The 288,358-nt window shown below is 45.6% G+C and overlaps 4 protein-coding genes and 1 long non-coding RNA gene across 8 annotated transcripts; 4 read left to right on the forward strand and 1 right to left on the reverse strand.

Annotated features, from left to right (window-relative positions):
* The first annotated feature begins 757 nt into the window (after window positions 1-757).
* PRCP (prolylcarboxypeptidase) lies at window positions 758-12,592 on the forward strand. Its single transcript, XM_062639270.1, has 8 exons — window positions 758-926; window positions 2,036-2,137; window positions 2,465-2,646; window positions 3,329-3,486; window positions 4,829-5,001; window positions 5,584-5,748; window positions 5,914-6,101; window positions 10,598-12,592. The coding sequence occupies exons 1-8, from the start codon at window positions 765-767 to the stop codon at window positions 10,800-10,802; spliced, it is 1,335 nt and encodes a 444-aa protein (XP_062495254.1). The 5' UTR covers window positions 758-764; the 3' UTR covers window positions 10,803-12,592.
* A 15,835-nt stretch (window positions 12,593-28,427) lies between these two features.
* On the forward strand, window positions 28,428-36,360 carry LOC134174366 (uncharacterized). Its single transcript, XR_009968616.1, has 2 exons — window positions 28,428-29,602; window positions 36,012-36,360. It is a non-coding gene; the product is annotated as an uncharacterized LOC134174366 (long non-coding RNA).
* Window positions 34,568-36,360, forward strand: FAM181B (family with sequence similarity 181 member B). The gene has a single exon (XM_062639271.1). The coding sequence runs from the start codon at window positions 34,645-34,647 to the stop codon at window positions 35,716-35,718; it is 1,074 nt and encodes a 357-aa protein (XP_062495255.1). The 5' UTR covers window positions 34,568-34,644; the 3' UTR covers window positions 35,719-36,360.
* Window positions 36,361-45,930: 9,570 nt separating this feature from the next.
* Window positions 45,931-159,783, reverse strand: ME3 (malic enzyme 3). Its single transcript, XM_062639164.1, has 14 exons — window positions 159,413-159,783; window positions 97,106-97,239; window positions 95,452-95,601; window positions 80,736-80,811; window positions 74,994-75,155; window positions 71,679-71,782; window positions 61,979-62,088; window positions 50,549-50,646; window positions 49,980-50,093; window positions 49,226-49,331; window positions 48,520-48,662; window positions 47,521-47,694; window positions 47,027-47,125; window positions 45,931-46,216 (listed from the first exon to the last, which is right to left on the reverse strand). The coding sequence occupies exons 1-14, from the start codon at window positions 159,599-159,601 to the stop codon at window positions 46,055-46,057; spliced, it is 1,821 nt and encodes a 606-aa protein (XP_062495148.1). The 5' UTR covers window positions 159,602-159,783; the 3' UTR covers window positions 45,931-46,054.
* Window positions 159,784-201,761: 41,978 nt separating this feature from the next.
* On the forward strand, window positions 201,762-210,278 carry PRSS23 (serine protease 23). Of its 4 annotated transcripts, XR_009968618.1 has the most exons (3): window positions 201,784-202,235; window positions 204,772-206,707; window positions 206,738-207,112. XR_009968618.1 is itself a non-coding variant. In XM_062639273.1 (2 exons), exon 2 carries the CDS (start codon window positions 207,132-207,134, stop codon window positions 208,248-208,250), a length of 1,119 nt encoding a protein of 372 aa, XP_062495257.1. In that variant the 5' UTR covers window positions 202,049-202,235; window positions 207,119-207,131; the 3' UTR covers window positions 208,251-210,278. The 4 variants fall into 4 exon arrangements, 2 of the variants coding, with proteins under 2 accessions (XP_062495257.1, XP_062495258.1); XR_009968617.1 differs by having other exon boundaries at window positions 201,762-202,235; window positions 204,772-207,112; XM_062639273.1 differs by lacking the exons at window positions 204,772-206,707; window positions 206,738-207,112 and adding an exon at window positions 207,119-210,278 and having other exon boundaries at window positions 202,049-202,235.
* Window positions 210,279-288,358: the final 78,080 nt, after the last annotated feature.

Below are 288,358 nucleotides of genomic sequence, written 5' to 3' on the forward strand. Positions count from 1 at the left end.
ACCTTAACTGAAACTGAATTTCTGATGAGGGAATAAAGCTGACGCTGTGGGGTTTGGTTAGGTGCTATGTGTGGGCTTGCAGTGTTTGTAAGGCAGTGGAAAGAATTGGGGAGGGTATGTGGATTAGTGAAAATGCAAAGAGAGAAGGAGAAGCCTTCCACAAAAGTATCTGAAGTAGCACACAACTACAGAGACTTAGTGTGTTTTATAATAATAATAAAACCAAAATCCTAACTTCCTACCAGGAAGTCCACTTCCTAACAGGAATCTGTTTAAATTTGAACCTTATGCCAGAAGAAGGAGAGAAGGAGGTGTTGGGGTTTTTGTTTGGTTTGATTTGCTTTGGGTATTTTTATAAATAAGGCTAGTAAGGGATTTTCCTAAGACTCAAAACATTGCAAGACAATGACTCTTTACTTGTTGATAGAGTTGTGTTACATCAGATACTTTGTGACCCTTCAGCAGATATATCTGATTGCCAAAGTATATTTAAGATAGCTCATGTTAAGTATAATGCTATGAAAAAGGCATGGATTTAGTCTTTACTGGCTGAAAATAGAATTTCTCCTTCACCACAGGCACCTGTAATTTTGACTGCTTTTCTTTGTAAAGCAGGAGAATTTTAATGTATTAGAAATATAAATGAATTCAATGCCTTAATGATTTTTATCTTTGTAGAACTTTTTGTCTTTCTTTATTTTCTATCTGCAAAGTGGCTGTCAGCACCTCCCGTGGACTCCGGGAGCAATCTCAGCTTTCTGACCATGTTTTTTGTGTTATTACAGGTTGATCACTTTGGGTTTGATGAAGATCTTACATTCCAGCAGCGGTATCTAATAGCAGATCAGTACTGGAGGAGAGACAATGGACCAATACTGTTTTATACAGGCAATGAAGGAGACATCACCTGGTTCTGCAACAATACCGTATGTAGAAAATAGGTTCTTGAATTAACAGTCTTTCTTTCCAGTGGTAGCATACTGAAAAAAATAAGGAAGAACACGGTGACAGTGTCAGAATATCCTTTAAAGAGGTGGTTGTAATGGTTATGGTTGTTATAGGTGGAAGAAGCTGAACAAAAGTACAGAAAGTTTTAGGGGGTTCGGGGTCCTGTTCAAAGCCTATAGAAATCAAAGGGATGTACTTATATTAACTTACTGTACTTGTGTTAACTTAAGTGCAGAAAATTTACAGAGAAACATAAGATGCTTCAAGCTAAGAATGCAAAAAAATTGAACAAAATTCCACCTATCCTAGTATTTCAGAGTCCCCAAATAAAATGGGATATTTTGTTAGGGCTTTGTTCTCTATGAGAAAAATGTGAAATGAAATGAAGGGGGCTGGAAATCAAAGAGAAATGATTCTTGTTCTCTGACAAGACCTGAGAAGCTTTTACTTCCCTGACTGATACCCACACACTCCATTCTGTATTTGTATTTCTCACTGCTTCAAGCCAAAGTTCCAGTAATGCAACAGGAGGTGGCATGTGCTGAGCTGAAAGCAACCAGGGACTGCTTACATGTTGTTCTGTCAGCAGGCAGTCTCTGTCTGACTCTTTCCATAACTGGTGTAACAAGCTGTTGTCAACAAGTAATAACAAGTTGCAGTTAGGAGTTGAAAATAAGTGTGTTGCAATGCTCTAGGTTATTGTTTACTGCCAAACAGATTGTGTGTTCTGTAATGTAGCCCTAACTCAAATGCATGCTCTTCTCCTGGAGTGTTTATTTCCTATGGGTTAGGCTCATGCCATAGGAGTTCTGGCCTGTGTGTACTCACAAAACAATGCTGTTTAATATTTTGCAGCATTAAAATACACGTATTTTCTTTGTATGTGTCTCTGTCTCTGGGTGGAAATCAGTTTTGTGTGGTTTACTTCAGTGATACTTTAAAGCCAAATTGAACTGTCTTTCTGATTGTGTTTTGATAGTGGTACCTTTCTAATCAAAGAATAAGAGTTGGAATACACTAGACTGAAAGTAGAGACTTTGAAAAGAATTGCTTTAGCTTATTTCAATGCTTGTTTTCCTCCAACCAGGGTTTTATGTGGGATGTGGCTGAGGAACTTAATGCCATGTTGGTATTTGCTGAACATAGATATTATGGCGAATCTTTGCCATTTGGGAATGAGTCTTTCAGTGTAAGTGTTGTCTTTTGTCTTCCTTAAATGTTTTTTATGCAAACATAACGCTGCCTATTGTAATTCTTACCTGTGCAATGACTGTTTACCCCAGTAAGATTCAAATGTGCTAGAAGAACACAACTATTTTTGTGACTATTGATGCTAGGATAAAAAGAAAAATCATTCTGAGATCTCCTGGCACTTTAAGGCACTTAATACCTGCAAAAAAAAAATTCCATTTGTTATCAGGAACAGACTTGGAATTCTATACCTGCTGTGGGGGATACGAAAGCTGCTGCTGGGAATCACTCCTGTGCTGTATATAACCTGCTTTCTTTGTCTCAGGACTCCAAGCATCTGAATTACCTGACATCAGAACAAGCTCTGGCAGACTTTGCAGTACTCATTGAGTACTTAAAGACGACCATTGCAGGAGCCCGGTACAGCCCTGTCATAGCTATAGGAGGATCTTATGGAGGAATGCTTGCAGCCTGGTTTAGGATGAAGTACCCCCATGTGGTAGTTGGGTGAGTGTTCTCATCCTGCTCAAACACAGCAGGCTTTTGTTACTTCCCTGCTATAAATACTACAGCACTGGGTGAAGTACCATTGATTTTTCACTACCTGGGAGGAAAAATTAAGTTACTTTGAGTTTGGGAAGAGGCACTGTTTGACTAATAAAGACAACTGTAGGTTAGGGGTACCGAATGGTGTATATTTTCAGAGCTATCTGTTAAAACAATTATTAACACCTACTATGCACATCAAACTTCCTGATGACTTGAGGCAAGTCTTTAATCTCTTCAATGCCTTAATTCCCCTCTGGAAAACAGGAATAGCAATTCCCCTGCATTTGTCTGCTGGAGAGTAGATTTTTGTGGGCAGGGGCTCTCTTCAGTTGAGTTTGCACAACGCATTTTGAGAAAGACCTAGTTGCTAGATGAGAACGAAAAATACTGAAGCAAGTCTGAATTCCTGCATTATATATTTACTGGTACCTTTGTACTAGTGTTGAAGACTCCCAGTCTTCAACAGCCTTTGCATGCAGGCCTATGGAAGAGTTTCGCAGCATTATAGTTAGTTTGCCTAGGACTCAGTGTTCCAAGCTGAATTGCAGATGCTACTTTGATCCTGGCTGTGGGAGGGTATTGACCAGGGGGTGGAAGCTCAATTTGCAGAGGCTCAGAATCTCTTTATGTCCCTTTGCAGAGCTCTGGCAGCCTCTGCCCCCATCTGGCAGTTTGGTGATTTGGTTCCATGTGGCACTTACTTCAGCATAGTGACCAATGATTTCAGAAAGAGTGGGACAGGCTGCGCAGAAAGTATCCGGAATTCCTGGAATGCCATTAACAACCTTTCCTTAACAGGTAAGACCTCATCAGTACTGTTTCCAGAGGGTTTTAATGTTGAAAATTGTGTTGTAAAAGTACAGAATGGTGTGGGTTGGAAGGGATCTTAAAATTACCCAGTTCCAACCCCTGCCATGGGCAGGGACATCTTCTACTACAGCATGTTGCTCCAAGCCCCTTCCAGCCTGGCACTGAACACTTAGCAGGCTTGTGTTATGGCTTTCACCTGTGTATGTATTGGGTTTTTCTGAAACTATACTCTTTAGTACTGGAAAATGCCAAATGAATTTATTTTCTCTTTAATGTCTGCTTTGTTGGATCACAGCTTCATTCAGGCCTGGTGCGATTCAGGATCCAGGTCCAGAGATCCCTAAGGTCTGACAGGAGCTGACTCCAGATCAGAACCTCAAGGCTTGTATGCCTGTTCAGCAAAGCAGGCCAGGTAGTTGTTACTACTATTAAAAAAAACAGTAGTTTAAATGCCAGCTGAGGCAACTGGGTGTAGAAAATCGCTGAAATCCTTATGGATGTTCCATCCCTAGCAGCGTTCGAGGCCTAGTTTGACAGAGCCTCGGACGACATGGTTTAGTGTGAGGCGTCCCTGCCCATGGCAGGGGGTTGGAACTGGATGATCTTAAGGTCCTTTCCAACCAAAACCATTTGTGATTCAGTTCTCAGGACTCAGTTGGACTTGATCTCTTAAGGGTCTCTTCCAACCTAAAATGATTCTATGATTCTACAGCTACTTTAGAGGAGGTTGTAGCTAGGTGGGCATTGATGTCCTCTTTCAAGTACCAAGGAATAGGATGAGAGGCAATGGCCTCAAGTTGCACCAGGGGAGGTTTAGATTGGATATTAGGAAATACTTCTTTTCCAAAAGAGTTGTCAAGCATTGGAACAGGCTGCTCAGGGAAGTGATGGAATCACCCTCCCTGGAGGTATTTAAGACATGTAGATGCGGTGCTTGGGGGCATACATTAGTGGTGGAATTGGTAGTGCTGGGTTAACTGGTGGTCTTAAGGTTCTTTTCCAACCCAAATGATTCTATAATTCTGTATTGCATTCACATCTAGTTTGGAACTAGATGATCTTTAGGGTCCCTTCAACCCAAACCATTCTGTGAAGTCTGTCCTTGTTTTTTTATGTAGTTATCTTAGCTGTGACGTGCCCATACACTGAAGTATAGAGATTTTTTCTCTTCACTTAGAGATGCTGACTAAAATCTGATCTGCTGTGCTTGAACGTATGTTGAATAATTTCTCCAGATTAGTTGTAAGTGAAACTTGCTTTTAGCAGCAACACAACTGACCTGTGTGTTAATGACACAATAAACTAATTGTTGTTTTATCTCTTACTAAAGATGCAGGTTTACAGTGGCTTTCAAACACATTCCTGTTGTGTAGCCCATTAAAAAGTCCCCAGGATGCTGTTCTACTGAAAAACTGGCTGAGTGAAACATGGGTAAACTTGGCTATGGTGAACTACCCCTACAAAGCTGACTTCTTGCAGCCTCTGCCAGCTTGGCCTATACAGGTAATTGAGAATCAGTGTCTTGTAGAATCAACCATTTGGTCTAACTAATTCCCTCCAAACCATAAAACCTGCTTGGAAAGGAAAAATGTGGAAGCTGTGCTTGTCTGTAGGCAATAAGGGAGGGATCCACTTCCTAGCTTCCACAATGAAAATGATGGAAAAGATTACACAGGGGGAGGGAAGGATAGTAAGTTCGCTTCTTGGCCAATGCAAGCTGTGCATCTTCCAACCCCAATCTATGCATGGAGCTTCTTTGTTATATATTTCCATGTGTTATCTTTTATTATAGAAGAGCTAAACGTATGGAAAAAGGGATCGAAAAGCTTGCTGAATGAAATACTAAGTTTGCACTGCTTATAAATGTTTTTAATCAGGGAATGGAAAGTTTCAGGTTCCTCCTAGTAATATCCACTATGCAAATGGATACTGCTTTTTGTGATAATGCTCAGGGTATATCATTGCATAGAAGGATGCTGTCTGGAAGTGGACTGACTGTATCTTGACAAGTAACTGATAACCTATCAGGTATCATGTATTTATCATTCTTTCTTATAGATTTAGACTCCTCCTTCTCTGTTTCAGGAAGTCTGCAAGTTCTTGAAGGATCCCAGTCTCCCTGACAAGTTGTTGCTGCAGAATGTTTTCCAGGCAGTAAATTTGTACTACAATTACTCAGGAGGAGTCTCATGCTTAGATATGTCTGAGACTGCAACAAAGAATCTAGGCCAGATGGGTTGGTACTATCAGGTATGCACTCTATCCTTTCTAAATTGCAACCCAGTGAGGTTTTTGAGCTGGAGTTAATGAGAATTGACAAGTCATTCAGCTGTCAAATGCTGTTTGAGCTTTTTTTTTATTGAAGCACTGACAGTCTCTTGGGAATACATCTTGTTGCCCTACTCGTTCTTTCAGGCTTGCACTGAGATGGTGATGCCCATGTGCACAGATGGTGTCAATGACATGTTTGAGCCTCAGAAATGGGACTTTGAGGTACTTTCAGAAGAGTGTTACAGGCTGTGGAGAGTGAGGCCTCGCCCCTCTTGGATTCTGTCTATGTATGGAGGGAAAAACATCAGTTCACACAGCAACATCGTCTTCAGGTGAGCCTTGTTTCAGCTTCAGGTGGAGTCTTCCATCAGTTAGTGTTGTCAGTGCAGAGAGCCTGCACTAAGTAGCAAAAGGATCTGTATCCAGCTGAATAAAATATGGGCATGCTTTGTGTTGCTCTTGAGACTAATATGGTCAATCTCTGGTGGCCAAAGAAGCCAACAGTTCTGTCACTGTGACTCTAACTGGGTTGGGATGCTGCCCCCTGTTGTTCTTCTCATATGGAATCCTTATCTTGTGGCCAAAGTCCAGGTTTCCCATGCTGGTAAATCCCTCTAGCTTTTCTGAAGCCAAAGCACTGTCTCTTTGACACAAAAGGAAAGTCTAAACAAGCTCTGGCTATAACACAGCATCACAGTCACTGAAATTGTTGCTCTGGGTGATAGCCTTGCAGAGAGGCTGACGTGACATTCCTTTTTCCCTTTGATACAGAAAAGAGGGAAGTAACTTGGGGAACTTTCCTGTTACTGCCAATTGCCCTTTTAGTGGTAATTTGGCAAGTTTCATACAAAGAAATGTTCCCATTCTAGACAGGCATATTGCTAATGCAAAAGTTTGTCTGAAACACATTTGTATTGGGACAAAAAGTGAAAGAAGTGTTTCAGTCGAGTGCATGCTGCTTGCTTTCCACTCAGCTTTCACTTCAGCCTTCCTTATTTTTAAGGTTAAACTGTGCTTTCTTTAAATGGAGGCTCATGTAGCTGTACTTCTGCTGTGAGGTGATACAGAGCTAAGCTAAGTACTGGCTGTTGGTCAGGTTGTTGGATGGTAAGGAGGCATTTAATAAACCTATTGAAGCCTGTGCTTCAGGATTCTGACTTGCTGTGCTGATTCCCCACTGTGGGCAGCTCCTGGAGATAGATATATATATGTGTGTGTATATATATATATTCCTTTGTACTGTGGCTAAAACTGTGCCAGGCCTTTTAAAAAACAAAACCTGCATTTATTTAAACTAGAATCAGTCTGTTGGACCTGATAAATAGCTGGGTATTTTAAAAGCAGAAAGTCCTTACTTGAACTGGGGATTATGCTCTGGATTCAGCTGTTAGCTTTGGTCTGTTTGGCTCCAAAGGCCTGTTGCTTTCTTCTTGTTTGCCTCTTGCTGTTTCTTTCCCAGCAGGATATCTGCTTTAGAGTGAGAAATTCCACCCTTTTTTGGAGAACTTTTTAATAATGAAATAAAAATTGTTGGTTTATCTTATTTCCTGCAGGGTGTTCTTATTTCCAAGGCCTCACAGCTCTCTGTACAGTAGGAATCTGCTTTGTAAGCGATGGACAAGCAAACAAATCTAAATAAGTGTTTAAGAATTTATGCCAGTTGAAGGAGCTTGAAATGAGAAAAGCTTGAAAGCAATCAAATGAATGGAGCAGTGCTGTACACACAAAGCTGGGCTGTTTCTCTTCAAACAAATACATTGTCAACACTGTACATTTATATAAGAGCCTTTTATTCTTGAACACTAGAGTGCTTTCCAGAAAATATCCCTATGTTTACCAGGGAAAGCAGCTCCCTGTGGGGTGAAAGCTTCAAGTGTCAGGCAACTTGCACAGCATTGTAGTGCAGGGAGGGGAAAAACACTCCTTCTGGAGTGAACCAGTGTAGGATGGATTTATCCAGGATGCTTAAACTGGTGTTGTCGCTTCTCCCTGTGTGAGCAGTGCATCACTCTGCAGATTCACACTGGTGGATGGTATGTTATCAATGCAGGAATCTCCCTTCTTGGAGGTATGTGGTGTGTGAGTGGTTACTTAGCTGTAAGCAGATACTACTTCCCTGTCCTGGGCAGCACAACTTTATTATAAACACTAGTTTGAAGAAATTGGGGTTTTCAGAACCCGTTTTGCCCTTTCTCTTCCAGCAATTTCCACTCTTATTGGAACACGCTGTGTTCTTGGTGTGGAAGTGCTGCACGGTGGAAATGGCATTTTAACACTGTTCATTCAGGTGGTGGCAGAGAGCAGTTGGTAGTCTTGTCACCAACATATTATGGTAGTCAGAGTCAGCCCAGGTTATATCAGACAGCACAGAATTTGGTGTGCACAGTGTAAAAACGAATGGTTTTCAGTCTGGATGGATCACGGCTAGGCTGTGTGTTTCAAAGTTAGGGTACCCACCTAGTTCTGCACTGGCAGGAGAGAGGCAGCAAGTGAAGGTTCTGAGAGGTACTGGAGCGATGTGCAGAAGAGGGGATTGTTAGCATAAGAGAGGGAATGGAGGAAAAGAAGGCAGAGCAGTGCCTGGCTGAAGAGAAAAGGTGAGAGGAAACATGTTAATAAAAGGAAACTTGGCAGTTGTGAGAGTGGGCATGTTAAAGAAGGATGCACAGACCGTGCTGCTGTGATTGCACCGAACAAGGAGAGGTTTTATACACCGGGCTGGAGGGCTGAGAAGGCTCTGAGGAGATGATGGGAAAGGGAACATTTTGCCTGTGGGGTAGGCAGGACCCTATTTATGATGTCAAGGCAATATTATGAATAGAACACAGGACTAGTGTGCTGATATTTTGCATTAGTTTCTGAAGCCCAGATTGCCACTGCTGGAAAGGAATGGCTGACTTCTTTATTATTTGTTTATATTGGGGAAACTCCTGTCCTGTAAGATGGACAACTGACTACTTATGTGTTACGCTTAGTTTAACACAAATAATCTATTCCAGCTGGTACTGAATCATCTTACTCTTTGTAACTGTTACGGCTTAAGGTTATTTTGTGGTGAGTCCTCCTCTCAGCAAGTACCACTTCCCAACCTGCGTCGGTGCCTCTGGTGCTGTCACTTGGCAGGAGCTGCAGAGGATGCAGACACAAGCTCCCAGAAAACCCAGAGCCAGGGTTGTTTTCTTGTGCCATGCTTTCTTTCCACATGATCGGGACCAAAAGATCCAAGTTCATGTACATCTTGGGTCTCTCAGCAACTCATCCCACTGTTGCCAAGGTGCTCTGCTGATTCAGGCGACCTTTTAAATCCAATGCTTTTTGCTTTGGGCAGCTCTGGATGCTTTTTGTTCTGCAGATACAAAATGTCTCTCTTCTAAGTCATATTGAGAATCACTGAAAACAAAGAACTACAGAGATACTTGGAGGGGGTTTAATGAAGAAACAAAGTATGAGTTCAGCCCTCATCAGCCTTTTAGTTATTTCTACAAAACTCTTCTTTTACTCATTACTTCTTTCTATCGTTTTCTGCTGCTGCCATTGTGGTATTTTTCTTGCTGCTTATCTCTTAAAGCCCAAGGATGTTTTAGGATCCTCCTAGAAATTTACACTGCCATACTATAGCCCATTTCTAATGTTTCCTTTAGTGAACAGGTCCAGTGTAATTAAGTAAGGAACAGACCTAGATCTGCATAGTTCTGTAAGTACATGGATATTGATTCCTTTGTGCAGAAACATGGACCACTTGTGGGAAGAACATTGTGGTAAAGGAAAATAAAATACAGTAAGTCCAAAGCTACAAATGAGATGCAAACCTCTCACCCTAGGTCAGCCATTGGCTTGCTCTGTGAACCAGGCATGTTTTGGAGCCAGATTTACAGTGCACAAAATCCCTTCAGTTATTTGGTGTGAGGGAGGAGGGGGGAGTAAATTGCATTAACTTGTCCTGTCACACAGAGTCAGTTTAGATGGCTTCTTGAGGGATAAAAGCTTTATTTTAATATGGAGGCTGTTAGAAATAAGGGGACTAGTGGTGTTCAAGGCCAGGTTGGACAGAGCCTTGGGTGGCATGGTTTAGTGTGAGGCGTCCCTGCCCATGGCAGGGGGGTTGGAACTGGATGATCTTTAGGTCCTTTCCCACCCAAACTATTCTATGATTCTGTGACTAACAGAAGGTCCAAGGGTTTCTCTGCAAAACCAGGTGGGCACCCAGCTGAGACAGCAGAAGTTGGAACTTCCTGAAAATCCAGCTCTGAAGGCTTGGTTGTTAGTTTATGGCAGACTGAAGAAGGGAAGCAAAGTGATTTGGTTTGGGAATTTGCACATGTGTTGGTACAGGGGACCTGAACCTTTTATGACAAAGGCTGGTGGCAGCCAGAGACTGTGGCACTATTATATCTGAGCAAGCAGATAATGACAGGCGCATAGCCCTGCTTAAACTGCAATAGCTCACACCTCTGTGAGGAAGGATCCTCTCAGCAGAGGGGTGGGCACAAGACACTGAGACAAGGCTGAGGTCTGTTTCTGTTAGCACATATGCAAAACATTCTTTACTGTGAGGGTTATCTTCCCTGTGAGGGTGCTGAGGCACTGGCACAGGGTGCCCAGAGAAGCTGTGGCTGCCCCATCCCTGGCAGTGTTCAAGGCCAGGTTTGACACAGGGCTTGGAGCAAACTGCTCTAGTGGAAGGTGTCCCTGCCCGTGGCAGGGGGTTGGAGCTGGGTGAGCTTTTTAAAGTCCCTTCCAACCCAAACTGTTCTGTGATCCTATGAAAACTCGTTGTGAGTTAACTACTGTGCAGATGTACCGTAATGAGATGTTCTTTCCTTAACAGCAACGGTGGCCTGGACCCATGGTCTGCAGGTGGGGTGACCCAGAACATCAGCGATTCCCTCGTAGCAATTGTGATCCCCGATGGAGCCCATCACCTGGACCTGCGCAGCCGCAACCCTTTGGACCCTAAATCAGTGCAGCAAGCTCGAGCCTTGGAAATCTGCTACATGAAGCAGTGGATTAAAGAGGCCAGGCACAGCCACTGAAGCGGTGCTGCAGCAACTGTGGCCACTGTACCTCTGCTAGCTTTGCTGGGAGTGGGGTCAGGCCCTATCACATGGTCATTTGAACATTTCACTCCTGCTTCCTTGCCTGTGTTGCAGTGCTAACCATTGCTTGTGCCCATGAGAAGCAGGCAGCAGATGGATGGAGAGCATTCTCAGATAACAAATTTCAGTCAAAGTGCGTGGGTTGAGCTGCCTGCTCTGGCTTGCTTTCCTCTTCTGCTCTTCTCAAATGCTGTGCTTTACCATGAAGTAAAGAGCTCTTGTTCTAGGGTTGATGCCTTCCTCACTGTGCTAGGTGGTTGTCCTGGCTGCTGGTAAATACAGCTGATTTAAATGGCAGTGCTGTTGATGATGAAACTCCTGCTGCCTTCAGTGGCATTGGATTTCAGACATCTTCAGCTGCTGTAAACCATCAGAAGCAGGGTGATAATGGGGAGCAGAAATCACATCTTGATGTGATGCTTGGTAGGGAAGGCATTGGGAAACTGGCCATGCTGTTTGTAAAGAAACCAAGCAGTCCTTCCCCTTGGGAATCAACACTGGAAAAGAAGTAAATATTTCCTTTTTCCTTAGTTTTCTGGCAGCTTATTGATGCCTCAGGTGGCTTTTCTGTGCTGTACCAAATGGTCAGGGCTGGGCCCAGACTCCCTCTGCTGATAACTGGCTGAGCATGCACAATCTGCAGCAGCGTTTTGTTTCTGCCTTTGCTTGTTTGTCCCAATTCCAGAATATCTGCCACTGTGATGATGGTTGCCAAAGAAAACTGGGTATATCTTGTGTGTGTATGTGTGTGTATCCCCCACAAGCACTTAGTTCTTTCAAGCCAGGAAGCTTTCGAAGCTACTCTCTTGAGCAAATGTGACACTTGTGCTGGCTACGTCTTATGAAGTGACAAATAATAGGGGCTGTGCCTTGTGTGGGTTCTTCCCTCCCCCCCACTTTGTGCATTGTTCACATTCTGCATGGTCTGTTTGCTGATGGCTCCTCAATAAAAGCCTTTCTAAACAAAAATTGTTTGCAGGACAAACTATTGAAAGCTCAGAGTGCAGCTTTCCCCTTGGAGCAGCGCGGAGCCTGATGCTGAGCTCACCCAGCCAGGTGCACTGGTCCTTCTGTACGGCTTCCAAACTGCCCTGATTCATGGGACAGCATATTTGACATTAATAAATGGCTGGGGCAGTCCCCTTGTCTTCCAGCTTTGGCTTCATTCACACTGAAGCCCTTCTACAGAAAGGAGTCTTTGCAGCTTAAAGGGCAGCTCTATTTCAGAAAGGCTGAGGCAAAGCTTCTTGTCCCCATGCTCTTAAAATTCCAGTTCTATGGTAAAGTTCTCCCAGCTTTGATATGCCTGATAGTTGAGTGTTTCCTTAAGAAGCCATGTGGCCTTTCCTGTTTCCAGCCTTTTCCCATTCTCTGGGAACAAAGCGAACCCAACACTGAAATTTTACCTTTTAAAACCCTCCTTGTGCATCTTCTTTCCACCCGAGTTCCTGGCATTCCCTTGTCTTGTGTTCTGCAATCAGCATCTCTCATCCTCTTGAGCAAGGTAATTACTATGAAGAAAAAGAGCAGGAAAGAGCTACAGGGAGATAAGGAAGGGTTATGCAGAAGTTGCCTGCTGACTGGAAGCTGTTGGTAATCCCTTTTCCCATGGTTCCAATTCCTGGTTCTCTGCTGTAAATGTGCCCCAGTCTCTCACATTTGTACTTTATAACAACATGGTGGCTTGAATTTTTTCTTTAAACCAATAAAAAATACCATTTTCTTAATCAAGTGAGTTACAGTCAAGTTTTTAGAAGTACTGTTGTATCATCCGAGGTGGTAACTGCTGTGTGGTGATGTCCTGGTTCACTGCAGGGCAAGGAATGGAACTTGCAACACTACATGTGAGTTTAGGGGTCACAAATGGCTTAACTGAGCAAGCAAGAGCCTGGTTCTGCTGCTCCCACTGATTGCTGGGGGTGTTACTGCAAGTTCTGGAATAAATATTTCCATATTGTATGGGGAAAGACGGGGGGATAATCATGCCCTGGGCTGCAAATGGTCCAAGCTACTGTATATTGTGGATCAGCTTGTCTCCTCCACTCTCCCCTGCTGCCTAACTTACTGCCTGAGGCAACAGCAGCTTCTCTGTCGTTTGGAAAACTCTTGTTTCAGTCAGAGTAAGTCACTTAAACGTTCCTCTCTCCTCTCCTTTTTTCACTCCTTCCATAAGGAGGAAAACGTTGCCTTTAATAAAACCTCAAGTCATGCAATTTGAAGCTGTGAGAAATAACGTTTAAAGCCCAAAGTTTTCAGTGGGTTTCATTTGGCGTTTTCTGTTTGTTTATTGTTAAAAATCCTACTGTTCCATTCAGTTTATGTCTGTGAGACTGATTCAAGTGTGTTTTGGATCAGGTTCTTACTGCTTGGACCAGCTTAGAAATCAGGTGACTGGCTTTCTGTTATGTTTAACTGCTCTTCCCTTTTCTTTCCTTCTTTCCCCTCAAGTTGAGTAGTTGAAACTTTAGGTCTTAAGCATTCAGAATTAACTTAAACCCTTAAACCCTGTATGCACATCTCTGTGCTACTGTGGGACTTTCTGCTGTGTTTGGGTACCTCACCTAAATGCTAGCTCTCCTGCTTGTTTCATGAGGTGGGAACTGGCTGATTTCTCCTTCCAGGTGTGTGGTAATGGGCCATACTTCATCTCAGGTTTAGGCATCATGGAATAGTTAGGGTTGGAAAGGACCTTAAGATCACCTAGTATGTCCTTGCCATGTGTCATGATTGGAATGAAAATGACATTTCCTACTCCTTGGGGAAAATGCAGAAGGAAAAAGAATGGTTCCTCAAAGCATGAATCTTACTGGTGCAGCTGTAGTTTGTATCAATAAAGATGCTTTCAGATAATGAAATGTGAGTTCCTGGCACTGGATTCCATTTTGCAAGGACATGGATTTTTAGCCCTTGGTAGATTTGGAGTTCTGCAAATAACATTGTCTGCTTTGTGCTTGATTCTGAGGGAATGGGAGGAAAAAGAGTTGAGGAAATCCTCAGGTTACACAGGGTGCAGTACAGGGTGAGCCTGCACTCGCTTGGCAGCTCTCACTTCAGGCGTTTAGCTGTGGGGTGAGGAGCAAGTTTATCACAGACTGGTTTGGGTTGAAGGGACCTTAAAGCTCATCCAGCTCCAACCCCTGCCACAGGCAGGGACACCTTCCACTAGAGCAGGTTGCTCCAAGCCCCTGTGTCCAACCTGGCCTTGATCACTGCCAGGGATGGGGCAGCCACAGCTTCTCTGGGCACCCTGTGCCAGCGCCTCAACACCCTCATAATGAAGAGCATCTTCCTTATATCTACACTAAATCCCCCTCCTTGTCCCCAGTGCTGTATCCATGTGTTCCCTCTGTGGGCAGCGCAGTCTCCCAGGGGGGTGTTTCTGCTCTCAGGGGCTTTCCCCTCCGCTGGTGCTTTGCAAACCCTTTTGGTTCAATCCCCACTTTGGAAAGTAGGGGCAGCGAAACACTGGGAATAGCAAATCCCTTCCGTTTGTCTTGTTGTTTTCTAATGTATGCGACCTCTCTGGGTGGTTTAAGCGGTTTAGGTACTTTCTATAAAGGGGATCTTTTAATGACAAAACTAATGTGATTATCTTACCAAGTGTGAGAGGCGCATTCAAGGTTTAAAGAAAATCTGTTAGAATAGCTGAATGTATCTGCTTAATCCTTTCTCTAATGTGGGTGGACAATGCTCTGGGAAGCAATTGGGCTTTCTTAGAGTAAATGCCTGGTCTCCAGAGGTAGGAACTTGTTTGCAGCTCTTTATACCCTTATGCTTCACCTTCCAGGGAATACAAAGGCACAGGAGAGAGGCAGAGAGCTGTGAGAGGCCAAGTTTTTCCTCAAATAGCTGGGGGTGTAACCAATACAGGGCCAATTCCGGCAGGCACCCGAGCACCCTCTGCTCCTTTTGACTGCCCCCTGAATAGAGGCTTCTCCTTTTGCCCTCCTGCAAAACCATGGTCCCCACCATGTGAAATACAGCACAGCTTTCTCCTTTCTGAGCACCAGGGAAGCTGCTCGCACTTACTGGGGTGACAGCACCCCGTGCTGGGTGAGCAGCCCTTCCCACGTGGACCCCACGGCTTTGGGGGATTATTCCAGAGGTTTCCAGATCAATCCTTTGGAAAGGTTTGGAGCTGCTGACAAGTTATTGCAGGGGTGAACACAGCTGTGCTCAGATGGGGACAGCACTGAGGGGTGATGCTGTGGGATGCAGCTATAGCTGGACCGCAGCTGGTGTTGTCCGGCTCCTCCACTGTTCTGTCCATAGGTCTGTGCTTGTGAATCTTTCATTTCCCCGTGTCCATCTGGATACACAGGTCTTAGAAACACCATTGTCCACAATGGTTAGCATGATAAGTTAAATCTTTTACCCACCTTGGTGAAGTAGTTAACAAAGCAAATAGTGGCTCTAGGACTCCTTAGCTTGGATTTGGCCTTACAGCAGGAGCAAACAGGTTACATTTCATAGTTTGTTATCCAAACATCCTCAAAGCATCACATAAGGAGGAAAAGGATGTTTTACTGCTGCCTTTTCCAGCTGGAGTGCAACACACTGTCTGCTGTCACCCCGCAGTAGACTGACACAGGGAAAAGGTACCTCAGCATCAGAGGAGACAAGCGCTGAGCTACAGCCGTACACACTGGTCTGGATACCCATGGAGCTGTTGTGAGAAGAAAGGTCTCAGTGCACAAGCTACAAGCCTGTCCCAGACAGTACCAAACTGAATCCTCTGAAGGAGGGGAAGGGATTTGTACAGATGAGGCCACGGCACCTCCAGGCTGCTGTATAGTCAGTAACCATAACATGGGTCAGGTTGAAGGGACCTCGGGAGGTCTCTGGACCAACCTCCTGCTCACAGCTATGGGGCCAGAGCAGGATGCTCAGTGATGTGTGCTCACTTGGGTCCCCAAAACCTCCAAGGATGGAGCCTGCAGGGCCTCTCTGGGCATCATCTGCACATCATCTCTGGGCTCAACTGGCCTAATAGTGGAAGAGTTTTGCATCTAGTGTGAACCTCTTGTTTCAATTTACATGTGCTTTTATTCTCCCACCATGCGCCATCATAAAGAACCCTGCCCTGTCTTCTTGATGAGCCCTGTAGGCAATGCGGGCTGCTGTTCTTTTTCCAGGCTGAACAAGCCCAGCTTCCCCATCCTCTTCCTTAGGTCAAGTGCTCCTTCCTAACCATCCCAGTGAACTGGCACTGAGCCTGCGCCAATTGATCAATAAGAACTCCTGTATAAGGCTGAGAGAGCTGGGCTGGTTCAACCTGGAGAAGGCTCTTAAAGGGACACCTTAGAGCAGCTCCAGTGCCTAAAGGGGCTACAAGAAACCCGGAGAGGGGCTTTGGACAAGGGCCTGTAGGGACAGGCCAAGGGGAATGGCTTTAACCTGACAGAGGGGAGACTGAGATGAGCTCTTAGGCAGAAGCTCTTCCCTGTGAGGGTGCTGAGGCGCTGGCACAGGGTGCCCAGAGAAGCTGTGGCTGCCCCATCCCTGGCAGTGTTCAAGGCCAGGTTGGACACAGGGGCTTGGAGCAAGCTGCTCTAGTGGAAGGTGTCCCTGCCCGTGGCAGGGGGTTGGAAGTGGATGAGCTTTAAGGTCCATACCAACACAAACCATTCTATGAATTACCTTTTTCTCCCCCCTTGCAGCCCACTGATGTTTCCAACCTTGCAAACTGGGCTCTTTGGCTGCCCCTTACATTTCACCGTGAGGCAGGAGAGAAAGTGAAGGATGTTATTTCCTTGCAAACACCAATCCCTCATTCTCAGTCCCCACAAACGAGGCCATGAACAAAGGCCAGGCCCTCCCAGCTCATGGTGGAGGAGCGCGGAGGCTCCCACCTTTCCTCCCAGCAGATGAAATCAGTGCTTGCTGCTCCAAGTAGACTAATAAATGTTGGGGCAGCGGGAGGTGAGTGCAATCAAGTGCGAGAGGCTGAGTTATAGCAGTAACCTGCTGAATTCCTGGGTCACAAAGTAATTTACAGAACAGCCCTCATGTCATTCAATGATGATTCAGACAGGCCGGACCCCGGAGGGCACAGCCTCCTGCTGGCTCTATTATTAATACCATCAACAAGCAGCAGGATGTTGGTGCGAAGAGAAAAGAACCACAACACCAGCGTGTGAACCTAAGGAGCACATGGAAAATGGCATTAATGGGTTATTGTACGGCTCTCTAATGAGTAAAAAACCATCCACTGGTCTATCTGGTGCTATGATTCAGTGAAATATGAATGTCTCCTCTTTGGCAGGGAGTTGCTCAGGGCGCTTTGCAGCAGAAGGGGAGGAGGATCGGTGTGTCAGCGCTGCTCATTTCTATCTGCCAGCCCCTGCGATAGTCCCCATGGAGACGGGCAGGGGGGGGAAGGTGGTTTCCAAGAGCTCCAGAATAATTTAAATTAATATCCAGGGAACAATGTAAACCTTCCCTTTGACGTGGCGTGGGAATAGGCAGGCCCAGTGCTGGGGCTGGGTCAGCTGAAAGGGAAGGTAATGCTGCAGCCCGGGCTCTGATCAGTGCAGTGAGCCAGGGGCTCGACCTCTGCTGCTGCATCCCTCCCTTCTCCTCCCGCCCCTAGTCCTCCAGAACACATAGAAATGGCAGCAAGTGCTTCTTCTTGTGAATGGAGGCTTCCTGGGTGTGTATTAAACCTGAGCATGGACGAAGAGGGCAACATCTGCAACGTGCATGGCCCATGGGTGCCAATAGCGATGGTGTTTTAGGTAAATTTAATGAGTAAATGTTAAAAGTTAGACTTGTTCATTAATGACGTTTCAATGTCAATAGTGATGGGGTAGTGTTGCTGCAGCTTAAGTTTTAAACCATTTTACATCCCTGCTTTGGGTTCTGTGAGCCTTCCTCACCCAACTGAAGCTCTACGTGGCCTAGAGCCATTTAGAACTGCAGAGGGGCAATGAGGAATTGCATGGGCAAAGCCTGAGGTGAATAAAGGCTGAAGTAAACTGTTTCTCAGCTGGGAAATGACAGTGGAGGGTGATTTACAACCTTGCTTTGGTCTGGTGCGCGCTGCTGACAAATGGGCAAGCAAAACATCCCTGGGTTTGAGCCCTCCTCGTGCAGAGGAGCACATGGTTTATTTAAACATGGGGGAAACGGTCCTCAAGGGCATGTAAAGGACCAGAGAAGGCTTCCTGGCCATAATCTCAGGGATAAATAGCAGCTGTTTGTGTATAGCAGAAGAGATTTTGCCTCAGAGCTGTTCCCATAATAGAGCTGGGCTGTTGCCTCAAGCACTACCTGAGGTGGTAGATCCATGTCTTCATTTGGTCCACCACATGTATGAGAGAGGTCACCACCAGTGACCAGGAAGTGGCTGCTCTGAATGAAGCCCTCTTGGAGCATCACTCTGGCCTCAGGCTGAGCTTCTTACAGGACTAGTAGCATTGGCATGTGGTATGAGATGAACTCAGCAGTTCTCTTTGGTCCTTAGAAGTGCAAAATGAGTACAACTCCACACAGTTATGCAGCAAAAAGAAGCTGGCCATGTGGAGCTGCCCGGTGCAAGGCAATACCCTGGTCTGGTGCTTTGGTGGACCAGTTCATCCTCCACTGGGAGTGCCTGCAATGAGCGGAGTGACCATGGGCCTATCTGCAGAGCTGTCTGGTCCCTGATCCTACCAGAAAACAAAGCACAAGGCATGGCTTCCCTTCCCCATCTTTGTCCAATTCATTGATTTTCCATAGTCTAGGTAGAATTCATATGGCTGTTCATCTAAACCAGAATGAAGCAGAGGTCCAGCAGCTGATGGATGTCCATCTGCTCAGGAGTGGTGCCTCTGAACTTACAAAGACACCAGACTGGAAAGCCCTAGAAGTCCAGCAGGAAGGAATTTAATGTATTTGGGCATGCAGGGATAGGCATCCTGTAACTGGATGGCTGCCCCATCCCTGGCAGTGTTCAAGGCCAGCTTGGACACAGGGGCTTGGAGCAACCTGCTCTAGTGGAAGGTGTCCCTGCCTGTGGCGGGGTTTGGAACTGGATGAGCTTTGAGGTCCCTTCCAACCCAAAATGTTCTATGATTCTATGACAGGAGGCATGGAGGGCTCTGGCGTTAGTTTTAGCCTCAAGACTGTTCCTCTTGTTCACAGCCTAGCAATAAATTGCTTGTGACATCCACCTCCCATCTAACCCCCTCTTTGGCTTCTCCCCCATGCACCACAGCCAGAAGTGACTGTAATCTTGTGCCTGTTGCTTTTCTTGGTGAGACCCGGAAAACAGGGGTGGGAGATGTGTTATTCTGACGTGATCACTGCTGCAGCCTAAGCACAGGGTCGCCAAAATGGGTCTCTTTTCCCCTTTGTGCTTATGCGCGGATGTTGCTGCTGATATTCCCTCAATTCCCCTCAAAAATAAAGGGTGTTTTATCCGTATTCCCCAAGCACCCAATACAAATGCAAATCAGCTCCAGGCAGTAAGTGTTGGGTTGTTGTTTGTTCCCCTGGCTGCCCAGCATCACTTGGCAGGGCTTTTCTCACTGGTTTCTTCCCTTCCCTTTAGCCCGTGTGCCCAAAGCGAAGTCCTTGGGAGGGTGAGAGACCTGCTCCATTCCCACACCTCAGCCCTCCTCTTCCTCACCTTCCTGTTGCCCAACTTGTTTAAAGCCCATTTATTTACCAACCCCTTCAGCAAAAAGGGCTGAAAGTAAACCAGGACTCACTCAAATTCCCTAAAATAATGGCTGGGTGAGCAGTGCTGCTGCCACATGAGAACATTTGGACACTTCATGCTCCTGCTTGGCTGCTTCGTATCTTGGACAAAATTGACTAGGACATCACAGCGGGATCAAGAAAAGGGAGGGCTCTGAACTTCCCCATCACTTTAAATAGGTCAGTGCTTTGTAGGTAATAAAATACCTAAATGGGGGGTTCCTTAACCCCAGATTTCAGACTGGTGCAGACTCTGTGCCCTCAGGGCCTCTTGAGTTTCTAAACAGGAGTTATTTTAAACCATATTTAAAGCTGCAGCTGTATAGGTGTGCAGGATGCGTCAAATACAAGCAGGGTTGCTGCAAGAAGTTAAAAACAAGACATCAACACCAAAATGCAGCTCCAGCATCCAGCAAAAGGCAGGTCCTGTGAGCTAAGCGTCACTGCCAGCGGCAGCTGCTCACTTGGTCAGGATCCATCTCTGCCTCCTGTGGGTTTCAGATCAACCATGCTTTTAAATATACACTTCAAGTGCATGATCAGCTCCTGCTTAGTGGTGTTCTTGAAATGAGCTTGGTATTTATGATGTCCTTAAACGCAAGTGATGGGGTGGTGAAGCCCATGTTCAAGGGATGCTGCTTCCTTCCTTGTTTGGGGCCACTAAGGGCTCAAGGTCCAGTGTATGGGCTGAGCCCATGGGCCTGCGTGTTGTTGTGCCGGGCCCACATCATGGCCAGGGCTGTGTGCTGGGACTCGGTGGGAAACTTGTGGGGCCCAATCCATCACCTGCATCCCTTCATTGCTACCTCCCATCTGCCCGGCGCTGATACTGAGCAGCTTGTTCTGTCCTGAATGCCGCAGCTGAGCCGCTGCCTAAGAAAGACCTCAGAGTGAAGAAATCCATTTGTGTGCGTTTCCTTTTTTCCCCCCTTCCTTTCCCTTTTCATCTTCTTTCCTGCTGCTATTCATTCAGCATGAAACAACCTTCCAAATCAATCCGGAAGAGATCATTTGCAACTGTTGCTGTTTTCCCATTGCTAATTGCTGGGCTGCAGCCCCATTCGAAATTGCCCTGCATAATACACACTCCGATGTTCCTAAGCTAAGTGCTTCCCAGGTATTTTCCCCTAATGGGTCTTTATTTTCCTGCTAAAAGAGCCCTAAACCCAAGCCCTGGCTTGCTGGTCAGCTCTTAATGGGACAATAGCGTCTCCATAGTACGTCTTGTTTCCGAGGCAGAGCCGTGTTTTGGCAGGAGCCGAGTTTCACAGGGCTGGCAGTGGGGTTTGGTACTTGGGGACCCAGAACTGAAGCAGTTAATTGCCTTAGCGGGAAGGAGGAAATTCCTTGTAAAAATCCAGAATCTGGCTGAACAATGTGGCCTTTTATTTCTCCATCTTGGAACCAAGCCTGGCTGCCCTTGTAAACAAAGAGAGGGAAGAATCACTGAACCAACCCAACGCATAAAAACTGACCATGTCTGTCTTTGAAGTTCCCTTTATGTTGTTTGGAAAACTTGGGATTATAGAAGGTTTTTTTTTTTTCCTTTTTTTTCTTTCCTTTTAAAGAAAAAAAGAGGGATGGGAGCTAAGGAAACTTTTCCTTAAACAGAGCAGGAGTCATTAATTAAGTATCCCATTCATCCCCCAGGCACTGGCTCATCAATCAGATTTCTTATTAGCATTCTGATGACCCTCCTGACCCCCTGTCTCTGTACTGTCTGCATGATGACACGGAAAACCAGACCACACACGGAATGGGGGAGGATTATCCAATGCTTTTCCTTACTCCCAGTGGGAGGGAGACGAGTGGGGAAGGGGAATGATGACTGATGTTGTTGTTTTGGGTTGAGCCGTGTCAATAAATGGCTCTTGGATAAACAGCCCTGAGGGCCTGTAAGGGTGATATTGGTGGTGTCCAAGTGGGTGCATGCACAGGGATGCTCCGGGGCTGGAACCTTGTTGTCATCACAGGGTCTTTCTGCTCCTGTTGTGGGCATGGCAGGCTCAAATCCAGAGCTAAGAACAAGATTTTAGCACAGTGAGCACCATGCTCTTACCCTTGGGTAACCCTGCTCAGGAAAATATTGAGTCCTGAAAATGTGCTGGCAGCTTCAGGCCCCTTAAGGAGGCTGTGCCCTCAGTGTTACATGTAAAGATCCCACGTTACTAGTCCTTCTCCTTCCAGGTTATTCCAGTTCTCAGTAATAAGAGAAGATTGCGTCTTCACACAACTGCTTTTGGGCAAGTTTTTTGCATTGGAATAAAAGAGAACAGTGACAGCAACAAGTAATAAGCTGTGCACATCTGAAAGTCGAACTGCAGCAGCCCCTTGCTTAGCATGGGGTTTCCACATGCACACACGTGTACATGCACACACATGCACAAAGCACGCAGCCAAGGATGCCCCTGACCAAAGGCAGTTGCTGGCAGAGGGAGGCAGCAGTGGGAGGTCTCAAACTGCTCTCTGTTGTTTGCAGTGGTGTTATGAGGAGCCACATCAGGGAGGAGGAAAGGGCACGTGGGTGATGTGTATGTGTGACCGCAGTGGAGATGGATGCAGGGGTATGGCACAGCTCTTGGGCAGTAATGTGTGTGATGGATGAGAAAACTGGAAATTGTGGATAAAATGGGGAGTTTCTCAAGTATTAGGGGGCTTTTTTTATATATATATATAAAATTTTATTTCTTCTTTTTTATTTGCTTTAGTTGGAAGGGGTTGTACCTGACCAAATGTGACATATTTTCCTTCCAGTGTTCAAAACCCATGTAGATGAGGCCCTCAGTGACATGGTTTAGTGATGGTCTTGGCAGTGCTGTGGTAAAGGTTGGACTTGATGATCTTAAAGGTCTTTTCCAACCTGGTTGATTCTGTGATTCTAAGTCTCACTGTCCTGTGATGGATATTCACCATCACAGCACATCTCTGAATTCAGGCAATATTCCCTGAGTCACACTAGAAACTGGTGGGGATCAGGCATCTTCAGAGGTGCGAGCCTCAAGGTTTAGCCCAACAAGAAACATCCATCTAGTCAAAGAATTCCATCTGACCTCCAGCTAAAACCCCAATGGATGAATGCCCTTGTCCTTGGTGCTCATCCTCTAGGCAGAGGGATGCTGTCACCACTGAAGGAAACATCAGGAATGCCCTGGAGATGCAAAGACACCCATTGGTTTTTGCTGATGGAGGAGGACATGGGGAGGATGGCAGTGAGAGGGGCAAGAGTTTGGTCTTTCATGTTAAATACCGAAGCAGCCCATGACCCAGATAGTGTCTTTTGGTCCTGTATAAGCCTAAACACATAACACCCAGGCAGCTCCTGTGGCCAACTTTGACTAGTGTCATAGGGGCATCAACAGCTCTCCCCTGACCAGTAACTATGGACTGGGATCAGCAGGATTAACCAGGGTGAGGATTAGGGCAAGAGAGAAATCAGACTATTAGTCAAAGTGGCTAGAAACCTGGTCCCTGGTCTGGCAGCAGAGACGTGCCTTCCATGTGCTCAGAAAGGGATCTGTGTGCTCCAGGCACTTTAGAAAGGGTCATATTTTTGCTTGGTGATGGGAAGAGTTTATGTGCTTAAAGGGGCAGCCCTTAATGTCATGCTGATGGTGCCTGGCCCAGGGCATCCTTACAGAATCACCTCTGGTGTCCGTTTCCTTCTCCCTATAATCCAGAGCAGCCCAAAGGAAGCATTACCCTTCAACAGCCCATTGCAATGGGTTATTGCTGGACCTTTCTACATAGTCCTTCATGTCATGGTCCATCACGTGGACATCAGGCTGTAATACTCATCTCCACGTGTCCATCACAGCAGGTTACTGGTGTGTATTCTGTAGCTGGCAAATGCAGAGAGGAATTAAACCTCTTGCATACTGAAATGGTAAGGGTGTGCTTAAGATATTGGCAGTTCAGACTAGTTTTCATGGTCCTGGTTAATCATAGTGCTGGACCCTGACGTATCTGCTCTGGCCTGCCTGTCAGATGTCTTTGTGTGTTGTGCGATGCTATTCAACGTCCTGAATGCAGATCAGCTGCGATGTCAGATACTTCTCTGATGATGTCATTTTTTCCAACAGAGTGGCTGGGAAGCAGCAAGTAAAGAAAACCAGGGAAGACCTAAAGAATGCAGGAAGAGCTGTGAGGAAGGAGGCTCAGCCCCTTCCACCTCTCTCCAGCACAGCAGATGAGGAGGTGAGTTTGACTGGGTATTAGTGTGGCTGGTGCTGGACCATCTGACACAGCCATCAAATGTTGTTTGCAAAGCCTCAATAGATTGAATTCCATGCACATGGTAAAAAATGGAAGAGGATCTGTGGTGCCAGCAGCTCCTCTTATCGCTCCATAGCCTGCTCGTGTTCCCTGGCAGATAATCACCATGACTGACGCTTATCTGACACAGCCAATTTTGCTACCAGAATCTGCTTTCCGACCTTAACTGTCTATTGAGAGACATGACAGCTCTCTCTGCAATGGCACAGATGCTAACAAAGCTCTCCTAGGAAATAGGTGAGTTTCGTGGATGCTTGATGAAGTTGAAGCAAGATGCAATGAGTGCTCCAGAGAGCTGAATGGAGGGGCTGAGCCTGTGGCTGCCTGCCACACTCTTCAGAGGATCCCAGACTGATTTGCATTGGAAGGGACATTAAAGCTTATCCAGTTTCAACCCCCTGCCATGGGCAGGACACCTTCCACTAGAGCAGCTTGCTCCAAGCCCCTGTGTCCAACCTGGCCTTGAACACTGCCAGGGATGGGGCAGCCACAGCTTCTCTGGGCACCCTGTGCCAGTGCCTCAGCACCCTCACAGGGAAGAACTTCTTCCTTATGTGTTCCTAATAATGGTCCTTACTGGAGTCATTCCTGAGGTGCATTATGTCTGTGGGGATGGCTGTGCAGGGTTCAGGCTCAATAGCCAGGCTTCTCTTCCCATGGGGCAAGCACTGAGACCCTTGCATGGATCCCCCAGGGTAGGATGGGCAGTGACAAACCCCACATCCCCCTGTGAGCATCCAAAGGAAGACGTGAGCATTAACACACCGAAAGGGCAAAGCTTGAATGCCTTGGCCAGCATCCAACCCCTTGAGAAGGGCACTGCCAAAACCCACCTCGTGCCACCCCATCCTCCCCCAACATGCGTGGCGGTTCGGACATGCCAAGGGAGGGAGCAGCCACCGGGATATGACGGCGTGCCAAAGGATCGCAAGGGGCTGGGAAAGGGGGGAAAAAATCCTGGCATAGAATTTAAAATGTGCTCTAACCTTTTCTGCAAAGTGAAAGCAAGAAAAATGCTCATAAAACTGCTCTTTGTGCGCAGAGAGAAGTGCGTTTTTATACTGTTGCTAAGTTCCTTATTGTTTTCTGGCTGTTTTTTGTGTTTCTGTGGCAGCCTTTTCTGTGGGCCTCTTTCAGTGACTTAGCTATATTGGCCTGCAGATAATTAGATCAGTGCTATCATTTTCACTGTCCTTTTTCCTCCGGGGCTATTTGCATGATAATGGCAGTTTGTTCGAGGCTCTGCCTCCGTCTCCTTCTCCCTTTTAACAAGGCACCGTTTCTAAACATGAAATAATTCAGGACACAATTCTGCGAGTGGCTCTGCTGAGAAAAGGCTGAAAACATCTGGGTAAGGAAACATTTCTGATGGCCAAAAATCCAACGTTTTGTTACCTATAGCTTAAAACCAAAACTCTATTGTTTTTACAGTGTTTTTTGGCCATATTTGTATGTGCTGTATGCAAAGCTCCTGACCACAGTGTATTCCCGCTCTGGGTATGGATGTATGTATAATGATTTATTATGTGTTTATCTAGATGCCTTGTAGACAAGGAGGATACATGAAGTGGTGGGATCACTGTGACTGGAAGTGTTCACAATCTGCGTAGGTGAGGCCCTCAGTGCCATGGGTTAGTGGTGACCTTGGCAGTGCTGGGGTGAAGGTTGGCCTTGAGCATCTCAAAGGCCTTTTCCAACCTGGTTGATTCTATGGCTTAAACTCTTAGTGAATCCTATGAACTTTTAAAGGGAAACTGAGCCTCATAAACTGGTTCTGAACCTCTCTTGCTGTGAACAACATCTTCCATTCAGCAAGATATGCCCAAATCTAAGCATGATGGGAAACCCATTGAAATCCAGTGGTTGGCCTGGGTGGCTGACACGTGTGTTATGATGATTCAAGCTCTGGGGTTTTCCATGTAGGAACGTATCATAGCCAAGGATAGGCAAAAGAAGCGCTTTGTGCAGGAGCAGGGCCTCCTGCCATCCCCAAGTCCTGCAGAGCAGTGGCCATCTCAGCCTGCAGAGCCAAAAAAGGCTACTTTTTGCTATAACAAAGGGGTCTTGGGACCTATTCCTGCTCCTGATGGGATTAAATTCCTTGCAGGGGAGAAAAGAAATGGTAAAATACGTAAAGTTAGGAAAATCAGTGCTGCTGTGAGGAGATCATGGAATTTATTTGAGATTTGGCTTTCCCCACAGCAGCTCAACAAGGGGCATCTGCTGTCCTAAACTGGTGGGTTTTGACATGGATGTGTCAGATCTTCATGTCACCATGGCAAAAACATATCCCCAGTGCAGCTCCAGGTCTTGGAGGCCTCCACAGAGCAGCCCAGGACTGCAATGGATGGGAATAGAAAATCATATTTGCCTGCTTAGTTAAGCTTATTAAAAACTGCTTGAACCTTCTTAATGGCCAATATCCAACAGGCAAGTCTGGTCAACGTTTTGATAACATTTTTAATTAAAAAAAAGCAATTTAAAGTTCCACAATTGTACTTTTTTATGGAAAAATAAATTCTTCTAAAGAAAGGGGCCTATAGGGATGCTGGGGAGGGACTCTTCATTAGGGTCTGTAGTGATAGAACAAGGGGTAACGGGTTAAAACTTAAACAGGGGAAGTTTAGATTGGGTATAAGGAAGAAGTTCTTTACTGTAAGGGTGGGGAGGCACTGGAATGGGTTGCCCAAGGAAGTTGTGAATGCTCCATCCCTGGCAGTGCTCAAGGCCAGGTTGGACAGAGCCTTGGGTGGCATGGTTTAGTGTGAAGTGTCCCTGCCCATGGCAGGGGGTTGCAACTGAATGATCTTAAGGTCCTTTCCAACCCTAACTATTCTGTGATTCTATGATTCTATGGTGGAAGCATCATTTAAGAGCTACCTGGAGTGGGAAAGAGGACTGAGCCCACACCATGGGAGAGCTGGAAGGATGAGCAGAGCTCATAGCTACATGGAGTTAGGATGCCACATGTCATATGAAGATCTTGGCATGGGGTTTCCTGGCTCAGAGAACTGGCTGTTCCTAAATGGAGGACAAAGAGAGAGGGACTGACTCCCCTGAGCCGTGGGAGTCCCTGATCCTGAAAATTAGGTCCCTTAATTGTGGTTATTCATCACTGGGTGAAAGTCAGTGGAAATGGGAACTTTGCGGGGAGCCGGACCAGGTCCTTGCTTCCGAGCATAAATAATGAGTGAGAAGGCTTCCTTGTGACACTGGTACCAAGCTGTGCATGACCACACACCAAACAGCACCCAGCCCTCTTTGATCCCCCCTGTGTTGTGGATGGTGCATGGCTGGAGCTCAATGCCTGATCAGTAGGGTTTGAAGAGCTCCTGTCCTCTCAAAGCCATGCAGCAACTCTGGGTCAGGAGCCATGAGCTCAAATAAACTGCTTCTTGCCGAGCAAACAGAGATGAGTGAGCAGCAAACAAGGCATTAGTTGCTGTTTGTTTGCATTTCACACTCTATTTCCACCCAGCAAAGCTCTTCCAAGCAGTGCCCTGCACAAGGCGAAAATAAAGGAATGAGTTTGACCTCAAAACCTTCTGCATTTACCTGCAGGAATGTCTCAGAGAGAAGATAAAACCCTGTAAATGCCAAGGAACACACAAGGATTGAAGAACAACTGTAATATGAAGTATTTCCGAATGATATGGAAAGTGATTTCCTTTCTTGGCCCTCTCAAGTCTTTGTAAATGTTTCCTCAATGCACATTTCCAGCAGTAGCCAAGTGCTGGACTATGAGCAGGACTTAAAGAAGTTAAATTGCAATTTTAACCCCCAAAACCCTTTCCTGAAGAAAATACAGCTAACACTGCTCCTGACTGCTCCGTGCTTCCATAGTATGATAACTCAACCCACTGAAGGCAGCTTCAGTGAAGAGCGGAAACCCTGCTTCCATCACAGATCTGCACACAAGCCACAATAGTGTGAAGAACATAAATGTTTCTCCAACTAGGAAGCTTCCATAATGAAAACCAGCTACAATCTGCAACAGAGAAAGCAACACAAAGTTCTTTAAGCTGGTGCTGAGGTTTGTTTCCAGGTGAGCTGCCTCAGGAATTAGATCTGGACATGGTCCCTTCCCCATTGCATGCTGCTGATCTTCTTGTCCTCAGGCTTCCAGTCTGGCTGCCCACAGGTAGATTTCCTTCACAATATATCCTACCTGAAGTGCATAACACAGATGTGGGATGCTCTTTATGACTGTTCAGAGGAAGGAAAATGAGATGAAAGAGCTGATTCACCGCTCAGCAACCTGGTTTACACTGGAGTAACCTCACTGAAATAAGGAATTCCACTCATCTAAACCAGGAGTGCAGTAGGCTCAGCTGAGGACTTTCCTATTTGTCCAGATGCCTAAATACATTCCAGCCCCCATGTGTGGTCCATGTGCCACTTGGGTCCTGCTTTCCTTTCATAGGTGAAGCAACCATTGCCTTATGAGCAACATGATTCCAGAACAGGATGCTGAAGGACTGGGCCATGTAAATGCCCAAGATCACAGAAAATGCTGGCAAATGGGAAATACATCTCTCCCTGATGAATTTAAGAACTCAGTTTGGATACAGGGAAGGGGCTGCATGAGAGCTTAAAGTGACACACTGTTTCTTTTCCAATTTGAAACCCTATGTGCTGTTTTTCCTTGCTTGTTTAAAATAAGCATAGAGAAAAATCTCAGGTTAAACGTTTAAAGTCCCCCTCAGACACCTGTGTTTAGCTCAGTGACACTCAGCTGAAACCCAGAAATCTCCAGTGCTATCTCAGAGCTCTGCCCCACCTGGGAAAGGACCAGGAGAGCCTTTGCAGGGTTTCCCAATGGAGCGATGATCCAGACAGCACAGCTTTGTGCTTTATCCTTGTGCTGCTCTTTCCAATGTGACTGCTTGAAAACACACATCACCCACTCACCACTGCCAGCAGAACCACCAAAACCTGCTGTGCCCTTCCTTATGGAAGGAATGCATCCCAGAACGTGAAACACACACTGAGACTGAAAGAGGGAAAGGGAAACAGACCACAGAACCTGCAAGAGGAAAGAGGATCCCAAGAATGCAGTCCTGTGTTCGCTAATAGTTTCCACCAAACAGCATCTCTAAGAAGCCAAGACCATAAAGGAACTGTGTATATGCACATGTATGAATGTGCATAATTAAAGGGGTCTACAGTGATTTAAGGCAGGTGAGGACTGAAGCTACACAAGCCATGCAATCTTGCATCTACACACATATACTAAATTTAGGTTAAGTGGCTTAAATTTGGCTTAAGCAGAATACGCCTTTCATCCCTCCTGATTTCATCGACTAGTTCATTGTCAGATGCTCTGTCTCTATTAGTGGGGAAGCAAAGCAGTGTGTTTTAAGATTTCTCCCACTGTTGCGAGTCCAAACTTCCTCCAGATTTTAGCTTGTTTGCAAGAGATTGAGTAAAATGAAGATTTTTTCCTTTTAGGTCAACATTTTCTTCTGGCAGACTGAGCCTGAAGTGCACTTTATTTCCCTTTAATTTAACAGCTCCAGCAGCTTTTCCAGTTAAATCGACTGTTCATTATTGAGCCCATTTATGAAGGGCTGTGCAGTGCAGTTTAATGAATCCCTGGCACAAAGCTCCCTTTCAGCGTAGGGAAAGAATAGCAGCCTATTTAGGTCCTGTAGGGCTGTATGTCAAAGGCTGCCTATAATACTTGTCAGGGAAGGGCAGAAATTCCCACTGATATAAGAATGTGCAAGAAATCAACTTGCACAACCAACTTGCCGATTAAGACGCGATCAGGAAATGAGTCTGTAGGTTGTGAGCAGTGACACCTGTTTGGGCAGCCAGATTTTCCCATCGCTCCATAACCATATGGGCCGTACAGCAGGGCAGGGGAAGGAAAAGTCCTGCTGTCCCTGTGGTAGAGGTTTTCCACCCTCCTGATGCTGTGGTGGAAGGAAAACGGGTATTGGGATTGTGAGGGCTGGGTTCAGTGCTGGGTTTGCTACTATCATAGAGCCATGGAGTGCTTTGGGTTGGAAGGGACCTTCAAAGCTCATCTAGCCCCAATCCCTTGTGATAAACAGGGACACCTTCCACTAGGGCAGGTTGCTCCAAGCCCCGTCCAACCTGGCCTTGAACACTGCCAGGGATGGGGCAGCCACAGCTTCTCTGGGCATCCTGTGCCAGTGCCTCAGCACCCTCACAGGGAAGAGCATCTTCCTTATGTCAGCCTGAATCTGCCCTCTTAGTGAGGAGGCACAGCACAAGATGTTTCCTTCAGGATCCTAGTGGGATCCTGTCCCTGCGTTGCAGAGGGTTTACCCCAGTGTTGGACACTAAGATGGGAGGCTTAGCAAGAATCAGGAGGGCAGATTTCCCTTCTGCAACTGGCTCCAGTGAGGAGCTGCTGCACAAAATTGCTGGCACCATAACACGGTCCTGAGCCACGCAAAGCTTTCTTGTTTGCATAATCTGCTCTCTGCTTTCTGGCCCTCTTGGTCTGTAGGGATAACAAATTGTTCCACTTGTGAAGGGCTTGATCGTGTGGCTGCGAGCTCAGTTTGTGTCCTGTGCGAAGCACCAGTGAGCACGGCGTGTCCCTGCTCCCTTTGATTCACAGGGCTCCCTCTAAAGACACCGAGCTTGGTGCCAAGGGCATTGTCCTGGGAAGCCCTGGTTTAATCCCTGGAGCTGGTTGAGATGCTGCTGCCGATAGCGAGCAAGAAAACAAACAAAACCAGATGAATTTCCTACACCAAAGTGGACAAGAAAATAGCCCTGGATCCCCTTGGTGAGCACTGAACATGGTCCTGCAGGGTGGAGGGGTTGGGATGGGGAAAGCACTTCTGCAGCCACTTCACTCCCCTTGTTCTGATAGGGGGAGAGTGGAGGGACCAGAACATCTGTCTTGAACATCTGTCCCAAACATCTGCCTGGGTTGGGGTTATTTTGTGGGTTTAATCCCATCACTTACTGGACATTAGACCTTACCAGCAAGCTGAGGAGGGCACTGATGGGTATGAGAGGCACCCTGTGCATCTGGAGCATCTTCATCCTGAAAGAGCATAGGGAGAAGATTTGGCTCATCCACCCCCTGGGAAAGAGATGTTTTGCAGGGATCACCAAACCACTATTTCCTTGGAAAAATGAAGTGTCTTTGCAAGTTGTTGACATCATGTGGCTTAGCAAATTCCCCTCCGGGCATCGCCCAACTCGGGGTAATCAGCTCTGCTTGAGAGCACACGGAGAATAGGCACGTTTAATGCAATTATGAAGGCTTTCTGCATCTCCAGATCTGGTGGAGAATATGTAAATGTGGCTGCTGAGCCCAGCTGAATGCGAACTCCCCTCTGCATGCCCGGCAATTGTTTTAATACTCTGCAAGTTTTAGGAGGCAATAAAGTCTCTCACTAAAGCGTAGCTGAGCTCTCAAAGCTCTTTAATTGAATTCAGCAGAGAAGCCAGGGGCTTTCAGCTTTTGATTTCTCTAAGCCACCGGATATTTAGCCAGTCTATGTATAACACCACCCAGATTCACACCCCCCCTTTAGACTGGCTATGAAATATTGCTGCTGTACCATTGCGGCAGATACCAATGTCAGGACAGCTTAGTTGCTGTATTAGAGTTATTTCGTGTTAAGAAATGGTCCCACACTGGCTGCACAGTGATCCCCATTTTCTAGTGGCCTCAAAGTGGATGCAAAACCACCCAGTGGAGCACACAGGGATGTATATGTTGGAGCAAGCTGCAGAGCTTGATGGGGCTCAACAGGACCTGAGGGTAAAAACTTGGGTAGCTGATCTGTGTCAGTTGATCCAAGCCTGCAGCACGGGCTGGGGAGCAGCTCTGGGCAAAGGGACCTGGGCATCCTGATGGACCTAAACTCAATAGGAGTGAACAGTGTGCTGCTGCAGCAAAGAAAGCCAACAGGATGCTGGGGAACATCAACAGGGGCGTCATCAGCACAGATAAGGATGTCATTGTCCCACTCTGCTCAGTGCTTGTCAGGCCACACCTGGGAAACTGTGTTCAGTTTTGGTACCTGTTATATGAAAACAGATGTTGATGGGCTGGAAGGGTCCAGAGAAGGGCCACAAAGATGATCCAAGCACTGGGCAGTGCATGAGGAAAGGCTGAAGGAGCTGGGACTGTTCAGCCTGGAGAAAAGAAGGCTCAGGGGTGACCTTATCCCCATGTTCCAGTAGTTAAAGGGTGGCTACAGAGAAGATGGAGACTCCCTTTTTTGCAAGGAGTCACATGGAAGAGATGAGGGGTGATGGGCACAAGTTACTCCTGGGGGGATTCTGGCTGGACACAAGAGGAAAAACTTTCCTAATGAGACCCATCAGCCATTGGAACAGTATCCCAGGGATTCCCCAGTGTTGGACACTTTAAGGCTCAGCTGGACAGGGTGCTGGGACATCCAGTCTGGGTCATGCTTTGCCAAGCAAGGTTGAAAAGATGATCCTTGCTGTCCCTTCCACCCTGGCATTCGATGATTCTATGACTTACACTCTAGCTAGTTAGTGCAAATCCACTTCCACTCATTCTCACATGGAGAGGTGTCTGGATTTCCCATAGCCCTTGCTCTACCAGGGTTTCCTGTTTCAATGACACAGTTGCACGCTGAGCATCTCCTCAGATAAGGGATTCTGGGAGGCTCCAGCTGAGCAGGTTTTGCATGAGACCCAGCCCAGATGTGCTGATACCAGAGCCAGGGCTGTACTGGGACCGTGAGGCTCTGCCTGCCCCGGGGCCCTGCTGAGACCTGCCCAGAGGGACCAAGAAAACCAGCACTTTGTTTTGTAGAGGATTTGAAGCCTGTGTGTGTTTCATCCCATGGAACACATGCTTCCTCTTCTCTCCTCTTTGAAACACCTGCTTTGCATTCAACGCGTGTTTGAAACCACAGTGACGTGGGTTTGGCAGATTTCTCCATTTGACCACCAAACACAGCCTTAGGAGCCTGTTCCTTTTTCTTCTGCAGAGATTTGCTTTCTGTTTTTTCCTGCTAACACAAACCTGCTGCATTTCTAATGAATCAGTGCAGGCCAAGAAAACTTTCTTTACTTCAGTCAAAATCAGATACGCATCTGTATTGATATCTGGATATATCAAATCATAGAATCATAGAATCATCCCAGACTGGTTTGGGTTGGAAGGGACCTTAAAGCTCATCCAGTTCCACCCCCCTGCCATGGGCAGGGACCCCTTCCACTAGAGCAGGTTGCTCCAAGCCCCTGTGTCCAACCTGGCCTTGAACACTGCCAGGGATGGGGCAGCCACAGCTTCTCTGGGCACCCTGTGCCAGCGCCTCAGCACCCTCACAGGGAAGAGCTTCTCCCTAATGTCTCATCTCAATCTCCCCTCTTTCAGCTTAAAACCATCACTGAAATCACTGGAAATGAACTGGAGCTCAAAGGGTCGAGGTTGCACTGCATCAATGTAAGAGTTTTCTAAAGGCAAATCAAACCAAACACCCTTTTCCCCCATAAAAGACACACCAGTTCCTTCAGGAGCTGTTACTGGTACTTTCAGTAGCCATTAATTTTTCTGCCTTCCATATGGAAGATTTATATCGCTGCTTCACTGAACCCCCACAAGTAGAACTCATCAGTTTTAACTGAATGCAATCCAGGGATAGCAGCACTGGATTTTCTCAGGGCTTGTCCTGACCAGGAGCACACAACAATGTGCAATGGGCATACCACTGAGTTTGGGTTTTTCCCAACCAGCCTTTAGCAAATTAATGTGAACCTGTGCATCTTGGGGGGTGCCAGAACAAGCACCTCTCCATGCCCATACCCATGCACCTAGAGCAGCGCAGGGGATCCAGCACCCCAGCCTGAGGCAGAAGATAATGCCAGCAATGGGGACAGTGCTGGGATGGGTGCACGATGGTGATGGAGTCTGCCCTGAGCAGGGCTGGGCTGCAGCTTCATGCAGCTGATTGGGGGTGCCTGTGTACAGGGGGTGCGTGTATGCATCCCAGGGTGTGTTTGCCTGTCCTGGTGTGTGTGTATCTGTCCCAGGGTGTGTGTGTGTACCTGTCCTGGGGTCTGTGTATCTGTCCCAGGGGCTCTGTACCTCTCCTGGGGTGTCTGTACCTGTCCTGAAGAGATGTACATACTGGTCCTGGAGGCTCTGTACCTGTCCTGGGGTGTCTGTACCTGTCTCAAAGGGATGTACATACTGGTCCTGGGGGCTCTGTACCTGTCCTGGGGTGTCTGTACCTGTCCTGAAGGGATGTACATACCGGTCCTGGGGGCTCTGTACCTGTCCTGGGGTGTCTGTACCTGTACCTGTCCTGAAGGGATGTACATACGGGTCCTGGGGTGTCTGTACCTGCCCCAAAGGGATGTACATACCGGTCCCGGGGGCTCTGTACCTGTCCTGGGGTGTCTGTACCTGCCCCAAAGGGATGTACATACCGGTCCTGGGGGCTCTGTACCTGCCCCAAAGGGATGTACATACCGGTCCTGGGGGCTCTACCTGTCCTGGGGTGTCTGTACCTGCCCCAAAGGGATGTACATACCGGTCCTGGGGGCTCTGTACCTGTCCTGGGGGCTCTGTACCTGCCCCAAAGGGATGTACTTACCCGTCCCGGGGGCTCTGTACCCACCCCATGGGCTCTGTACCCATCCCGGGCGCTCTGCTCCCCCCTCCCCTCCGCCTCCCCGGCCGGGGGCTGTGCGCAGCGGTGCGGGCCCGTCCCCTGCGCTGCCGGGCGGGAGGCGGGGAGGGCCGTGCCCGGCCCCGCTCCGAGGGCTCCTCCTCCGCCGCCTTTTCCCCGCCGCCGCCGCCCGCTCGGCGCAGCCCAACGGAGCTCGGGGCGCCGGCGCCCCGGCCATGGCCGTGCCCGCCGCGCTGCTCAGCCCCCATCACCTCCTCTCCTTCTGCTTCCCCGCCGCCGGCGGCCTGCTGGGCTATGCCGACCTGGAGAAGGGCTACGAGGGCGGCGGCGACGCCGCCGGGGACTTTAAAGAAGCCACCAGGGACCTGCTGAGCTTCATCGACTCTGCCTCCAGCAACATCAAGCTGGCGCTGGACAAGCCGGTGAAGTCCAAGCGGAAGGTGAACCACCGCAAGTACCTGCAGAAGCAGATCAAGCGCTGCACCGGCATCATCGCCGCCGCCCCGCCGCCGCCTCCCGCTCCTCCAGCGCCCTCCGCCTCCTCCCCGCCCGCTTCATGCCCCGCTAAGCCCCCGCCGCGCCGGGAGGGCTCGCAGGGAGCCAGCAGCCTCCAGAGCAAGAGCCTGGCCGCGCTCTTCGGGTCGCTGCAGCACGGCCCCGGGCCGGCGGGCGGCGGGGAGGCGGCGGGAGGCGGCGGCGGGGCTGCGGGGGGCGGCGGCGGGGCTGCGGGGGGCGGCCCGCGGAAGGTGCCGCTGCGGGACCGCAACCTGCCCCCTTCCTTCTTCACGGAGCCGGCGCTGCCCGCCGCCGCCCGAGGGCCAGCACCGGGCGCTAAGGAGCCGGAGAAGGGCGGCGGGGATGCGGTTGAGTTCTTCGAGCTGCTCGGCCCCGAGTACAGCGCGCTGCTGCCCGAGCACGCCGCCCCGCAGGACGCCTTCCCCGGCGGCGCGGCCGCCCGCCTGCCCGCCGAGCTGGGCCTGGAGCACGGCCTCTACGACGCGGCGCTGCCGCTGCCCAGCGCCCATCACCCGCTGCTGGGCGGGCTGCTCTACCCCGAGCCCTGGAGCCCGCCCGGGCCGTGCAGCCCCGGCAAGAAGGCGCCGTCTGAAGCGCTGCGCCCGCTGTACCCCGGCGGTGGGGAGCCGGCCCCCGGCGGCGGCAGCGAGGAGCCCGGCGGGCACCTTCCGGCGGGGTTCGCTTCCTTCTTCCCCGAGTGCCCGCTGCCCCCGCCGCAGGTGCCCTATGAGTACAGCGCCGGCTTCCACCGCGCCGCCTTCCCCGGGCTGTAGGGCCGCGATGGGGGACGGGGTGGGACGCGGGTCCCGACCCGGAACGACGGCTCCCGCAGGATTCATGCTGCGAGCCGCCTCCCCCTGCGGCTTGGGGCCGCTGCGAGTAAAATGTGAGGTGATGGGTTCCTTTCACAGCGGCCGGTGACCGCCTTCCGTCGGGGTTTGTCCGGCTGCAGGCAGACGCGGCTCGGTGTCTGCGGCGTTGCAACGGGGGCAAGCGGTGAGTCCTTGTCCGTGATTTCCGTCTCCCAGCTCGGCCACCTCTTGCGGTGGCTTTAGCGTTTTCCCAGGCTCCCCAGTGCGGGTGGAGGACACAAAGGCGAGGAAGAGAGATGTTCCAGTGAAGCAATGCTGCTACCAAAACTTAAAGAGTCCTGAGGTCGAACAGTGTCTTGCAGGATCTTGCAAACAGCAACTGACAGCGGTGCTGAAGCGATGGTGTACGCTGGGGACAGAACCGCACCGTGCTGCGGGGAAGTGATTCCTACAGACCACTGGATTCCTTCCAGGAACGTGTCAGAGCTCGGAAGGCGCCGCGGCTCGGTCTCACCGTGTACAGGAGATTATTTGATAATCATTTAAGTTATGTAAAAGAGTCTATGATAGGTCCTATAAAAATAAAGCTACACAATAGATCTGGGGTCTGTGATCGTTACTGCCGCTGACACGCAGCGTTCGAGGGGCTCTGTAATGTTTTTTTTGGCAGGAGTTTAGACGGGCGGTGGGTTTTGTCTCCCCTGAATTGCTCGGAATGCCGCGGTTCATCCGCGGTGCCCTGTGCTTGTTTGTACCGGCTGTTTCTTGAACGTGGTGGAAAGAAAGGAACGCGGCTCAGCTCCAAAGCCAAGGGATGAAAACTGTTACAGTTATGGAAACAGATCAAAATACCAGAGGTTTCCCATTGAGCCGCAGTCCCATGGCCTGGCTCCCTGCCAGTCCCAAATGGATTGTTTGTTTTTGAAACGGGATCCACGCAGGGATCGGGCTGAGGCTTTACCCCCGGCGGTGACAAATCCTTGTGCCTCCTATCTCTTAAAACACGTTGTGAAAGGTAAAACGGTTTTCTTCACTCATCAACCCAGATTTAATCTCTCAGAGACTTGGGGTCAGGATGATGGGGTGTGTGGAAAGGGGAAGTGAGATTATTGGCAATAAACCATGAAATGATTTGTGTCAGGAATTGGCTTAATTTTACTTCTAAACAGCAAGAGCTGTGATTTCTGCTGTTTCTTTCCTCCCCTAAAGCTGCCGAAAGTCTCCACAAGCTGCTTGGGAAGGACCCACCGTGGATGAACGTCCGCAGCATCCCAGTGTCCAACAGTTAACGCTGTTAAGGAAGCACACTTCTCTAAGCTTCAGGAGCGCCTGTATGAGGATCAGTGGGTGGCAGGTCCAGCCAGGGTAGCCTAAAATGAGGTTAATCCTGCCCTGCTGCTGGTTTTGGTGCTGGGACAATGTCCCGTTGTCCATCATGTTGGCAAACCTACCCGTGAAGAGTGCATGTGCTCACTGTCACGAGCAGCGCTCTGGTGGGTCCAAGCAGAACTTGTGTGTAACTGCATTGAGAATCAATAGACAAGACCAAACTGGGGGTTATTTCGTGTGCAGAGGTGGTGCTTTTGAGTTTAGGATCTGCTTCAAGCATGTGAATGTATAGCACATGCTGGTGGGTGCTTGGAGTACTTCAGCTCGATGGTGCTGCACTAGTGTAATCAATCCTTCTTTCACTTAGGATTTCACTGAGCAAGTTATTTCCTTCACAAGCTCAATATGCCAGTGTCTGTTAATGAAGGATCTAATCCTGAAGACTTTCCAGCCTATCCTGTCAGCTGTCCCACTGGGACATGGGGATCTTGCTCAAAAGAAAGTCTAAAATACCTGGAAATACTCAAGGCCAGGTTGGAAGGGGCTTGGAGCAAGCTGTTGTAGTGGAAGGTGTCCCTGCCCGTGGCAGGGGTTGGAACTGGATGAGCTTTAAGCTCTCTTCCAACCCAAACCACTCCGTGATTCTATGACAAAACAGATTCTCTCCTGGCCCACAGGCCTTACCTTTTTATTCCAAGTAGTTGTGAAGTGCCACAAATCTGACCTGCTGGTGGTTTTCACCCATTTGGTGCTCTGCTTCCTTGTACTGTGGTGCTTTTCCTTACCTGGGATCTTCCTTACCTGTGGTGCTCAGGAATTGAGCATCATCACCCTGCTGGGGTTAGATCTTGCCTCAAACCAGTGTGAGAAGCAGCTCTGAGGGTATCAGCAGAGCTGGGCTGGTGTAGAACTCCTGCGGCAGCCAGCTCCAGATGCTGCCAGGTCGGGAGGGTTCTCCTTGGGCTTGCAAGAAGCTTGGGGCAGGCTCCAGGAGCTGCTCTGTTGGCTGAGCAGCAGCTGCAGATGTTGCTTCAGCTCTGCAATAGCTCCTGAAGAAGGGATTTTCAGTTTATAGGAGTTTACACTGAGGAAAATGAAGGAACATCATCAGTGTTCTTGGGAGTACGGCTGTGTTTGTGCCACAGGATGCACGTGAGGAGCGCCTGTGTTGGGATGCTGGGTAAGGCTGGGAAGGAGCTACCACCACCTGGGCTGATCCGTGCTGCTTTACCCACCACACAGCCCATACAAAGGACTTGTGTGAGCTCCCGGGGCGTGCTTGGAGCTGCTCCCTGTGCTGCAGGGGGGCCAGGGCATCCCTACCAGACCAGGGGATGCCACCGAGCCAGCTGCATCTGTTATCTGCTTTGTGCATGTGTGGGCTCTTTTTGTTGTGGTTGTTTCCCCCAGGCACTGCAAATGTCACAGGAGACTGGCACCCTTGGGGAACTGTTCTCAACACCGAGGAGCATCATCTGTAAGAATAAAACCTTTTGTAATCGAGATATTTTGGTTCATCTGCTGTGTGCTTTTACAAGGGCTCTGTCCTGAGGAACCGAGGCTTGATCCATTTTAGCTTTTCTGTCTTAAAAGAAATGTGTCCCTTTGAATAGAAGTGGGTTGTGTTTGGTTGGACTATCAAGGTCAGGCTATCAAACGACTTTGTTTTCAAAGCATGCACTGAGTTTCCTCAGATACACTGAATTCTGCTTTGTTGCTGTTTTTACACATATTGTCTGATTTAACAGATTTTGGTGGAAAAACATACAATCTTAGTAGTTTTTCATATAAAGATGTGATAAAGGAGAATGACAAGAACCCTTCATTCCCTTTTTAAGTGATGGAATCTCACCTTTCCTCAGTGCTGATTTACTGATGAACAACAAAGGGTTCGCCACAAACAGTGGTTCTTGTCTCAGTATTCTGTTACTTAAATGGTCTGGGTCTTGTCCAAAGCTGCTTCAAGAAAGCAGAGAGATTCCTTTATTTTAATGGATGGGCTTTTGAAACACGCTCACCAACTACTGACTGTTGGGGCTGTTCAGCCTGGAGAAGAGAAGGCTGCGTGGAGACCTCATAGCAGCCTTCCAGTATCTGAAGGGGGCCTATAGGGATGCTGGGGAGGGACTCTTCATTAGGGACTGTAGTGATAGGACAAGGGGTAACGGGTTCAAACTTAAACAGGGGAAGTTCAGATTGGATAAAAGGAAGAAGTTCTTTCCTGTGAGGGTGGTGAGGCACTGCAATGGGTTGCCCAAGGAAGCTGTGAATGCTCCATCCCTGGCAGTGTTCAAGGCCAGGCTGGACAGAGCCTTGGGTGACATGGTTTAGTGTGAGGTGTCCCTGCCCATGGCAGGGGGGTTGGAACTGGATGATCTTAAGGTCCTTTCCAACCCTAACTATTCTATGATTCTATGACTGACCTGAGCTTGGGATTGCTCTCACATAGCCTGACCATTGACGATGGGTCATCTTTGATGAGCTTACGTAGTTGTCCAAACACTGTCAGTAAAAAAGATGCAGAAGTTTCTTGTAACCTCCTTTTGTTTGGTCCTTTTGAATAAACTGCTTCTGGCACCGGTGCAAAACCTGAAGGTCATCCTGCAGTTCCTGGCAGCCGGAGGGAAAAGGTGGTGGAGCGGTTCTGTAGCGATGTGCAGGCAGTTAGGTTGGAAATGTGAGAGTGCACAAATCTGACTGCATGAAATGAGAGCTGGGAATGCTTTCAGGCTAGCTTTATGTCAACAGAAGAGACTGCAGATGCTTTCTATTCAATGAACTCATCTTTTTTAAGATTGGTAAACGCTTGTTTAAAATCCAATGGGTTTTGTTGCATGTCTACATAAAAGAGTAAAGATAGAGTGTGCAGTTAATAGAGAATAATATTAAAGAGCAATGATAAAGTGCATTACATGGGGCCTACAAGAATACTGGAGAGGGACTTTTTACAAGGTCAACTGAGGACAGGACAAGGGGAATGGCTTTAACCTGCCAGAGGGGAGACTGAGATGAGCTCTTAGGCAGAAGCTCTTCCCTGTGAGGGTGCTGAGGCGCTGGCACAGGGTGCCCAGAGAAGCTGTGGCTGCCCCATCCCTGGCAGTGTTCAAGGCCAGGTTGGATGGGGCTTGGAGCAAGCTGCTCTAGTGTGAGCTTTAAGGTCCCTTCCAACACAACCCAGTCTGGGATTCTGTAATTACAGTTCCCCCCCTCTCCCCACATCTGTGTGGGTACAGCTTGGCAGAGGATTGCTGAAAGGTGCTATGAAAGGTGAGAGGAGAGCTTGTTTTCTGTGTTACAGTATTTTCCAATACCTCACTTTAACCTTGATCATCCCTGGTGACTCCCCTTCCTCACTGGTAGGGAACTACATCACTAGACCAGCCTTTTGTGCTTTCTGGACCTCTCCTTATCAAATGTAAATATACTGACAAAGCATCATTTTCCAAGGTTATTTTGGTTGTAGTCCACAGACCCACAGTTAGAACCACAGAATCACAGAATAGTTAGGATTGGAAAGGACCTTAAGATCATCCAGTTCCAATCCCCCTGCCATGCGCAGGGACACCTCACACTAAACCATGTCACTCAAGGCTCTGTCCAACCTGGCCTTGAACACTGCCAGGGATGGAGCATTCACAACTTCCTTGGGCAACCCATTCCAGTGCCTCAGCACCCTAACAGGAAAGAATTTCCTCCTTATATCCAATCTAAACTTCCCCTGTTTAAGTTTGAACCCGTTACCCCTTGTCCTGTCACTACAGTCCCTAATGAACAGTCCCTCCCCAGCATCCCTATAAGCCCTGTTCAGATACTGGAAGGCTGCTATGAGGTCTCCATGCAGCCTTCTCTTCTCCAGGCTCAACAGCCCCAACTTCCTCAGCCTGTCTTCATACAGGAGGTGCTCCAGTCCCCTGATCATCCTCATGGCCCTTCTCTGGACTTGTTCCAACAGTTCCATGTCCTTTTTATGTTGAGGACACCAGAACTGCACACAATGCTCCAGGTGAGGTCTCACAAGAGCAGAGTAGAGGGGCAGGATCACCTCCTTCGACCTGCTGGTCACGCTCCTTTTGATGCAGCCCAGGATACGGTTGGCTTTCTGGGCTGCAAGCGCAAACTGAAGCCGGCTCAGGTTCATTTTCTCATTGACCAGTTGCCCAGGGATCACAGACTCAACATCACTGCATTGCTGTCCATAGAAAACATCTTTAACTGCTTGAATTGGCAGGCATAGGAGATTGGATGAATATGCAACATTTCTTGAATGATCCCTCATCTCTCCTCTGAGATGGGGGAATCGTGTTTCATTTAGATCTTTGCTACCCTTCCACAAGCATCTAAAGCTTACCACTTTACCCTGTGCTTCTTCCAGGTATTCCCTGACAATGTTGGCCTGGTCCATAATGATGGGAGAAGGACAGGATTCGAGCTCTGTGGTAACAGGTTCCGGTGCTCCCATTAGTGCCTGTTCTATGTGTTAGGATGTCTCCTGGTGGCATTTCAGACTGCCGCAGCCTTAGTAGCTAATTGCTATTCAGCCTGCAGCCTCTGCTGAATGAATTCTGGCTGGTGCTGCTGTGCCACACGAGGAGGGGACTGTCCCCATTTGCTACCCTGCCTCTTTACCGTAAGTGATACCCCTCAGCTGTGTGCGCTGAAGTGAACTGTACCTGTGCTGCTGTTACTCCAGGCTGGGATCAACGCCCAAGTCCATCTTCAAGGATGGTTTGGAGTCATACTGATTGATTAGCTCAGGAATATGGCTGGGGTTCGACTCAGCCATAGCTCAGCTGAGCAAATCTGCTTGCAGACTGGATGTGAATTAAACCCGAGATACTGGGTGACAAGGATACTACTTTAGTAGCTGTATCTGGGGAATACGGACTGCTTTCTGTTTGAGTGGAAGCTGGGCATAATTGCTACTGATTCTTTCTTGTGTTCAGCTTTACAAAAGACTCAGGCCCACTGCTTAAACCTGTGCTGTGCCTCCTCAGTGCTGAAAGCTCAGTGAATGGTTTGTAATGGGATGTTGCCACGGCACCCCTCAGATATAGGGAATCCTGCCTGAGACAGGGGGTGGTGGCACAGGAGAGGCAGTGGCCCAGATTTGGTCTCTTACCATTTCCTCAATTGCAGATGGAGACACAAGCTCTTCTACGCCAGGTAAAGGTAAAGAACAAGTTTAAAGCAACTGAGGTTGTATTGAGATGAGCTCTTAGGCAGAAGCTCTTCCCTGTGAGGGTGCTGAGGCGCTGGCACAGGGTGCCCAGAGAAGCTGTGGCTGCCCCATCCCTGGCAGTGTTCAAGGCCAGGTTGGACACAGGGGCTTGGAGCAACCTGCTCTAGTGGAAGGTGTCCCTGCCCATGGCAGGGGCTTGGAACTGGATGAGCTTTAAGGTCCCTTCCAACCCAAACCAGTCTGGGATTCTGTGATCCTTTACCGTTCTGCAGGCAGTCATCCAAACATCATGGCTTGAGCCTATGCTGAGTGTACTTTGGTCTCTACTATGGGTTTAGGCTGAAAAAGTACTGCAAGGTGGCCTCGAGAGCTATCCTGGACCCTCTGTGAGTACGACATACATAACACTTCCTTCTTGTCCCATGTCTGTTTGATGAATTGAGCTCCCAACCTAGCTGCAGTGCTTCTTTGGATATAGAAGATGAGGACCCAAAGGTGCTCTTTCCTTCCAACAGTTAGAAATGAGGTTCCTAGTGAATTTGTGAGATCTCTGGAAATCACAACCATTTTCCAAAACAATCTGCAGGAGTTATAGATGAAACTACCATTCATTGTTCTGCCTGCTGACCATATGAATACAGGCTGGGTGATAGATCTCTTGTTTGAGTAATACCAGCCAGTGATCAAATCTTATCCCAGTTCCAGGAGTCTGCTCCCTGTTGGTGGTTTGTCATCTTGACTCATTAGGTCTGGAGTAAACAGCCCTGTTGTCTTCATTATAGAGAAAGCAAAGGTCAGATAGGTAAAACTGGGTGTCAATTCTAACCAAAGGGGAGATTCCATCCTTCTGTCCCCATTTGTCATCAGTGGGTAATGAATAAAGAACCATTTTTTGCATAGTAACGCTGGGCAGTAGAGCAGGGCTTTAAAGAACAGCTGTAATTGCTTCCCTGCACTCCAATAATTGAATATAAATCAATTACCACCATTGTAGGTGTTTGAACAGCCAAGCTTGCTCTGTGAAGAGACGCCCCTTTCTCTCTCGTTTAATAGCCAGACCTTTAGCGGCTTTGTTTAGCCACATATCTGGGACAGATGAGTCAAACTCGGTCATTAATTAGGGATTTTATCAAGATGCTCCTTTCAGGACTGAAAGGTCAGCACGCCCTCGAGGTGCTGGCAACACACAGGTCCCCATTTGCACATCAAGTCATGGCTTGTGAGGAAGAAGCCTCAGAAAAGGAGTCCCAGGGTAGAGGTTTAATTCAGGGTGGCTGTTGTAAGCACATGCCTGGTGTGCTGAGCACAGCCATGATGGGCAGACAGGGGTTTTAATCCTGATGTCTGTGATTGGTATTATTATGGATTAGGGGACCCTTGAGGCTGCTGACAGAAACACCAGGCACAAGGGCTGAAGGGAGGCATGAGTGATAGGACAAGGGGCGATGGGTTTAAACTGAGACAGGGGAAGTTCAGGTTAGATCCAAGGCAGAAGTTCTTTCCTGTTAGGGTGGTGAGGCACTGGAATGGGTTGCCCAGGGAGGTTGTGAATGCTCCATCCCTGGCAGTGTTCAAGGCCAGGCTGGACAGAGCCTTGGGTGACATGGTTTAGTGTGAGGTGTCCCTGCCCATGGCAGGGGGGTTGGAACTGGATGATCTTAAGGTCCTTTCCAACCCAAACCATTCTGTGATTCTATGAGAAGCATGGCCGTGACTTCAATATCATTTAGTTTTACTGCATTGCTCAGAGACCCTTTGGTTGTCAAAGCCACATGCTGGCTCCTGGATGCTGTTTTACTATGGGACAAATGCCACCTGACTAATGCAGACCATCTGGCATTATAAATAAGATGCATTTTTGTCAAGTAATACATGAGTGAGTAGGCAAAGAGAAGTTTTCTTGGCAGAAGTAATTCAGGGATCAGTCAGCTGCTAGGCTTAGCATCATGTTAGGGTGCCACAGCGATGCTGTCTGGGCTTGAAATAGTTATTAATATTGCCATATTATTACATGCATTGATATATTTTTCTTGCATTTATGCTATTTTTATCATTGTTTTCAAATAAATTGATTTTTTTTTTTAAAGGAAGAGAAAAAAGAAGAGTTTGGGAATAGAGGAATTGTGCAGCTGAGAGAAAAAGTGGGGGCAAAAAAGAGGAATCCAAACTGATCTGCTAGAACTAGCCTTGCTTGGAGTTAGAAAACAAACCACAGACATCAGCTAAAAGTCCTCCAGTATTTAACTTGTGGTTTTCCTCCACTGATTTAATCTCTTTCACTAGTTAATGTGCCTCATAGAGCAGCCACACAGCACTTTCTGGTTTCAATAAGGGCTTCCTCTGCAGGAGATTTTTCTCCTACAAGACTGGACAAGGCAAAAGCACTCATTGCTACTGCTTAAATCCCTTTTAAAACACGACTGGCAGGACCTTCCCAGCTCGGCAAGGCTACGGCTAGAAGTGCTCTACAGCCCTCAAGTGGTTCACTTGGGTCCTACACGTTGGGAACAGGAGGCTCCAGCTTTGGCGAAGAAGCTTCCATGGTGGGTATAGCTTCCCTTCCCAGAAAAGGCACACAGGGAACTTGCTGCACTCTCGCCAGCCTTCCCCTTCCAGCCTTCCCCGTCCTTCCCAGCTCCATTGAGGACTGTCTTCCAGCAGCTTTAGGATATTCACCTGCATCTTCACCTATGGAGCAAGTCAAAGCACACTGCACACATGTTACAAGCACACGGACACTGGGGAGACTGTGACTCATCTCCAACAGGATGAGGTGCATTTCCTCGTGTTAAAACCCACTTAAAGATGCTAAATGAGGACTCTGGTACCCAGCCTTGGGTTTGCTGTGTGTGAGCAGTGTGAACCGGGAAGGGAAGAGCTGCCTGCAAGCCCCTCTGTTCTTTCCCAGTTATGACCATGATCACACTGGGGTGGTATTTGGTGGGCCATGGGGGGGCCCCCTGGGAAATTGTGACACAGAGAAGCTCCACTGTGGCTGGTGGCAGTGCTTCCTTAGCAGTGCCCAGCAGGAGATGCAGTGATGAAGCCATGTAGTGATGCAGGAATGGATGGATTTGGAGGTGCCCTGGTCTCCTGCTTGGCTTCCCTAGGCTCCTGTTCCCTTGGAGAGCAGCCTGCACTGCAAAGGGGAGGGAATCTGTTGTCCCCATGCGAATGGAGGTTTGGGGTTTGTTTCCAAGGGCCTGGAGCACAGGACAGCACCAGGCTGCATGGCCCATGCACATCCATGGCATGGATGAGACTCGCCAGACACTGGGGACTTTCAAAGCAGGAAAGGGTAGCACTGCCCAAGTGTGCAGCACTCCCAGGGCAATGCACACACTTCCCATCACATCCAGAGAGCCAAAGGGAAAGCGTGTGTGAGGGATGATCATGCATACAGCTCCCACCATGGCAGCAGGGCTCTGAGCTTCCCATGGGCTCTCCCACTAAGAATGGGACTCTTTGCTTCTGTGGTGGCCCAGGTAGCTTCTCCGGAGGCATCTGAGCTGGGAGCCAGGCACTATGTTAAGCAAGCAGGAACATGCAGTGCTGATTGACTGTGATGGGCTGCAGCCATGGTCCATCTCTCTCCTTGGAGCACTGACTTGGACTCCGATTCATTCCCTGCTGATATGCTCCCAAAGAGAAAAAGCAGCAGCAAGTAAAAAAACCCTATTGGATTAATTTACTTTTATCATTCTGCAAGCCTGGAGGTGCATTTGTGTCAACAATGACATGAACCATGAGAACTGATGGCAAAAACAAGAGAAGAGTTATCACAAAAGCTTAGATGTCTTGTGTCTGCATGGCTGTGGGGGGCCACCTGTAGTCATCCCCCACAAAGGAATCGTATTCAGGGCTGTACATCAACTGTTTCACAAAGGCTTCCTTGTCTGCTGGCTCCGGGTACCAAGAAGCAAGACCATGCTTGTAGGCCCAGTCCACAATCTGCAGAGAGAGAAGCAAAACAAGTTCATAGAACAGTGCTGGCATGTCACGGAGTGGAAGCCAACTGCAGTTTGGCCCTGCCTGCATTTCCCCTCTTTCTACCCCTCAAAATTGTGTCTTTTTGTTGCCTTTTCCTTTGTGCAATTCCCTGGGTCAGCTCCACATCATCCCTTGGGTGAGGAAATGCAAGCTGCCTGCTTCAAAACACACACCTCTGCCCTGGCAGAGTGGCTGGAGTGGGCAATTAAAGGACAGCATCCCTTTAATCACCTCCACTCATGCCTTTAAGCTCCTCACCTACACTGTGCATCCACCAGTAACTCCCAGCAGGCCAATATGATTCTCATTCAGGTGTTCCCTGAATGGGAATTGCAAATTTGATGTATACAGGGCACCAATCCTGTAATTAGAACAACAAGCCTGATGTGGAATAGAACTTAGGTAGTTGGGCCCCATTAAATACAGTAAAAGAGGTTCCAAAGGAGCAATTTGGAACATAAAGTCTTTTGGCAACTTGAGTCATGTTTGACTTTAACCCTAAATCTGATTTGTGATGCTGAGCACTCATATCTCCATGCAATAAAGCAGAGCTCTGTGAGCTGTGAGGCACCAGAGTCACAAGGCATTTTTCACATTTGGGCTTTAGGGATGGGAGAAATCAAAGCAGCAATTCTGGCTGGAAGGATCCTGAGCTCCATTGCTTTAGGCTGTAGAGTAAGTTGAACTAAAACCCCACAAAGCAAAAATGATGCCAGGGCAATTCCTGCCCTCCTTATCGTGGGAAGTGGAAATAAAAGTGGAAATACTCACTTTCACAGCGATTTTGAGAGACACCTCTCTGATGGTGTCCAAGGGGGGATAGAGTCTTCCTTCTGTTAGATTCTGCTCTGTCACCTCGGCAGCAATAGACTGCAAGGAAGAGAAAGGCAGCTTACAGAGATGGTCTCAAGCACGTACCACATTCACTAGTCTTACATGATATGAGGGTGAAACCTCAGCAGTGGCAGACGTGGGACTAGTTCTGTGTGGGAACTGCTGCACTATTCAAAATACACACGTATTAGCTTCATCAGACCTAAAATCAGGGCCAGGATAGTGGAAATGCTTGCTAGGGCAGCACTTATGGAGAATGAGGAGAACCTCCTGGCTCCTGCACCTCTGTATGTGCTATGGAAGCATGAGGGTTTTGACAAGCTGCTTCCACTCAACACACTGCCCCAGTCCAGGCTCTTGAGAACACCTGAAGGAGGTGCCTGTGCCTCTTCTCATCTCTTAAAAACCATGAGTTAATGCCAGTTGGAAACCTCTGCTGTGATGAGGAAGATCTCATCAGAGATGTGCCGGATGCCGCAGGCAGTGACTCCCAGTGCCACTCCTGGGAAGACATAGGCGTTGTTTCCTTGGCCAGGGAAGAAGGTCTGTCCACTGGGCAGGGTCACCTTGGAGAATGGACTCCCACTTGCAAATATCCCCCGTCCCTGATCAAAGAGAGAAGAAGAGGAGTCCAAATTCAGAAGGGAAGTGTTACATGTCTGCTGCTCACTGTGGTCTGTGCTCAGGGGACTCTGGTGACCCAGTGGACAAGGCTCCAGCCAGGCAGTGAGAGCCATCTCCACCAGAGCCATCTCCAGTTGACCCTGCTAGAGGGCCTGGTCCCCAGGGCCACAGCCAGGGCCATGGTCAGGGCTACTGAGCACTGAGTGTGCGTTCACACTGCCCAACTACAAGAGCTTTGAACTGGCTGAGGAGGAGTTGCTCTTCTTCATCTATGAAGTGAGACTCATATGGGATGAAGATCTGGGGGCTGTGTGATTGCTCAAGCCAGCAGCAAGTGGTAGGGAAGGCAAAGGGGACAGTAAGACAAGGCATCCTCCCCCACATCAACTCAATCCACATGACAGTAATTCTTCAGTGACAATGGTTCCAAGTTGGGGGATGAAACCCAACTTTCAATGCAGTTGCATAGGTTGGCAAAACACGGGACAGTAACCTAGGAGGACGGGACATCCAGCCACGGGTGAAGGAGGCAAGCACTTTCTTTAGAGGATCACAGAGTAATGCAGCCTGGTAGGGACTCAAACTCCTGCTCACAGCAAGGTCAGCTGTGAAATCAGACCAGGTTGCTCAGGGCTTTATGCAGCCTCATCTTAGAAACAAGAGTCCACACGAGCAATCCACCTCCTGACTGCCCCCACAGTGTGAAAGCTGTTCTTTAAGACTCTTACTTCACCTTATGCCCCCATCACTGTCTGCCCACCAGGCACCACTGTCCTGGCCACCTGCAGCACGCTGAGCTCCAGTACCTCGGTGAGGCGGTAGCACTGCTCCGCTGTGCACTCCGCTTTGCTGGTGGGGTTGCTCAGGGCAAACACAATGGGCCTCTCATTGAAGGCTGCCATGTCCTTCAGCAGCTTCTCAGTGAAGGCTCCTGCAACGGCTGCAGCACCTAGAACAACGAGAGCAGAGTGAGATGGTGCTTTCTGACTGGCTGGTACTGGGCTGATCCCTCTTGAATGCCTCTGTTGGTAAATGAACTGGGGCGGGGGGGAACAGGATCATTCCCTGGAGATGAAGGTGTGAATGTTTCTGTCTCAGATTAAAAGCCTGTCTCAAAGCCCCCTGCTCCTCTGGGCTGTGTTGCCATCAGTGTTTAAGCCAGTCTGGCTGCAGCACTTTGCCCCCAAAGACCTGCCTGAGCTGCCTTGTTGTCATCACTGTCGTGCCCAGTCTGCCAAGGCCATGTGTGCTGCTGAAAGACCCAGGTCCTACCACCCCCAGCACCTCCCTCTACATCCCTCCACACCCTGAGAGGGCTTCTACAGCTCCAAAAGGGAGGAACCTTGTGCCCCATGGCTGAAGGGAAAGGATGTGGAGAACTCAACTGGTAAAATGGGGACAAAAATGCTCATTTTATCTTGGCTGGGAGAACAAAAGGAAGCCTTGAAAGAAAGACAGAAACTCTCCTAAGAACTGAATTGGTGTGGAAAGGTCACGCTAAGGGAACTCCACCTATAATTGCTGTAGGCTTCACTTTCTGCACAACCTCTTCCAGTGTGTTCACACTGGGGTGGTCCTGAGCAAATATTTCTTTCTCATGGTTCAGGTGGCTCCTGCCCTGTGAGGAGAAAGGAGGAGTCAAACTTTGGTCCGTTGGCAAAAGGTGGAGACATAACGCAGTAACTCACTAGTTCATTTCATCTCTTGGCTCTCTACCTGAACCAGATCCCACAGAGCAGGACCAGTGAGGCACTGAGCTGCTGGTGCAATGTCACACGGGGCTGGTCTCTGCTCCTCTCACCCTCCAGACTATACTGAGGTTGTGTTGGAAGGATCTGGCTGCGAGGGCAGAGGAGGTGTATATATAGCACCAGTCTCCTCACATCTGATGAAGGACAAGGGAAGAGGCCCCTGAGGCACCATGGAGTGTAGGGCAGGTGAGATCACCAAAGCAGGGCACAGTGTTGCTATTGTAATAACCCATACGACATGCAAGACTTGCAACACTGCTTGAGACCATGGCCAGCAGTGTATCCTACCACTGCAGAGGTACAGCCCAAAGCACTGCCTATAGAGCAGCCAGTGCTGCTGGTACACTACTGTCACCATGGGACCTGGTCCTCTTGAAAGCAGTGACAGCTCTGCTGGCACCAATACATCTGCAGCCCTTACTCCTGGTCTGATCCAAGGTATCTGCCTGCTCTGGCCTCTCTTAGCTTGCAGGAGGTGGCAGGGGAGTGAAGCTCAGCTCTGGGGACACATTTACCTTGACAATCAGTCCCTTGGAGTCCACCATCCAGATTTTTCTGATGGCATCCTCTCGTGAAATTCCTTCCTTTTCCATGGCCATGAGCAGGAGATAAGCTATGCCCATTGCAGCCTGGAACACAGTACATAGACACTTCACTAGTATATCATCATCTCTCTTTGAGCAAGGAGTCATACAGACTACCTGACTTCTGCCATGGGGGCAATATGACTGGCTCCAAAAAGTGAGGTTATGTTCTTCCAGCTCTTTGAGCTTACAGTCCTTTTGACTCTATTGCTCAAGAGGCTTTGATTTACCCTAAATACCAACCCTGAGGACTCAAACCAGCCTCCTCAGTGTCCATGCAGCATGCTGCCTCATGAGGGACTTCCCTCAAGGTACTTGCCCCACTAAAAGGCAACTTCTATGCAGCAGCAGCATGGTCCCCATGTGGGGCCCACTCCTGCCCAGTGACAACCTGCTTCTGTGCTTTGTTTCCACGAAGCCTTGCAGGAAGCTTCGTGGTTGACTCTTCTCTCTCTGGATTTATATCATATCTAAGAACAAACTTAAGAACATTCTCCTACCTCTCCAGCTCCCTGGAAAACGAACTTATGGTCAGAGAGCTTGTTCTTTGTGATCCTTAAGGCTGCAAAGATGCCAGCGACAGCAACAGATGCAGTGCCTGGAAAGAGAGAAACCCCGTGAGACGGACTTCCTTGCAAATGGATTGTCTGCCCTACTGGTATGCTGTTAGAAACCTTGTGGTAGCATCCATTCTCTTAGATCTTGGCACTAAAAGATCAGGGTGCTGTCCCTACTCTGAAATATTAAACCTCAGAAGACCCCTGCAAGGCAGGAGGACACAAACAACCCTCCATGTAGATTCAAAGGGATGATGAATTCTAGAATGCCATAAGAAGTTAATACCTAACTCCTAAGGGATTAAGATACACGTGATGCCTAAGGATCATAGAATGGGTTGGCTTTGAAGGGACCTTAAAGCTCATCCAGTTCCAACCCCTGCCACGGGCACGGACACCTTCCACTAGAGCAGCTTGCTCCAAGCCCCTGTGTCCAACCTGGCCTTGAACACTGCCAGGGATGGGGCAGCCACAGCTTCTCTGGGCACCCTGTGCCAGCGCCTCAGCACCCTCACAGGGAAGAGCTTCTGCCTAAGAGCTCATCTCAGTCTCCCCTCTGGCAGGTTAAAGCCATTCCCCTTGTCCTGTCCCTACAGGCCCTTGTAAAAAGTCCCATAAGACATCTGCAGCAGGTGGTGGTGTGAACTTGGGCACCCTTGTCACAAAACCCTCTGTGATCACGGAATCACCATCCCCTTCTCATTCACCTTCACAGCCCTGCACCGCCTTCTCTTTTTTCACTTCCCTGACTCAGAGCCATCATGCCTCACTGCCAAGCATTAAGGAGTCACTGCGATCATGAGTTGTTCCCAGATATTAGTGAGAAAGAATCCAGTACATGGAGAGCAGATTCCTGATGTTACAGCCACTGTGATACTGCAGCTTTCCATTCATTAAGGGAGGCAGATGTCTGTGGGCTGAATAAACCCACCCTCACCCCGCATCAATCACATACAATATTCATCTGATCTCTTATCCCAAGTGAAGGAACATGGTGGGAAGAACCAAGTAAGGCACAGACTAAGTGGGATTCAGGCACTGATGGTATCTTACATCACCTGGGCAAGCTGGATACAAGGCTTAAAGGAGAGCTAGGAATGATGGAGGCAGTTTTATCACAGAATATCACAAGCTGGAAGGGACCCATAAATACCATCAAGGCCACTAGTTTTATTCCTCAGCATTTTAAAGGGTATCAATTTGGATGTGCCTGAGCCCTGATGCTGGTCTGTCCATTCTCACCTTCACAAGGCAGTCCACAAATAACAAGTCTTGTGGGTGGCCATGGACGGGAGGGACAATGAACCCTTTTAGGCCAATAAATTTGATTTCACCAGATTTCCAGCATTTCCTAGCTTCCTGCCCATTTAATCAGCCAGTGCATCTGGGTTTCAACCAGCCAATGCTTCAGTGAGACCCTCTGCAGTGTCCTTAGGGCTTGGGCTGCTGCCAGACATCAGTGAAGGGGGCCTCCAAGGGACTCTTCATTAGGGACTGCAGAGGTAGAACAAGGGCTGATGGGTTCAAACTGAAATAGAGGAAGTTCAGGTTAGATATAAGGAAGAAGTTCTTTACTGTGAGGGTGGTGAGGCACTGGAATGGGTTGCCCAGGGAAATTGTGAATGCTTCATCCCTGGTGGTGTTCAAGGCCAGGTTGGACAGAGCCTTGGGTGACATGGTTTAGTGTGAGGTGTCCCTGCCCATGGCAGGGGGTTGGAACTGGATGATCTTAAGGTCCTTTCCAAGCCAAACCTTTCTGTGACCCTGTGATCCCATCAGCAAACAGCAAGCAGCTCATGAGCAAAGCATGACCATGAGCAGTGAAACCAGCAGATGGTGCTGCCCCATCTGTCAAGGACTGAGGAAGGACATCCAGCGTTACTCGCTCCTTTTCTGCAGTGCAAGAGCCAGAGCTAAAGCAGAAACCGGCTGATAAATCACAGCATCAGGGAATGATTTACTCTCTCATTATTTCCGTGCAAGAAAAAAACCTAGCGGGAACACAGTTATACTGGCAGAGAGGTAACTTCTACTGACACCGCTTACTTTGCTTAGGGAACCAATATCAGCTACTCTGACAGAGAAAAACTTTACTGCATCATAGAATCACAGAATCCCAGGTTGGAAGGGACATCAAGGATCATCGGGTCCAACCCTTCTAGGCAAAGCATGACCCAGACTAGATGTCCCAGCACCCTGTCCAGCTGTATCTTAACAGTGTCCAATGCTGGGGAATCTACCACTTCCCTGGGAGATTATTCCAATGGCTGATTGTTCTCACTGGGAAACGTTTTCCTCTTGTGTCCAGTCAGAATCTCCCCTGGGAGTAACTTGTCCTCACCATCCCTCATCTCTTCCATGTGACTCCTTGTAAAAAGGGAGTCTCCATCTTCTCTGTAGCCACCCTTTAACTACTGGAACATGGTGATAAGGTCTCCCCTGAGCCTTCTTCTCTCCAGGCTGAACAGTCCCAGCTCTCTCAGCCTTTCCTCACATGGCTTCCCAGTCCTTGGATCATCTCTGTGGCCCTTACAGGCCAGACCAGAAGTGTTTATCATTTCCATTAATTCACCAATACGTTGTGTTTATAACTCAGATGAGTTTATTTCTCTAAAAATGAATAGTGCCACTAAAGAGTGATTCTGGTGTCCATGCACATTGGTACAGAACGGCAGCAGCACCGCGTTTTATTCATGAGGACATCACAAACATCCATGTCAAACACAAAATAGACTAGGCTAATGTTGGAGGCTTTGTAAGCTTCTTGCCTGCAGCAAATCACTTGGGATGCTTGCTTCAGCACTGAGGATGAATCATGGAATCCCAGACTGGTTTGGGTTGGAAAGGGCCTTAAAGCTCATCCAGTTCCAACCCTCTGCCACGGGCAGGGACACCTTCCGCTAGAGCAGGTTGCTCCAAGCCACTGTGTCCAACCTGGCCTTAGAGTGAACTGAAATTGAAGCTAATGAACCCCCTTCATTATCCCACAGAACAGTTTGTGTCATGTTATTTCCAGACCCACATGACCTGAGTTAAGTCAGTTTAAAAGGGAGTTGATGTGGAGGGAACCAGCCACGGAGTGCTGCTCTGCTTCACCATTAACATGCCAACTCGGACAAATGAAGGATGTATGTGAGGGATTTCCTCTTGCTTCTCCTGCACTAAATCTCTGCCTTTTTAAGCTGTATTTAGAGTAGTGCACTTAGCTGGCAAAGCACCATGCTGTCAGACTGGGAAAATTACAGAGGAAGATCATGAATATCCAAGGAATTTAAAGAAACACCAGATAATTGCCTTGGGGTTAGATTTTGCTTTTTGTGGGTGTCACATACCTAGCCCAAGCTCATTCTCTGTATTTCAGTCTATAATCAGCAGGACTGAAGGCTTGCTGCCATGCCAGATGCTGAGGATGGGATTCCCCTAAAAAACCATGTATGATCCTGCTCGTGCTAAAGCAGATGCCTGAAGTGGATCACATGAAATGCACCCTAAAGCTGTCACTGCCACCATTTCTTTAAGAGAGACAGGATAATTGGCATACATGTAGACAGTTCAACTGCAGGCATCTAAACTGAGGAGGAAGGGATCCCACCCTAGCAGTATGAACTGCAAAGAAGCGGGGTCTCTGTTGTCAGCAGTGCTAAGCTTGTGACATGCAGCAGAATATGAACACCTCCACATACACTTGTGTGCTCCCATGCTGTCTCCCAGGCTTACTTTGCATAGAAATCCCCAAATGCCCATGTGGGTGGTAATGGGGATTGGATCAGAGGAAAAAATTCCCAAGTGGAATAATTACAGTGTGACAGTGCAAGTGTAGGGTCACAGCATTAGCAGTAATAGATGTCTGGAAAGTATTTAAAAGAGAGAAATGTAACTGGAGAAGTATCTTGTTTCTCTTGGTCCTGACCCAGGCAAGATTGCTTTATACCCTATGAGTATCAAGGAGTCTGACAGGACAAATGCAAACCCATTTCAAGGGGAAATGCTCATGGGACATTAAACAGAGGGACTCGAGGTCTCCTTAAAGATGTTATTAGGAGGAACTGCAGAAGGGGGCTGTATGGAAAGGAAGGATGCACAGATTCATCTGCAGAGCAGCATGCATGTGTAGAGTGGGGACCAGTGGGACTGGGTGTGCCATTACTCATCCCCTGCACTTGCACTGCAGCTCTGACTAAGAGCAGGACTCTGACCCACTCTGCCATTCCTGAGCCTCCTCCTCTCTCTCCAATGTGTTTCTAATCCCTCCACATCTCCCAAACTGCATCTCACCCCCATTACTCAAGCATCAAAGTTACTGTACCTTGGCCTCAGCTCAGTATCTGTCTTTGATAATTACAAATACTGAGGCTGGAACAGCAGAGCATCTCCTTGGAGGAGAGTTCACAGCTGGTTTGTGTCAGGAACTGCCTAATCATTGTTCTTCAACCAAAAAATGAGCCTGGGGTGGGGAACCCTTCACCATGACTTGTGGCAAGAAAAAACCCACTACCCTTCAACACGTTGGTCTATCTGTTTTCCAAAGAGACTGAATGCTGCTATTGCAGATAACTACTTCCCTAAGTAATTAGCAAGAGCCAGCTTGGCTGGTCTGCATCCAAGATGAGATATGAAGGGGTGCAGAGAGAAGAAAGGAAAGCACTCGCAAGATCTCATCTCTCCAAGACTCAACATAGCATCACAGAATGGCAAGCAGACCTCAGGAGCCTCTCTGGAGAGTCCAGAGCAACAGGACCAGCAAAGAAGAGGTATTTAAACCCAAGGTGCACTCAGGAAAATGGCCATGAATTAATCTCTGACAGTCAGGCACAGTCAATACTGTAAAACATTAAGGAAAACCCCTCTGAGGTTGATGTTCCACTTGCACCAGTGTCAGAACTATCCCCAGTAGATGTCAGTGGAGCTACACTGGAGCAAAACAGGGGGAAAGGATCTGCTCTGTAGCTCCAAGAGGCTGCATGGATGGAAAAGGCTGCAGCCCAAAGAAACCCATGCTCAGGGACCTCATCCTTCATCAGAGTGGGGAGAGCGGACAGAGGGGCAAGCAGCTTCATAAAAGGAGTTACTGGCTTGAGTGCAACAGCAGTGCTGCCCAGCGCTGATGTAAAGGGTGTACCATGTGTGACAGCACCTCATGGCTAAGCAGGGGACATGGGGGAAGCAGGCAGTCCCCCTATACTGAGGGTCGGCACTGTTACCTGGCTGAGCAGAGCAGAGCATCACCACCATGCTGTATCCTTCTGACAGCAGCAGTGATGGGAATGTGCAGCCCGCACCATCGCCTGTTCCTTCGCACAGCACCCGTGTGGGTGGCTCCCCTTCCCCACACTGATTGAAGAGGTGGCCAAATTCAGACTGATCTTGTATCTTTCACCCTCGTCCTGTCTGCTTACACTTTGCTTTATCAAAATCATGCCAAGACGAGGGCCGGGGGAACAGCAAACACCAGTTTAACAGCTCCAGCGAAGGGCAGCCAGGAAAATACATCTAAAGTTATGGATGCAGAGGAAGCATAGGGCTTTTCCAAATTCTGGTTCACATTAACTCCCCGCAGCAGTTCCGCCTGTTACTGGAAAGCAGAGTGGAACTTGTCCAGATCCATTCCAAATACATAATCAAAAGTCAAACACAACAGAGCTGAAACAAAAAGCTGCTGAAGTGTTTGCAGCTCAAGGTCTTCACCTCCATGACTGTGGGATAGTGTTAGCCCTTCCCCAAAGGGCCTCTGTAAAACATGAAGGAAATAAACCTAGAAATGCTGTGGAGCACGTCAAGGAGAGCAGCAGTAAAAGGCAAAGTGCTCAGGGATGGAACTCACTTTCTACACTAACAGCTTTAGGGACACTGGTAACCCAGAAGAGGTGGTGAAGAGCTGACTGACAGTGGAGATGCAGAGCTCATCTTAAAACAGATGCCTAATGTAGGTCATCCTAGGTGTCTGGTTTTAATCCTTCCACTGTAAAGCTATACAGTGCAGTGCCTGAAACAAACATCACGGCAGTGGCCAGCAGCCTGGACTTAGAGATCACAGACAGCTTAACACAGAGGAGATGTATGCTATTCTTTACTGCAAAGGAGGAGTTTGCAAGGGCATCAGAGAGGAAAGGGAAGCAAATGTTACAATCCCTAAAATGACATAAGATACAGTCCAGCTTCTTAGAGCCTTGCACCACTAAGCCCAAGAAACTGAGGCCCCTGTACACCCAGGAGTCTATATTCTTCTGACCTGCTTAGCAGTCAACGTGTGATTTAGACAAAGGTCTAGGCGCTGGCCCTTATATCATAGAATAGTTTGGGTTGACAGGGACCTTCAAAGGTCACGTACTCCAAGGCCCTGCAATGAGCAGGGAGACCTTCCACTAGATCAGGTTGCCCAGAACCACATCCAGCCTGGCCTTGAATGTCTCTGGGGATAATGCGTCTGTATCTAATACAGCAGCATCAAGGGAAAATGCAGAGCACAGTAGGCTGGAGAGGGCTCGGTAATGGTGAAACTGAGAACATCTCCACATCTACCTTCATGCCGGGTAAATCCCCCCAGGGAAAGCATGCTGCTCAGGAGCTGCCTGGCAGGACACAGCCTGCTTTGTCCTGTAGCACCGTATGGTCCAGCGCTCCCTTCCTATTGTGCTCCCCTCCTCCTTAGTTTCCTGTGACAATTACTGACGCGTTTTCCACGCCAGCTGAAACAACAAAGTTAAGATGCTGCACCATTTTAATCTGCTGCAATTAGTTAATGCCGAGCCAGCAAGTCGCTTTGCCTGCTTCTCACACCACACGGAAACGTGCCTGAAAAACAGGCCATGTTTGCACGTGATTGATTTCTAACTGGCCCAGATCAGCGGCACTGGAGTCAGCCTGTTCCCAGTCTCAGCTGAGGTCTGGGAGCAGTGTTCGGTGCTTGCTGAAGTGTCCTGGGAAGGTTATGGATGGGTTATCTGCTGGGATAATGAGGAAAGGTAGTTGGTGGGTCAAGAGATATTTTGAGGCTCATCAGCAGTCACACATCCAACAACAAAGAGGAGTCATTGCTCTGACACTGGGAAGTCTTGGAGAGGTCTGCGAAGTGATGACCCCAAGCACTGCCTGTAGTGTAGTTGTGGGAGGACTACGGGATACAAAAGGCTCAGTGTTTTAATGTGGCTAGTGATTTGGCATTTCCCATCCTGAAGCGCCTTCAAGAAGTCTCATTTGCAGTGTGGGTGTTCAGGATTTTAGAAATCCTGTCTGTTTATAGCATCTGAGGCTGGATATGGATATATCTGTAACACTCCAATTGGTGGTTCTTTGAGACGCTATCAATGTTATACTTATATGGAGTCTATATTTATGGGGTCTAAATCTATACTTATATGGGGTCTAGTATTAAAAGACTGCTAAAGATGCCCAGAGCCAGGAGATAGTTGGCTTTATGCTTCTGTGCACTGTTCTCTCTGTCCTGCCCATGTCTGTGAAGGGATTTTTGACCTGATCAGGTCACATTTAAATAGCACATTAGAGATTTCTTCATTTTTCTCTGACTACGCTTGCAGAACAACTTCTGCTGTTCAGTATGGAGTAAGAAATCTGTGCCTTAAGAATTCTTGTTTGCGTTGTGACTATGGAGGGTAACACACTGATCAACCAGCAGAATGAACGTTGAATAAATAAGGTTGGAATTGATGCCTGGACATCATCTAGTCCAGTATCTGCTCAACGTGAGGCTAGCTTCAAATTGTGCTGAGACTGCTTAGGGCCTTCCTGAAGGATGAAAAGTCCCAAAGCACACTTGAGCTGTGCAAGTTTACAGGGTTTCTATAGACTCCTACTTACTTAGCCGGGATTATTCAACACACAAAGTCCATGAGACCTGATGAGATGCACTTGAGGATGCTAAGGTATGTGGGCAATGGTGTTACAAAGTCATCATTTGGAAGGTTTTGGTAACTGGGGAGATTCCTCATTCTTTAAAAGAGGCAAATTTCATACCCATCTTCAAGAAGGGACACAAGGATCCAGGGAACTTTAGCTCAGTTGGTCTAACCCCCTGATCTGGGGATTACAAAGCAAATCTAGAAGCTACATTTGGGAACATGATGGTGATTGAGAACAGTCTGGATCTCCCAAGGCAAATCACACCTGATTGTGAATATCCATCCTTACAGATATTGGAAATCACTTGGCTGAACAAGGCTCTGAGGAACCTGATCTAATGTCCAAGTTGGATCTAAGTTTGAAATTACCTTTAAAGCTGGGTGATGTACAGAGGTCCCTTCCAAACAAACTCCTTCAATGATTTTATGTATTTTCTTGTATGAAGCAGGAAGCCAGAGATGCCTCTCTCAGGGATGCACAAGACTGGACACCTTTGTAAGACTTTTCTGTTCTCTACTTCCTATTACAGTGATATCTCCAGTGATAACTGCACAGTTAAGTGGAGCAAAGTTACAGTAGGAAGAGAAAACAGGATCTAAAGCATTCTCATGTCCCTCTGATTTCCTATGTGCTTCACCGCCTGCCCTGGCACTTTACTGGGAAAAAGGAAGAAGTGACAATTAGTTTTCTCCCACAGAGCTGAAACTGAAGCTGTTGCCCCTTGCATGAACCCAGATGGAGCTGGGAAAGGACTGATGTCATCCCCCCATGGAGGAAGGAGAAGCAGCCCTTAATGGGAAGCTCCCACATGTGGGCACTGCGAGCCAGCTTCTGCTAGCTCCCAGGCTAATGGCTTTCAGAACCAGAGCAATCACCTCATCCCTGTTTGTGGTACCTGGCAGGTGTCCTGCTCAGCATCAGCAGCCTGGCTGGAGCTGGAAGGGGTCTGAGTCACTTGAACTCTACGGGGTTAGGGTGGGTTTGGCAATACAGTAATTTGTGTGGCCCAAAAAGTTGGCATATGTAAACTGCTTTCTGTTCATATAGACCCTGGGGCAGCAAGAGGGAGGCCTAAAGGAGATTAAGTGGAGCAATTCATACTTGCTTCCCACGTTTCATCTGTGTGTGTGTAGGCTCACTGCATTCAGAGCCCCACTAACCAACAAGTTTAACTGCTATAGCTCAGGCTTGATCTAACCTGCACTGTTTGTGCCTAAGATGTGCTTTTAAATCAATATACTTAAAAAAATGCCAGCTCAGAAGCCGAGATAATTCAGGCTTCAGGAGGTCTTTTCCTGCCTGAATTGAGTAGAATGTATCAGGCCTGCTTAAACAAGGCTTTGCATGATTCTCATTAATCATTTAGAACATGATCTGCATTGAACTCTCCCACTTTTTTAGGCAGGCAAGTTGTGAAATTCCCATGTTGGGAAAGAGAGCCTGAGGTGAAACCAAAGAACAGGAGGGTGTGAGAAAATGGCACTTCCTACCTTTCTTGTATCATCTGGGGATCAGACTACTCATCCCAGCTTCAACTCCATTATCTCTGACATGACTCCAAGACAGAGTTAACTGAGGAGATTCAAATAGTTCAGCTTCCCAAAGGTCCTCAAAACACATTCCTGATTACAACCCTAGCTTAGAATCCCTTTTCTTTCTGACAGCTACATAATCCCCACCTGAAACAGTGGCTTGCTTCCCTTGACTCATCACTTGTCTGTGCAAAAGATCAGCAGGATTTCTTTCCTTATCTACTACCATGAAACCAGTGCCAGCCAGATGCCTTATTTGAGAATATAAGGGAGTTTCACTAGCAAGAGGTAAAATCCTACTGTTTCAACAGGTGGGACTGCAGAGCATTTCCAAGGGACTTGACATCTCCCATGCGCTATGACACACATCTAATGGGAGGAGGCAAGGTCAGCTTTATGGTGATGCTGGTTTACAGCATCCTCCTGGATGTGGTTCATTTCCAGGAACTGTTTGAGGCATTCAGCTATGACCTATAGCCAAAAAGAAACTGTAAAAAATAAGTCTCTTGCTTCCCAACCAGAGTCTTCAGTTTTGCTTTAATATCCTCTTTTTCTTGAAGAAACCATTCCAATTCGCTAAGAAACCCTTTCGGTTCACTCCAATTCCCCCAAGAAAACCTACATCCAGGCCCACAGATCTGCTATATTGCCTGGCTTCCTTTCCTTTTGATTGCTCAGTCCCCTTACACCTGCAGAGACAGCAATTAATCCAACATAAACTTTACATCACCAGCTTCTTACTACAGGCTTCATCTGTCCGTCTCCAGAACAGTCTGAGCTCTTGGTTCTTCCATTCAAGACTTCTATTCAAAAATGTACCTCCTCTGTTCTCTTCTATACTCCTCTGCCCACTGAAAGCTTTTGTGGGTGGCAAAAACCCCCAGTAAGTCTTGTTGTACAGGAGTATCTATCTCACCTTCTCTGAAATGCCTTAAGCTCCGCTGCTTCTAAAGCCTCTTTGTGGAAGTATCTTTGAGCAGGACCATGCATCCCATCACACCAACCACATTCCCACACTCCAGGGTCTTACTCTTGTGTCATGATAGACATGAATAAGCTGTTACATGCACTGCCAAATATTGCTAGATGGGCAGCAGATGCAGAAATAGTGCTGCAAAGTCTGCTCAGAATAGAACCAGCATTGTGTGAAACAACACTGGCATTTCTTTCAGTCTCTTTCAAGTACAAGGGAGGACGAGCCCAACTGACTGCAAATAATGAAATCAACAAACCTTGGAAATTCTGCATGCTGCAAACAGGACTAAGGAAAGATGAAGGGACTCAGAGGAGAACTGGTTATTTAGAATCACTTGGGAAGATCCCTGTTGGATGGGCAAAGAACCCTTCCAGTGGTTTAAAACTAAGTCAGCACCAGAGCAGGATGCCACCAATATGCATCCATCCCTCTGTGCCTGCTGAGCCTCCCAGGGCCTGGGAGACAGGCTGGCTATAGCCCCAGTTTGGCTGCTATCACTTCTCTTTGCCACTAGAAGGGTTATGTTAACCACTCTAGGGGAGAACAAACCTGTTCTCAGATTACTGTGGAGTTAGCATCTATGACGAGGAAAAAAGCTGGTTTAACTTTTCAACTTCGCATGTAAAAAGGAGGATAACAATAGAGGGACATTGCCAGGGTCAGCTAATGGCCACCTGGCTCATGGAAACTGAAAGCCTTGCCTAACTGTTAAACCCTCACCATTGTTTTAGCTAAATTACAGAAAATTAATGGAACTCTCTAAATTACCTTAATAATCTAAGGCACACAACCCATTTTCTCCCTTGAACAACCCTTCTGCAACAAACATTCCTATGAACAATGCAAGGTCGCCTTTCAACTTGGAGTGCTGTGTTTTTGCTTGTGTTTTGAAATGCTTTATGTGTAAACTCTACCTTTTATCACACATCTGACTATTGGACAGTAAACAGTCTTGTGATCTTAATCACAAGGTAAAGGTTAAATGTGCATTCTCCTAACAGTACTTACCCTGGATATCATCGTTGAACACACAGTATCTGTTGCGGTATTTATTGAGGAGACGAAAAGCGTTAGCATTGGCAAAGTCTTCAAACTGGATCAGACAGTTCATGCCATACCTGCAAGTTAAAGGGGAATTAAAAATGGATACAAGTTTTTCCACAACACAGGATGATATGTACATCTTTTACCAGGATATTGTAGTTAGTGGCTCTAGTGCAGAGAGAAAAGTATCACAAGAGAAATGCATCACAGTAACAGCAAACAGGATCACACCCTTCCCAAGGTTCATAAACTCAGAAATGGGGAATCACCAAGAATAAATTGTATTCACAATTCAAGGGGCTTCTTGATATGTATAGCTATATATATGTATATATTTATATGCATCTTTGGACTATCTGAAGGGGCTTCCAAGGATGCTGGAAAGGGACTCTTCATCAGGGACTGCAGTGATAGAACAAGGGTGATGGTTTCAAACTAAAACGGGAAGTTCAGGTTAGATATAAAGAAGAAGTTCTTTACTGTGAGGGCGGTGAGAAACTGGCACAGGTTGCCCAAAGAAGTGGTAAATGCTCCATCCCTTACAGTGTTCAAGGCCAGGTTGGACAAAGCCTTGGGTGACATGGTTTAGTGTGAGGTGCCCCTGCCCATGGCAGGGGGTTGGAACTGGATGATCCTAAGGTCCTTTCCAACCCAAACCATTCTGTGATTCTATGATCAGTTAAAGGGACACCCCCAAGTGCCCAATTCAACTGTAGATGACTGAGAGATGAGAAAAAACCCTGCTTGTAGGATCCCATGGACTGAGTGCTTCACGGTGTGATTTCACAGCCACATTTGTGTGCTTTGGAAAGTCTCTACCGAGCTGCTTTGCAGGGAACCAGGCACACAATGCCAGCCAGTGACCCATGGAGCCAAGAGGCAGGAAACAATTGCAGACTTTCCATAATGGTGCAGTAATTTCAGGGCAAGTGTACAGCTTCTAAAACCTGCGTAATATTCAGACTGCTCCATAGCTATATACTGTCAGCACTCTGTATGACTCTAGCCTGTGTTAAGGCTTTGCAAATAAAATCTAAAAGGGCCATAGGTACTCTTTTCTCTCACATGAATGTCAGAGGGCAGCGGAGAAGCACAGGGAATGAGTAATGCAACCTCTGGGATGCAGGCAGGTGAAAGGGCTCTAAATAGCTGCTCTGTTTTACAGACCTGAGCCTCTCTGGGACTGCAAGCAGTGCAGAGGCAGCATCACCTTATGTACCTGCCATTCCGTCTTCCCTCCTTTGCCATTGGAATCTGAAGGAGTGGACACCCCTGCTTTAAACTAGAAATTGATCCTGGATAAAACTTGCTACATTTGAGAACCCTGGCTCCTGTTATGAAAAGCTCTTTTCACAGTCAGCATCCCCTGGAAAGGATTGAACTGCTTATTATATGATTTTCCATCTCAGTTATGTCTGTCAACAAGGAGACAACGATAAGGACGTGCATTGTGCTCCGCTATTTGTCCATCATGAGAAACTCTCACTGGTCTCAAACAAGGAAAATGGTTGGCTTTTATGCTTGCTTCACATTGTCTGTGCTTGCTTTTAGAAAAGGACCACAATGGGACAGGCTGTTTAGTAGGGCCTGTAGTGATAGGACAAGCAGTAATGGTTTCAAACAGGGGAGATTCAGACCAGATATAAGGAAGAATTGTTTTACAATGAGGATGCTGTGGCTGCCCCATCCCTGGCAGTGTTCAAGGCCAGGTTGGACACAGGGGCCTGGAGCAACCTGCTCTAGTGGAATGTGTCCCTCCCCGTGGCAGCGGGTGGCACTGGATGAGCTTTAGTGTCCCTTCCAACACAATCCAGTCTGTGATTCTGTGAACGATCTTAGAGCCGTTTATGACTCTTAGATTCAAAAAGCTCAGATTCAACTCAATGCCTTTCTCCATTTAAGTTTCCTAATAAGCTTAATATTTGCAAAATAATACTAATAAACAATAAATAAAAATATCTACCAAAAAATCAACTGAAAAATTAGCTGTTTGGAATCCTTGTTGAATAAGGGCCACAGAAGCTGTGGAAACTTTTCTGTGGGGTCTTCAATGAAGTTTCACATCCCCAGAGGAAAGCGTCACTGCTCCAGAGGGGAGCAGGTGGGTACTCCTTGAGGACCAGGAGCATCATCCCAACATTCCTACCTTGAACTGTGAGTCTGATATACTGGTTCTTTCATTTAAAGCATCTGGTCCTAGGGTCTTGCCATGACCAATGCGTGATCTTTATTAAGTTCTCACATTCTGCAAAGACTCACATAGGTTCAAAAATGTGGTTTAAAAAGCTCAGTGAGCATATTGCAGAGAGAAAGACAATGATCATCACAAAAACAGCTCAGTGAAAGAGGTTTGCATCCAGCACTGTCTTGTCATACCGAGGGGCAGGAAGAGAAATGACACGGCTTTGGGACACCACACTTTTGCTCTGCTTAATAGAAAACGATCAAAGACAAAACCAGATCAAGTAACTGCACTGGCTCATGCTGCAGACCACAAAGAGAGGAAAGAATCTGTGCTCCAAAGAGAGCAAAAATACTGTTCAGGTTAATACTCTTGCAAATTCGAGTCTGTAGTCAGGGAAACCCACCCACCCGAGGGCTCTTCGGAGAGCTGGTCACACATATGTTAATGCTGGCTGAGGTCACTGGTTTTATTAAGCAAGTCAGCAATGTTACTTGCTCAGTGATACATATAAATAATAATAGTAGTGTTAGAGAAATAGTTTCTATAGCAACTGAAGTTGCTTAAAGATTTGCTGTTTGCTGTGAGACGCCAGCAGATGTTCTGGATGGTTTGTCATCTCCCTGTTAGCCATGTGTTCCTTACACGTGCAAATGATGGATAAGAGGATCGTCCATTAGGAAACAGGTACTTTTTGTACTGTTTATTGGCACTAATTCCTTGGATATCCACAGTCTTCATTCTGATTTCCAAGACCTTACAGACAGAAGGAGGCTTGTTCAGCATTCCAGAAGATAACCGCCAGAACCTGCAGTGGGGAGGCTTAAAGTGCATAGGCAGCCTGTCCCTCAAAGATTTGGTTTAACCTGTAGTCAGCAGCTCCCGTTCCTCTTGGGCACACTGAAGTGTGCATTTCTTGGGATCTCTGCAGTCCTATGTCTCCTTGTGCAACTGGAGTTTTCCCCTTAGCACGAGTAATTCTTACACTTGCAGGCTGTGGAAAAGGATGCTTGGACTTCATTTCTGTACCTCTCTGGCAAGTGGTTTTGAAAGAATTCAGACACACTGGACAGAAATAGGAAGAGACTGTAACAGCAAAGTCTTTTATGGTTACTAAATATTATCCAGGTTAATGTCCTAACACCCACCCTCAACCACTACAACACATTCACACTTCTCAGCAGAAATGAGACCTTTTGGAGTTACAAGCCAAACTCTGCCTGTCTGTTGCATAGCACATTAATGTCAGGTGCAGAGTTTGATATCCTCTGATGAAGGTTGTGTGTGGGATAAATTAGAGTCTCTAATTTCTCTCTAAAACCAGTTTCTCACCACTGTCCTCACATCATCACAGCTAGAACAGCATTAATACTGAAGCCTGCAGCTGGTGACATTACAAGAATCATTATTTAATAGCATCACCATGTCTCTTGGTTCACTGTTGGCTGCCAGACCACCATCTGGGGACCCTGTTCTCCACCATCTCTGGAATTAATTTAGCCACTTTATAGAACTAGAAACAAAAAGATGTACTTTTCCAGTTCCTTCTCATCAAAACAAACCACTAGTATTTCATAGAATCCCAGACTGGCTTGGGTTGGAAGGGACCTTAAAGCTCATCCAGTTCCAACCCCCTGCCACGGGCAGGGACACCTTCCACTAGAGCAGGTTGCTCCAAGCCCTGTCCAACCTGGCCTTGAACACTGCCAGGGATGGGGAAGATTCATGCTAAAGATTCTATCGCTGTCTCATTAGTTTGCACATTTTGGGGTTTGTGCCATAAATAATTATGACCCAAATTCTGGCTTTCTTTGCCATACTTTGCAAAAACCTCCCTGTACAAATAGCCTCACTGGGAAACGCTTTAGAGAACAGTCCATGCACTCATTTTAGTCTGGTCTCCAGACCTTGCCTAGCAAACTTTGCACAAGCAGTATCTTTAATGAAGTAACATACTACGGATAAATATAATAGTCTAAGACTCACCTAATGAAGGATGACTCCAGGAGCTAAACACACACGACATTACAAGCCTGCTGTGAAAATTACCACCTGAAAACCTTTATTAAGAAATGATTCAATTTCCTGGAAAACAAACAAGCAAAGGGTTCGTGCTTTATTTATCACTGTACTGCTGTTCCAGTACTGCTACTGTCAAGCTAGAGCTACATGGAATCTCTAGGCTGTGCTAACAGGAAAGATGCTGTTAATAAAGCCTGTATCCCCTGTAGAGGATGATACACATCTCTCTTGGATGAGTGCTAAGTATGGAACAAAAGAGTGTGAATCCCAGAAGAGGGAGGCGGATGTTTTCTTGATGACAGTGGTTTTAGCTTTATTCAAGAGACTTCTCAACTGCCTGAGCAATCTCATTATGCAACTCTGCTCTTTCATCCTCATTTGTATGCACCTCTTCGAGCTCATCCACCCTCATTATAAGCGGCAAGGTCAGAGAGGCAAAAATTCGTGAGACAGCAGTTACCATTAGAGAGCATCTGACCAAAACTGCACAAGTCAGAACTTCAAGGGTGGCCTGAGGACCTGGGCAGCGTCTTTGCTGACCAGTATCAAAAGGGGATTTTGTTTCCCCATGAGCAGGGAGTATAAAGCAAACTGTATTGGCAAGAAGGGCCAGTTCCGTTATGGAAAGAATCACACGAAGGACTGCTTTAAGTCATTCACGATGTAAGGATTCTGCTTTGATGCACTGCAAGTCCTACTCACAGTCTTAGAGAAAACCAGGCAGAAAAGAACCAAATTGTCCTTGCCCTTGTCTTTGAGATCTTCCAGTCTTGGTGCTTCATACACCAGCAACCCAAGTTCTGATTTCCAAGAAAACACACGTTTTCCACAAAAGAGCCCATCATCAGAGAGAAAATCATGCTTGGCAAGAGATCAGCATTTAGGTTTCATAAAACAAAGTCCACTCTAGCACATTAAACACCACCAGCACCTGCGTCACTGCTAGCACAGTGTCCTGAGGCCATTCCTATTGTTTAATTGTTAGCATGGTCCTTGGCAGGCTTCTGGTCAGACCAGCAGTGCTCTGCCCCAGAGTTCCTGGCCACAGTGTAGAGGTCAGTTTGGTCAGGCATCTCCTCAAAACCCAGCCGAGAGCAACCCTGTGGAGAAGGGCTTGCGGGTATCTGTGGATGAAAAACTGACTGGGATGTGACAATGTCCACTTGCAGCCCAGAAACCAGCCGTGAGCAGCAGGTGTCGGGAGGGGATTCTCCCCCTCTGCTCTTGTGAGTTCCCCCCCTGCAGTCATGTGTCCAGCTCTCATGAGACCCCAACACAAGAGGGACAGAAAACTTTTGGAGTGAGTTGAGAGGAAGGCATGGAGATGCTGTGAGGGCTGAAGCAGCTCTGCCCTGGAGCCAGGCTGAGAGAACTGGGCTGGTTCAGCCTGGAGAAGAGAAGGCTCCTTAAGGGGAGACCTTAGAGCAGCTCCAGTGCCTAAAGGGGCTACAGGAAACCTGGAGAGGGGCTTTGGACAAGGGCCTGTAGGGACAGGACAAGAGGAATGGCTTTAACCTGACAGAGGGGAGGCTGAGATGAGCTCTTAGGCAGAAGCTCTTCCCTGTGAGGGTGCTGAGGCACTGGCACAGGGTGCCCAGAGAAGCTGTGGCTGCCCCATCCCTGGCAGTGTCCAAGGCCCCGTTGGACACAGGGGCTTGGAGCAACCTGCTCTAGTGGAAGGGGTCCCTGCCCATGGCAGGGGTTAGAATTGGATGAGCTTCAAGGTCCCTTCCAACCCAAACCTTTCCGTGGTTCTATGATGGTCTCTAGTTTCAACACCAGTTTAGAAGGAGGAAAAATGTTACCAGTGGTTTCCTTTGAAAGAGAGTGTGAAGACTAACACATATTGTTACTGTAGATGATGGGCTGAAGCTCTTCAGAGTGCAGTGAGCATTCCCAGCACATGCCCCATGGCATTTTGATTTCAACCTTCATTTGCTCATATAGGCAAGCCCCAGAACCTCTGCGGGTCACTGTGATTAGGATCCTTGAACACTTTAGGTGAATATTTCTTGCAGCTTACTAAAATGTACCAGTTCAAGAGTAATACTGATTTGCCCTTTGCCATGTAACTGAGGACAGGGAAAACTGCAGCGGTGTATTGTATCATACAGAGTATATTACTCACTGGATAAAACAGCAGTTTGTCAATCTGTTTCATTCGGTCACAGGCTAGGCTTAACGGGCCAAATTCTGCACATAGCTGCCTCCCAAGAGGAGCAAAGTGCACACCTTGGAGCTCTCATTAAAGAGGTCAGGCATTTCATGTGTTTCAGGTGAAAGAGTAGTGAATGGCAGTTTAGGCAGCAGGAAAGCACAGAAACTCACCCAGCTGCTCCAGAAAAGGCTTTTTTTCCTAAAACTGCCCAGAAGTCACACTTCCTTTCAAAATACTCTAAGTGCTAACTCTGAAGCCTCTGACACGCTCCTCATTTCATTACTAGATGGCTATTATGAGACCAGGAGGCCTTTCTGCTGACTGCAGGGGTCTCCAGCTATAGAAATCTGACATCTGTTTGACATTATTATTCCATTGGAAGAGTAAATCTTCAGTCCCTTGGCTTTCTTGTGGGCTCTGACACATTCCACTTCAGTGACAAGTGTCCCTTGAGCCAGCAGTGACTTGACAGGGTGGGAGGTACTCCTGCAGAGGAACTGACAAATGCTTTCCACAAGGACCTGAAGTACCCTCAGGAAGTAGGCAGAACTCCTGCATGAACACTGAGCTGAAAAGGAAGCCTCCGAATTCCAACAGATTTGTGTTCCTCCCCATATTACTGAATTTACGTGTGACACTATAGATTCTTGTAAGAAATCACAGCAGATCGAAGACCACAGCAGTTCATACCCACAGGTTTCCTCATATGTGGAAGCAGGCTACAAGAGCTGCATGGTCTTGACCTTCTGAACAATTTCTGCTTCCTTTCCTAACGGAAGCTAGAGCTACTGAGTTGCCTTCAGTCATTCCAGTGGAAATTCGAGACCAAATGAAGCTGTTTCATGTAAGGTTGCCAAACCCAAGCCGAGAGTAGAATTATTCACTAGTCCAGAGCTCACAGAGGATCACACTCCATCAACTCTTTAAAGTATGCTGGTGGTCAGGGTGATAATGTATAGCAATGTCTCCTTTCACTTAAGGATCTCCAAATACTTTACAGATGGGAACGGAGATGTGTAAAGCGGAATTTCCCAGCTCCACTTTGCAGAGAACATTTTGGGGGCTTACTGTATTCAAGGAATTCATCCTGGCTATAAGAGAAATAGAAAAGCTGGGAGAGGGGCCTCAGGAACTTGATTCCCAGCACTTGGATGAAAGCATCAGGCATGACATCACCTCACAAGATAAGAGTTCATTGTTTCATGGCTGAGCGTCTTCTCCCTTCGATGTGGAGATTAGCTCATGTAAACTAAACACAGGAAAACAACAGCCAAAATCCTTCCTCCACAGCACAGAAAAGGCAAATTGTGTTGCTCTCACTGACATCACAGGAGCAGTGGGTGCAGTTTAACACCACAAGCATCTCAGAGCCACATTCATGACAGCTGAGACCATCATTTGGGTTCCCATTCTATTGTTCCCATTCTATCATCAACACCACCACTGCAATACCTCTGTGGTCTCCCAGCCAGAAGGAAGTGGGATATTTTTCTTGAAGGATTAATTAGGGACTACAACCAAAGCAAACAAAACCCCCACAAATCAACCCTGACAGCTCTTAAATCTTTTCTCCTTGTCAAGCCTCTTGTGATTTCCTATGTGTGTTTTACCAGTTCTCTAGCCTCCAAGAATTTCCTCCTCCTAGATAAACCACAAGTATCTAATGTAATACTACACTGTAATCAACTGGCATTTCAGCCAAGCTTTCTTATCAAATAGAAAGGACAAACCAGGGCACAAACACAACATTCTCTTCACTGCAGTCACCCTTTATTTTAATTTGGTGTTTTATTTATTGCAAAATAGCATTTTTAATCCAACAGAATTATTGTGTTCATACTCACAGATACAGGGACTACAGCGCTGACTGACAACAAGTATCTTTACACAGTAAGTAGGCAACTGCAACTGGGTGGGTTGATGTACTGGCTGTCTATCATATGGGACATGTCTACATCATGCTGCTGAATAGTAATGGAGAGACTCCTGCCTTAACAGCAGCATTGCATGTGCACAGAGTGCAGCAGAACACTGCGCAGAGCAGCCACCAACATCAACAGAGGCTGAAATTCCTCCATGACACTCTCTTCCCCCTCAGACCTTGGTTTGTCAGCTGTGATGGAATGGTCCTTAGCATTTCAGCCCCTAATTCCTACATCTCTCCACCCACAGCCAGCTGGGCAGTCAGACTCTGTGTAAAGATATGCTTCTCAGAGGATGGGTAGGTGTTGTCATTAGACACTGGTAATGATGCCTCCTACCAGGGGAGACAGGATGAACTGTGAGCTGATGACATGTTCCACCCACTCCCATTTATGCAGGAACACACACACACACACATACGGCCAGCTGGAGGCACAGAAAGAGAGAAGATCAAATATAGCTCCTTCAGCTGTGAGGGAAAGATCCTACAACACACAGACAGGCAGCAGCCTATTAATCAGGCACAGACTGCAGCACTGCCACTTATCAATAGCATCTGCTGCTTTAGAAAAAGCAGAAAAAGCTGTTTAGGAGCTTGGGGCTTTCCAAATAGTTGTCTTCTTTTTTCCCTTAACAGTTGTTCTCACTTTCCTTCTTACGGTACAGTCATGGAGATTTGAATATATTGTGATTTCTTGCAGAAAGAGGAACTCAATGCAGTGCACACACAGCACTGAGGTTGTGGTTCTGCTCTTCCCATCTCAAACTCCTTGGTGTATCAGAGACTTTCTATCCTAGCTAGTAAGTAAAAATGGAAATATGCACTTGGTCTGTCCCACCATTAAAAAGACAGTGCTTATGATCCCTGCCTTCTTGCTCCACAGACTTTAATGCCAGCAGGCAAGCTCCTATTTTTAACAAAGCCATAGAGAGGCAGCCTGCAGACTCACACAGACACCACCGTGTGCAGTAACATGCCACTTCCATTTAGATGACTTCCTTCGCAATGGTGAAAGCTAGAAATTTCCTTTACAAAGTGTAAACAAACCAAAGTTTAGATTCTGCCTATGCTGAATGAGGCTCATAAACGCATGATGGAGGCCAGACACAGCCCACAGGGCATATGTGTGACACCTCTGGCCTATAGGGACAGGAAATGGTTATAAATAGTCTGTCTCATTTCAGTTCTCTGAAGACAAATATTTTTGACACAGAGTGCTCGAGCACAAAGAGTCATTTGTAGACCACCCAGGAGACTTGCATTGAAATGACCTTTCTTTGCTTGAATGATCAGTTATACTAACGTTTGTTTCATGAGATGCAACGTTTGTTCTTAAATGGAAGCAGCCCAGAGGAGCCATGTATATAATCCCACTTACTTGTTGGTCACTGCCTGCATAAACTCATCAATCAGTTCGTCGTACTGTTTCCCACGAACCCTCTTGTGTTTCAGTCCAATATAGAGTGGATCACTCAGGAGAGCCTAGGACACAAAGCAATTCCGTTGACATCTTCTCTTCCACGGGTGGACTGAGATTTATGTCCCAGCCTACTCAAAAAGTTTCTCTGTTGTGGTCATATGAGTTTTACTTACTATGCAGTGAAGGCCACCTCATACAGCTCTTCCATAAGAAGCTATGGACAATCTTTGTGTAAATAAAGTCAGAGGGATGTAATGCTTCTTGACTGCCATAGGAAATGGAGCTCTGTCTGCATCCCCATCTGCTCTACCAAAGGCTCCCTGCCAAGGTGCCTCACTCAGAGTGAATAAAACCCACCTTGTGTGAGGAGTGTTTACTGCTCATTTAGTTCTCCGTTTTGCACTGAGGTTACCAGGAAAGCTGTTGACCATAAACAGTGCTTTGAGCAATGAAGACCACCTGAAGTAACTTGAAATGACACGTGTCATTTAGCTATTAGGTGACAGCCCAGAACCAGTGATCGGATGCCAAAATGTTCCCAAGCTCTGCACCTACCTAGCACTCACCTCAGTTATCTGCAGGTGTCAAGGCAAGGTATTTTGATACAACAGATTAGTTCAGTTTTTGGCTCCAGCTAGGAATACAAACCCAAGTTGTTTATCCAAACAATCCAGCAGACGTTCTGTCAGGACCACTAATCCATCTAAACAGGACTGGGTCAGCATGGAAATAGGACATATTTTGGGCAAATTTCAAGGACAGGTGGGCCAACACATCTCTTAGCCACAGAAGTGCAACTACCAGTTTCAGGAACTGAATGAATCATCCACAGGAGAAGGGGATGAGCCATCTCAAACCTATTGTCCTGCAGCCATATGGCCCACAATATTGGCAGGTGTGCTAAAATCAGATCTGTTTTACAGTCACAGCTGTTTTCCCTTAGAAGGAAAGTTGAAAGAGTTTTCCCCTAAGTTTGACATATTAACTCTTCAGGGCCATTGAATATGCTGTAGCATCTCTCCTACGGAGACAGGCTGAGAGAACTGGGCTGGTTCAGCCTGGACAAGAGAAGGCTCCTTAAGGGGAGACCTTAGAGCAGCTCCAGTGCCTAAAGGGGCTACAGGAAACCTGGAGAGGGGCTTTGGACAAGGGCCTGTAGGGACAGGACAAGGGAAATGGCTTTAACCTGACAGAGGGGAGACTGAGATGAGCTCTTAGGCAGAAGCTCTTCCCTGTGAGGGTGCTGAGGCGCTGGCACAGGGTGCCCAGAGAAGCTGTGGCTGCCCCATCCCTGGCAGTGTTCAAGACCAGGTTGGACACAGGGGCTTGGAGCAAGCTGCTCTAGTGGAAGGTGTCCCTGCCCGTGGCAGGGGTTGGAACAGGATGAGCTTTAAGGTCCTTCCAACCCAAACCAGTCTGGGATTCTATGAAACACTAAGCAGACCCATTTGCATCACCTCACTGATTGTTCCTGTAGTGTCACGTACTCTGGGACCAGTTAATGGAGAATAAACTTCTCCCATAGGCAAGTTGAGAAATGCCAAGCTCTAGAAAAAAGACCAATTTGCTGAAATAATGTACAAAGTATTATGGACTATCAGAAAAACAAGCCAGAACTGATGCTAGAAATATGACTACTATATTTAATCCATTCTAGCTGAGGTTCCTGTGTTAGTAACACAGAGACAGATTGGATGCATATAAGAGGTGTCTTATTTCTGCACTGAGTTTACTCTTGGGCAGGACAGTCCTAGGACATGCTCAGGGTTTGGTTAAGCTGGGTTTATGCACATGAGAAAGCCATTAAATAAAGATATTATTTATATTGTGAGGGAATACGTTGTTCATATTGCTGGAAAACAGCAAGTTCTGTACCTTAATCCCAGATGTGGAAATTGCCTCCACAAGGAAGTTCCTGAACACATAAGTTACACTTGATGTTGGGCAGAACAAAAGTGCCCAAGACTGATTCTGGGAGTCACCATCTGACCCTTGGAGATGCCTAAAAGTCATTGGTGCCATTTTAGTGTCCCCTGGATACTGAGATAGAAACAGATGGTCAGAAGCTTCTCATGGGAAGCACTTTCACCCAGGTCCCTGTGGAATGAAACTCCAGCTGGGAGGCTCAGAGCATCCAGCACTTGGTGGTGTCCAGACCAGCATGGAGGAGAAGGAAGAGATGAAGGAATCAAAGTCAAGTACAATGCCGCACTGACTGGAAACTCTAAGAAGTGAAAGACTGAGCCTTAATTCCTGCTTTAGCCTCAGAGGGTCCAAATGCAGAGTTCCCACTTTTTAGGAAAGACCATGGATCAGGCTGAGATGAGCACACCCTATATTCCAGAAGTCCATGACAGGACAACATGCTAAAGGGATAAAATAATCCTGGGAGCAGATATCAAAGAGGTAATTGGGATTCTCACCCCAGATGCCATCCATGACCACTGATTTTGCTTTCTTTCATTTTTTTTCAAGTGTCCAGTGTGAGACACTTGGGGCTGCAGTGAAAGAGGTGCAGAAGATTGCATCTGAAAACATCGACACTCATTTCCTCTTCATACACAAACTCTTATACCCCAGATTTGTTATTTCTCTCTAGAAACACATGTCTGGTTTACTTGAGGTCAAGTGAGGCACAAGGACACTGTACAGCAATGGACAAACCCAGCCCATCACGACTGACTTTAGGATATTAATTTGAGTTTGAGAAAGACATCCCTCACAGATGTCCATTCTGGCACAGCTGAGATGTGCTTCGGCCTTTCTGAGCCAGAGTCATAAGGCAAGAATCCGCAAACAGATGGAGTCCTCTTGTCTGGTTATCATGTGCAGTGAAGTGTGCAGTCTGACAGAACACTGAAATTAATCATCCCCAAACCACCCACTGGGGATTCTCCACTTTCTGGAACACAGTCACCAGTATCTGCCTGCTTTTTCACAGTTACCATAGGAAGAATAAATCTGGGACTTCCTGTACAACATCTTTCAACTCACCTTGCCATGTTGCCACTCCAACTGGCAATACTCTGAGTCTTCTCACCAGGGGACCACGAAGCTGTTTAGTGTTTATTTCAGTTCCCCATAAGAGAAAAAGTTTCTTTAGCATCAAACAGGAATGAAGCCTGCCCACTTCCCTGCAGTGCTGGTCTAGCCATCATCTCATCCTGGATGGCTCTGCCTGTGCCTCCACATTTAGGGACTGGCCTCAGTGAAGCATAAATCTCAATTCTTTCTCCCCCCTCTCCCTGTCAGATTAATGAAGAATGGTCTTACCTCGTTGTCTGTGCCAACATCCAGCAGGACAGGGAGACACTGTTGTGGGTGAACTCCACCGCAAGCTGTGTACAAAGCAAGCTTCCCAACTGGGATACCCATGCCGTAACTTCCTAGATCTCCTAAACCGAGAATCCTCTCTCCATCTGTCACCACAATAGCCTAGGAGGATGAGGATCAAAAGAGACTGTTGTATGGCATTGCCAAGGCTCCAGAAACAAACCCAGCTCCACTGTCTTCACACTGATGCCATTTTGCAGTGGCATTGTGCAATGGGTATTTGCTCTTTCTATGTGACACCACGTTAACTAGCTGTTAGTGATAGAGGGCTGCTCATTTTTGGGGGGAGGGATGATATGGTTGATGGGGAGCTGCTTGCACTATGGGAGAGCAGCAGTTCTGCTTACCAGCACTTCAATCACTTGTAGCATGGCTTTTTGAGCATCCTCAGCTGTATAACAAGAAACACCACAAAAGAGATCTGCCTTTCATTTTTCCTCTTTTTCTTCTGGAAAAAAAAGAGCTCAGTACAAAAGTGTTTGTGCTTATGAACTGCATCTGTTACTGTGGAAGTAACAAGCTACTGTTTTCACACTATTGTAGAGTAGCTGTGGAGTAGCCAAGATGAGACAATCAAAACAAAACTCACTATAAGCGGGTCCCTCTGCCTCTGATTCCCCTGACTGCAAAGTGAGGTAGTCAGAAGCCATCAGCATGGACTGCAGAGAGGCTCCCACATGATGTATTTAATATTAGACATTTTTTCCCACCCAGCTGGGAGTTAAACAATTGCCACTTGTGCCTTTTGCATTTCAACAACATCGTAATGTGCCACTTCACCAAAATCTCTGATCCATCATTTTAGATCTTATTATTGTACCATTTCTTTGTGACAAGAAGGGGAAAAAAAAGCCTGCTTAACGTTGTCCAGATTAGAAGCCTAAAGTTGGGCGATTCAACCCATACTGCACATCACTTGAGATCTTCGGAGGCAAGTGACCCACCAGATCTGACTAAACTTCCCCAGTTTTAGGTTAACTGCTCCGTTTGCTGGCTTTGTCCCCAGGGTCAGGCACTCTTTAAGGAAATTCTGAACTCCAGTAAGAACAGGAATTTACTGGAGCCCAGTCCCACTGTGGGAGACGAGCTGTAAATACAATAATAAACCTCAGCTCTCAGCACTTGGGAGAACAGAGCGCTCACATCAAATGGTTTATCAGCCTGCAGGGGACTCATGCACAGCCTAGCTTGGATTTCAAAGGAGAAGACTGCAGAGAAGCTCTTTATTCGCTGATCTGGCAAAGTTAAGGCTAAACTTAGGACATACATGTGTGTGCTTTCGTGAGAAATAAGAGAACGGGAGATTAGAAGCTACAGATGTACTTCCTTGGTGGCATAAAGATGCATTGGTTCATTGCTGTGATGGAGAAGCATTTTGTTGTTTATGAGTGGGATAAACCTCTTTCCTATTTCAGGAAGAATCATACTCATCTGTTTCAGTGTCTTTTCTTATTCAAACTATATACACATCCCAAAACTATGTTCTCCCTCAACCTAAACCACTGTTTCAGAAATAAGCCTGAGGAGAAACTAGAGACCCAGAGGACACACGCATCTATTCTGCATTTTACATCTATTTTGCTCTCTAGCAAAAATAACCCCCTCTGTTATAGTTTGAGGCATGATACATTTCAGGGTTGCACAGCTCATAATAATAGTGACAACCAGTATGCAACAGAGGTTATTTTGACATGATCCTCCTATATGCAGAATATGAAGTGGCTGTTGCCACTTTCTTGTCACTAAGAAGTGATCCTTCAGTGAAGGATCTATTCAAACCAAAAGGCCTATACACTGTCCTTAGACTAGAGGTTGGACAATCCCCGACATTCAGTCATGGCAGTAATACATTTATCCACCTCCATTTTGGAACTGTTTCCTGTTTTTCCTTCCTTCCTTCCTTTGCTTTTCCTTCTGAGTCAGTGTGAAATGCTAGCGATGGGAAAGCCTCTTTTTGGGTGGGCTCCATCTGTTTGTGTGTGCTCAATTCTTTACCACACCCAGAGGATGCAATTGGGACTGGAAGGCAGAGACGGGAATAGGGAAAGCGGCAAGCACAAGAACTGCTCCAGGTTTATCCTGAAAAGTGATGCAAACTATATGAAAAGGACTTGAAATCCTAATTACGCAGATAATATATATATATAAGTTATAATGAATCAAAATATTTCTCTTGAGCACAGATCCCCTTGCATCCAAACAAATAAGTGATCACATGTGAGCCTAAAAACTGCTTGATAGCACTTAGATATCCATCAGAGAGGGAAATTTTCTTCATCCTTAGATGTGCTGCACTCTATAGGTACCAAAGCTCCTCAAAATAACACTGAACAGAAGATACAGCATGGGAGACATTCATTACTGTCTCTATCAGATAGAGGAATGGTTTCAATCGTTCATGCGACCAGAACTCAACAAACAGGACTTTAATCTCTAGCTGAGCAGCACAGACCCTTCAAACTGAAGGGCTGGTTTAACAATCAGAACCTGTTCTCTGCTTCCAGCTGTGACACAATTTTCCTGATGACTCCAGGCAAGTCTTTGGCTAAAGGTAAAGGTTGGGTGTGCAGTTTAAGCTGATCATTTAACTGATGGGGAGAGACAGAAGCCTCCAGAGTCCATCTCCTCCCTCCAGCAGCTGTTTTGGGAAGGGATGAAAGGGATATTTCTCTTTGAAGATGCTCATCTCTCTCACGAGTCCAGATTACTGAGTCTTCTCCTGTGAAGAAAAGCTGGAAGAATTGGGGTTGTTCAGCCTGGAGAAGATACTGAGGAGACCTTATTGTGGCCTTTTAGCACTTAAATGAGGCCTATAAGAAAGATGTGGAGGGACTTTTTAGCAAGGCCTGTTACAACAGGATGAGAGGTGATGGTTTTAAACTAAAAGAGGGGAAATTCAGGCTGGATATGAGGAAGAAATCTTTTACAATGAGGGTGGTAAAACACTGGCATGGGTTGCCCAGAGAGGTGCCCAGATGCACCATTCCCAGAGGCGCCCAGATGCACCATTCCTGGAAGCATTCAAGACCAGGCTGGGTGTGGTTCTGGGCAACCTGATCTAGTTGGCATGAGGGCAGCGTTCACAAGATGAACTCATACTCTGCCTTGAGTGCACCAAGAGAAAACGCTACATGGAAGGATGAGCTTGAACAGCCCTGTACATTGTTATCCTGATGGGGATTGAAGATGCTGAGTGAATTTCTAGGTGAGCATCCTATGGAAAGAGAAAGGGAGGGAAGCAGTGAGGAAGGAAAGGAAGGAAAGGAGGGAAAGAACGGCAGAAGGCCAGCGCAGTACCTAGCATGACAACACACTTGTGTTGGAATAGAATATATAGTTTCTAGATTATCCTACTTTGAGATGCTCATAGCTGCCATGATGAAACCCTGCCACAATGCCATCCTGTAGGATTCTCTTGCTTTAGCACCATGCAGAAAAAGAGTACCAGATTAGGGAACCAGAGAGAAAATTGGGATGGGGAGGCACGGATGAGTCAGTCATCACTGATGATGCCTGTCAGCATTCTATCCAATGTTTCTTCATGGCACAATTCATAAGCCACCCTGGAGGAGACATGAAAACCCCACGCTCCCATATGAGTATGTTCAGAAATGGCTTCCTGCTTGTTCTGCTTCTGGCACTGTCTTGGGTTCAGCAGTAGCAGTCATTTTTCTCCTTCTTGGTAGCTGGTGCAGTGCAGTGTTTTGACTTTTGGCTTGGGAGCAGAGCTGACAACACTGATGTTTTGGTTTGGCCAAGGACTTTCTGAGCCTCATGCTCTGCTAGGGAGGAGGGGAAGCCAGGAGGAAGCAGAGACAGGACACCTGACCCGAACTGACCAAAGAGGTATTCCATACCACAGCACGTCATGCCCAGGATGTAACTGGGAGTGAGCTGGAAGGGCTGGGAGACTGCGGGGTTGGAGGAAGTATCGGTCAGTGTTTGGTCGGGCTGGGTGGGGGGGGGCGAGTTATCAGTTGGCTGGTGGTGAGATGTTGTATTCTCTTCCCTTGTTATTTCCTTTATCATTATTGTTATTGGTGGTAGCAGCAGTGATTTGTGCTATACCTTAGTTACTAAACTGTTCTTATCTCAACCCATGGGAGTTGCATTCTTTTCGATTCTCCTCTCTGTGCCTCCGGGAGTAGGGGGAAGGCAAGAAGGGGGGGAAGTGAGTGAACGAGCTGTCTGACTAGGTTTAAACCACGACAGGCACTATGGTTCCTTCAGAGTGGCCCAGTTTCATCAGGGGGGTAGAGGTGTGGCACACTGGATCTTGGCTGAGGCTTTGCTAAGCTAAGCAGAACACCCTTCCAGCCATTCCAGGCAGAGGATCCAAGCCTATGACCCAGATTTCCCATTTCCACAGTTGCCATGAAGCTCTAATGAGCCACAAAGCAGAATGTGAGCAACAACTCCAGGTATTTCTTCACTGTCTTCAATGGGATTTATTGGTGTTTATGTTCAACCTTCTCAAAAAGCTGGGTCCCTCCAGGGACTGATGTGCAGTGCAGGTGCCTCCCTAGTTATCTCAACATCTCAAGTGTTCCAGTTCAGGCAGGGAGAAGCCTGTGTACAAAGACACAAGGAACCCTGCAGTTCAAACTAGCGATGCTGATGAAATTAGCTGCCTTTGTAGTCTGGCAAATCTGGAGCATAGATAGTCTGGATCTCTTCCATGGACCACTGCCCTTCCTATGGTCTGGTTTGGGTGCCAGAGTGGGCTGTTTCAACAACAGTCTCTCATCTTTCTGTGCCAGTTTCCCCATCTGCAAAAACATATCTATTAGCCTTAATGAGTTCTGCTCACAATTCCCTGTCAGAAAGAAATGGAAATACTGAGATCTTTGGATAGAGCAAGGACAAAATTTCTAGTTTGCATCTGTTCTCCACAGTTCCAAAGACAAGGTTATAGGAATATGATTACTTTTTCTGGAAATATGTCAAATTCCTCTTTTTTTGTCCCTGAGAAATGGAAAATGCTTGCAAGTGTTTCTCAGCTGCCAACCCTTTGTTCTTGGAAGAAACAGCTGATAAGGGACCAAACCTGTCAATAGCCAGGGAAATTCCCAGCCACATGTACTTTCAGACTGATGGAAGGAGGTGACTGGCAAGACCTGTCTTAAGTATTGACATCTCATGGTATTTCATGCCAGGGACTTGCCCAGCCCCGAGCTCTAGTGAAAAACACAAGATCACTTGTTGGGTGGGGTGTTCAGCTGCTGGATATCAAGAATTATTTGCAGAGTTGCCAGTGTTCTGGATGCTGCATGACTCACTGGATTGGGAAGGAGTCCTACAAGCAAGTCAGTTACAGAGATACCTTAAAGATGTATCTTTGCTACATGCGTTCTTCAACAGACATATCTTGTTTCTCCACTAGGACCCCTATTCTGCACAAGTTCATTATCACGTACAGTCTTTAATGGCCAAAGTCCTGTTAATTCTGATAAAGTTGATCTTGACCATATACACACATAACAGAGTCTCTGAGGTCCAACCTGGAATGGAAACTGAACCTGAACTGAGTCCAGCTTGGAAACTCTCTGAGGAAGGAAGTAACTCTTCACTTGTCCTTTTAAATAGGCAATTCTGTAAACAATGCCAAGCAGTTTCAATCAAGATCCCATTTTGTACCCAACTCCCTGTAATTTCCCAGTCCCCAGAAGATGTGCCGCATACCTTAATGTTTTCTTCAGGCCAAGAGTCTAGCATTGTTGCGATGTGGCCTTTGTCATGGATGGTGATAAACAACCCCCTAAGAAAAGAAGAAAAGAAAAATGAACCTTGTAAAAAAGTTAATAACCCCAAGATCAAATAAAACAGGTAAAACCTGAAAATGGAGGGAAATGAGCTGCTGAGCACAAAACCAGCAATTCACTGACATGAAAATGAGGCCTCAATGGATTGCTAATGACAATTCTCATTTCAAAACCCAAAGGCTCAAGGTCCTTAATAACATCTTCATTCAACAGCCACCGGTGTGGCACATTTCAGCCTTGTGAAACATCTTGATGCTGCAAGGGCTGGAGCATCTCTACCATGGAGACAGGCTGAGAGAGATGGCCTTGTTCAGCCTGGAGAAGAGAAGGCTGGAACTGTTCAAGGCCACGATGGATGGGGCTTGGAGCAACCTGCTCTAGTGGAAGGTGTCCCTGCCCATGGCAGGGGGTTGGAAGTGGATAAGCTTTAAGGTCCCTTCCAACCCAAACCAGTTTGCTTTGGGAAGCAAACTCTGCCTTAGTGCAGAAGGAATTTCTAGTTAAAATAACTGCTAAATGCAGGGGAGGCTGATGGTTTTACAGAAGCCTTGTTACATGTTCTTTCCTGAGGAGTTTATTGTTGGCCATTCAAACAGTGAAAGCATGATCCTTCTCACCCAGTTACCAATGTCATTGATGTGGATGGCTACTACGGAGCTAGACATTTTGAGTCTCCTCTCTCGCCAACAGAGCTCTGACTGGATCAATATTTGCCATAGCATTTGCTTTGACCCAGGCCAAACCTGCCCTTGCAACACTGTTTTGCTCTTGCATATCTAACCTCAGTTTTCAACACTTGCATTCACCACAGGAAAACCACCAAAACTTATGCAAAATGAAAGAGAAAATTAAATGCTCGGATGAAACCTCAGTGCGAAGCATTTACACAAACAATAGCATACCTGATTGCACAACACAAAGATCTTCAAGGTTTAAACAAAAATGCCTTCTTTTGCATAAAATGAGGAACTGGAAGCCAGCATTCTTGAAACATGTTTTAGACTCATGGCTTGTTTTAATCTTCTTTGCTTCTATTACAAAAACCAATACCCATTGCAGGGATTCTTCCAATACCCGGGACAATGTTATTCATATTGATTCATCTCTTGCCTTTTATGCAGCACTAACCCCAAAGGAACAACCTCCTCCACATTTGTCCCAGGGGAAATCACTTGTATTGCTCACAGCTCTCTCTTATCAGCACAAATCAAGGGCTCTAACTCAGGGGCTCCTCTTTGCAAGAGGAGGCACCCATTTTCCTTGCCTTCTTATCTGCTCACCAAAGCAGGAGCTGTGCTGGTTATTCATATCAGCTAGAACAACAGAGAAATGCATTTTTGTTGCTTGCATCTCTCTACTATTGCTCAGCCCTAGGAAGTTCAGATCTGGTCATGGCTGGGGGTTCTAGTGTGAAATATTAGGTAGAAAACACTTGAAAACAATCTCCATTGTAAGTCCATACGAGTGATGAATAATCAAACATAATTGGGTTACGCTCTCTGGCAAGGGCTTCTCTCACACGACTCTTCTAGGGGGCAGATATCTTCCCACAGTCAACTGTGGGATCCCAACTGAAAAAGCCCTTTACTTTGAAAAGAAGAGAAATGAAAGTGCTGACTTCAACAGTGATCAAATCACAATCACACAGGAAGATCAGAAATGCAAAGAAAAGAAAGTAATGGTCCATTTATTCAGCATAATTCTTTAAAACCATGCCCAGTAATCAACAAACTAATCATATACACATGACCTATCTCAAAGGCAGTATTCACAGATGTCAATCTGCATAAAAAAAGGGTACTGGGCTGCTGCCATCTGCATTTAGAAAGGAGTTACTAACTAGGAATTAGAAGCATAAATTCATACCATCATTGCAGATACTTCATGTTATGAAGTTTCCATATATAATAAAGGCACCTATTAAAGCGTGTGTCATGCTCTCCCATCTTTTCAGTGCTGAAGCTATTTAACCTTTGAAAGACATCCAGCGCTCACAGCAGAAGCTGAAACCCATCAGTGGGCTTGACGAAGCGCAAGACCTTCACTCTTCTTTCAGGCTATGCTACTGAGTCCTAGCTACATATATCCACTGCCAGTCATCACATTCATAGAGCAATTCAGGTGAACAATTGCTGTTTACTGCAGGCCAAATCAGATGGATTAATTTAGACTAACAGACACACTAAGTTCTGGTGTGCTCAACATAAAAAGGACATGGAACTGTTGGAACAAGTCCAGAGGAGGCCACGAGGATGATCAGGGGACTGGAGCACCTCCCCTATGAAGACAGGCTGAGGAAGTTGGGGCTGTTCAGCCTGGAGAAGAGAAGGCTGTGTGGAGACCTCATAGCAGCCTTCCAGTATCTGAAGGGGGCCTATAAGGATGCTGGGGAGGGACTCTTCATTAGGGACTGTAGTGATAGGACAAGGGGGAACTGGACAGGGGAAGTTTAGATTGGATATAAGGAGGAAATTCTTTCCTGTTAGGGTGGTGAGGCACTGGAATGGGTTGCCCAGGGAAGTTGTGAATGCTCCATCCCTGGCAGTGTTCAAGGCCAGGTTGGACAGAGACTTGGGTGACATGGTTTAGTGTGAGGGGTCCCTGCGCATGGCGGGGGGGTGGAACTGGATGATCTTAAGGTCCTTTCCAACCCTCACAATTCTATGATTCTCATGGTACCACCAGCTTTGGAAGGGAAGCCTTCAGGAGCAGAAACAGTGATCCATCTGGGGAAAGCCCCACAAACTGAACTCAGCAAAGGTCTGCTGATGACTGAACAGGGAAGAAAACGCAGCCAGGTTTCTCTCAAGGGAACCCAGATTATAGGAGAGGTAATAAGAGGAAAAGCTTATTTGTGGCTTTGAGAACAGCCAGGTAGAACTCTGAATACTGAGAGGGACAGGCTGGTCTATGTGGACCAGTAGTAAATGAGAAACATCCAAGTTGTAATAAAATGAATCAACTTGGTGTTTTTTTCCTGAGGAAAAGATGCAGCCTAAGCATTCTGAAGAATGAATGCAATCTATGCAACAGATTCTGCCTTTATCATCATGCCTCCTCTGTTGGGATTACAGTTGATAAATTGCTTCAGAGAAGCAAAAAAGACAAGGAGGCAGTTCTCCTTTAATCCCATTGGGACTCAATAAAAATGATTCAATTAAAGTAAACCACTAAGAAGATAAGTCATTTTGATCAAGTCATGTAACATGGGCACTGTGTGGGGCAAGCACACAACCTTGTTTTCCACAACAGAAAACTCACCTGTGCCCAGGGGCCTGCCATTCTACATGGGTTTAGTCACTGTATAGCTTTATCTACTCTCAGAGAGGCAGCTACACACCCAGTTATCTGGAAACCAAACGCACGTGCATGGGGCAAAACCACAAGCAATAGAGCTGAGTGAAAATTAACTGCCCCAGCAATGTCAAGCCAGAACACACACGCTGTACCACTACTTCTGGCTAAACAGTAACCTTCAGAGAGCTGTTATCCCTCAGAGCAGGGAGTGCTCCAGCCTGCATTCATTAGGGTTTCAGGGCTGCAGCTTCCTATTATTCAGTCCATTAACATCACAGGTTTCCCTACAGCTGCCTTTAGTTAAGGTAAAAGCCAGCCTTGATTTTATTGTGCCACTGGGCATGCTATAAGGTTGCAGGGAACTTTCAGGAAGGTTACAGCTTCTTAATCTGTCACTGAGGCAGTATTTCTGTCTGCACCTTACTGACACCCCGTGATGAATGATGCTCCTCAAGGACTGGTATCAGGACTGCTGCTGTTTAACATCTTTGTCAGCAACATGGACAGGAGGACTGATGCACCCTCAGCAAGTTTGCTGATGGCAAGAAGCTGTGGTTCAGTTGATATGCTGGAGGGAAGGAATGGGATCCAGAGGGACCTTGATATGCTTCAGAGGTGGCCAATGTCAGCCTCATGAGGTTCAACAAAGCCAAGTGCAAGGTCCTGCACCTGGGTTGTGCAATCTCAAGCACAAACACAGGCTGAGCAGACACTGGATTCAGAGCAGCCTTGAGGAGAAGGACTTGGGGGTATTGGTTGATAAGAAGCCCAACATGAGCCATCAGTGTGCACTTGAGCCCAGAAACCAACTGTGTCCTGGGCTGCACCAAAAGGAGCGTGACCAGCAGGTTGAGGGTAGAGATTCTCATGACTGTATTATTCTTCCCCCTCTGCTCTTATCTTTTCCTTTCTGCTTTTGTCCCAGCTGAGTTCATAGAAGTACTCCAGGAAAGCTACATAGCGTATTATGTGAGACATGGGAATAATCCTGTTGTGGTGCTGCTCAGTACTGGATAGATCTCGGCCATCCTGATGGCACCTGAAAGACCCACAATGAAGACAGTAACAGAACTACAAGGCTCATTTTAGGAAGAGATCAGGGACAAGGGAGACAGGGCACATGTGATGCCTGGAGGAAGCTGTGCCAGATACTGGTGATGGCTTTTAGAATAACATTCACTATAGACACTGGGGAAGGAATGAATTTTGACATGTCTCAGGTATTAGGAAACAAAAATATTCTTTAATGCTTTCATTCAATGAGCTGATACTCCTTCCAAAAGGCAAAGTAGTGTTCCCCTTTCTGATCTCCCTGATTAGCAGTGCTGCCTTGTGAGCTGCTTCCTGTTAGAAACCAGTGTACGATGGAGCCAGCAGTGCTGTCTCTAAAGCACTGATGTTTATTTACAGCGAATGTACAAATGCATCTCCCAAAACACAGAGGGGAGTGAAAAATACCCTGCAAGTTCTTTCCTCACAGCTCCAAATCTCTCCTTGATTCCCTTCTATCCCTAAGGTCTCCCCCTAATAGCTTTTCCTTGGGAACGACCAGTGCTTCTGTGGCTGTGTTTACAGCCCTCCTGGTGTGTTCTTGCTCCACTTTTCTAGCCTACTGCTGCCTCTGACATGCAATCAAACAGAAATCCAATGCAGTTAAATGCAATCAATCGCTTTGCTTTATCAAGCTCCTTGCAAAACTTCTTTGGCCAGTGCTGTGCTCCTCTTACAGCCTTGGCCTGTTGTTTTGGACTCCAGTTACCTGTTTACATCTATACAATGAATGGCCTCTTTACATTTACCATATAGGACTAACAGTCAGCAGTTATATCCACCAGCTTTACAACACTGGTCAAAAGCCACCAAAGAGCAGAACAGATGATGGTGCTGGATCACCACTCTTTGCTTCACGTGAATTTCCCTTACTAGCTGAGATAGGACCATATTGTACATCTAAATGCCTATGGAGACAAAGAGACACTATTAGAAGGATCTCAAAAACTAATCTGACCCCAGCTGAAAACCACAGAAAAACTCCAGTCAACTATTGCAGCTTTATCCTTCTCCTCCTCCTTCACTCCTCCCAAAGGACTACTCTCTGAAGACAAATATACTTGCTCCATAAGGGAGGAATGTATTTGCACAGCATTATCCAATATTTACAGACACTGCAATGGTCAGACTTGCTCAGGGTTTGGTATTGAGCATGAAGAACACAAGAAACTGAACTGCAAGTTGCATGTTGCTGAACTGCACAATGATCAGTCCATCAATCTCGTTTAATGGATCTCAGAAAAGAAACATCAGTGGTATCTTCTTTAATATGCTGCCAGTCTTTGCCCTATATAATTACTTGTTCCTGAAAAGAGACTGATGAAGGGATGCAGATTTAAATAGCAGCTAAGGACCCTGTTTCTCCAGATATTTACACACTGCTTGTCATTCAACACAAGAAAGGGTGCTTGCAAGAAGTCCGGCTCCTCGTGTGCGTGCTGCTGTACCCATATGTGATGAGTTACAAGACTAAATCATGAATACACCCAAAAAACTGAGGCTTTGGTTTCGTTTTCTTTCCAGTCCTAGTGGAAAGAAACTTCTAGTCTGGGTGCTAGGAGGGAAACTTGCTCCACAATCGAGGAGAGGATAAAGACTACTGGGGGAGTTAGCATTAGGGCAATGAATATGCAATATTGACATCGGATAGGCAGGCATCATGGTTCAGTGTTTTCATCTGGATAGGAAAGGCTCATTCTCAGAACAAAAGCATTCAGGACTAAGGCTAAAGGTCTCCACTCACAACCAGAAGGTGATGAAATCCTGCCCACATTAAAGTCCTTGAGTGTTTTGACTGAATAGGGCCTGGATTTCCCTCAGAAGGGGTAGAAAGTCCATGGGAAGCCAGTGCTTAAAAAAAGCAACAAACAAAAGAGATAAGACAGATCTTTGCCAACATCCAAACCTGACTTTGAACAGCCAAAATGCTGTGAGGCAGCGGTGAGAAACCTTCACTGAGATACAAGGAAAGGGCTCTGACAGGCACAGCACAAACTGACCTGCTGCTGCAATCACAGCCGTTGCCTTACTTAAAGGCTTGATGCTCTGGAAATCTTTGAGCAAGACTGTCTCAGAGCAATGTTGAAGTTCACCTTCATGCTCAGGAAAGAAGAAGACAAGCTGTCTGGTCACTGCAGGAGGATGCTGCTGCACGCTGCTCTGAGCTCTGGAGTTCAGTTGAATCGTGCTCCAACCCCAGATGACTGGTAGGTGTTTCTTGGCTGTCCAAGGCTGCAGGGGGTACATGCATGAAGCAGTGAGGAGCTGATGGGTTGGCTTTCACTGCACGCTAACCACAGCAAACTGTCACTGCCGTGCCAGAAGAACAGGCTGGAGGAGACACTCTGGATTAAAGGCCAGTCTGTGCTGGAGATGCAGTAAAATGTGGTTTGAATAAAGCCCTACATTTGGCCTTATTTATTTACATTTTCAGGACTCACACACAAAGTTGACAGTCGAGCAACACGAGCCTCTGGAGACATCCCCACCAGCTGCACCCCTATTGTGGAGGGTTTGGGTTCAGGGCTCTGCCAGAACAGGACAAGAGGCTTCAGGATAACAAAATAAACTTTGCAATTACTTGGCCCTTTTAGAGAGCTCCAGATTATAAATGCCTGTGGGCTACAGGCTTTGGAGACAAAGTATGTGCTAACATGCGCTGATGTGTCTGAAGGCAGTTCAAGTAATCATTACATTGGATAAAATCTCTGGGGTGATTCTTCAGCTGTTCCTGAAGATTTGTTTACAATAAAACCCAAGAACTTTGTGTTGCTTTGGATAATTTTCATGGTACATTGGTGGATGCCCTGAGGTACTGATGAAAAAACAATCGCAACGAAGCACAGTCAACTATTAATTAATAAATAAAGCTATACAGACATTTATGAGGCAATACCCTACAATTTAAGTAGGGTTTAATTTCATATGATCTGCAAGGTGAATGTTTGCATTAATATTATAAATGTCCTTCAAGTTGTCATCACCCATTTTAGGCAGGAAAACTACAATTCACTGTGGGAGCCAGAAGATGCAGGCTCCCAGGTACTGTAATGAAAGATTTGTCATCCGAACTAACCCACCAAACCCATGCAGGGAAATCTCCATGATCCTAAGGGATGGGTTCAAACTTAAACAGGGGAAGTTCAGGTAAGACAAGGAAGAAGTTCTTTACTGTGAGGGTGGTGAGGCACTGGAATGGGTTGCCCAAGGAATTTGTGAATGCTCCATCCCTGGTAGTGCTCAAGGCCATGCTGGACAGAGCCTTGGGTGACATGGTTTAGTGTGAGGTGTCCCTGCCCATGGCAGGGGGTTGGAACTGGATGATCTTAAGGTCCTTTCCAACCCAAACCATTCTGTGATTCTATGATTCTATGGCAAGCAGCTAAGCTGTAGGAAACTGCCAAATATCAGTAATGGAGAGATGTGAGTGAGCACAGACAAGGGATTACTCCCAAATGCAGAGAGCAGTGCATACAGGCTTCAGTGCAAGCTCAGCCCTCCCAGTTCTTAGGCATAGCCCAACCCCTGCCACAGCAGGAAGGTCCAGATCAGAGCCCAAAGCAAAGCTTTTGGATCCAGCTTCAATTCTGCCAAGTTATTAACACCCAGCACTATTTTTAGCTGGGTTATTTTTCCAGGAAAAGGGAGCTTTCCAATCACTCTGTGTCCTCCCTTACCTGCTAGCTCATTCCAAGCACTTCTATCAGAAAGGCAAAGGTCTCAGAGATGTTTGTTCCTACACCCTATTGTGGAAATCACTGTTGAGATAAAGGGAAAAGATAATGGGGTTCAGGTCCCCACCACTCTGGGGAGGGGAACACAGACCTTCCTCTCACAGTTATTCTGACAGCTGGCCAGAAAGATAGCTTGCAGCCAGACACAACATGTGCTGCCTCACACTGAGTTCCTACTGAGCCCTAGCAAAGCCTTAAAGCCCTTCTGGGCTGCAGGAATAAGCAGAAGGCAGAGAAAAGGAGGGGAAAGCTGAGTGTAGAGGAACCAAGTGAAAAAAGGGAATGGTTATGGGACAGGATCAGGAAACCATCGGGGACAGCACAGCCCAAACCTGTGCCTGTTGCTCCCTACAGAAGAGGTGAGAGAAGCAGTGTGAGTGGCTGTGGTGGAGCTCAGGTAGATATGGACAAGGGATGAAATGGATGTGGAAGGCATCACAAATGTGAAGTGTTAGGGGACAGTGGGCACAAAACAGGAGGAATCCTGGATTTATTTGCTCTGGTAGTCAGGAAATAGCCTAAAGAATAGTCCGTCCTTCCTCTCCAGGGGGAAATCAATGGAGAAACAGCAGCTCAGTAACTGTTGTTATTGGTCATCATGCAGCAATATGAAAATGCAGAGGGTTGGTATCAGGTTCCCAGTGAATCTCTGCTACACACAGTTCAGGATTAAGGGAGGAGGCAAACAGGCTCACATTGCTCTTAGCTTGTCTTGAGATGCTCATCCCTGCTGGATTCTCAGGATATAATATCCCACCACCCCGGTATTCCATCAACCAGCAAGTGGGGGCATCTCCTAAATCCAGAATCCTTTGCTGCACTTAAACTCATCACACTGAAGGAGCCTGAAGCCCTTCATTCAAAACCAACTGTAAGTGGAGGAAAACCCAACTCAGCACTGATTCTTCTCTGCCTTTTTGGAGGCTCATCCTAAACCTGCCTGTATGTTTGATCGTAGCTATATCTCAGCAACTGGAAGATCACAGGGTTGCAAAGAGAAACATCTGTGTTGAGATGGGCAATCAGTGCTGTTGCTCAGTGATGATGACCAAGGAGCCCTTATATGCTTTCACTGATAAGCACATCACGTATTCTGTTTTCCTTGATAACACAGAGGTTAAGCTGGGATCAGAAATCCCTGGGAAGTTAAATTAAGTCCTACCCTCATTTTATTTCCTTCCTGTACTGAGCAAATCCTTCCAAGACCGACACCTTTGCTTTTAAAGTGCACTGCAGGGAGCCCCGAGAATGAACACAGACCTGGGACAAAGTCAGACACGGAAAAGAAACGTTATCTTGATAATACCAGAGCAATCAGCTTTCAGATGAACTCAGTCTAACCTGGCATTACCCTGTCTTAGTGAATCCACCTCATGAATTTTAACCTGTGCCATCAATTGCAGCAAATAGAGAAAGCATCAGCAGCTTTTACAGTCCATAATCATGGACTGAAGATACTTGCGGCTTGCTTTCTCATATCTTTGAATGGTGTTTCATCTGCACACAGAGCTCTCTAGAAACAAAACCCCAAAGGAGCAAAACCCAAGGAAGGTGAGAACTGCAGTATCAAAGAACAGAAGGCCTCACTCTGACCAGACCTGCTGGGGAAGTCTTTGGCAAATGCAAAACATCTCTTTATGCTGCCTCTTGACTCCTCTTCTGGAAGCTCTGCTCTTAGAGGATAAGGGAGACAGCTTGCAAGCTCTGACACAGGAGACCGCATCTCACACTCAGCCTGCAGTGGCATAGAAATTCAGTATAAATTATGTAAGTTAAAAATATCATTTCTTAATGAGGACCACGAGGATGATGAGGGGATGGAGCACATCCCATACTAAGGCTGAGAAAGTTGGGGCTGTTCAGGCTGGGGAAGAGAAGGCTGCGTGGAGACCTCAGAGTAGCTTCCAGTATCTAAAGGGGGCCCACAAGGATGCTGGAGAGGGACTCTTCATTAGGGACTGTAGTGATAGGACAAGGGGCAATGGGTTTAAACTGAAACAGGGGTGACTCAGACTAGATGTAAGGAAGAATTGTTTTACAATGAGGGTGCTGAGGCATTGGCACAGGGTGCCCAGAGAAGCTGTGGCTGCCCCATCCCTGGCAGTGCTCAAGGCCAGGCTGGATGGGGCTTTGAGCAAGCTGCTCTAGTGGAAGGTGTCCCTGCCTGTGGCAGGGGTTGGAACTGAATGAGCTTTAAGGTCCCTTCCAACTCAAACCAGTCTGGGATGCTATGATTAATATAAACATTCCATAAACCAAACAGTTAAAAAAGAGGATTACTCCCCATTAAAAGTGTCCCCAGGTCAAGACACACAGCCCATGGGAGGCTGTCTCACAGCTCAATGGATATTGGTGTCTCCAATTTACATCCTGGTATTCATTATTCTAAATAATTCTCCTCCCTCCTCCCTGTCTTTGGCATTTTTTGTTTAAGGTGGGGTTGTTCCTTGTGGCAGCAGCACAGATTTATGCCAGATTAAAGGCAAACACATTCTGTTGAATTTCCTTGACCAGGTCAACCTCTTTCTTTTGGCCAACTCCACCTCTTCCTTTGAGCTTCTTCCTTTGAAATTTCTCCTGGTAAATCAGGGAATTTCAACAGACTTAAAGCTAAATCACCTCTGACAGCAGAGGAAAGCATGACCTTCATCAGTTAATATGAGACTTTGCTGTTAACTTCAGTGGGCCTGAGTTTTTACCGCATGGCAGTGAAAGTTCCTCTTGGTTGTTAGAGCTGCTGCACATACATTTTACTCAGGATGAGTAAGGGAAGGAGAGAAAGCAGACTGGAGATATAGAAGGAGTAGCACTGATTGTTTTTCTAATGAAAAATGGATCTAAGTCCTTTTTCACTCCCATCACAATGTAATAACTGTGGAACAGCCTCACACTACCAACAGCATCCATCCTATTCCCAGTCTCCATGGTACCTCAGATGCCAGCTAATACACCAGATCTCTCTGGGTGCCCAGAAGCCAATCTGTGCTCCTCTCCCCATTTTGAGAAGCATTTAACTGAAGTGGGAACAGAGAAAGGACAAGGATGGGGGTACAGCATGCTGAAAAGACTTGCTTGGAAAAGGTGGGCTCAGCACAGCGGGAACAGTGGGAACCCTTGAACTACTTTGCTACCCCTCAGCAGACATTTCCAGATAAGCTTAGCTGTTCTCAGCATCCCTGGGCTCCTCCTGCGCTAACTCCTTCCTCTTCACCTACTCCAACATTGGTCTTCTTCTCATTCCATAACCTGGTCCCATACCAAAGACTGTCTCCCACTTATATCTCCTGCCAACCCCTTCAGGGCTTCCTGACTACGCACTGTCTCCATGATCCTTTCCACAGATCCCTCCTTCAGTCTGTTACAAGCCTAATCTCCTTGAGGTGATGTTATCTAAACACAGATCATTAAACACATTCATCTTCTCTTACACTGCTTTCAGCTGCTTCTGGAAGGAAGCTGAACCAGGCTGGTGGCAACAAGAGATTTTAAGACAACTGGTGTTTTTACAGGAAGTAGAGATTGCTTAAAGCGGTTTCAAAGCAGAGTTTTCAGGACAATGATCCAAAGCCCAATCTTCCCACTCACTTTTGGTCTCCACTGTTTTATAGAAGAGGGAGTGCACACAACTCTGTGGGTAAGGACAAGTCTATGGGATTTACACCTCTGTTCTAATTCCCATTTGGTTTGGGTTTAAAGTGTCTAGAAATGACACAGAACTGTCTCTCCTATGGCTCAGACTGCACAACACCATTAATAAAAGCGCCTCAGTGGAGCCAGATCTGTTGACAAGACAATTCTGCAGACTGACTGCTGTTTCATTGCTCATTTGTCATCAGAGACACAGATCTTTATCCTGTCAGGCCATTTTCGCACCATCTGCATCCTGTTAGCTTTCATCCTCCAGGTTCAGCTTCACCCCAACATGTTCAATGTTGTTTTGCAATTGTCCTCAAGGATATTTATGCCTCTAGGAAAAGAAGAGTGAACTTGAACAAGTGTTTTATGACCCCATAGCTTTCCTCCAACACTGATACACCAGTCCTGCTCTCTAGGCATGCCAAAGCCTTTTGAGGAGCAGCTGACAACTTTATACTTTCAAATATCAGTGTGCTCATGAATAACCCAGTGTCTTGAGAGACTGCGCTTTTATGCCACCATAATAAACTATCCCTCACTATCACAGAAGAAATGAAACCCTGATTCCGTGCCCTAAGGTCCCTCCCTGCTTTTTCTTTGTGAAAAAGTAAAGTCTCTTTCCAAAGATACTGTCACAATTAAGATATTCTCCAGCTTGAAAAATACCTTTTAAACAGCATTGCCCATGTGCAGTCCTGTGCTGCATAAGGACCCCCATGATGCTCATTAAGTGCAGCTAAGAGGTTGTATATGGAGACCAGGAAAGGTAATAGAGGCATTGAGCTCTGCAGTTATAACAGCAGTGTCTGGCAAACAAAATCTGCAGCCATGTGAACACTGATAGACATATTCTGATGAGAGAAGCCCTGCTGGACCTCGTAGGACTATTTTCAGACGCTCTCGTACAAGAGTTGCTGTGTAAGCAAGTTACTTGTGCTTTAGTCTTTCCAGGCTCAACCCTCAAACATAAAGCCAAGCACTAATGGGGCTGAGAAAGATCTCAATGCAGAGAAAAATGTATTGTGTCCACAGGTCACTAATTGCTGCTGCTGTGGCCACAGAAAGGCTATGTATTATTCTGCAGACTTCCCTCCTCACCATAAACTATGCTTGTATGTGCACATCCATCCACGTTGGAGCACCACGTGGTGTTTTAAAAGTGAGGTATCTCATCTCTCCTGCCTGATCAACAGCATTAAATGTGACAGCTTAGATAAGGAGGTAATTGCTGCAGCAAACCAAATCTGAGGGTAGGCTGAAATTCATTCCGCATCTTTAGGGAAACAAACTCCCTGCCATAGGAAGTTCTGTGTACTGAGAGCATGACAGTTTGGCCTTTGCTATGGAAGCCAGAGGCTGGAATCCAGAACAGCTCCAAGCCCAAGTTCAGCAGCAAAACTGTCAGACCATGAGAACAGATGTTCTTACCACATTGTTAAAGTACTGTGGGCTTAAAACATGAGAAAGAAGTGAGTTACAGGAAAGGGAATTCTCCAACAACTGCAGAGAGAGTCCAGTATAAAGAACCCTGCCTTGCTGACGATAACATCAGGGATAGAAAACAAAAGAAGCAAAGCTCCCAAATATTGTTTTAACTTCTTGCAAGGTGAAGGAAGACTGAAGGCAAACACACAGTGGCTGTGCAGCAGGAACTGCTGCTGTGAACATTGGCTAGCTGGAAACCAGCACTGTGCTCTTCCCTGTCTGACCATGTTCACAGCTCATCAGAGTCTGGGCTCCCTTATCTCTGCTACCTTCTACTCCTGCACAGAAATAAGTGTCCTCCCTCTGTACAAAGAGCAATTCCTTCTCTGGTTTCCTCATACACACTGAGGAGGAGGAGAGGATATGATCAAGGCTTGACTAGATGATATGGAAGTTGGGTATCAGGGTACAGAATACAATTACCTGGGAGAGATATAAGCCAAAAAGCAACCCTGAGGAGCAGCTCATATGAGGGAATGCAGTGGTTTCACTAGAAATTCTGATGACAAGCACGATGCAAGTGTGTTTGCCAAGATAACCTTATCCATAATATGTTATTTCTTATCTGATTACACTTCTTTGAGGTCTGCCTCAGGGTGCCTTGAGTCAGTAAGTAGGACTTGCCTCAGTTTCCCCTACTAGCATACTACTCTCAGCTGAAAATGCAGTTAAACATAATGATGTGACATGCTTTTAAAATGGTATTATTCCATTACTTTGCATCTTTCTATACCAAAAGCTAAATTGTCTATCTATCTGCCTACTGGTACATTTCAAGGACACAGTAATGAAAAGCTTGTAAAGAAAAGGGAACCTTACTATTGAATTTCCTGGCTAGGACTAAAATGTATTTCACAATGTTAATGAGGGCTTTATTTAAACATTAATCATTAAAAAGAATTATGCAGAACAGGGCCTTCAAACACAGTACAGAGTGTTTAATGTTGCATGAATGTACACAGCACACAGCGAGGAAGGCACTGGTGCAGAGCATCACCTCGTATGAAAATGACTCTTGTGGGGTGGTTTGTGGAAGTGCATATAAGAGCCCAAAATCAGCCCAAATGTATCCAAACCCCAACAATTACTCCAAAACCAGCACTGCGGAAGGCGCTCAGTGCTCTTGAGACAGCAGATGGGGAGGGTGCAGCCATAAGTTCAGAGAGCTGTTTGGAGCTGAGCTGCACAGACTGTACAGTACTGTTTGAGAACAAAACCACTCTGTTTGCTGTTTATAGGAAGAAGGCAGAGCTATTCTCGACTCCCCAGCTCATCATTAAATGTACACACATGGAGCTGCTTGCTGGTCCATCTTTTAATGAGGGACTGAGTTTTCTGGTGTTTCAGGACACCCATATGAAGATGGACTGTTGATAGAAAAGAAACATTCACATGGAATTCAAACAAAGGGGTATGAACAGTGCCTTCACTCACCGTGGTCTCCTGAAAGCCAAGCCATACTGCTGACAAGCCAGGCCAACTGTTGGGGTGTAAATGATGGGCATGAATCTCTCGATGTCAGAGGTCAGCACTCGGTAAAAGAGCTTCTCATTCCTGTCTTGTAATGTCATAAGAATAATATACCTTAAAAGTAAAATAAAACAGATATGTGTTAGCATTTATGGCTTTTGGCTCACTCACTATATACACAGCTCTCCCGAGCCCTGACACTCCACACTGCTATGTCATGAACAGATACTTGGAGCAAAACTCCCCAGAACCTGACCACCTCCACCATCCTCACTGACAGCTCTATGGGGCTGGAAGTCAGACCCAGGCATGATCTCAGAACTTCTGAACTAGCATGAAAAACAAACATAATGGAGAAGGTCAAAAGGAAACTTCAGGGCTATGTGGGACATCATCTTTCTTATAAACATCTATTCTGCAGTCTAGAAGATGAAATATGCACATATGCCATGTTAACATGCACATTTCAAAGCACTGTCTTTCCTCAACTATTTCCACAAAACCTCTCTCTCCATTACCCTGCACTCTCAATTATTTCATCACTAAGGGATTAAATAACTAATCGAGGAGCAGCTAAATTCCATCTCTGAAAATCAAAAACCCAAACCCCATTAGTTTAGAAAAGGAAAATGTTAAATCAACTTTGCATCCTTGGTGTAGTCCAGACTTCTACATGCATCACCAGGTTTATATAACTACTTGGTGACACAGAATAAGTTATATTACTCTCAAGATTCCTCTTTCTTGAAAATGCTTCACTGGCTTAGATTGAATATGTCAAATTGAAGGCAGAAAAACGAAAAACTCAGAAAAATAAAGAGACTGCAGATGTTTTTCTGTCTGAGAAACTTGTATGAACAAAATGGCGAACGCCCTTTTGAGTTCAGCACTTGATCTTGCAGTGTGGCTTCAAAAAGGCATCTCTCACTGTCAAAAATGTATGATTTGCAAGATAGACACAGTCCTTTGTGATACAGAAAAGCCCGTTGAATTGATCTGCTGCGGAGGAGCCCTGCTGCATCAGTCCCAGATCTATGGCAGCTGAGATGGATGGATGCAAACCCTACTGTCTATCACAACAGGAGTCAAACACCATCTTCCATCAGTAACCCTGATGAACAATACTGGACGCAATGGAAGTTTAGGAATAGAGAGATTAGTCAGTACACATCATTGCTTCTGGTTATTTCTTCTTTTCCTACCACTTGGCAGGTTCTTTCTGTTCTTCCATCCAGTATTTTAGTGAATGTATTGATGAGCAAACAGGTACATGCACTATGTGTGTTCACTCCACCTCCAGTGCTCTGGGGCAGGCACTACCTTTTTGTTGTGCACTTCTACCCAAGGTATAGCGAATTGCTGAGCTAACACCAGAGCTCTCCAGCAATGGGGTGGTAGAAAAAAGCAGTACCAGTGCTACTATGGAACTGGGATGGAATGTAAGTGAAGTGAAGGCAGGCAGGCCAGAATAAACACTCCTGTTGCTGGAGAGCATGAAGAAGGTGACACTGAGGGTAACCTGTATGTCTTGAAGCAGGATCCTCAAGCCTTCCTGGGGCCTTTAAAGAGCTGAAAATGACAGGGGGAGGAGGGAGGCAATAAGATGTTTCTGACATACTTGTCTAGATCGTTAGATTGCTTCTCGTAGTTTCTCAACACACGGAGGACTTGAACGTTCTGGCTTAAGAAGCAAGGAGGAAGGAGGCCATGAATTCCCAGCTGCAGCCTCTCTTGAAGCGTAAAAGCCATTCCCTGGGAAGAAAAGAGGAAGGCATGTTTAAATGGCACGATGTGCACTACTAGACAGCATATCCAACAGGAAAGCAAGCAACAGCATGCAGCCCTTGAGGGCTTGGAAGTAGTCCCTCCCTGCAGAGACAATGGGGCTGGGACCATCCTGACCCTACAGCTTCTGGATTAGCAGTCCCAGTGCCAGCAGCGCTTTGATGGTTCACTCTCTTGATATTTGAATTTAGTTGGTCTCTATAGTGTATACAGCTTTATAGTGTACGTATTCTTAGGGTTTCATTCATTTCATGGCAATCTTACATTAATTAATTAGCTCACTTCTACTACTTTCAATGGCTTTCCTGAAAGCCCAGCTCCCACAGTCCTTTACAAATCACCTAACATGTTTAGAATCACAGAATCATTTACGTTTGAAAAGAACATTAAGATCCTTAAGATAGACTCCAACTATAAACCTAACACTGCCAAGTCCACCACTAAACCATGTCCCCAGGCACCACATCTACACACCTTACACACCTCCAGACCCTTCACCAGCTCCATCGTCCTTCTCTGGACCCGCTCCAGCACCTCAATGTCTCTCTTGTAGGGAGGGGCCCAGAACTGAACACAGGATTCGAGGTGCAGCCTCACCAGTGCCCAGCACAGGGGGACAATCACTGCCCTGGCCCTGCTGCCACACTATTGCTGATACAGGCCAGGATGCTGTTGGCCTTCTTGGCTGCCTGAGCACAAACTGCTCATGTTCAGCTCCATCAGTCAGCACTCCCAGGTCCTTTTCCATGAGCAGTTTCCAGTCACTCTTCCCCAAGACTGGAGCATTCCATAGGGTTGTTGTGGCCCAGATGCAAGACCCAGCACTTTGCCTTGTTGAATCTGACACCATTGGCCACAGCCCATCGATCCATCCTGTCCAGATCCCTCTGCAGAGCCTTCCTACCCTCCAGCCGATCAGCATTCCCACCCAGCTTGGTGTCATCCGAAAACTTACTGAGGGTGCCCTCGATCCCCTCGTCCAGGTCATTCATAAAGACATTAAACAGAATTATCGTCAGTACTGTGCCCTTGCAGATACCACTTGTGACCAGCCACCAACTGGATTTAAATGTCACTGTTTGGGCCTGGCCATACAGCCAGCTTTTCACCCAAGGAAGAGCCCTTTCCTCACCCACTAACCCGGTCATCTTGTCATAGAAGGAGATCGGGTTAGTGAAGCAGGACCTGCCTTTCATAAACCCGTGCTGACTGGGCCTGATCACCTGCTTGTGCTGTGTGGTGGCAGCACTCAAGACACCTGCTGCATAACCTTCCCTGGCACCAAGATCAGGCTGACAGGCTTGTATACTCCCCAGATCCTCCTCAAGGCCTTTCTTTTAGATGGGCATCACATTTGCTAACCTCCAGTTAACAAAGACTTAAATCTGGATACTGAGGAGTATACCCAACTCAACACTGTATCATAGAATCATAGAATAGTTTGGGTTGGAAAGGACCTTAAGATCATCAAGTTCCAATCCCCCTGCCATGGGCAGGGACACCTCACACTAAACCATGTCACCCAAGGCTCTATTCAACCCGGCCTTGAACACCAGCAGGGATGGAGCATTCACAACTTCCTTGGGCAATCCATTCCAGTGCCTCACCACCCTTACAGTAAAGAACTTCTTCCTTATATCTGATCTAAACTTCCCCTGTTTAAGTTTGAACCCATTACCCCTTCTCCTGTCACTACAGTCCCTAATGAAGAGTCCCTCTCCAGCATCCTTGTAGGCCCCCTTCAGACACTGGAAGGCTGCTATGAGGTCCCCATGCAGCCTTCTCTTCTTCAGGCTGAACAATTTGATACCCAACTCATCATTGCACACCCAGCTCATCAGCTTCAGTTACCTTCCCGTTTTCCACCAGACACAGTGTGCATTAATGACATATTAGCACACAGACATGACACGTAGGGTGCTTTCTCAGTGCTAACCCTTTCTGTTTATTCAGGGAGCACACAGAGCACCACAAGTCTTACTAAGCAGCTGCCCCTGGCCCACAGCTGAAGCGTGAATGCTAGATTACATGAGATAATCCCACTCTTACGGGACAATTTCACCCTTCCCGGGCAGAAGCCTGAGCGTGTCCCACTCCCGTGTATGCAGGAGCTGATGCTCCAGATGACCAGCAGTGCCCTGTGCTGGACTCAGCCCCATGAAAAGCGATGGTAAATGCCTTCTGCAGTCTGGGAAGAAGATTAGGAAAGGTCTTAGTCCTTAATTAATGGGGTTTCTGCTACACTGATAGCGGATTAGACAGCAGGATAGGAGGAAACATTTTCAGAAGCGTCTAAGGAGCTTAAATCCTAATGAAAACTTCACCCATAACTGACCAACTGAGGCTTATCTTGATGAACAGCTGGCAGTAAAAGATTCAAAATGAGGAATTACTGGACTACATCTACTCAAGCACACAGACCAACACATAAGAAATCATAATAAGCAGCTTTATGCCTATAGAGCTGTTAAACTGCTATTTTCTTCCATGGATTTAGTGTTTCTCCGTGACAAACAACTGTTATTATTGCACAAGAAACACTGAGGACACATCTCGATGAACTTGGTTTTGGCAGCCTTCCCTCACCTCCTGGTGCTTGTTCCTGTCCCCGTGCCATCCCAGTGGTTGTGCCAGCACAAGCATGTGTGCAGTCACATGGTTCATCAGTGAGAGGAAGTACCTGGATTAAAAATAACCAGGTCATTTGAGCTCCCCTGGCTGATGATACACCATAGATGGTCCTACAGACACTGGCACAGCCAGCTGGGGACATACAGCCATGGGGATGGACCACTGGAAGAGCCGCTCACTTGTAAGTGATGCAGATGCTGGTGATAAAGGTTTGTCGAACTATCAGTGATGCTGAGAAACCTGAGAAGAGATATAGGAAAGGACTGAAAATGATTCTCCTGTTTGCTAGATCCATGCTTTTACATAGTGTGACCCTTCCCTTAACAGTAACCTGCGCACTAGAGCAAATTAAAGAAAAGCAACACCTCTGCATCCATTTCAGAAAAGATATTCAGCCTCCAGAGGAACAGATCTTTATCCCACAAGCATTTTTCAGGTTTTTCCTGGTCTGTATCAGGATAGAACCAAGTACTTTTGAAATCTTTGATGTAAGAAAGAAATCATTCCTGTCCCAGCCAGCCAAAGAGGAGTCAGCAGTCACCCAGGAAGCAGGAGGTCAAGATTTTGCTGTCAAACCCAGAAACAGCATCAAAACCTCTGTGATTACTGTTCAGTGTTGTACTCAGGACACAGATGGTTCTGCTGAACCCTGTATGCTGTGATCCTATGATTCAATTTGGAGATCTACGCACGTGAATGGATGTTTTTTGGAGCGTGAGGGCAGATTAAACTGTTTAAACACAACCACAGCCGTGCTGTTAGCAGCAATCCAAGGGAAACATGGTCACACTAACAGACATCTCCAGCTCACTGCACTTCTGCATTTGTTGCACCTGAATTGCAACCACATGTGATGAGGAAGCCGCTGCCTTCACAACCAGGATGCTTTTAAGTACAGAGCTGGTCCATCCTACAGTGGCTTTGTGGCAGGGCAGGGAGCAGAGCAGAAATTGCCTGCTCTAACTTTGAAGGCTGCTTTCTGAAGTTCCGTGGAAGGTCTCGGAGCAGGACCCCTGGGTGAAGCGGTTATATTCACTGAAACAGCACAGCGTGAAATGAATCTGGAAACACATTCTGCCCCGGATCAAAAGCTGGAATTCACTGAGGTATGGCTATGTTTAAGATTAAAGCTTTTAGGGGTTTTTAAGGCTGCCTGAAAGCCATATTGTACCACTCTTTTTCTGGTCTTGAAAGGTCTAATGATTAGATGGTGAGCCACAGCCCTGTGGAGCTAAAGCCAGGTGCTCCAATTCATTCTTCAACAGGAAATGAGTTGGCATGGAGAGGGCAGATGCTATGTCACTACCCAAAAACAAAGGCAAAACCATCAGCTGCCCACAAGGCTTCACACTATGCAGGGGCTAAGCAAGGGGGGGTTGTTCTAAAAGAACTCAAATGCTCCTGTTTTGTTGTTGCTGACAGCACCGAGTCTGCTCTGTGGCAGCTCCCTCTTTGTAGCCCATAAAAGCCACTTATTTCAGAAACTGAAGGGTGAAGCCAATTCACAGGTAAGGATTAGTTTTATCACAGCCTGTGATAAAGGAGCAGTGAGGAGAGGGTGTTTCACTCTGGGATGAATACAAGCGGGAGGGATGCTAGCATGGCTTAGCCTTAGCATTTACTCATTATAGATCATACTTCTGTAGGTGGAAGCAGAGAAACAAAGGGCATCAGAAGACTGTTATTAAGGCAATGGGGGCTTAATCAAGGGCTGAATTAGGCCTTATGTAATGCAGAACATGCAGAGTCCACTGTGGTTTGGACCACATCCAGCCGCTCAGCATCCTTTTGGACCAAAGTCTTGGCTTACTGCACCCATCCATATCCCTGTGCTCCAGAGTACAGGAGAAGCCACAGCACAATGAAGGAGGGCTGTGAGGCAGCTTGCATGGCCAGACTGAGGGGTTTAGGCAGTTTTACAGCCTTAGGCTGTTGCTCTCTGTGATGTTGGGCCTCAAGCTGCAATTCTCAGGCAGACTTTAGGACCACAATTCCTAATCCAAGCAACTTGGCCTGGCTGTGTCTGAGCTGAGGCAATGAGGGTCAGTGAACATCTCCCAACCCTTTGGAAACAGCCCCCAGAAGAAGGAAATTTCTACTCCGATAAGAGCAGAGTGATGGAAGGGGATGCAGGGGAAATAAGGACACACAGGGATCACCACTGCAGGCTGCAAGAGCAGGCACAGCTAATCTGCTTCTCCTTTACAATTCAGATTTAACAGTCATGCTAAGGAAGTTCTAATAGTCAAGGGCCTCATTAACCTTATTAACCTTACTCCATACAGATTTTCCCTGTAATGTGTTCTCCATAGATACTTGGACCTGTCCAGTGCAACCAGGATGTAATTTGACTGTCTGCAAACAGAAGTTCAGCACTAAAACTAACCCTCACAGAGACTGCATGCAGGGGCTGGGGAGCAGAGAGCAGCAGCAGCAAACATCCATTTCTACACTGTGAAAGGTCTTTCTGACAAGGTCAGATCCTGCTGTGGTCTCCTCTGCTCCAGCTGGCTTGATAACCATCTTCACACTGCTGCTTCTCAGCTACTGCTGGTGTGGATGGAGCGGCATGGGCTCTGTCTTGCACATCCCACCCTAGGAAAGCTGTACTGAGAATGACATTTGCATAAAAAGAGGGAAGGAGGCACATCAGAGGGGTAATCCTTTATTTTCTCATTTTAAATGTGTTGTAACTTCTTACTACCTTTAATTTGCATGGTTTTGTGTCCTTAAGCTGGGAAAAACCCAAACCCATGATGCTTTGGGATAAGGGAAGACATCATCTGGTGTATCTTCTCTGAAACCTGGGAAGCAGATTCCCCACTGCGCCTTCTCAGCAGTTATTGCTGGGCAAACCTCTTGCTGACTGTGGTTTACAAGCCCTTCTCACAGTGTCTGTGCCTCTCTCTGGGTTCAAAGTCACCAGCTGAACAATCCCACACTCTTGGCCATCCCCTTTGTTAATCGTGGGTTTCTAATCCTTTCATATCCTTGTTTCTGCTGCTTCCAGAGCCTGGGAACGCTAAAAAACCCCACTCCAAGACAAAGATAATGAAGCAACTCAACTCCATGTTTGTTTCAGTGTCTGGGGAACCATCTTTAATGTGATTCACTAATGCAGTTACAATGTAAGTTGTCCCTACTATTAATGAGGTTTTACCAGCAACTGCTTTGTCTTGTGCAAATAACTTCCTTCCTCTGGGTTAGTGGGACGTATTTCCATTACACTTCTCACTTCTACCCTGTCTTACAACAACGACTTTTGATTTACACAAACCTCAGAGTGAGCACAACTGGAACACGACAATGCCCCTGTGCCAGAATAGTCACTGAGCAGGGACCTGATCCTGTTTAGCTCAGAGCAGCAAATGCCACCCTGACGAGGACATCATCAGGTTGCTCAGGGAAGTTGTGAATGCTCCATCCCTGGCAGTGTTCAAGGCCAGGCTGGACAGAGCCTTGGGTGACACGGTTTAGTGTGGGGTGTCCCTGCCCATGGCACGGGGATTGGAACTGGATGATCTTAAGGTCCTTCCCAACCTGAACCCTTCTGTGATTCTATGACTCCATGACATCCTGATGGGCATGCAACAGGCAGGATGTGACAGGGTCACAGGCAAGAAGCACCATGCTGTTCCCACGTGATACAGGAGGTTTACCTCAATAAAAAAGCCTCATAAGACAAATATCTTCAGGGTTTTATCCATTAATCCATAGGAAGAACTTCAGTGCTTATCTCCTCAAGCCCTGTGCTGTGATTTCAGACTGAGGGGTACAGCTCTATACTGAACGTAGCAGAGAATTCACTGCTATTTCCCACAGATTGTTAGTCTCTAGGGCAGCAATTTTTCCTTCATAGTGAGAGAAATCCATATGCTAGAAACTGTATTTGTTTAATCTGCAAGCAAAGTTCTGTTGTATTATATGCATAAAACATATTTCTAAGGCTGAACTAGACAAACTTCCCCAAAGAACAGCTGGTTTTGCGAAGGATCTGTGGACTTTGTAGATGGTTAAACCCAGCATCATTACTCTATTGACAGGAAAAGTGAAGACTGACAATGCCAAGTAAGAGATGTCAAGACAGAGCTGCTTTTTTCTTGAAGAAACTCAAATCTGGGGGCAAATTTGGGCCTTGTTTCTAGCCATGAAAGAAATATTAAGATCCTCACATGGTTCTAGCCAAGCTAATGGGAATACTTCTTTGGCTTTAGTGAGAAATAGGTTAGGCTGACATTTCTCTTGATTTTGACTAGATTCACAAACATCTTTACATGCGTGAAGCATCTAAATACAGGCTTCAGTGTCTTTCAGTACAGAAGAGTGAAATCACTGCATGGGGAATAGGGCTGCCATGGTACAGAAAAACTTGTCTGTGATGGGCATAAAACAGAGAATAGGAGCAATAGAGCAGCACAGAATCCCATGTAGGACCCATGGTGCATGCACGCATGCAAGCAACAGAGTAAAAGACTGGATGAGCCCAAAAGATGAAGCACTCCCTGGTTTCCTCTTCATGTACTTGGTAGAGAAGGGAGCTTGATGGTGCAAGCAGCAAAGAGGACATCAGGTTTTGGGAGACAGGCGAGTGCATCGTCAGATTCCTGAGGCAAACCCCAAATTCCCAGCCTCATATAAAAAATATCTCATGTGATCTTGGCACACAGATCCCAGTGGATTTGCCCTCCTGACTCCCGAGTAAATGAAGACAACCCAGCGTCTCCTCTACATGATTCTCAGTCTCCCTGTGTAATTACACATATCTTTTGCACCTACCACTGTTACACATTTTCATGCTGATTAGTGAGTGAAACAAGCTAGTCCAGAGGGGGAAAGTGAGTCCTAGGGCTAACTGAGAGGAGGCCACAAAGATGCTCCAAGGGCTGGAGCAGCTCTGCTCTGGAGCCAGGCTGAGAGAGCTGGGCTGGGAGACATCAGAGCAGCTCCAGTGCCTAAAGGGGCTACAGGAAACCTGGAGAGGGGCTTTGGACAAGGGCCTGTAGGGACAGGACAAGGGGAATGGCTTTAACCTGACAGAGGGGAGACTGAGATTAGACATTAGGAAGAAATCAGTTTCTGCAGGAGGTTTGCCAAGCACAAAGCCCAATATCTCTGCCTGAGTGGGGCAGTTTGTAATGCTGCACACACACTTTTCTTCCAAATAGGATGCTGCCCCTAGACAGGAAGAATTTAGCATAAATTACAATACTTGCATTCCTAGTCCATGAAAACCAGCCCTCATCCTCAATTCAAACAAGCACGCCTGAGAAGAAAGATCAAGGCAATTTTAAGGTTTAAATGTGATCCAAAGCATTAAGAGAATGCGGTTTTAAAAGCCAGTTTTACAATGTCTGGAAGCTTCTCCCACTGTACAGGCAGCTGGTCACGTGAACTGTGGTTGCATATAATTGGGGTTTGATGCTAAAGAGAGCATTAAGTTCCTTTTGAGGTTCCAGCAATTACATAAATGAGTCCTGAGCACTCGGTGCTCGCACGCAAACTGCATCACTCTGTGGGGCTGGGGGACAGGAGTCTCTCTGCAGTTTGTATCTCATCTGGTATTGCCACTCCAGCAAAGGAGGTTGCTCCACATGTAGGTTGGTGCTGGATTCCAGCTCATGGATGACTGCTGACGGCTGTATTGGGTGGAACACCATTGAAACACAGTGCTTAAGCCATATAACTCGCTGCTTCACAAGATCACTTGGAAGGAAGCTTAGTGCGAAAGGAACCAAGAGCATTGTTACTGACGTTATCAGAGGTGACTTCTCCACCGCACCATTCATAAGTCCTTGTATGCTTTACCCAAAGCTCTGTAGAAAGGAACCAGCAGCAGAAGCTTCCTAAGTAGTACCAGATGCTGTCTGCTCATTCCCATCTAATACAGAATAAGCAGGCTCGGTTTCTGAACCACAATCTTGATAGCTCTTTAATGAGACATGCACTGTGGGCCATTCAAGATGCTTACAAACATTCAGATACCCCCTCAGATAAAAGATTCTAGAGAAAGGCTATGTTTTCCTTTAAAAATTAAGAATATGAGAAATAAAGAAGGCTCTAAATAAGAGACCTGTTCCCTCAGTAAAACAAACTCACTTGAGAGAACACCGCTAAGATCTCCCCCAGTTATCCAACCACCACTTGAAGACAACTAAACATGCAAGTAAACACAGAGCATCCTGCAGGAAACCTGTGTGAGCCTTCATTTCCCACTTGAGTAATTTGCACTGCTTTTGCTTTTCCCTTACAGCTTCTCCAGTCCATACATCCTGCAAGGTCACTGATGCATCAACCAAGGCAGCTTTTGCTGGGGTTCAGCAGAGAAACCTACCGTGATGTGCACAGGGCCAAGATGCAGTCACCCACTGCGGTGCCCATTGGCACTACAACACCAGCTGAGAGATGGGCAGCTCTCCCAACTGTCCAGATTCCCTTTGGAAGGCAAGAGGAGATCTTCATGCTGTCCTCACTTGGCAGCTCACCTTAGAGTTTGGCTGTGCTTTCACCATGGTGATATTTCCCCCCCTTATCAGCCTTCCACAGACTCAGCCCTTCCACATTCTTACATTATTTTGTCTCTCATGGCATTAAAGGATGTTGCTTCCCTCTCTTTCCTCCTGCATTTTGACAACTGTATTTCACAAACCCCCTTTATAACACTGACAGGTAGCTCAAGCTGTATATGTATGCACACATATACATGCCTATGTAGCACAAACACATATCCTTTCCTGTCCAGCCTGCAGCCAGCCCTTAGATGAAATCAGTGTGACCTCAAGGGCTGCTGTTTTGCCAAGCATATGTTTTGCTTAAATGCTGAGATCAGCCATCTGACTGTCCAAGCTACTTCTGGCACCACCAGGACAGCAGCTAGCTGACTGACTACCCTCTGCCCCGGCCCCTCGTCCTCCTCCTCAGCTGAGCATTTTACTTCAACCTTTTTCTTCCTTCTTAATGCTGAGGGTTAAAGGGAAGATGCATGAAGTGCTCACATACGTGCGATCTGACCTTTTGTGTCTGCACTCTCCCTGTGATCTTGGTCTATTGTCAACTTGATTTGAGATGTCTCTAAATCATAGGCAGTTGAATGCACAGCACTCAGTGTGCCTGGCCCTGATACTGCAGCATCTGGACCGCAACTTGTACTATAACACAAATACAAAATGATACATCCTTTCTACCAAACCTCCCCCCCAGGACCTCTAAATATTCTTCCAATGATATAGTCCTTTTATTTTCCACTTTCTTTGCTCCTCAAAATCTCAGCTCTATTTTTTTCCATATGGTGTGAACAGAACTATATCCAAACGTTCCAGGTGACAAAACACCACTAATTTCATACAAGTGCTTTAATTTTTATCACTTTCTCGAGATTAAGTTTAACCACTTCCAGTTTCAAAGCACCCACTGTCCTAGAAACAGATTTACACTCAACTATAAATCAAGTAAGTAATAAAGTCACTGAGATTCTTCCAAAAACATTAAAAAATGAAAACTCCCATCCCCTTCCAACTGTTTTCAATCAAGGGCAGTATGAAACAAGTTATCCAAGTTCAGACTAGGGAGCAGGGGGGAATGAAAGTACAATTACTCCGAGATGAAACTTAAAGATTAAACCCGTTTGATTTCCTGAGCTGTTTGACAAACATGTCTGTGGAACAGGAACTGCAGCAAGATGTTATAAACCATTGATGTCCGTTTGCAACATGCGTGACTACATGTTGGTCAAGACAGCTGAGCTGTTCATTGTTCCTGGGAAGCTGTAAATCGCCCTGTTGGCAAACCTTCAAATGAGGTTAGAACAAAACCTAGTTCTGTTCCTGATTCCATTAGATGCTATAACTTAAAATGCAAATAATATTGTTCTTGGCATGGCTGCTGCCTGTCCACCTCGGCAAGACTGCTCCAGCCTCTCCTAGCTTAGATGAGTATCATCCGAGGCCAAGGCAGAAGCTTCCTTCCTCCAACAGAACATCTATTCTTCTGTAACTGAAACAATTTGGCTGGAGGATGCAAAGATGAAGCGTGACTGCAATAAGAGTAACAAACAGTCCAGCCTCCATGAATACACAAGTGCTATCCCTAAATAACTTGCTATATGGATGATCAGAAGGCAATGGCTAAAGCATTGATTTCACTCACACACCTCAGTTTGTTTGGAGACACCAGCTGATGCATCAAACCTTCAAACCTGACATTCAAACTTGGGGTTCAACTTAACAGTACCTTGCTGAAAGAGCGCGGTGTAGTGTGGGGAGCACTGAAGGCAGAGCCAGATGGAGTCCGGGAAGGTTGAAGTGATCTTCACTTGCAACCTGCTGTGAAGGACCTCCACGCAGCGCACTAGGATGGCCACTGATTTTGTTTTAGAAACATAGATTATTAGGGTTGGAAAGGACCTTAAGATCATCCAGTTACAACCCCCTGCCATGGGGCAGGGATGCCTCACACTAAACCATGTCACCCAAGGCTCTGTCCCACCTGGCCTTGAGCACTGCCAGGGATGGAGCATTTACCGCTTCTTTCTTCAAAACCAGCTGATGTCACTGGGCACATCTTTGGGAACAGACCCCTTAAACTCATGTTTCAGTCCAGGCTTTTATCCTCCTCTGCCTGGAACCACAGTCATGCAGCGACATCAAAGTAAAGCAAATGTAAAATGATTCTGAACTTGCTCAGTCTTTGAAGTAACTGAAGCCCTGGGTATTCAGAGCTGAAAAGGCAGAGGGAGACCTTACTGTGACCTTTCAAAATATAAAGGATGCTTATAACAATGATGGGGACTTTTTAGAAGGGCCGTTGCAACAGGACATACGGTAAAGGTTTTAAAGTAGGGTATATATATATATCCTATAGGGTATACCCTATAGGGTAGCTTTAGATTGGACATAGGAAGACATTTTTTAAGATGAAGGTGGTGAGACACTGGCACAGGGTGCCCAGAGAAGCTGTGGCTGCCCCATCCCTGGCAGTGTTCAAGGCCAGGTTGGACACAGGGGCTTGGAGCAACCTGCTCTAGTGGAAGGTGTCCCTGCCCGTGGCAGGGGGTTGGAACTGGATGAGCTTTAAGGTCCTTCCAACCCAAACCAGTCTGGGATTCTGTGATTCTATGATTCTATGAAATTAAGTGGCAAACCTGGTAACTTACTCCAGATGATCCTGAGGAGGTTGTTATTTTCAGGATGCATCATCCAGAGTTCCAAAAAGGTTAGTGAACATTGTGCCTGTGTGGCTGCAGTCACACACTGACATTGTATTTCCTTTGATGACTTCCTGAAGCAAGACTTTTTCTAGCTGGTAGTAATGCGTGCGTTTCAGAAACCAAGGAAACAGATACTGTTAGTGCCAAATCAGCAGGATGAACCTTACTGCTGCATCACTGACTGGTTAGGTTGGAAAAGCAGAGATGCCTCACCCTAGAAAACCTGCACTAAGATTTGGTTATTTGGACAATTATTAGTAACTTAGTTACTTCCACGAAAACATTCTGTTTACAAATAATGTCAATGGTACATACAGAGGGTCCTTCAGACAGGCACCATGTGTTTGTTGCTCTGGGCTGTGTTAGGCAACTTGGTGCACACCGATCTGTAGATCACAAATAACTCCAGATAGCACAGAGTGGCTGTCTGCTCCCTCTGGGACAGTGGCTGTTGTGCATCCATCAGCCTTAGGTTCAGGTGATACACGGGTTTCCAGACAGTGATGTTCAACCTTGGGTCTTGCTTATTCTAAAGAAATCAAAGGACTGAGCCCTTGGTTACACAGACTGAGTCCTGATATAGAGCTTGGTCTCTGAACCATCGGAATATCTAGTGTTCTGAGACAGGGCTGATAACCACGTGCCAGGGCAAGTTCACATACAACCTGTCAAGCATATTTAGCCATGGAAGAAGCTTTCAGGAAAAGTCAAGCAGATCCAGGGTTTCACCTTCTGGAAACAACCAAAAGCCTTTCCCTTCAGCAACTATACCCCTCAATTCAAAACAACCTGTTGTGTCTAAAGTCCTGTCAACTCAACACTTGGAAACCATAAAGCACAAGGAAGGAGAGTCTAACCACAGACCGTGTCTGGACTCCGCAGGGGATGGGCAGCATCTCCATAGCTGAGTCCCAAGATGACAGTCAGGGTTGTGAAGTCTAAGGATGAGCAGCTAGGAGGATCTAAAGACCAAAGCACTGAGTTAATCCTTCACCCAAGAATGAAGACTTTAAAGCCAGTTTCAGAAGTCTGTCTGAGAGCCACCTCCTCTGCCCGAGGCTTGCAGTTTTGTTCTTGAGCTTAATGCAGGCCTTTGTTCAGCAGCAGGCTGGGGTGGAAATTGTGAAGCTGGCATTTAGGCTGTGCAAAATCATACCCTGCATGTACTGAAACAGAGAGCAAAATGGACTAAGTTTTCTTTGTTCCTCAGCCGGAGGGTTTGGCTTAGCATTCAGCCTAGCCCTTCCTTCCAGCTTAAGACAAACTGGATTCCAGTGGTAAAACCCTCATTTCACAGCAAAACTGGTGCTGAATCCAGAGCAGATCACATAAGAGAAGTCTTTGGGACTTGTTTGCTAGACAAAGACATGGATATAAATAATGTCAATTATTTAATTGCTATCAGAAAAAGAAAACCCCCTTTAAGTTGAAGTGATGGCAAGATGCACCAAGGTTTAATCGTGTCAATCCTGCAAGGTCCTCTGAGAAGCAGGGAGTTAGGCTCAATGACCCCTACAGGTCCCTTCCAACTTGAGATATTCTGTGATTCTATGATATTACAGACTTAAGGTTTTTAAAGTAAACATCGCTTCTGTAACAAAAGAAATGTTACATTCTTAAAGTGAGCTTCTTGGAAGGAAAACTCATGCTTTTTAATTTGCACAGAATCAAAGTCCAGTATCAGGTACTACACATAACAAGTGACGCACACTGGCATTTGTTAGGTATGTAGTACATTCTTCCAAACATAAATCTTTTCATTTCTGCTACTCTGCAAGGTCTCAATGCAGTATGTTTGGATTTGAGTTTCAGTAGCAGACACAGTAGCTTTTATTCATTTGGGCTACCCACAAAGTTGGAAAATCAACTTCTATTTGATAAAGGAGAACTCATTTTCCTTCTTCATTCCTTTACCAAACAGAATCAGATCTATTTAATAAAAATGAAAATGAAATCTTAATTTACTTAATGAAATCAGAGCCACATTTTAGGTACTTGCAGATGCAGAAAGACACCTACTGGGATTATCAAAGATAGATTAATAGGATAGGTCTCTAATTTGGATCGTGTTCAGATCCCAGAGGTTTAATTTAGCACTGCCAAAATAGCCCCACAACTCTGAGTGGAAAGGTAACAAGAAACTACAGATTTGTTAGTATTTCATCTATTTTATACATTGGCTTTTCTCAGTAAAACGGAATTATTCTAAGAGGGGCTGGCTGCACACACACACAAAACCCCATTGAAAATTGCTTTCAAAGACAGCTCTCATTTCTAGCCAAATAGCCCTAACATAAGATCAGAGTAAAAGCATCTGGAAAGGGAAAAAAGAACACCAATGTATGAATGGATCTAGATCTACCTGACTGCTTCAGTAGAAACAAAGTGTTGGGGCTGCCTCCTGATAACAGGAACTTGCTTACAGACAAACACGAGCATAAGCATTGCCAGAAATGGAGGAAGAACACTGAGGAGAACAAAGAGAAAATACAAAATCAGGTTTCCTGCTTGTTCCAGGTTGGCCCATCTCACCTCAGGGAGCCAGCACCTCCCTTCCTATCATTTACTGATGCTGTTTTTGCACCGCAGTGTTGTAAGCAGTGAGTTGCTCCCACTACAGGGTTTCACTTCATTTGGAGAGCTACATGAGTTTTCTAGATGTTGTCTTGCTGGACAACCAAGTTCCTCGCCTTCCAATTTTAAGCTCTCTGCAATTTCCAAGGCTCTTTGCATCCCAGTGTATTGAAAGGATGTACATGTGCTTGGCATTTATTGTTTTGTGAATGAGAGTCCAGAATCACTAATCAGGAGGTTAGCATCCCTAGCTAAGATAAAAGCAAAGCCTCTAGTAGTTGATTTCCTCTATTTGACCATGCACAACAACAACAAAAAGAGCAATTAAACAAAAGCAAACACACATTTTTCACATGGGGCCATGTCGATGTATTTCTTATGTTGACTTTTTTGGCTCGTAGGAGGAGGAAATACTGATGAGCAGGTGTTAAACTGTACCATGGAGACAGACCCATTCTGTCAGAGTGGTTTTGTCAGCCACGGTTTGATTACTTAGAGCTTTCTTCATTGCCTGGAGCAGAGCCAGGTTGTGCCTAGTGATGGCACTGAAAGAAGAGAAACGCGGTGGAGGTCAGGCACCAGAAGAGACCTTTCTGCTTCCCCTTTGCCAACTTGCTTGACAAGGCGCCTGATGGAAACAGCTTTTCATCGGTCACAATGTGATCCTTTCAGGCTCATTCTCATCTTGGCCTTATTGTCAGCACCGTGCAGAGGCCAGTGCTGAGCTCTGCAGTGAAGTCACCATAGAAATGACATGGTGAGCATTCACTGACCTCCCAACTGTGTTTCCTGGTCCTGAAATAAATTTGAGCTCAGTTATTACAGCGCCTCTGATTTAATAATTGGCTTTTGGGAGACACTCAAATGCTCCACATGGAATCTTTTCTTAAGGGAGAATCCTGTCCCTATTGTAGCCTATGGGAATTTTGCCATCGGACTTTAATGAGACAACAATTTGGCCATTAATCCATGAAAATGTGCTACTGTAGTTCACACTGCACTCCCATTTAGGACCCTGTTGTTCAATTCACTCCAAAACAGCTTGTTTTCACTTTCAAGATAATTACACAGACTAGAGACTAATTCCAACAACAAACGCAGCAATAGCAGGCACCAGCTGCATTAACTGTGTGGCTGCCGGGCAGACACTGCTGAGCCCAGGACATAGATTTTGCTCCAAAGAATTTCTACTTCTAGCCCTGAGAGTGTTCAAGGCCAGGTTGGACGGGGCTTGGAGCAACCTGATCTAGTGGAAGGTGTCCCTGCCCTTGGCAGGGGTTGGAACTGGATGAGCTTTAAGGTCCCTTCCAACCCAAACCATAATATGATTCTATGGTTTTCTATTTAGCAAACATCCACTTGTGTTCCCAACCACCCTTCATAGACATGATTTATTCCTACCTTGGCAATTGCTCATCCCTCTTGTTCACAGTTAATTCCAAGTTACAGTCCTGGACTTCATTCCTACAACATTTTGCAGCACCTGGAGAAGTACCTTATAAATACAATGGCAGATTTCTCTGTGTGGAAGGGGATTAAATAAGAGAATACCCAGTTTTCTGTGTCTCTGGTTAATAAAACATAACGTTTCTCTCCTGCTGCCTCTCATCAACCCTGTTTAAGTGATCTGGCATGCTCTGCAAATGCACAAGGGCTCCATTATGTACACACACTAGGTACAGCAGGTTTCACTGGACTGTAACTGATTTGTTTCAGATGAAGGGATGCTGTTAACCACCACTGCGAATATAATTGCTTAGTTGATTTCCACATTCTTGTCATTGTTGGCCTGGCTACTGCAAGAACAAGCTGGTGAGGAATTCCCTAATGCTGGTTAAAAAAAGAAAAAGAGGAAAAAAAGGGAAGTCTTCAGGTCAAGGCAGGAGTTCATCCAGGCATGCCCACACCAGAGGCAATGCGAATATCCCCTTTCAGCACCTCACTGTTCCATCTTTGCTCCTTCTTTTGAGTAGAACCATCTCTGGGAGGAGAAACCCTGCAGGTGAAAAGGGAAAGAGACCTCTGCAGATGGTGGAAATACCAAGGTGCCACCTCTGAGTAAGCTCTGGGATGCACAAGATCCAATTCCTTGTGGCCGGGGGCTCAGCAGGCTTTAGCAGACTTTTCACTACAGTCAATCACAGCCCATCCATGCACAAAGCACGGCGTGTTGCCTCTGTAGCATGACCTGTGCTATTAAGTTTGGGGGAAAGCCCCCAGATTCCAACCAAAACTGGAGCTGGGAGATCCCACCCAGTGGAAAGAAACACCACAGCTAAGTCATCACACTGGGATATGCAAGTGCTGGACTTGGTTCCCCACCACTCACTGGCTCAGAGTAGTGGTGGGGAGCACTCTCCATAGCAGAGCTTCTCCAGCCTTGGAGCATCTTCATGGCTTCCTCTGGACTCACTCCAACAGCTCCATGACCCTCTTGTGTTGCTGCCCCCAGACACAGGACTGCAGGGGGAGTGTCTCACAAGGACAGAGTAGAGGGGGAGAATCTCCTCCCTTGACCTGCTGCTCACACTCCTTTTGACACAGGCCAGGAAACTGTTGGTTTCTGGGCTGCAGGAGCACGCTAATTCTTTTCCAAACACCGAGAATGAAAGCATCCTGATTTTGCAAAGGCTTTTGGACATGCATTGTTTTCATCATTTGATATATAATATCAAATATAATATTTGTTTATATAATTCATTACAGCACTGGAGTCCTAGGCTTCCTTTCTTACCTTTCAGCTTATCTCCTTTGTTATTACCTAAATCTAGGCTGCACTGTACTTCTCATTTCTCAGTAAACCTCCTTTCAAAGTAAGGAGGAAACATTATTTATAGCATTTTGAACATTTAACTGTTTTAAGTAATTAATCAACATAAACCCTCCTTATGAAAAAAATCAGTGGTGAGACATAGCCCTGTATAGAAGCAGTCTGGCAGCACTTATTATTGACAACTGCACTTAAGAACATCACTTAACAGCAGCACAAACAAGCTCAATGTGCTCCAGGTAGGAGAAGGCTGTGAGCTGCAGATCAACTGAAAGAATGGGAACATATTTCTTTTTAATAAATGCTAAAGTTTCATTCTGAACCATGTCCAATCCCTCAAAAATATTCATATTAGAATAGGTTTTGTCATGCATCACAGCCTTAGGGTTCAGAGTACACTGTAAAAAAAGGAGATCAAAACGAAGCCATATAGAAAAGACATCTCTCCCAAAGAGAGAACTGGTAAAGAGAGGCTGAAGACAGGAGAGGAATAACACTGATCAGCACGAGGAGCTTCGTCCCCAGCACAAGCCTCGCAGTGCTCTCAGCATGCAGCAGCCAAGTCAGTAAGTCAGCTCCAAACTATTCGTTATGTTGAAGTAATCCTCCTGTGCAAATGGCTCTGCTGCAGGATGACATCTGCCTCAGAAGTAAAGCACAGAGGCTCTCTGGCTGCATTCCTATTGTGAGTGATACAGAGAAAAATCCCCTCGCCATAGGGCGCCCATTTATTACCCATGGCTCCATTGAAACATCCGCATGGAAAAGCAGGCTGCTCCCAATGTGCTGCACGACACCCCGCCGAGCACGCCGTGCAAATCAGGAGCTCACAGCTCTGGCAGTAACTGGGCCTGCTGGGGAAAGACGTGGCTACACAGGAGAATCATGCTATAGCATAACAGACAGCCAAGGAATGCTTCCTCAGAGAGACTACTGAACAGAACCTATGGATCTGTATGGCAGAGCAGAAAAGGGAGCATGTTGTTCTTTGTGAAAGCAAGGAGATGCTCCAAACCTCTGCCTTGCTTCATGTAATTGGGATGCAGGACCAGCCAACAGGAGGTACGTACGCAGCATACATTACTTGATCATTAGCTACCTAATATGCAACAGTTGCCCTCAGAATGAATTGGGTGAGCCAGGAAGGGCAGAATAAAAGTAGACAATGACACCACATGAGATTTTTCCTGATAATGGCACTCAGTAGCAGCAGTAGACCAGCCCTAAGTGCTTCTCCCAAGATTTTAACCCAACATTTTCCTAGGAACATTCAAAATGAACAGGGCTAGGAAAGCACAATGGAATGATGCCCATAATGGTGTGATGCCCATAATGGTGTGATGCCCATAATGGTTTGATGCCAATGACTCTCCACTCTAAGAGCCTCAAAAGTAGAATTACACAATTGGTGTAAATTGGGGAAGATCTAATGGGGAAGCTGTGGGGCTCAAACAGCTTGTGTTTCTTTGGTGAAGACACAATCATGAGCCTAAAAAGGAACTTCATGGTATTTGCCTGGAACAGGCATATTTCCACTGAACATTGCCATGTATGTTTTTACTGACTGGACTTAGCTAGTTATAGCACTACATATGTTATGGATTATCTATCTATTGATACTAGAAAATAACACAGTCAAAACACTAAACCCCAACAATCTTAAACAAATGTTAAGGGATAATTAATGCTCCAAGCAGGGCACATTGCAATGCTCAGAAATCCAGTATTTGAGTCCCTAAAGACATTGTTTTTGTAGAACATTTTGAGTTGGAAGGGACCTTAAACACCACCTAGTTCCAACTCCCTGCCACGGGCCCCTTCAGGCATTGGAAAATTCTTATAAGGTCTCCCCTGAGCCTTCTTTTCTCCAGCTTGATCCAGTTCCAACCCCCTGCCACAGGCAGGGACACCTTCCACTAGAGCAGGTTGCTCTAAGCCTCATCCAACCATTCAGAAAAGACCAAAAATCAGCAGCACATGGGTTGTTATACTGTCACCCTGCTCAGAAGATCTCCAGGAAACCCAAACTCCTCCTGTCCTGCGTAATCTGTGTAAAGGTTTATACATATAAAAAGACCATTTCCATAAGGGAAAGTCTTACAGTGTCACATGCTCAGCCTGGATTAATGCTCCCCAAAGCTCACATCAGGAATGTTAATGCTCATGGTTTCCCATCTCACCTGATTGCTCCTAGCAGGGCACAGGTATCTAAGCAAAGCTGAGGTTTGGGTAAATTAACCCCATTTCTCACAGCTGCAAAAGAGGCCTAACAGAGGCAATACTGCTGTACCTCACCTGATGGCAGGTTTCTCAGTTCAGCTCCCTGTAGGTGCTTATTTTTCCCACTGGTTGTAAGAGAAGATCAGAGAACAACCTCTGGTGTAGACGTCAATGCAGACCAAGGAGAACACGGATAAGGAGGCTGTAAGGAGAAGTTTAGGGCTGGCACTGCACCAAAGAGCATAGGTGTCTCCTAGTAGTAGTCCATCACCAGAGATGCTGTGCATCAGTCCTATTCCATTCTTTCACACATTTAGTGAACACATCATTGATCCTAGTAAACAATATGTTAATATGATCTAAATTCCCCCCAACAGCTCACTTCTGCTGCGAAGACAAAGACACTGCAGCTTTCCGGCCCCACCACCATGCAAAGTTCACGAGTTGAATCCCGTGGTTTGCAGCTGAAAAGCACAAAATGAGTTTTCAGTTTTACTGCACCAAAGGGAAGTGTTTCCAGCCTGCAGAAGAACTGCAGCCAAACGTGGATGTTTAGTTTGTGCCTTGCAGGAAGGGCTGAGAAGCGCACGCAAAGTGCGCTGCTGCCAGCACGGCCCTGCAGGGAGCAAGCAGGCTAAAGGTTTACAGGACTTTCCCTAGAACCAGAAAGGGATTAATGAATTGTTTCCATACTGGACTAAAGGTTAAAGCAAGACTCAAAGGCCAGGGCTCAGAGTAAGCAGATGGAACCTAACAAATACGCTGCAGACTTCCTTCTCTTCTTGAATTACTGTGGTACCTTGCTGGGGAACCCAGCTAGTGAGACCCGGAGCAGTTGTCCTGGTGGTGGTACTAACTAAGCACAGGAAGGTGCAGCTGGTAGGGGCACGCAGCAGAGCACAAGTATGTATCTGCAAGATAAGCAATGATTTTGATGCACCAATAGCTTAACTTCAGGTAGGTCTTTTTGAAAAGAAAGGAAGTGCAGCAGCTTTGGTGGTACTCCAAGGAAGTTCTTTCTAATGAGAGAAAACAGAACAAGGGAATGATGGACGCTCATGGTGCAGGCTGCTTTGAACTGAGAGGCAACATCTTGGCAATAAATAGGAGAACCCACACAGCGAACTGCTCTTATGGCAAAGACTGGTATGATTCACTACAGAAAAGTGCAGCAAGAACACCAGCACACAGAGAAGCTCAGATCAAAGCAAAACCACTTCAGGTTAATTCAGACACAGAATTGTAAAAGCCTGGATGAAGTCAGAGCTGTGACATTTTAGCATAAAGACCATACATTTAGACATGTTATGCAAAAGGCAGTCGGTAACATGCAAACATACTGAGTACAATGAGTGCAACAGTTAGAGAGACAGAGGGTACCGGTTAAGCTTCAGGATGGAGGTTGCTGCTGCTTAGAGTGATCCAAAAAGAAGGCAGGGAATGAAAATACCAAGTTCTCCAACCTAAATACACCGAGGTGAGCTAATAGCCAGATACTCCTTAAGAAAAGTCAAGTAAGATTGTATCTGAATTAGGTTAAAATCATAGCTCAGGGAGAAGGGAATGTAGTTTGGAAAGAGATTTGAGTGTGGAGAAATACAATCACAAGATAGATCTGAAGTGACAGTAGTTGCATTTGTAGTTATGGTTAAGGTCTCTCAAAGATCAAGGGATGAGAAGGGGACAAACAGCAGAAGTTACTTCCCCAAGAACTCCACCAGTGAGAAGAAAATGAAACCACGATGAGACATGTATGAGTAGAGGCAAATAGCCACAGAGAGCAAAGGATGTCAGCACTCCAAGAAGGCTTTGTTGAAGGCGGCAGACAGTGGCATAGAAGCCAGGGTATAAAGTACTGAGTTTTCCCTAAGACAAGGTCACTGTAAATGTTTCTCCCGGCAGGAATATGCACCATGCATCACAGTTATTTACAGCAGAGAAATGCTGTATTTGAACTTTTATTAAACAAGGAGAAACTCCCATAACACCTGGATCCAAACTAGCTTCCAATTCCAAATTCCAAAATGAGTGTGATGCACAGGATTTAAGACTTCCTCAAGGCACAGCTCAGCTGTAAATAGGAGAAAGGGAGAAACCTGGATGAAAAACACAGCAAAACTCAGAAAGGGAGAAGTAGAGCCAACGGAATGATAGTAATTCGGGAGTGCACAACGCTTGTCCCATGGAAACAGGTTGAACATTTTGATGTGAAAGCCTGTATCAGCCTTAAACCAGCCATAAGGTGTGAAGTCTTGCATGGCTTAAAAATAAACTCCTAGCCTTCAAAAACCTTGCTGAGGAATCTGCCCTGACCAAGAGCTCCATGTCTGCTTCAACCTCTACATGGAGCCTACGAGTGAGGCAATACCACTACCAGGAGCAGCACTGGGCTACCCCAGCAGCATCCATAGCAAGGGCTGATGCTGAGCCTGCAGCCAATGTCACTACAGAAGACAGATGTCAAGGGAGGGGATTTCCCACAGTTCAGGGTCCCTCTCTTTATTTCTCTCTTGATGCCTTCTGAATCCTGAGCAGCTCATCAGTGCGGTGCTTAGATCCAGAGCCAAACCGACTTGAACGCTCATAACATGCAAGTTATTGAACACTTCCCCCAATAGCATGTGTCTTTGCTTACAGTCCCCTTGACTAATGTAGGCCCTGCCCAATTCTGAACCTATAGGACTGCATATTTGAACAGAGTATTCATCCTGTATTGGAAAAAGCATCCCTTAACCATAGCCAGATGTCCACTGAACTCTGCAACAAGCTTTCAGAACCAGTGCCACTTGGTTTACTCTTACATCTGGAGCATAGCTCAGGAATTAGTAGAACGTAAAACGTTTTATGAATTCCCCCTGCTCTCACTCAGTGTTAATACATTCAACATGTTCCTCTAAAGCCACATGCAGGCACACATAGGCATGCTTTTTCCCATTTCTTTCTTAATTTATTTGCATGACTTAACTCCCAAAGCTAGCCTGGAAAATACACAGGCATTGGAATACAAACACCATCCACCTATATAAATGCTCAGCCTGGTTCTAGTTCCAATCTGATCTTACTGGAGCTTGTGGCAAAACTTTGTGGGGCTCCATTAAAAACAAGTTTGGCCTCAAAGTACCCCCAGAACTCTTTCCTCATCCCGTTTATTGATGGTTAAGGCGCACTATCCACTTTCTACAAACATGTTTGATTTAGTATTCAGGAGTTTAAAGCTCCTTGGGCTGTGCTTAAGCCTATACACACTCTTAACAGCATCTTCTTGGAATTATTAGCATTGCAGTTGTGGTTTTTTCCAGGCATTTCTTTTTTGTCTGAGACTGAACTTTCCAACTTGCTTTTCCCCCTTCAATTCCAGGAAGCAATCACAGGTGCCAAACCTGCTCCCCAGACCCCAAATCATCTTCATCTTTTTCTTTGTTGGAGATATGCAAGGGGAAAATGACAAGCTGTAATTACATCTTATTCCCGACTGCGCAGAGCCCAAATTGCTTCATATTCTGCATAATGAGTAATCTTCTCACTAGAGGAAATTCTGACCCCATTCCAATTTTCTCCATGGTTAAGGAGGTGGTTGGCTGGTGCATGATTGAGGGAGAAAGAAAGCAAGTGCCCAGAGCTGCTTATGCAGTACAGACTTAACAAGAACAGGGATTTGCAGCTCTGGATGCTGCATTCCCATCACGCAGATCTCCGGCTGTGCTGTAAGTGCCAGCATAAATCCACAGGTAGCAGCAGCCTCTGCAGATCTTGTGCTTCCAGCTGGATTCACTGCTTTAATCCAAGTTGTCATGGTTTAAACCCAGTCAGGTAATTCGTTCGCTCACTTCCCCCCCTTTTTCTTGCCCTCCCCCTGCTCTCGGAGGGACGGAGAGGAGAATCGAAAAGAATGCAACTCCCACGGGTTGAGATAAGAACAGTTTAGTAACTAAGGTATAACACAAATCACTACTGCTACCACCAATGATAATAATGATAAAGGAAATAACAAGGGAAGAGAATACATCATCTCACCACCAGCCGACCGATAACTCGCCCCCCCCAGCCCGACCAAGCTCGGACCGATACCTCCTCCAACCCTGCAGTCCCCGGCCCTTCCGGCTAACTCCCAGTTACATCCTGGGCATGACGTGCTGTGGTATGGAATACCTCTTTGGTCAGTTTGGGTCAGGTGTCCTGTCTCTGCTTCCTCCTGGCTTCCCCTCCTCCCTGGCAGAGCATGAGGCTCACAAAGTCCTTGGCCAAACCAAAACATCGCTTGTTATCAGCTCTGTCCCCGAGCTGAAAGTCAAAACATTGCACTGCACCAGCTACCAAGAAGGGGAAAAATGACTGCTACTGCTGAACCCAGGACATTATCCACCCCTTATTCCATACCATTCACGTCATGCTCACGTCCCACATTTTTCAATATACCATCACTCTTATCTAAGTGCATGGACCAGTCCCTATAAAGCTGCTGCGTCCATCTGGTCCATGATGCCAGGCTCCATCTCTTGTAACAGTCTTTCAGAGCAGGAGAGACTGTGTGCAGTGTTCACACTCGTGAATAACCTGGGCAATAGTGTCCATTGCTAAGTCCACCCCTCGATCATGAGTCCATCTCTGTGTTGCATCTCTGCTCTGATGGCCTGAAGTGCATTGGGCCCACCAGGCTCAAAATAATTCACTGTCCCCTTAAGCACTTTCTGCAGCTTGCTGCTGGGGACTCCATACAGCTGCCTTCCATCTCCGATGCTTCCAAAGCACTGGAGGGGCCCAGTGGACTAGATACTTGCCCATACTGTCCCACACACCCTGCCACTCATGACTGTCCAGCCTTGGGGAAAATCTCTTGGTCCCCCCATATCGTCGTCTAACCCCAGACAAGACCCAAACCTGACTCTGCTTAACTTTGGAGATCAGACAAAATGGTTGTGGGTAGAACACAGTCTGTGTGTGTGCCAACATGCTGATCGCCATCACAATCAGCAGGCAGGTCCCAAGGATGCCCAAAGGCCATTCACAACCTCCAGAACTCTCAGTTGATGCTGCTGTACTTGTCACTGGGGCTGGTGTAGCTACTGTACTTGTCACTGGGGCTGGTGTAGCTGCTGCTCTCCCACCGCCAGCTTCTCTTTTCCTGAGTCCAGCTCTTCCTCCTCTGCCTTGCTGGGAAATGCTGCGTGGTCTCCTGCATCCTCCTGGGGCTCGGCAGGCGGCTTCCGGGAAATGCTCTCGGCCGTCGCGGGGCTCCGCTCCTCCGCGGGGCTCGGCTCCTCCGCCGCCTTCTCCCGCTGCTCGGCAGCCCCTTCCTTCTGCTCCTCGACCGCCCCGACCTCCTCCACCGGCAGCTGCCGCCGGCTCCCGGGGCCGCTCCCCCTCGGCTCCCCGCAGCCTCACAAAGATGGAGAGTAGGGTGAGGGCCAGGACGGTGAAGAGCAGCCGGACGGCCAGGTACAAGTCCACGGCCACGTCCGTCCCGCCCTGCTGCTGGAGCCCGCCCGTATTACAAGCCATTGCCATAAAGCACAGTGAGACAAGAACCTTAGCCCAGGCCCCATACTTGATAAACACTATCACAGCAAATACCGGCTCTACGTAAGTTACAACATTCTGAAGCTGTGAGATCAACAAGAACAACTCTGAGAGCCAATAAATCAGCATTGTGACGAGTGACTATTAATCCAGTCAGATCATCTCAACCCCTCGATGCCCCACGTTGGGCGCCAAAAAGAACTGTCGTGGTTTAAACCCAGTCAGGTAATTCTGCTCACTTCCCCCCCTTTTTCTTGCCCTCCCCCTGCTCTCGGAGGGACGGAGAGGAGAATCGAAAAGAATGCAACTCCCACGGGTTGAGATAAGAACAGTTTAGTAACTAAGGTATAACACAAATCACTACTGCTACCACCAATGATAATAATGATAAAGGAAATAACAAGGGAAGAGAATACATCATCTCACCACCAGCCGACCGATCTCGCCCCCCCCAGCCCGACCAAGCTCGGACCGATACCTCCTCCAACCCTGCAGTCCCCGGCCCTTCCGGCTAACTCCCAGTTACATCCTGGGCATGACGTGCTGTGGTATGGAATACCTCTTTGGTCAGTTTGGGTCAGGTGTCCTGTCTCTGCTTCCTCCTGGCTTCCCCTCCTCCCTGGCAGAGCATGAGGCTCACAAAGTCCTTGGCCAAACCAAAACATCGCTTGTTATCAGCTCTGTCCCCGAGCTGAAAGTCAAAACATTGCACTGCACCAGCTACCAAGAAGGGGAAAAATGACTGCTACTGCTGAACCCAGGACACAAGTGAATCCCCTTTGCACACTGTTACCCCAGCTGAATGCTTCAAGGGTCAAATCCAGCTCCTCTCTCTTTCCCAGTGCCCTGCTAGCATAGCCCACACAGTGTCACTGCACATTGGCACAGGGCAGAAAAAAATCTGTGCAGTTTTGTGGCCATAAGCCAATTCTGTTTGCCTATAGTTGCTTGCCCCTATTCTCCTCATATCATATCAATATGATTATTGATCTGAAGAGATTACATTCCCCATAAAGTGGCCTTGGGAGAGGATTCATTTCCTTTCCACTCAGTCAAGCCTCCATGGAAATATCCCACAGACAATATACCCTTTGGGTCTAAGGTCTGCTCAGTTGTAAAGTTACTAGTCCTTCAACCTCAGAATCAGAGGAAAAAGCGGGTTGGAAGAGGCATGAAAGGGCCATCTGGTCATTCTTCTGTAAGGCAAGATGAGCTGCATCTCTGTCTCCCCTGAAAGACCTTTCCTTTAGTCCTAATAATCTCACCCATGACAAGTTCCACATCACCCATTCAGTTCATTCCAGAGAGACCTTATTGTTGTCCAATCTCACTGCAATGAAGTTCACTACTTCCCATCCTATCCCTCACAGCTACAAAAGTCAATTTATCCCTCTCTGTTACTAATGTGCTTCAGGTATTTGAAGACTGCTGCAGTGTTACCTCCACTACTTTATTGAGTGGCCACTTTCTGGCCAACTGGGCTACATCTCCAGATGGGGCACAACACCCACCTCAACTACACAGGCTGAAGAGAGGAGAAAGTTTTCTAAACACATCCTGCAAAGGTCACTCTAGTCTATACATCATGTTACAAAGACAATTCTTTTTCACATCAGTAAGACACTGTTGTCTTGTGCTTGGTTTGAGATCCACCATGTTCCCCCCAGACCCTTTCCTGCAGGACTGCTCTCTGGCTGGGTTTCTCCCCTTGTCACATATTTGCACTGGTGATTATTGAAAATCAACCTCACATGTATGTTTCTTCACATAGAACAGGGTTGGAAAGGACCTTAAGCTCATCCAGTTCCAACCCCCTGCCATGGGCAGGGACACCTCACACTAAACCATGTCACCCAAGGCTCTGTCCAACCTGGCCTTGAACACCGCCAGGGATGGAGCATTCACAACTTCCCTGGGCAACCCATTCCATGTCTCACCAGCCTCACCTCATTTTTGCAGCTTGGGCAAATGATTTTGAACTCTAGTTCTACCCTCAGATGCACTTGTAGGCCCTCCAAAGCTCGCTGTCATCAGCAAATACAACCTAATACAGTAATTGCATTGTGTTGCTTAAATTTCCGTCAAAATCACTGTTAACTCAGGGCCTGCGATATTCAGAAAGCAGTAAAAAGCTGTGAAAAAGGAGATCTTTTATATTTGTATTTCTAACAGCCAGCTCAGAGTGATTTCTCAGTTTCTGTCTCCTGCCATGGCAAAGCACATGGGCATGATTTTTCTATCACTAAAGCAAGAGATGTGGGTTAATACATCTGAATGCTTCAGTACACAGTAGAGTAGGAAGAAATTAGCAAACTACTCAGGTCCCTTACTAAGCAGGGGACAGAAATGGGTCAGGGCAGGTCAAATAACTCAACCCAGCTTTTCAGGCCAAACTGATCTGAATTCAAACCAGTGATGTTCAATTCTGTAATTTACAGCTTAGTAGCATCTCCCTCTGGAATGTCAAAACAGCAACTCAATGCATAGTCCAGTGCTTTTGCATTTCCCTAATGGAGCTATTCACAAGCTGAACAAAGCCTGAAAGGAGCCAGGCTAGGGGGGGAAAAGTATGAATCTCACTAAATATTCAGTATTTAAAATGCAGGTCAGAGAACACAATTGAGTTTAATTAGAAAACTCAAATGGGATCCTGCATGTTAATGCACTTGCTCACTGCTTGGGCTCATTTCAAAGTGTTCCCATTCGATTGTCCTTGGAGACATTTGTGTTTGGATCGAACAAAGGAGATAAAAAATGACAGGAAATGTTTGTTCTGGGTGTATCTGTGTAAATCTGCTTGCAGCAAAGATGTTATTGCAGCCCTCCACTACAGCACTGAGCTCATGAGACAGGAGTGGTTGGACAAAGTGCTGTGCAAACCCTCTTCCCTGGAAAAGCCCTTACTAAGCTGCATCCACTGCAAAAGGCAGTTTCCAGGGCACTGGCTTTTGACGTCTACAACACTGGAAAACTGTGGCAAGAATTAGAGCAGTGAGACAGATGTGTGTCGCAGCCTGCTTGGACATGACCGGGTTTGCAGTGCTTGAGGACCATTCTCATCTGCGGTGCACAGGGATCCAGATGCAGCACACAGATGCAGTGATGGTGGATTTACAGCATAAAACTTTACATGCTTTCTGATGGTTATAAGTAAATATTGCTTCTTGAAATCACTCAGTGCAATACTAAAGGTAGAAAACCCCAAGTGTGTGAAGCACAGCCCCACTGGAGCTCATCAGCTACTCCTGTTGATGCCACTCGGATATGATTAGTGTGAAACAAGTTGGAAAGCGTTCCTATAAATACATTCTTCAAGCCCTCTAGAGCTCTTCATTATCTGGTTTTGGAAGTTCTATCATATAAACCAGCAATTTTTATAGCTGGGTTTAATAAATTTTATGTGATCAAAAATAAGCTGTGTTGGGCTCACGTTTCCTTCAGCTTATGGCTTTTGTGGAGAAAAGCATAGGTCACAAATCACAGCTGAACTAACCACTGCAGAATGTATTCAAGAAACAGTTTAGGCTACTTCAGGACAAGACTGGCTCGAAGGGAAGATACTATGGGATTATTCCCGGTATCCATATGAAAGACTGCCCTCTTTCCTTCACCACAAAGACATTATATGAAGTATATGTATGCTACAAGGAAAAAGAAGATGAAATACTGACTCAGGCACACAGTATCTGGTCTGTGTTTGCAATGGAGCAGAAAAAATGTCCCAAGAGGATGGTCCAAAATGACTTGAGTGTTTTCAGACTACTCCTGTTTTCCTGTTGTGTGTGCAGGTCAAAAGCTTCTGTGCTAAACTAGTGCACTGGATTTTCCACACAGAGATCTCCTTTCCTTCATGGAGTCCTCTCCTGGCTAGAAGATAGCTCCTGTGTTTGCAAGGCGCAGGAAGGGATGGAAAGATGGAGTCCCACTGCTGGGGCACGCAAGGAACTGAACTGGAATCAAACCAGGTTACAAACAGCACATTGACCTGTGTAGATGCTTCTTATTTCTGCTGAGTGAAATGCAAGTACAACAAGTGACAGCAAACACACACAACCTAAGCCTGTTAGCACCAAATGTGAGATGTAAATCATACTTCTGAAGAAACATTCAAACCTATTTTAAGGCATTATCCACAGATAAAGGCATAAAACAAATCACAGTAACACAATGGGTGAAGATTGGGAGAAACAGCTGTTCTTCACAACTGTCTCAGCCCCAAGAGCAAGACCAGAACATGGACATAACATTGTCCTGTTCTGTGTAACAGCCACCTGTAAGATGGCCAGTGCATGGACCACGAGAAATCTTCCTCTGTGTTGCTTCAGCCTGGAAAATGACAGTTTTCAGTAGTTGCTTATTGCGGGAACTGAATCTCCAGTTCAATGCACTTGGTCAATAATGGGAAGTGGCTCATTCTCCTCAGTGAGAATCAGACCTGTGGGATAGACCCAAGGCGTCCATCCTTGGTCCACTGCTCACCAGTGTCCTTCCCACAGCCGGTACATGGTGGAACAAGCCACAGGGACCTTTCTGAGCTATAACCTCAGAGGACAACTTGTCCAAGAGAAGGTCTGCTGCAGGTAAAGGCTGTCTCATGAGGGGCATTCCCCCCCCCCCCGACTGAGTGCACTCAAGACCAGTCCCAAAGTAACACCTTAACTTTATAAAGGCACAACTCTCCTTCCCATCTTCTTCCCTTCATTCTCTCTTGCAGTCATCAACAAATCCCATTTGAGGAGCCAGCTGGGACACTACAAGGGAAATCCAGAGATTGTTTCCTAGGAGGGAGTACAGACTGCGGTATCTCTCCAGTCACCCTCATCTAAAGAGCACACACTGCTCTTCAGAGCAGCAGACCAAAACCTGGGAGAAGTGTTAACCACCTCGTTTGAATCCAAAGGTACTTGAGCCCAAATAAAACCAGGATCTGCTTTTAAATCCCTCAGCTCCTCATTTATGACTGAGGATAATCTTTGGCTGGTAGATGCCTGAGTGCTCGTATTCTGCCTAGATGAGAGATGCTCCCCTGCCTGCCCTTGGCTATATACTGTGGCAGTTTAGGCCAGATTTCACTCACCAGCAGCTCAAGAGGAATCTGTGCTTTCCCAAAGGGGAGACAAGAGCTCCTGAGCACTTCTACTCCTTTGAACCTTGCAGACAAACTGACACGAAAATCTCTTTACCGGGGACATATTTTACCTCCTGCAAAGGGTGAAAGAGGCCAAGTGCAGAGATAGTTAAAAACCCAAACGCGGCCACACCACTCCATCCCTGCGAACTCACTCGAGCCTAAAGCATTACAGAGATCTCCCACTGTGGGGAGCTACAGACCACAGTGCCCTCGACTCACCCACACAAATAGAATTAAGGGGCTTTAAGAGAGCAGGTAGGAGCGGGATGTCTGGGATTCCTCCTGGAGAATGTGCAACAAACCCGAGAGTCCCAGAGATGGGTACCCACATGCCAGAACCCCGAGAAAAGGGCTGGCAGGTCCCTCATCGCTTGTCCCTCTCAAAGCAGCAGGCAGCTGATGCCTTGGAGGAATGCGAGCTTTCCACTCCTTCAGAAATGCTCCTGCCTCTTTGTGTGCTGCTCCTGAGAGAGGAATTCCCTTCCTGACCCCCAGCAGGAGATCGGTTTAGGCATGTGCACAGAGGGACATCCAGCTATGCCAGCCAAAACAGGCTTTCCTAAATCCTTCATGTTGACACCAGGTCGTGAGCTGATGTCTAGGAAAGAAATCCATTTGTGTTAAACTACTGCCTGAGTGCAAAAGCTCACAGCTTTTAACACATGACCCTGGTTCACCTAGCAGAGAGCAATGGGGAAAAAGTAAGTAACTGTTAGGTGAACACTTGAATGAAGTGAGGCAAAGCAACACGAGCTGAACGCAGAACTGGCACCTGGAACCAGACACGAGCTTTTGGGTCCCGACAAAAAGCCTTCACAGAAACAAGTGATGCTGCAGCACAGAAAGCCACACAGGAGTGGCAGCAAAGCAGCCATAAGCAGAAGAGAGGATGCTGCTCCTCAACATAGCTCCAGGGCTGACCTGCACGGGAAGATAGAGCTCAAATACCCACTCACCTACAAGACTCTGAGGTGCACCAAGACACTGACCTCTCAAAGGTCAAATTCTCAATAAGCAGCAGAGTGAAGAAAGCACAAGAAACAGCCTGTTTCTCAAATTCCAGCGAGGACAAATCCAACCCACCAGCAGCAAAGCAGTATCCAATGGTGCCTGATTCAGCCCTGCTTGGGACTGGACTTCTGCTGCCAGGCTGAACCTCCTCTAAGCAGTTTAAAGATGGTTGTTTTGGTTCTTCCCCAACACACCCTCAAACTGCTGTTTTTCCACCTTTTAGCTTATTCATAAAACAATAAAGACCGGGTGCAAGGAGCACAGACCTGACAAACAACAGTTGCTCCCTGTGACACTGCTAATGAGAGAAGCCTCCCTTTTTGGCCGAGAGCTTGAATCAAGTTTACTTACAAGGCTGTTCGAGTTGCTTTGTTTAGATTTGTAGAGGCCACAAAGTCTACAAAACGCATTCAGAGACACAGCAGTGAAGACGTTATGATCCCCACGGCTTAGCAGGCTGAATAAGAAAGTACTTTTCCACAGCAGGTTATATAAAATCCTCCTTCCCTGTATTTTCACTGTATCTCCTGTATTTTCACTCGCACACACACACAGAGTGAGCAACTGGGAAAACCACAATGATTCAGCAGAAGCACTGGTGCTATTCAATACACAGAAAATGAGGATAAATTGCTATCAGTCCCTCCCTTCCACCTGCCCTACAGCCTCTCTTGTCTATCTCCTACTCCCTCTGCTTTAAACCCTCTCCTTCTCTCTCTGCATCGGATTCCGTTAGATCATCTGGGGGCATCAACTGCTTGTACTTTTAAGTGGTTTGGTTTATACAAGTGAGAGAGAACCGGCCAAACAACAAAGCTGCATTTAATGTTTGCTCATTACTTCAGAAAGGGTGAGCACTGCAGAACAAAGAGCTTTACTTTAGACACCTGCAGAGCCTGGTGGACCACAGCACTGCAGCATCACACCACCAGCTCAAAGCCTCTCTCACCCACTGTGGGAACGGCTTAGAGCTTTATTGAGTACATAGAGCTGAAAATAGGATGCCTGCATTCCAGGCAATAGCTGAGGAGCTCTTAAGTAAACAGTCTCAAGGAAAAAGTTGATGAAAGGAGACAACCAATACTCAGTTTAAATCTATGGGCAGTGCTGTTCGTGTTTATGACATGCTGCAGCAATTCCTCTTTTGCTCTCTCCCTATTACTTCTTCCACAGCTCTGTGATGAGTCCCTGGATCACAGAAGACATAATAGATATTTATGTGTAGGATGGCCCCAAAGTCAGGAAACCCTTGCGCAGAAGCACACATTAACTTCCCATTAACTTCATCAGAACTGAAAGCATGCCCACATGAGGCCACACTTTACATCTCACTTTGGGTCTAACTAGCACTAGTAGGTTTTAATCCATAATTACATATAGGCTGGAGATGCATTAACTGTGAAATTCTTAGTTAGATCAAATGGTTGGCTCAGATTCACTTTTCTCTTAACGGCAAAAGGCGTTTTAGCAAGATACATACCCAGGTTTCAAATGAAAACCAGAATTAGATGATCTTTCGTTGTTAAAGGTGTTAAACTTTATGTCTCCTACGCATTTAGAAAACCCCTCTATTTTCACATCAAATGTGGCCAGAGTGGATGAACAATGACAACAAATCACAGGCGAGATACAGTACAGTCAGTAGAGTGACACTGTGAACCTTCTAGATGTTGAGGTCCCTGCAGGAACTGCCTTTCTGGAGACTTTGAATACAATTCTAATATAAGTGTAATACAGTGAACATTGAGCATCTGTATTTTCATCTTTAAAAGCAAACACTGTGGAACTGGCAGAACAGAATCTTATGCCTTAAGGAGCGCACACTCAGATGCAACAAAGCAATCCATGGATGCTGTCAAAGCAAAATCCTCCAAGTAACCCAAAGTGAGAGTGGGCTGTTTGAGGGAGTAACTCAGGACACGATTCAGTGCCAAATCCAGCATATACATTACTGTACTGTGTGTGAAGTCTGAAATGATTGCAACAAGCTCCACATGGCAAACCCAATAACACTGGTGTACATGTAGACACTCTGGGTTTTCTGAAGGCTGCAAACAGGAAAAATCAGCTTAAAGCCAGAAAAGATGGTGACTGAAGAACACAGGATAGTGTAAGTTACACAAGGTCAGGAAAGCAGAAAGAAGTCCAGTCTAGGGCATCATGGGGGACCAGTGTCGTCCCAGAGCCCAGATACAAAGGGAGGAAAGGACACATTTTCAATACACATTTAATGCAAGTCCTAATACAGAATTCCTACTGAAAAGCCTGAAACAAGAAGCCTAAGAGACAGCAAAAGGAGGAAACATCATCCTATCTACAGCAGGCCAAGTCTCACCCCGAGTGACCACAGGGTACCACGAAGAGCAGAGTCAGCTCTTTGGCAAACCTGTGTGAGGCAGCTGGAAGAGAAGTCAGCTGCAGTGAACCAGGACACCACCACTGAAAAAGAAGGATGTTTGCTTCCTCTCTCTGGCTGAGACAGTTGGGAAAGCAGCTGATTTAGGCACTGGTGGGACACCAGACAAACTCCTTCAGGTCTCTTTAGTGGGTGAGAAACCATTGCCTGAAGGCAAAGAGCAGGAGTGTGAAATCAGCTGCTGACCCTGAAAACACTGTCTCATTCCATCATTCATAAACTAAATGTCCTGAGAAGAAACAAGTCATCTGAAGGACGCAGTGTATAGGATAGCCTGGGCATTCAGTATTTGGGTAGGCTTTTTAAGTTATTTCATGGGCATCTTTGCAGAAATATCCATTTCTGTGACTGCATGTGCAGCAGAAGTAGTGGATTATTGAGTGTAGAAGGTGGTAAGTGCCTCAGAGACCTAAGCCTACTCAAGAGTCTTTACCTGCATCTTAATTACAAAGACATTGCCCTGGGACAAGACAAACATTTCTTTGCCAGATACACCAACCTGAACATTTTGATGATTGCAGAATTTCTTGTTTTAGCAATTTTCACGGTCTTCAAGCACAAGCATTTGTAATTGTTGCATTATCTACATCAACACTTTAATCCATAAATTAAAATTAATTAGTTAAGCTCGGGATCTTGCCTAGCAGCATTTCCTGCTCAGTGATTCGGATCAGCGTGGGCTGATCCTTATTGGAATGCCTGAAACCTTTAACTGTATCGCACGTGAACACAACAGGAGCTTATGTTCATGCCAGTGATTTAACGTCCGCTCCCCCTTAATGAAGTAAGTCCTTTAAGTGATTCACAGAGAAGTGAACAGCTTTAATACTTCAGCCCATATGCCTATCAGTAGTCCCTTCACTGATCAGCGTAAACCCCAATACTTCTGCAACAACCGTCATAGCAAATAAGTGTCAGCAGCAGTTGGGCTGGTTTGGAAATGAGCACTGCTCTTCCTCTGGCAACAGTTAAGGGAACCGTTTCCCTTGAATAGCGAGCCTTGTTCTCATTAAAAACCTAATTTTGGTATCACTTATCAGCAACACCTGGAGCAACCCCACTGATGTTAATAACCCAGCATCAGGGTAAAATCAGGCTAAGCAAAAACAAGGACTCAGGACTGCAGGCAATGGAAGTCTGGCTGCTATCTATATGGGATCCAAGCTGGGCCTGGCTGATGTAACTCTCATGGGTATTCATGAAAAACAAGTCTGTACAATGCAGGAGAGGTACCAAGGCAACTTGAAAGAGCGCCCACTGAAATATTTTTGGTTGTTCCTAATCTCGTCATCCTTTATGCACCCAGGGAATGCAAATGGCTTTAAACGGTATTCCCCCCTTCAACACAGATAAACTTGAAAATGCCTTTCCTCTCTTCCTTCTATTGTGGCAGGTCTGAAGCATCTCTCAGGAGACTATGAGCAATCTGGGAGCTATATAGTACACCTGCATGAAAGAGCACAAATTACTGTTCCCACATTCCAATCTCAATGGACCCAAAGCTGCTCCACTCCACAAACAAAGCAGCAGAGCACTTGGTCAGCCACTAATGTGGCTGCGGCTTCTGAGTAGAGCTATGTTATTACTGGCCAGTTTTCTAGCAGAAGCAAGTAAACTCAAGTCTTTTTAGACCCATTTGCTTAGACAGAATGTGTGTCTTACTAAAAACACCCCCAGGCAATATTCAGGAGTTTGTAAATTGTCATTAATTTTGAGTTCTTGTTTTGAAGCACTTTGTGTCTGACTGTTAGATACCAGGAGAAGACTTGACTTCATGAAGCTCTGGAGATGGCCAGAACTTCAGAGACAAAATGAAAATAGAATCACAGAATGGTTTGGGTTGGAAGGGACCTTAAGATCATCCAGTTCCAAACCCCTGCCATGGGCAAGGACACCCTTCACTAGAGCAGGTTGCTCATACAGTGATACTGCAGAATCTCTGCCCACCTTGTTGCTCTTGATATGAAGAACTTGTACTAGCTCTGAGTCCTTTAGTTCATTGCTCCTTCTTTTTGCTTTCTACTTTTCTCTCTCCTCTTGTCAAAGATTAGGATCCTTTCCATTTTCCTCCTTTGGGTATGCTTTCAGCTCTTTGAAGACAGCCTTCCCATCATTCCATAACCTAATTCACTTTGCTGTTTAGCCCATGCCTGTTCCCTTTGACCATTTTCTAAGTCCTTACTACAAGGTGATACACACTAGTGATTCTGGTGTGGTATTTATCAGCATCTCCATACCTCCTGTAAGTACTTAATTCTCTTAAAAGGCCTTTCAAACATCCTTTTATCAATGTTCCTCATACACACATACTTAATCTCATAGAAGATAAGCACAACAGCAGTGGATGATTGGCCTTTTATATCTGTAGGGACATTGAATCTAAAATACCTCATAGTCACCAGTCTAAGCAGCACTTAAACTGCAACATTTTCAGCCAGATCTGGCAATTGATGCCCAATCAAGGGTTGTGGCACACCTTCATCAGCTCCTGCAGGACAGAATCACTGACAGCATCTCCCCATTTCATCTCAGGACAAAATTGGACAAGAAGCGAAGCAACAGATATGGTGGTAACTGGATTTTCCACAGACAAGAGTCTTCTCTTCCTCTGTATATGCAGTTAGAGTCACGGTCCTGGTAGAAGAGCTAGTAGTAAGGATCCAAGACTATTCTTCCTATATCGACACAACATTTCAATCCAGGTTGCACAGAACCCCTGACAACTCCTTCTGCCTAACCCAAGCTTAAACTATTGTGTGAGGGGTTTGTTTGTGAGCTCAAGTACAAATCCATGTCCAGACTTGCACCTTGTTGTGAATTAAGCCTTTCCAGATGGCAGGCGATATCTAAATGTTGGAAGTACAGTTGTTCTGCTCTCTCTCATCCCCAAAACAAGCCAGTGACAGGTCTTCATGATGACTTTGAAAGAAACAATGAAATCATCCATATACAAATAGTTTTAAAATAATAATTCTTTAAAAGTCTGAAAAACTGTTGCAAAATAGGGATTTATGTTTTGTATGGAACTGCTCTTTGGAAGGATTTTAACTCGGTGCCTGTGAGAGATGACATGGCAGCAGCTATGTTTCTGCCTGGCTTTCACATAAAGCACAGGCAGGAGATGCTATTCTCACAGTTATTCTTCACACCCTTGCAGCACTACACAGAGAACATGGACTCTTGAGTGTGACCCAAATATTCCTAGCAGGTAACAGGTCATGCCCTGGCTTCAGGTTTGAAATGAACCAGAGACGTTGGTGCATGAACACAAGTTGTCAAAGTACTTCTTGATGCCCAACTTATCTGTGAAGACCCAGCTAGCAAGAGCAATGTCCTTGCTCCTCATTGCTTCAGAGATGCTATATGGATGTGCTGGGTGTTTGAGAGCTCTCTGTGCTAAAGAATAGGGAAGGAGAAATGAAACAAGAGTCCCCCTTGGCACAGATTAAAACCAAATACACCTTCTGCCAGAAGCTGTAGTTTAATTTTGGCCTCACTTTAAAAATAAACATCACAGAACATTAAAATCCTACATTTTATATCTGTTAGGCAGCAACAAAGTATTAATGTCAAGCTAAAGAAACAAACCAAATTATTTGCTATTATCTAGAAATTAATAGCTAGAAATGAGTATCTTCAACCCCTTAAACTCCTGGCTTCAACCCCAAAGACAGAGTTGCTCTTGTAGCTATACAGGGCAGCAAAACCCCAAGCACTGTAATCCAGTTCACTGAAGCAGAATCCCGCTCAGTTACATGGGCACATCCCATAATCACAAGTTAATTTAGAAAGGGAGCTGCAGCGATCACCTGGTGCTGCCCCTGCTCAGAGCACTGCACCTTGCTCAGGATTCTCCCCTTCTACTCTGCTCTCGTGAGATCCCCTCTGCAGTCCTGGATCCAGCTCTGGGGCAACAGCACAAGAGGGATGTGGACATTCTTGAGCAAGTCCAGAGGAGGCCATGGAGGTGCTGGCAGGGCTGGAGCAGCTCTGCTCTGGAGCCAGGCTGAGAGAGCTGGGCTGGGTCAGCATGGACAAGAGAAGGCTCCTTAAGGGGAGACCTTATGGCAGCTCCAGTGCCTAAAGGGGCTGCAGGAAACCTGGAGAGGGGCTTTGGACAAGGGCCTGTAGGGACAGGACAAGGGGAATGGCTTTAACCTGACAGAGGGGAGACTGAGATGAGCTCTTAGGCAGAAGCTCTTCCCTGTGAGGGTGCTGAGGCGCTGGCACAGGGTGCCCAGAGAAGCTGTGGCTGCCCCATCCCTGGCAGTGTTCAAGGCCAGGGTGGTTTGCAAAATCCAGATGATTTTGAAAGAGCAAAGAGAATAATGTGACTTCAGCACAACCCTGATCTCTAAATGGTCACTTCTCAGAATAAAAGGGATGAAAAAAGTATAAAAATGAACATTTTTATATACCCAGAGTAAAATCAGCTTTGTTGTGGGGTTTTTTGGTAAGTCAATGACCAGGAACAGAGACAGTGCTCTGCAGGGTCACCTGAACCAGGCATGCCAGATCCCATCCTGCTCAAGCTCTGCACTGACACTCGCTGACCAAGGGTGTGCATCTTCATTCGGCTGCCTGAAGGAACCAAAGCCAGGTGCTCTTGATCTTCAATCACTCCCTCTCCCATTCCCTGCTTCTCTTGTGTGGCAGAAGACAGCAGAATGGGTGTCTCATTATCTGAATCAACCATAATAAGCACAATGACAGCCCAGGTCCCATATTCTGTACAGGTCAAAACAATATCATCACAGGAATACATTGATTTATGAATTTTTCCATTTGTATATTCCCCTTTTGGCTCACTTTTCAGCAAGTGTGTTATTAAACTCAGCTATTTGTGTTCAGTGAGTTCATCCCTGCCTGTTAGGACCCTTAGAGGAGGCTGGATTTTGTTATTTAAACCTTACTTTCTCCTTTCCTATTCTGTCTTTCTAAAGGGAAAATATATATATATATATATATATATACACATCAGTTCCCTTCTCCTTCCACATTTTAAACTCCTTTTTCATTAGTCTGGCTTCTTAAGTTTGACCTTGTAAAATGAAAGACCCTGCAATGAGTTAATGGAAAGAAGAGCAAAAACCAGCAGGTGGCCTTTTATTGTACTTGGTGACGAAAAGTTAAACTCCCTTAAAAAGAGTAAATGAAAAAACTGAGCATTTTCCTATTTCTTCTTAACCAAAAAAATGGGAAAACTTTGAACAAAAGTTTTCCACTGAAGATATTTGAAAGATACTTTCATAAAGGAAAAAGTTTTAAACAGAAAATAAATGAATCCCCAAAGCAAGGTCTCACCTTAGAACCTCAGGGACAGACTGTTCATAGTGACAGGACAAGGGAGGCGCTGGCACAGGGTGCCCAGAGAAGCTGTGGCTGCCCCATCCCTGGCAGTGTTCAAGGTCAGGTTGGACGTGGCTTGGAGCAAGCTGATCCAGTGGAAGGTGTCCCTGCTCACCACAGGGAGGTTGGACTAGCTGACCCAAACCATTCCCTCCCTCTATGAACTGAAGGGCTATTTCTAGCTGTCCCTATTCACACAGACATTGGGTTGACCACTTGTCCAGCACTACCAGCCCTGGAAGAGTTGACTACTAATTTTCAGCTGATTCCTAGCTTCTAAGTAGGCTTCGGGACAAAACAATTCACTTCTTGCACTCTATCACAAATCAACAGAGACTCATAAAGAATTCCAGCTCAAATTCCCTGGATGCAAGTGAGGGGAGCTATGACAACCATAACACAGGCAGCAACTGCAGTTTGAAAGACAAACAGAACACTCAACAACAGCGATGACAAACAGCCAGGACAGATGAAACTGCACAACCCCATAGGGCTTACCTGCAGAAGAAGCTTGGATGTACATACAAGGAGGGCTGCTTAGGCACCTGGCGTGCAACAGCTGACAGACTGAAGTTACAGATGATGCAGTCAGGAAAGGAATGCACTTCAGATCCCAAAACGAAAAATGATTTGCCAGAGCTGCACCTCTCCAGGCAGGAGATGAGCACTACAGGTCATACTGCTCCTCACAGGCATCACACCATCACTCTGAGGCCAATACTGAAAGTTAAGTCTACAGTTGCCCTGATGCCCTCACATCATCCTCACGTGTGATCTCCAGCACTGTAGTGGCAGAATCCCCCCCATTGTTTTGGATGAAGGGACAGGGCTTTCCATCTCTGTATCTCCCCAGTCAGCAACATTTTCCCTTGGTTCTAGACTGCAGTTTTATTTTCTTTCACATCCTCTGCAGAACCAAAGCCCAGTGTGGGATACTCATCCCAGCTCACGGATACTCCTCAGTGAAGCAGATGAGTGCCCAGTTAGATAAAGTAGATGGGTTGGGAACATAAATGAGCCTTAAGGTCTGCTCCCACAGCTCACAGGACATCCTAGGGAGTTTCCATTGAAGCTGCAAGGACGAACCTCCTGCTTTTGCATTCATTCCCTTACCAGCCAATAATGACTCCTCAAAGCCTGCTGTGCAGCAGATGCTTTCAAATAAGTGGAAACGTCAAGCCTTGCCTGTGGCATCACAACTGTTTATTTTAAATTAAAGCTCTGAGTAAATTATTACATATAATAGGACTGCACCGCGTTTGGGTTTGTTTTCTTTAAATCCAACACATAAAACCTGCTGTAAAGACCCTTAAGGCCTATCTCTATAGCTTTAGGCACCACAACCCAGCGTTGTTTACTCTTTCACAAAGCTCTTTGTAGGGAAATTCTATCATATCAATTTATTAACTATGTTTTGAGGCTGTGGAATAGGTGCTTATGTGAATACACTTGAGGTTACAGCTTCAGTTTACGGAAGCAATTTCCATTGCACGGCTATATTCTCCACATTGCTTTAGAATCCTTATTTTCTAATGGAATGAGAAAATTGCCTTCATATAACTGCATGTTTCAAATTCATTTTCTAGCTGCTCTCCATCACATCAGGGCTTCCCACTATCAAGTTTTCATTCCATTTTCAATTTTTCCACTCATTTCCCATAAGAATTTAAGCAAAACTGGCTGAGAAGTAATTACTTTGATAAATGCATTGCTGTTAGGTGTGTTAATTTCTGGTTATGATCTCGTGGGGTTTTGGGGTGGGTGTTTGTTGATTTTTAAGCTTGGTGTGACTCAAAACTAACCTGTTTCAAAGGGAATCTGCATTTCCTGATGCTCAGTGTTAATTCTCTTCCCCATACACATGGGAAAAAACGTTGAGATTCAGGAGGTCATGAGCATCTGAGTGTTACCAATGTATTACATAAAGCAGGGAATCTGATAATAAAGAAGAGATATCATCCCTGTCTAGTTAGCCCTAGTGACTGGTCCCTGTATCTGAGAAACTGAATTAGTCTCTGTTGTCCTACTGCAGAGCCTTCATTGTCACCTCAGGCACTGAGATTCTCTAGAAGTCTCTTAAGAAGTTGCTGGAAATCATATGCCCCCTGAAGGAATCTGTGGTTATTCAGAGTCTCTTCTGTGAGAAGAGCAAAAGACACCACCAACAAACTACAACTGCAAAACGAAATGAGGTAATTCTTTATACAACACTCAGTCATTTTAAAGAATTCCTTGCCTTGTATGTTACTTCTTTGAATATGGAGTTTAAAAGCATTTAATGGGGAGGAGAAAGGGATATTTACTGTGAGGGTGCTGAGGCACTGGAATGGGCTGCCCAGGGAAGTTGTGAATGCTCCATCCCTGGTGGTGTTCAAGGCCAGGTTGGACAGAGCCTTGGATGACATGGTTTAGTGTGAGGTGTCCCTGCCCATGGCAGGGGCTGGAACTGGATGATCTTAATAAGGTCCTTCCCAACCCAAACCATTTGTGATTCTATATATTGAAGGCTATGAAATGCAATGATTTAAGTTAGTAGGTCGCTGAGCTGCAAACTGCTGGCAGCAGGAAAGAAGCGCTGTCGTTGTTTGCTTGCCTATTCCCATTTTTCCCTAAGCATCTGTTGTTAGTCACTGTGAGAACAGGATACTAGAATACATGGCCTGCTCTAATTAAGGGCTCATAGACATATCCAAGCAGTAAAATTATCAAGATACCTGAGGTGTATGAAAAGGTAGTGTACAAAGAGCCATTTGGTTGGCAGAACACAAAGAAACTCCAGATTAGTTCCAAATTTCCCATGTTTTTTCATACTGTTTCTTGCTGTGGGGTTCTCCACAGGCATCTTTAGCATCAGAGCTCCAAGGCCAATTCACTGCAGACCTGAGGCATGTGCCAAGGGATCTTACCACACAGTTTGTGCAGAAACCAATAGTCTGCAACTACCAAGCAGTGGCTTGTAACAAGATCCCCTAAACAGGCAAAAGTATGTTCTAATAGTTTAAAAAGCACTGAAATGGCATCAGGAATGACTCGAGTAGCTGCACATCATGGAACTGATTCTTTAAACCAACACAAGATTACACTTTCTCTAAGGTAAGCTTTGCACTGAGGTGGTTATTATTCATGGGGGAACTGGATTTCCTAATGGCACAGGACTGGGAATGAAGCAGTGGAATCTCTGAGACTTCTTCACTTCCAGATTTTTCCTTTCCAAGCTGTGGGACAGGGGAAAACAAATCAGAGGGTGGGTGGAGGGAGAACAGAATAGAGTCAGCTTGACCAGCCAAACCCTGCAGACAGAGCCAAATAACATCTAGCATCAGTTATTGGCCAAAAACCCCTACATTGACTTGAGCATGTTCTGTAATTGAGATATGTGTAGTTCCAGCTAGGCAAAAAATGCTGAAATAAGCTCAAACATGGTGTAAGCAGTGCTAGGAAAACAGCACCCCTGACACAGTGAAACACGCACAAGTGGCTTTAGTCAACAGGCTGGAAAGTAATAGATGAAGGAGTGCTTTTGCAATTTGAAAGCATTTGGATGTAACACCACGGTTAATGCAAGGCTATCCAAAAGGACATTGTAGTCTATAGAAAACAAGATTAAAAAGCAGCTACATCATCCAGAGAGCTGTTTTTTCCTATATGTACTTACACAGAGATTTCCCAAATATATCAGGGTGTCTCCTGAAACTTCTGCATGTGGGGGATCTCTTCAGCCATGAAAGGTGTTTATAGAAAAGAGGCTATGTGAACTGTCATTGAACAGACCAGGGAGGCACAAACACCTTTTGGAACAACAGCACAACACCCATCACACTCTGCTACTACCACATTTACATGTAGCCCGCTAACAGCATGTATGGGAGTTTTTGGGCTTCTCTCTGATAAACTGATGTCTTGCAAGTTTGTGAAGCTAGAAATGAAGATGCAGTGCTTCTTGAAAGATGCTTAATGCATTTAAGTGAATGCATTTCTGAAGTGCTGAAACATGGCACAGAAAATGTGTGTGTCATTCAGTTAGATCCCCATCCCATGCCAGATCTGTCTGAAACCCCATGCTAACACCTGACAGCGCTTCTGAACTGAGTCTTGCTAAGCACAGAGACAGCAGGCTCTTCTTGGTGTGCAACGAATGTGAGATCTGTCAGCAAAAACATAACCCAAAACATCCTTCCCCTTTCATACAGAAACACTATTTGTGTCATTATTTGGAAATGCTCAGCAAATGCATTAACATGCTGGATTAACCACCTGTGTGGCCATTCTCAGCATCAGAACCACAAGCTCCTGGCATATGTCACTCATTCCCATTGAGATTGACTGTGCCAATCAATACAGCTGGGAGGGAGGGGAGAAACAGTAGACATACTTTTAGGGTCACAAATCCTTCTCCAAGTACTGGAAGTTTCTGTTTGCTCTAGACCACCTCACCAAGCTGTAATTGCGGGGTTAGTGCCGCATGATTCACCAACGTTGAGGTAACCCACAAGAAATACAGTTTTTAAATGATTCCTTAAAAACGTGGGTGAGAAATCCCTGTGTGCTGCACAAGAAGTCTTCAGCTCTGACTCTGCTGTGGACCAGTGTAAATACCAGCAAGCAGCTGCCATAGAGACCACACTGGATTTACAGGCACAGAGGTCTGGGGAAGCGGAGCTGCACTGATGCTCAAAGGGGTCACTTCACTTGCGTATATTCTAAGCTTTTAGCCACCACTTTGTAAGTCTTACTAAAGCAAGACACTGCCACAAAAAAAGGATAAAAACAAGGAGTAATTCATAATTTTCACACCCAAAGCAACAGAAAGAGACATAACAGCACACCTGAGGTACATCAAGAAGAGCAAGGCAATATGAAGGGCATTTGTATATATTGTATTTTAAGAATAGAATTATAGATCAGGCTCCAAAAGAAACTACTTCTACTCATGGAAGTGCTCAAGACCAGCTTGGATGGGGCTTGAAGCAGCCCCCTCTAGTGGAAGGTGTCCTTGCCCGTGGCAGGGGGTTGAAACTGGTTGAAGGTCCCTTCAACCCAAACCATTCCATGATTCTATCCAGAAGTGGCTCGTCTGGGGACTCATACACCAGTCTCTAAGTAGAAACTGGCCTTAGTTGCAAAGAATGGTCATGGGTATGTTCCATTTGTTAGTACAGATACTGCCTACATCTGATGTACGCCATGTGGGGTTTCTTCAGCAGGAATCCAGAGCAACACAACAGTTAAAGCAGCCTCACTCACAGAAAGTGTTGACTCAAGCGTTCCCTGAGACAGGAACAGCCTCGAGCTGCAAAGCCCATATTAAGAGACCATAACCACATTAGGAATGCCAACATTTAATTATGTTATTGAGACTAGCTCATGTGGCAAAGCAGCCCATCAGCTGTGCTTTAAATGAGTGCCAGCAGGATGCAGATGTCGATTAAGAGTCCAAGGAAGGCTGCTAGGGATCACAAAGCAGTCGAGATCTGGCAGACTACCTGGATGCTGAGACTGTTAATACGTCAGATTTGATTTTGATTGTAGAGGTCAAGCTACAATCTTGCTGGATATCACACACACAGAAAGCTCCAAACACCCTCAAAAAGCTTATGCCACCATTTCCCCAAGAGCTAACACATTATAACATACAAGGGCTACAAACATCTCTTTCAACACCGTCAAACCACCAAACCCTGATGTCAGCTGAACAGAGTGAAGAAAAAATAGTGAAGACAAACAGGTATTTCCAATGGAAAATCCTCAACTCAAATTCGAATCAGATGTTTTCCTAAAATGTTTCTAGATGTATCAGATGGAGCCAGGCTGAGAGAGCTGGGCTGGTTCAGCCTGGACAAGAGAGGGCTCCTTAAGGGGAGACCTGACAGCAGCTCCAGTGCCTAAAGGGGCTACAGGAAACCTGGAGAGGGGCTTTGGACAAGGGCCTGTAGGGACAGGACAAGGGGAATGGCTTTAACCTGACAGAGGGGAGGCTGAGATGAGCTCTTAGGCAGAAGCTCTTCCCTGTGAGGGTGCTGAGGCGCTGGCACAGGGTGCCCAGAGAAGCTGTGGCTGCCCCATCCCTGGCAGTGTTCAAGGCCAGGTTGGACACAGGGGCTTGGAGCACCCTGCTCTAGTGGAAGGGGTCCCTGCCCGCGGCAGGGGTTGGAACTGGATGAGCTTTAAGGGCCCTTCAACCAAACCAGGCTGTGATTCTTCCTGAAAGGGTCTGCAGAAGGGTCTTTCAGTTTCACAAACACACATTAGGCTGCTTACAAGGATAAATGGACAGACAGAATCAGGAGTTGGGTTCCTCCAAGCCAGCCCAAGTACAATATAGACACAGGCAATACACAAAATTACTTTTGCTATCACTCTTCATTTTATTACAGAGCAGAGATTTTGCTTCTTATCTCCTTATCTGGAACTCCTGATGATAAAGAAACTCTTACATTAAAATTCCTTTCTGACATGTATGGCATTCAAAATAAGGTTGTATTAACAGCATCCAATGGTTCACGCTATTCTCAAGTGTTACAGATTATCCACAGAAAGCAGCTTGAAGCTGTGAATGCATTTCCTAAGCATTTCTAGTCATGATTTACATCCAACATTCAATAAGGGAGAGCTCTAAAAAAGGTGGCTTATGCAAATACATCCAGAATGTACTACTCAAACTCAGCACCTGAAAGCTGTTATTGCTTCACAGAAATGTTTTTAATTGTAAAACACAGAAGTGCACAAAATAGTTGCTTAGTACAAAGTAGATAAATGTCATTTGTCCACCACTACAACGCAGAAGCTGAAGTATGAATTAGTGGCTGCTGAGATACACCATAAATTAACTGATGCCCACCTAACAAATTGGTTATGCGTCAGTACATATTTGGTCTCTTAACTTCACTGTTCAATGTAAAGATAAGGAGATGACTTTGGACATTCTTTAAAAGTCATCATATGCTGAGAGGTCAGAGTGATTTTAGCCTGATGTGGATGTTGATGTTTTGCAGATGGCAGTAGCAATGCCTCGTCCTGCAGGAGAATCAGAAGGTTTTCATTTCAGAGAACAGCAGGGGTGAATTAGGACTTGCAATGAAGGAGTGAGGTTCTGCCAAAAATCTAGGTCTAGCCACATGCATGTGATTGCTGGGGGGGGAGGCAGTTTCAGACAAATTTCAAGCAAGGTTCTACTTTGATGAGTATCCAAATTATACTAAAGTTGCTCCAATCCTACATTGTTGGGGATATGTGTTTGTATCTACAGAAATCTCACTTCAGACTAAGGCACTGCGACAAGTACAGAGGGGTGTCCCTGCAGCTGCACACTTTAGTAAGCTTCCTATTAGATGTAAGTTTGTAGAATCGGGTCCCTCACTATTCCATTATGCTGGTCTTGGTCCAAATGTCTGCCTAGGAGTCACCCTGATGCTTCCCCAAGCCTTTTTCTCCCCAGACAAAACCAAGGAGTTCTGCAAAGCTTGAGGTTACCTGAGTAACTTAGAGACATTAAAAAGGAAAGAAAATCATTTTTTTCCAAAAGCCAACAACTTCTAAACTATGTTTTTGTTGGAACAGCATTGCTGAGACTCAGCATGAAGCAAGCATTCCGGGTTTATTTTTGTCCTCACTGAAAATCCATGCTCACACAGTATGGTTCACACAGGTCTGGTCACCCACATTCATGTCAGTCACCAGCCTTTCTACCACTGAATTCCCACCAGAATTTGTGCATCATCCTGACCCTGCTGTCCCGTGTCTTTCTGTATGGATCAAGAAGACAGGAAGAAATTCTTCCCTACGAGGGTGGTAAGGCAACACAGAAGCTGTGGCTGCCCCATCCCTGGCAGTGTTCAAGGCCAGGTTGGACAGGGCTTGGAGCAAGCTGCTCTAGTGGAAGGTGTCCCTGTCCGTGGCAGGTTTTGAAACTGGATGAGCTTTAAGGTCCCTTCCAACCCAAACCTTACATGATCCTATGATTCCACTTTCTGACTATGAGCACTACATCTAAAGACCTGTGGGATCAAACCCTAGACATTTACACAGTGTTGCTGATCTCAGTTTTCTTTTCAATAAATCCATAGACTTTTTGCTTTCAAAGGTGCCTGGTATGGAGAAGAAAGCCCAAGTCTGGCATGGCTGTGGGGTTTCATCCCTTTTTCTCTACCTTACAGGTAACCCTCACTGTGCTCTTTGTTACTGCTACACTTTGCTTTTTATCCCCTACCTTCCCCAACCTAGGAACAAGGGAGCTGGGACAAAGGAATTGTGAACCAGAATAGCAAATGTATTGGAATATGTACTTTTGCACAAAGTGAACCAGGATTTAACGTCCAACTATTTGGGGAGAAGAAGAGGTTTGCTGCCCACAGCTTGGAGGCAAACTGTGTCTTCAAGCACCCTTAATGTGTATATTCAATCATATTGTAATCAAACTGCCCAGTGACTGCATAGTACATGGGAAGGACAGGTCAAACTCCTACACCAGCATTAAAGAATGTAGAATCTAAATCCACTACCAATAGAAGGGTCTGTCACACTGCTTCAGGACTTCCCTTTTCTTTCACCCACTACTCTTCTGCTCCTCCTTTTTTAAACTGAAGGAGGAAAGGGATTGAAAGAAAAAGAAGCCCTTGCGACCTCAGCAGGGTAAAGCTGAGAGGAAATTTATTCATTTGGAAGTTTTAACACCTGAAGTGACTGTGCTTAATAACGGAAATCCCAACCGGAGATATAACAAGCTGTCTGAACCTCCTCCTGCAAGTTCATTTCATTTTTGCAGTTGGCTTTCTTCTATGTGGTACTCAATAACACAGATACATTACTGGCTTTTATTTTTGCTTCTCTTCCCTGTGAATACAGAGCAGAAGTGTATCACAATTTGCTTACAGCCCAACTGTGCTCCCTTAAAGCCACTCCTCAGATACATGCTTTGGCCAGAAGACATTCAGTCTTACAGCAGTGGGATACTAAATCAAAACCCCATGCCCTAGTTCAGCAAAGCACTTAAACAATATGAAACTAATAAGGCTGCAAGTTTGAATACTTTGCTGCAAAGGGCTGTAATTACTCATTTGTTTCCCATCAAATTCAATCTGCTTTGGATCTAGTCCTAGACATTTGCTGGAAGGTGTCATGAAGTAAAATGAGAGGAAAGTCAGGCCAGTGATCTCGGTTTCTAAGAAATCACTGATTGAAGCATCTCTCTAATCATACGCTGAGGCAGCAGCCACAGCAGGACCACACATCACACCTGGACCTGTGGCCCACAAGCTTTAAGCCTAAATATTTACCCTATTGTGGTTCTCTCTTTGAATTATTGCTTTCATAACGTAGGCAAGGCATTTACCTCGAGATTACAGGTACCGGCATCTGTAACGTATACACAGGGTGACGGAAAGGTTTGAACTGGTACACAATAACATCAGGAAATGCAAGTGATTAAGCATATTAATGGAAAAGCATTAAAAAACTTTCTTGTGCACAGCTTTTGGAAGTATTCCACAAAATGATTTTCATCTTATAAAACAACACCTATTTGATGGCATACCACAAAGGAGAAACATGACTGCTACTGCTGAATCCAGGACAATAGGATACCACAATCTGTGGGATACAGCAGTTGATATACATCATTTCTAACAGGCTGTGGTTGAGATCATTGTCGGAACAGATAAAGGATGCTATGACAAGACAGGAGGGCAAACAGGTATGTTGGGTGAATGGTTAGGGGATTAATTTGGAGAGACCAGTGTTCAGCCACTTGGTCAGCCACAGATGTCCCATATTACCTTGGGCACGTTAAATCCAGCTCCCCACTGAAGTGAGAATAACTACTTCCCTGTCTCAAAAGAGCACTCCAAAGCTAAATGTGAGATGTAAATGCCAACACGATGCCCATGACTGCCCAATCCTTACTTGAATGTCTATCAGTGATTCAGAAACTGCCTTCCACAACCCCTTGGTAAGAAACACAATGGAGCTCCAAACTGTTAGCTGTAATGCAGCAAGTGTGCAGGCCAGCTTGGATGCCTGGATGCATCTCATTAAAGAGAACCAGAAGCTGAATGACACATGCCTTGAAAACTGTATAATGTGGTGAAGGCCTCCAAGAATTATGAATATGAAATAACAAACCACAAGTATTTCTCCCAGTCACATTGTTTTCTTTTTTCCCCAAGTCTTAATGTTCAAATTCAATAGTTCCTATATTTTGCCACACTCTGGCAACCACAGCCAGGGATGATGTGTCTAAACACATTGTCTAACTCACTGGACTGAGAAAGTAAACTTAGTCTCCAATTCAGGCTCAAGCTGGAGATTTTAAACCTAAGTGGTGTATTCTAGGTAATAGAGATGTTTCTTATTTGTAGAGCAATAAATAAGCATCTTTACAACTTCTAGTACCTTTTTAATTCACCTCATATTTTTCAGGGGAAAAAAGGCATGCCCTCTGTTTCCACCTTGATCCTTTTCCTTGGGAAAAAAAGTAAGGACTTTGGTCATTGCCCCAGGATCCTGAAAGTCCAGAAGTTAGCTCAAAGCTACAGTTTAATCTGCAGTGCTGATCTGCAGGTGGACAGTAAATCCAATGCATCCAAAAGATGATCAGCCTCTGCATACATACAGACTACATGCAAAGCAGCTGCTGGATGCCCAGATATATGGTCCACCTCACCCAGAACAGAGATGAGGAATACCAGCAACGCACAGTGACATTGATGATCCCACCACTGTGCACACCACAGATCTGGAAACTCTCATATCCCAGAGGCTCCTCAGCCCAAGAGCCTTCCCTTTCCTCACAGCACTCTTCTGCCTGGATAGGAAAAAGCAATGGTGCCTCAAAGTTAAGGTTGAAGCCTCTTTTTAAGAGACAGAAAGCATTTCCCATAGTATGGAATTACTATGAACCTGAAATTACTATGAACCTGAGACGTCCCTGCCTGTGGTGCGGCATAGGAACTGGATGATCTTAAGGTCCTTTCCAACCCAAACCATTCTATGATTCTTTGATTCTATGAAAGGGAAGAAGTTCACAAGACTTCAAGGAAATTTGGTTTGGACCCCAAATCAGAGTTCATTGCAACCAGCTTAAGAGTTTGAGAAAACTTTTGCAGCACTAGGAAATTCAAACCAGTGGTGAACTGACCAAAGGACTTCTATGAACAAGACTGACATTTATGCCTCCTGCAAGCATGCCCGCTACAGTGCTATAGTACCACAGTTCAGAGGTTACATTATGATGACGCCAAGCAAAGGCATTAAGACCTGAGAATGGTTTCAGCTGCTCCTTGCTTGCTCATAGATACGTAACCACATTCACCGTTCTTCCTCCCTTCCCCAACCCTGTGGAACACTGAAGGTCCTGGGAGCTGCCTTATTTATTCTCTGTCAAAAATTAAACATTAAAAGCATCCACTTCACTGAATCTGCTGCTCCTCAGGATATACTAATTGAAAACTTCTTGCTCGCTGTTACAAACTGCAATGCAAATATTATGGTTCTGTGAGTCAAACAAGATTCATATCCCTCCTTCCCTGCAGGAAACCCTAATGAAGGCTACAGGGGTTTCCAGCTTCACAGGAAGTAAAACTGCTGGACTCTGACACTTTGATACTTGGCTTCAGTGGGAAACTCATTCCGCAACTCCACCACTTGCATTCCTACGAGCAAAGCAGTCCAACTGCCCATCGACAGGACATTTGACCTTGCAGGCAAACCTGAAAGGCACTGGTACAAAACAACACGATCTGGTTACGGTTTCATTCTCGCTGCCAAATCCATTAAAGCTTATCTTTAAAAAGCAATTAACTTGTTATAAGCGGCCAAAACCAAACCTGTTCTCCAGCAGCAGCCAGACTCTTGCTGCTGCTTTCCAGCACATTTGCATCACTCCTATTTATGTGAGAAATTACTTCGTTATCTTATAACTTCAAATACAGCTAACATTACAGTTACAGTAAACCCCAAACAATTACTTGCCTTAAGAGAGGGTGGCCCAGTTTCAGCAAGCATCAGTCATGCATTCATTCTTGTTTCATAATCCCAGTCACCCTTGACCAGGGAACATCTGGAAGGTCACAATTTAAAGGCACTTTTGGAACTTCTATGAAGCTACAAGAACTCTCCAGAGCAGCTTCAAGCTCTCCGAGGTATCTCACTCAGTGCCCCCACTTTGCCTTCAACAACTCTTGTGCAGAAGTCCAGCTCTTCTGCATGCCAGAGGACAGCTTCTGGCATGAGAAAGGCACCGCTGAGCAGTGGCTCCAAAGTTCATAAGGAAGATGAATGAGCTTGGACAGATGATGCTAAAACAGACGGGACTAAAAAGCACTTTTGATTTCTGGAACACGTAACTATGGAAGCAGCTGGAGCCTTCATGGGATTCTCTATCAGTTGAAATGGATGATATTGGCATAATCCATTTTTGCTTTGGAATTTCTGGCTTCAGCAATTTTTCACATATGCTTTCATTTTAATTACTACCCATGAACAGAATACAATGTGAAATTCTACCATCTTGCCACCTTTAATCTCATCCTTTTGTGATCAAACGATCTCGAATGGTGGAACTGCTTATTCCTGACTCCTCAAAAGGCTTGATGCAAAGTTGACTGAAATCAGCAGAGAGCCTCTCAATGCTTAAACCTCTGCTGCCCCTCAGAAACCCAATAGCAATGCTCAGGGAAACCTCTGTGCTGTCACAAGCATTATTTTTTCCCCTAGACATAAGCCAGTGAAAGCTGCTGGCATCAGCACATGGACGGAAAGGCATCTCACATGTGTCTCCTTCTAATAAACACCGCGACACATCACAACCTGGGCAGTTTACCAAAGCTGAGAGGAATCTGTTGCATGTGGGCAATGAGAAACAATCCCAGGGGTATGTGCACAGAAAATCCTCCAAACTGGAGAGGGGAAAAGAACCAACTTTTTTTACCTCTGATCAACCAAGTTTGTATTTCACAGAACCACAGAATGATTTGGGTTGGAATGGATCTTCTGTCCATTAAGTTCAGAAATAAAAGCTCATCCAGTACCAACCCCCTGCCACGGGCAGGGACACATTCCACTAGACCACACTGCTCAAAGCCCCATCCCCAAAGTTTATAAGACACCAGTGTAAGCAAATTCACTGGTGGGTGTAAAGCAGCAGACACCAACCAAAAGCCACTCTGTGTTACCACCAGTATTAACATCTGCTTGGAAAGCTTTCTGTAGACCCACCTTCCTGGAGCACATGGTCACATTTATCCTTGCTTTCCATCACTTTCACCATCAAGCCAAGGCATCTGCTAGGCACTGGGGGGAAGACATGTTCTCAGTTCTTCTTCCCAGAATCCTCATCACTTCAAATACTTTGAGATTATAGAAATATAGAATGGTTTGGGTTGGAAAAGACCTGAAGACCATCCAGTTCCAACCCCCTGCCATGGGCAGGGATGCCTCACACTAAACCATGTCACCCAAGGCTCTGTTCAACCTGGCCTTGAACACTGCCAACTTCCCTGGGCAACCCATTCCAGTGCCTCACCACCCTCACAGTAAAGAACTTCCTTATATCTAACCTGAACTTCCCCTGTTTAGGTTTGAACCTGTTACCCCTTGTCCCATCACTACAGTCCCTAATGAAGAGTCCCTCCCCAGCATCCTGTAAGACACTGTAAGGCTGCCATGAGGTCTCCATGCAGCCTTCTCTTCTCCAGGCTGAACAGCCCCAGCTTTCTCAGCCTAATCTTCTTGTGCAAACTGTGTCTCACCCAGAAACCATCTGAGCTGCTAAATTACCAAGTTTAGTACTAATGCAGTAACCATAGAATCATTGAATCATAGAACGGTCAGGGTTGGAAAGGACCTTTGTTCCCATTATTCCACAGACTCAGCACTTCAGCAAGTACTATTTATTACTTGGCTCATGTTATTGTCATTTGGGTGACATGGTTTAGTGGGAAGTGTCCCTGCCCATGGCAGGGGGGCTGGAACTTGATGATCTTAAGGTCCTTTCCAACCCTAACTATTCTATGATTCTAGGATTGCTAGATCTAGAATCCTTGATGCAGTATTAGGGGAGAAAAGGGCCTTGTCTCTCCAATAATTTTAATAAAAAGATCTGATTTATGGGCACAGTTGTTTTATCCCAGCAATTAGCTACAAACACAAATGGCAACATGAAGGCATCTAATTCCCTGTGAGGTGGGCAATGGCTAACGGGGAAAGGTTTGGGCTTTGGGTGGGTTTTTGTTGCTTGGACCAACTGATCTAGTTGGGGATATAAAAACATTGAGTTGCAAGAAGAGGGGATGTGAACATTAAAGTCCCTGGGTTTACTTCTATTTCCCCTGGCCTAATAAAACACATTTCTCTCCCTCCAGCTCCTGCTCTGCTTTACATGCTTAGACCATCTTGACAAACTCTTAATAACCTGAACATTTCCAAAAATGACAGGATTTGGCATGTATAATCCATTCTCTCATTTGCAGCTAATCACAGCTAAAATTACCTGCAGCTTTAACATCAAGCCCTTCAGATGAAGATTAAACAGAGTTTAATGGTTTCCATCATAAATTTAACCACTAGGCAAAGTGACAAATCCATGGGCCAAGCCAAAGAGTTAAAGTTCAAGACGTCTTGTGCAGGAGAACACAGCACTGCTGGGTTTGAAATAACTAATTCCTTCCTATGTTGAGAAACACAGTCAAGCCTTAACTACATGTTTTATGATGCTGAACAGAGCTAATCCATATGGACGTACTACAAAACACACATCACTTTAGAAGTTAGACACAGAAAAAAACAATCCCCTGAGATGTGGAGCTGATCTTTTTTATATACAATACAGAAATACACTGAAGATCTGTTTCAGTTCCATCGTTCCGTGTGTTGAAGAAGGATCTATGTGCAACAGAGCTGCAAAGTGAAGTTAAGCAGATAATGTTGATATGCAGCAAACGTCTGTGCTGGTGTTATTTTGTCAGTCTGTTCAGTTTATGTCTGAGTTTTGTGTTTGGCAGCTGCAGAACTATAAAAAGCTCTGCCATTTAAAACATTTTTAAAAGGAAGATATTGTATTAGGCTGACAATGCAGAAGTCATTTATCAAAATGTCACGTTGTTTGGGGAGCCAGATAGCAAGTGTCACCCCTGGGCTTCAAAGAGGAGCTTAAAAATCAAAACCACACTCAGCATCTCTACCAGAGCTCATTAGAAGCTGAAAGTAGTCAAGTTTGCTGTTGTGCTAAGCCTTCCATTGAAAGAGGGAATTACAGCACAGTGTTTATTCTCCCCCAAGCATCGAGGCCTGTCTGACCTGCTCACAACAGCACTGAAGCTCAAGTCTGTCCCATAAGAATTTTATTTGGGTAAAAGCTATAATAGGCTGCTCAAGGTTTGGTAGCAGGGAGGAAAAGAGAGAAAAAATAAGTGACAGTCACAGGAAAAGGAAAATATAAAGGAAAACCTTTGTGTTTTCAGTCTGACTTGTCTCCTAGGCTTTGCCAGCATAAGAATATTTTTGGATCCAGAAGCCCAAGGATAATTAAAATAACCATTTGCTTCTTAGCTTCCCGATCCGTTGCTAAAAACCAACCAACAACAAAGCAGGACAATCTCCTGCACGGCATTTACTAAGAGATGGATACAGGCAAGGCTTCTCCCATGCAGGACAGCATCCAGTGTTCAGCTGCTGCAGGAATGTGCAATGGCAGCTCCAAAATCAGATTCCAGGGCCTAACTGCATGGCTCGGTGCTAGAAGAGCCTGGATGCTGTCTGCACAGGGGCATGCACCAGCAGTGGTACTCTTTGAACAGAGGAATAATTAGAACACAGATACCACAAGAGAGCTGGCAAAAGCAGATGTTTGCCCAGTACCTCCCATCAGCCAGGCAAGTTGTGGGGCAGGAGGGTAAATCTGCATCACTTACAGCAAGACAGAGAAAGAAAATGATCCTAAAGCCTTGGAGGAGCCTAAACATCATAACCAGTCACAACTCTCCCCTTCAGCAAGGGGCAGCAATAGAGTGTTCATCAGTCCCTACCTTTCCTTTGTCAGCTCTTAAGGAATGCCAGTTAAGAGTAGCTCAAGTCTTCTCCTGGAGCTGGTGGCTGTAGATGCTAAAGAGGAACTCAGTTTACATTCTCTTTATCCAAAGTCAGTTCAAACAGAATTTGCTCTAAGACCAGTTTTGTTTACCAAGTGCCAGATCTGACACACCAAAACCACAAATGCAGGGGTGGAACTCTGCCACATAACATTACAAAGCTGCCAGACCCATCCCTAGTGGGTACTTTACGGTACAGCAAATCCACTTGATAACAAAACTGAGCAACAAGCTATTGCTCTTCATTTTGTGAATTAGCACTGCCTTTTAGCAGCTTCAGTTAACCCATCACTAATTCTGAGCAGCAGCAGACTCATCTTAACTACAGCACTAGTCTCTAAAATCAATGACATGTCACAATACTTATGTGGGGCAAGGCTTGAAGCCTGCTGAGGTCAGTGGAGTGAAAACTGGGACCAGCCCCACATGTAACATGGTCACTATTCCCACTGTCATCTCCAGGGCTTCCAAAGTAATCAACTAGTTGTTTGCCACACTAGATGCAATGAATAAGAATGCTGAACAAGCTGTCACATTCAGCCCTAGCTCCATTCTAACCACAGCAATATCAGATTTCATGCTGTTTATCAAACAATTTATGTTACTTAAGTGCAATTCAAATGCCAAAAACAACTTCGTCTACTCTATGAAACAAAAGCTACATTCAATCTTAGCTCTGCCCTACCAAAACATGCCTGGTGTAAGGATTAAGACTCCTCTAGAAGAAAGGGCATGATAAAAAGAAAGCAACAGAGGCAGCTGCCAAACTGATGAATTTCCACAACTCACGGGCAATTTTAAAGGTATTGTTACAACATAAACTGCTCAGGCAACAGAAACAAGTATTTTGGTCCAAACACTATTTATTTTTATAGTATCTCAGAGTGACTGCAAGTATAAACTCAGCACTTCTAAAAGCTGCTCAACAGATACTTCCAAGACCTCTCAGTGCATCTACAAGGACCAATGTACTATGGGGTTATTACAGCACACAGACAGGGTCTGCATCAGCACCCTCTCCCTTTGACACCAACAGACTCCCTTCCAATCCAGAGGAGGCCATGGAGATGCTGCAAGGGCTGGAGCAGCTCTGCCCTGGAGCCAGGCTGAGAGAACTGGGCTGGTTCAGCCTGGAGAAGAGAAGGCTCCTTAAGGGGAGACCTGACAGCAGCTCCAGTGACTAAAGGGGCTATAGGAAACCTGGAGAGGGGCTTGGGACAAGGGATGTAGGGACAGGACAAGGGGAATGGCTTTAACCTGACAGAGGGGAGGCTGAGATGAGCTCTTAGGCAGAAGCTCTTCCCTGTGAGGGTGCTGAGGCGCTGGCACAGGGTGCCCAGAGAAGCTGTGGCTGCCCCATCCCTGGCAGTGTTCAAGGGCAGGTTGGACACAGGGGCTTGGAGCAAGCTGCTCTAGTGGAAGGTGTCCCTGCCCACGGCAGGGGGCTGGAACTGGGTAAGCTTTAAGTTCCCTTCCAACCCAACCACTCCATGATTCCTCTGCACTCCCAAGCTTTTCCATAAGAGCTTTACACACAAAGAAACAGTGGTATCCTGAAAGGTAGATTGTGACAGTGTTGGCAAGAGATGATGCAGACAAACAGGAAGGCAGACGGCCTCCTCGTTTGACTACAAGTGAGAAGAACTGGAATCCAAGCTGGGGAAGAAAAGGGACCACATCATAACAAGTTGTTTGGTACCAAAACATTTGGAAATGCCATTGCCAAAAGATACCTTGGACTCATAAAAAGATATGCTTGACCAAACAGAAGTGAAACTCCACATGCCAGGATGAAGGCAAAACCAAATCTAACTGAGCAACTATATGTCCAGAATACTATCCCCCAAAATACTCAGCCAAAGCTCATCTCCTCAGAGTTTGCTTCCACTGAAGTCCATGATGATACCCATAGGCTTGACTGACAAAATAAAGAACAAGTGAAAACACGAAAACCACCTCCCTGCTCTGGACATCACTGAATGCACATCACACTGCACAGGGCTCCAAGCCCACATTTCAACTCTTGTACAGTTAGAGCATGGTTTGATAAGGAGCTTGCCTTCTGTCTCAAGTTCTGGTTTGGCTTGGGCCTACAGTGGCCCATGGGCTGCAGGGTTTGCCCATAGAAGTGTCTTGTTTGACACCCCTAGAAACTCAAGAGTCCTGTCAGGTCAGTTCACCTACATGAGCATCCTGTCTCCAGCAGCAGCCATAGAACTTAGGATGAATAAATAAGGTGGGTAAATAGGATACTCTTTCCCTGCACACTCCCATCCCTTCAGCATTTACAGTCTGGGGACTTTCTTACCCATGTGTGGCTTTAGTGTATGCAAAAACCCTCAGGGGAGTTTATTTATTACCTTTTTAAGTGAACCTGTACACTAAGCCTTGCTGAAATGGGCTCCTGAAAAATAAGAGGGGAACCTCCGAACTCAGCCCACCTCATACTCCTACTTTGCAAAACATAAACAGATTGTAAGTTAAATGCTGGGAGTCACATAGCCACTTCAAGCCCTCTGCTTACCTCAGTAGTCTTCTGTCTATCCAGACCTAAAGCTGGCCAACCCCAAACTCCAGCTGTAAGAATATGGATTTAGAGAGATTTACTAACCTGAAAACAGAATACTGCCTTGATTTGATCTTGCCAGCTGTCATTCAGACACACTGTTCCGGTGCTCTTTACTGATTTTAAATGCAATAGTTTCACAAAGGCAGCTAATTTTAGCTCTATTTCATCAGTTACTCAGGATAGCTGTGTGCAATGGTATCATTCTGAGCTGCAGTGGTAAATTACTGACACAGTGCAAAGAAACCTCAGTTAGAGCAATTCTGATCCCTGCAAAGCTAAAGGACAAACAGACTTTCTGCATTTCAATCGTGTGTAAAGCAGCACATTCCAAACCTTGTAACAATTCTTTAAAGGCTCTTCGCAGTTCCAGACTGGTAATTTTGGGTTTGTTGGGGGTTTCTGTGGTGGGTTTCTTTGCAGTTCATTATGACATATCCCATAGAAAGCAAGGGAGAGCAGGCACAGACATACAGAGTACAGAGTATTATCCAGATGTACATTGAAGACCCCAAATTCTGATCCCTGTACTGTACCTTGCAGAACAATTCAGTATGTTATCTCAACCCTTCAAATACAGCAATATCCTGCTACATAACTGCTCTATGATTCTATGACAACAAACTGCAACCTCCAGCTCTGCATCTGTTTGTGACAGCACATCTCCAAGGAGGCATGATTTATCCCAAAAATAGGACTTCCAACAAAAAGCATCGTCAGCCTTCCAACTGAACACTGCAATTCGTGTCACAAACTAAATCACAGTCAATTTTGGACAAGATTTTTGAATCCCTATTAGGTGTGTGACCAAACTAGGAATTGCCCAGCTCAATGTGTGATTGCTAAAACACAGAGAGGACACAACACATAGATTGGACAAATAATTTAAGGACTAGATGCTGGAGAGGGACTCTTCATCAGGAAGTGCATCAACAGGACAAAGGGTGATGGGTTTAAACTTAAGCAAGGGAGATTTAGATTAGATACATGGAAGAAATTCTTTTCTGTGAGGGTGGTGAGGCACTGGAATGGGCTGCCCAGGGAAGCTGTGGATGCTCCATCCCTGGCAGTGTTCAAGGCCAGGTTGGACAGAGCCTCAGTCACCAAAGAATCACAGAATGGTTCAGGCTGGAAAGGATTTTAAGATCATATAGTTCCAACCCCCTGCCATGGGCAAGGATACCTCACTCTACATCATGTCGCCTCTTTGGCATTCTTACAGGCCCTTTTCAGATACTGGAAGCTGCTCTGAGATCTCCACACAGCTCTTGTCTCCAGGCTGAACAGCCTCAGCATTCTCAGCACCTCTTGTCTTCATACTGGAGGTGATCCAGCCCCTAACGATCCTCGTGGCCTCCTCTGGACTTGTTCCAACAGTTCCATGTCCTTTTTATGTTGAGGACACCAGAACTGCACACAATACTCCAAGTGGGGCCTCACGAGAGCAGAGGGGCAGGACCACCTCCTTTGACCTGCTGGTCATGCTCCTTTTGATGCAGCCCAGGATATGGTTGGCACCTGGTCTAGTGGGAGATGTCCATGTCCGTGGTAGGGTGATGGGAACTAGATGATCTTGAAGTCCTTTCTGACCCAAATCATTCTGATTAGCAAACTCTCATTTATAATCCATGCTTTATGCAGTGTTGACACCCTTGATCAACATTTAGGAATTCAAATCAGAAAACCCGGCCAACTTCACATAGTAAACAATGACCAGAGAAGAGAAATAACTGCAAATATCATACATCCATCACCAGCTTTTCATTTCTTTCTGCTCAGGCAGATCTGGAAAACAGAAGAGCTTCTCAGAGGACAGCCTACTTTTATTCATACTTAGGATATTATAGAGGACCTAGCAGCATTGATTTCAGAGCCTGCTTCTTCAAAGTATCTTCAAGTTAGAAAGCAAGCAAAGCCTTGGATCAATAACCTCAGACAGTGAATCTGCCTGTGGTTCTGCTGGAAGGACAGCATTGAATAGCTGTCCTTCATTGAATAAATAGCACACACTTCATAGCTTTAGATTGATACTTTAAACTTCACCCATAAGCTATAAAACAGCCAGGGCACTGAATAAAGCAGCAAAACACTTGCTGCCCAAAGCCTCACTTCTTTCAGAGGTTCTTGGAGAGATGTGAGAAATATCCTCTGCCTTCAACCAGATGAAAACTTACAGTAGGATCCACTGCAGAAAAACAGCAATGACCCCAGGACCACATTTAGCTACCAAGGGAGTAAACAGTAATTGCTATGTGATGAGAGTACAACAGCTGAAAACCTACTGGGATCCCCAATAGTGACTTAAACCACTGCAGCACAGAAGACCAAAGGAGTATCAATCATATGCTGACATATGAACTGTCTGAAACATCTCATTTCTGTTGAACACAGTGAAGTCTTTAGGTACTACAATGAACTGCTAAAAGCAACAGAGAAATAGAAGCCCATTTACAGGAGGTTGGAAAGAGGGCCTGAGCATTTACTAGTCCCCTAGGTGCATAAATAGCCAGTCCTTATCTCTTACCAAGAGATGATAGCTGTTTCTGTCCTCACTTGGACGTGCTGTAGATGCCTTTATCACTGACTGTAAGATCCATACTGACAGAGGAACATAACATACACAGTAAACACCCAGGCAAGACTAGCTGGGAGATTTTTCACGGCCAGTTAAACACGGCACACTAGAATACGTTTTACCTCTAACAGAAACAGATTTCTTCCCTTCTCTCCCCATGGACAGAAATCCATTTAGACTTAAAACTAATTTATTCTACTGGAAGGGGAAAAAACTTTAGAAAAGCCTCAGTTCTGAAAATCATCAAATTGGACATTGAAAATCTACTTCTGTGGTAGCCAGATCAATTTAAAACACATGAGAGATTCAACTGGGTTTGCATTATTATTGAATTACACTAAGCAAAGATCCAAGTATTAATTTTTCAGTTCAAATTGATACATGTAAGACTACTAGAAACATCAGCTGTGTCACTCTTTGTTAACTATGATTGAACACCCAAGAGAAGAAAAAGCCATCAAAACCACTTAATGCTGATGAACTATTGTTGCTTATGAGACTGTTGGCAAATCCTCTTCAGTCTCACAGACATGCACTGTATAACAATTCAACACAGACTGCCTACAGAGCTGTTACATGCTCAGTAACACCCTGTGCCATTGCATGGTCTGTAGGGGTTCACCTCTACGGATGCTGAGATGGTATCAGGAGATGCAGCCCTGTATGCAGCTTGCTACACAAAGTGAAAGCTGTCATCCAAAGAGTCTCCAGTCCGGGAGCCACGTAAGTACATACCAAGCAGATGCTGAATAGAATCACAGAATGGTCTGTGTTGGAAAGGACCTTAAGATCATCCAGTTCCAACCCTCTGGCACAGGCAGGGACACCTTCCATAGACCAGGCTCCAAGCCCCATCCAACCTGGCCTTGAACACTGCCATGGATGGAGCAGCCCCATCAGCTATGAATATCATGTTTAACACTTATTTTTAAAGTAATTAGGGTATTTTTAGTGATTTTCAGCAACATGAATACAAGAAACTGCAACCCAATAATCTTGAATCTGACATATTTGATCCCAAAATTTGCACCTAGGTTATTTTTCCCTTTCAAATCATGGAAAGGGATGGAAGAGTAGTGTAGGGCTATTTATCAAACATGCATAAAATTACATGTGTTCCTTTTCTGGGCTAAGAAAGGTGCTCATCCAGCTACATGAAGGATGGTAACTGTTTGTGTAGAATAGGTAGCACGTCATGATTCCAAGTTCATTATTGTCCCCTACATGCTAGCAAAGCCCTCTTGCTTTTGTTGGTCAACTGCAGCAGTGGCCCAGGGAGAGGGATCCAGGTCTCTTTAGACAGATAGACAGAAAGAATGAGTTTAGTTACAATTATGAATTCATACAATTCATCATACAAATTAAGATCTTAAAATCAACCATGTGCTGCTCACTAACATACGTGTGATATCTACTGATGGAAAAAGTGACCTATTGGATAAACGGCAATTAACCTTTCTCCTGCTGGGAAGTGGAGAGCCCTAGTCGTCCCTAGCCTGAAGTGTCAGGGTCTCATTGTAAATGGTTGAAAACCCTTCTAAAACTTGCTGCTTTTTGTTTGTTTTTAAATGACATTGACATTTCTGCAGCATTGGGAACAAATGCTTCTTCAGCCTGCTTTGGTTCTGCTATGACAGGAGGAGTTAAACCAAGGACAACCACACCAAGGTCTAAACAGCCAGATCCTAGGCTGCAATGTGCAATACAACATACACCAAAATGCCCCAGGTTTTGGGGTTTAGGAGAATCCACGCTTTCTCCTCCCCGTTTTTTCACGGTCCCACGCAAATGGCTGCAGGTCCTACACGGGCTCTCCCAGTGCCCCCACGGCTGCAGCCACAGACAGAGGGATGCCAACCAACCAGCTCCAAAGGAGGCCACTGGTGCTGAACCTCTAACACTCAGCCCACGCTCTGCTCAGACCAACGCACCACCACTGCCCACCGCATTCACCCCTACCTGCGGGCTGCGCACCGGGGATGGGCACAGGCAACGCTGCCACAACGCTTCCACCGCAGGATACCTGCGGCCCATCACACCAAGCCCCTTCCACCCGCCCCAACAAGCCCCTTTCCCAAGCAACCCCCCTCGGCACCGACCTTGTTGAGGTGCGGGTTCCTGGTGATGTCGTACCCTCGCTTCCTCACGGACACGGCCTTGCCGCGGGCGGCCGCGTCCTCCCCTGCCCGGCAGCTCCAGCCCCGGGCCACGCTGAGGAGAAGCGGGCTCCGGCCCACCCCCGCCATCCGCAGCAGGCGGCCGCCAGCCCCGCCGCACACCGGCACCATCGTCCTGCCGGGGCTGCTGCGCCTGAGGGCGGGGACGGCGGGAGGGGAGCCCGGCGGGGCGGGGCGGGCCCGGCCGATCCCAGCCCAGGTGTGCCCGGCCAGGCCCCTCACGGCGCGGCGGTCCCCGCCGAAGCGAAAGGAAACCTCGGAAGCAGATCCCGGCTCGACCCCGCGGCGCCTCCGCCGTTACCTGTTAAGGCTCAGGCGGCGGCTGAGGGGAGGGGAGGGCAGGGTAGGTCCGTCCGGCCCCGCCTGCCCGGGGACAGTGGGCCCATAGGGGACACAGGGGCAGCGGGGTGTGCCCGGCCGGGGCTTTGCCTGCCGGCATCGCGGGGCCTAAGGGAGGCCCTCGCCCCGCCCGGTCCCCAGCGCATGAAATGTGTGTACACGGTACAGGGTCACAGCGTGGTCTGGGTTGGAAGGGACCTTAAAGCTCATCCAGCTCCAACCCCTGCCACGGGCAGGGACACCTTCCACTAGAGCAGGTTGCTCCAAGCCCCTGTGTCCAACCTGGCCTTGAACACTGCCAGGGATGGGGCAGCCACAGCTTCTCTGGGCACCCTGTGCCAGCGCCTCAGCACCCTCACAGGGAAGAGCTTCTGCCTAAGAGCTCAGCTCAGTCTCCCCTCTGTCAGGTTAAAGCCATTACCTACAGGCCCTTGTCCAAAGCCCCTCTCCAGGTTTCCTGTAGCCCCTTTAGGTCCCAGAAGGCTGCTTTAAAGTATCCTTGGAGCCTGGCCAAAGGAGCCTGATGGAAGATGCTGTACACTGTGTATATTATCTATATACTATATATAGTATATATTATGTTACATATATATTTTATAGATTATAATCTATATATTCTATTCACTGAAGAAGGCAGGTCCCTGTATCCATTTTTTCAAAGAAATTACCTCTTTCATTCTTTAAAACGGTGACACCATCATAGAATCATAGAATAGTTAGGGTTGGAAAGGACCTTAAGATCATCTGGTTCCAACCCCCCTGCTATGGGCAGGGACATCTCACACTAAACCATGCCACCCAAGGCGCTGTCCAACCTGGCCTTGAATAGAATCATAGAATAGTTAGGGTTGGAAAGGACCTTAAGATCACTGCTACCATTCTCTTATTAAACCCATGGCTTTCACCCTGCAAAAGAATGGTTCAGTTCCATCTTCAGATCAACACTGTGCTCCCACACTTGAGACCCACTGTGAAGCTCACGTCTGCTTTGGGTGGACAATGCTATCCAGCTTCTCCTGCCATTTCTGTTGCTGTCCACAGATGTATTTTTTAATATGCTTTAATATTTTGGGGGATAAATTATATGGCCCATGCAGAAAAGAATGGACTGCAGAGATGGATATGATTGTCCTTTCTTGCCTGGCATTTTATAGGCACCCCATAGAGTAGAGTAGAGTAGAGTAGAGTAGAGTAGAGTAGAGTGGAGTAGAAATAATAGAATACATAGACTAGAATACATAGGATACAATAAATAGAAAAGAAGTTTTCAGTTCAATTCTATGACCTTATGATTTCTCCCTAACCAGTGTATGGCTTCATGCATTGCCCTCACTGTGTCTAGGGTATTTACGCCTCTGTTGTCTGACAGTGATTATATTCAAACCTCATATATGAGGGCTACTTAATATCTGCTAGGACCATAGGGGAAAAAACACCCCTGTGGCCTAGTCAGATACATTCTGAGAGTGATGTTGTTTGTCTGGTTTTTGGTTTTTTACCTTCTTTCCTTTCAAAAACCAGAAAGTGGCCAAAAATGTAGACACACTACTGGAGAGAACCAGACAGAGGAGATCATTGGCATTATAATCAAGGAGATTCTTACTGCATGCAGAACACAAGAAGGTATTTGCCACTATTACTGCTTTTTTACATAGCTGTAAGTTGGAAAAATCTCGAGACATCTGTCTTCTCCCCATCAGTGCTGGATTGAGGGTCATGACAGAGCCATAAAGCTGTGTGTGGACTATTGGAAGTCTGTTTTCCTTTCACAGAATCCCAGAATCCCAAGGGTTGGAAGGGACCTCAAAAGATCATCCAGTCCAACTCCCCTGCAAGAGCAGGGTAACCTAGAGTACATCACACAGGAACTTGTCCAGGTGGGCCTTGAATATCTCCAATGTAGGAGACTCCACAGCCCCCCTGGGCAACCTGTTCCAGTGCTTGTTCCTGGCCCTTGAACTGATAGAATTCTTATCTTGATTTCAGGAATGGTTGGAAATATGTCAGGGACGTAGTACAGTACCCCCTCAGAAGTTTAGGGTCTGTATGTGCAAGAGGGACATGAATAGGCAGGGAAATGACATCACTTGCCTGGGGCTGCACAACAAGTCAAATAGCAGAGGTGGGAATTCCTGCACACCTGTTCTACAAGCGACTGGGAAAAAGTGCAAGAAAAGGAGCGTATCTGTGGTATCTCATTCCTAAATGGCCCGCAGAAATGGCTGTGTATAAGATCTCCCACTATTGACTGCTGAGGATACAGGACAGGATCATAAAAAGGGTTACTTTTAACAAGCCTACAGAATTCTGAGCATTTTTGGCTCATGCACACACTGCCATAGGAATATATATAAAAATATAGATATATGCTTTTGACTTTATTGTTACCGTATGCACTCTTTGATACACTTTATTTCCTTCATTTTAAAACTGTAGCCTATATGCTGCTGGGAGCAGGTATGTATTGTGTATTTGTACAAGTACAAATCATGTTTTCTCTGCAGCCATGAACTGTCTCCCTACTGTTGTGCAGACACCGGATAGTGCCCTGACAGAGGGCTTCGCCTCTTCTACCTCCTGTTGGCTGACAGCAGCCATCAAACTGATCTTGTGCTACTTTGTGAGAAATGGATTACCAATGCTGTGGTTCTAACGTACCTGGCACCGCAGAATAAAGCCTGAATCTGATTTAGGTTCTTTATCTCCAAGATGCAGAGGGCTTGCTGTCAGACACACATGAATGTACTTTGTCTAATACGCAAGCCTCTGGAATGCAAATTTGATGGAAGCAATGGCTGAATTCTTGATAAAAAAACTAGAAGGAGTGCTACAGAAAAGCCATGAAAGCGATGAAATGCACACTTATATTCAGCATTCAGCTCTTAGGATTTTATTTAAGCTATTTTTCAGCAGCAGGAAGGAAACAATGGTTTGTGGAGCAGGATTCTATATACACATGGGGATTTGTGGGTTGCTACAGAATGCAATTGAAGTTTCAAAAGATGTTATAAGAGCTAATTTATTCCTCCAGTAATTTAAGAAGCCTCTTTGTGCTGTGGCCTTGCATTTAACAGTTTGGCATCTAACAGAATGCCAACAAAATACTCTTTAAATTTACGAGAGAATGAATCTCTGACATATAAAGGGGGACCTTACAGCGTCTGTTCTTCTCTGGCATTATCCTTCTGCTCAGGAAATGAATCTTGCTGCAGTCATAAACTCACATTGGAGTGGGTTTCAAACCCCATACCTTGAGAATTCTTGGCATTGTGCAGCGTGTCTCCTGGTTTATTAGATTTTGCAGACTATATCCTATCAATTTTTGCAGGCTGCTAATTGGAGTTCATCACAACAGAAGAAGCCTTAGCACGACAGGGGCTATGAGTTGTGATGGGGCCCCCTCTGTACAACAGTGGCAAGAAAATCTAAGTGCTATAGAAGAGTACCTGTGGTAAGGTTCCCATGCAGAATGTGATACAACATTTTCATCTACTGCAGCATTTGGACTGCTCTTCTTGGTCATATTGCTGTGTAGAATGTATATTTATGCATACATATGTGGAGAGAGAGTATCTGTAGAGTAATGTATATACAGCAAAATACAGACATTATAGATAAATGTATGCATTAGCTCAGCTAGAAGTTATGAGCTCAGTTTATATGGGATATGCAGGGTATCAGGCTGGGTTGGACCATGGGATTTAAAGGCAGCACAGGGATCATTGTGCCAGCCTTTCCCAACTGCAAGCAATTACATACTTCATGTTTAATCCACAAGGATTCATGAAAGCCTGCTCCAGATGCAGCAGTCCCAGAACCCTTCTGTTCACCTCTTACAAATACAAGCCCTGAGGTTACAGACAAAGCACCACAGATGATTGCACACCACCATAAAAGAGCAGATTCCTGCAACAGGATAACAATCCTCTCTGGTCTTAAAAACCTTTATTACTGGAGCCTGTCCATGTAGCAAAGTTCAAAGTCTTTTGTGTTTTTTTAATATAGGCATAATTAATGCCACTGTGCTAACTTCGTATTTTCTCATACACTTTACAGATGGAGGGACATGCAGAGGATTCTTGTTCATGGTCACATACTCAGACAGTGATGGAGCTGGGAACAGTATCCATACGTTGTGGCTGTCAGTCCCTGCTTACTTTGTCATCCATCACTAGGCTCCCTTGGCCACAGTTTACTCCTTGACATATGTTCTCATGATGTTACTCTTCAGCAGTGAGAGACTTTGCTGTCATTCAGACAAAAGCCATCTGCAGTTGTGCTGTCAAGGCTTTCATTAGACCTCTGGACCTCTTCCCTGGTGTTGGGTAGTTGGAAACTGTAATGATGATGGTTTATACTTTCACCTCTTCAAATGAAAAATGAGCATGGAGATAAACACACTTCAGTCAATAAATTCTCCTGTCCTCTCTAATAGAAATGTTGGGTCTTTTTCTGTTTTCCTCCCATCTTACTACAGATGTCCTAGCAGTACATTAACCTTGTACTTCACATGCATGATCCTGTGTGTCCACATTCTTAAAAAGCAATGGGCAGAACAGCAAAGCTAATGCACTGTGTAACAGCTTAACTGCTACTAAACACAATCAATTTATAGCGATACACAAGCATATAATATTGATTTATTGTAAAACTGGGTTGTTTTTTTTTTGCATAGACAAAGGCTTTGAGCTTCCTCCTGTAGGAGGTGGCATAGTTTTACAATTGGCTTCACTAGCACACTACACTACTTTCAGCCTGACAAGGGTAAGCATATAGGTGTCTGGGTTAACCTGTTTCTGAATAGCTCGTTTGTCATGGCATGGAAATGAGAATCACAGAATCATAGACTGGTTTGAGTTGGAAGGGACCTTAAAGCTCATCCAGTTCCAACCCCCTGCCATGGGCAGGGACACCTTCCACTAGACCATTAACGTGTAAATGCACAGCTGATGTGGAAGTTTAACACTTAATGGTAACCAAAGCTTTAACAGTCATCTCTAGCTTTTAAGCAATAAAATATTTATCATGCCAGAATTTCGTCAAAGGAGGTTTAAATAATGACTTGCTGCCACAAAAGTAAGTGTAACATTTTCCGACCAATCTTTTTCCACTGTGCAAACTTGCAATTAGCAGTTGGCTTTATCAGTTCAATAATTGCAGACTAGATATAAGGAAGAAGTTCTTTATTGTGAGGGTGGTATTGCACTTGCATGGGTTGTCTGGAGAGGTGATAGATGCGCCATCCCTGGAAACATTCAAGGTCAGACTGGACGGAGCTCAGGGCAACCTGATCTAGTTGAAGATGTCCTTGCCCATGGCAAGGGGATTGCACTAGATGGCTTTTGAAGATCCCTTCCAACCCAAACCACTCTACAATTCTATGATTCTAACTCTTTCAGGTCATGTTCTGACATTCCTAAGTCTTGAAGTTCTTTACTGTGAAGGCACTCGAATGGGTTGCCCAGGGAAGTTGTGAATGCTCCATCCCTGGCGGTGTTCAAGGCCAGGCTGGACAGAGCCTTGGGTGACATGGTTTAGTGTGAGGTGTCCCTGCCTATGGCAGAGGGTTGGAACTGGATGATCTTAAGGTCCTTTCCAACCCTAACTACTCTATGACTCTATGATTCTAGGGCAGTACAAGTCTATATGATGAAAGGACAAAACAGTGTGAGAAGCTTCTAATGAGAGATGATAACTTACATGTCATCAGTGTTGTATTCATTGGCTTCTTTGCCAATTGATTTTTAAATGTTTTGCTTACACATATGAAAAGGTGAGGTTTAAAAATAGCCATTTTTAATATTGCAAAATGAGAAAACAATGCCAGGTTGTACATAAGTGAACATTATGAAAATGCCTGGATATCAGGAAAGGCAAAATACTGTAAGGAAACCTGCATGCCTGCATGCAAAGCATTTGTTCACCTTTCTCTCTACAACCAGGCAGTTGTCATCCCTTCATGCATCCCTAAAAGACAAGCCTTTTGAATCTTAGGTGGAGCATTTTCCAAGTGCTATATTTATTTATTACCCTTTACACTCATCCCTATCCCAAAGGATATTTTCCTCAGTGGGCAATTCTCCAGTAGGAACTGTAGGAAGAGTAAGGACTTGAACTCATCAGCTGAAGATTTCTCAGGCTCTTAGAGAAACTGGTGTATGGGGCAAGGCCCTTTTAGAAATCCACTTTAACTCAGCTGGCCTCCCTATAGTTATAGAATCATAGAATAGTTAGGATTGGAAAGGACCTTAAGATCATCCAGTTCCAACCCCCCTGCCATGGGCAGGGACACCTCACACTAAACCATGTCACCCAAGGCTCTGTCCACCCTGGCCTTGAACACTGCCAGGGATGGAGCATTCACAACTTCCCTGGGCAACCCATTCCAGTGCCTCAGCACCCTCACAGTAAAGAACTTCTTCCTTATATCCAGTCTAAACTTCCCCTGTTTAAGATTTAACCCATTACCCCTTCTCCTGTCACTGCAGTCCCTGATGAAGAGTCTGTCCCCAGCATCCCTATAGCCCCCTTTCAGACACTGGAAGGCTGCTATGAGATCTGCGATTAACAATCAGTAGCTATCAAGTGAAATTGCAACCAGACACCCAGTAATATAATCTATAAGTGCTGTATCCCAAAACATGCTTCCTTTAAGCCCTGTGGCAAAGGGAGAGCACTGGCACAGAGTTTCCAAGTGGTAACCTGTTCACAGAGCACTGACCTTTGCTGTGCATCCAGCTCCTCACAGCAGAGCTCTTCGGAGATGTACTGAGGAGATACAGGAGAGCAAACAACTGGAAGTGAGAAGCAGCTTGAAAGGTACAGATGTACTCAGCCGCTGGCACACACTCATCTTTGGAGCAGAGCTGCCATTTAGAACCCTGTGTGTAAAGCCAGAGTAACTGGTCTGCAGAGCCCTATGCAATGGTAGAAGACAAAACAAAATGACAGGCTTCTTAAATTATGTAGCATAAGAGCCTGCTGTTTACCCAAGTGAAGCAGGAACGTTGGCTGGTTTTCTCATTAAATGCTCTTTCTTGGCAATGCAAAGGTCTGCAAAGATCTGTTCATCAAGTCTTCAATCAATTCTAGAACCTCCAGGATAATCTTCCAAAAAGCCTTTGGATCTGAGTTTCGGAGCCTTTGAGTCTCCTATGCCTCTGAAGAGAAACCAGGGCAAACGCTCGTGTCCCTGCAAATGGCAGTGGGTTTGGAACTGGATGATCTTTAAGGTCCCTTCCAACCCAAGCTGTTCTGTGATTCTATGATTTTGGAAATCAATGGGCCTATATTTTTGACTGATATAAATCATCATAGCTTTCTCTGCCATCAGTATTCCCTCTTATTTACATTAGCAGAAGTTGAGCAGACCTATATCGCTGGCCTGATCACATCACTCCCAACACCAGCAGTTTTACTGAGTGCTTGTAGTTATAAATCCATATTATTATGAGACATAATTATTACTTGTTATTATTACATATAATAACTATTATCCATAGTTATTACAGAGACAAGAAAACCAGAAAAGAGGAAATTAACACTTTTAAGAGGCTGTTTGATAGAAGTGCAGGAAAGCTTGCACTTCCAAAAGGCAGTTCATCTGAAGAGTGTGCTGAGAAATGTCTCTCATCCACTCTGCTGAGGAGATGTAACAGTTTTGGGAATATCCTTTAGCTCATGGAGTCTGCCTGCACCAGCCAACTGGAGAGAGGGATTTTAATCAGTGTGCCCATTTTGTAATCCGGATTGTGCCCATCATTAAACACTCTGGCCTGACGAGCTCCATCTGAAGCCAGACATTGCACTGGGGCTGCTGGGGACTGGGCATATCATTGATTCTGCTGACTCTGCTCTGAGAAACTCTCCTCTGGCAAAGCAGCTGGCTCTGCTGGTGCTGTGAACAGCTGCAGCACAGGCTACCAGACCCATGTGTCAGAGAGAGGGGTTTCAAGGAGAGAGAAAGCAGCAATCCTGACACTGAACCACACAGGAATCAGTTTGGGTTGCAAATAGGCATTCTTCAGGTCACAGTGGGGAATTCTGACACTGCAAAGGGGATGAATGGGTTAGTAGGCAAAATAAGGACTGTCCCTGCTTGTAGCTGTGATGTGTAAAGGCTGCTAGCATATCTGTATAGGTTTTTGGGTCCATGCAGATATCCAAGAGGCTTCCAAAAGCCTTTTTAATCCATGGAAAAGGCCACATGTGAGTTAATGCTTTATGAATTGCATCTAGGATATGAGGAAAACATAGGTCATTGTAATGGTGAACTGTGCAAAATGCCTAATTTATGCCATTATGAATATTAAACGATGAAGTAATTTGTGTTACTTCTAGTATAGGAGGGAAAGGTACAGCAAGCCAAAGGTCCATCCCTAGGGAGCCCAGACCAACTCCATTACCAGCTACTGGCATGTACGGTCCTCATGACTAAGCTCATTCTCCAGGGCTGAGTGGAAGCAATTCATCACTGGTACACAGAAATATGCCAGCAACAAAGATTGCAGTGAGCCATTCCCAAACGAGGAATCATAGAAAGCAGCTTGGTATCGAAATCACTTCATGTCTGAAACTCATATCAAAATTGATTTAAAACTCTGTATCTGCATCCCAACACCCCTCCAGCCAGCAATGGAAAGAATAGGAGGGGAGAAAAGTAGGGACATGCCAAGTTCAAAGCATATCTACACATTATACATCATCTGAAGACCTTCTATGATCAAAATGTTTCCACAAGATAGATCCCGCATCTCGCAGCAGTATGTGGATGGAGTATTTGTTCCTATTATGCAGTACTGAATATGTCACTGAAATGGAGCTGTGGATGTCAGCATGGTCATGGACAACTCTTATGTACCCTCCTCCTTTGACATACATACGATTAGCAGAATAGCTAAGGGTTCGGCACAGTCAGCAACCAAACGGCAGTGGAATAAATCCTCAACCCTGAACCACCAGAACAAAACAGAGGGCAGCGATAGTGTCTCTTTATCACAAGACAGATTATCACTTGCTCAAGTGTCACACTGTCAGTGTGGTGTAATAAAACTTTGTGTATCAGAAGGAAATAAACAAAGGAAGCCCCAAACCATAGAAAATGGTCCAAAGACATTAAGTGTTAAACCACTGAGAATGGTCTAAGATAGGTGAACAGAGTCTCATCTTGAGCAAACAGAAAGATGTCTCCAGAGGGCACTTTCTCTACCTGGACTTGTGTAAAGCGTTCGACACTGTCCCACACGACATCCTTGTCTCTAAATTGGAGCGACATCAATTTGATGGATGGACCACTCGGTGGATAAAGAACTGGCTGGATGGCCGCACACAGAGAGTTGTGGTCAATGGCTCAATGTCCAGCTGGAGACCAGTAACGACTGGTGTCCCTCAGGGATCGGTGTTGGGACATCTTTGTCACTGACATGGACAGTGGGATTGAGTACGCCCTCAGCAAGTTTGCCGATGACACCAAGCTGTGTGGTTCGGTTGGTGCGCTGGAGGGAAGGAATGCCATCCAGAGGGACCTTGACACACTTGTGAGGTGGGCTGATGCCAACCTCATGAAGTTTAACCATGCCAAGTGCAAGGTCCTACACCTGGGTCGGAGCAATCCCAGGCACAGCTACAGGTTGGGCAGAGAACAGGTTCAGAGCAGCCCTGCAGAGAAGGACTTGGGGGTGTTGGTTGATGAGAAAATGAACAGGGGCTGGTTTCAGTGTGCGCTTGCAGCCCAGAAAGCAACCGTATCCTGGGCTGCATCAAAAGGAGCGTGACCAGCAGGTCAAAGGAGGTGATCCTGCCCCTCTGCTCTGCTCTTGTGAGACCTCACCTGGAGTATTGTGTGCAGTTCTGGTGTCCTCAACATAAAAAGGACATGGAACTGTTGGAACAAGTCCAGAGGAGGCCACGAGGATGATCAAGGGACTGGAGCACCTCCCGTATGAAGACAGGCTGAGGAAGTTGGGGCTGTTCAGCCTGGAGAAGAGAAGGCTGCGTGGAGACCTCATAGCAGCCTTCCAGTATCTGAAGGGGGCCTATAGGGATGCTGGGGAGGGACTCTTCATTAGGGACTGTAGTGCCAGGACAAGGGGTAATGGGTTCAAACTTAAACAGGGGAAGTTTAGGTTGGATATAAGGAGGAAATTCTTTCCTGTTAGGGTGCTGAGGCACTGGAATGGGTTGCCCAGGGAGGTTGTGAATGCTCCATCCCTGGCAGTGTTCAAGTCCAGGCTGGACGAGGCCTTGGGTGATATGATTTAGCGTAAGGTGTCCCTGCCCACGGCACGGGGGTTGGAACTAGATGATCTTAAGGTCCTTTCCAACCCTAACTATTCTATGATTCTATGATTCTCCTATCCTAAACCAAGAGTTTAAGGGGCTGTGAATCACCAGCTGGGAAGTGCCTGACTCCTCTCATAGAATCATATAATCACAGAATGGTTTGTGTTGGAAAGGACCTTAAGATCATCCAGTTCCAACCCCTTATCACGGTCAGGGACACCTCACACTAAACCATGTCGCCCAAAAAGCATCCTGAAGCAGGAGGCATATCTTTGAGCTGCTGTCTAATACTTAAACAGGCAAAACTGATTAGTATTAATCCTCAGAGACCAGTTGTGACCAGCCTGGTTTGTGGGCCAGATTTAGTACAATTTAGAAACTGATTTACAGCAGTGATTATGTTCCTCTCACTGAAGCTAGCTGCCTCCTGCACTGCGCATCCACGTCGGTATTCACTGGGTAATATACTTCAGTTCATGGAGCAAAGATTTTCCTGCAGCGAGAGAAGGGTTTCAGCTGACTCCTGCTGAGAGGCTGTGTCTCTGTCAGTGAAATCCTGGTAGCTGAAGCATTAATCTGAATTAAGAGGGAGGTCTACGTGAGAGCTGGAATACAAAACACAGCAGCAAAATTCCTTTGGAGTACTGAATGTGCTGGGAACCTCTGGTGTGAAGTTCAGTGTACCAACAGCTGTAACTAAAATGCTTAGTACCCTGACAGCGTGCCAGGCTTCTCCCCCATTCCAATACAGGCAGATCCAAGAGACCTTCCCATCCCACTCACATTTCCTAGAACCTGGATGCTCATTGACACATGCTCAGCTGCATTTGGGAGCCTGTGTGAGTCACTGAGCTTGGGTTCATTACTCACTGCTGAGCAATACCTCAGGAATTAGGAGCTCTGGGGCTCGTGTGTCGGTGGTCACTGTATCCATGATGTTAAATACAGCAGGTCTGCCTGGGAACCCTCCGAGTCATCCCTCTTTGTCTCTTATTTATTTAGCTAGTTTTCGGCAGGGTTCAGGGACGGGGTGTTCCTGCTTTGGGGTTGTTTTGTTACCCTTGGGCGAACAAGCTGACAAACTGAGCAAGAAAATGGGTTTTATCCTTTGTGGGAAAGTGAGCATCTATGGGGGGAGAAAAATGTGCTCTACATTCCCTCCACATGATGAATTTGAGATTCATGGGGAGATAAACCAAAAATACCCATGAAGAGGCTTTGGTTTGTGCGCTTCATTTCCACGGGAGATTCCCAGAGTTGTTTGTTTGAAATAAACAACATAAAAGGAGACCCTCTGCCCACACTCTGATGTGAAGCAACTAATGGCTGCATCAGCATTTCCACTCTTCCTCCTGCTTTTCAGATGGTTTCTTTTAAAAGCTTACTCCAGACATGAACTTCGCATGTAATAAGACTTTGATTTAGAGAAGTCTTTCATCTGAGCAGCACAAAGTGCTTTGAAAATATCAGTCAATTGGGATTCAGAGCACAAGGAGATGGGCTTATTTTCAAAGAGAAACTGAGGCATTTGGCATCAAACACCCTGGTGACATTTTGATATGTGTTAAACCCCCAGATTTCTGTTCATTAATTCAGATAATCACTTGAACCCATCACTGTTTCCCTGTCCTACTTCAAGATGGCTTTTTTGGTTTTCATACTGTGAGAAATTTGGATCATAGAAGCAATTATTTCACTAAAAATCTTTTCTGTAGCTAAATGCAGCTTTATGACGTGAGATAATAACAAAAAGTAGATAATAATAAAGATCTGGTGGTGTGTATAATCATCCTGAATTAATGCAACAGATCTCATTAATGAAACATTGGGAGTCACTCACTGCAGATCTGCAGCCATTTCGAGCATCTAATATTAACAGCACATTACATCTGCACTGCAGCAGGGATTAAAACAGATAAGGCAGGTGGGAGGAGGAACTGTGAATTATACTTACCTGGGGTGGAATTGGCCCTTGGTCTCATAATTAGCTCAACAGGAGGGACCAGTAAAGAAAGCCAACAGGGTTAGCTGGGCTGCACAGCTGGGCTACATCAGCAAGGGCAGCACCAGCAGATAAAGATGTCATTGTCCCACAGGAACACCTGGAAAACTATGTTCAGTTTTGGTCCCTGCTATAGAAAAAAGATGTGGATGGGCTGGAGAGGGTCCAGAGAAGGGCCACAGAGATGATCCAAGGACTGGGAAGCCATGTGAGGAAAGGCTGAGAGAGCTGGGACTGTTCAGTCTGGAGAGAAGGATCAGGGGAGACCTTATCACCATGTTCCAGTAGTTAAAGGGTGGCTACAAAGAAGATGGGAACCTGCTCTAGTGGAAGGTGTCCCTGCCCATGGCAGGGGTTGGAACTGGATGAGCTTTAATGTCCCTTCCAGCCCAAACCATTCTGTGATTCTGTGATCTTATAGGAAACCACAAGATTACACAGCTCTAATGAACGCACACTCAAGCAGTTTGAAGCGAAGTAATTGCAGAAGAGTTACTTATATGAAGTAAGCATAAAGTCAGTGAAAGGGAGATGAGATGCCCCTCCTATCCCATCTGCCCAACTGCAAGCAGGTGACATTTCCCTGTAAGCATTGTGGAACAGCATGGCACAGAACACAGTGGCAGGGCTGGGAAAAGCAAACAGACACACTGGAGGGGTTGGAGCTGGGCAGTTTTAAGGTCCTAATCATCTCCTGAATCCCAGAATCCACAGTTTGAGCCAATATGGACAGCAGTGCTCTGATATCCTACTTGGTTTGTGACATTCACTTTGCAACCATTACCCCGTTTTAGAACAAGATGATTCAATATCTTAGTTGCAAAACAGGAGCCCTGGAAAGAAGACCACAGCAGGCTCCATTTGGGGTACTGTAGAGTATCATAGAGGGAGGGTGTAAGTCCTTATTAGTTGTCTTCATCTCTGTTTCTCTTTCTGAACATGTTTTTTTCCCAGCCATTATAATAATCAAATTTCAGTAGTCAAGGACCACCACATCTTCTTCTCCATGGTCTGCTTCCCAGTGCAGAGATTAATTACCACTGTTTCACCTTAATGACATAGCTAAGAACAAAAGACATTGATTTCAGTAACTTTACCTCCAAACAAATACATTTATACTTCATATTACCTCCTGTTCAAATCCCCCCAAGGACCACAGTGTTGCAATTCACATAGAAACCAGTTCCCTGACCTTTACCAGGAGAAAATGTATTTCAGCTTTAACTCTGGAGAGGCAAGAGAAGGGAATGCATGTGATTGATTGCTAATAAGCCACACAGCACACACTATGCTGCAAAGACTGCAGGCTCATGCATTACTCTGATGACTTTGAGGGGGAATGACAGTCCTGCCCTACAGTATATTGATTATCAAAGCAGCTGCCAAAAAACCCAGCGGTGAAATATTAAATATGCATTGAACTTGGCCCTTTCTCACTGCATCTCTGTCCAGGATTTGTAATAGAACAGCTCAAGGCATGAAACGGTCCTGTTTGCATTGGCTGTGTGTTTCTCCTGAGGAGCCCTCTGTAAGTATGGTGTCAAAACAACTCCCATCTACAGCCTGCTCCAGTCTCCTGTGATTCCCATTTTTCAGTAGGGAACATGCACCATGACTAACCAGTGACTTCTTTTTAGGATGCCATGGGAATGATGTGTCTAAACAGAAGAGTTTTGTCTGTCCAGCCTAGTGCCCTAAGACAAAGGGCATCGCTCCCATTGGGATTTTCAATAGGTTCCTGTGTGTAATTGCAGTTGCAGTAGATACAAATAGAAATAACCCTTATGGCACTGTACAAGAACTCAGGGAAGCTGCACACAGTAACAGGAGGTGACTGAACTGATGTATAGCACAGAAAGCGATGGCAGCAAAGGAACTGATGTTGGGATTGCAGCAAGAAGGTATGTCCTAGCTGTGTGCAGAGCCTACACTTTGTTTTGTGTGGAAGCTTGTGGCATTGCATCTTCTTTTTTCCCTATGGATTAATCTAGGGCCATTGCTGGTGGTATAAAATCCTTTTAACAGATGGCTTAGGGCATGGCCAACTGTGATCAAGGGCAGCACATTCAGTCCCTATCATTACAGAGCACTCACTGCCTTTAATCCCCAGAGGTGAATGATGTTCTGTATTTTACAATGTGGCAAATGCATCTGGCAATGGTCAGAGATGGGGTATGAGAAAGCATTTTTATAGGCAGGCAAACATATAAAGCTGTTCTGGGCAAGGTCAGGATAATTCCCAATGCATGTTTTGGCTCATCATGAAGATCATCTGCAAAACCTACATACAGAAAACTGCAGGCGAGACTAATGAAACCTTTAATCATTGACCAGCAGGAACAGTTTATTATGATTTAGTTTAATAGTCCTTTCAGCCAATAAATATGGGCCATTACCTGCCCATGAGCCTTTTTTTAGCTCCACATGAGTCATGAGTCACACATGAGAAGAGACCCTGTATGGGAAGTGTGTGTGTGCAGACACTCATTGGGTTGGAAGGACCAAAGCCAGATCTGATGTGTAACATCCACACCCACAGCAATTACATCGGAGTCACTTCTCTGTGTCAAAAGTACAGCCTTGTTTATAATGAACAATTCCTTTTTCAGGCTAATGCCGGAAGATTGGGTGCCTTTGGCTTCTTTTACCCATTATTCCAGGTTACTTTGTTTGTCTGATAAAAGCCCTACTTGAATATGTGAGATTTACACTGGGGAGCACAATAACAGGATATGGTCACAACAACAACTGACTGGGAGGTTCACAAGCAACAAACTTAAAACACTTCAGCTGTTTTGTGGTAACAGCCCTTTTGCATGCTTCATCCCCAGTCACTGGTGAAGAACTTGCTGCACCCAGGCCACGTTTCTCATGGAGAAATGGGAATGTGATCCAACAGTAACCAGGATGTGACCAATGGCCTCTGAACCCAAGTCCCAACTAACCCCCCATGGCCTAAGCCCATGAAGTACAGTAACAGGGACTCATTAGCATCAGGTAGGGAATGCTCTTGTCATGCAAAAGATTCTGGATGTTAACAGAGGAAGGGAGCAACAGCTTAGCCAGTGAGTGGGTTTGGAGATGAGCTTTGAAGGAAGAGAGGGGAGAGTTCTTGGAGTGCAGAACACTTGAAGTGCAAAGGGTTTCCTTTCCTTCTCAATAACAAAGCTGTGACCACAGGGTCTGCCCATCCTGAGTCTCTGGGATACTGGAGGGAGACGAGTGATTAGAAACAGATGAAATATTGCTTTAAATCTCCATTAATTAATCCTGTAGCAATCCGACTGCCTTCACAACTTCCTTTAACAGGAAGTTTTCCTTTCGCTGCCTGAATGCTAAAGACAAGTTGTTTATTATTATTATTATTATTATTATTATTATTATTATTATTATTATATGTCAAAACCTTGTTTTGAAATGGGTTTCTCAGGTTGCCCTGAGCAATGCTGCACCTATCAAATTAACCTGCAAGAGTGAAGAGCCACCACAAAGCATTAAACACATCACTCCACCTATAGGAACCAGATTGTAGTGCATAAGAATCCCCTCAGGCACGATCCCATCTGTGTTCCCAGTATCCAACTTGGCAGGACACAAACCTTCAGCTTCTAAACACAAACCTGTGACAGCAGCAGGAGGGTGTTGAGGGCTCTATCACATCTTTAGCAGTATTCCAGAGCTGGGAAGCAGCCTTTGAAGAGGTGTCAACAAGGAGAATTTTCCTAACTTCCCTAAAGGGCAAGTCTGTGGGACACCCAGGATTCAAAACCCTCATCTGTGAGGTAAGGAAGCAGGAACACACATGAAATAGGTGTTAATCGTGTTGTACTGCACAACACTGACTCATTCCTTCCATTTTGACAGGCTGCATGCGGAAAAACAACACTGGATGGTGGCTGTGTGCTTCCTACAGTCCTGGCAGAGATACAGCGAGACAGATCACGCCTCTTTTTATAGATGTAAAGAGGCCAACGGTGAGAAACAATCAAGGTGGAAGAAGGCACTGCTGTTCACTCTGCAGAGCTGTTGGTACGTACTGTCCTGTCCTCTCCACCCTTTTGTCTGGGTTACTTTGTCCCTGGGATAGGTTCTTATCTCATCTACCTGGAGACAGTGTAGTTGGTGTAGGTGACCTGGCCTTGCATCTGTGCATCTTGCTTTGCTCCTGGGTGTGTTAGATGAGTTGTGTCACCTGGGAGAGCAGGAGGATTTCTTTGAGTACAGAAGTGGATGCGTGAATAGATTAATGGTGAATACCACAACATAAGTAATAATAACATAGAATCATATAATAGTTTGGGTTGGAAAGGACCTTAAGATCATCTAGTTCCAACCCCCTGCCATGGTCAGGGACACCTCACACTAAACCATGTCACCAAAGGCCTTGTCCAACCTGGCCTTGAACACTGCCAGGGATGGAGCATTCGCAGCCTCCCTGGGCAACCCATTCCAGTGCCTCACCACCCTAACAGGAAAGAATTTCCTCTTTATAGCCAACCTAAACTTCCCCTGTTTAAGTTTTAACCCGTTACCCCTTGTCCTATCACTACAGTCCCTAATGAAGAGTCCTTCCCCAGCATCCCTATAGGCCCCCTTCAGATACTGGAAGGCTGCTATGAGGTCTCCACACAGCCTTCTCTTCTCCAGGCTGAACAGCCCCAACTTCCTCAGCCTGTCTTCATACGGGAGGTGCTCCAGTCCCCTGATCATCCTCGTGGCCCTCCTCTGGACTTGTTCCAACAGTTCCATGTCCTTTTTATGTTGAGGATACCAGAACTGCACACAATACTCCAGGTGAGGTCTCACAAGAGCAGAGTAGAGGTGCAGGATCACCTCCTTCGACCTGCTGGTGACACTCCTTGGCTTTCTGGGCTGTGAGCGCACACTGCTGGCTCATGTTCATTTTCTCATTGACCAGCACCTCAAGTCTTTCTCTGCAGGGCTGCTCTGAATCTCTTCTTTGCCCAACCTGTAGCTGTGCCTGGGATTGCTCCGACCCAGGTGTAGGACCTTGCACTTGGCATGGTTAAACTTCATGAGGTTGGCATCAGCCCACCTCACAAGCGTGTCGAGGTCCCTCTGGATGTCATTCCTTCTCTCCAGGGTATCAACCGAACCACACAGCTTGGTGTCATCGGCATGCACAAATACAAACCAGAACAAAAAGCTCTCATGCAAGAACCATTACTAGGCTGAAAAGCTGTTGCCTATAGGAACCAGAGGAAACTCCAACCCTTGCTGGAGTTTCAGCTAGACTGGACAGAGCACTAACATACACCCATCACGAATGTGCCTAGGAGACTGATAAACCGTTATCTGCATCACTTTCCCATCTTTAGATAAACATCAAACTATAGGAAATTCTGTTACAATACTTTCAATTCACATACAAATGGGATGGTTTTGACTTGACAGAACCAGACTGCCTTATTTATTCCCTTGAAGATTTTCCTCATGGTAGATAAGTGTTAAGAAGAGATCTTTCTTATCTCAGTGAAGAAAAAAATCTTTAATAGTGATGGCCCCAATGCTTGCCAACACTGGAACTCTGTAAAATAGGCCTGTGATTCTATAATCTCTTGGTGTATAGGCAGATACATTCCCCTGGGCCACCAACTCCTACCAGATGGAACCTGAACTCTGAGTCACACAGTCCCATGATAATCAACAGCTACCAGCCACCTGCCTTTATTTCAGTGCCTGCTTTCCCTGGCTCAGAGCTCTGAGCCATGGGTGTATGCATGTGGTGAAATTTTAAGTAGTTGTAATTTGAAGACAACATCTGTTCTAAGAGGTGAACTTCTAAGAGGCTTGAAGATAAAAGAATCAGCAGGTACTGAGATTGCTTTGTTACAAATGGTTTCCTGGGTTAGTACTCATAAGGAGTAAGGTCCATTGCATGCTTTAAATCCTAAGATGTGATTTACATAAGAAGCAGCTTGGGGCAGCATTGTGGAACCATTGAAAGCCATTGGTTATTTTCCTTGCCTTTACCTTCCTCCATGCCTTGCTCCTTCCTACTGTTTCCTGGTTCTGACATGACTGCATGAATACAGCACAAAACAAGCAGCACACCAAGTCTGAACCTATTTCCTGGAGAAATGCTTGTGATGCCTGTTGAGAAAAGGTACAGCAACAAGAGGATGGTGACAGATGGTGGAGGAAGACATATGGAGAGGGAAAGGAGAAAGGTAAGGGTACAGAAAGCAAGTTTCTATCCTTTGTCCTGTTAAATCCATCTAAAAGAGGAATAGGACATGGGAAACACCGATACAGAGAACCAGTGTAAGTGCACAGAGACCAATCAATTGAGTTCTATCAAGTAAGTTCATCCTAATGCTAGGGAAAGAGCAGGGAAAGGAAAGGACTATGATGATGGTACTGCTAAGGGCTCTGTCACACGGGCATCCTTTCACAGAGGCCAGAGTTTGTACAACAGAACTGAGGCTGTCACATCTGCAGCACAAAATGCGCCAACTGACTTTAACATGAAGGTGGATCCCTTCCAAGGCACTGTGAGGGGAGTTTCAGCAAAGGCATGTTGCTTAGCTGCTCAGATACGCTTCAAATGAACCTGAGGATCATCTTAGTGGATGGCAAAGCCACAGTAGTCATACTGCTGTTATTCAGATAGTTCTATAAATCACCACAGGTTTGGTTTTGGCACTGATAATCTACAGCAGTTATTTCCCTGTATATTCCATGGGCTTTCCCTATAATACACACAGTGAGCAGCTTCTCAAAGTCATTCACTTCCTTCTCTGGATTCAGAAATATGGATATTATAAAACTGCCCTGGGAACAAGGGAGTGGACTGAGTTTCATACCGATAGCTGCACTCAATTTGCTTAATCCAAGCCCAGATCACAAGGTAACCCTTGTGTATTATAAAGCATGCCATGTACATAAATCATAAGCCCCTTAAGTGGAGAAGGAGTTAGGGACAGTTAACCTTTCCTATTATGGTCTGTACTCTGTGTACTTTAGAAACCTCCCCTCTTTTTGTACTCCAGGCAGCTATGTGAGTTCATTTCAGCATCCATGTGTGGTACCCTCCATCCCAACATCACCAAGCAGGCAGTCATCAGCATTGCTGGTTAGTAAGGACTAGTAAAAGTGTGTGGGGCTTTACTGAGCGAGGAAGACAACTACATGTTACTAGGAAGTTTTGGAACATGATCATTCAGATTATGATGAGGAGGTAATTTTAAACAATCATTGCATTGTCCCTGAATTTAGGGAAGCACCAAAGGTACAGGATACCCATTTGCCCAACACCAACCTTTCTCATGGCTGAATTGAGCCTTGTGTTTACACAGAATCAGTCTGGTATGAAAAAGGCTCTATCATTCTGTTTCTTCCTTTTAAGAAGTCTGATATTTATCTATTCAGAGCACAGTGGGTCCCAGTTCTAACTGGGCTGTTGAAGACAAATACAATAGATGTCATGCAAGTGAGACATACAAAAACACACACAGATGTGCATCAAATATATGTATAAATAGTGCATCTGAGACATATGTGTGCTTAAATAGTGTTTGTGAACACTGTACACTTAAATGAACTTTCCCTCAGAGCAGTACTGTAGGTTTTTTATGTGTACTCATATCTTTTCCCATAAAAATTGTTTTAATGATTTAAATCCCATAAGCCCAAGAGCTCCAGATGCATATTTTAGTTGTTTGTCATAAGAACTATCCAACTCAATATGACCACGCTTTCAGCCAGAATGAATTTGCACAATGCTGAATGTTCAAGTGAAATAGAAGAGTTTTTCATTGCAGTGAAAGAAGTCCTTGTAAAAGTGTCATTTGTGAAGCTTTAAAACCAGCAGTGTTAAATTAAGCTTTTTCTGCCATTTGAAATGCTTGGAAAGGAACAAGGTCTCTAGAAGGTGAACTTCAGCTCCTACCAAATGCAGCAATGACCTTACAATTGACTTCAGCGGTGCTTAGGTTTTACACAGAGATAAAGCTTTTAGCTTTTTCACTTTTTGACTTTCTGGAGTCTTGAATTATTACCTTTCTACTCTTTTGGGGAGAACTAAGTCCCTACCATCATACACTAACCAAACTCTCCTGCAAGGGTAAGTTAATAAAACAGTCAGACATGTTTTTCCTAAGTCATTCTAATACATTAATGAAACTGAGCACTGATTTTCCCAGAGGGTCACACCACACATTGCTCACCTGCCTGTGACTGTTGCTAGATAAAGACAAGACCTGGATCTCCCTTTCTGGCTTCATATTTCATCTCCTCAGAGCATCCAGCTACTTTGGCAGGGATTGGATATGGATGCAACAGAGGAACCCAATGGAATTGCAGGTATAGATGGAAATGTATCTGCATGTGCTTCAGAAGAAACTGGAATTGCACTGATTTCAGGAGGCAAAATTCACTGTAATCTCCACAGGAGTAGGATTTGGATGCATCTTTTAGGGCCCTTTCTTCCAAATATACCTATCTCCACCTCTTTGTGGAAGGTGCTTGCAGATGGATCTGCCAGAGGGACCAAACTCTTTCAAGTCAGATGTGGTTAATGGGTCATCCACTGCTCATCTTTAGATAAGAGTGTCATCAGTTATCCAGTTCTTTTCCAAATTGCTTATCTTCCTCTCTTTGTTAAGCCTTTTCACATAAGCAACACTGTTTGCTTCTGGAATTACTCCGATAATTCCCACTTAGTTGCCTTTTGGCCTTTTCACCTTGGGATGAACTCAGATATGAAGAGTGATTTACCTAAAAGGGAAAGTTCTTGCAGACTTCCATTAAATATTTACTTATGCCTTTTTTGGGTTTGCCTTGTCCTTGGTATTCCCAAGTCCTTTGAGACATCAGTATCAATTCCCACTGATTACAGACACTCCTCTCCTCAAGCAGGGTTACTCAATACTGGTTTGGACACATTTCCTACTACTTGACTGTAAATATGTTCTTATTTGTGTTACAAAGGCCAGTGAGACCTTGTGGACAATTTCCTCCTGTTCTTAGAGAAGAATGTGCAAGAGTGGTTAGGATGCAGACAATCGAAGATCCCTCCCTCTCTGTTCAGTTATAGCTGGACATTCAGGTCTCTGCAGGGGTGGAGGTCCATAGGAACTGATGGCTCAGTGTTTTCTGCCACAGCCTTCTCCTCCCCATAAGATTAGCATTACCAGAACCGCTCATTGTGGAAGTGCAATGTGCAACATTTCTGCTTGTTCCTTGTCTAGAGCTGACATTTACATGGCAAACATACAATGCTGGAACACAGGAACATTACAGAATTGTCTCTAAGACACTTAGGAACCGCCTCCTATGTATTATAATGTTTCTACCAAGCTCAGCGACGCATGTTTTTATCTCAGTGTTTGATTTTACAAACTCTAGTGCTAGTTTGCCTTTTACTGACTGACCAGTCAATCCGCTGACCCTGTAGGGATCATCCTGCTCAGTCTGTACCCACAGATTTCCAGGTTCAGTGGCCTTCAAGAGCGGATGGAGAGAATAAAGAGTCCCGGCAAGAACCAGAGTCCTTAAGCCACTGCTTTCCAGCATCAAAAATACTTTACACAAGGGCAAAGAGGTATCTTTGCCTCTATATGCTGTCAGACTGAAGACCTGCTCAGGGTGGTGGCTGGCCCAGGCAATCCAAACCCTCCCATCTGGTTACTCATGTAAAAGCCCCGCAGGTTAGGAGGTACTAGTGTTTACCTTGAAGATAACTGATCAGATTCAAGCCAAGCTGTCTTGAACAAGCTTTGAACGTGCCCGCAGGCATGGAAAGGTATTTGGGAGGGACAGCGGGAGGCCTTCTGTGTGCATGTTTAATCTTAGGTTGCTGATAAAGTTTGGGAAGTGTGGTAAAAACCTCCTGACACAGTCTGCGCTTTGACACAGCTCCAAGCCCTTAGTGGAGATGTTGTGTTCTTCCCCTGAAGGGGATCAGGCTGCTATCTACATATTATGGGCTTTCTTCAATAGGTACCCAGAGATGCTTTTCACATTCTGCTTAATGGAGCTTGCTATTAAAAAGCCCTTCTGGCTACAGCTGTCCTACTAAATGCAACAGGCCAGTGACTATTGTGTGGCGTGAAGCCAGAGGGCATGTTATGGTTCATATCCACACGACTAAACTTCTTTCTGGCCACACCCAGCCTGCCTACTGGGAATCGTCCCAGGAATGTGCTGTTCCCGACCATGTGCTCTGGTATTGCCTGTTAGCCGATGCTAATCCACGTCAAGGGACCATGAAACAGTACAGACAAGCATACACCAGTGTTAGAGCTAGTGTCATGGTCCTGTTTAATTTACTGGTCTAGACACAGCTATTAATATCAGGAGTTTAGCAGCATTCTTGAAAGGACCAATGCATTTATATGGCTAATGAGAATATCCAGAGGAACAGGAATAATGTTTCAGAAGCAAAACACAAAACCAGATCAGGTGGTTTATATAACCATAAAATAGAATCGTAGCATAGTTAAGGTTGGAAAGGACCTTAAGATCATCCAGTTCCAATCCCCCTGCCATGGGCAGGGACACCTCACACTAAACCATGTCACCCAAGGCTCTGTCCAACCTGGCCTTGAACACTGCCAGGGATGAAGTATTCACAACGTCCTTGGGCAACCCATTCCAATGCCTCACCACCCTCACAGTAAAGGCCTTCTTCCTTATATCTAACTTGAACTTCCCCTGTTTAAGTTTAAACCCATTACCCTTTGTCCTGTTTGGAAGTGATAAAGTTCTTCTAGGAAGAGTTTACACAGAAATGCTTCTTACCAGGTTTCTGGTAACCTCCCCAGCAACCTCTGGTGCAGCCAGTTCTTGGGAAGAGGATGCTGCGCCCACACTGCTATGGCAATCCTGGTGCTAACTGCCATGCAAATGCTTTTGGACCTCACATTTCCTTGCCTTGCTCCCTGACTTTAACAGGGAAATGCTTGCATCTGGAAGCTGACAACTGGCTTTTGCCTAATGTGGGATCCAGATCAGAAGGGTTGAGCTCACTGGATGCACAGCTGCTGAAGATGCTGTACTTGGTCTATAAGGTAGCTGTCTTGCCTGCTACCGCTATACCTGTGGGAAGTAACACTGCTGAGTTGTGCCTGTCATGATTTTTGAACTGAATTCTTCAACTGACCACAAGCTTAAGCCTTTTCTTGTATTTTCTTATTTAAATCTAAATAAGCAAAGATGTTTGGTCTCTCCCATGCACACATACCATGGCTTGCCTCCTGTGTCCCTTCTTTTACCTCCAGGATCCTGCTCAAGATCTTGTTCCAAACATGCCTGTGGTGTGATGAGCTGGGGAGTTTTAACAGCTTCCACTTGAGCTTCCTTTTGTGGAAGTCCATGAAAAGCAGCAGCGAAGAAGAAGGAGCTGAAGCAGCTCTGCAGAAACAGCCCCATAGGCAGACCCAGCCAGCAGACGCTCTGATTCCACCAGCAGCCAACCCACATGATTGCCCTGGCTGGAAATATCAATAGATTACGGGAAGTTCAGGAGACCACAAACAATATCTGCACCCTCTTTCCTGAGGGCAGAGTCTGGGACACCATTGTATGAATAAATACAGGGGTGCCTTAGTGAAGAACCAGTCTTTGAAACCCAGTGGTGCCTGCAGCAGGATGCCAGGGAACAATATGGTTGGGCCCCAGTTTGTGCCACGGTACAGGCACAGTGCATTGTAATGTGGGAATGAAGGCATAGGCTGTGTAATCCCTAAGGGAGACCTGGAGACAACATGATTCACATCACACCATTTCCTTCAGAGGAGTGGCACTGCCTTTTATTGGTGTAACTGGTCTGCATGTGTTTTATGTGCAGTGACCATTTCCATCAAGAAGTATTATCACGGATAATATACCTGTGTGCCCCTTTCATTACAAAGGGTTTAGGTATGTAGTAGAATGTGAATCCACATCCTGTACCTTGTGCTGACCTCGAATTCCCACGAAAAAAAAAGGGCTGTGGTCATACAGAATCAGACCCAGGCAAAATCTCAATGAAGTTTGTCCCTGTTTTTTCTTGTGGGTGAAATGCAACCCATTAGTGAGGCTTAACACAAAGCCTCGCCAGCACTTAAACCCCTCAGCAGGATGTTTAAGTGGTGTCTGGGCTTTGTGCTGGGTCTCTGCACTAGTGTGATTTCTTACCAGTGGGGAGAAGGGTTGCTTTGTCCATAGTGAACAGTACACAGTCAGCCTTCTCTGTAGTATGTCTCTTAATTTATTTCTGATTTAATCCTTTGCACTGAGGGGATGCTGGTTGCCCTAAAGGAATGAAAGCTGCCACTCTGAGGCATGTGCTTTTTACTCCATGCAATCCAAATAGCTACACTCAAATCAAACCAAAGCACTTCACAAGCAAAATCTGGAGCATGTTTCTTAATTGGCAAGTAAAGTTGTAGTTCCTTTTGTTAGCATTTTAAGGCAACTTAAAAGCAGTATTTTAAATGCTGAGGATTAAGCACAGTAGCCTCAATCAGGCAAATACTCCCCCACCTCTTACTTCATACAATCTGCGTGAGCTGTGGCTAATTGTAGCTGCCAACCTTTGAAGACAGCACCTAACCCTTAGAAGCTGCAGTAACTGTATTAGGTGTATAACAGCAATATTAATATATGTAAATAGATGCCCACTTGCCATGTTAAACATACCTTTGCTTTGGACTGCATACACAGGTTTCCCATTGTTTCTATCCTGCTGCCACTAGCAGATGTTGTTATGGATGCTAGGACATCAGATGCTGGCCATGTTGCCTTTCCAGAGTGAAAAACTCAAGTATTTGGACTGCAAAATAATTATCAAGTAAAAAGAGGATCTGAAAAGTTTATATTCTGCTGGAATATAAACCCAAGGTTTTGGTTCAGTGGCTTGGAAACTATTCCAGGAACTAATCTTCTCCCTGTGGCATTCTGGGGACAATCCTCTCTCGTTTTCCTTGTCTCCTTGTGGAGGTGGATGTATCTGGTACTCATTAGGGTGTGGTTGCAGCAGTGGGATCAAGAGAGCTCAGACAATAGCTGTGAGGCACTGTGGTATCCTGGTTCATGCAGGGGGCTGCGACTCAGACATCCCAGCCTACGTCCCTGGGTTTGTCACACTGACTCACGGTCACATGAAGGACAAGTCCTGGGTACCCCAATTGTTTTTACCTCTATATTCAGCATATCCATATCCAGTATTTCTATATCTGTCTGTGTGCAGGGGCTGGGGGATGCTTCAGTGAGAAGCACCAGAAGTGCTGAGATGCTGGCATATATATCCTGGGTCTAGAAGGTCCCAAGTACTGGGATGTGAGCGGAGCATGGGCTTAATCACTGAGCTAAAATGCAGAAATAAACAGCTGCTTTCCAAGAGCACTGAGCACCACAGTGAGGTTCTTCTGAGTTCCTTTGACATATTCAGCTTATACAGACATACCTCATCAACTTAAATGTTGGGCTATCCCACCTTTGTGATGAGTAGGATCATCACATTGCTACAGGATAGAAGGAGTTAACCCATCTCTCCACATAGCCGTGCTGTCCTGGCATATCTCAGCAAACTTAGACACTTATCTCCTACATCTAAGGCTACACCTCCACCAATAAATTAAGCCAAGGAATGTTGCAGGGCAGGGGACTTGAACTGCTGCTCTACTGTCAGAAAGGCCCTGACATTGGTGTAGCAGAGGGTACTAACCCTATTCGATGGGACCTGGGGGACCACCAGGATGATGCTGCTCCCAGCTCATGGTCCCTGCACAGACACCTAAATTAGGAGAGAAAGGAAAACTTAATAATCTGGTTGGTGGCTGTGTGGTGCCATCTGGCCTCAGGGCTAGAGCTTGGTCTTAACTTGCTAATACAGACCAAATCTAAGATCTGGAATGATAAAAACACTTGCAGAGTCTGAGTCAACCCACCCAGGGCACATTTGGGTATATCTGAATCAGTCCTGAGATGTCTGTCTGTCTGTTTCTGCACTGGGAGACTTAGGTGTACAATCAGGGCAGAGGAATCTGGGCGAGTTAAGGATAGCCAAGGCGTATGGGATTAGATTGGACTAGAGGAATGTATTTTCTCTTGTACTCTGCTGGATGATGAATTAAGGAAATGCTTGATTTTGGTTTTAATACTCTAATCTTGGTTCTTCAACCACTGTAGTAAAAACACTGCTTTCAAAATTAATCTGGATGGGTTTGGAGTGAGAATTTAATGCTTTGCATCCCCACGGGGTCACAGGATGGCTTATGAATTGTAATTCATTGCCACAGTGTTCTCAAGAGGACTCTGGGCAGTAGTGTCCCTGCTTGATGAACATGTAAACTGAGGTACAGAGAGATGAAAGGACCTTTTGTCCTTCTTTCCCCCATATAGCTAGTCAGAGATGAAGCTGGAAGTGCAACCCCTGGGGCTCGGTTCTTAGTCATCCAAACCTGCCAGCCGAGAAAGTGTCTCACTTTGTTTTAATGAAGTTCTGTTTGCCTTTTCATTTCACAGACTGTTAGCCCGGAATAATGGGAAGTGGGTACCCTGATGGATGACAGGAAGCCTTTCTAATTTGTCAAAGTACAATTAATAGCTGGCAAGCTCCTGACCAGCTCTCTGTCAGTAAATACAGTTTGGGCCAGAGTCACTTACAGGTTTCTAGTCCTTGTGCCTCCAGTTGCAAGGGTCAGCTGCAGCTCTGGCTGATGTGAATCCCCAATGCAGAAGCAATCCTGATCCTTCTTAGAAAAGATATCCCAGGCCTCCAAGACCAAAAGTCTTTTACATCTGGTCAGAATAAAGGCAGAGAGACAGTCAGCAAAGGGCAAGGCCTGATTTGTGTTATTTAATGGAGTTTTGTTGTCCTCAAGCTCTTCTCTGAGGTGAGTTTTCTTGCCAGACATTATCAGCTTCAGTGGTTTGGCTCAGAATTGTGCTCCAGATTCTTTTGTCCTGTTGACTTTTGGATCAACTCTACCTTGGCTGTGTTCTGAAAGTTGTTTTATCCATATTAATGTTCAACTTAAACAAGTATTAAATCATAAGTCTAACATGGAAATGTTTTAGTCTCTGGACAGTTCCTGTCCTTGCTGCTTTTGAGCTGTACATGAGTACAGCTTCGCTTGGCAGGGTTTCTTCTGTTCGGTGCTGGTCTCATGACACTCTGTTATTACTGCTGCTTTAATGCAGTGGAAAACAACAGACAAAACCCCACTGTGGTATTGTAGGCAGTACTGTGGGCTCCTGTGAGTCAGAGCAGCCCGAGGTGCAGGGACAGAAGCCTGAAACTCATTTGTTTGGTGGATCTAGAAGGAAGGAAAATTACTCTGACTGTTGTCATATACCTCTTACCAACTCATCGGTCATGACTTGGGCATTAGATGCCAATAGAAATGGGAGACAAAGTCAGGTATTAGATGTAACAGGACAGCTCTCCCCATGAAGACTAACTTAACTTTCCATGTTGGTACTGCGTTTTACTGATGTTCCAGGGAGCACTGTAATAGAATTGCTGCTGTTCCACTGCCCTGACTTGCCTTCAAGATCTCAAAGGCTTTTAAAGGCTTAGTGCCCTGCTAGCATGGGCCTGCCACTTCCCTTTTCTGATACTGCTTACCTCATATTCTCCCTTTGTCTACCACCCTCTGCAGAAGATTAATATATGGTGGAGTTAAAAACCATCTTGTGATGGAAGCTATGCTTCCCCTCTTAGCACTCTTCTGAGCAGTGAACATGCTGCTCATGGCCTGACAATGCTGTCTGGCTTCACCAAGCCCTCTTCCTCACCACTCAGGTTCTGGGTGTATATGCTCATGGTTTTCAATAAGCTTATAGTGTGACATTCTCAAGGCATTTCATAACTCTAATACTTCAAGCACACTCTGCTTAGCACTGAAATGCTCTCATCTAGGTTGGTGCTCAGCAAAGCAATTACTCAAACAGCACTGGTAGAGCTGTAAAGGTCAAAGAGTGAGGGATAAGTATCCAACTGCTACTGTCAAAGCAGTGCAGATAAGTGCACTGTACTTGGATGGGAATTTGTCTAAGGCTCAGAACTGAACAGCTTTGACTTATGAAAAGATTTCATGTTTTCAGGGAGCATGGGCAGTTGGCTTTGGATTTATATCTGGCAGTACATGTGCCCTAATATGCAATGGGATGTTTGCCTGATGTTTAGTCAAATAAAAGTCACTTTCTGTGATGACTGGGAGGGTCTTTTGGAGCCTGTCTGCTCCCTCCTGACTTCTGCTGCTGCTGCTTCCAGGAGGGATCTCAGCCAGAGGGTAACTCTGGCATCTCTGCCCGCCTCCATAAAATGGAGACAGAAGCCAGCAGTATGAGTAAGGCAGGATCCCATGTGGCTGTGCAACCACTGCTTTCCATGGGAAGATATTTCTCACGTTAGAAAGTCCAGCGAGTGGGAGGGAGGGGGGAAATCTATAGCAGTGGTTTGGCTTGGGACTGTGGAAAAGATATGTGACACAAGCTAAACTACTGCCCTCTCTCACCTTCATTTGGCACGGGAAAACTATTTATCCTTTCCAGCTCACAACTGGCCAAGACTGCAAATGGTTATCTGCTAGAAGGTGCTTTAGTTCTGGGCTCCTCGCTGTGAGTTGTATTTCATTAGATACAAAAACTCCAAATACTTTGGCTTTGTCATGGCTATAAATAACAAGACCGGGCAGAATCTTTCCTCCAACACACAGAAAACGAGGAGGAAGTTCACTCAGTGAAGCAAAGGGGTGGTAAGTGGAGCTGTGCACATCATTCCTGGCTCTATCCAGCATACTGAGAGAGCTTGCCAGCCTCGCTTGCCAGTGATAATGTATTCCATTTTCCTCCCCATGACATGTGAAGTTTAAATTAATGGGAGCAGCAAACAGAGACAAAATATCTATTGACTGGTTTTGGCTGGAAGTGAATTTGTCTGATTTCCAAGCATATTTTTCATGGAGGTTTATGACATAGCCATGTATCCCTGTTTTTATGGGAATACAGCTGGATTCTACCAAACAGGTGCTTAAAGTTTTAGTCAATATTAAAATAATAAAGGGAATAGATATAAGGGAAACATTTCTGCCTTTCTGTGAAACAGATGGTATCAGACCTAGCTGAAACCTCAAGTTTCCATTCCACAAGAAATGCCAACAACGTTTTAATGCCGGTTCTATTACGGTAAGAACAAACAATGCTGTTCTGACTTTAGCTTTCTGGAGTATTAATATAATGTAGTATAAAAGAAAATATATTTGGAGACATCAAGTTGTTGTGAAATGAATAATTAATCAAAGAAGTCAACCCAAAACAAAATCAGCACTGTTAGAGAGGATGTTTAAATGTAGGTGAAACAGGAAAAATATGCTGTCAGGATATTTAGAGGCACTTGTAGATGCTTTAGTTGTAGTTGTAACTTGATATAGGTAGACAAAGATAAATATGTGGTTCTTTTTCTGAGACAATCCAGTTACCAAGTCAAAATGTCTTTTGGTTTGCTTTTATACAGTGTCAACACAGTCTAGTGAGAGATGCAGCTAACCTGTACATATATATATACACACACACACATATATGCATGTATGTGCTTGGTACAATCCAGCAAATAGGTGGATGAAAGCTTTCCATACAGATACGTTTCCAATAAGAAAGTCTCCGGTGTTGAGGAGAAGATGTCAGATCATTAATATCTGTGACAGAGGAATAAGCCGTCTTTTGACAGGGAGGGTTTACTGTACTGGGTGTACTGGCAGGGGTAACTGTAGAGGCACCTGCTCCCTTCTCAGCACTGCTCACAGCTTGTCCTGACCTCTGGATGAGACGAGCTCTGTGGCTGTTTCCTCATTGCTATCAGTCCTGCAGATACCTCCATCCTTGCCTTGTGATGCAGCGGGTCTGCAGTGTATATACATAGGGCATGGAACCAGCTGAGCTGCCAGGTTTGGAATCACCTGTTCTCACCAGAGGGATATTTTTGGGCTGCCTGACCCAGAAAAGATAAAGTATCCCCAACTACGGAGCAAGATGACATTTTAGAACTGTTGGCACAAACCCCTGCCTGGCCACTGGCTCCTTGTCCTTGAGACATTCAGGTTCACCTGTGATTTGGATCTGATTGTTGTATCCCAGCAGCTCCTTTTTGCCTCCCAGAGTGCTGGCTGCTCCCTGCACTGCACCCATACAGACTGTCAAATTGCATCTCTCAGCTGCAGGTAACTTGGTCTTATTCCCTTATGGCTGCATTGTGCATAGTTCCAAGTTTGTGTGGCCTTTTTTTCCATATGATGATCTGAATCCTACTGTGGGAAGACCAGAGATGGCAGAAATAAAGTATCAGCACAGCTGCCTATACATATCTCATGTCATCATTTGCTTATTGCCATTCAGCCTACCTCCAGCGCAGAAAACCTGCTCCTTAGGTTGCCTTCTTTCCCTCTATAAATCCAATGCCTGCAAGAAACAACTGACTGAATCTACTGAAATGAGACCTGAATACTGACTGATATTCCCAGGCACCAGTGATTTTTTAGCAAAGGATGTCAGGAACTTGTCTTCTTGGCAGTGTCTTTGTAATTCCAGTTTTATCACTTTCAGCACGTGACCAGGAGGGAAAAAAGTTTTCTAGAAGAATGCAGGGGGAATAAACTCTGACAAGGGAAAATGAACAAATGACCAGCCTAGGCTGGCCTCCTGATGAGAGACCTGTGAGGCTGAAGAAGAATCATACAAGGAAAATGCATCACAGAGAAATTTGCTTTGTAAAGTAAAAGCGTAAAGTGGCTTTAAACTGCCAGAGGGGAAATTTAGATGAGACATTAGGGAGAAATTCTTCCCTGTGAGGGTGCTCAGGCGCTGGCACAGGTTTCCCAGAGAAGCTGTGGCTGCCCCATCCCTGGCAGTGTTCAAGGCCAGGTTGGACGGGGCTTGGAGCAAGCTGCTCTAGTGGAAGGTGTCCCCGCCTGTGCAAGGGGTTGGAAATGGATGAGCTTTAAGGTCCTTTCCAACACAAACCAGTCTGGGATTCTGTGATTCTATGATTCTCTTATAAAGGACCTCTGGAAATACCTAAACATCCTGCATGTCAGAGGTCTCTTTGGCACTGACCACAGCCTCCTTCCTGTCTTCTCTGTATTTCATAGGGTCTGAGTATTCATGTATCACAGCTTCACCTGTGTGCATCTACACACAGCAGCCATGCAAACATCGCACCACACCTCTGTCATTACAGTCATGGTGTAGCTCTGCAGCTGCACCATGTTTCTCCCATTTCTTCCTGTTTCTTCCCAACCCGGTGTGTATCAGTATGCAGGAATCCCCCAGGATGTCCTCTGCCTCTGGGGAGTGTAAGGGCCTCCCCCATTGCCCTGTCTCCACTGCGATTTCATCTCCATCCACAACTGAACGTACTTTAAAGCCTTCCTCAGTGGGTTAGAAAATACAGCCAGAGGGGTGTTTTGACAGGGCCAGTGACACATGGAGCTTTCCCCTTTTGTCAGGCATTAAATCAGGCCCAAGGCAGCAGCAACCGGAGTTATTGCCAGCTGGCAGGTTGGAGATGTGGGCTTGTAATCTAAATTCAGTCTTCCAACAGCACCACTTTTTGACATATTTATCAGCTGTCTCAGCAAAAATGCCAGAGGCTGAGGGAGGGAGGGAGACCAGAGGGTCCTCTTGCCCAGCATGGGGACTGTTGTGTGCTAAAGGAGCGGGGTTGCTGGTGCAGAAGAGGTCCTTCTGATCCTACAGAAATCACAGAGGTTGTTACCTAAGCTGAGTCTCTTTTCAATTCCCACACTGGATGATCTCTTTCAAACTATGACATTAGGTAACAAACAGCTCCTGAGATAACTTCTTAAAAGAGAAGCAGTTTAACCTCAAAAGCTGCTGTTTTCCAGCTCCGCATTTCTTTTGCTTCCTCTCCTTCAAATATTTCCCAGTTAAAAAAAAAGAAAATCAGCTCCACAAATCTATTTTTATCTCCTCAAGCACATTAGAGACAAATTAAGCATTCTGTCATTCACCGAGTGTCACATGGGGTTGTATTACGGGTTCTCTGTCAGCCTCCTGAAACTGCTATTAGGAATATGGAATATGATAGAGTATGAAATTCAAAGGTGAGTTAAGTACTAAGGTTAGGGATGTAGCTGAGAAACCTAATTAAATGAGCATTGCCTACTGGACAGGGGTTCAGAGGATGCTGGCTTTATTCCATGTTCTACCAGTAACAGTGTGCAAACGTAAGGCAGATAAACCACCTTTTCTATCTTGATTGCAAAGTAGGGTGAGAAAGTATATTTTTTCTTTATTGTAATGTATAGCACAGGGTAGCTGCTTGCAGGACTCATGGAATCTGAAGAAATACAATTAATATATGTAGCAATATAATCCATGACTGTTGTTCATCAAACAGAGCTCCCATTTATATCAGTGAGAATATTCCCTGCAGGATCAGGCTGTCAAGTCCTAATTAGGGCTCAGTCAGCTCTTGGCTTTCCTTGCAGAGTTCGGTATTTGGAGCTCAACTTCACCTCACCCTCCTTCTGCTATTCACCTACCCTCACAACAGAAACTCCATATTCACATCCAGAACAAGAGCATTCACCACACACTGATTTCATTCTGTCCAGGCCTGGCATTCCCCTGCCTTTGTTAAAGTCTGTGCTTGCTTCATGCCCTCCTTTATCATACACCTAATAAGTACATAAAGCTGAGGAATGGGGATCTGGGCAGACTCTCAGCAATGAGCTTTGAGGATCTTGTTTGCCCGGGCAGACAGACTGGGTAAACAATTAGCTCCAGCTCAAACGTTTGGGTCCTGCAGTAGAATTGGATGCTTGGCACTGGCCACTCTCCATGACATTCAAATGCTGGCTTTTCTCCAATCAAATATTTAAACATTTGTGGTGGTTTGTCCAGCCCCACAGGCTCAGTGAGGAATTTCTGCTCCATTCTATTCTTGTAAATGGAGATATGGCCATTATTTACTAAGAACTCTGAAAGAAATGTGCTTAGCTTTACAGCAAGGGTGAAAGAGAGTTTGTTCCAAAGTCATATAATGGAACAGGTCAGCAGCTACCAGCATAATACTATAAGCAATGTACACTTAGACAAAGTATAACTTGGAGTATTGCTGTCACAGACCCTTCTGTGTTCATTGCCGGTAGCATACAGCTGGCTTTTAATGAGACATAATAGAGAAATTGTTATTTTAAAGCTGCCTTTCCATTTATAACCATGCCTGTTGCAGTACAATGGAGAATTGTGTCCTTATTCCTTCATGCTGGCAATGCAGGAAATATTTAACAAGTGCTTCTTAAATATTTATTTTAAAATATATTAATGGTGTGTATCAGTAAATAAGTTAGTATATTTTGAGTCACACACAGATGTTGTACCTTTTGTATCAGGACATCATATTTATCATGATTCATGCCTTTCATGGTTTCAGATTGATACAGTAAAAGATGCACAGGATTGTCTAAGTCCTGTATAACATAACATAAACTCTTATGTCTCACCCTATTTCACTTGATCCAACCCATCTCTTCCATTAGAGTAAGGAACATGAGTAAGTTCTTAGGAAATCACCCTGCTGGAGGCTCAGGGCTGCCAACATAGAAAACAGATAAATAAATAAAACCTGGTAAACAACACATGACAAATTGCTCTGGAAAAAAGCAAAGGTTACGTGAGTATTGGAATGGGGTAAATGGAATTACCCAGGTAACTGGGGTTTTCTACTTGATTCCAATCTCAGGTGACATAACCAGATTGATGATATACTTCACAAAGGATTAAAGTAACTAAGATTTATGGAAGCAGATTTTGTCGAAGAATAATACTGCCTTTGATGAAATTGCAAGTTTTAGGATAACAGTAGTTATACTGATACAGTATACTCAGACTTTTAAGACCTTTGACCATAACATATCTTGAGAAACAGCTGAAGTATAAATAGAAATAACTAGACAATGATGAACCAAAGGCTGTAATGTATACCTACACTGTGATCATTTTTAGCTCAAGGCTGACTGCTCCTTAAAATGTCCTTCTAGCTCAAACAAGACTAGTGATCGGGGGCAGAGAAGTCCACTGGGTAGTGCAGGATCTCAGGCTAGATCACTGTGCTTCCTTCCAGCTATGAAACCCTTCCTGTGGGTAACTTGACTATCAAGTGAAGATAGACCAAAACGTTTTGCAGCACCTAAGGTACAGCAAAAGCTGGTACTTCTGGTACACTGTTCACTCCTGTCCCAGGAAGTCTTCTGCCACGGTGACCATGGAATGATGCCGTGGAGTTACATGGGATGCCTCTCTTAACTGCCTTAGGCTGTTGCTAAACGCAGGCGGCTAGCTATACCCTGCTTGTCTTGGTTCATATTTTCAATGAGGGTGAGAAAGTGAAATTCTAAGTATTTACAGGTTTGAGGCATCACTCAGCTCCTGGTGTGGACCTGGTCCTAGACTCACATCTGTAGTATCTCTATCCCTATCTGATTTGGCCTGTGTGAGCCTGTATATGTATCATTAAAAATGCAGTTCTCCCACTTAAATCTGTCTGCTTGCTACAGAAGGGAGCCCAGCTTAACTGAAAGAGTGCAGACTAAGTACATAGATTTGATATTCGGAAATAGGCTTTTTTGCTAAGTACTTGTGGGAGAGGAAATATTTACAGACCACCAGTGAGTCCCTAGTATGTAGTGTGGCACACACAGGGCTGTTTTTAGACATTCATCTTTGAGTTTTGAAATGCACTCAAAGGCACACTGTGTCGGAAATAAGTTATAAGAAATCCAGACTTGCTATTAATACTCCTCATGGGATGTGTCTCTGCAAGACCTATCATCAAATGGTTTTCTTATCTTCTAGGCTTTGAACTGTAGATTGCAGTAATTAGTGCTGAGAAAGACATATTGGATTACTTAAATGCTACACAATATTCAGGATTGTTCCCTTTCCTAATATTTTGCCTTACACAGTTTATATATCCTTGGGGGTGGGGAAATCCCCTGGGATACTGTTTCACAACCAGTTCACACAGTCAGAATTTTTTCTGGTAACATTTAGCCCAAATATGTCTTTTCTTATCTCATTGCATTATAGCTCTTGTCATGATACTCTTTAGTACCATGTGAAATAATTCCTCCTTAGGGCCTTATATATTCTATACTGCAAGTGTAGACTGTTAGATTCATCTATGATAAACTACACCTATTTTCTTTATTTACCTTTAATTATTCTTGCTTTTTTTGTTTTCTTAATCATCTCCAGTTTGTGTTTGTCTCACATGGAACTAGGTAGCCAGAACTAAATACAGTGCTGCAGCTGCAGTCACAGATGAGAAGCATAAAATCCCAATTATTAGCTTGCAAATGAAAGATGTCATCTGCCACCAGGGAATGGAAGGGATCATAGGTTAGTGAAACAGGTTGCCTATTTGGGAGAAAACTCATCACTGTTCATAGCTGGATACGCTAGATATGGAAAACAAGCCAAGCTCATCTTGACAAGACGTCAACCAGAGCCACCCAAGAGCAATTCTCTGATGAAGAGTACTTAACTCTGAATTGCCATCTAACTGTAAAAGCCTAATGTCCTCTCCACATGAGCTGCCTCTGTGAGACCCAAGAGAAAATAATTCCAGACTGCAGTTCATCCGTGGTAACTGCATCATCTCACATGGCTGGGATGGATTGCCCCCTGGAGATGCCTCCTCTCCTCTGATGTATAGGCAGCCTTCCTTAGGCTACTGGCATAATTTTTAGGTGGTTAAAATTAGCTAAGGTTAATCTTGTTTACTTGTTCTCAAGCTAATCATAACTGACCTCCCCTGGTTCTACCATGACTCCCCTTCATGTTTCAGACCAGAGGTCCCTACCAGACAGCCCCGTGTGCTGGCTGTGATAGCTGAACAGCCCTCCTGTGCACCCTGGACCTCTGTGTTCATTCCATCAGGATGGTGTTACATGGACTCAGAAATTCTACTGAAAGCAGCCTTATTTGAACAAGAAGTTAAGGCAGAGCCACTCACGGAAACTGTCCCAATCCCCGCCTGATTTTCCTTTATCTTTGTCTCCCTAAGCTGGGCAGATACACCTGCTTTAGGTATTTCCACAGAGCCTGCATCTATTGCAGGATGATCTTGCCAAAACCACGACCTTCAACCCTTCCTTTCCCTGATGGAAGTTTTAACTGCTTGGCTTTGTCTGTGCTGCCAGCACATAGTTGGAAATATGATGTGGTCCCTCATGATTCACACCATTAACGTCAGGGTGCCTTCATCCCAGCTGCACCATAACCACACATCAAACCAAGTCTGAGCTCAAGGATCTTATTAGAAATTCTATCAGTCACCACTGTACAACAGGACTAGGAAAGGCCTTTCCCAGCAGAAGTGGAGGAACATCATTGCAAAGGCTGACAGGCAGATGGTGAAAGCTTTGACCAAACACCATGCCCAGCTCATCTGCTCTGCAGGTGAGGGTTCCCATTGTGCCAAGATCCTTCTCCTTTGCTTTGTGCATTGGACATGGGCTTCTCTTTAAAGAAGCTGAGCATGAGGTGAGTATGATCTCCAGCAGGAGCTGAAAAACACTCTATTAATACTCTCCTTGACTTTCTAACTATACAATAACTTCCTGGTCATATACAGCACTTATAAAATGTTATAGTTCACTATTCTTAGATGACTACATAGCGGATTCAAACCCACCAGATGGAGCACTGAAACTACTAACACAAAAACAAACCCAGTAGTGATGAATATGATCAAGTTTTGCATTAACACTGAAGATTCCCTTCTTCAGGAAATTCCTGAAGTTCTCAAGCAGTGCAGTTGCAGTGGGTGCTTTGTTTTTAAGGTGTTATTGTGGGATTACTTCACTGTATTGATATGCTGTTTACCCAAATGGTGAAGACGCAACATCTTACAAGAATCTCAGTCTTGTTGGAGCAAATCCAGATGCCTGGTTTATTTCAACAAGTTTTCACTATCATGAAATGAAAAGGGCACTGTTAGCTTAAATACCACTTGTCAGAAATGTTTTCAGTGATATGAACAGCAGTAATTCTCAAGATCTGTATAAAAAGCATATATAACATACATAGCTGTGAATTTCGAACCAAGCTTAATTCAAAATGTTCTTCCTCATTTTCTTCTTTCTATGCATCTCATAGTTTGATCAAAACTTTCTACGTAATATGCTCTGTTTCAAGTGGGTATTTAGAGAATCCCATGCTGTGTGTGACAGATGCAGATAATCCCAGTAAGCCTTTCGATTGAGACTCTGGGGGGAAGAACTATAAAATTATTCCTAAAAGTACTGTATTTTCAGCCCTATCTTCTTCTATTTCCCATTTAGTAGTAGATTAGTTTTACAATAATTCTACAAACTTTCTGCAAGGCTGGGGTTGTCTCAGGCAAAGCTTTATTCACACAGTTTTGTCTGCAGGTGGAAAATTGCAGTGGAAACCCTTCCCCTGTTAGGATGACATGCAACTAGAAGCTCAAATATCCCTGTTCACCCAGAAGGAAGATGGACACACTGAGTGGGATTACCTTCACGTGACTCTAGGCATCAAAAAGTCAGATTTAACCTCTCCTAACAGACAATGGAAGGAAATGAGTGCTTCTAAGGAATGATTGTCCAGCCTATCTTATATCCTGTTTTAGGATGTAAGTCACCCTCTGAGGTAGCCCTTCAAGGCCTAAGGCAAAAAGAACCCAGAGTGGTCGTGCCTAGCTTTTAGTTGTCTTTATTTGGGCAGAGGAATCCTCTCCAAGGCTGGAGCCCTCCACTCTGCTCCACCAGGTCACACTCACTGGTGACAAGACTTTTACCAGCACAGGAAGGATGTTGTATACATTCATCTGTCAGTTTTCCCACTCAGCAATCCTTCATAAACCAAACAATTCAGAATCTCAGTCCTCACATGCTTCCTTTAAAAGCTGACAGTAAAGGCATCTTGTTTCAGGGAATTACATGCCTCCCCTACCACCCTTGTGTCCAGAGTCTTGGAAAACCAGAGCAAAAGAGCTCTTTCTCTCTGGGTGGTATCATCTTATGGTGCAACATATTTGAGGCAAATGTCTGGCCTTCTCCTTCGCACCATCAAAGTGAGTATACAACACCACTGTGTTTATCATCATAACACTGCACTGAGACAAAGCATGTTCTCATGCTCATTGCACAGGTTGGGAACCAGGGCAGTAGAGCCTTCCTCAAGTCTTGCAGTGAAGTAAAAAGAGCGATGGGGATAACACTTGCTTCTCCAAAGCCCCAGTCTGCATCATCCTTGCCTTCAAAATAGACTGTTTTCAGTGGGTGCTCCATCCCTGGCAGTGTTCAAGGCCAGGTTGGACAGAGCCTTGGGCGACATGGTCTAGTGTGAGGTGTCCCTGCCAATGGCAGGGGGTTGGAACTGGATGATCTTAAGGTCCTTTCCAACCCAAACCATGCTATGATTCTGATTCTTTTCACCTTTAATTTCTTCCTTCCTCAGTTAGAAAGTGCTTTGGGAAACAGAGCATCTGTGAGCAGGGGTCTCATCCAAGGGAAGGCAGAGCAGCCTGCTAGAGAGCTGCCATAACAGAGAGAACTCCAAAGCCTTTTCTGCTGCACTGTACCAGCAGGACTCATTTGAGCCAGCTGTGGGTTGTCAGTCTTCCTTGCAGACTCAGTGGCCTTTGAAATCACTACATTGTCTGCACTGGAATCTGGCACAGGCCCATAATGCCAGGTTACTTCACTTCCCTGTGGAATAAAAGATTTCTTCAACCATGAGGAATCATCTCCTGACAGTACCATTCATTAGGGCTCCCACCTGTAGACTGTTTCATTTTCAGCTTACTCACAAGGTGCTGAAAAGTCAGCATGTGTGTTATCACTTGACAATATAGTACAGCTAATACCTCTTCACTCTTACTATGTAGGTTGTCACTTATTGCTCTTTGCTGCAACAGTGGCTCACAGTAGCACTCAGGTCTTGGACTTCACTCTCTGTTTACAGAAGCTTCTGCAGCCCAATATCACCAGAGCTCTTGATTCTTAAGAGTTATACACATAGGAAAAAATATCTATAATTGTTTCTTTCCCCCCTCTTTTGAATTAGAAAGCCAAAACATTAGATTTTGCCTTTAGCTGCTGGAGAGAACTGGACAGGCGTTGTTTTTCTTAGGCCAGGCAAACTGTCTTTTTCTGAGGTTATGGCTCAATGTACATGGCTCAAAAGTAATACAAATCTACAAGTTTTTACAGCAACCAAATGTCTTGTAACTAAATTTCAAACTAAACATTCCTCTGTGCTCCTTTTGATGTGAAAAAGGTTTTGCCTAACAATCTCTTTAAGGTTTCATTCTAGGAAGTTCTGTAGACACCAAGCCTAGTGGCTTCTATTCATCTATGTGTTGTACATAGGGGCACATAATGTTTTATAATCTGCCCATGGCAGGGGGATGGAACTAGATGAACTTTAAAGTCCTTTCCAACACAAACCATTCCACGATTATCTGTTCCCATGATCAGAAGTAGAGAGGCAGCAGTCAGTCATAGTGAGACAGAGATACAACAGGAATCCATAAGAAGTGGTGGAATGTCATTATGGACATTTACAGCCACTTTTTTTGGATGGGGGCCTTCATGTTTTCCAGCACTTACTTCCAGATGTGAAAGGCCTGTGGTCCTGTATTGTATCATGGATAGCCCATGGCATCCAAACCGCCACAGTTAAGTGAGATGAATCCCACCATATGTATCTAAGCAGTGTCTTGTACCTCTGTCCCCCTGTCTGTTGTAAACATTTCTATGGGTGTCTAGGATTGTGTCTATTTGAATTTGTGTCTGGAGATCAGTCCTTCTTTAGTCAGAATTTATTCACAGTCACTGCAAAGAAAAAACTGGGGAAAACAGACAAAGAAGGAAATAATTATGCTGGTATTTATCTCCCACTGAGACTTGAAAACAGCGGTGTGGTGCAGGATGGCTGAAACATTTGAGATACAGCAGGAGAGGGACATGGAAAGAATTGTTCAGTGAAGGGTTCCAGTCATCTAGAAGTGAGTGCTGGGAAATCTGTACATTTTCATAAAAGTGCTTGAGGCCTTTTTTTGGTGTGATGACCTGCAAAAGGAAAGCTTGGGAGGCCCTGGAGCTCACATAGCCCTTGTGAGAGAAGTTGTATGCCCACGGAAAGCAAGAGCCCACCTGAACCATGGCCTCAGCCCTGACTCCTGCTACGTATCATAGAACCCCAGACTGGTTTGGGTTGGAAGGGACCTTAAAGCTCATCCAGTTCCAACCCCCTGCCATGGGCAGGGACACCTTCCACTAGAGCAGGTTGCTCCAAGCCCTGTTCAACCTGGCCTTGAACACTGCCAGGGATGGGGCAGCCACAGCTTCTCTGGGCACCCTGTGTCAGCGCCTCACCACCAAACCTCACAACACTTTCACTCCCTACCAAGCCATGAGCAGCTCCTCCATCCATGAAACACAGGGGAGGTGGACAGGGAAAAGCTTCCTTGGCAGTGGGAGACAAGCAGGCAAGAATGAGATAAGGAAGGGGTCTATTAGTATGGTATTGTTGAGTCTCCAGGTATCATCCTCACTGTTGCATGCTCATTTCTTGGTGGCCAAGAGCAGCTGTACTGGTGTCACCAGCCCCAGTTGTATACAATACCAGTTGTATTCAATACCAGTTGTATACAATACCAGTTGTATGCAGTACCAGTTGTATTCAATACCAGTTATATTCAATACCAGTTGTATACAATACCAGTTGTATGCAGTACCAGTTGTATTCAATACCAGTTATATTCAATACCAGTTGTATGCAATACCAGTTATATTCAATACCAGTTGTATGCAATACCAGTTGTATACAATACCAGTTGTATTCAATACTATTTGTATGCAATACCAGTTGTATACAATACCAGTTGTATACAATACCAGTTGTATTCAATACCAGTTGTATGCAATACCAGTTGTATACAATACCAGTTGTATGCAATACCAGTTGTATGCAATACCAGTTGTATGCAATACCAGTTGTATTCTCCAGGTGTGTTTCTGCTGTTTGCCCTCTACCCCTGGGACCTCTCCCTTCCATTGCAATTCTCCTCTAATCATTCATATTGAGACCGACTTTTCTGGGTAGTTATGATTTTTATAGCACTTGCTTTTCCCTACCATTTATTAAAAATTACCTTTCCACAGACCCTAATGGAGTATTTCTAAGCCCAAATAAATGCAAATTAGAGAAACCACATCTAAAGATGCAAGAACCTGCAGCATCTCAAGCTACTCACGTAGGGTCCATGAGGCAGAGCTTGGCTGTGCTTTAAGCTCTCCTGGTCCTTCCTAAAGGTAGAATTGGGGTGAAGAGGTCAGTAAAAGGCAGGGAATAAGCTGATTCCTGTGCAATTCCTATTTCCTTTCTGGGGCAATGGTGATCAGCTGGGAATTCTGGCAAAACCTTCTGCGGGCTTTTCTTGTGGAGTTAAAACACACTGCAGGAGTTTTTGCCTTCTTGGCTCCCCTCGCCTCTTTTCTTGCCAGCTATCATTATAAGGATTCAAGAAGGACGAGTAATTAAAACCCGTGCAAAGAATGTGTCTGACAACTACGTTCAAATATGAGGCAACAGAGGTGACAGACCACAAAGATCCTCATGCCCTGTAATGGCGGCAGGGACCCCAGGGGGTTCACCCTCTGAGGTGGCCGGGCCACACCACTGCGGTGAGGGGATGGCGATCCCTGAGCTGCCCACAGTGCCGGGAACCCGCGAATAAAAATCGAAGATGAGGAAAAGAAGTATGGTTTTCCTCAGGAAATCAATCAAAACGGCATGAAAAGAGGAAAACAAGGGGGTGCCGGCCTGAAGGGCGCACTGGGGCGGCGGCCTGCGCTGAGGGGCGGCCTCGGCCTCAGCCCCTGCGCGGCCTCCAAGGGCGGGCTGTGGGGCGGGAGGGGAAAGGAGCGGAGGGGAACGGGGCTCAGCAGCGGCGGCGGCCGGAGCCACCTGCGGTAGGCGCCGCTCCGCCCCACACCGCTCCGCCCCGCTCCGCTCGGAGCGCGCCTCTGAGGGAAGGCGCCCGGCGGGAGGGATGGGACCGGCCCCGCCACCTGCCTGAGCGGCTCCGGGACGCGCCGCCGCCGCGGGGAGCTGGTAGGTAGCGGGTTCCGGAGGGTGAGGGTCACCCAGGGGGGGACACAGGGGAGCCCGGCGCGGCACAGCCCGGCTGCGGGAGCCGCTGTCCTTGTGCGGGACCAGAGCTGCGCTTTTAACCCGCTCCCATCACCGGCAGCGCAATGGGCGGACAATGGGGATGGAGGGAGCTGCCGTTCCCCGCCCGTCCCGCTGCGGGTGCTGGCCGGGGCTGCGAGCCCCGCCGCTCTCTGCTGGCTGTGACCAACTTCGAAGAGGCTGCTAAAACAGCCGATAAAAGATTCGCCTTTGCTGCGTTTCGCACTCGGGAGGCATCAGAAGGAGCTTCTGGGTTAAGCCGCTGCGGTCCTGTACTTCAGTACATCTCCGTGACCCAAAACATCGGTATTTTGGGGGTTTTACTTAAGAAATACATGATGATGTGTTCAGCGAAGCGGCTGCTGGAGCCTGCGGGGGTTGTTCGGCTCCTGCCCCTTCGCTCGGGTGGTTGGTAGCGCTGGGGATGCGTGTCCTTGTTCACAGCTTGTATTCCAGCTGACCGTCACCTTTGGCTCTTGTACCCTGAAACCGAAGCTGCTTTAGGAGAGGGAAAGAGGAAAGAAAGGAGGCAGTCAGATCACTCCGTAGGAATCAGACTAAGTGGTAAACACATAGCACAATCCCTTTCCTGCGTGTGTGCGTGTCACTGACACAAGTGTCAGGATCCCGTTGTGTGTGTTAACAGACACCCCTGGCCTGTCAGGACCAAAGCTGGTTTCAGGTTTTCCGAACATCTCTTCTTACAGCGGGTGAGGCAGGGTAACTCACACCACCCCCAGCATCGCGGGCTAATAGAGATGTTGGATTTTGATGGCTGCAAGGCTTCTGTACTTCTTAAAAGCAGAACTCAATTATTGTTGCTGTGTTTTGACAAGTTCTCAGTGACTAAGAGGAGCAGCGGAGGTATTTTGGCACTCCAGTGACAGTGCTTTAGTTCACCTTTGTAATTTGGGTCGGGGCAGGTTTTTCCCTCCTGCTGTCTTAGTTTTAATTTCTCCGTTTGTTTTCTTTTGCCATGTTAATCACTCTGGCTTCCAGCTCCGGGAAAAAAACTTTCTTCATTTCAAAAATGTAATGGAGCCTCTTCGGTTCACAGCCTTTCCTACTGGATGTTCCAGGATTTATTGTTATTTACCATCTTACTACGGGAACCACCCCTGAAGTGGTGAACTCCTCCAGGAAAATTACTTGCTTATTAGCAAATGATTCATGCCCGTCCCGAACAAGGCAGTTCTCTTTCACCACCGTTTCTCTCAGGGTGTGAATGCCCATAGCAGGCAGGAAAATGTGCCTGTGAAGTGTTTCAGCAGTGTGGGGAGCCCCGGGGTAGCTGTCACTGTTTCCATTCTCTAAACCATTTTAATGCCATTAGCAAGTGTGATTATGTACAAACCGCTTTCTAGGGGGTTCCGAGGCTGGATATCAGAGCAGGGCTTTGTACTGAGTCAAAGGGTGGATTGAGTTTATGACACAGTTGAAATGGGAACAGAAGAGCAGTGCTACAGTAGAGCCGCACGTCGTTAATTCATTCAGTATCGGTTTGTGATAGCTGCTGGGGGAAGTCCTCGCTTCTTACTGGTTTGTTCTATTTGAGAACATCTCTCAGGGTCACCATGAGTATGTAGCTGAACACAGAGGGTGTTAACCCTGGGTTGTTTTTTTTTGCTGCTTTTTGAGTTTTGTTGAAAACAGGAAAAGAGAAAGGAAAAGAAAAGAAGAGCATAACTGGTAGGTCTCTCTTTAAATTTAGGTTGCTCTTTATATTCCTTCATTTTTTTCTGCTTAACTATTTTTCAAAGAGGAGGCATCTCCACAGAAAGAGGTACTATGCTCTGTTTTGGCATCCTGTTATAAAAAAGACATATTTATTCTCTTTACTGCATCACAGAGCTGATTTATTACCATTTCTGTCTCCAGATGTGATGTGACTATGAAGACTTCAGTAAATGCCTTAATTTGTGAGCACTGTTTAGCTTCTATGGTCTGGTATATCCTCAAAACTGTATTCTATTAGGTTTTAATAGCATTTGACATAACAGCAAAGTTTTGTGGCTGATGAAAAGGCTGTTTTATCATTATCATAGATTTATCATCAGCGTGATCATAGCACAGAAGCAACAGGGGAGGGGTGTGGGAAGGCTTGCTCAGAGGCATAAAGTGGAGTAAGGACCACTTTAGAGCACAGCACAGATACCATCTCCCGAAGCCTTCTTTTGGGATCAGTTTAAGTCGCAGCTGCTGTCTCGCTCTTTTCATAGAGCGGCTGCCCTCTACTGATTGAAACTGCCTATTCTGTGCTGGCGCTGCTGCAGGGCTGATGGTAGCGATATTGCAGGGAGAAGTAATTTCTCAGCCCAGATGATGCTCTCGGAGGAAGCAGCGAAGTTTCTGGTCACACACAGCCCCTTCATCAGGTCGCTGTGCTGACAGGCACGAGGGAATCTTGCTGCTTGTGCAAATAGCAACTGACAAGGCGCTTCTGATTTCCCCCTGCTAGCTAAATAAACCAGCCAAAGGCCAGCACTGGCTCTGTGAGCATGGGTGACTTTTAGATCCAAGAAGAAGCATGAGTGAGTGGTGCAGTTTAGATGCATATTCCTTTATCATGAATGCTTCAAATGTAATTTGTGGCAATGACTTTGACATGAGGCAGATGAGAGCAGACTGCTTATAAATATATTCTCTTAATGATGGGATCTGCTACCTAAGGAACAGCATAACTGGGATTTAGTCTGCTGTCAGCTTCTAACTGGGAGACCAGTAAACGTTTCTGCATACAGCCCTCACTGTCACAGGTAGGACAGCTAACAGTTGACTTGCACTAGTATATATTTTCTTTGTGGGGATGGAGTAGTATCATTTGTTGCTGTTACCTTCTTTTTCTGTGTTTTCCTAATCACTGTTATTCATGAGTATGTTTGATAATACAGTAGGGCCATCCTTACACCAATGTGAGACCATCTTATTTCATAGCTTACAAAACCCAGCCACATCCAATATTAATCTCTGCCGTGGAAGGAGCCAGAGGAGCTGATGATTTTCCTAGAATACATAAGCAAGTATTTTCCACTTTAGGGAGATCCAAAATGATGCAATTCTGGTTCATGTTTAAAATGGCCTGTATTTTCCAGCATGACTTGCCCATCAGGTGTAAAGCGGCACATTTGATAGAGTTTAACCCTTCTAGAACAAAATGCATCCCTTTAAAGATGCTCTGTTTGTTAAAGAAAAAAATACCAAGAGAATGTCTGGTCACTTCTGGAAGAATCATAGAATGAAGACCTTTAAGATCATCAAGTTCAACCCTTACCCCAGCACTGCCAAGCCCACCACTAAACCATGTCACTAAGGGCCTCATCTACATGGTTTTTGAACACTTCCAGGGATGGTGACTCCAGCACTGCCCTGGGCAGCCTGTTCCAATGCCTGAGCACCCTTTTGGGGAAGAAATTTTTCCTCATGTCGAGTCTAAACCTCCCCTGGTGCAGCTTGAGGCCATTTCCTCTTGTCTTATTGCTTGTTACTTGGGAAAAGAGTCAGTACCTGCCTTTGTGGGCATCAGTAGCATCAGCTCTATTCACTTACATCTGGTTCTTGGAATGGGAATGTTTTGATATCCTGCATGAGTCAATTGGTATTCTGAATACTGTGTGCTTTATCTGTAGCCCCCATTCCTAAACAGGATGCTACCAGCAATAGGTAGCAGTGTTTGAGTTGGACACCTTTGGACTTTAGCAGTCTGTAGCTTGTGAAGTCTTTTTCAGTGCACCTTAGGGATGGAGTATTCCTACAAAAAGTATTGGAAAGAAGGATTTTTCCATTTTATTCTTAGATAGCTGTGGTTATCTCCTGCGTGATTTGCTTTGGTTTCCTGGTTTGAGGTATTTCAGGAATGATCCTGCACTTGTGATCAGTGTAACCTCAGCAGGATTTTAAACATGTGTAAGCTCAACATAATAGTGAAGTATTGTTTGAATACTCTTTGTGTGAGAGAGATCCTGCCTGCCTTCTTACCCAGGGCAATGCCTCCTGCTGCGATTCAGCTGTATGGCTAATTTTCAAATGAACTAAAGTTACACATTTTCTTGACGCAGCCCTAGTGCACGCTGTTCTCTGCAGTCTGAGGCACTCTGCCTGTGGTTCATAAACACATTTACAGTCCCATTTGCCTCCTTGTGCTCAGAGGGGGCTGGGTTGCATTAGTAATTAATTGAGTTTCTAAAGGAATAAGGCAGTATGCTAACTGAAGATTCCATTGAGAATTGTAAATTCACTTCATTAGCTGGCCTCGTGCCAGAACTCATACCACTCTTTCTCATGTAAGCCTAGGGGAGAGCAAATGCTACATGGAGCAGAAAACTTTGTCTGCTATGAGTTGCAAGGGGAAGCAAATCTCCTGTGTGGTCCTGTTCTGCAACCCAGCTCCCATCCAGGTTATCTTCTTTGTCCACCCTCCTGTCCAGGTTATCTTCTTTGTCCACCCTCCTGTTCCTGCCATCAGCTTGATGTCTCTGGCAGGAGCTATGGTTTCTGAATTCAGGAATTCACAGGTCTGAATTTGCTTTACTCTGTGTGAAGACAAGCACTAGAACTCCTCACTGGTGTCAGCTGGATGTTGGTGGCTCAGCACACCTAAGGGTTAAATGCCCTGTTTCAGTGTTAACCTGGAGCACTTGTTTCAGGATACAGGTTAAGGCATTAGCTTAACTCTGAAAAAAGTACTTAATGATAGTTGGCTCCAGTCAAATCACTTACTATTTTATACCTTTATGCCATTACTTAGCAAGGTAGATTAATCTTGCAACGTTTATGTGAGTAACTGGACTTTCTTTTGCTTTCCACAGACCGGCATTCAGAATGGCAGGCTTGTCCACTTTAATCCTCCTTTTGTGTGCTGCTAAAGATGTGATGCCCTCCAGTTCTCACTGGAAGCCAACTTGGCCATCTTACAGAGTTCCAGTTATCCTGCCACAGTCTACTCTTAACTTGGACAAACCACAGTTTGATGCAGAAGCCAGACTGGAAGTGGTATCTCCATGTGGCCCAGCATGCCACAAAAGTTCTCCTCTGCCAACTTATGAAGAAGTAAAGAACTACCTGTCCTATGAAACCTTATATGCTAATGGTAGCCTCACTGAAACAGAGGTGGGCATATATATTCTGAGCAACAGTGGTGATGGGTCTCAAGGCAAATCTCGAACTAAGAGGCAGATCTATGGCTATGACAGCAGGTTTAGCATTTTTGGGAAAGACTTCTTGTTGAACTACCCATTCTCCACATCGGTGAAGCTATCTACAGGTTGCACGGGCACACTGGTGGCTGAAAAGCATGTTCTTACTGCAGCTCATTGCATCCATGATGGGAAGAGTTATGTCAAAGGAGCTCAGAAACTGCGGGTGGGGTTCCTAAAGCCCAAACTGAAAGATGGCAGCAAAGGAGCCAATATCACCAACTCAGCAATGCCTGAGAAAATGAAATTCCAGTGGATCCGAGTGAAACGGACACATGTCCCCAAAGGTTGGATCAAAGGCAATGCCAATGACATTGGCATGGATTATGACTATGCCTTGTTGGAGCTGAAGAAGCCTCATAAAAGAAAGTTTATGAAGATAGGTGTGAGCCCACCAGCGAGACACTTGCCTGGAGGGAGGATTCACTTCTCTGGCTATGACAATGATCGCCCAGGAAACCTGGTTTACCGCTTCTGTGATGTCAAAGATGAAACATACGACCTGTTGTACCAGCAGTGCGATGCCCAGCCGGGTGCCAGTGGGTCTGGGGTGTACGTGAGGATGTGGAAGAGGCAGGACCACAAATGGGAGCGTAAAATTATTGGCATATTTTCAGGCCATCAGTGGGTGGACATGAATGGCACCCCACAGGATTTCAATGTAGCTGTTCGCATCACCCCCCTCAAATACGCACAGATCTGTTACTGGATCAAAGGCAACTACCTTGACTGCAGGGAAGGATAAAGACAATGAAACTCCTTGAAAGCACTTAATGACTGGTTTTAATTACTCACCTGAGGAAAGTCTAGACTTTTGCTGCAAATGTCTGTGAGATGGTCTTGTAACGTGGGGATGCGAACCTTGTTCTTAGGAGAGGGGCTGTGCGGTGCTGCCATTACAGCTCAACACTGGGGAGAAAGGGACGTTGGGTGGGGAGGGAGCAGGTGGACTTGTTGAATTTGCAGCTCAGAAACTCAAGATTAATTAGGGGCGGATCAGTAAACAGCATGAAATCAGAACCGTCTCCAAAGAATCTTATAAAAGGGACGCTGTCGACTATCTCATGTCTGCAATGTTTGTTTTAATAAATCCTAGGATTAGTAGAAATGCTTTGATCTGAACTTTAAAAGAAAATATTTCTATGCTGTTGGGGGCTTAAGAGGGGCATTTAATGGTGTTTGCAACCCAAACATCACAGCTTTGTGTTCCTGCATGAGAAAGGGAGTGTGAAAAGGGCAAGGCATGCGCTGTGGGAGATGAACGCCACACAAATAGCGTGAAGGGTAAATAACTGTGTAACATTTCTAACCTTCTTTTGGCCTGAGTGATTTGAGACTTTATTAGTAACAGAGTTAAGAAAAATGCTGTTTGAGCAAACAGACCTTGGTGTTGCAAGGACTTGACTGTGAAGATGATTTTGGTCATATGAGTAGTGCCATTGCATCCTGCCTTGGGAAACACAAATTGTACGTAGGATTAATCATTGTGGAGATGGGGCATAGTCTTACATCTAGCAGGGTCCCTATGGATATACTGTTACAGAAGGCACATAGGGACAGAGTCTTGTTTTCTGTTTATGACCTACTTAGATCCTTTAAGGAAAAAACTTGTGTCAGCAGCTCAGATTTTCAAAGGAAAGCCTGTCTGTGGTCTTGATGGCCATCTGAATTGCTGCCAGAAAAGCAGGTAAAGAGGAGAGCAGGACTAAAGGGTTCTACTGAGTTTTCCCACTTTTTGTTGAAGATACATGCTGTTCTACCTATACCAGGTAGAGGGACACTGGATTTATAAGTGTCTCTATTGTAGCCCTTTGACAGTGTAGTTTGTGTGGCATCTTGACCTGCATTTCTCATGTTGTTTGGGGTAGAAATCCTCCTCCCCATCAAACTGTCTAGTTACAAATAATTCTTGGGAAGTGCACAGTTCAGTAATACTGCAGCTGGAATGGAGCCACGTTATAGGGTGCAGTCTGAGTTTGCTATGAAGCGGTGCTCTGCTCTCTCTTATAGATAACAGTGACTCATGTTTTTACTGTAGCAGAAGTGGAGTTTAAAACAAGAGCTGTCTTTTACAGATAAAATCAGTGCAGCCAAATACCGGTAGCTCAGCAAACAGCATTGGGAAGTCAATGTGGTTTGTACAAACAGTGTTTCTCAGGTGGGTTGTGCCACTGTGTTACAGTAACATGGTTCAGTACATGCTGCCATGCCAATATTACTTTTTTCGACAGGAGGATAGATACTGGCTCCAGTTCCAGTTTCTCTTCCATCCATCTCTCACTGTCTCCTTACCAAGTTGCCCATGGCTCTTGGTGCTGTGGGGCAAATGCAAGGCCATGGTGTGAAATGGCAGAGCTGGGAAGGAATGAATCTAAGGAGAGCTTCCCTGTGCTATAAGAATACAAGGAAAATCCTAAATCAGCTAAGCCTTTCTTACACTCTACTAATTACTATGGCATTTGTAAACATATGCCTGATGGTGCTTTATCTTTGTGATGGCTTTGGCTCTAGTTCTGAAAAACAGTTTTGCTAGAGCTGTCTGTGATTATTGTTATTATAGATGCAGCGTGCAAAACAATTGGACCCTCATGTGGGCTTTTGGTGCATTCAGATACAAGCAGTTGCTAATGCTTTGAAATATGAATAATCACCATATGTACCTGATGGTCTTTTTCTGCCTTTTTATTTTAATTTCCTTTACTCTATGGCTGTTCTCTGGAGCACTTTTTTTTGAATGTATCACAGTGAATAAAGAAAAGTTATGGAATTCCAATGCAGACAGTCTTGTATTTGTGCTATACTTGGGTTGCACTTTCAATCTCATTTCAGTTACTTATTTGTAAAGAGAGATACAAAACAAATTTATTAATATCCTTAATACTGTTTATTTTCCTTCAATTTTCTTTTGTCCTCACCTGTTTGTTGTTTTTAGGTCATTTCTTTTTTTCAGTAGGTTTAATTATTCTGTCTTTGGATGGTAATAATCAATCTTAGCTTTTATACAATCATTGCAGTTCCAAAGCCAGTCAAAAGCTCAAATTACTCAGAGCTGAAAATAACCTCTTAGACCAAAAAGTCACATTCTTTTTATTAACTTTAGGGTCAATAAACTATGGAGGAATTTGAACCAGTCATAAGGTCATAAATCATGTCCGTCTTCTTTTTCTTTTAGTTGATGCAGGAAGAAAAAAGTTCCTCTGACACCAGCAGTGAGACCCACAGTTCTTAGAGGAACACTGGAGTGCAGAAATGTTCTGCTCTGATTTGGGAAATGCTACTTCTACAACTTTCCTTATCTCTGGGTGTGTACACTACGTCATGTGGGCTTGGCAGCGTCAGTCCTGGTTTACTGGGCATATTTCCCATCCACTGGCCCTGTGTTCTCAACTGCTTTACTGGATTGTAGATTAAGATTTTTTTTCATGGAATCATAGAATCATTTAGATTGGAAAAGTCCTATAAGATCATCAGGGCCAACTGTTGTTCTCACACTAAGACCACCACTAAACAAACCACGCCTACATGTCTTTTTTGATGGTGACTCAACCACTTCCCTGGGCAGCCTGTTCCAATTCCTGACAACCTCTTTGGGGAAGAAATTTTTCCTAATATCCAATCTAAACTTCCCTTGGCACAACTTGAAGCCATTTCCTCTTGTCCTGTTGATTGTTATTTGGGAAAAGAGGCAGACCATCCAGCTCCATCATCCTTTCAGGGCAGTTGTAGAGAGTGATAAGGTCCCCCTGAGCCTTCTCTTCTCCAGACTAAACCCTCCCAGGTCCCTCAGCTGTTCCCTATCACACTTGTACTCCAGGCTCTTCACCAGCTCCGTTGCCTTTCTCTGGCCCTGCTCCAGCACCTCAATGTCTCTCTTGTAGTGAGGGGCCCAGAACTGAACACAGGATTCAAGGTACAGCCTCACCAGTGCCCAGTACAGGGGTAGAGTACATCTCCCATGGTGACTGGCAGAGTGGAGTTGTGCAGAAGGCATATGAGCTAGAGTAATGTTAGCAAGTTGTTTTAAAAATCAAATGTATGGAGCAAGTTGAGTTTAATTAGGGGACGGAGAGTCTCTTTCTAGTGTACACCCTTATGCAAACATTCCAGACTGGTTTTGGAAAGAAAAAAAAATCTCAGATCACATGGGCAGAATTGTGCTAAAAGCTCAGCATTGTTTCACTGTGCCCACCTGAGTTGGTGTAATTTTGCCAGCGTATTCATTCAGCGTGGGGTTGGGCCATTGCTTGGCAGGTTTGGAAACTGCATTCTAAGGATACTTGCTTTGGTGCTGTAAATAGGGCTTTTTTAAAACCAGAACTTTAACCTGTGAGAAAGACAGCTGTGTAGCCAAAATAGCTCATCAAGGAACCACAAGTAACTCAACTATACAGAGGCATGACACTTCATTGTCCAGCTGATGGTGACTGCCACTAATCTGCAGAGCTGAATTGAGTGCCTCGGTATTCTTGTATCCTAAGGCAGGGCAGCAGAGGGGTATAGAGGGGCTGTTCTGGTTGTGAATGGAAAGGATCAAAATCTTCTGCATCTTTAAGCGGCTGACATATGTAGAATTGTGGTTGATGTGACGTAACTTCCTCGGAGAACAGTGTTGGAGGTGGAAGCTGAAGTCTCGAGAAGGCACAGACCACGCCGAGCTCTTCCAGAGCACACAGTGAACTTAGCCTACTGCAGGCTGCAGAGTTATCATCAAGCTTCTTTCTCAGAGGAAAGGTATTTTCCTTGCATCTGTAATTGTTTTGCAGCTGAATTCCCAGGCCTGCCTGGTTAGAGGGCAGCCCTCATCTTAACGTTGCACGCTGAACTCCGAGCAAGTATAATACATGCTTGAAATTCTTGTCCGTGTTTCCACTTAATCTGCCATTTGTTAGCAGAGTTTGGTAGCGTGCCAAGGCAATATGCACAGGCCTTGGGAAGAGAAGCTTTCAAAGAGTGCATAAAGTATGATGGGAGGGTAAAAACCTCTTTGCTTCCCTGGAGCGAAAAGGAAGCGTGGACAGAGAAGAGCAGCAAAGAGTGAAAGGGCAACATGATTCATGTCCCAGGAGCAAGACTCCTAGTGAGCTGATTGCTGTGTATATATGCATATGTATGGGGAGGCTTTCTGAATAATACTGTTGCTTTTCCTTCCGTGTTCTACTAGGCATAGAATAAAAAGGGGTGAGCTGAAGTAAGTTAAGCCTCTTCAAATGAGTGTATAAATACCAAATCTGAACCTGGTGTGCAGCATATACGAGAAGTTTAGACTGTGGCTTGCCTGTAGGTACAGAAGAAAAGCTTCAGTGTCAGTAACATCAGAATCAGGAACTTGCTCTTCTCCCAGGAGATGTTTTCTTCTGTCTCACACAGTGACTATTAGGTTGCTGTTAAAGGCAGTGTGGGCTTTTATGGGTAAATGATTAAACAAGAGAAAAGAAACAACTTAGCATGCCCCAAACACTGATTATACCCAGGATAAAATTAGCGGTGGTGTTAGGACTGTGGATTGATTTTGAATAGGTTGAGTCATGAAGCAGGCTCATAGTGTTTTTATCTGAAGATCTCTAGCAGTAGTTAAGTGGTTGTGGCTCAAGGGGAGACAATGAATGTTCATCTGCAGATTTTTATGGGCGGTGTTTAGTTTTGTACAATAAATTCCATTTAAAAGCCAAGTATGCGTCAGCAGAGATCTACAAGAAGGTAAACGCTTCTACTGCTTCACCAAGCAAGAGCTAATGATATAAAATACTCCTTTTCAATAGCATCTATATTAAAAATATCTGATACCTGTTAACTGCAAATTGCTCATTTCAGGTTTGGAAAGCACTGTTCATGCTGATTTGGTGAGGTGAGAGTATTTTCCTGGCAAGCGTGGCCATCTCCAATGTAAAAAACAGGTTCATGAATTACTGACATGTGATGTGAAGGTTGTTCACTCTTATTGGAGTGGCAGCAGTAATAAGTTATAATAACTTTTTCCAGCTTATCCTAAGCAATTTCCTACAACTATTTTATACCACATGATCATAGATTTGGTGCTTTCCCCCACGTTGCACACATAAAGAAGTTAATTTAATCATGCTTTAGACTTTTTTTTTAAGGGGGTTCATTCTTTACCCATGAAGCCAGGTGTATTTACTGCCTTGGAAAGGTCAGAGAGGACAAAAATGTTCACATTTCAAAAGTTCATCAAAGCCTTGTCTAACATAAAGTCCCACTTGCGAGCTGCAGTTGAGCTGTGTTTGCCATCATACAGAACACAGTAGGTTTAAATGAGGTGGTTTAGATGAGTTTAAACCTGAACAAACAGTTCCTTTTTGGTCTTTTCCCACTGCCTCCATCCTTCTTTTTCTGTTCCTGCTCATTCTTGGAAAAGAAAACATCCCGTGATGAAAAAGAATGGAGATCCTTAAGGAGAAGGGGATAAGGTGCGCTTCAAAAAACCTATTCAACTGGCATGTTTGCTCTTTCTTGCTGCAAAGAGGGTGCCTACCCAATGGTTTGGGACAGGCAGGAGATACTTGCTTTGATTTTGACCAGAAATTTCCACCTGGGTCAAAGAAAACTTTCTGATAAAAACTTGTTCTAAATCAGGATGTTTCAACAAAGCTTTGGTTTCTGTGAACTCCTATTGCAAGCTGTTTCTCTAATGAATTTCCAGTCAGACCTGCTTCAGTTAACTTTTCCTGTGGGGATATTCTGGTCCCCATGGGAAGCAGGGTGGCACACCTTCCTATGGCAGAGGGTTGGAACTCGATGGACTTTAAGGTCCCTTCCAACCCAAATCATTCTGTGATTCTATGATTGTGGCTTATAAACAGCATTCAACACATTTGTCCAAAAGTCATGTTTCACCTGAATTTATGACAGTTGTGTTCATTCTGAATGGAGTGCACAAGGGCTTGTTTCATTGTTGATGGGGAAGGGAGTATATTAGGATGTACGCACCACTGCAGTGTGGGGTCAACTGACCATGGGACCAGAGGCTTGAGAAACAGGTGAAAGGACAGGGGTTTTCTGGCCTCTGCTTCCTCACAAAAGCTTCACTCAGCAACGAAGCGTGGGGTGGAAATAAAGGTCACACTGGGCTTCATCCTGCACCCACCAAAGTCTGCTATTGTGTTGGGTGGGAGCGGGATCCGTGCGCAATGGGATCTGCCACACGGCTTAAATGTCACCAGGCGTGTGGGAGCACTTCTCTCCAGGCAGCCCTTCTGAGGGATCATTGTGGGCAATGAAAGGGCAGGAAAGACTTTTCCAGAGCGTGTGGGTGGGGAAAAGCAGCCCTTCAAGCTGGGAACACATCAGATGTAAGGGTAACTCTGAAACGTCTTGTCCCTGGAGTAGAGGGTTAGGCTGAGCGAGCTCTGCAGGTAGGTGGAGAGCAGCTTTGCCCAGAAGTTTCCTCCCCATCTCTTCCAGAGATGTCTCTGGCTCCAACCAAGCGGAAGGGGGATAGCCACAATCTCACCGTTGTGGATGAATCACTCAATCCCTGCCTCCTGTGGGAAGTAATGGTTTAACAATTCATAAACAAGAAAATAACCTGAAAGAAGCTGTGAGATGTGTTCAGTTCACAGTAGCAGTGAAATCACTGTTTACAAACAGGTACCCTCAAATACCTCTATTTTAACAAGTACCTGTGGCTACTGCTGTCGTTACCAGTGCTAGGAACCTTAACTACCTGGGCTGGACTCAAGCTTGTAGGTACTGTGGAGACATAGAAATTCCCATTTCCCAGGCTTCACCATAAAAACAGACTTTCTGTCTCCTTGTTTTCACTAGACCTCATTCAGGAAACACAATCCCCTTTTAAGTACATGATCTTAAGCTTTGTATAATGAAATATCTTTAGGGTATTTCCCAGTAATCGGCTCCCTGAGTTCTTCCTGTGAGACATTGTGCTGCTCTTCCCAGCTTTGTGTCATCAGTGCATTTCATTAATGTGCTCCTTCTCCTTGTGTGAATGTTATTGGTGAATATATTTAGTTGAAACTGGCTGAGAGTGATGCTTGGGAAACCGCTTGTAACTTCCCTCTACCCCGATGGTTCCCCTTTCAGCACCTTTTGTCTCTGCTTCAGCCAGACCCTTTGGCTAATAATTCCCTATACGGCACCGTTTCAATTGCTTTGCTGAAATCCAGTTAGATGAAGTCCACCAAGACCAATTATTATAAATTAAACTGCTGCTTGAGCAATGCGAAGAATCTGCAATAAATTATGGGCGAAATAGATGGCCTATTTCATCATGCTCATTTTAATCTTTATTTTAATGCTCGCCAGCAAGAATTACATCAGTTAAGATTACAGATTTGGGCCTTGCTTTTGTTAGTGTAATATTATCAGAATAATTGGGACTCTTATGCATCAAAATCTTGAATTTATCTAGATTTCAAGCTTAGGAAAAAGTTGTGTATATTCATTTTTATTAAACTCTAATCCAGACCATAAACACTGCACTGGTTCTCTTTCCTCATATGGCTGATTGTTTAGAAGCTGATAAACCACAGATAACACCTAAGGACACAGCTGTGATTTCTTTATTCTCTATAGCTGCCTTATTTGCATTGTTACTAATCTGATCAGACGCGAGATCTTTATTAGCATCATCATGATGATAAAACAGCTCATTCTTTTGATGTCAGATAAAACACGATTTTGATGTGATTCTGAAGCCAAAAGCCATAAAATCTGCTGTCATAATACCTCCCTTTACACTTGAAAGGGCTGTGAGACATCTGGAAATGGAAGAATCTTTTCTTTTGCCCCATAAAAATAATGTCTCCCTCTTTTTCCTCCCACTTTTGACTCTTGCAGTCTGGAAGGATTACAAAACCAGTCTGTGAAGTTGGCTTTAGTAGAAATCCTCTGTTTGGGGTATGAAATAGTTTGGGTGTTTGAATGGAAGAGTTACATCAGGAATCAAAGTCACAAATTTCATCAACACGAGGTCACACCACCTCCTTCCTTAGGAAACCATATGCCTTGCAATGCATGCTTTCTTTTGTGAAAGATCTGTAGGCTGAAGGTAAAATGGGAACAGGCTGCAGGATTTAATGAACTATTTCACATGATCCCTCTGATTTTAATACATGTGGTGGCTTCAGAGCTCATGGCACTTCACAGGAGGAGTCTTCACTTCGCATTACTTTATATTCTTTAATACACATGGAAATCAAAGTCTGCAACTTTTGAGTTCTGCACAAATTTTTGCTGCTAGTGCATGATATGTGCCTGTGAAATGTTCTTATCAAGGCAGAACATGGTATATTAAAGGCACGTAAAAGAGAAAGCATGGCTTACTTTGATCGTGGGGGCTCTTGTGCTACTTGCCACTGAAGGTTTCCATTTGCTCTTCATCCACCCTATGCAATTTGTTTGGCTTTCAATAAAAATGACAGACAGAATTAATAACAGCCCTGATATCTCATCAGGAGATGCATTCCAAAAATATCTGTCTATCTACACAGTGAGTGTATGAAAGCCTATGTAGGATCCTTGTCAATAAAATCCTTCTGCTTCATTCAGAGAGATTTTCCATTAGCTTGAGAAATGCTTTCCTCATTACGATGCTTTCCCTTCAAGCATCCAGAAAGATACCGAAGGTAACTGATTGCTTCAAAGGAATAAACCTTTCACACTACTACTGCCAACGTTTGCCTTTTGTTCATTAAAAGAATGTTCCCTGTGGCAAAGGATGAGGTGATGTTGTAATGCTCTGGGACACCCTGGAGAAAGCACGTGGTAGTGTTTAATTAAGAAGTTTAATCAGTGTACATCAATCTTGAATGAAAGCTGCTTGGGCCAAAAGGATGCTCACATTTCTGAACTTTGGAACATTCTGGAGATTGAAAATTTAAACTGTGCTAAATCTGGTACCCACAGTGGTAAGCAGCGCACATGGAGCATGGATTTACCCCATGGACACCGCATCACTTGGGCTAAATCAGAAACTGCATCACTAGATGGTTGGGGTTTTCTTGAGGATGGACCAGCTCTGTAGCTAGGGATGGGAGTTATCTTTGTCCCTATACTTCTCAGACACTTCCTGGCAACAAAGGGATGGTTAAACTTAGGACTCTCGGATTCCAATCTCTGCCCTAATCAGCAGAAATTCCTCTGTATATTTTCATGCCAAGTTTTATCTTGCCTGATGCACTCCACTTTCTTCCTCATCACTACCATCTGGCGCTGGAGATGTTCCACTTTGTGTTGTCTAAACTGGTTATCAGAGAGTTAATGAGTACCTGGATAACACAGGATGGAGACATGCTCCATCCCTCCCACACGTCCTGTCCTGTTTAGTCAGTGGGATTTCCCCCTCTCCTCAGCTGTATTTGTGATGCAGTAAAAATAGATCAGCGGAGTTCCATGAGTATCGTGAGTGGAGTTTACTTTTAATCAAACTATGTGGTCTTTTTACAAAATCAGTGACAAAACTGCTATTGAATACCTTTGAAGTTCATCATAGCCTGCAACCTCAAATGCTCTAACAAAACAGATCCATTAAAGCTTTTAGCTAAGAGATAAGGTGAGTAATAGAAGCCTGGCAACAAAGCTGGCTCCATTTGCTTCAGAGTGTTGGACAACTCTTCAAATGCCAGTGGGCATGAGCAAGCCCAGCCTAGGATGGAAGGAAGATAACATGGCTGGATACAACCCATTCTCAAGAAGACCCAAGTGATGAGGGAGCAACCTTCTCACAAAAAAAAATCATAGTTTTTTGTCAATAGTGTCAAGACAAGGACTGTTTTTATGTCAGAAATGGAAATACCTGGCAGGTGCTGTGTGGTTGGGTACCAGCAAGTTGAAAGCAAGACTCTGATCTCTTAAACTGTGTGGGATTTATGTCCTGTGGGATCCAGCTACTAGACCATGTCTATCACAAGGTGATAGGTGACGTTCAGCCATTCCTCTTGACTGATGACTGTCCAAACATCAAGAGCTGTTTCTGGTAAGGTCAAAGTTAAGAGCTGTCTACGAAAGTGCTAGACCAGCAGGCTGGTAAGAGCAGGTCTCTGCCTGGAGACAGCCTGTCTACCTTAGGGAGGAGCTGACCCATAAATCAGTAAAAGGCCCATCCAGACAGGAAAAAAAGCTGTAATTAGAGGTTAAAAACATAAGGTCGGGGTACACAGGTTTGTGTGAATGTGCCAAACCAGAACCCCTCTCCATCCCTGCACTATTTCAGTGGGAAATACTCCTCTGCTTATGTGAAACACTAAATGAAGATGCAAGTTCCTTGGAGAAGACAGTGAATGCAAGATCTTCTTTCTTCCAGGCTCACTTACCAGGTTCTCAGTCCAGTCCCCACCTCCTTCCACTGCCAGTTACCTTTTTACTGGCTTTTCTTCCTCTTTTTAAGCTCACCCCTTTACCTGTTCTGGTTCCTATCACCAGTGGTCTGATCTGGCTCACCTCCCCACAGAGACAGGAGAGGAGGATATACTGGGCATGCATTCGCTTTTTCCCCTCTATGTCGTCTCTGCATTGCCTCTAAATCTACATCTTTGACTACCTGCCCTGAATCAGATCCCCCAAGCCATAGTCTTACATGAAAATATAGATCTTTCTTAGCTTCTCTGTCAAATTGTCCCAGATTTCCAGCTACCTGCTAATCCTTTCCCTGTTACTTAAACATTTCCACGTTGAATTAAAATGCTTCTGTCTTTGTGCTCTTGGGAGTCTGGGTCACCCAGAGCAGATTCCAAGTCCCAGCCCTCCACAAGTTCCAAGTTCCAGAACTAGCTTTTCATTGCTGGGAAAGACAATGTTCGTCCCCACTTTCTTTAACTGGAGCAGTGGTAAAGGTCTAGTGGATTCAATGCATTTGTAGGTTTGAGCATGGACTTGATGCCCTTAAAGGTCTTTTCCAACCTGGTTGATTCTATGATACCATGTGCAGTAAGGCCAGGTTCTTCATGGACAGTAGCTATTTGCACAGAAGAAGCTTCTGTAGATCAAATATAGGTTGTTTTTTGTTTGTTTGCTTGCTTGCTTTTTCTTTGTCTGAGAGCTTTGAGATTGGTTTGGGCAAACTTTTAGAAAACAGTGAGAAATGCAACTGCTGCAAACACCTGGTCAGTAAAATAGAAGCTCCTCTTGCAAATCCAGCAACACTAGAACAGCCTTTTTTTTTTTAACCAAAATGTTCCTTTTTCTTTTATTTTTCTGTGCAACAATCTATTCCATCTCCTTGTTCCAACCCAGGAAGGAGTGGAGTTTCCGAGAACATCTTGGCACAAAGCTGAACATCAGGAACATCATTACCAAGTTTGCCAAGGTCTTAGGGCATTTACTCAGGATCTTATGAAGGAAGTAGCAGGAAACCTCAATAACAAGCACAGTCAGTGAGCTCCAAGTCTGGTAGTTGGGGGCAAAGGATCTGAGACAAGAGAGGATAAAGAGCTCAGAGTGTTTTGAAGGCAATGCCAGGAAGAGCCCCCCATGTAGTTGAATGACTGGAGAAGAAGGGCATGTTAAGGCAGCAAAATAGATGTGAAAGATGGACTGGACACGTCCTTCTTCTTCTTAATTGGAATTGTGGTTCAGTTACAAGGTACAACTGAATGGAAACCACCTTTCTAGCCCCCCAGTGAGGGAGAAGAGTTGTTTTACTGGAAGAAGGGAGAAAATTGGCATGGAGGAAGAGGCATGAAGGGAAGAAAAAGGCAAGATGATTTCCGCCCCCCCGGGAAATACAATGTTTTACTTGAGTTTGAAAATAAATTTACTGCAAAATATAGTAACTGAATGATACCACTACAAAGAAATCCTGCAAACCATATTCACCCTATTGTACAACTTCATCTAACCTACAGTAGATGCTGACAAGTCAAACTTTCTGACAAGACTCAAATGTGAACATCTGAAGCAAAACAGCCTGGGCAGATGCGAGTTTAGATAGATTGGTGTGATGTAAATTTGAGACAAATTAGAGTTAGGATAAAGTTTTAAATGATCAAACAGATCTGAGTGAGAATTCCAACACTGAGATTTGATCTTCTGGGGGTATTGTTGCTCTGTTGAACAGAAGAACTCAAACCATATTGGCCTGTTTGGAGAATTTAGTTGTAACAAGAAAGAAGCTAAACCCAAACCATTTCTCATTCTATACTAGACCCAGAAGGAAGATAATGCCTGGAATTCAGACCTGGATTTACTTCCCCTGTCTGTGTAACCATGCACAGATTTGGAAGACATTTAAATGTCAGACTCCAATGAAATGAAGAAAATCAGTCTGGGCTTTAGTTTCTCTGGATGCAATTTGGGCTGAGTAAATGCAGATGTCTATGATGTGATAAACACTTCTCCACAGTCAATGGAGAGGAAAGACATTTTGTGGGTTATGATTAAAGCTTCCCTGAAGTTGATGTTTAAAATAGGTCAGATGAATCACTGAATAATTGTTGCTCTCTATTGTCTCTAAAAGGAGCTGAAGGCTCTTAGCTCAGTTACAGGAGCACAGAACTTTCCTGTTTTGGAAAGGTAGCTGACAGCTAAAACTGTTAAATTTGGAAGGTCCTCGGATGCTAGTCTAGGAACATCAAAGTACTATAGATAGATTTGAAAGGTCATCCTGGAACACACTTTGTTTCCTCTTCAAATTCAAAGGGATTTGAGTCACATGTGACCTCCAGAGCACATCTTTCGGCTTCTGCCATTCCCTGAGATTTGTTCTGATTTTCTGGGATCCAATGAAAGCCGTTGATGTGAGGGAGGACTGGGAAGTCCTCAAAGGGAAATGCAAGCCCTAATCACGAGGCAGACCTGGGATGGGCCTCAGCACAGTCAATCTTTTCCTTTTGCCACTTGAATTACGGTGCTATAGGCCAAATAAATTAAGGAAAATATAACTCAATGCAGTACTAAATAAACACATAAAAAAATAAATAAATTGAAGTCTATTTATTGTATTTTATCCATTCCCTTATCATTCCCGCTTTCAGTACCTTCTTCCCTTCCTCTTTTTGCAAGGAGTAATTGTGCTGTGCTAACTACATCACTCTGGACACGTAGCCCCATATCACATCGCATCCTCTGGAAACCACCTTGAAGTCAGGAAACTGTGCTTCATATCTCGTGTCGTTCTGACCCTCTGACCACATCAAATGCAAGCAGAAACCACCACATTCACCGAAAGGCATGTATACATCCACCAAATCCTGTTCTTCAGGAACAGGAAAATTGCTTTGACCTTCAAAAAGGTTTTCCTGGTTTTGTGGCACCATTTGTAGTGCCTCTGTCCCAAATCCCTTTATGAGAAAGGCCTCCATCCCTTCCTGTCTACCAGGTTCCTCTTAGATGTTTTCTTAGAGGCGGCATTTAGCTGCTAACCATTTTCTGCCTTTGCTTGTGACCTTTACAAAGCCATGCAAGGTATTAGAGCACAAATCTCAAAGCCACGGTATGCTCTGCTTTGGCTTGGCAGCTCACAGCACTAAATTCTCCCTTTGTTGCTTCTTACCTTCATCTTCATATGAAGTGCATGTGTTCCTCCTCCAGAGCTGATGCCATGTGCCCTTTTAATACGCTGCAAAGCCCCCTCACTAAAGATGGGGTTCAGGATAGTGCTGCAGTACTGAACAAGATTTGATGCTGTGTTTGTGTTGTCGGTGGAGAAATTTCCCCATCATCACCTTCAAAAAACCCAGATCACATGAAGGGTTGCTCATGGTTGTCCTTCACAGTACTGCAAAGCCATTCAGGGGAAACACAGAGCCAGGTTTTTTACAGCCTTCAAGATGCTTGAAGTTCCTCATGTGCAGAAAACCTCCAATATATAGTGACTCTTACTGCAGGAATTCAGGCAATGGGATTCTATTCACTTCCACAGGCACCACCTTCCCATCTACTATTTTCAAAAGTCACTTATCTGTTTTTCATTGCTGTCTATAGGTTTGCACCTCCTGAGCTCTGAGCTCAGCTCCACTCCCTCTCTTCCACCATTTTCCCTATATGTTTCCATATCTCCCTTTGCCATAACTTTGTTCATTCTCACTCTGTCAGGTTAAAGCCATTCCCCCTTGTCCTGTCCCTACCAGCCCTTGTCTAAAGCCCCTCTCCAGGTTTCCTGTAGCCCCTTTAGGCACTGGAGCTGCTCTAAGGTCTTCCCTTAAGGAGCCTTCTCTTGTCCAGGCTGAACCTGCCCAGCTCTGTCAGACTGGCTCCAGAGCAGAGCTGCTCCAGCCCTCGGAGCATCTCTCAACTCCCTCAGTTTCCCTGTGGAGCTGCAAGACCCTATCTATCTCTGTGCTGGGACACTCTCCTTGCCCCCTCTCTCCTCTCCTTGCCGTATGGAGGCACCCAGCTGCCTTCAGGCAATGGACAGTTTTCCATCTACCTGCTCAGCTCACTGGATAGACCAAACATAAACCACAGTAAGAAGACCAAGGGTCTCCTGTCCTGTCCTTTGCAAGCATGTTGGGTGATTTAGTCCTCTAGGCAGGAGATCAGTTTTCCCCACCTCAGTCGCTCCTGGTTCCTACCTCCCCGTGCCCTCTGATGGCAGCTCCTGAGACTTTTCCCTCTTTGCAGACTGCCGCTTGGTGGTCCCATCCTTTTCCCAGCAATTTTGGGGAATTCCAAAACCTCACGGAATTACAGTATTGCTGAGCTGTGCCAGCAGGCCTGGCAATGCCTTTGGCTCTTAGAGCTGCTGGGGTTTTGATAGTGTTTTCTTCTCCTAAGTCTTACAAGAGCCTTAGAAGTCTCTGCTGCTGTCATGTCCTTAGTAGCACTCTAATAACTTCTGAACCAGAGACAGCAAAAGGGATTTATTCCATCATCTACTTCATCCCTCTGCTGTTGCACAATTATTCGCTGGGGAGCACTTCAGGCTCCTGTCCAAGAAGTTTTTATGCCTAGCTTCAATCTCAAAAGCAGCTCTGCAAGCATGATAGTGCAAAGCCCATTGTCTGCCTTTCAGCCATTCCAAACATTAATTTGCCCAAAGTACAAATAAAAGGTTATTTTTTTTCAGACCCATAAACTGTTTAAAACATCAAAGCCAAACTGCGTTTCTTCTGGCTCTAACTTCATTAGCCAGAAAGCATCTGCGACTGGAAATGAATCTGCAGCTGTGTTGATGCTTTTCAAAGTTAAAAAGCACTTCACTCTCTCACAGCTCTGTTAGCACTTTAGAGCAAGCAGGAGGGGAAGAGAAAGAAATCACGCTGTAATTAATACTGGTAATGGTTTTAGAAGAGCGATCTTTGTTGTATCAGTATTTCAAGGAACTCCGTTTCTCAAAAGGCTGCTTAACTCTGGTAGTCACTTCAGGTAGGCTATGAATCATAATTCGTTCAGATCAAGTTTAATTAGACACACTGGCTTCATTAGGGGAACAGGGAGAGGTGATTAACCCAGCTCTGTGGGGCAGGAGACGGATTGCTTCTCTTGAGCTACCCTGAATGAAATCACTTGTTCTTCACTATGGCCCTTCTCCGGAGAAATTCCATGTACTGATGTGTGTCTTTTGCCTTATAAATGGTGCAGGTGATAGGAGGGAGCCACAGGGGCACAGGTATCCCCTAAACCCTTGTTTTGTTGGATATGCAGTAAATGCACAATACAGGAACCCACCCTGCCCTTGGGGTATGAGCCATTTTATGGGATATTCACCTACACACACAGGGCTAGCGTGAGGATTAGTTCATGCTGATTAAATGTGTTTCCAAGAGCTCCAGACATGTGTAGAGACAAAGCTCACAGGGCCAGAAACAGTAAAAATGACTGCAGATGCAAAGTGCTTTTCAGACCCTTAAATCAGATTAACCTAGAGATAAATAAATGCCAAGAGGAGGCTTTCCTGTTGCTTTGATCAAGGAACAGGTTTTCTCATTACTTAATTAAAACCCACAGGTCTGTTATTCCCCTCATCCCATCATCACACACTGTTCAGCCAAAAAAGCACTGAGCGTTTCCTTCTTTCCATCATTTTCTTTCCATTTGCTTTTCCCACTTTCCATCACTTGCACCCAGAGCTGGTTACTATGGGGCTGGCTTTGCTCAGAAGATTTTAAGCTGAGGCAGTCCCATATTAAGGTTGAGTTTTTCACCATGTCTGGCATGGTGATGAATAACAGGACTTGGCATTTGTACCAGGGTTGGAAGCATTACTTGATCACAGCCCCATGGTGGGATTACACAGAGAGGTCCACAATCCCATGGTCCTTTTGGCCATTAGAGCCATGATGTGGCCATTGGGAGGCCTGTCTTGATCCTTGGCATACCTGTGCTGAATCTGCTGGTGATGGCACCAGTTTTACAGGGTGGCAGAGGACTCAGATGGGGCTTGGGACTGCACCATTGAGGGTGATGCTCAAGCTGTGGGCTGCAGGCAGCTCTCAGTGCTGCTCAGGTCCTGAGGATGCAGAAGGTGGGAACCTGAGACTTGCAAAACAGTTGTGTTTCAAAACAGCCTGTGCCCCTTGGAATACACTCTGTCCTTCTGGGTTGAGCATTTGCAAAGCGTTACTTAATAGAGACATAATGTGAAACCCCAGCTCCAGACGCGCTTGGCTCTTAGTCCGAAGCTAATCAAAATCCGAGGCTGGAACCACATGTCCGTTTTGCAACTGGCTCCGTGACAGCAGTTGAACTATAACCGCAGAGTCAGTCAGCCCAGCTCTTTGGGAGGTTGAAATTCAGGCCAGATTTTGAAATCTGGGACCTCTCTTTAGTAATTTACAGCACACAAAAAGAAACTCAATAATAAGCCTGGTTTAGCCTCCCTAAAACCTTTGGGTTGACGAAGAAGCACTTCCACATGTTCAGATCTACTGCATCCCTCTGCTGTCTTTACAGTGAAATCCTTGCACAGCGTGAAGTGGGACAAGTTGGTGTTTTCCAGACTTTTTGCAGGGATTTTAGGCTATTTCCCCTTCTTTCTAAGGAGGGATGAGGGTTTTGATGAGCAAGGGGGTAGCAACAAACACAGACTGTGTGTGACACGGTGGAGTAAATGACATTTCCTTGCTGACCCTGAGCTGTTCAATTCTGGGTTTGCTTTTGCAGCAGTGGATTTGTCCCCTTGCTTGGGATTTCTGAGACCTTTGTCCTGCAAAGGACCATAAAGAACCATAAAAAAGCTTGAAAACCAAGAGTGACTACAGGATATTAAACGCTTGTTGCTTTGAAATGAGCAGATGGTACTTTTACCAAATGCCATCATTTTGGCCATATTTTTCTTGTGCTGTCATGTTTTTGATAGCCTATTTTTACTGTAGAATAGATCTGTGAAGCAGCTGCCAGCAAAGTGATGGTAACTGGATAATGTCTGTACACTTGACAATCTTGTTAAGTGATATGAAAGCAGAGTCTATTAAAACACGTCTGTCTGGCGTTCAGGTTATTTCACGCAGGGAACTGAAGCCCACATCTGCCTTTTCTTATTAAAACACAGAATTAGATTATTGTTGAAAAGACTTCCCAAGGTGTTATTGGAACAAATTATCACCAGGTACCCTGAGTGATGCGGTAGCTGTGCGATGAGACACAGACCTGCCTGTGCCGCACATCTCAGTGTGTAAAGAATGGGCTGCTTTGAAGTTGCATCTCGATATACACGCTAACGAAGAGAAGTAGCAATGAGCATTTATATGGAATAAAAGTGATGAGAAGGACTTGCTTTTAGAGGTCAAAAGAGGCTGCGTGTGGAAACACAAAGGATGCCGTGTGGAATAGCTCATTTCAGATATTCTTAGCAGCTACCACTTTTCAGCACACTGCTTCCTAGTCTGGAGGTAAGAGCTCGGCAGTCCCTCCGCAGCTCCTGTGGGAGGTCATAAATCTTCCTGTTCAAGAGAACAGCTTCCAAGAGTTTCCCACCCGTATTTGTATTGCCATCAGCCCTTCCCCAGAAAATTACAGCCTTATCAAAAGTCAATTTTGTCATGAATAATGCTTTGGTATTCAGAAACACTTTCCAGGTGATGACCTACCTGCGTATCATCCATCCCAAGTGAGGGTCAGTCTCTGCTGCACAAGTATTTTGTAAACAGTAATGTGCTAAGACTGAGGGTCATTGCAACCTTATGTTATTGATGGATGATTTAGGCTATAAATGGCATATCCAAAGTTCCCAAATCTGAATCTGAGACTGAGTGATAAGACTGCCCAGGTCCTTTTGTCTGAGCTGAGCTAGAAGACACCATGAAAGTGTATCGATATGTGAATATGAAGCTGGTTTTTTGCTTGCTTTAGTTGGTATATAACATGCAATTTACCATGCCATAAAACACTCTATATTTATCCTGGTTGTTTCTATATATAAACTCAACCTTTCACTTAACTTCAGAACTTCAAATTGGATTGAGTATTGAGTTGGCTGGCCTGGAAACTGCATCCCTCTGGAGGTTGTCTGGAGAAGAGATATGCTCTTGAACGTGAGCTGTCTTGATTGACTTGCAGTGAGGAGACCTGTGCCTGGCTGCCTTGCTCATAGAAAAGTGGCACACTTCCCAAGGCTGGGAAGGGTGGTGAAGCAGAGGATAGAAAGCACTTTGGGATGCCTGCAAGCGCTGACTTTAGCTATTCATGGGGTCCTCATGTGTGGGCTAAGCATATGATATTCATGTGTGTGCTCAGGGGCTGCTCTATGAGGGAGGACAAGCTGGAATGTGAGGGTGATCCCAGCATGGGCTGTGCAGCCACAGGTGGGCCAAGAGCAGTGACCATCCAGGGTCCATCGGACAAGGCAAGACCCTGGATGGGGCCCATCCAGGCAGCCTGGCCATGAGCAGGAGGAGATGGGCCAGAGGCAGGGCTGGAGACAAGGCTACTTACAGCATGGGTGCAGGGGGGGTTAAGTTGGTCAGGTCTGTTAATTAAGGCCTATAATTGGGTCCTGACACTGCTTAGCAGAAGCTCACTCATTAACAAGGCACTATCACAGTAGGTATCCCTGGTCCTCAGGACAGCTGTGCAACAGGCAACAGGGGCTACCATGTAGATCTCCCCCTGTCCTTCACACCTCTGCTTCTATGACTTCCAGCCCTGTCATCTTGGCCTGCAATCTCAAAAGCCCTCAGCCAGCGTCCTCGAAAGTACTTTGGATTCTTTCCACTGGCTCCAGTTTTGATTGAGCCAGCCAGTTACTGGGACAGGCTCTTCCTGGTGCCCCGGCACTGCTGCGTTTTCCACCCATGAGAAAGGCAGTCGTCAGCAGAGAGGTTCAGGTCGGGTAACAGCCAGGGCAGTTTGCTTGCAAATGGCTGTAGGGAGCTCAATCATTAGAAATTAAAACCACACCATAGAGAGATGAAAACAATTCTCACTGCGAGTGCAATAGGGTGTGTTAGCCAGAAAAGACTGCTCTGCTTTCGATTAATTCTTGCTCTTTAATTAATCCATTCAAGCTCCTTTCCTTGGCGCTTTTCTGGGATAACAAAAGGACAAATCTAGACGATCAAATATGTTTTTACAGGGCCAAAACTGCATCTGATTGTGTTTTGTTTTCCCTGGCTTAAGGGAGAGCTATAGCAGCCATGCCCTGAGCCATCACACCCTGGGCTCTGTGCCCTGAGGGAAACGTCATGCCCATGGGAATAACCGACCTTACCCTCTACAGGCTTCCCAAGGGAAGCAGGCTGACCTGTGACTGGACTGGAGCTTCACCCTGTGTTTGTAAGGGAGAGGGCTTGGGTTTCTGCAGCAGCAACTCCCTTTTGCTGCTGGGGCTCACTTTGTGCAGCTCCTTGGCTGAGGAAAGTCCCCTCTCTGTCCTTGAGCTCAATAAGTAGAAGGGACTCCTTTTTCTTTAACAGGAAAAAGCCACTTGGCTCTATTTGTCATTCTTCATTACCCTTATCTCAGTCCCTCTTTATCCTCCTTTCTCCTGTGTTGCCTGGTCACTGTAGCTCTTAATACTTCCTCTCTTGATAAAGATGTCTTGTTCAAAGTGTATTTTTATCATTAGTTTCAACTGCCTTACTTGGCAATGTGACCCTTTGTGATTGGTGTGGGGGCTGTTTTCTCATTCTTAGTCTGAGGGGCAGGGTTATAAAGGTGTCCCATGCGTTCAGTGAGGCCACCCCTTCCCAGGAATCACCTGCAGGCTTTAATCTGTGCCTTTGCAGATCATCCCTATAGGATCATGCGGTGTGACTGCGCTAAGCAAGGGTGTCTCTTGTCATGGCAGGGGGCTGGAATTCGATGGGCTTTAAGGTCCGTTCCGACCCAAACCATTCTGTGATGCTATGGTATCACCCAGTGCTCTACTGTTGAGCCCTGGCTCTTAAGGAAGCTGAATCCCAGGAGTGGCAGAGCAAAACACTGAGCCCTGACTGACAGTTCCCCCCAATCCCTTCATTTCCTTTCATAGTTCAACAATGATGTGGCCATGCTCTGTTGAATGGTCATTCTATAAACTCTCTAATGTCCTTACAGTGACAGCGACACCGAGTGCTCTGGGTGCTGCTGGTGATCAGGACATCATTGCTTAAGCACAGTTGCAGCCTCTCACTGGGCTGCAGGCAAGCGCCTGCGTTCCCTGCCCTTTTGGACGTGTAACTCTGAGGACTCGGGGCTGATTTTCCCTCTCTTCCCGTCCTTTGTTATATAGATTAGATATTGCAGGGAGCTTTATGAACATCAGAAACCCTTGATTTCCAGTGTCACCCTGCAGAGATTTAATGGTCCGTGTAACAGGGGCCATCGATCAGGCTTGTGTTACAATTTCCTATGGAAAAAAGGTTGTGAAAATGGATAAATATAATAATAAAAAAGAAATATAATAATTAAAAATAAATAATAAATAATAAATTAAAAAAAATCAAAGAAAGAGAAACAAAACCTGAAGAGTTCTTAAAAATATTTGGATGCTTAGGCTGGTTCTAAGATGTGCCAGGGGAGACTGAAAGGACAGTAGGACAGTGCGTTCGGTTTCTAAGACTGACTTTCATGGAAACAGCATGATAGAAAGAGATTTTGGTCAGGAATCTCAATACCTTTCACACCAGCATAATGCAAAGTAGACAGCTCAGGCTGTCAGTGCCAGTGCTGACTCCAATATCCCATGGTTGGAGTTCAAACTTCACCCTCAGGTTTCAAGCCTGTTACCTGTAGACACAAGGCACAGTAAAGTAATTCCTGCAGCTTGAGGGTGGGTTGTGTTGTGTGGACAGAATTAGAAACTCTCCTGGTATTTTGCTTTGAGCTGGGGTGTTCACTCCTCCCTCCTAGGGAAGAGTGTGTTGGGCACAAAGGAGTAACCTCTGTGTGGAGCGGGTGTACCTGAGACACAACTGGTTCATAGCCTGAGACAACTTGACTACAGTTACGCAGATGGTCCACACTTTAACATCTGATTTGGGATTCAGTTACACAATAAACCACATAAATATGTACATGAGGTCTGTCTATGCTCCCTTTATACTCAATAGAGATCCAGCTAATACAGACCATGGAGCCTTCAGCATTATTGCTGTACCTGAAGGAGTCACTTGATGATCAAGGCATATCATAGAATCATAGACTCATCGAATCATAGGATCATCAAATCATCGAATCATAGAATAGTTAGGATTGGAAAGGACCTTAAGATCACCCAGTGACTTTACTGGAGGCACCATCCACATTTACTATAATGAGAGCATGGCGGACACCTGCAAGTAGTTGCTTGAATCCCACCCCAGTTTCCTTTGCAGTGCCTGTTAACTTTGGAAATGTAGGAGTCAACCCTTCAAGCAATGCCATTATCTTTGATCAAAGCCCCCCAGAGCAGAATTTTCTCTAAGGCACCTGAGTCTGTAAATCTTGACCACTGTTGCGATTCTCAGATTTCACCCTCTAGACTGGTTCTGGATATGGAACAGAAACCTAACACCAAGATATTTGTCCGAGCTTTGCTGGCTTGTTCATGAATTCCACCATGTGTGACTCATGCTCGTTGGCATGGATAAGTACCTAGATTTAAAATATGGGTTTGTGCTTCTTTTGATTTCCAAACAGAGCCTAATGGAAAAATATTATTTATCCCTGCTCTCGGTGCATTAAACAACGCACTGACTTGATCTCAATAAAAGGCTGTTTAATACCCTATATTAAAAAAACAAAACAAATAACAATGTTTTTACCAAGCATTAGATCTGAGAAATCTGAGCAATATTCTCATTAGTGCAACCTTTTCTGGTTAGCCCTGGCAGGGGAATACTTCTCTGTTGCCCTGGTGTCCTAAAGCTAGGCTTGTGCTACCTGAGACAGTGTTTGGGATGCATCTCAGTGGAGATTAGCAGGAGCTATAAAACTTCTGACCTTTCAAACACTAAGGCAAGGTCTGAAATCTCTGCTTGCAAGTATTCACAACTTCAGATCTCAGGCAGCGTCTTTAACCTTGTCTTTAATTAGACACCCCGGTAATATCACAGCAGAAATAACCCAGTGTGTCAGCACCAACGTAGCCTTCAGCAGGAGACACAGATGCTATTTGGCAGCCCAGCTTCCTCCAGCACTTGCATTCCTTCTGTGTGCACTCACCTTCCCCACTGGTATCTCACACATTACCCCAGGCTCCGGTGGCGGAGTAAGGAAAACCAGAAAGAAATTAATGAAGAAAAACACAAACTTGGTGGGTTGCAGCGGGCACATTCAGAAAGAGAAGGTGATGAATGCTTTGTCTGCACAATACATTTTACAAACCCAGGTGAGACAATGCTGGGTTGCTCACCCTCCTAATGAGGATGTCTCCTTGTTGCTCTTCACTACTGTGCCCTGCTGTCACCCCAGCCAGTGCCTCTGAGTGACCTTAGGAAAGTCACCTAAGCACATTCTTTCTGTCAACAGGATATAATCCTTCCCCTTGCTTTTTGCTCTCTCCCCTTGGTTCCAGCAGCCAGGCAGAGGAACGCAACCTCAGCACCCTGCCAATGTGGTCATGCACCCTTTGGGTCAAAGCTGGCTTATATCTCACCTGCTCTCAGTCCTGGCAAGTGAGTTCACGTCTGCCCAAGCTCTCCCAGGCAGATTTATTCAGCACGACCCAATCTGAGCACTGGAAGTCATTAGTGTGGTGCACTGTGCAGGTTCATTTATTCCCCTTCGCTGAAGGCAAATGGGGTGTGAAAAGAAGGCTTATTATCCAGCTGCACTGGTGGGACATTCAGCTATGAAATACTTCAATTTCTTCAACATTAATCTCCTTGCTATTATGGGGATTGCTTGGTACTACAAGGACTTTGCACAATGCTGATCTCAGGGGGATTCTTATCTGAATTGCTCTATATAGGTGCTATTGTAAGAGTGACAATTGGAAAGAATAATAACTTAAATACCCTTCTTTTCCATGTTTAATGGCATTTCCCTCATTCCCTAGTGTTTGGGGAAATTCAGGTTTTTTCCTAGTAGCTGGTTTTAGATTGTATTTAGGAATTTCACCTTTCTATAAGTGACATTGTCCCTGAGGAAGGACTAGTTAGATCTGCGTAAATGAGTGTTTTGAGGGAAAATGAAATGCCTTCCTCAGTTGCCTTCAGATGGTGAACATTCATCAAAAGGCAAACACGTTAATCCAGAGGTGACCTTGCAGCTGAGACCGAAACAATTGGTCTCAGTGACGGACCCTGAGTCACATTTGACAGGGATCGGGGCAGGAAGGGTTTACCTAATTTCCTAAAGGACTGAATTTGTCTGATCTTTAATACCCAGAGTCCAGTGAGGAGAATAAAAAACACTTCTTTGTTTCTTCTGAGCTTTATCTTAGCTGTTCATTATTCCTGAGATACCACCACTATCTCAAGAAACCAAAATGGGCTTCAACACCGGTACCAGAAGCTACGTGGGGGCCAGTGGAGACATCTGTGTGCATGGAAACACAAAGCAAGCTGAGCTGGGCTGGCATACACAATCAGGTTCAAACGGAATCACAGCAAGTCAAACAGGGTATCATGAAGGCCTGGGCTGCTGAGGTGTCATCCAGGAGGAAATGAGGGAATTTCTCAGCTTGCCAGAGGTGAAACAAGGTGCTTTTACAGAGTGTTTCCCTGTGAGTGTGGAGAAGGACTCCAAGTTCCTTCAGCATAGGAATATCGGGGGGGTGTGTGCTATGGGGTGATGTGAGGTCAGTGTCAAAGTGAGCCTTTTAAAGCATTTCACTTTTCTGACCAGCATCACTTTAGTCTTGCTTGGGTTCATCTGAGCCACTGCTGTCTGCAAGGTAATGTGCAATGATGCTGAGAGGTGCATCACTTGTTGGCTAAGGCTCTGGACTTAAGTCTCAGACACTGGTGTCACACTGACAGGAAGGAGAGGTACAACCAGTGTGAATTTAGACCAGTTCAGACCTCAGAGCAGCTTCCAGTATCTGAAGGGGGACTACAAGGATGCTGGGGAGGGCTTCTTCATCAGGAACTGTAGTGATAGGACAAGAAGTGATGGGTTCAAACTTAAACAGGGGAAGTTCAGGTTGGTTATAAGGAAGAAGTTCTTTACTGCGAGGGGGCTAAGGCACTGGAATGGGTTCACCAAAGAAGTGGTAAACGCTCCATCCCTGGTAGGTTTCAAGGCCAGGTTGCACAGATACTAATAGAACCTGAGCCAACCACAGAGCTAGGGCTGAGCCAGAAGTTAATGCTGCGTATCTGGGGAAATTACATGTAGCTGCTATTCTGCTGAACCCAAGGCATCAGCCAAAGCTGGGGAAGCCTTAATGGGAGCAGAATGAAGGTTAGGATCCAGGTTGGATTTTGTTTGTCTGAAAGCACACATACCTGGGGGGTTTCGTGTGTGGTGGCTATTAATTGCCTATGGAAACATGTAAACATGTCTGGCCCTTGCTTATGCAGCAGAGTGAGTTCCTGTGTATACACAGGGCCTTACCAGCTGACTTGATTGACTAAAATAAACTTGCACTGCTGCTTCTCCCAGTGAGCTCTGCAGGGACAGCACGTTCACAGCGTTAAAGTGGGCTTCTGGTTTACAGATTATAAACACAGTTGTTTATGAATGTTCAAACACAGATTATTGGTGATGGAAAAGTGAGAGAAAGCCAAGCCTGACCTTCAGATCCAGGTTCAGTTTGTAGACTGCAGAAGGAATGTTTGAGGTGAAATCCCGAATCCACTAAGTTATGCTATTGGGCCAGTGGAGCCACCCTTGGTTTTCTCTCTTGCTTTAAAGACAAACAAGGCACAGATGGTTCTGGCTTCTATTCCTCCCAGTAGCTGTGCACGGTGCAGCTGACTCTTCAGATGGAAATCTGTGACTTATTCAGATTTGAAACAGTTAAAATTCATCAGGAATAAAACCAAGATTCCCATGGTCTCAGCTGGTGAAATGTACGAAGACCGGACTATAACAGGTATGTGGAGAGGGCAGGCAGGAAACCCCTTCTCTTGGGTTTGGGTTTGTTTGTTTGCTTGTTTCTTTCCTTATTTTATAAGGAGCATGTATGTAAATAGCCTTCTTCATATCCAGAGGGGCTGTCTGATGCCAATAGCTCCTTCTGTAAAATGGCCCAAAAGGGGTGGTTATTTTCTTCAGCGTGTTGGCATTGATTATCTTTTCTGAAACTTGGTGTTATGATTCCATCTGGAACTAATAAATTTTCCCTTTATTTACAGCGTTTTGGAGCTGTATTTTGACTTTGATTGTGTTAGAAATGACTCTTAGCAAGGACTCATCTCCATGTGACTCCTGGCCCTGCTTCCATCACCGCGTCATGGCTGTCCTGGGATGCTTCTACACAAGCTGCTTTGACTTATCCCCAGTCTGTATGGCTTTAATTCAGCCCAGTTTCACACTGTTTCGCTGCACACATTCAATGTGCCTTGTGTCATGTGTGGCTTCATCAGGAATTTTTCCCTTGTGCCAACACAAAAGGGGACAAAGGAGTGGTAAGGGATAAAGGAGTGTTTACCAAGAGCTGAATGCTTCCTGGCCTCATCCTGGCTTTCCTCACATGCTTTGCTTTTGTTCATATTGATCCTCCAGAAGCATGTTGCTTTTTTGGAAGCTGATTTGCCTGTATACAGCAAAACAGACTCTGGCAGAGGCACTGCGGAGCTGGGAGATATCTCCTCTTGGGGATGTTTCACATTCTTGCACCACATGTAATTTACTGAATGAGGGTCAGGGTATGTAGAGTAAAAGGAACTCCTATAAAAACATGCATTTATTGTCAGAGCCCCACAGAGTTAAATGAAGAATGCTCTAGGCTGGGTTTAATGGCATTTTTCCCAAGTCCTGTTAATAATGACATTGGCCCAATCTTGGTATTTCACTTTGTGCTTTTTTTGTGTTACAGAGGGGATGAAAACTTGCCACGTGAGTGAGTGCACACACTGGGACAAGGAGGGAAGGGCTATAAAGGCAGCAGGGCTGAAGCAATGGTCACTGTGAGGCAGCACAGTCCCCGCTTTCACCACCACAACTTGAGCATCCCTTTAACTGCAATATTGTCTGCAGAGTGGCAGGAAAATAAAGAGGTGTCTTGGATCCCTATTGTCTCTTTGTGTCCCAGCCTACTGGTGAGCACAGCATGGCTGGCATCAAGGACTTCAATCAACCTTCACGACTGCTAACAGGAAAGCTGGTGTCTTATGTGGGGTGGATGGAGAGGCAGTTCAAATATTTAGATTTCTAATAATACCAGTAGTGCTTCAAAAGACTCGCCTTTCCCCTAGACTACAAGTGACAGAAGACTAAAGGTGACTGGCAAGCAGCATTGAGAGCCCACTTGGCATTTTCTTCTTCATTCCTAATGTTTGACTTTCTATCAAGAAAATACTTTAAAAGTGAATACATTGGCTTTACAGAGGGCATTCCTGATGTGATCAAGACAAGCTTTGTAAACCTGTCCTGCTCGTCTCTTGTCACAGAACCGAGGTTACCTGCTGTCATCCCAGATGTTTTCCCCAACCCAAAAGCAAAGGATGAACTCACCAGCAGCTCCTCATTGCAATGGAGCAGTGGTGTGTGGTACTGGATAGCTGGGGCCCAGCTAAGCTGGCTCCAGAACTGGGAGTGCAGAGGGCAGAGGACATTGCACACAAGCTCATCAGCCTTCCTTATGGGTTATCAGTTCAGAAACTGCCTTGATGTGCATGCCATGCTTTGCCAAAGTAGTGTTCTGTGCTGCTCTGCACACTGTGGGTGTTAAATCATGGTCTTTCTGCTGTAATTCATTCTACAAAACCCTACAGCCTTGGGTAGGACTAAGACAACCTCCACACTGAGGGAATCACCATTGAAAATGGCCTGTCAGTAGACACCCCTCAGCTATGCTTGACAGAAATGAGAAGAGGAAAAGTTTAAAAGAACATTAGCTTTAATATGAGCAGATTGGTAGCACCCCATTTAAAAGGCTGAGTATATTTACATTTACATCATACAGGCTTCAATCAACACAAACAGCCCAGAAAATCAGGTCTGATAAAGCAAATGCACGTTGAAAGCAGCAGTCCTATGCAGTGAAGAGTCATCTCCTGCGGTAGCTGAAGTGATCTTCCAGGATAACCTAGGCAGGGCATTTCACACTAATCTAATCTGCAGGCAAGGGCTATCAGACACCGACAACCCCCTTTGCCAAGTTCAGACTGACTAATGCTTCCCTGACCTTGGCTTCTGCTCCCGTACAGATCTGCGCCACACAGGAGAGTTGGCAGCGTGACAGCAGCGCAGGCACTTCATCGTCAAGGCATTTTATTGAGCATTCCTGGGAAAAGTGGGGTATCCACATGCCTGGTTTGCAGAGGGAGGAGAGGTGACAAAGGGCTGTGCCCTGGGCTGGGGGCTGGCTGCTTTCGGGGATGGAATCCAGGCTTAGGAATGTCCTAAGGCAAAACCCTCTCTGCATCTCTGTTGCCCTGACAGTTCTTGCGGTCACAGAAACAACAGCCTGCTCCTATCCTAATGCTGCAGTGCCTCTTCTTTCTTTCTCATTAGAAAATAATCTCATCAAGGCAGGAATCACCTTCATTTAACGTCTCCTCACAGCCTCTGCTAGCCTTGAGCCAGGAGCTGTGTCAAAGCACATAGCTGGGATTAACTCCTTGTGCTCCCTTATTCGAATATAAAGCAGAATTTGGATGGAGCTCTGCAGCAGGGTGGAGTGCTTTTGCTTCAGGTTCTTGTAGGAAGTGTTCAAGACTTAAAGTCATTCAGAAGATGCACTACAAAGCTCTAAAACGGTGTTTTCAATCTGGGATATTTCCACAATGGCTTGCTGGTGCTGTGATCCTTTTCCTGCTTTCTCCGGCAGAGGGAAATAGGAATTGAACGGCTTTTTTTTTCTAAAGGGATAGCACACCCCGTTCCCCTCTCCTGTAAATAGTGTTATCGTGAATCAAAGAGATCTCAGAGGTAGGCTTCATGTTGAAGCAGAGATTTATCCTGTATTTTGGATGAAGGGACGTCATCGCATCCCTGTTTTTCTCTCTGGGATGCAGCAGGAGCAGTGGTTTCTGCAGCCACTTGCAGTGTGTCAGAGGCAGCCTCATCAAAAACCTCTTCCTGAGTGGAAGCAATTGGGTTTGCTTCCAAGGCTTCCTCCCTGGGCCTCCCAGAAACGGGGCTGCCCCTGGCTTAGCTTTCTTTATAACAAGTGGAGCAGTGAGGGAAAAAGAAAAGCCGAGGTGTAAGCAGAGTCCTTCCTTTCACTGCTGTGATCCCGCGAAGCGCTGAGTATGGTGACCCCAACCTAATAAAACACTTGCTTGATGCAATGCGCAGAGCCATTCCTTAGAGTTCGCTGGGTATTCACCTAAGCTTATGCAGATTTGGGTCAGTACATTGCTGAACTCAGCCCAGCAGCTGCAGGGACCTGCTTGCCGGCCCTGGGGAACACACAGGCAGCCCTTCCCAGCCTGTTTATAACCAGTTCTGTATCAGCCTGGCTTTGATGCGTTCATGGAACTCCCTCTGGTGGATACCGTGATTTGTTTGCTGCAGAGGAAGAGTCACGCTTGGCAAAGAATTTGGGGTTAAAAAACTAGGATTAAGCAGTTAGATTTCCCCACAAAACACCGAGCCTTTTCAGGTCTGATCCCCATGCCTTTCTGCTAACTTCCCACGTCTTCTTCCAGCCTTTTGGATGTTCAGCACTGCCCTCACAGGCTGTATGAATATAGAATCATAGAATAGTTAGGGTTGGAAAGGACCTTAAGATCATCTAGTTCTAATTCCCCTGCCATGGGCAGGGACACCTCACACTAAACCATGTCACCCAAGGCTCTGTCCAACCTGGCCTTGAACACTGCCAGGGATGGAGCATTCACAGCTTCCCTGGGCAACCCATTCCAGTGCCTCACCACCCTAACATCATTTTTGCAGCTTGGGTAAATAATTTTGAACTCTAGTTCTACCCTCAGATTATATATTAGAAGTTAATCAGGCCCATGTTTTTTTGGCTGAATGGGCATCTGACCTGGGAGAATAGTGGCTCCTGGTCTGCTCCCGTTTATGCCTTCTGAAGGTTAATGGCAAATACAGAAGCAAACCCCAGAGAAAGGGAGCAGTGCTCATGACTCCTGTAACCAGGGCAGTACCCTCACCATTAACCTGTTTCTGCTACTTCTTTGGTTAACAAGTATTACATTACTTGTTCCCAGTGGAGGAAAAGATGGGATCTGCAGCCAGAGCTGTATCCTGGTGGCTGTGGGTATGGTGGGAATTGCTGGTGTATCTTTCCCCACGCTGCATTGATGCTGGGCAGGTATGCAGAGGTCCTTACAGGTGTTAGACCTGCTCTGAGGTGCTCATATAGAAGATCTTTGGGAGAGCAAGAAATCCAGGTCTCTCAGGTCCAGCCTATGCAGAGGGACATCCTTGTTCTAAGGCAGATCTCTGGCAGAAGTCTGACTGCGTGTTGAAGCAAACCTGAGCAGAGCAATTCCTTTCTCTAAAAGCAGGTACCTAGAATGAAGCAACCAACCCAACCAAGTCAAGAAGAATGAGTTATGCATTTGATAACTTTATTTAGGGCTATTAGTCAGATATGGTCAAGATATGAGGACAGGTTTTAATGAAAACAAAATACAAATACAAAATACAATGCGCAAAATATTGTGTTATCAATACAACTATCAAAATATCAACCACTACCAGCATACGTTAATGCTACCAGCAGTACTCATGGGCTTTCTTTGGACTGTTGAGACTTGCTAGATGGTTTTCACAAAGAGCTATCCGATATGATATGAAAGCCATGGAAACTTGCGCAGATAAAACCCCAGAGGTCATTTTACACAAAGAGAGAAGGATTGAGATCCATTTTGTTTTCTTCACCACTATGCACAGTTGTAAAGTAGATTTGTCAAGGTCAGTCCTTCATCTGATGGAAATCAGCTCTTCAGTTCACTTAGTAGTGACACAGGTACACAAAGCTACTGAAATACATGAGATTTAAGGGGCAAAACACAGTATGGCTTGGCAAGCAAACTCATCAGTTTCAAGCATAAATACTGATGATCAATTGCAGGTAACATCTGAATAAGAATAATGGATTTTATATGCGCAGTGGCAGCCAGGTCTGAATGCAGAGCTGCACTGCTTTTGTTGGCCCTTTCCCAGAATAACTGTGGTCCTGGGCCTTGTATTTCATCTTTGCTGTTGCATTAGGAGCACTGGATGCCCAAGGGACACAGATGAGATCCAAAACCCACCTGGCGTACAGTGCTGGCAAGCCAGCTCTTCAAGAAAACATGAAATGGCTCAACCCACACGGGCAGATTTGTAAAAATAAGAGTTTCTCTTCCAGTTTTTCCTCATGAGCATTTCAAACATCCCACTTTCCATCTATTTACTGTAAAAACAGGCCAGAACTGCTTGGGTTTTGTTTTCAAGGGGAAGAGGAGAGGCTGACATAGAAGCAATGTCTCCTGGAGAGGTACATTTGAAAGAGGGCAAATACAGCTGTAGTTTGCCTCAGTGAATGTGTTGGTGGTAACACACATTTCAAAGACTTGATGCAGGTAGGTCTCGAACAGGCCATGTCTGGATGTTTGCCTGTATTTATCTGTACTTCCTGTGCTTCGGGAGCTGCACAGGAAACCCTACAACCAGATCTTCTAAAAAGCTTTTCAATTCTTCCTTGCCCAGCTTAATCCAAAATGATCCAATAGGAGCCTTTTCACTTGCATGACCAGAATCATATTAGCTGAGAGGTTTATTGAACAGTCAGTGTAGTTGTGGCATAGCCATGTAACTGTGGCAAAAACGAAATGTTCCAACAGCAAAAGAAAAAGCAACACATGGACCTTAAAGATCAGTTCATAATAGAAATGTACTTGTGATAGAGTCGAAGATCAGGTTAAGATCAGAATTACAGATGATCACTAACTAGATCACGTAGTTTGACCTCTGATATAATGCAGTCTAAGTGTGTCATTCAGATTTTGGTATATAGTGAGAAATGGCTTGTCCAATGGAACTCCAAAAGTGTGCCCAGTTTGTTTTTGTTGTTTCAAAAGATGACCAATTCAGACATTTCCCAAGGTATCCAGTCCTGGGCTCTTTTTCTCTCTTTCCAAGAGGGAACACTTGGTAGCAATGGCAGGAGTCTGGAACCCAAAATCCATTTCAAATGTGAAAGCAAAGAAGCGCCAAGAAAAATGCAGTAGACCCAGATGTTGTCAGAGGGGATGAAAGGCATTGTCAGGAGAGCCAAGCAGTACCAGGAAGTGTGATCTGTACTAGCATTTCTTCAGAAAACATCAGAAGATTCATTTTACCTAGGAAAAATCAATTAAAGATACAAAGAGCACAATATGCCAAATCCCTAGTGTTATGTAGGGTTGTGTTGGTTGTTGTTACTCACTGAGTGCCATGTCTCCTCTATTTCATGGTATTTTTCCTTAGTTACAGGTAGTTTTTATCACAGCTCAGTAAATACCTGATGAGATGAGGTTAGACTTGCTCTGCAGGCCTGCGAGGATCGTTTCTTCTGGCTGGTGCTACTTGGGTAGCTTTGCAGCATCCGGAGCAGATGTATTTTAGGAAACACAAGTAAACACTCCCTGATATGATGATGGTGATGATGATAATGGCTGTAGCACTAAGAGCTCGTGACACCATATTCTCCAGGATGGAACTGTGTGCTGCTGTGGAGAAGGGAGGCAGCTCTGTGATTGCACCTAGTGATTATAGAGGAGTCACAGATTGGAAACCCAAACAGTTCCTGACTTATCAACATTCCTGTTCCATTCACCCCTACTTTATAGACAAATCTCACATTGGCGGGGTTTGATAAATTATTAATCACTCAAAGATCTTAAAGGTCTTTTCCAACCTAATTGATTCTATGATTCTATGAAGAGAGCTCATGCTTAATGCAGCATGTTTACTCCTCTGCGCATGCAGTAATACATCCCATTTTACACAGAGAGTCATATTCTCTCAGCAGAAGTAGGATGATTTTTCAGGACGTGACAGCTCAGAATCCAGCTTTTAAAGATCAGAAACAAGACATAAACTCTCTTTTTCCTGGTCTTTTTTAACCCTGAGATTGTTTCCTTCTTTGGCACAGATGAATTTATAGATAGATAGATAGATAGGTGGGTAGATTAGATAAATAGATGGATAGATGGATGGATAGATAGATACAGATACACACACACATATATTGCATTTTCCATGTCTATGTCTCTGCTGACTGTGTTAGCAAAAAGAATACTAAACTGTTATATTTTCCATGTGGAATTCCATCCAAGTTCAAAGGACATCACACTGTGTTTTCTGAAGGAGTTATCCTTATGTACATTTCCCAGGGGAATCAATCAAAGTGAGGAAACAGGAGCTTTAAATAGGATTTTCCTTTGAAAGCTGCACTAAAATCAGTGTTTTAATCAGGGCCTTCATTTAATAGGGGCCAGATTTTTCCATTCTTCCTCCAGTGAGAAGAGCAGTAATTCTAAGTTTGAGCTGTGCTGCGGCCTTATTGGATTTTCCCATCTCAGACTTCTTTCTCCAGTGCTCAGGCTACTTTAAATGGGAGGTCTTGAAGTGCAGCCACTACTCCTGCTGTGCTGATATCCCACTGATTTCAAGATCATACTAATTAAAAGCTCACCTCTGTTAAGATGCCAGACAAAACACTCTGCAGCAGAGCCAGGCTGTGAGAATGCCAGTCTTGAGTCTTGCTACATTTGGTATGGTTGTAATGAGCTGAAATTATGATCATTTCACTGTTACTTTGTCCTTTTCACCTATTTTGTGTTTCCTTGCCCTTTTATCTTGCCTTATGTATGGGCTGTAAGCTCTATGATACAAGGATTCATTAAATGGGTGGCCAGTGCCTCTGGATGAGGTCTGTGAATGGGACTACTTGTTCCTGCAATACAAACAAACAAGAGCACGAGCACCTCACGTTCAACTAACTGAGAAAAGAAAGTCGGTGCAAAAGGTAAAGCGCTGCCAAAGAATTCAGATGGTGACATAAGGGTGAGTGGCATCTGTGAATGTCACCAAGAGGTCTTTGTTTCCCTTTGTTCTGTTTTCAGCTGCTCCGAGCATGAGTTCATTTCTCACCTAACCCATCTCTTTGCTTCTGCATCTTGGAGACTGTAGGAACGTATGCATGGCAACGCCTCCGAAAGAGGGAATGCAGCTGCCCTGGGATCATGTCCCTCGGAGCTGCTACTGGCACACAAGTCCTCCCTTTCAGTGAATAAATGATATGCTAATAGCATGCTAACCCTCCCTGCACAGATGTGAGCTGTGGCCGGGTCCCTCTGCAAAGGGAGAACACAGAGGGCTCTTCAGGCTTGTTCATTCTCTGCTGTATTGACTTTTCCCATTATGTTACACTGCCTCCAATTGTAATGGCAGAGAGGTGGCTGGCTCAGACACTCACAGTGCTGGCCCTGCTGTTCTTTGTCAGCAAACTGACCCACCAAGGAAGGGAAAAGGCAAGTCACACAGTCAGGGATGGGGAGCGAGACTGCAGGAGAGGGAAAGCGGTTGACATCTGTACCTCAGGCTTCACTTCACATCAAGCTCCAGCTGTGTGTCCTCACATCCAAAGACCCTCATAGCTCTGCTCTGTCTGGCCAGCTTTTGTCCTCATCAAGTTGCTTCAATAAAACCACCTTTAGCCTGCATTTGTATAGGTTTAGCATGATCTTATTTATAGTTTTCACCTCACTCAGCCATAAACTTACAATCTTTCTCTCTTTGGAATTCCTCTTCAAGACCTAATTCTCCCCTCTTTTGTAAGAAGTCAGCCAGCACATCCCGAATGGAGTGGAAAGCAGTTCTGCTTTGCTTACAGAGTTTAAAGTTGAAGATTCCACAAATGTCCTGATTTACCCATCTTTTCCTATAGCTAAATAAAACCAAGAAGCACTCACACCTTTGAAAAGCCATGCTGTTCCTATGAGTTGTGTGTGTTTCGACTGTCTCCTTCTCATGTACTCAAATTATGCTGTTTGCCTTCTCCTGCTGTAAAAGCTTTCAGGACAAAACTGCGTTAATGTATTTGATGTGCTACCCAAGCATAGATAAAACCTTTGGTCATGCAAAGACACGTGTATGAAGGATTGCTGGATTGCTTATGGGATTTTTGCCATTATATTCTTTTATGCAGACCTGACCCTCCCCATGAGTGTGTGGAGTGATGTGGAAAGAAGCTGAGATCAGCATTTGAAGGCATTTTTACGAGAAGTCTCTGTGAGTACTGTACAATGAGTGGGATCAAAATGTCATGCCCAAGTCTGAGTGCAGTGGGGTCTAGCTCAGGTTAAGGCTAAGTGCTTGTCCTCTTAAAAGATGCCTTCTCTGTCAGGACAAAGTTTCTTGAATGGCCTGAAAAACTTTGGCACTTGGCTCTTTGCAAAGCAGAAGAGGCTGTGATCACCCAAATAGGCATGTTGGTGGAGCAAAGCGGGGCAGTATGCAAACAGTCTGAGCACCTAAGGGTTTCTCTCTTCTCTAATGGCTTAAAGTACCAGTCAGACCTGATAGTTAGTTCTTCAACCGATTGAAATCCTGCCCCCTCTTGCCTTTGTGAGAGCTGGTGCTGGATCTTGGTGCTGGGACTTGGCTGAAATAGCACAGAATTCATAACCCAGCACGAGGGAAGAGTTTCTAGGATGTTGTCTAGAAAACAAAGTAATGGTGAATCACTGCTTAAATTCTAAGTCACTGAATCTAGTAGCATATGGTTTTCCTGGGATATAGGAAATACTGGTGTTCCCCATGAAATAACATTCAGTAATCACAAAAGACAGAGCACATGGTCCAAATCTCATCAGCCCAGCTATTTTTCTTCCCTGTGGGGACCAAACAGTGGGAAGAGGAGGCGGAGTCCACAAAAAACTGTTCAAATTCATCCTGTAGCATCAAATACAGTATCTACCCTACACCATGCCAGCCACTCGTTATTATTAGATGCAGGTGTTGTTAAGAAGAGAAGGGGTGAGACAAGGAGAAATGGGGCTAGAGACTGAGGCAGCACAAGTCTGGAGAACCCACCAGGCTCATTTTGGGAGTGTACATCTGTCTTTCAGATGAGTATAATTTCACACGTTGACACACCTCAGGAAGAATGGCAATTCATATATAATGGATTGGCTGAACATACATACCAAGATACTACTGCACTTGTATAGGTTCTGGTCTACATGTGCAGCCCAGGGCTATATTTCTACCTTTTCTCTGTTTGAGGACAAATATACCACGCAAGTTGAAGGTTTTTGTCTGGAAACCTTTCCATGCACAAAAACTACGCACCAAGACCTGTTTCACTTAGAGGCAGAAGCAAAGATGATCTATCAGCTATTGTTCAAATTAAAGACAATGGAACACATTTGTTCAAAAAATCAAGTACTCAGCCCAAAAAAGGTCTGGCTTTCAGCTGCATGCTAAGGTCAGGTTTGTTGCTGCTCCCTTTCTCTCTGCTTTCAGTCTTTTGGAACTGAAGCTCTGCAGAGCAGACCGAAGATACAAATGGTGTCCATGTCAAGGGTTTTCCTTGTGATGATATTGATATGGTGCTGGCACAGACTGGAGCTCTGGAGTGGGATGAGTACCAAGTAATGTACAGGTAACACAGGTGACCCAGCTGCATACTGTGCTAGATGCAGTGGTCATTCTTTGAGGACTGGGGAATGCCTTTAGACCCGGACCACCACCTTCCTGAGTCTTACCATAAACAGTGTTCGTTTCTCTTCCTAATCAAAGAGATGGGTTTTGCAGCCCTCTGCTTCTCCTCAGTCTGGGAGAGAGAGAAGAAAGGAAGCCCTGGGAGTTGGTAAATGCTTGCAATATCTTGCTGTAGGGCAAGACTGAAGAAGCAGATTTGCATGTTCAAAGGAATGGGATGTGTGTCAAGTGGAATCTGACAGCCACATTTCACTAGAAACCATATAAATTTCCATTACTAGGATTTTTAAGAACACACAAAGTCCTTTCAAAATTCCTCTGGTGCTAAGCAGAAACACACAGGTTACAGCATGTTGTTTACTCAGATGTGACAATGTGAAGACCAGGAATTGTCTCCCTTTGAAAGGACCAAAGGTATATGGTCCTAGAGGGTCCATGCTGAGATTGTATAGCATCTTGCAAACAATGCTGTGTGCCTCCTAGCCCTTTTCCCACTCAAGAGGGCCTACAGTTCTCCCGTGTCCTTGCACAAGGTGGATTTGATGCTTAGCTATTTCTGGCCAGTAATCAGACCCTGTAGCTCCTGTCACAGAGCTGTGTGTCAAGAGCATCTCACTAGATCAGGCAATTACCAGTGAAGTCTCCAGCTGTTCTCTAAGGTCTCTGTCTGCAATTTTCCCTGTCCAACTCTGCAATGCACCCTGCAGATTGGCAGAGAAAAACAGCCATCATCTGTTCATCAACTACTGCACAGCAGCATGAAACCACTTCTTGGCCTGTGGAGATGACTGTCCTCAGCCATCGGTGGTTTCACAATGCCTGTGATCGGTAAGAATGTACAAGAGGAGCAAAATACAGTAACTTCAGGTAGGAGATTGCCCAGAACTTCTTCATCCCATCTGGCCAGCAGAAGGCAGCTATCCACCTGTCTCCGTTGGGTACAAGGTGTTCTGAGAACATAGAGACAGGAAAATAAAGGTGTGAATCAGATGGATCTGGGAGAATGACCAGAGCAGGATGGAAATCAGGAGATATCATCAAGTGACGGTGAAAACAAAGAAGGGGAAGAAAAGTCTGGAGATATTTGAGGAAGAACTGTTTGTGGAACAGAGGTGTAAGCTTAGGCCCCATGTACCATCAGGGGGTGGCACTAAATATAAGTAAATACAAAGCGATTTAGCTGCACTGTGATCCAATCAGTGAATTGTATCCAAGCACATTACTGCAGAAGTAGGACATGGGTTCATTACTCTGATTAGCACTGAAATGCAAGTACAGACCCCTCACCTTGACCTGTCTACAAATCTTTTGCCTTTTACTCAAGACAGTAAAATCTAAAGCTTTCATGAACATTAAACATCTTATCCCCATTGCTTATTTCTCTTAGTGCTTGTATTGTGCTAAAAGATCTATGAAGCATTTTTGTGCTGGAGCCCAATACCATGTTGGTTTGCAGACGATATTGTATAAGTCTGAGACTCCATAGCTGTTAAACAAATAACAGGAAAACTAGAACCCCCTCCATATATTTAGCCAGAGCGGAATTTAACCATAACCCTGAAAAAGTTGCCACAGCTTTATACTCATGAAAAGCGTTATTGTATTGTAATGCCTGATAAGCAAACAGCAAAGATGCCAGGACAAACACTGGGTAGCAACAGTGATTTTCCTCCCCTTTCTCTTGCAGCCATCTGTGACACAGGAACTCTTATTCCCATGGAGTCATTCAGAAACCCAGAAATGCAGCTTAATATGTGATTTTTCATGTCTGAACCAAGGAGAATGTGAGAATCTCAGGAATTTTCTGTGCTTTTGAATAAGCCTCTGTAGATTTCCTGCCACGAGTGATGGCCTTCAACAACTGAAGAAAGTAAGCTGACATGTCTTCAATGCAACACTAACTCTCATGAAATATCTCTCTAAACTCCATATTGCTAACTGGAGGAATAAATCTGCCTTCTTTCAGGCCAAAAAAAAAAATCTCTTTCCATAGGAAAACTGGATGAAAAAGAAATAGATTGTCCAAATGTGTTATTTACTTAGGATGTCAGTCTAATAATTCAAAAGAGACTATGGGTTTCTGTAAATGAAATGAGAGTTTGATGTACAAGGTCCCTGGAACAGAGCAGTTGTCTTTGAAGAGTGGGATTTGGCTGGGTTTTCCCTTTTGGCTTTGTCTTCAGGTTTAAGGCCAATTTTTACTTGAAATAGGATTACTTAAATTCAGACAGGCTGCAATTACAGAGTAATCATTCACAGACCTAAATACCAGGTAAATTTGCCAGCTTCAAAAGACCAAACAGCATCAGAAAAGCCTAAGCTCTGCAGGGTCATTCATGGGCCTGTGGATAAACAGAAACCTCCAGACATGGAAAGCCAGGATCAGTTTTCCTGCTTTCATGAACCCATACTTCAACTAACAGTAGTGAAGAGAAACAGAGGAATCTTCGTTACTGCCTCCAGCATCAGCTTGCTTCATCCTGGAGTAAGAGAGCAATGGAAGGGCTGCATAGATGAGAAGAAATACTTGATCATCAGATCAGTTTTTGGTAGTCTGCTCCTAGTGCAGTTTAAGCAGCAAATACCATTCATTAGTAAGGTGTGCAGCCAACTGGATTCAAGCTTTATTAAACACAGGTAATTGCATGTTTGTGAAATCCATGATGTCAGCCCAGAATTTTATGAAGTATTAAAGTAAAAAGTGCATTTAAAGGTGTCCTGGGTTCAGCAGTAGCAGTCATTTTTCCCCTTCTTGGTAGCTGGTGCAGTGCAATGTTTTGACTTTCAGCTCGGGAACAGAGCTGATAACAAGCGATGTTTTGGTTTGGCCAAGGACTTTGTGAGCCTCATGCTCTGCCAGGGAGGAGGGGAAGCCAGGAGGAAGCAGAGACAGGACACCTGACCCAAACTAGCCAAAGAGGTATTCCATACCACAGCACGTCATGCCCAGGAGGTAACTGGGAGTTAGCCGGAAGGGCTGGGAGACTACCGGGTTGGAGGAGGTATCGGTCAGAGCTTGGTCGGGCTGGGGGGGGCGAGTTATCGGTTGGCTGGTGGTGAGATGATGTATTCTCTTCCCTTGTTATTTCCTTTATCATTATTATCATTGGTGGTAGCAGTAGTGATTTGTGTTACACCTTAGTTACTAAACTGTTCTTATCTCAACCCGTGGGAGTTGCATTCTTTTTGATTCTCCTCTCCGTCCCTCCGAGAGCAGGGGGCGGGCAAGAAAAGGGGGGGAAGTGAGCGAACGAATTACCTGACTGGGTTTAAACCACGACAGTTCTTTTTGGCGCCCAACGTGGGGCTCGAAGGGTTGAGATAACGACAGATTTGACTGGATTAATAGTCACTCGTCACAATGCTGATTTATTGGCTCTCAGAGTTCTTTCGCTTGATCTCACAGCTTCAGAATGTTGTAACTTACGTAGAGCCGGTATTTGCTGTGATAGTGTTTATCAAGTATGGGGCCTGGGCTAAGGTTCTTGTCTCACTGTGCTTTATGGCAATGGCTTGTAATACGGGCGGGCTCCAGCAGCAGGGCGGGACGGACGTGGCCTTGGACTTGTACGTGGCCGTCCGGCTGCTCTTCACCGCCCTGGCCCTCACCCTACTCTCCATCTTCGTGAGGCTGCGGGGAGCCGAGGGGGAGCGGCCTCGGGAGCCGGCGGCAGCCGAACCGGCCCGGGAGAGCGGCCCCGGGGACCAAGCGGCGGCAGGAGCGGGGCCGGAGGCCGCGAGGGGACGGCTGCCGGTGGAGGAGGTCGGGGCGGTCGAGGAGCAGAAGGAAGGGGCTGCCGAGCAGCGGGAGAAGGCGGCGGAGGAGCCGAGCCCCGCGGAAGAGCCGAGCCCCGCGGCCGAGCCGAGCCCCGCGGCCGAGCCGAGCCCCGCGGAGGAGCCGAGCCCCGCGACGGCCGAGAGCGTTTCCCGGAAGCCGCCCGCCGAGCCCCAGGAGGATGCAGGAGACCACGCAGCATTTCCCAGCAAGGCAGAGGAGGAAGAGCTGGACTCAGGAAAAGAGAAGCTGGCGGTGGGAGAGCCGGCAAGCACAGCAGCTACACCAGCCCCAGTGACAAGTACAGCAGCATCAGTTGAGAGTTCTGAAGGTTTTGAATGGCCTTTGAGTATCCTTGGGACCTGCCTGCTGATTGTGATGGGGATCAGCATGTCGGCACACACACAGACTGTGTTCTACCCACAACCATTTTGTCTGATCTCAAAAGTTAAGCAGAGTCAGGTTTGGGTCTTGTCTGGGGTTAGACGAGGATATAGGGGGACCAAGAGATTTTCCCCAAGGCTGGACAGTCATGAGTGGCAGGGTGTGTGGGACAGTATGGGCAAGTATCTAGTCCACTGGGCCCCTCCAGTGCTTTGGAAGCATCGGAGATGGAAGGCAGCTGTATGGAGTCCCCAGCAACAAGCTGCAGTAACTGCTTAAGGGGACAGTGAATTATTTTAAGCCTGGTGGGCCCATGGCACTTCAGGCCATCAGAGCAGAGATGCAACACAGAGATGGACTCATGATCGAGGGGTGGACTTAGCAATGGACACTATTGCCCAGGTTATTCACGAGTGTGAACACTGCACACAGTCTCTCCTGCTCTGGAAGACTGTTACAAGAGATGGAGCCTGACATCATGGACCAGATGGACTCAGCAGCTTTATAGGGACTGGTCTATGCACTAAGATAAGAGTATATTGAAAATGTGGGATCTGAGCATGACGTGAATGGTATGGAATAAGGGGTGGATAATGTCCTGGGTTCAGCAGTAGCAGTCATTTTTCCCCTTCTTGGTAGCTGGTGCAGTGCAATGTTTTGACTTTCAGCTCGGGAACAGAGCTGATAACAAGCGATGTTTTGGTTTGGCCAAGGACTTTGTGAGCCTCATGCTCTGCCAGGGAGGAGGGGAAGCCAGGAGGAAGCAGAGACAGGACACCTGACCCAAACTAGCCAAAGAGGTATTCCATACCACAGCACGTCATGCCCAGGAGGTAACTGGGAGTTAGCCGGAAGGGCTGGGAGACTACCGGGTTGGAGGAGGTATCGGTCAGAGCTTGGTCGGGCTGGGGGGGCGAGTTATCGGTTGGCTGGTGGTGAGATGATGTATTCTCTTCCCTTGTTATTTCCTTTATCATTATTATCATTGGTGGTAGCAGTAGTGATTTGTGTTATACCTTAGTTACTAAACTGTTCTTATCTCAACCCGTGGGAGTTGCATTCTTTTTGATTCTCCTCTCCGTCCCTCCGAGAGCAGGGGGAGGGCAAGAAAAGGGGGGGAAGTGAGCGAACGAGTTACCTGACCGGGTTTAAACCACGACAAAAGGTTTTGGGGTTTTATTTTTTTGCAGTTTGGGTTTGAGGTTGTTTTTTTTTGGGGGGGGGGGCTGCTCTGACTGACAGCACTGGACTGATTGCATTCACCTCTTCTGTCCAGTATGTGGTCATATGAATTGTACATTGACCTGTGGGTCTAAAAGTAATGAACTTAATCACAGAATCATAGAATAGTTAGGGTTGGAAAGCACCTTAAAATCATCCAATTCCAAACCCCCTGCCATGGGCAGGGCCACCTCACACTAAACCATGTCACCCAGGGCTCTTTCCAACCTGCCCTTGAACACCAGCAGGGATGGAGCATTCACAACTTCCCTGGGCAACCAATTCCAGTGCCTCACCACCCTAACAGGAAAGAACTTCCTTCTTATATCCAATCTGAGCTTCCCCTGTTTAAGTTTGAACCCGTTCCCCCTTGTCCTATCATTACAGTCCCTAATGAAGAGTCCGTCCCCAGCATCCCTATAGGCCCTCTTCAGATACTGGAAGGCTGCTATGAGGTCTCCACGCAGCCTTCTCTTCTCCAGGCTGAACAGCCCCAACTTTCTCAGCCTGTCTTCATACAGGAGGTGCTCCAGTCCCCTGATCATCCTCGTGGCCTCCTCTGGACTTGTTCCAACAGTTCCATGTCCTTTTTATGTTGAGGACACCAGAACTGCACACAATGCTCCAGGTGAGGTCTCACAAGAGCAGAGTAGAGGGGCAGGATCACCTCCTTGGACCTGCTGGTCACGCTCCTTTTGATGCAGCCCAGGATACGGTTGGCTTTCTGGGCTGTGAGTGCACACTGAAGCCAGCTCATGTTCATTTTCTCATCAACCAACATCCCCAAGTCCTTCTCCGCAGGGCTGCTCTGAATCTCTTCCCTGCCCAACCTAATCATCTTTGCATTAAACATATTTGAAATTCCAATTTAATTTTGAAGTATGTCCACACAACAAAATGACTATTTTTGATGCCATTGAAATAAAACAGGCCATGAATTCTCTAGTAAGCATATTCGGGTTATAAGTAACCTTTGGATAAAAGCCTTTTTTTCACAACTTTATTACAAGACTAGTAATGATTCAGCTTGCAGTGAGTGATTGAAGTGATTGAAGGACGGAACAAATGTCCCTGCTACTTAAAGAAGAGAGACACCAAAACCCTTTCAGATCCTTCTTTTTGCTACTAAGGTTTTATTTTTGTTGTATTTGTAATAATTAGTATGCCCTGGACAAAGCCAAAGAGAAAATCTCAGCTGTATTTCTTGGCCACTGCAGCAGTTTGTCCCTATTTCATCCTTTTCTGGAGTCACTGGGAGTCTGCCCGAAAGAGTTTGGGGAACTTTTTAATACTGAGATATATTTCTTAATCTTGGACTGCAGCCTTCTTAGGAACCACATTTACTGACCCTGTGCCAGTGCAGACATCACATCTGCTGCACCCTTCAGCCTGGATCAGGGGGATATTTTGCTGGCTTTTGCACAGTTTCCCTGCAGTTCAGATCTGAGCTGAAACTGTGCTGAAATGAGTGTCCAAGCTGTTTAGCAGGCCACCAGCTTAACCTTCCTTTGTTAAATCTCTGTCTTATCTCAGATATTCTTGACTGCAATCGGGGTGCTCTTGAGTGTGAATTTAACACTGACTTACCTTCTCATACTCTGTAAGGACTTTCTTCTCTCTTCCTTTTGCCTATGTTAAGTTAGGATGCAAAACTAAATCTTGTTTTAGGTGAGGTTTCAAACCTCCCCTAGTGCTTTAGATTTGGGTCAGGTTCGAAATGGCCAGAAGACTATGGTTAATTTATTTGTCCCACAGAGTATAATGTATAGTCCTGTGTTGCCAGATGAGTGCCACTGAGGATTACTGACTTCCCTCTTAACACTTCTTTAATGAGATCTCCACCATGGGGCTGGACTAACTTCCAAAAGGAATTTGTCTCTTTACATTTCCTCATGCTTTAGTTATCCAAGTTTTTAAAGAACACAAATAAGAAGACATATTCTGAAATGATAGCTTTTATCTTGGGGATGTCCCTTGTGATTACTGGTTTTTGGAAGCTCATTGTGCTTATCTTTGCTGATTAAGAAAACGGAATGGAAAGTATTTGATACAAAATTGTTGTAATGGAACTTCTAATGTTCCAAATATGCAATTCCCTTTGATTTATTGTCTCCATTATCATCCCTTCTTGTAGAAGAAGTAGCAATTCTCACTCCTCCAAGTCACTGGCAAAGAATTCACCCTGGATCATGAGGTAATGCAATAGCTGAAGGATTTAGAGTGGTCAGAACATTTACCAGCAGTCAAAATGCCAAGAGCAGCCTTTGTGCCAAGTGCACCAAGACACAGCTCTGCTTGTACTTGGGCAGCTATGGCAAAGTCCCAGGAGAAGCCAGGAAAAGAGGCTCTTGCTCCCTTCATTGCACAGTTAACAAAATAGGAGGCTTAGCTGATGAGCAAAGCCTTTGGCTCTTAACACAGGTTATAGTCCTGAGCTTTGTACTATCAAAATCCGCAGGTCACATTTCCTGGCTGCTTTGCTAAGCAGGTTATAGGGCTGTTCTTCTGCATGCTTCTGTTGGCCATTCCCACACCTCATGGTCCTTTTCACAGCTTTAGCTGTAAGTTGGTGTAAGGCAGTATGAACTGCCTCTGAAAAAGGCCTTGGAAATGTGAAGTGAGAAGAGAAAAAGGTGCCAAAACCAGGAGGCGAGTATAAGGATGTAACAGGTTATCTTTAATAAAAGGTGTCATGATTTCATGGTGCTTTTAAGCATTTACCTGAATGCTACAAGTGTGAGGCAGGTGATGTGGTAGCCTTGTCCTGCAGAATGCAGCATGGCCCCTGTACCAGCACGTATTCTAACACAGCACTGCAGTCCCACCACGTGAGTGGCAAAACCTGTTTCTTGCTGACTGTGATCCCTATGGAAAGTCTTAAAACTTATTGAAGAAGAAGATGGAGCAGTGGCTTCCATCTCCTGTCATTACAGAGATGTCACCTGCTGGGCAAGATACTTGGGAAGCTGAGGGGGAAGGAAATGCTGTACTCTAGCTGTGGGAGTTTAATGGCTCTGAAAGAGGCACATGGAACAGCCCTGCTATAAGGCACCAAGTGTGCCAGCCACATGCAAAATGAGCTTGCAAAATTATTCCCAAGTCAAATGTAGCCCTTCTGCTTTTCCACCAGTCTCTCCTGCAGAATGACTTTTTCCCTGCATATTACCACCTTATCTGAAAAGGATACTCTATTGTCTGTGTCACTCAATACCAAAATAGAGGGGTTTAAGCACTGATAGACGTTTTCTGCTATTTTTCCATTTTACTTTCAAATGTAAAACCCCTGCAGAGCCTATTCACTCCATTCCAATGAAGACTCTGCTTCTATTTCACATTTAATACAGTTGTGAAGGAAAGAAATGCCATGCCTTGCCAAAGGAAAGGTAATGACCTCATGCTAAAAGACTCAGACAGATGGAGTCTAGGAAGGGGCATAGGTTGATTTGCCCCCTTTAAACATAATATAGACCAACTCCATGTTTATTTAGAACTGTATGGGTTTATATTACAGCTTTGTTGCAGCACTGTGAGCAGTAAAGGATAATACCCTGTTCAGTGGATGGCAGCTGAGCAACACAAAGACATTAATGAGCTATCAGAGATGTAGAGTAAAGCAGCAATTAATTAAACATTAATGACACAATAATGATTATGTTAAAAAGATATTAAAACTCTGGCCAAGTATAATGTAATCCAATGACAGTAGGAAGTAGCCATGTATGTATTGCACACATAGCATATAGAATCAAAGAATCATGGAATTGTTAGGGTAGGAAAGAACCTTAAGATCATCCAGTTCCAAACCCCCTGCCATGGGCAGGGACACCTCACACTAAACCATGTAGCTCAAGGCTCTGTCCAACCAGGCCTTGAGCACTGCCAGGGATGGAGCATACACAACTTCCCTGGGCAGCCCATTCCAGTGCCTCACCACCCTAACAGGAAAGAATTTCTTCCTTATATCCAATCTAAACTTCCCCTGTTTCAGTTTTAACCCCTTACCCCTTGTCCTATCACTACAGTCCCTAATGAAGAGTCCCTCCCCAGCATCCCTATAGGCCCCCTTCAGATACTGGAAGGCTGCTATGAGGTCTCCACGCAGCCTTCTCTTCTCCAGGCTGAACAGCCCCAACTTCCTCAGCCTGTCTTCATACGGGAGGTGCTCCAGTCCCCCGATCATCCTCGTGGCCTCCTCTGGACTTGTTCCAACAGTTCCATGTCCTTTTTATGTTGAGGACACCAGAACTGCACACAATACTCTAAGTGAACTCTCACGAGAGCAGAGCAGAGGGGCAGGATCACCTCCTTGGACCTGCTGGTCACGCTCCTTTTGATGCAGCCCAGGATACGGTTGGCTTTCTGGGCTGTGAGCGCACACTGAAGCTGGCTCATGTTCATTTTCTCATCAACCAACACCCCCAAGTCCTTCTCCGCAGGGCTGCTCTGAATCTCTTCTCTGCTGTGCCTGGGATTGCTCCGACCCAGGTGTAGGACCTTGCATCAGCCCACCTCACAAGCATGTCGAGGTCCCTCTGGATGGCATTCCTTCCCTCCAGCGTATCAACCGAACCACACAGCTAGAGGGACCATGGGCCATGAGGTAAGACTATGAGTAATAGGATGAAGTTACGCAAAGGAAACTTTAGGATGAATTACAGGAAAAAATAATTAACTTCACTGAGGTAGTTTTGGCTCTTAGGTTCCCAAAGGAAGCAGGAAAATACCAATGTATTTGTCACCTAAAAACAATGCATTATATATTCTAGCCAGTCGACATTGAAGACCAGGCTCTTTACTGGCCTCTGTGGATTACAGTAGACATCTACCAGCAGGTTTTCATCAATTCAGCTTTCCATGAGCCTGTTTGTTTAAAGGCTCAGACAGATCTGCATGCCTAAAGAAACATGGAGCTGCCTAGTGGCATTCTTAAGAGCACCTTATAAGAAACATTGCACATCCTACCTGCCTTCTTAACCTCCTAAATCTCTTTGGAGTGTAATCTCTGCTGCAAAGATGAAGAGTGTGTGTGAGTGTCATTAAACCAGACTTCCAACAAATAAAATCATCTTGGGGCAAACAAATCATGAGGGAAATCACAAACAAGACACTACACTTCATCTTGTGAATGCCTGGTACCTGGCAATGTTCAAGGCCGGGCTGGGTGGACAGTGACATGGTTTAGTGTGAGGTGTCCCTGCCTATGGCAGGGGGTTGGAATTTGATGTTCTTAAGGCCCTTTCCAACCCTAACTATTCTATGATTTTATATATGAATTTGGAATTTCTGGTAATGTTTGGTGCCATACATCATTACTATCCTATGCAATAGTAAACAAAGAATTTCAAGTATTCTGTTCTATTCTAAGTTGAAAAGTCTGTTTTCCAGTTTTGCGTCTCAGGTCTATAAGATGAAGACGTGACCAGTTATTGCTTTGGAGGCATTTCTGGGGATCATCTTCTCAGTGAGTGATGGAACAGATAGCATTTTCCACTGAATAGAATGAAAAAGGCAGCTCCGTGTCATCAATCAGAAAGTTCTTTTTGCAGAATCAATAGAAAAAATACTTTGAATCTAAAATATTCAGAAAAAAAAAAACCAGCTCCAGCAACTGCCAGCAGGTTAGAGGAGATTAGTCTTTCATTTGAGACTTCTTCTAAACCAGAAGATTGGACTTTCTTCCCTAGGCTCTCTGCAGAAACCACCTCTAAATGACAGCACCTCCCGTGAGGGCACTGAAGGAAATGAAGGAACTATTGAGACAGCCCTTCCTTTCCCACTCCAATACCAGGAGAAGTTGCAGGAACATCTCCCAGTCACTTTGCAGCCTTCTCAGTGATACACAGTGCAATCTTTTCTTCTTCCTATAACAACTCATTTCCTGCTTTCCCAGCAGCTGATTTCCAACACCAGGGAGATAGATACAATTTCTTCTTATTCCCATTTGTGGCAATATCTATTTCTGCTGCTATCCTGTCACTTTTGGCATGGCTTAGAGAGCTTTTTCTGCCAGGAGCTCAGATTGCAACAGGCTGATAGCATTTAAGTTTCTGAATGCCCAACTCCAAAATCGTTGCCTTGGAAGTATGTCCATGGAAGTCAATGTATGGCCATGCAAACTATTGTCTCTCCGGTTGTTTAAGTCACTGCTCAAGTCAGTGGTCAAGTGCTTTCTGGGCTCGGCTCAGATGTGGTAGATCCCTAAACTTCGCCAGCTTCTATCTATTTTAAGTTCTGAGGTACGCAACCACTTCTGACAATAGAATTTGGAAGGTGAAGTCACTCAAAGGCTTTGAAAGTTTTGCTTTGTCTCTCTGTATTTCATGGACAGCTTTGAAAGTCTCAAGCGCTTCTGAAGCTACTCTTAAATCATTTGCAAGTCACATGAATTTACAAGACTGCTAAGGTCTGCTAACAGATTTCAAAGGCATTAGATTTGATTTAGATACTTAGAATTATTTTTAGGTTAGTTCTAACTATTTAATGGTGTTTGTTTTTTTTCCCCCAGACTGGAGAAGGTTATTACCATGCTGATCCTATCAAACCTGCTTCAAGATGTATCTTGGCTTATTTTGACTGGGAGTCATTTAAGCTGTTAATAATTGATTTTAATTCCAAAAGGACTAAGAATAAACCTTACAAATTGAGACTCTCAAGAATAATTCCTCCTCCTATCAGACTTTATGTAGTTACACACTAGATTTCAATCTAGGATATGAGGTTTGTGGCATTTCTTTCTACTAACAATTAAAATAATGGAGTAACTCCTAAAGGAGTGCTAAACAGTGCTTATGTTCTGATCTCACTTCTAGTTAGGAAAACAAATTAAATACAAGGGTAGCTATGATATGCTTAGCTGGAATAAATCAACATAAATGTACTGAGTCCAGTGGAATTACATCATTTTACATCAGCTGAGGATGTGACCCAGGCTTGCAGGATGATTGGTCTTCCTCACATACTCCAAAGTGTATGCAAACAACATTTTTATGCACAACTCCTCCCTTCAGACCTCACCAGAAAGGTTGACAAATAGAGTCACTGGGCTGGACCCCTAACGCTTCCTTTCCCTTACATACATAAACCATCTGGTGCGATACATCATTCTTGTCACCCATATTTACTAAATGCTAAACAAAGATATGCTTTTTCCAATAAACTCTTTTTCTAACTATTTCTTTTCACATGTTTCTTCTAAACTATTCTTCCTGGGTCCAATTCCAGACAGAAAACTATATCTTGCCAAACAGGATTAAAGCCATGGCATGTCTAGTATAACCTCAGATGCACCCATACCAATGAAGGATGAAAAAAGTAAAGCAAAGGGTCCTTTTGCTCCTACATGGGATCAGTGGAAGCAAATGTCTCGACAGCATTATTATCCCATGACCAAATGTTTTGGTGTTCATGTTATGATCATTCTCCGCTGGAGTTTGTATGAGCCTGTGAGTCTATCTCATTGTCTTGGTTTTGTCTGGGATGGAGTTTGTTTTCCTCCTAGTAGCTGGAACAGTGCTGAGGTTTGGATTTAGGAGGAGTATAATGTTGAAAATTCAGGGATGTTTTAGCTATTGCTGAGCAGAGCTTACACAGAGTCAAGCCCTTTTCTGCTTCTCACAGCACCCCACCAGTGAGTGGGCTGGGGGAGCACAAGGAGCTGGGAAGGGACACAGCCAGGATAGCTGATCCCAACTGACCAAAGGGATATTCCAAACCATATGGCATCATCTCAGTGTATAAACTGGGGACAATCCGGCTGGGAGCCACTGTTCGGGAACTGGCTGGGCATCAGCAAGTGGTGGTGAGTAACTGCATTGTACATCACTTGGTTTGTGTATTCTAACTCTTCCATCATTATTATTGTTACTGTTGTTGTTATTATTATTATTATTATTACTTTCCCTTCCTTTTCTGCTTTTATCTCAACTCACCAAATTTTTCTGGGGCTTTTTCCAATTCTCCCCACTGTCCCACTGGGGGAGAAGTGGGGAGTGGGCTGTGTGATGTTAGCTGCCTGCCAGGTTAAACCATGACACTAACCTCTTTATATAGGGATGGAAGGGCTCATGGAAGGGTTTCTATGGCAGGAGAAGCACTGTAGAATCCACACCATGCAAAATGCTTGAAACAAAGCTGAAATTCATGGATGTAGGATAATCCAAACAGGAGATAAAAGGTCATGGGAAATCAGGCACCATCACTTCTGCTGCTTGTGGACAACTTGTTTATATCTAGGTTCCGGATGAGGCAGGAAATACTGAAATACCTCAAAATTGGTTCTTCCTTTAGAGTTTTAATGTAGAAGTCAGAAAAGAAGTAGCAGGAATCCTCCATCCTGATTTCACAGATGCTTCAGAGGTATATCCAGCCTTAGATGAACAAGGCAATGAAACAGGGAGACATAGGACCACCACAGAGCACAGAGTAGAGGTTCTGTGGTGACTCTAGTCCCTTAACCTCGCCCACATATCCTGAGACCTGTCTGCATTACCATGCCTTCCGTTTAAGATCTAGATTACAGTCTAGAGGAACAAGTACAAGAGGAATTTGCCTCTTGTACATGATCTTGCATGTCTTGTGCACAGGTCAGCAGGGCACTGAAAGTCCTGCACACAGAGAGGAGCAACCCCAGGCACCCATATGTGCTGGGGTCTGACCAGTTGAAAAGAAGCTTGGCAAAAAAAGGCTTGGGGGCCCTACTGGACATCAAGCTGAACCTGAGCCAGCAATGGGCCCTTGCCACAAAGAAGGCTCCTGTCACCTGGGCTGCACTAGGAGTGTTGCCAGAAGATCAAGGGAGGTGAATCTTCTCTATGCAGCACTGGTAAGGCCACACTTGGAGTACTGGATCCAGTTCTGAGCTCATCAGTACAAAAGAAAAGAGGTACTGGAGAGAGCTCAACTAAGGGCCGTGAAGATGATGAAGGCACTGGAGCATCTCTCCTGTAAAGGCTGAGAGAGCTGGGAGTGGTCAGTCTGGAGAAGAAAAGGCTCAGGGAATCTCATCAATGTATATAGATGCATGAAAGGAAGGTGCAAAGAAAGTGGAGCCAGGCTCTTATTGCTGCCCACTGCCAGGACCAGAGGCCATGGGCAAGAAACTTGTTGTGGTTTAAACCCTGAACTCTGAACCCAGGACAAAACTGAAACACAGGAGGTGTCATCTGCAAACAAACTGAAGAAGACTGTACATCTGCAGCTGCATCTGAGTGACTTTTTTACCTCAAAGCCACGAGGAACATAGATAACTCCACATAATTCCCTTCCAGTGATTTCTGAAACTTTCAGTCACGTTTTCAAAGTTTGTTAAGGTGTCACAGTTTTAGAAAATACTGAATTTACTTCTGAATCTACATTGCCCATCAAGATGAACACCAAACGTATCTCTGTGATGAAATCAAGATATCCTGCTGCAATTCTTTTTCATAGAAAATGGCAGCTTAGAAGGCTCTCTTGAAAAGCAAAGACAAACCAGGGATGGAGCTACCAGCTGAGCAGTGTGGCTGAGCAAGTGCCCAAGTGCTTGAGCCTGGCTCCGGGTCATCTTTCATTTGGCAGTGTTGATGTACCCTAACACTGCACAAACTGCTCATAAGACCTCAGACTTATCACTGAGGATGCTGAGGTACCAAGACTCTCACACGACAGCACTCCCTTCATGGGAACAGTGTTGTGGGTACAAATCACACAATAAAAGTTGTGACAACTGAGATGGGCTACACATGGCAATACAAGATGGATACACTCTAGGCTCACATATGCAAGATAGAGCTTGGCTTATCACAACTGATTTGCAAGAGTCAGATCAACTAAGAATTGATTCAAGGTGCTATATAAAATACATTGGAACACCAAAATATGGTTAAAATAGGGTTAAAAATGAATGAGAGACCAGTTGCTCCAAGCCCCATCCAACCTGCCTTGGATACTACGGGGCAGCCACAGCTTCTCTGGGCAACCTGTTCCGGTGCCTCACCAACCTCATAGGGAAAATTTTTTTCCCAATATCTAATCTAAATAGGCAGATACATATAATAGAGAGCTCCTCACCCTGGCAGCTGTGGTTCCTCTCCCTCTCCCTCTCCCCCTCCCTCTCCTCTTCTCTTCCCGCCCCTTTCCCCTGATCCCGGCGGGATGCGGTTCCCCGGGCACTCACCCGCCTGTCCCGGTCCGGGCACCAGCACCAGCACCAGCAGCAGCAGCGGCACCACCAGCACCACCAGCATCACCAGCACCAGCAGCAGCGGCAGCAGCGGTGGCGGCACGGAACCGGCGGGCTCCGCTGTCATCGTCTTAACCCGGTCCGGTGCGGAGGGAGCCCGGTGGAGGCTGAGCCTTCCCCCCCCGCCCCGGGAAGGCGGGAGCAAAGAGTGTCTCCAGGCTCACGAATGGCCTCATCTGAATCCCTGCCACCTTCTACTGAAGAGACGGGGCTATGTGGGTTTTGGGGAGACTTTGTGTTTGCCTCACCTCGGTGGGTGCTCCCTACCCGCCGGGACCCCAGCCCCAGCAGCCCCACGTCGCGGGCGCTGGCCAGGGTGCTGAACCGCACTGCTCTTCGGGGCCCTAGAGACTCACCTGCCCTCCCGATGTGTTGCCGGTTGCTCGCAGGCTGGAATGAGTTCAGCTTTCCTATCACGTCCATAGCCTGTTCTTCCCTCGTTGCTCCTGTGCTTTCTACTTCAAACTTTTCTGTCAGCCCAGAGCATGGCCTGTTCATAGAACAAGGGGGAATGGCCTTAGTCTGGAAGAGGGTAGATTTAGATTGGATAGAAGGAAGATGTTCTTCCCGGTGAGGGTGCTGAGGCACTGGCACAGGTTTCCCAGAGAAGCTGTGGCTGTCCCATCCCTGGCAGTGCTCAAGGCCAGGTTGGACAGGGCTTGGAGCAACCTGCTCTAGTGGAAGGTGTCCCTGCCTGTGGCAGGGGGTTGGTAGTAGATGGTCTTTAAGGCTCCTTTCAACCCAAACCAGCCTGAGATTCTGTATATTATTGAGACGTCTTCTCCATTGGTGAAGGCATAGCTCCAGTGGGGAGGCCATAATGGAATAGTGGGGTGAAGGGAAATCTGAGTGTAGATCCATGTCTTAAGGAAATAGAAAGTTTTCGAGTAGGCAGCATATCTATATTGAGAGAGTCCTGTCCCAGTCCCCTGTTGTTCATTTCTGGACAAATAAGCACAGCCTTCAACTCATTTTTAGCAGATTTATATCTATGCTTCAACTGAAGCAGCAAAAATCTTCCTATGGTGTAAAGGACAGAAATGGTTTTACAGGAGTTTTGACAACTTAAAAAATCTCACATAAGTGTTAAATTGTCTTTGTCCTCTGGATAACAGGGTCATTTCAAACGTTTTAGTTTGCCAGGCTGGATGTTCTGTGCAAAACTGTAGACGATCCCAACTTCACCCCACAGTCTGCCACATGCATTGTATTTGAAGTTATTGATTGGTTTCTGCTGGCACTCAATTGAATTTTCCAGGACTCTAGAAATAAATTCCCAGGACACAGTTGGAATTCCTGGTGACTTTTTGGTGTTGTTGTTTGTTGTACAAATGCACTGGGGGTTTGACTGTGCAGAGTACTCAGCATTCTGGCTCTAGTTTGGGGAAGCATGTAAGTATATGTTTAACCTTAGACTTCAGAGCTTGGCTGGATCAGGACCACAGAGGGTACTGAAAATCCATCCCAAAGGCATGTGTTCTATATCGGTAACAAAAAACCAAGACAGACTTTTCAGTGGTTCTTCTCACCTCCTTTTTCAACTGCACTGTTTAATAAATGAGTAAATAAATAAAACAAGCCATCTTCCTCCATACAGCAAAGGCATGAGAAGCTTTCTCTGTGTGGACTTCACATAAGTGTGCAGTGTCACATGGAGTGCCTAATCATGGGGTACATAGGCATGAGATAGTCTGTTCCTTGGAATGAGACTCTTGGATTTTCACAGCAGTATCTTATCCCAAGGGGTAGCACCATGTTATGTGAAGTTAGCAGCTATTTAGTTTTAGTTCAGGCTTTTTCTGACATACTTCAGCAATATATTTCTGTAAGTAAAACCTCTAAGGGATCTTTTCCACACAACTGAATAACTTAGTTCATAGCTTCACTAAAAGACAAGCTTGTAGTAGATTTCCTCCTCCATATACATGTGTGTGTATAAATTACAACTGTGCTTCTAGCCTGTGCACATAAATACCTCATTTCTTTGTAATGCAGATATGCATTGCTGAGCTGCAAAGAGCAGGAGTATAAATGCTTCCTGAAGGCACACAGCTGCTCTTGCAGCACTTGAACCCAGCAACATTTCCCTGGGAGCCAGTATTCTCAGCGGAATAATGAAGAGACTCCTGTTCATCTTATAATTTACAGCTAAACACCGCTAGATGTCCTCTGCTGCCAATCCTGCTCTTGCATATGCAGCTAAAGGGTTGTTACCACATCCCTTCTTCACAGTTCTACCACTTTCACTGGAAAGCACATTGCTACTGCTAGGTTATTACTGCCTGGAGAAGAGAAGGCTCCAGAAAGACCTTATTGTGGTCTTTCAGTACTTAAAGGGGGCTTATGGGAAAAATGGGGACAGATATTTTAATAGGGCCTGTAATGATAGGGCAAAGGGTAGTGGTTTAAAACTGAAAGAGGGTAGATTCACACTAGACATAAGAAAGACATTTTTTGCAATGAGGGTGGTGAAACAGTGGCACAGGTTGCACAGATAGGTGGTGAATGCCTCACCCCTGGTAGCATCCAAGGTCAGGCTCTGAGCAACCTGTTCTAGCTGGAGGTGTTCCTGCTCGATGCAGAGGTGGTTGAACAAGATGGCTTTTAAAAGTCCCTTCTAACCCAAACCATTCCATGATTCTATGATTATTTTTGCTTAGTTGACAAATACTAAATGACAAGTGTTAGAAAAGCTGTGACTACCTTTATGTCCTGAGCACTTGTATGGAGCAATTGGAGGTTTTCAATTTTCCTTTTGTTCTTCTACTTCACCTTCCTACTCACTTTGTTGTCATCACTTTTTTGGGGACATAAGAAATTAGCAGCTCTACACCAGCAAAGGATTGGCCAAGCTCCAATCATTGGAGAGCTCACTCCTCCTGAACATGGTCTTTCCGTACCGATTGTCATGTCTTGTCTTTATACTTCTAAAATTGTTTGGTTTCTTTTGCAAGCAATTCAGGGACAACTTGTGTCTTATACCACTTGCTGTGTCTTACATCAATTGCTGGGGGCATTGATCGAGGCTTTTCCTGAAGAATGGAGTTTACGTTTCATGATTGTTTTAATTGCAGCTACTCTGGACCCAGAGCATTGTTAAAGCAGAATTGCTCTGTCATATCACTTGTAAACATGTTATTTAGGGTGGGAGAAGAAAAAACTTTTGACAAATGGAAACATCTCTTGCTAGATCATTCAGTCATTGAATTACTTTTACATAAACTGATAGAACAAATTTCTTTCTTTAAATGAAGAATCTATAATACAGAGTTGATTATGAATCACTCATGCTTTTAGTTTGTCAAGAATAGCCTAATTTTGCTTGATGAAGCAAATCATATCTTATTATATAAAATCATTTTCCCACCCACATGTTTATATTATCTTAGTGAAAGCATTTCAAAATGTGAGGTCTTATTGAGGTCTTGAATGCTCATTTATTCTTTACATTATACTTATTATTTATACTATGCTTATGCCTAAATAATCTTAATGTATTGTGTTAGACATTGCAAAGTACCAAATTAAAAGGTACTGTTTCTGGCCTGAATAATTTGCCTCTTGGCCATGAACTCAGAAGCATTTAGGGAGTGATAGTCAACTTGTCCCAATTCAAGACAGTTTAAAATGTCTTCAATGAGCCAAAATAAAAGCAGTTTTGCCCCAGCATGACAAATTTACTACTTGACAATGGATGGGCCATTTCCTCCTGCTTTGTTGTAGCTCTTTAAGTGCCTCCTGAGCTACCACTACATGATACAGACTAGGTTTATGCCTTAAGCTTCAATGCTGTGTGTAAATATCCATGGATGGATGGGTTTAAACCCCATTCACTCCCAGTGAGTGGTCCTGCTTTGTTGTAGCTCTTTCGAGAGAGTGCCTCAAAAACAGTGAGCTACCACTACAACAATGATAAGGGAAAATGATACAGAAAGCGAGTTCAACCCGGAAGGTCCTTTATGTTACCCCTCACCCCGGGCATGACGTGCTGTGGTAGAATACCTCCCCGGCTCAGGCGCCCCGTCTCTGCTTCCTCACAGCCTCCCCTCCTCCCTGGCAGAGCATGAGGCTCACAGAGTGTGTAAATATAACACAAAGGAAAAACATGACTGCTACTGCGGAACCCAGGACAGAGAGACAGTGGGTAATTAAAGCAAACTGGGACACTTGAGTTAACCAAGCAACAGTTATAGGCTAAGAGATCAACCATGGCATTTTATTATCATTTGCATTTGCATAAGGTGTAAATGAGCTGCAATAATGCACAGCACTGGGGAATAAAGGCTGGAATTTCTTGATCCTCCTTTCCATTTAATACAAATGCTGGTAGATTCCCATGATACTGTGCTATTTTTCCTCTTATTCCAACATTGACCATAGGGCTCTGATATTGGCAATGACTTCTTTTTTTGCTGATGCCTCACTTTATATCTAACAGTGAAGTCTCACTTTAACTTTTTCAGATCAGCTTTTTCATCTTTGTTTTCAATAATTCATATTATTTCTCTAAAATCAGTGATGTTACATCCTCTCTTATTTATACCACTACAGTCTTCGTCATCTTCAGTTAAAGGAGGAGGAGCAGGGTCTTCTCACTATGTGCATGTTCTTGCAGACACAGCATGCGTGTACAAACTGCAGTGGCCAGTTACGCATCTGGGTTTGGGACCTGGCTTCAGCCACACCATATTTAGTACTTTCCTCCATGAAGCTGCTTGATCTGGCAGTCCAGTGAAGTTCTCATTGACTAGAAAAGGTGAAACATAACCCCCATCCTTAAAAAGGGTAAAAAGGAAGACCCAGGGAATGGCAGACCAGTCAGTCTCACCTCAATGCAAGGTAAGATTGTAGAGCAGAACCTCCTGGAAACTACGCTAGGGCACATTAAAAATAAGAAGGTGATTGCTGGCAGACAGCATGGCTTCACTAAGGACAAATCATGCCTGACCAACTTGGTAGCCTTCTGTGATGGCTTTCCAACCCAAACCATTCCGTGATTCTACGATTCTGTTAATCTTTCAGACACAATCCAGTTTGGAAGCTTCCATGTCCATCAGGAGCTATTAAAATCAACAGTACCATCTGACTGATGCCTGCCCATGGCAGGGCGTTGGAACTAGATGATCTTAAGGTCCTTTCCAACCCTAACTATTCTATGATCCTACGATATTGCATAGCTCAAAGAGAGACAGAAAGAAGAGATGTGTACAGTGACATTGAGACTAGGTATATATGAGAAAAGTGCCCTGGAACAGTGTTCTCTGGTATGACCCCCTTGAGAAGTTTATGGTAAGAGTGGTTGCCACATGGGGTGTAGGGGTAGAGGTTTCTTACTGGTCTTCATCATATAGGCTAGGTCTTGTTCTGTAAATATCTGACTTTAAGAAATACCAATATAATGCTAAGAAATGACAAAGATAATTTCTTACTGATTTTGGCTGAATGTTTTAAGAGAAAAGGAAGCACTGATGGGTCCTTCAGGGGCTTGTGTAGATTTGCAATCAGCTACATCACCAATATAATGTCTGATATAGAGCAGAACTTAGATTAAATGCCTCATAAGAAAGCAAAATGTGTCCTGGCAGCACCTCTTGTTTCAGGGTTCCTAAGAGACCAATTTCGGTCATGACCATTCACATTAGTATCATCGATCCTCATCTAGCATGCCTTCTGAAGGAAGCTAAATGCAAGACTGCCCTCAGAAAAAAAGTGCAAAGCCTGGTGGTGATCCAAATTCTTATCATAAGAGCCATCAGTGGCAGTGTGAGCAGCCATCACTTGTCATTAAATAAGGGATCACAAATGAAGAAGGCTCACACAGCTTTATGTGCAAACACACTGCACAGAACTGCAGAGCTGGTATGGAGTTTTTAACCCTATCCTTCCCCTCTCAAAAACTCAACCATACAACATTGTAATCAACTTGCTTCCTGATCTCTGGGTCAGTTGCTTCTTGGTTATCCAAATAACCAAGGCCAGCTCCTCAGTCTAGGTGTCCTTTCCTCAAAGAGCTCAATGTCTTCAGGTATGTTCAGGTACAATCCACCTTACCAAGTCACGTCAGCTCATTTATCTCTTTCGCAGTGCTGATGGGGAAGAAGATTTCAGGTAAACACAGTTCATCTGGCACAACTGCTGGCTTCAGAATTTCTCTGTCCTTTATTACCTTATAATTAAAACCATAATGGTATAGAAAGCACTCATAGTCCTGAACAATCTCATATTGAATTCAGTTTTACTCTTTCCACAGATTTTAATGAAGGTCACATCAGGTCCTGACAATAGAAATATTCAACTTTCCAGGCTGTTTCCACCTCTCATGATACTGGGTTATTTTCATTTACCACTTCAAAACCTAATCTGCTCCAGCACATTTGAAACATGAATGTTGCAAAGTACAAACGAAACCATGAATGTTAGGCTAGTAACTGCTCTGGGGGCACTAGTATGAGTGAGACACAAATTGCAATTATATGCTTTCACCATAAGCTTTTTTGACTTAAAAAACTGAATTAGGAAAAAAGTTTCTTTGTAGTTTGTCTAAGCTGCCACATACATTCCCTTTTCTCTAATCAGTGGTTGCATATTAGATAAAGCTTGTCACAGCGCCAACCCACTTAGAAAGGTCTTGGACAGGAAATACAGCCAGTGAGAGACAGAAGTTCATGAGAAAGAGTTTCCAACATTATTCCAGCTGACAGGAAACGACAGTTACTGCAAAGGAGTTCTTGACGTTTTCACTCCAAAACATGGGTCAATAGTCAGACACTGGGCTCGTGACTCAGGCATGAAAAATGTAAAACATCTGGCTCAAATGTATGCTATGAACATGCTATGGAGACATGAATGACCTTAACCTAAAGGCTCACTTTTAAAGACAATGAGTTTGATTTGAAGAACAACCATGTAGAGACGTTCTGCAGTGTTCTAGTCACTAGGACTGAAGCAGTGAAATGCCTTCCTTAGACCAATAGGAAATGGAAGAATAGTAGAATTATTATAATATTATTATTATTCATTATTCATAACCAGAAAAACAGTCTTTATTTTTTCCATTCCATTCCATTAGGGATCATTTTCTTAATTTTATTGAAGTTTTGAGTAATGGCAGCAATAACTGCATAGAAGCTGAAGCCAGTAGGAGGTCTTCCCACTTGCATGGGAGGTGCTTAATTTACTCCCTATCATAGTAATAACAACCCAGTTCAAAACCACATTTCACATGGCAGATGCTTTTTATAAACTCTACTTCAAGTGATGAAATATTTATCTTTATTAGCAGATAGAAGAGTAAACGGCATGTCTGGAAGCAGAAGCAATATTAGGTGTGTTAGGGAATGGACCCAACTCTCTCCAGAGCTAGTCCATCATCTATGTAAGAATAAATTCATACATTCGTGAGCTGAGGATTTATCCCTCAACACAGTCACTCTTGAAACACCTTTTAAGTAGAAGATAGTCTGAAATGCAGAAATGATCACGCAGTCACAGACAAAATAGTGGCAACATCAGAACTAGACTTCAGAAGACTATCACAGAAGTCCATAGAGAGGGTTCCAGATCCTCCCCAGTAAAACCACATCCATCTTGTTGCTATTTGGCTGGCTGAGAACATAGCAAGACAAGCTCACATCTGCCCTTGTGTGTCTGCACAGACATAGCCATAAATTCCACCCTTATGCCTAATTCTCTCACTCACGCTGCTTCATCAGGAGTGATGCAGAAACAAGTTACTGCTATGGCTCCTCACCATCACTCAGACACCAAGCAGAGGAATGCAATGGAGCGGTTTTGGTTTGCTCCCTATCCTCATGGTTGATTCACATCTACAAAATTGGGATTCTGAGGCATGTAGAGCTTGAAAAAGTGCCTGGAAAACCTGCCTGCTTATGGTCAGTTCATATCATTACTTCTTTCTGTGGCCATGCAGCTGTAGTGGGCACTGGGATCCAGTGGCTGTGTGATTTTTACTACTACTGTATTATTTTATACATAATAAAATAGATTTTTAATAACAGATTCTCAATTACTGGAATAAATGGTCATGAAATATGTCCGTTTTAGGCCATTACCTTAGCCACCCTGTGAGCCTTTCTTTACGTGGCATGGCTTTCTTTTGAGTTTCATGGTCTTTAGCATTTCTCTTCAAGCAAATTCATTTCTTTCCCCTCGTTCCAGGTTCCACTAAACCCCTTTTCACAGGTGGGCTTTTCAATGGCTTTCCCAGTCCTGGTGAATAGGACTTTCTTACATTAGTTGCCCTTCATTTCCTTACAAATCAGAGCAGAGCTGAAGTCTTGGGTGGGGGGAGAAGCACTCACGCAGCACCAGGCTCTGTGCTGGTTAGAGGACAGCACTTGATGCAAACATAATCATAAATAGGATGAAGTCAGGAAGTGGTTTGAAACGTGGATATTGCTCGAGATTAAAATATTCCCATGGGAACCAATGCATCAGCTGCTTCCAGCCTGACAGGGAAACATAATTTGGATGGGAACAGGTGGAATTCTTCCCATTGTGTGAGTCATTTTTTCTCTGGCTCTCCTTACAGACTTTGGTACAGATCCTAATGCAACACACACTGTTCTTTTGAGTTCTTTGTTTTGCTCAAAACCCAACCAAACAGGCAGCATGCGGGGTGACTAAGCTGGTGGACAGGAGAGTATTTTTCAAGGTTGTTGATTTTGGCTGGAAATGGATTATCTTGGGTTTGTCTCTCTGCTCCAATAAAGTACAGATGGATAACTTGGGCTGCAGATAACCTTTTTTTCTCCCAGAAAAAAAAGGAAAGGATTACTCCATCGCTGTATCCATCACAGGTGCTGTTCCTACAGACTGGGAGAAGGACCAAGGAAATATAAAGTAGAAACAATATTATTCCCAAGTGTCCAAAATTTGATAAAACTTGAAAATTAGATTAGGATCTGAGTTCAGTGCACACCAGGAGTGTCTGCACGCGATTTCTCATTTCAGGTGAATTGCACATCCTGCAGAGGCAAGCGCATCCTGTGTGGAGAAGTGTACTGGTAAAGTGAAGTGTATCACACTCCTTCATTGTCTCCAACACTGTTCCCCTAATACTGTTTCTGGAACTAGATGATCTTAAGGTCCTTTCCAACCCTAACTATTCTATGATTCTATGTTTCCTACACTGGAGCTGGGAATAGTATAGATGTTATAGCACAGTACAGATGAGAGTTAACGAACCATACCCAACACAGCAAGCCAGCCTGATGGCTAGAGACAGCAGTCTGTCTTCTGTTGGCTTGTTTGAGTTTAGCCCTGTAAGAAACTGGTTTCTTTATTGATTTTTCATATGTGGATTTTAATCCCAAGCAAGAGAAGCAAGGATCATCATCTACTCAAATGCTTCCGAGATACACAGAAGAGGAGAGATGCACCATGAAGGTCCTCATAGAAGCGTATGGGTTCTATGCCTTGCTCCTGCTCCCTCCCTCCTGGTACCTGAAACATGATAGAGCAAAAGGCCTGAGTCTTCCTGTGGGATGAATATTCTCCAAGGTGTGAAGGGAAGTGGCACATGAAAGGTGGAAGCTCAGGGTGCTTATAGTATGAAGTTCCTTCATTCTGTTCTGGTGTGGAGGAGCAGGCACCACTGGAAACAAGCACAGCTCTTACTGCATTCTCCAAGAGCCAAGCTTTTAAGGAGTCTCCCTTGAGTGATGTCTATCACAGAAATGCTCTTCCCATGAGGGAGGAGTTCTCATGTGTCTTTTGTGTCATCTGCAGCACAGCGCCTTGGGGCTGCTGTTGCAGTCAAGGCTTCCAAAGGTGTTTGTTTTGCCTGGGAGACAGATAGGGAGCGTTTGTGAACCATGAGTTTTTTCACATAGAGAAGGAAAAGCATTTCCTGAACAGACTTAAATATACCCCATGGTTAGAGATGAACTTTGACCAGCTCACCTCTAGTCTGCAAACATCAGAATGGAGAAAACAACCCATTTTGTCCTCATTTTACAGTGACACAGGTGCAGATTTGGAAAACCTTGCCTGAGATGATGCATCTATGCAGCATTTCATAGGCTGCTGGGGACTTTTGAAGGCTGCCACAGATTCACATACAGAACAGCCAGGGCAGGCTCCAGCTGTTATGTAGCAGTAGATATCTGTCAGTTGTTCATCCCATATGGGCAGCAGACGGGGAAAGTGATGGTGCATTGTGCTAACAGCTATTCTCATACCTGCCCATGAGGTGCAGCATGGATGCTTCAGTGACAGAATCTGAACCTAAATCTCACTCTAGCATATTCCCATACAAACATCATTCACATGGCTATGGATAGCATGACTATGTGTACGGGTCAAGTGCTATATTTAAACTTGGGTGGAAGAGATAAGATGTTAATGTAACTGAGTTACTAAAACCGTAGTTATAATGGAAGGAAGATACAAACCCTGTCAAAAGCTGTGATTTTTCATCTCTACTTCAGCCAATTGTCTAGGACCACTGCCTGAAATGCCTGGAAAGGAGGTTTCCATCCAGCCTCATCTGGTTGCCACAGAACAATTGAGACCTTTGGGTAATGAAAAGATTACCCACAAGTGTTGGGGTCTGGTACCGTATCTCTGTCGTTCTTTGTCTTCTTTCTTAGCCAATTCTATCCTTCACTTCTGAATATCTCATAGGTCTTCTTTCTTGAGAAGCTCTCAAGAAATACACCCATGTCAAGCCTTGAGTTCTCATTCCCTTGGCAAGGCTGGTCCCTACCAGAGCATGTTGAGCATGTTGCCTTTCTCTCACAAACAGTAGATGTTCAAATACTAATCCTAACTCTCATGCTTACAGGGGGTAAGGTCAATCCACGTTACGTTACGCTGTGAGGCAGACTCTTCAGATGTTTACTCCTTTGTGTAAATAGATTGTAGCCAAACATTATAAGGTTTCAGCTTTGAAAAGATGCTCTTAGATTTCAATTTCCAGGCAATTTTGCTTTTCATACATTCTGGGGATGATTTATTTGGGCTGCATTTTAGTGTTTCTGCTTTTAAAATTGCAGGTGGATGTCAGTTATGACTATTTGTGTCTGGCATTCTGGTATTCTGGTGTGTTTGCTTTTATGGTATGTGGATGGGAACTCACTGCATTTTACAGAGCTATTTGTTGTAAGATTGTAGGGTATAAATAAGATTGATGGAAATGGTATGCCAGCCCCTAGTGCTTAAATTGCCACATTGTACATCAATGTCATGGACTGAAACTTTATGCCTTATAATCCCTACTGAATCATGGTCACTGCAATCATAAGTAATCTCTCTCTGATGGATTGGGTTGGTTCTTCAGAGTCACCTTTGAAGCTTGCTTGTATTCTCAAAAGCAACTTCAGTGTTACTTGTCTAATTCCAATGGTATTTCCATCCGAAGAGATATATTGAAATCTCTTAGCTGACGAAACACTGGCAAGGATTAGCAGATGTCTGCTATGGGCATGAAACAGGATTCTGGTTGGCTTGCAGTATGAGTGGGAGCTAAGGAAGCTTGTATTTTGCAGGATGTATCGCCAGCAAATGCATTCTATAGCAAATATTTCAACATTTCAACTCAGTAATAGAGTTCAGAGTCAGCGCCTCAGCTATCACAGTATCACACAGTATCACAGTATGCTGGAGATTGGAAGGGACCTCAAAAGATCATCTAGTCCAATCCCCCTGCCAGAGCAGGAACACCTAGATAACGTTACACAGGAATGTGTCCAGGCGGGCTTTGAATGTCTCCAGGGAAGGAGACTCCACAACCTCCCTGGGCAGCCTGTTCCAGTGTTCCGTCACCCTCACTGAGAAGAAGTTCCTTCTCAAGTTTAAGTGGAACCTCTTGTGTTCCAGTTTGCACCCATTACCCCTTGTCCTATCATTGTTTGCCACTGAGTAGAGCCTGGCTCCATCCTCGTGACACTCCCCCTTTATATATTTATAGACACTTATAAGGTCACCCCTCAGTCTCCTCTTCTCTAAACTATAAAGACCCAGCTCCCTCAGTCTTTCCTCTTAAGGGAGATGCTCCACTCCCTTAATCATCTTGGTTGCCCTGCGCTGGACTCTCTCCAGCAGCTCCCTGTCCTTCTTGAACTGAGGGGCCCAGAACTGGACACAATATTCCAGATGGGGTCTCACCAGGGCAGAGTAGAGGGGAAGGAGGACCTCTCTCGACCTACTAACCACCGCCCTTCTAATACATCCCAGGATGCCATTGGCCTTCTTAGCCACAAGGGCACAGTGTTGGCTCATGGTCATCCTGTCGTCCACTAGGACCCCCAGGTCCCTCTCCCCTACACTGCTCTCTAGCAGGTCGTTCCCCAACCTATACTGGAACCTGGGGTTGTTCCTGCCCAGATGCAGGACTCTACACTTTCCCTTGTTATATTTCATCCCGTTATTCCCTGCCCAACTCTCCAGCCTGTCCAGGTCTCGCTGGATGGCAGCACAGCCTTCTGGCGTGTCAGCCACTCCTCCCAGCTTAGTGTCATCAGCAAACTTGCTGATAGTACACTCAATTCCCTCATCTAAATCGTTGATGAATATATTAAATAATACCGGTCCCAGTACTGACCCTTGAGGCACTCCACTAGTTACAGGCCTCCAACTAGACTCAGCCCCATAGACTACAACTCTCTGGCTTCTCTCCTTCAGCCAGTTCGCAGTCCACCACACTACCTGATCATCCAGTCCACACTTCCTCAATTTAGCCGTGAGGATGCTGTGGGAGACTGTGTCAAAGGCTTTGCTGAAGTCAAGGTAGACCACATCCACCGCTCTGCCATCATCCATCCACCGTGTTATTTCCTCATAAAAGGCTAAGAGATTGGTCAAACATGATTTCCCCCTGGTGAAGCCATGTTGACTGCCCCTCATAACCCTCTTATCCTTGATATGCCTTAAGATGGCACCAAGGATAAGGAGCACTTTCCCAGGGATGGAGGTGAGGCTGACCGGTCTATAGTTACCCGGGTCCTCCTTCTTGCCCTTTTTGAAGACCGGAGTGACATTTGCCTTCCTCCAGTCCTCAGGCACCTCTCCCGTTTCCCAGGACTTGGTAAAGATGATGGAGAGCGGTCTAGCAATGACTTCCGCCAGTTCCCTCAGCACCCGCGGGTGCATCCCATCCGGACCCATGGATTTATGGACGTCCAGATTGCTCAACTGATCTCTAACCCATTCCTCATCGACTAAGGCAAACCGCTCCGTTGACCTGACTTCATCTAAGGTCTCAGGGGTACAGGGCTCTTCAGGACTGCCTGCAGCAGAGTAGACAGAGACAAAGAAGGCATTCAGTAACTCTGCCATCTCTGCATCTTCTGTCACCAGGGCACCCATCCCGTTCATCAGTGGGCCTACATTGCCTCTGGTGTTAGTTTTGTCTGCCATGTATTTGAAAAAGCTCTTTTTGCTGTCCTTGACCCTTCTTGCCAGGTTTAATTCTAAGGAAGCCTTAGTCCTCCTAGCTGCCTTCCTACATCCCCTAGCAGCAGCCTTATATTCCTCCCAAGTGGCCAGCCCCTCCTTCCATGACCTGTAAACTCTCCTCTTCCACTTGAGCATACCCAGCAATTCCCTATTTAGCCACGCAGGTCTCTTGGCCCTCTTCCTTGACTTCCTACGTGTCGGGATGCTCCGATCTTGAGCACGGAAAAAGCAGTCCTTGAATGTCAACCAACTATCCTGGGCCCCTTTTCCTTCAAGCAGCCTTGCCCATGGGATTTCCCCTAGCAATTGCTTGAAAAGGCCAAAGTTTGCCCTGCTAAAGTCCAGGGTTGCAATTCTACTTGCTATTCTACTAGTCCTACCACACAAGATCCTGAACTTCACCATCTCGTGGTCGCTGCAACCAAGGCAGCCCTCTACCCTTACTGCTTCAACCAGACCCTCCTTGTTAGTGAGGATGAGATCCAGCAGCGCTCCTCTCCTGGTCGGCTCATCCACCATTTGCAGGAGGAAGTTATCATCCACACACTGGAGGAACCTCCTGGACTGCGGCTGGGTTGCCGAGTGGTCCTTCCAGCAAACATCAGGGAAGTTAAAATCCCCCATGACGACCACGGCCTGTGACTGTGAGGCCTCTCTCAGCTGCCTGTAGAAGGCCTCGTCAACTTCCTCACCCTGATCCGGTGGTCTGTAGCAGACACCTACAACAGTATCCCCCCTGCCAGCCTGCCCCTTAATTCTCACCCACAGACTCTCAACTCGCTCATCATCTGTCCCCAGACAGAACTCGGTGCATTGAAGTTCCTCCCGCACATAAAGAGCAACCCCACCACCCCTCCTGGCTGGCCTGTCTTTCCTGAAAAGGACATAGCCCTCCATGACTATATTCCAGTCATGTGAGCTGTCCCACCACGTCTCTGTAATAGCCACCAGATCATAGTCTCCTGACTTAACACAGGTTTCCAACTCCTCCTGTTTATTTCCCATGCTGCGCGCATTGGTGTACAGACATTTCAGGGAGCGAGCTGAGCACACCGATTTCGCCCTAGGATTATAGGAGGCCTCCCAGTCTTCATTAATTCTGAAGCGCTGCCCCACTGGGGCAAGCCCAGCTACAACCCCATCCCCCTTCGAATCTAGTTTAAAGCTCTCCAAATGAGCTCTGCTAATTCGTGCCCCAGCATCCTTTTGCCTCTGTGAGACAAACCTTTCTCACTTGACATTGTCCAGACTGGTGCCCTATAAAACCAGCCATTATCAAAGAATCCAAAGCCCTGCCTGTAGCACCAGTCTCGTAGCCAATTGTTCATGAACTGAATCTTCCCATCTTGCGAATACTGATATATTCCCATCTTGCGAATACTGATGACCTATAAAGTCCTGTGTTTTCCATCAGGGATGAAATTAACGTCGTCTAGAGTTTGTAGTGAAAAACATGAGAGAGACCATCAGAATTACCAATAACCTGGGGACTGTGGCATTGTCCAAAGGCTGGAAGGAGAAACCTAAATTCAAGTTCTTGGTCTGACTTTGGCAGAGATGGAGCTGTCAAGATGCTCTTCATGTCCCGGAACAGTTATATGATCAGTCTGTGGTTTTGGGTCAAAATTCACTCAGTTTTGGCCAGCAGCCCCATGCTGAAGTTGAGAACAAGTTTGTTGAACATTTGAGAGGCTTTCTGGATTTGATCCCAAACATGCAATAGAAGTTCCTGCAAGAGGCTTTTCCCAGTCCTCAGATTAAAAGCCACTGTGTAACCGTTGACTTGAGTTCTATCTCTGGGTGCTGTCTATAAAAACCCTTTGTTTTGCTCACTTCACATCCTCAGCTTGGTAAATAGAACCTGATTTCCTAAACCATCTGCTAAAGCAGTTAAACATTAGCAGCAAAAACACAGAGCTAACTTCCAGGAAGAGCAGAGGCTGTTATCTAATCGCATTCTTTGTGCTGAACTGGGGTGTTCCTGAGCCTTTAAGCAAGTGGGTTTGCTCGTTCTTACTGATATTTGGCACTGAATTTGACTGATAAGTTTTTGCAGGCTGTAAAGAGCATAGGGACTTGAGACCAGTAATGCTAAAAATTCATGAGAGGACTGCCTGCACACACCGGAGTACAGTGCCCTGCAGAGAGCTCCAGCATTGTTTGTGCATTGTATTTTCCATTGTGTTTGCTCAGTGTTCGGACCAGCTGCCTTCTAATTTTCATAAGTAATTTCTGAAGCTGTAAGGCTCTGCTCTTTGATTTATATGGTCATAAAATGAAAACAGTCCATTCCTTCCCAAACATATCCTAGAACCACAGACTGGTTTGGGTTGGAAGGGACTTTAAATCTCATCCAGTTCCACCCCCTGCCACGGGCAGGGACACCTTCCACTAGAGCAGCTTGCTCCAAGACCCTGTGTCCAACCTGGCCTTGAACACTGCCAGGGATGGGGCAGCCACAGCTTCTCTGGGCACCCTGTGCCAGCACCTCAACACCCTCACAGGGAAGAGCTTCTGCCTAAGAGCTCATCTCAGTCTCCCCCCTGTCAGGTTAAAGCCATTCCCCTTATCCTGTCCCTACATCCCTTGTCCAAAGCCCCTCTCCAGGTTTCCTGCAGCCCCTTTAGGCACTGGAGCTGCTCGAAGGTCTCCCCTTAAGGAGCCTTCTCTTGTCCTGGCTGAACCAGCCCAGCTCTCTCAGCCTGGCTCCACAGCAGAGCTGCTCCAATGCTCTGATCATAGAATCATAGAATCATAGAATAGTTAGTGTGGGAAAAGACCTTAAGATCATCCAGTTCCAACCCCCCTGCCATGGGCAGGGACACCTTACGCTAAATCATATCACCCAAGGCCTTGTCCAACCTGGCCTTGAGCCCTTCCAGGGATGGAGCATTCACAACCTCCCTGGGCAACCCATTCCTGTGCCTCGCCACCCTCACAGGGAAGAATTTCTCCCTTATATCCAACCTAAACTTCCCCTGTTTAAGTTTTAACCCGTTACCCCTTGTCCTGTCACTACAGGGCAATCTTTGTGGCATCCTCTGGACCTGCTCCAACAGATCCATGTCTTTCTTATGTTGGGGTCCCAGAGCTGAAGGCCGCACTCCAGGTTCTTACTGAGTTGTTTTGTGGATGGGCATGTTTAGAATCCTCAGTGACCACACTTCTTTTCTTAAAGCTGAATCCCACATAAATAAGTAAAATGGGCTCCTATTATTCATAAAGGAAAAGAAACACAGGTGCGCCTATGTAGGTTAAGGTCAACAGACTTCAGCTTTAGCTGTCAAGCACTCTATATAGTAAGCAACTCTATCCCAGAAAGCTTTCTGTCTTCAAACTTCTGATGATTTATTCCCTGAGTACAGCAACTTCTGTCCTGTCCTCATATCCCTTTGGTGCTGACTTCTGTGCATTTCCCATGTGAATTTATCCAAACAGATTTGCAAACTCTTGATCTCACACAGAGATACTGCCCTGGGATCCTGGCACCTACATGGGACAAACACCCACCACTGATTCTGAATCAGACGAGCTTGCTATAGTCTCTGTCAGGTCTCTGATGCACTTGGTGGCCTCAACGGAGAGGTTGTCCTAGTGTCCAACTATCCCACTCTACCAGGCACCATAGAAGCAGAAAGAAACAGACAGATAAAAACGTGGTGGGAAAGAAGTGATGCTCAGAGGTGCAGAGAGAACAAATGAGTGGTCTGAGGTCAGCCCTTAACAGGAGCATGACTCACACCCAAACCTGTGCTCGGTTCTGTGATAAAGGCACCAGACCTCTGCTCGCTGTCTACACAAACTCTTGACAAAACGCCATCAGTGAAAGCACAGATGGTTGAAGCTGAACGTGGTCTGTGCTTGCATGGCAACACGACAGCCTCCCCTCCCATTTTGTTCCATAGCTCCTGTTCTTGTATCCCTGTTGTTGTTCGCCAGGTCATGAGGAACCACAGCCACAAGTCCATGGAGTGGCTCTTGGAGTGAAAATAAAAGTTATGTCTGATTTCCTGAAGCTGTCACCAGAAATGATGTACGCAATTAGAAGAAAGGAAAAGCTGTGAGGGTGCCTGAAGGCTTGTGCTGGGAGGCATCCCACTTGTGCTGACTTCATTTTCCTGAACACATCTGATAACCAAACAGGCTCAGGAATTCCTTCTGGAATGAGAGGAGGATGAGGACGAGTGATACCCAGGCATGCCAATGTCATCTGCTATTATTACTACTCCTGTGGTGCCAAGTCTGTTTGATGTTAGGCAACGGAGGCTAAATTCACCCATAACATAACTCTGTCAAAGCCAGTAGGGCTACAACACCGCAGGGATTAGTCCCTCTTAAATGGTTTTCAGAGGGCTGGATGTGCTGCAGCTGATGTGTTAATGGCTCCTGATGTGCTGCAGGACCATCTTGGCAGAGCAGCTCACAGGGACGCTCTCATATAGCTCCATTAGGATCAATCTACATCACTGGGATGTGCTGTGTGTTTCCAACGTGCCATCTTGAAAAGAAAGCCAAAAAAAGCTTTATTAATGAAGCAGATCACAGTGGGGAGTGGCTGCTGCAGACCAGCCTCACTGCAAGGGTATTCCCAGCTCCAGCAGTGGGAAAGCAAACGGAGGGGCTGGCTGGATGCAGGCATGTGGATGGTGCTAAGAGAGAGCAGGAGACCTGCAGGGTGCTGTACAGCAACGAAGAGGATGCTTCAGGGATAGAGTAAATGTTTGAGCTGCCTGCTTTCTCACAGACACAATCTGGCTGTATGAGATCTCCAGCATAAACCTGGCTAAACACATGGGGATAAATACAGAAGAAGGATTAGATAAACCTCACATAGCAATGCTTTTAAGGCCAGTTTCTCTGAAATGCTGGATTGGAAATGCATTTGCCACTTCTCCTTTTGTGGAGAAGCAGAGTGTCGTGGTGTAACCCCAGCCAGCAGCTCAGCCCCACACAGCCACTTGCTCACTGCTCCCTGGTGAGATAGGGGAGAGAATCAAGAGGGTAAAAGTGAGAAAACTCATAGGCTGAGATAGATAAAGGCAGTTTAATAGGCAAAGCAAAAGCTCCATACACAAGCAAAGCTAAACAAGGAATTCATCCACCCCTCCCCAAGTCAGGCAGGTGTTCCATCCATCTCCAGGACAGCAGGGCTCCATCGCCCATAATGATGACATGAGGAGACAAACACCATCACCCCCAGCATCGCCCCCCTCCCTTCTTCTTCCCCCAGCTTTACATGCTGAGCGTGACACCATATAGCCTGGAATACCCCTTTGGTCAGTTGGGATCAGCTGCCCCAGCCGTGTCCCCTCCCAACTCCTTTTGCACCCCCACCCTGGGGAATACAGACCCTGTCTCATGAGGTGTTTTGTCTCATGGATACAGCAGTGCAAGCCAACCTGAGACATCAGTCTTGCTCCTCCAATCCCCTGCCCCTGGCACGCTGCACTGGCTACAGACCCTGGCTCTGGTGGCACCCTGGGGAGTCCCCCAGCTCTGTAGCACCCTAAAGAGGAGGGGTAGCGCCAGGCACAGGAGGTTTCACCAGGACCATGTGGTTTATGGCAGCGGAGAGCAGGCAGGGACCCTCTTGCTGGCTCCAGTGCGCTGGGACAAGGAGGCTTCCGTGGCACAGCCGTGACACCTAGTGGTCACAGCGCGATGTCCCCAGATGCTCCCACGGCCCTTGGGGACCCTCGCAGGTCTTCAGCCCCCACCAGGGCTAGGGAAAGGTCATCAGATTCTGTAAGAGCAGCAGTGGGAGCACCGGGACACGTTTTCATAGCATCATAGAGTCACAGAATGGTTTGGGTTGGAAGGGACCTTAAAGCTCATGCAGCTCCAACCCCTGCCATGGGCAGGGACACCTTCCACTAGAGCAGCTTGCTCCAAGCCCCTGTGTCCAACCTGCCCTTGAACACTGCCAGGGATGGGGCAGCCACAGCTTCTCTGGGCACCCTGTGCCAGCGCCTCAGCACCCTCACAGGGAAGAGCTTCTGCCCCAGAGCTCATCTCAGTCTCCCCTCTGTCAGTTCAAAGCCATTCCCCTTGTCCTCTCCCTACAGGCCCTTGTCCAAAGCCCCTCTCCAGCTTTCCTGCAGCCCCTTTAGGCACTGGAGCTGCTCTCAGGTCTCCCCTTAAGGAGCCTTCTCTTGTCCAGGCTGACCCAGCCCAGCTCTTTCAGCCTGGCTCCAGAGCAGAGCTGCTCCAGCCCTTGGAACATCTCCGTGGCTTACTCTGGACTTGCTTAAGCAGATCCACTTCCCTTTTGTGTTTCAAAGGATCTCCGTCTATTTAAGCAAGATTTTGCTGCACTCAGGCTCTCCAACAGCCTTTTGAGGAATCCCCTTTCCCAGTGTCACCCTCCTGGTCCACACTGGTGGGTTTTGCTCCTCTCCAATGGCCAGCTCCACTGCAGAGGGCATGTGACAACTACATAGAAACTCATTTGCCCACCTCAAACCAGTTCCTGTTGGCAACCTCATCCAAGCATTCAAACCATGGGAAAAAAGACCAGGGTCTAACCCTCTGCTTTAGGTGCAGGGGTTGTGGGATCCTGTCTGTCCCCCATTGATGACGGCTGGATGAACAACAGCATGTGGGCCATCTACAAAGACAGGATGGTCTCTCCAGGGCTGGCTGTGTTTCTTACCTCGGGTTTATTTCAGACATTTAGTTATTTAAATTCACTTTCCTTATACACATTTAAAATTTAATCTTTAATTTGAATTTTTAATTTAATATTTATTAAATTCACTTTAAAGACTGTTTGAACACTTAAAGCATGTCCTGACAAAACATGAAGGATGGGAGATAGAGCTGAATGTCCCTAAATTACTGACACTGAACTTTGTATGCAGAATATACCCAGGTACTAATATTCCACACCAGTGATCTACATTCCTCCATCCACATGAGTTACTGCCCACTTTGCACATATATGTACCCCAGTTTATGTCCAGAGCCTTTCTAATGTGACCAGCTGCCTGCTGTACTGAAGATGAGGAGCAAGGGCTGATGTAAGGGAGAGCATGGAGATTTGAATGGTATGCCAGAAAATCCAGGGATCTGAACCAGAGAAGGACTGCCTATGAGCTGTGAATGCCTCAAGGGATGCAGTCAGTGCCCTGTAAGCTCTGGGTAAATCATTTACAGGTAATGTCAGTGTGTTGGAGGTGCTGGGGGGGGGAAGAGAAATTAGAGCATGGGGAATGATTGACTACTGTTAAAGGTCACAAACCTTTGTAAATACATGGTAGAAACTGAGTTAATATGGTGAAAGATTTACAAGGCCCGAGTAGGCATTGGAAGAGGGCTGAGGGTGGCAAATTCTGGACCAGTGTAGAAGTTCAGTGGTGGCAGATGAGTAAGCCTGGATGTTTCTCAGTAGCAAAGAACAAGACCTAAGCCTCCAGTTTCAATAGGGACTGACACCTTTGGAAGCCCCAGCTGGGATGACCTATGGAAGTCTGCATGTCACAGTCTTGAATAACCTTTAAAGCATCTCCTTTTGGCTCTCTGTGTAGCATGGTACATCAGAACCTTCTGAGAGGCCCAGAAATGGTGTGAAGTAACTTAAACTAAAGCCATGAGGGCAATAGGAAGGAGGAACAGCCTGTTTGGGTACAAACATTCAGTGGGGCATTGTGAAAACACCAGCAAAGAGCTGGCTGAGGCATAATTCACACCTCGGGAGCACAATGAACTGAGTCATATGTGAGCATGGCAGCTGAAGTACTCCCTGTGCAGCTGACATGACAGACCCCTTAGCAAAGCTGCTCTGCCAAAGAGAAGGCAGCGGGTGCATTTGTGCTGCTGGAACAGAAGAGATAGACAGATACGTGTCACCTCACCAAGCAGTTGGTCCCAGTTAAGTCAATGGAGTGAACATAGGGTTTAAAGTAGGGCACAGTTTTGCCTTTGACTGACCAGTAACCAGGTGAGCTTCTGTGTGCCTTGGACAGGGCATTAGCAGCACAGATCTACAAAATGCTCACCCTTAGACTTAAAACAGCTCCAAATCTACCCTGAATCAAATGATGCCAGGGACTCTTATTCTTTAAATCCTGTTTTCTTTTAGTTCTGTCAGGAGGAATGAGAACATCACAAAGTTTGTGATCACTTTAAAGACTTAAAAGTGCCCTTTCCATGAAGAACTCACATCCAGATACTTTTACTTCTAAGCAGTGTAAACTGCCTTTGTCATTTCAAATGTCAAGAGAAAGGACCCAAAGAGTGGCTGGAAGTGAATGCCACTAAGACAGGAATAGAGTAAGCAAGGAGGCAGCCAGGGTGGCATCTCTGAGCAGCCTCTCTTTGCTTGCAGACTCCACTTGCATAGCCTGAAACCAGGTGAAATTCCAGACATTCTTACCTTGTTTTGACAAATTATTTCCTCCTTCCAAGGGGTCAGGCATGTGCCTTGGGATAAGGCTGCTCTTTTCACTCCTGAGGTGAAATCTCTTCAGTCGTTTCAACAGAAAAGCTTTCTACACAATCCATCAAACTGAACATTTGAAGCATTTAATACAAGTCTGTGAGTCCTGACACTTGGAGATACGCACCTATTGTTTCCTTATGTAGAAGCAATGGGATAAGGATGCTGTGTGCATGCCTGTAGGACAACACTGCTTATGAATAGCTAAACTGACAGCATCCATCAATCCTCATTCCTGGGTTAATGTAAGGACAAAAGAACCATGAAGGATGCTAACTGGACCACAGGATTTAACCTGCTTTTAGCCTGCAGATCCCTGTGAATTGTCAAGACATGAGGTAGGATGCTGATGACTGCAGACTTGCTTTCCTAGATGTGCTCTTACAGGCTTGGTGGAGGTTACACATGGGAACACACCACCCTATGGCCACTGAACAAAAGGGGCTACTCAGACACTGGGAGCTCCCCTTGAATTTGCAGCCATTGCACTTGATTTGTGCTTGTGCTTGCTGTCAGCAGGGTGCAAGGAAGATTGACTTGGGAATAGGGGAAAAGTCCTGTGTTCATGACTGGGAAATTCAGCTTCCAGGGTGTAAATAGAAGATTTCTTGCACTGTCAGAGCTGCAGGCTTGGCTTTGGCAGGAGTCACAGACTCACACAATGGTTGAGTTTGGAGGGGACTCTGGAAATCATCTCATCCAACCTCCCTGCTCAAGCAGAGCCATATCGAGCTGGTTGCCCAGGACCACGTCCAGCTGGATTTTTAATATCTACAAGGATGAAGAGCCCACAGCACCTACAGGCAACCTGTGCCAGTGCTTGGTCACCACTGTGGTAAAAACAAGTGTTTCCTGGTGATCTGGTGGCACCTCCTGTGTTTCAGTCTCTGCCCATCACCTCTGATCCTGGCACTGGGCAGCACTGAACAGATCCTGGCTCAATCTTCTTTGCACCCTCCTTCAATCATTTATATACATTGATGACACCGCCCTGGAGCCTCCACTTCTCCAGGCTGAAGAGTCCCAGCTCTCTCAGCCTTTCCTTGTGAAAGAGATGCTCTGGTGCCTTCACCATCCAACTGCAGGTGGGACATACTGGAGATAGCCCAGTGTTGGTTGGTGGCATGGGGCTGACCTGGCTCCACTGCTGAGTGCAGACTCGGAGGGGTTGTTTTCTCCAGGCTGGTGTTCCCAGAAGGGAAAAATAAAGACTATTTTCCCTCTCACTGCAATGCCTGGATGAATGAGCGATGGTGGGAACCTGGGAAGTGTGGTCTGTCAAACCCACATGCTGGTTTTCACAAGGGACTTTGAGCCTGGTGATGTGGGAAGAAACACCTGCTAAACCCACCAGGGATGTTTTCCTGTCCATTTGTCAAAGGCAGAGCTTTAATCTATCTCTGTGGAAAAAGGACCCTTGAAATCATTGACCCAACCCCTTGCCAAGGGGCTTAACATGTAGCAAAAGTTACAGGAGCAGTCAGGAACATGCAGTGTTTTATTAATGAGGGTTTGCAGCAGTCCACTGAGGTTGGAGGCATTTTTCACCTCTTACTTGAAGGAAGCAACATCCTGGGTTATAGAGAGATAAAGGTTTCCCTGGCTCTGTGACATGCTTGGCAGGAAGGTCCATCCCACACTAACAGACTGATGCCATTTAGCTGTGTAAGGTACAGAGCCTGGACAACTCGGGCTGGAAAGCTTTTTCTTTGGCTTTTGCTGCCTTGGGACACCCTTCTCCATCCACAGGTAGGTGGCTCAGCAGGCAGGAACCAGAGGTGATGTGCCCGTGCAAGGGCTGTGCCAAGCAGGATAGTGCAGGAGCATGGGCAGAGAACCATGGTGCCTCAGCAGGAATGTCACAGAATCATAGAACAGTTAGGGTTGGAAAGGACCTTCCTCAGCCCCTGGACACCCCCTCAGCACCACACTGGGCTGAGCAGCCCATTCACATCACACTTAGAGCAGGCTGTGGGTTAGACTCTCCTGCGGTGTGATGGGCTGAAGTCCTGGTCCCCAGAGCAGGTCAGAGCCTCCTGCCTAATTCAGTGGCAGAGGAAAGACTATCCTGCTTGTTCTCAATGGAAGCATAGAGAATGGGGAGCGGCTGAGCTCCATGTAGGATCCACAGTCACATCCTGAGCCTGGGAAGCACTCAGCTGTCCCTCAGCATCTAAAAATGAGGATTGGGAGCTCTTTTCTGAAGCAATTAAGAGCGCAGCTCTGAACTTGGTGGGATATCAGTGGGGTTTCAGGACTCAACCAGTCCTTCATGCTGGTGACATGACATCCCCATGGATAGCAGACCTCAGGCAGAGTTGCTCAGCCAAGCAGCAGTTCCCCACAGGACAAACGCAAGTGGGACTATGACCTTGCAGAGTGATGCTCCATTGGAGCTTTGGTAGGTAAAGGTTTTGCTGAAGCTGGTTTTGACGATGCTATGGCAATTCTACACAAGGTTATCATTAGCAGAACTTTCAAATTAAAAATACAAATATATGTGTATATATGTACCCTGTACTTGCTGCTTACCAGCCTAGTGTGTCTGTCCTCAAAAACAGAGGTTTCCATACCTATTTCTTATGATAGTTTAAGAAGGTCTGACCTACACCACCGTAATCATATAATCACTATGCTGAACAACAAACTATAGGGAAAATTTCGTGGCATAGGTAGAGATAACACTAAAACCAGCACATATAAAAGTTGAGTTGTAGGATGCTGGACATTTGGATCATTCTGCTTATTTAAACAGATAAAAATGATATTTCATTGCTTACCTGCTCTAGTGGAAGGTGTCCCTGCCTATGGCAGGAAGTTGGAACTGGATGATCTTAAGGTCCTTTCCAACCCAAACCATTCTGTGATTCTATGATTAATCCAGTGCATACTTTCTTCTATCTTTTTATCAACCCCAAAACGTGTTACGGAAGTTTCATGCATATTTGCTAATTCAAACAGTTGTTTGAACAGACAAAGTGCATTTTCCTTCATCCCTGCCAGGCCCATTGACTTGGCCTGGAAATGCCGATGAAGAACCTCTGTTTGCAATAGGAGCCTCAAAAAGACAGCGGTGTGAATCCTGTCCTGCAGTGTTTGCACAAGCACTGGCAGCAGAACTAACACAAACACTCCTGGGAATTGGTTTCTGCAAGGTTAATGTCAGAGATGATTTATTGAAGCCTTCCTGCTGCTCACCGGTCTGGCATCCGTCAAGTGAGTAAACATGATTTCAAAGGGCTCTGAGGCTGGTCGCTGAGCAAACACTCCAGATCAGAGTCAATGTTTTGGGTGTAATCAATCAAGTGCTATTTATTCCCACAATATTTAGGTTGAAGAACTTTAACTCAAAAGTAAAAAACAATGATTTTGAAGATAAATATATTTTTTCCTCTTGATGCATTATCGTTGCTCAGCAAAGTAGGTGAAACAGCTGATCCAACCGAAGTTATACTCACATTATGTAGAATAATGAACCCCCCTCCAGCTTTTTAGTGTAATGACAAAAATGAGTATGTCTGCCCTAATGTGTCCCTGTTTCAGGGAGAAACAGGGTTTCCATGGTGTTGTCACACACTTGTGCCATGGCAATACCCTCTCCAATTCTGTCTCCATCACTTCTTGTTCCTCAGAGGTATTTCTTTAAAAGGGCTTCTTTCCTTCTAATCTCCATTTGCTTTATGAAATGCACACTGAAATGAGGTCTTCTTTTTCCATCACAAGTGATAACTATAGAAATCTGGATTCATAGTGCTGAATTGCAGGAAGAGCTCCCAGAACCAAGTCCAGCCCTCAGGGAATTCAATTATATAGCGAAGAGATTGTAACCGTTCTTGTGGTTATAAGAAGGATGGTACTTTCTTTTTTCTGTTTATTTACCAGACAAATATCTCTTACCTTCACAGATATAACATGTTCTATTCTACTCACAGCCAAAACCACTTCCCCACACCTTCAGCAGATGTTAGGTGGTTTAAAGTATCAAACAAGAACCCAGGATACCGACTTGAAGATGGCAAGTACCTCCAGGCTGGTATCAGATTGAGCTGAAATGCTTGTTTGGTCCTGTTCAAGTGCCAGTTTAAACTGTTCCTGTTAAGGTGAGGACATGATTAAAGCATATTAACCCATAAATGAAAAAGGGCTGAAGGGTGTTAGGCGCACTGTTGGACTCAATGGTCTTGAGGATCTTTTCCAGTGTTAAGGATGTGCACAGACATGCACTGTGCAAATGACTGCATGTATTGAAAACCTTTCAGCAAGGAGTTTTTGCCTCTGCTGGCAGGTACTGACCCTTCAGCTCTGCCAAGAGCTGCTAATCTGCTTTGTCAGTGGTGCACAGATGAAGTCAAACACCCCACACCTTTGAGGTGTTCCATGCTATCCCTTTGCCATCAGCCCCATGGCAGTGCTGAGTAGCCACGGCTGCTCTGGGGACAGACATCTGCTCATGCTCTGGGGCACCTTGGAGCTCTCCTTCCATGCTGTTTGAGTTTGTATCTATCTCTGGTGTCTTCCTTTAGCCTTCTCCTGCTCTATGGGGCCCAAGTCCAGTTTGTTTCCCAGCCTCTTGTTTCTTCTGCATCCAGGGGAATCACCGTGGTAGCACAAGAACATGGTGTGGCTCAGGAGATCCTGGGTTCTCCCTTGCTGTCTTGAAGGCAGATTCTCCAGCCTGGAGAAAAGAAGGCTCGGGGAGACCTTACCACCATGTTCCAGTAGTTAAAGGGTGGCTACAGAGAAGATGGAGACTCCCTTTTTACAAGGAGTCACATGGAAAAGACAAGGGGTGATGGGCACAAGTTACTCCCGGGGGAGATTCTGACTGGACACAACAGGAAAATGTTTCCCAATGAGAACAATCAGCCATTGGAATAATCTCCCAGGGAAGTGGTGGATTCCCCAGTGTTGGGCATTGTTAAGGTTCAGCTGGACAGGGAGCTAAAACATCTAATCTAGGTCATGCCTTGCCTAGAAAGGATAGACCAGACGATCCTTGAGGTCCCTTCCAACCTGGTATTCTGTGATTCCATGATTCTTCCCTTCCACTTCTGGAATGAATCTCTTGTCTTCCTGAAATGAGCAGTGATGAACCAAGAGGTGCAGTAGGGAATAATAGAATGCGGAGTGCCAGGTTTTAGTTTTGCTGTGAATCTATTCCCATAGAGATTCTTCTCCTGCTCTCCCCACTCTGCCTCTCCCCACTCAAACCTCTTGGCCCTTTTTCTGTCTCTAGTAGGTTAGTTGGGTTCTTCTGGGTTTGTAGGGAAAGGCTTCCAGAACCTGTGCCTCTTCTACTTCAGTTGCTTTAGCAGGGCTGGGGAAGTGTGGATGTCCTGGGCAGCCCCTGCACACCCATATGCTGCCTTCCTCTGCATGGCCTCATACTGAAGTAGTATCATAGAATTACAGAATCATTTAGGTTGGAAAAGAACTTTACAATACAACCATTAACCCAGCATTGCCAAGTCCACCACTAAACCATGTCCCCAAGCACCATGTCTATGTGTATTTAAAAGGGAAGGATGGTGCCTCAACCACTGCCCTGAGCAGCCTGTTCCAATGCTTGACAACCCTTCCAGTGAAGAAATTGTTCCTAACATCCAATCTAAATGTCCCCAGGCACAACCTGAGGCCATTCTCTCTCATCCTATCATCGCTCCTGTCCCAACAGCTATGGCAGCTCCTGGATCCTGCTCTCTCTTAGTCCACCATGGCCAGGCCATCCCCTCTGTGACATGAGACAACAGCTCCGTAGCAGATTTGGGAACGGGCTGCAGACTCTTTACGGGAGCCCAGACTGTGGGAGGGAGCCATGGGGCTGCAGAGCACAGCTACTGGGAAGGCCACCCATTAAGGAGGACTGGGCTGGTGGCCACGTCTCCCAGACTTCACTTTTCACAGCCAAAACCAGAGTCAGTGCCTGTTATCCTGAGGAGAGGAGAAGGGATGCAGCCCCCTGCAGTGTCCCGGTGCATCCCAATGTTGGCAGATGCTGCTCTTGGGCTTTTTGGAGAAGGAGGGACCTCGTGAGCTCACAGCAGTGAAACCCAGCTCACCCCACAGCAAACCAGGGCTGGCTTCACCTATGCTGTCAGGATGTTACCGGTGTTTCAGGATGAGAACTGCCCCTTTCCCTGCTTCGGTTATACAACCGTTCTCCAGGGAAGCGGGGATGGCTCCTCACTTCTTTTGGCTCCGCTCAGGCCACAGCTGTAGAAACATGATTGTTTTGTGAGAGGAATGGTATTATTGCTTGTCATAACCCTCATACGCTGGGGCCTCTGCAGCTGATGTTTGCAGCATTATGCATACATTCCCTCCTCCTCTGGGAGCCCCTCTTCCCATTTCCAGGCCTCTCCCTAC

Source organism: Pezoporus occidentalis, unplaced genomic scaffold (genome assembly GCF_034315485.1).
Source record: "Pezoporus occidentalis ecotype Australia unplaced genomic scaffold, CSIRO_AGI_Poc_V1 ctg6, whole genome shotgun sequence".
Classification (NCBI taxonomy): domain Eukaryota; kingdom Metazoa; phylum Chordata; class Aves; order Psittaciformes; family Psittacidae; genus Pezoporus; species Pezoporus occidentalis.

What these genes read in the sequence shown, in the direction of transcription:
- PRCP (XM_062639270.1), top strand. Translation starts at nt 765, where the DNA reads ATGTTTTTTGTGTTATTACAGGTTGATCACTTTGGGTTTGATGAAGAT. An exon ending in CCTGGTTCTGCAACAATACC is followed by an intron (nt 927 to 2,035) that starts GTATGTAGAAAA and finishes TCCTCCAACCAG; the next exon opens with GGTTTTATGTGGGATGTGGC. An exon ending in TGCCAGCTTGGCCTATACAG is followed by an intron (nt 5,002 to 5,583) that starts GTAATTGAGAAT and finishes TCTCTGTTTCAG; the next exon opens with GAAGTCTGCAAGTTCTTGAA.
- FAM181B (XM_062639271.1), top strand. Translation starts at nt 34,645, where the DNA reads ATGGCCGTGCCCGCCGCGCTGCTCAGCCCCCATCACCTCCTCTCCTTC.
- ME3 (XM_062639164.1), bottom strand. Translation starts at nt 159,601, where the DNA reads ATGGTGCCGGTGTGCGGCGGGGCTGGCGGCCGCCTGCTGCGGATGGCG. An exon ending in GTTCAACGATGATATCCAGG is followed by an intron (nt 50,647 to 61,978) that starts GTAAGTACTGTT and finishes CTCTCTTTCCAG; the next exon opens with GCACTGCATCTGTTGCTGTC. An exon ending in GAAGCCTACAGCAATTATAG is followed by an intron (nt 48,663 to 49,225) that starts GTGGAGTTCCCT and finishes TCGTTGTTCTAG; the next exon opens with GTGCTGCAGCCGTTGCAGGA.
- PRSS23 (XM_062639273.1), top strand. Translation starts at nt 207,132, where the DNA reads ATGGCAGGCTTGTCCACTTTAATCCTCCTTTTGTGTGCTGCTAAAGAT.